The sequence below is a fragment of the Oncorhynchus nerka genome, linkage group LG26 (genome assembly GCF_034236695.1).
Source record: "Oncorhynchus nerka isolate Pitt River linkage group LG26, Oner_Uvic_2.0, whole genome shotgun sequence".
In the NCBI taxonomy this organism is placed as follows: domain Eukaryota; kingdom Metazoa; phylum Chordata; class Actinopteri; order Salmoniformes; family Salmonidae; genus Oncorhynchus; species Oncorhynchus nerka.
The window spans coordinates 31,651,200-31,888,699 of NC_088421.1; the positions used below are offsets into that span (position 1 = coordinate 31,651,200).

General features: G+C 46.9%; 2 protein-coding genes across 2 annotated transcripts; both read left to right on the forward strand.

Moving 5' to 3' along the window:
- Positions 1 to 2,496: 2,496 nt before the first annotated feature.
- On the forward strand, positions 2,497 to 157,427 carry cep112 (centrosomal protein 112). Its single transcript, XM_065010955.1, has 20 exons — positions 2,497 to 2,580; positions 2,719 to 2,817; positions 3,709 to 3,808; positions 4,318 to 4,436; positions 8,304 to 8,447; positions 17,862 to 18,016; positions 18,387 to 18,516; positions 20,812 to 20,904; positions 21,213 to 21,272; positions 22,639 to 22,718; positions 41,105 to 41,240; positions 48,316 to 48,423; positions 58,323 to 58,505; positions 75,476 to 75,706; positions 107,488 to 107,550; positions 116,724 to 116,873; positions 140,797 to 140,886; positions 150,574 to 150,675; positions 155,193 to 155,257; positions 155,730 to 157,427. The coding sequence occupies exons 1-20, from the start codon at positions 2,497 to 2,499 to the stop codon at positions 155,731 to 155,733; spliced, it is 2,196 nt and encodes a 731-aa protein (XP_064867027.1). The 3' UTR covers positions 155,734 to 157,427.
- A 12,345-nt stretch (positions 157,428 to 169,772) lies between these two features.
- LOC115126002 (axin 2 (conductin, axil)) lies at positions 169,773 to 193,006 on the forward strand. The gene is given in 12 exon segments (XM_065010425.1): positions 169,773 to 170,277; positions 171,695 to 172,635; positions 177,333 to 177,379; positions 177,382 to 177,463; positions 180,752 to 180,854; positions 183,484 to 183,624; positions 183,807 to 184,537; positions 184,811 to 184,948; positions 184,950 to 185,033; positions 185,263 to 185,394; positions 185,998 to 186,183; positions 191,032 to 193,006. Coding segments are annotated over 11 exon segments (2,601 nt in total). The 5' UTR covers positions 169,773 to 170,277; positions 171,695 to 171,805; the 3' UTR covers positions 191,159 to 193,006.
- The last annotated feature ends 44,494 nt before the right edge of the window (positions 193,007 to 237,500 follow it).

Sequence of the window (237,500 nt, forward strand, 5' to 3'; positions counted from 1 at the left end):
ACATTACCAGCCCAGGACCTCCACATCCGGCCTCTTCACTTGCGGGATCAGTTGATGAAACTGTGGGTTTGCACAACTGAAGATTTTCTGAACAAACTGTCAGAAACCGTATCAGGGAAGCTCGTCGTCTTCACCAGGGTTTTGACCTGACTGCAGTTTGGCATTGTAACCGACTGCAGTGGGAAAATGTTCACCTTCAATGGCCACTGGCACGCTTGATGAGTGTGCTCTTCACGGATGAATCACAGTTTCAACTAGCAGACAGCGTGTATGGCGTTGTGTGGGCGAGCGGTTTGCTGATGTCAATGTTGTGAACAGAGTGCCCCATGGGGGAGGTGGGGCTATGGTGTGGGCAGGCATAAGCTACGGACAACGAACACAATTGAAAGCACAGTGATACACAGTGAAGATCCTAAGGCCCATTGTCATGGCATTTATCTGCCGCCATCACGTCATGTTTCAGCATGATAATGCACAGCCCCATGTCACAAGGATCTGTACACAATTGATTGAGGCTGACAATGTCCCAGTTCTTTCATGGCCTGCATACTCTACAGACATGTCACCCATTGAGCATGTTTGGGATGCTCTGTATCGACGTGTAGGACAGCGTGCTCCAGTTCCCGCCAATATCCAGCAACTTCACACAACCATTGAAGTGGAATGGGACAACCACAGGCCACAATCAACAGCCTGATCAACTCTATGCAAAGGAGATGTTGCGCTGTGTGAGATAAACGGTGGTCACACCAGATACTGACTGGTTTTCTGATCCACACCCTTCCCTCTTTTTTAAGGTATCTGTGACCAACAGATGCATATCTGTATTCTCAGTCATGTGAAATCCATAGATCCTTATATGAACTGTAACTCAGTAAAATCTTAGAAATTGTTGCATGTTGAGTTTATATACTGACCAAAAATGTAAATGCAACATGTAGTGTTGGTCCCATGTTTCATGAGCTGAAATTTAAAAAGAATCCCAGAAAATGTCCATATGCACAAAAAGCTTCTCAAATGTTGTGCACAAATGTGTTTACATCCCTGTTAGTGAGCATTTCTCCTTTGCCAAGATAATCCAACCACTTGACAGGTGTGGCATATCAGGAAGCTGATTAAACAGCATGATCATTACACAGGTGCACCTTGTGCTATGGACAATAAAAGGCCTCTATAAAATGAGCAGTTTTGTCAAAAGTGTTACACGACTCAAGTTGAGGCAGTGTGTAATTGGACATGAATGCAATCAGCATGCCATCAGAGCTGTTGCCAGAGAATTGAATGTTCTGTGTACATGGCCAGAGGCTGTGCCATCAGAGAAGTCTAAACTCCTGTGCAGCAAAGGGTGGCAGTACATCTGCAGTGTCAGAAAAGTGAGTTTGCACTCGGTCACACAATGGGCTGACGAGAAATCATTAGAACCAGTCACTGGAGGGCTCCCAGCCTCAGTGGACACATGTCAGATATAAAAGCTCTTAGGACCCTGTGTGCTGTCTGATAGTCTGACCTAGGTAGCCTACAACACCCTGAAATAGTCATCAAACTGTCGATAGCTAAAATTCTACATACACATTCATTTGTCAAGCAGAAACAGCACAGAGCCCATCATAAAAAATAACTAACGTGTGTGTATAAATAGACAGCATGCATATTCAAATTGAAAGTTTTATTTGAAATCTGGTCATTACAAAGTAGCATGAATAACAGTCGGGCCAAGCTGCATATGACATTCTGAAGGCCAGCATTTCAGCCTTCCTCACTGTCCAGTCAGTTATTTCTGAGGGGGAAACAGTTATTTAAATGAGAATTGGATAACAAACATTTCAATTTGAGAGTCTACGCCAGATAAGGGACAGTACATTACCTCTGAGGATACTTCACAACTTTGGATCCAGCACTAGGGATTTAAGGAGATGCTGTTAGGTACAGGTTTACTGACTGTGTCTCCTGGAGAGTAGCGGGTGTTGGACAAGACCTCTCTGCCTCATTCATAGCTGTTCTGGTTCTGAAAAATACTTCTGAATGGAGGTAGAACAGGATCAGGAAAGATCTGCTTAATCATATCACCTGGCTCCTCGAACTCAGGGACCATTTTTCTCTGCTTAATCATATCACCTGGCTCCTCGAACTCAGGGACCATTTTTCTCTGCTTAATCATATCACCTGGCTCCTCGAACTCAGGGACCATTTTTCTCTGCTTAATCATATCACCTGGCTCCTCGAACTCAGGGACCATTTTTCTCTGCTTAATCATATCACCTGGCTCCTCGAACTCAGGGACCATTTTTCTCTGCTTAATCATATCACCTGGCTCCTCGAACTCAGGGACCATTTTTCTCTGCTTAATCCAAGGGACATTTTTTTTCTGCTTAATCCAGGGAACCAGTTTTTTCTGCCTGATCTAAGGGACCTGTGCTTGCTGCCTGATCTTGGGGACCTTAGCTTGCTGCCTGAACCCCTCACTTTGCTGGCTGATTGGAGCGCTTGACCCGGGTGATGTACTGGGGCGAACGCACTACCCTCTGTAGTGCCTTGCGGTCGGAGGCAGAGAAGTTGCCGTACCAGGCAGTGATGCAACCCGTCAGGATGCTCTCAATGGTGCAGCTGTAAAACCTTTTGAGAACCTGAGGACCCATGCCAACTCTTTTCAGTCTCCTGAGGGGGAATAGGTTTTGTCGTGCCCTCTTCGACTGTCTTCGTGTGCTTGGACCATGTTAGTTTGTTGGTGATGTGGACACCAAGGATATTGAAGCTCTCATCCTGTTCCACTACAGCCCCGTCGATGAGAATGGGGGCGTGCTCGGTCCTTCTTTTCCTGTAGTCCACAATCATCTCCTTAGTTTTGATGAGGTTGTTATTCTGGCACCACCCGGCCAGGTCTCTGACCTCCTCCTTATAGGCTGTCTCATCGTTGTCGGCGATCAGGCCTACCACTTTTATGTCATCAGCAAACTTAATGATGGTGTTGGAGTTGTGCCTGGCCATGCAGTCATGAGTGAACAGGGAGTACAGGAGGGGACTGAGCACACACCTCTGAGGCCCTTTAACTGTGAGGGTGCTGCTCTCTCCTTGTATTGGCACCTTGACTCGTCTAGCTTTCATTTAGAGACTGCTGGTGGCAATCAGTCAGGCAATCGCAATCTCAGGTGTAGCAATTATACAATATTGCTCCATTATGGACCCTGTCAAGAAACAATCCCTAGCCCGTTCCCCAGGCACTTCATGTAGATCTGAAAGAATTGGATAGGTGTGGTTGTCCACCCGGCTGATTATTTTGCCATCTTGCTTCTACCTATCCAATCCTTTCAGATCTACACAAGTGTCTAGTGCTAGGGGTTGGTTCTGGACGGGGCCTTGGGCTACTAATTTAAGTGGTTGCATTTTCAATAAGTCTAGCTTGCAAAGGTATGAGGACACACATTTCTACTGAGCATGTTCCTGAATGGTATGCTCAGACATGTCCTGTATATCTGCATACCCAGGCAGGTAGCCCAGTGTTTAGAGCGTTGGACTTGTAACCGAAAGGTTGCAAGATCGAATCCCCGAGCGGACTAGGTAAAAACCTGTCGTTAAAGGTTAACCACCTGAACAAAAACAGTAGATGAGAAATGAAGGAAGAGCTGAATATGAGGTGTGTCCGGAACAACACTATTTATACAACATTTTGCAACTCTATGAAACAACATGTAACCCCCTTTTCCACTTTAGATTTTAGACCGTAAGAATGGCGAGATCGATGAGCTGAAGACCATGTACAGAGCCAAGCACAAGGAATCGGAGGAGAGTGTGCGCAAGCTGGAGAAGAAAGGTGAGAGGTCGTGGGGTCATAGTGGGGGTCGAGCCTGGAGGCAGACTCAAGGGGATATTTACACCAGTGTGTCTCTGCACACTCAGAGTAAAACCCCAGTTTAAACTCAGTGTTACTGTTACAGGGTGAGACCCCACTGGTGTGGCCCGATGCTACCCAGCTGTGCTCCTTCTAACAGCACGTTTATGAGACTCTGATATTTCACACTTGTCATAAACAGATTCTTTAGTGACAGTGCATGTTGTACAGTACACTTCCAGCACAGAGCGATTTAGTTGCAGACGTTCTCTATACTCAGCTTTAACCCATTTATACTATGGGAGATTGGAGATATTCTCAGTGCTGACATACAATATGAAACAACAATGACGAGGGATACAAAAAGTGACTTTCACAGAACTTGCTTGAAGTAGTGTGAAAGAAACAAATGTTTTGTGTGTGTGTGTGGGCCCTGAGGCTGGGCCTTACTGAGTTCTCTGTCTGTGTGTGTGTTGTTTTTCCATCCACAGTTCAAAGCGTGGTGCGCGAGTCCCAGGTCATCCGTGAGAGCAAAGAGAAGCAGATCGGTGAGCTGAAGAAGATGTCAGATCAGAGCACTGACTCCCTGAAAAACGAGTGGGAGAAAAAGGTAAAGGAAAGTTGAAGGGCTGAAGTCGATTTCCAACCAGCCCTAGCCCCTAAGCACTCCTAAGCCTGAGGAAGGCTGCAATAGAAGGATTTGAAAGGGCGGAATCTGGGCTGACCTCAACCAAGCCAGGTTCACTATAGAGCTGGGAAATCTTTATTCTAGACATTTCTTTGTAGGCTCACTCGGCCAGGCCTGTGTGTTTTCTTTTACTGAAAAAATAATGTTAGTACTTCTTCTCTAAATTGTCTTTTCAGTCCCGCTAACTCTAGTTAACTAAGCTGCTCAATCAGATCTTAATGACATTTTCCTTATCTGTTCAGGGTCACCAAGCGTATGATAGTGAAATCCATAAGGGAAGCTCTGCTTAGATGTATGAGAAAGAGTAACTCTTCTGCCCTCTTAAGGATCTGCCCCCTTTTTAAAATGTTCACCTAAAATTACATACCCAAGTCTAACTGCCTGTTGCTCAGGCCCTGAAGCAAGGATATGCATATTCTTGATACCATTTGAAAGGAAACACTTTGAAGTTTGTGGAAATGTGAAGTTAATGTTGGAGAATATAACACATTAGATCTGGTAAAGATAATACAATTATGTTTTTGTTGTATCATCTTTGAAATTCAAGCGAAGGGCCATAATGTATTATTCCAGCCCAGGCACAATTTATCCAATGAACCATTGTATTTCTGTTCAATTCTTTTACATCAAAACTGCCCAAATGTGCCTAATTGGTTTATTAACAACACTGTCATCTCAGATTTTCAAAAAATGCTTTTCAACCATAGCTACACAAGCATTTGTGTAAGAGTATTGATAGCTAGCATAGCATTAAGCCTAGCATTCAGCAGGCAACATTTTCACGAAAACAAGAAAAGCATTCAACCTTTGAAAAAAATCATTTACCTTTGAAGAACTTCGGATGTTTTCAATGAGGAGACTCTCAGTTAGATAGCAAATGTTCAGTTTTTCCAAAAAGATTATTTGTGTAGGAGAAATCGCTCCGTTTTGTTCATCACGTTTGGCTAAGAAAACCCCCCGAAAATTCAGTCATTACAACGCAAACTTTTTTCCAAATTAACTCCATAATATCGACAGAAACATGGCAAACGTTGTTTAGAATCAATCCTCAAGGTGTTTTTCACATATCTATTCGATGATAAATCACTCGTTGCAGTTTGGTTTCTCCTCTGTTCAAAATGGAAAAATGCACGCACCTGGAGATTACTCAATAGTTTTGACGGAGGACACCGAGCGGACACCTGGTAAATGTAGTCTCTTATGGTCAATTTTCCAATGATATGCCTACAAATACGTCACAATGCTGCAAACACCTTCGGGAAACGACAGAAAGTGTAGGCTCATTCCTTGCGCATTCACAGCCATATAAGGAGACATTGGAACACAGCGCCTCCAAAATCTGGCTCACTTCCTGTATGAAATTTCATCTTGGTTTCGCCTGTAGCATTAGTTCTGTGGCACTCACAGACAATATCTTTGCAGTTTTGGAAACGTCAGTGTTTTCTTTCCAAAGCTGTCAATTATATGCATAGTCGAGCATCTTTTCGTGACAAAATATCTTGTTTAAAACGGGAACGTTTTTCATCCAAAAATGAAATACTGCCCCCAGAGGTTCAAGAGGATAATAATGTTTCAATTCCATAACTGTGTGCACTCCTCAAACAATAGCATGGTATTCTTTCAATGTAATAGCTACTGTAAATTGGACAGTGCAGTTAGATTAACAATAATTTAAGCTTTCTGACAATATCAGATATGTCTATGTCCTGGGAAATGTTCTTGTTAATTACAACCTCATGCTAATCGCATTAGCCTATGTTAGCTCAACCGTCCTGAGTGTGGGACACCTATCCGTAGAGATCCTTAAGAGGTTTTAAAAGAAGGTCTCTGGTGACTTGATATTAGAGGTCGACCGATTAATCGGAATGGCCGATTTCAAGTTTTCATAACAATCGGAAATCGGTATTTTTGGACACCCATTTGGCCCATTTTTACACCTTTATTTAATCTTTATTTAACTAGGCAAGTCAGTTAAGAACATATTCTTCTTTTCAATGACGGCCTAGGAACAGTGGGTTAACTGCCTTGTTCAGGGGCAGAATGACAGATTTTTACCTTGTCAGCTCGGGATTCAATCTTGCAACCTTACAGTTAACTAGTCCAACGCTCTAACCACCTGATTACATTGCACTCCACGAGGAGCCTGCCTGTTACACGAGTGCAGTAAGCCACGGTAAGTTGCTAGCTAGCATTAAACTTATCTTATAACAAACAATCAATCAATCATAATCACTAGTTAACTACACATGGTTGATGATATTATTAGTTTATCTAGCATGTCCTGCGTTGCATATAATCGATGCGATGCGTATTCGCGAAAAAGGTCTGTCGTTGCTCCAATGTGTACCTAACCATAAACATCAATGCCTTTTTTAAAATCAATACACAGAAGTATATATTTTTAAACCTGCATATTTATCTAAAAGATATCCAGGTTAGCAGGCAATATTAACCAGGTGAAATTGTGTCACTTCTCTTGCATTCATTGCACACAGAGTCAGTGTATATGCAACAGTTTGGGCCGCCTAATTTGCCAGAATTTTACGTAATTAGGACATAACATTGAAGGTTGTGCAATGTAACAGGAATATTTAGACTTATGGGTGCCAACCGTTAGATAAAATACGGAACGGTTCCGTATTTCACTGAATGAGTAAATGTCTTGTTTTCGAGATGATAGTTTCCGGATTCGACCATATTAATAACCTAAGGCTCGTATTTCAGTGTGTTATTATGTTATAATTAAGGCTATGATTTGATAGAGCAGTCTGACTGAGCAATGGTAGGCAGCAGCAGGCTCGTAAGCATTCATTCAAACAGCACTTTCTTGCGTTGGACAGCAGCTCTTCGCAATGCTTCATGCATTGCACTGTTTATGATTTCAAGCCTATCAACTCCCGAGATGAGGCTGGTGTAACCGATGTGAAATGGCTAGCTAGTTAGCGGGGTGCGCGCTAATAGCGTTTCAAACGTCACTCGCTCTGAGACTTGGAGTGGTTGTTCCCCATGCTCTGCATGGGTAATGCTGCTTCGAGGGTGCCTGTTATCGTTGTGTTCCTGGTTCGAGCCCAGGTAGGAGCGAGGAGAGGGACGGAAGCTATACTGTTACACTGGCAATACTAAAGTGCCTATAAGAACATCCAATAGTCAAAGGTTAATGAAATACAAAAGGTATAGAGAGAAATAGTCCTATAATTCATATAATAACTACAACCTAAAACTTCTTACCTGGGAATATTGAAGACTCATGTTAAAAGGAACCACCAGCTTTCTCATGTTCTGAGCAAGGAACTTAAACGTTAGCTTTCTTACATGGCACATATTTCACTTGTACTTTCTTCTCCAACACTTTGTTTTTGCATTATTTAAACCAAATTGAACATGTTTCATTATTTATTTGAGGCTAAATTTATTTTATTGATGTTATTATTATTAAGTTAAAATAAGTGTTCATTCAGTATTGTTGTAATTGTCATTATTACAAATACATTTAAAAAAAAAAATTGTCCGATCAATCGGTATCGGCTTTTTTTGGTCCTCCAATAATCGGTATCGGCGTTGAAAAATAATAATCGGTTGACCTCTACTTGATATATCTATTGAAATGGAGAGCGAGACCGACTCAGAGTGACAGACGCAGAGAGAGAGAGATGCAGAACAGGCCAGAGTTGGTACAGTAGAATGTCTCTGATTGGACACCTGGGCCAGTGGAGGTAGCCAAAGTACCACATGTAGTAGCTGTGATAGGCTGACTGACGCTGTGGTGTCTATTGCCCCTCCTCCCCCCAGCTGCACGCGGCGGTGGCGGGCATGGAGCAAGAGAAGTTTGACCTGCAGAAGAAGCAAACAGAGAACATTCAGGTGCTGCTGGAGGACACCAACCAGAGGCTGGCCAAGATGGAGGCTGAGTATGGCGCCCAGACACAGGCTACCGTGAGTGGGGGAGATTGGGGAAGTTGGAGGAACACTGTTTTCACCATCAGTAACACTTACTGTATACACCCTCTGTCTCATGTTTGAACACGCCCCCTCATAAAGTGTTTGCGGACAAGTAGAGCTGACATGAAGGGTGAGGTGTCCTATCTTACAGTTGAAGTCGGAAGTTTACATACACTTACGTTGGAGTCATTAAAACTCGTTTTTCAACCACTCCACATTTCTTGTTAACAAACTATCGTTTTGGCAAGTCGGTTAGGATATCTACTTTGTGCATGACACAGGTAACTTTTCCAACAATATTTTGCAGACAGTTTAATTCACTATATCCCAATTCCAGTGGGTCAGAAGTCTACATACACTAAGTTGACTGTGCCTTTAAACAGCTTGGAAAATTCCAGAAAATTATGTCATGGCGTTTGAAGCTTTTGATAGGCTCATTGACATCATTTGAGTCAATTGGAGGTGTAGCTGTGGATGTATTTCAAGGCCTACCTTCAAACTCAGTGAATATTTGCTTGACATCATGGGAAAATCAAAAAAAATTGTGGACATCCACAAGTCTGGTTCATCCTTGGTAGCAATTTCCAAACGCCTGAAGGTACCATGTTCATCTGTACAAACAATAGTATGCAAGTATAAACAACATGGGGGGGCCAGACTACGGTTACAACAGCACATGGGGACAAAGATCGTACTTTTGGGAGAAATGTCCTCTGGTCTGATGAAAGAAAAATAGAACTGTTTTGCCATAATGACCATCGTTATGTTTGGAGGAAAAAGGGGGAGGCTTGTAAGCCAAAGAACACCATCCCAACCGTGAAGCATGTTGGTGGCAGCATCATGTTGTGGGGGTGCTTTGCTGCAGGAGGGACTGGTGCACTTCACATAATAGATGGCAACATGAGGAAGGAAAAGTATGTGGATATATTGAAGCAACATCTCAAGACATCAGTCAGGAAGTTAAAGCTTGGTCGGAAATGGGACTTCCAAATGGACAATGACCCCAAGCATACTTCCAAAGTTGTGGTAAAATGGCTTAATTAAGGACAACAAAGTCAAGGTATTGGAGTGGCCATCACAAAGTCCTGACCTCAATCCTATTGATAATTTGTGGGAAGAACTGAAAAAGCATGTACGAGCAAGGAGTCCTACAAACCAGACTCAGTTTTACCAGCTCTGTCAGGAGGAATTGGCCACAATTCACCCAATTTATTGTGGGAAGCTTGTGGAAGGCTACCCGAAACATTTGACCCAAGTTCAACGATTTAAAGGCAATGCTACCGAATACTCATTGAGTGTATGTAAACTTCTGACCCACTGGGAATGTGATGAAAGAAATAAAAGCTGAAACAAATCATTCTCTTTTCTATTATTCTGACATTTTACATTCTTAAAATAAAGTGGTGATCCTATCTGGCCTATAACAGGGACTTTTTACTGAGATTAAATGTCAGGAATTGTGAAAAACTGAGTTTAAATGTATTTGGCTAAGGTGTATGTAAACTTCTGACTTCAACTTTACCTTCCACCTTGTAAAAGTCTCTCTGCCTTTGCATCTGTGTCTTGGGACCGAATCCCATCTAACGTGTGTGTGTGTGTGTGTGTGTGTGTGTGTGTGTGTGTGTGTGTGTGTGTGTGTGTGTGTGTGTGTGTGTGTGTGTGTGTGAGAGTGAAGGACCTAAGGTGGGACAAAGTAGGGGTGGGGGATTAGGTATGGATGATCAGCAACAGGGGCCATTCAGACACGGTACAGTGCTTCATGAATTTAGCTTCTGTTATGACATTCAGCAGCTTTCACAATTAACGTGTACACACACACACACTTTCGCTCTCACACACACACATTCTCCATCTCCGTCTCTCACACACGCAGATATTTGCATTCAATAGCTTTCACAGGTAAAGTGTACTCCTACCCATATACACACACTTTCTCTCTTTCACTCTATATATTTATCTCACACACACACACACATGTACAGCGAGTCTGTCAGCAGGATGGAATTTAAGAAGCATCAAAAGCGGGCCTGCGAGGCCGGGTAAGACCCCTCTTTAATAATTAAACACAGTCTATAGCCAGGTGAGGCCCGCAACATGAAAGGGCCCTCTTTCACTGGAAATTAGGTGCTCTACCTCTGTTAGTTTAGGCTGACCTCCACACAGAGGTACACATGCACGGGCGTACACTCGCATATACACACACACACACTTCTGTTCTCTTCATAAGAAATGTCAGCTGAGGTGAGGTAGCTCTGAACTCCCCCTCTCTATTTGATGTCTCAGTATCCAAGCCCTCTGAATTATTTTGTTTGTCTTTCATCATGCAACCGTGTGCAGTGTTTCTGGTGCTTGCCGAAAAACAAAAGGTAAAGTGAAGTTTATCAAAGCTATCTGACAGAGTGAGAGTTTCAACATATAACACACACATTTTCACGGAGGCTTCTTACCCAAAGAAAGGTGTTTTGACACCTGTAATTGTTTTAGAACTTGTCTGGTGTCTAGAACAGTTCAGGTAGAGCAGCTGCTAGTGTGTATGTCAACATGAAGACAAGCTGAAATATGACTGAAATCTCTTTGTTTGTGCTTGTCTGTGTGAGTCAACGGAGACAAAGGGAACAGAGCATGTCCCTGACAGGCCACTACAGTATTCCTGTACCATAACAGCATCTCTAGCTGCATCACACCCACAGGTGCCATACAAGCACTCCAAGTCTTCTGCTGGTGTGTAATATGTGAGAATATGTTTAAGTCTTCTGCTGGTGTGTAATATGTGGGAATATGTTTAAGTCTTCTGCTGGTGTGTAATATGTGAGAATATGTTTAAGTCTTCTGCTGGTGTGTAATATGTGGGAATATGTTTAAGTCTTCTGCTGGTGTGTAATATGTGTGGGAATATGTTTAAGTCTTCTGAATGTGGGAATATGTTTAGTCTTCTGCTGGTGTGTAATATTGGGAATATGTTTAAGTCTTCTGCTGGTGTGTAATATGTGGGAATATGTTTAAGTCTTCTGCTGGTGTGTAATATGTGGGAATATGTTTAAGTCTTCTGCTGGTGTGTAATATGTGGGAATATGTTTAAGTCTTCTGCTGGTGTGTAATATGTGGGAATATGTTTAAGTCTTCTGCTGGTGTGTAATATGTGGGAATATGTTTAAGTCTTCTGCTGGTGTGTAATATGTGGGAATATGTTGGGAATATAAGTGAGACCACCTCTTTAACTGGCGTTGGTAGGTCATCCATCACTGAATATTGAATCTGTTACATTATATTACGCAACTTGTCTTTGATAAATATTTTGGGCACCAAATGAACCAATTTTTATTTATTTAAAGAAGACCCATTTTATCCGAGTTAAATCTATGAAGGACTCAGGAGAGCAAAGCTAATATGTAGCCTATCACTACACACTTGTCACTTTGTGTCTGTCTCTCTGAAGGAGCACATTAGTGAAGTTCAGTGCCGGTAATGTAACATGCTGCTAACACCTGGTGCTCAGGGGAATGTGCCAAACACACACACACACACAGCCTCTCCGTCTCATCCCATGCCAGGGCGTTAAGTGTCAGCACACGTCCTGGCTCAGGCCTCCTTCGTTCCCCCTTCATTTTCTTAAGGCACTCTTGTTGGCCGCTTGCAGACAATTTACAAAGGACCCCTCTCACGGGGCCTGACGGCCCTGGCCGTCCCTCTCTGTCCCAAAATCACACAGCTCTCCTGTCTCAGTCAGCTCTCATCGGTTAGAGGACTGCACACTCCCCATCCAGCCACTTTGTCATCACATGTATCAACCTGCGAATGCGCTGCATTCCAAACTGTCACACAGAGAGTAGGTGTTTTTGGTTTCCCATTGGTTCTGGGAACGAAGCAATCAGTTTCCTGACCGGTAAAATGGAAAGTTTTTAAATGTTCTGAGAATCGAAGTGAAAATGTAGCCTATTCTGGGAACGTACATTTTTTGTTGTAGTGAGGTTCTGATAACATTTTACTATGGTTTCCTGAAAGTTTTCCTGGGAGGTTTTATTAGCGTTCTGACAATGGAAATTATAGGTTATTTTGAGGTTTTTGAATAACTTTCACTGAAAGTTTCAGTAAGACTTTTATTAACACTACTAACTTAGTTTGGGTTCACTTTTGTAACTCCAAGCACAGAAAGGATGGCATGAACATTTTCTTAGGCATTAGTCATGCAAATTAGTCATGCAGATACATTTATTTTTTATTGTGGCACGGCATCAGTGAGATTCAAACCTATGATCTTCTGATCTCTATCTATAGAATTAGTCCACTGCGCCACCAGGAAAGAGAGCTAGCATGCCATGTTTTTTTAACTAACAAAGCTGTTCATTTTAGTATATTCAAACAGACCTCATTTCAAAGTCAACATTCAGGTCAACATTCACAAGGCCGCTGGTCCAGACGAATTACCAGGACGTGTACTCAGCATGCTGGCAAGTGTCTTCATTGACATTTTCAGCCTGTCCCTGACCGAGTCTGTAATACCTACGTTTCAAGCTGACCATCATAGTCCCTGTGCCCAAGAAGGCCAAGGTAACCTGCCTCAATGACTACTGCCCCGTAGCACTCACATCTGTAGCTATGAAGTGTTTTGAAAGGCTGGTCATGGCTCACATCAACACCATTATTCCAGAAACCCTAGACCCACTCCAATTTGCATACCGACCCCAACAGATCCACAGAAGACGCAATCTCTATTGCACTCAACACTGCCCTTTCTCAACTGGACAAAAGGAAAACCTACGTGAGAATACTGTTAGTTGACTACAGTTCAGGGTTCAACACCATAGTGCCCTCAAAGCTCATCACTAAGCTAAGGACCCTGGGAATAAACACCTTCCTCTGCATCTGGATCCTGGACTTCCTGACGGGCCGCCTCCAGGTGGTAAAGGTAGGCAACAACACATCTGCTATGCTTATCCTCAACATGGGGCCCCTCAGGGGTGCGTACTTAGACCACTCCTGTACTTCCTCTTCACCCACACGACTTCGTGGCCACGCACGACTCCAAAACCATCATTAAATTTTGCAGATGACACAAGTGTGGTAGCCCTGATCACCGACAACGATGACACAGCCTATATGGAGGAGGTCACAAACCTGACAACCACTCCCTCAACCTGATCAAGCCAAAGGATCTGATTGTGGACTACAGGACAAGGAAGGTCGAGCACGCCCCCATTCTCACCGAAGGGGCTGTAGTGGAGCAGGTCAAGAGCTTCAAGTTCCTTGGTGTCCACATCACCAACAAACTATCCATGGTTCAAACACACCAAAACAGTCGTGAAGAGGGCACGACAACGCCTATTCCCCCTCAGTAGACTGAAAAGATTTGGCATGGGTCCTCAGTTCCTCAAAGATATACAGCTACACCATCAAGAGCATGTTGACTGGTTGCATCACTGCCTGTTAGGTAACTGCTTGGTGTCCGACCTCAAGGCCCAGCTATCCTGCACCATTCCCAGAACGTTGTGGGATGGTTGTATGCAAAACAACCATAGGACCACCACACTCTCACCAAGCTCTAAGAAACAAATGCTTATCAGAAAGTTATGTGCTAACTGGGCAGTCATAATCAGCTGGGTCACGGTCATTAATCACCAAATAGAAGAAAACAGGGTGGGACTATGTGGACATTTTTGTTTTCCTTTGCTAAATGTTTTGCTATGATATCCTAATGAACACGCCCCTGGACTTTGTATGATCACCCTCAATTGAGTTTAGAATGAGGGTGTCTTTATGATTGGTAATCTGGAGCGGTTGTCTGGTTTATGAAGAATGGGATTAGAGGATTTGGTGGGATTACGTAGGCCAAGAGCAATGAGCTCAACTTCTGTGTGCCCTTTAAACTTATATTGTGAGTAGGCAGAGCAGGAGAAAGCGAAAGAAACAGCAGCTTGGGGAGAGAGAAAAACGCTTTTGGGAACGAGAGAGAAGATGTTTTCATAGGCAGGCGGAACAGTTGACTTTTTGAAGTCTATTTCTTTAACTTTCTCTTTGAGACTTTGCAGAGGGAACGAAGAGCCTACAGATTCATCAGATGTGTCTTTTAAAACAGTCCCACCTGATAGGATCTATCCCTGGTGCACTGAGGACTTTGATGTCTGCTTAGCTGAGAGTTGGAGAATCTGGTTGCTGAGAAACACAGTCGGTTCAGGCTGACTGTAGAATTGAGCATGAGTTCAGTTGGGTAAACTGTGGTGTGGTGCTGGGATAGTGGGTTTCAGACCAGAGAAGGCTGGTGGGAGGAGCTTCAGGTGGATGGGCTCATTGTAATGACTAGAATGGAATCAATGGAACAAAGTCAAACGTGATTTCCATATGTTTGATACCGTTCCATGTATTCTATTCCAATCTTTACAATGAGCCCGTCCTCCTATGGCTCCTCTCACCAGCCTCTTCTGATACTGGTAAATGGGTTTGGATGATGAGCCACTCATGCTGTAGAACAGTAGGGTGAAATAGAGTTGTACTGGTCTGCTATCTTAATTTGATCACTGTTGTTGCAGAGAATTTTCCTACTCAGCAGGAAATGCAAATTGTAGTGTATTCAAGGTTTAAAAGGCTTCTAACGTTTCTGATTTCCACTTAAAAATGTCAGCCTTGATTTGCCCTAATGAAAAATGTATCACAAAAATGTCCATGAATTATAATCCACATAATAATTGCAGGATTATTTTCCTGCTGTAGGAAGCAGGGTCCTATTAAAATGGCGCATCTGTAACAGAATTGTTCATCTTGATGGTGGTCAGTGATGTTCATGCTGTCTCATGCTGATGGTCCTCTCCCACTGTATAGAAGCAGACAGTGATGTTCATAATGATGGTCCTCTCCCACTGTATAGAAGCAGACAGTGATGTTCATGCTGTCTCATGCTGATGGTCCTCTCCCACTGTATAGAAGCAGACAGTGATGTTCATGCTGATGGTCCTCTCCCACTGTATAGAAGCAGACAGTGATGTTCATGCTGATGGTCCTCTCCCACTGTATAGGACCAGACAGTGATGTTCATGCTGATGGTCCTCTCCCACTGTATAGGACCAGACAGTGATGTTCATAATGATGGTCCTCTCCCACTGTATAGGACCAGACAGTGATGTTCATAATGATGGTCCTCTCCCACTGTATAGGAGCAGACAGTGATTTTCATGCTGATGGTCCTCTCCCACTGTATAGGAGCAGACAGTGATGTTCATGCTGATGGTCCTCTCCCACTGTATAGGAGCAGACAGTGATGTTCATGCTGTCTCATGCTGATGGTCCTCTCCCACTGTATAGGAGCAGACAGTGATGTTCATGCTGTCTCATGCTGATGGTCCTCTCCCACTGTATAGGAGCAGACAGTGATGTTCATGCTGTCTCATGCTGATGGTCCTCTCCCACTGTATAGGAGCAGACAGTGATGTTCATGCTGTCTCATGCTGATGGTCCTCTCCCACTGTATAGGAGCAGACAGTGATTTTCATGCTGATGGTCCTCTCCCACTGTATAGGAGCAGACAGTGATTTTCATGCTGATGGTCCTCTCCCACTGTATAGAAGCAGACAGTGATGTTCATGCTGTCTCATGCTGATGGTCCTCTCCCACTGTATAGGAGCAGACAGTGATGTTCATGCTGATGGTCCTCTCCCACTGTATAGGAGCAGACAGTGATGTTCATGCTGATGGTCCTCTCCCACTGTATAGGAGCAGACAGTGATGTTCATACTGATGGTCCTCTCCCACTGTATAGGACCAGACAGTGATGTTCATGCTGATGGTCCTCTCCCACTGTATAGGACCAGACAGTGATGTTCATACTGATGGTCCTCTCCCACTGTATAGGAGCAGACAGTGATGTTCATGCTGATGGTCCTCTCCCACTGTATAGGACCAGACAGTGATGTTCATGCTGATGGTCCTCTCCCACTGTATAGGACCAGACAGTGATGTTCATGCTGTCTCATGCTGATGGTCCTCTCCCACTGTATAGGAGCAGACAGTGATGTTCATGCTGTCTCATGCTGATGGTCCTCTCCCACTGTATAGGACCAGACAGTGATTTTCATGCTGATGGTCCTCTGATGTTCATGCTGTCTCATGCTGATGGTCCTCTCCCACTGTATAGGAGCAGACAGTGATGTTCATGCTGTCTCATGCTGATGGTCCTCTCCCACTGTATAGGACCAGACAGTGATTTTCATGCTGATGGTCCTCTCCCACTGTATAGGAGCAGACAGTGATGTTCATGCTGATGGTCACTGTTAGGAGCAGACATGTTCATGCTGATGGTCCTCTCCCACTGTATAGGAGCAGACAGTGATTTTCATGCTGATGGTCCTCTCCCACTGTATAGGAGCAGACAGTGATGTTCATGCTGATGGTCCTCTCCCACTGTATAGGAGCAGACAGTGATTTTCAGTGATGGTTAGGACCAGACAGTGATTTTCATGCTGTCTCATGGATGGTCCTCTCCCACTGTATAGGAGCAGACAGTGATGTTCATGCTGTCTCATGCTGATGGTCCTCTCCCACTGTATAGGAGCAGACAGTGATGTTCATGCTGTCTCATGCTGATGGTCCCTCTCCCACTGTATGCTGAGGAGCAGACAGTGATGTCTCATGCTGATGGTCCTCTCCCACTGTATAGAAGACAGTGATGCTGATGGTCCTCTCCCACTGTATAGGACCAGACAGTGATGTTCATGCTGTCTCATGCTGATGGTCCTCTCCCACTGTATAGGAGCAGACAGTGATGTTCATGCTGATGGTCCTCTCCCACTGTATAGGAGCAGACAGTGTTCATGCTGTCTCATGCTGATGGTCCTCTCCCACTGTATAGGAGCAGACAGTGATGTTCATGCTGATGGTCCTCTCCCACTGTATAGGAGCAGACAGTGATGATGCTGTTCATGCTGATGGTCCTCTCCCACTGTATAGGGCACCAGTGATTTTCAGCTGATGGTCCCACATAAAAGCAGACTGTCTCATGCTGATGGTCCTCTCCCACTCCAGACAGTGATGTTCATGCTGTCTCATGCTGATGGTCCTCTCCCACTGTATAGGAGCAGACAGTGATTTTCATCCTGATGGTCCTCTCCCACTGTATGATGTTCATGCTGTCTCATGCTGATGGTCCTCTCCCACTGTATAGGAGCAGACAGTGATGTTCATGCTGATGGTCCTCTCCCACTGTATAGGAGCAGACAGTGATGTTCATGCTGTCTCATGCTGATGGTCCTCTCCCACTGTATAGGACCAGACAGTGATGTTCATGCTGATGGTCCTCTCCCACTGTATAGGAGCAGACAGTGATGTTCATTCTGTCTCATGCTGATGGTCCTCTCCCACTGTATAGGACCAGACAGTGATGTTCATGCTGTCTCATGCTGATGGTCCTCTCCCACTGTATAGGACCAGACAGTGCAGGAGCTGGAGCTGCGTGTGAAGCAGCTGTCAGTGGAGGTGGAGAACGGTAACGTGCTGAGGCAGAAGGTGACCCAGGAGAAGGGCCAGCTGGAGATCCACATCGCCACCATCAGCTCTGAGCTTCAGGAGGCCAACCGACAGTGAGGAGGAGACCCCACACCACGGTCACCCACATCCACCCACTCACTGTTCTCTTCCCAAACCTTACATGAAAAGAAGGAAAAGTCTCACCCCAAAATACACAGACAGCCCCCAACTCATTTACCGACCCAATCCGACACAGAGTTCCCCAGTCTCATCCCCAGCTTCAGCCTCTGTTTGAGCCAAGCAGTAGGCCCTTACAGTAGTGAGTGGTGCTGACTGTTTGTATGTCTGTACTGAGTATGTCTGTGTTGTGTTGTCCAGGAGGGTGTATGCAAAACAACAACCATAGGACCACCACACTCTCACCAAGCTCTAAGAAACAAATGGTTGTCAGAACGTTGAGTATGTCTGTGTTGTGTTGTCCAGGAGGGTGTCTCTGGTGAGGGAGAAGGAGCAGCAGAGTGAGCAACATGAAGACACACTGCAGAAGCTCCAGACCAAACATGAGGCTGACCTCAGCCACTTCCAACAGGAACACACACTCTCCGCTGCTAAGGTAGCCAACGGCATGTGCTAGTAGGCTAGACTACTGTAGAACACTACTGCACTGCGACAGTATCATTGCGCAACATGGTACGCAGCAACATCTGGATGTGCATGCAAAACAAGTTCCACATTCACATTCTGCTACCATTTCTGTCTAGCCGTCTGCGCATACAAATTGATGCATACGTTCAATAAATCCAACGTATGCATCACACAGAACGCACCGCGACGGCCTCTGCAATGCAGTGCTGCAAGGCAACACAGTGTTCCAATGGAAATGAATGTAATTCTGATGTACCAAAATGGAATGACGCTGTCGGTGTGATCGAGGCGTTAGGTACCCAACCAAATTAGTATAGAAAAACTAGATGCTACACCACTGCATTATCTGATGCTACACCACTGCATTACCTGATGCTACACCACTGCATTACCTGATGCTACACCACTGCATTACCTGATGCTACACCACTGCATTACCTGATGCTACACCGCTGCATTACCTGATGCTACACCACTGCATTACCTGATGCTACACCACTGCATTACCTGATGCTACACCACTGCATTACCTGATGCTACACCACTGCATTACCTGATGCTACACCACTGCATTACCTGATGCTACACCACTGCATTACCTGATGCTACACCACTGCATTACCTGATGCTACACCACTGCATTACCTGATGCTACACCACTGCATTACCTGATGCTACACCACTGCATTACCTGATGCTACACCACTGCATTACCTGATGCTACACCACTGCATTACCTGATGCTACACCACTGCATTACCTGATGCTACACCACTGCATTACCTGATGCTACCACCACTGCATTACCATTACCTGATGCTACACCACTGCATTACCTGCATTACCTGATGCTACACCGCTACATTACCTGATGCTACACCACTGCATTACCTGGTGCTACACCGCTGCATTACCTGATGCTACACCACTGCATTACCTGATGCTACACCGCTGCATTACCTGGTGCTACACCGCTGCATTACCTGATGCTACACCACTGCATTACCTGATGCTACACCCCTGCATTACCTGATGCTACACCACTGCATTACCTGATGCTACACCCCTGCATTAACTGATGCTACACCACTGCATTACCTGATGCTACACCCCTGCATTAACTGATGCTACACCCCTGCATTACCTGATGCTACACCACTGCATTATCTGATGCTACACCCTGCATTACCTGATGCTACACACCTGCATTATCTGATGCTACACCCCTGCATTATCTGATGCTACACCACTGCATTACCTGATGCTACACCGCTGCATTACCTGATGCTACACCCCTGCATTACCTGATGCTACACCCTGCATTACCTGATGCTACACCCCTGCATTACCTGATGCTACACCACTGCATTACCTGATGCTACACCCCTGCATTACCTGATGCTACACCACTGCATTACCTGATGCTACACCCCTGCATTAACTGATGCTACACCCCTGCATTATCTGATGCTACACCCCTGCATTACCTGATGCTACACCACTGCATTACCTGATGCTACACCACTGCATTACCTGATGCTACACCACTGCATTACCTGATGCTACACCACTGCATTACCTGATGCTACACCCCTGCATTACCTGATGCTACACCACTGCATTACCTGATGCTACACCACTGCATTACCTGATGCTACACCACTGCATTACCTGATGCTACACCACTGAAAGAACTATTAGCTGGGCACACGCTATTCAATTCAAGGGGCTTTATTGGCATGGTACATATGTTAACATTGCCAATGCAAGTGAAGTAGATAATAGAAGTAGATAATATACAGACAGTGATGTTCATGCTGTCTCATGCTGATGGTCCTCTCCCAATATACAAAAGTGAAATAAACAATATAAATGAACAGTTCCACACTCTCTCAAAGATGTTGTAGAATGGTTAGATATATCTTCATGCTATACTGTGTATGACTTATGTTCAACTGAAGCCTTGACAGCATTTATATCCCCCTGCTGCTGAGTCATATGGTTGTTAGATAAGTCTCCTGTTGTTATCCTCGCTCACTTTCTCTCTCTCTATTTGACCTTTTAGTCATTTAGTAGACACTCTTATCCAGTGCGACAGGAGCAATTAGGGTTAAGTGCATTGCTCAAGGGCATATCGACAGATATTTCACCTGTAGGCTCAGGGATTCAACCCAGCAACCTTTCGGTTAATGGCCCAACGCTCTTAACTTTACCACCTGCCTCTCTCTTTCTCTCCATCCCTCCATCTCTCCCTCTCTCTCAGGCCTCTGATGTGATTGAGGACCTGGAACAGACAGTGGCTCAGCTCAGACAGCAGCTACAGGACAGTGAGCACAGGAGACTGAAACAACTCAGGGTAAACTGTGTGTGTGTGTGTGTGTGTGTGTGTGTGTGTGTGTGTGTGTGTGTGTGTGTGTGTGCGTGTGCATGCGTGAGCGAGAGAACTGCTTCATTCCACAACTGGAATAAGTAGAAAAGACTATACAGATGTGTGTCCAGAGACCCATAACCCTAAAGATCCTCTGCTGGATAGATTTTCAAGCCGATGGGTGTTTTGTTTGAATGTGAATAATGGGAAAAACACATCTCACATAAAAAATTACTTGTTGTGGTTCTTTGTAGTTCTGTTTGAATGTTTCAGACTTCCTGACTTGTGTTTTCCAGGACACAGAGAATAAACTTCAACAAGAGAAAGCAGATCTGCAACACCACTGTGAGAAAAAGGTACCATCTCTATCAATAGTTACCCGCGCATCAAATCAATGTAGTTACCCTCATGTCAAATCAATAATCAATATTTGTGTCAATACAATACTCTCATATCAAATTGAGATTATATGGCTGACCTCTTATTTAGTGTATAGGCTCAAAATAAACAAAGGAAGACTGTCTCACTTTGTCTTAATGAGGAGCGTCCTTTCCTCTGAGTCTTACTCTACATAACTATGTAGGCCTACCGTGCCTAAAGTCAACTCTGTGAAACCTAAAGCCTGATTATAATGACATTCTACCTGCCTTTCCAGACTGACTGTGGTTCAATGGGAGAGATAAAAGCCTGGGAGCCACATGGTCCTGATCCCCTTCTACCCTTCCCTTTGATATGTTATGTTCTGCCTGTAAACTCAAAGCTGTGATTAACAGGTCAGACTACTGCTGGTCACAGGGCTCAGTGGCTGTGGGAGGAAGGGTGGAGTGGAAAGGTGAGGGGCATTCGGAGGAGTGAGGGTTTGACATTTAGGGGAGTTGGGGGTTCAAATCAAATGAAATCACATTCTATTGGTCACATATGCATATTTAGCAGATGTTTTTGCGGGTGTAAGGGGGAGAGCTGGGGTGTGGCGTGAAGTTGCCCAATTTAAGGCCATAGGGGACGGGAGATGAAGTCTTGTCCGTCCGAAGAGCCATGCTCAGTCGCCCCAGCTAAATCCAGCAAGGACCTTAATTGCTGCCAGACAGCAATGGCAGTGACCCCTTTCTCTTTCAAGCCTCCCTTCAAAGCCAATGTGTTGTCATAAAAAATCCCCCATCTAATGAGTTGGTCCGGCCAGGCCAGAGTCAGGTGGGTGAAGATCAGGTTTAAGATGCAGGTCCACACACCTGGTTCATCTTCAAAGTAAAGCCTGCATGTTGAAGGGCATAGCAGTCAGTCATAAAGAGGGGTTGGGGGGGGGACTGATACACCTGCAAGCTAGCTAGCTACCAGGTCTGGGTCTCTGTTAGCAGGGTCACGGTGAGGGTCAATGCCATTTCACCTTCTGTTGTTTAATCATTATGTGACTGAAGTAAGTTGTTAGTTGAAAAAATAGTTAAATAGCTGCATCAAATGAGTGCACAGCCTTTCTCCAGCTCCCAGTAAACTTGATGAAAGAATCTGTCTGTCTGTACATTCTTAAACGCCTATCAAGAGATGGGCCCAGATGGCAGCTTGATGATGGGTGGAGATAAGAGGTCAGGGAGAGGCAACCCCAGGGCCCAGGTGGATAAGGTCATGGAAAGGGGTGCTTGCTGAGAGATGGACCTGCTGTCATAGTGTCTGTCTCGGTTTCTCTCTCTGTCTCTTTCGCTCTCTCTCACAATCACAATCACACAGGTGCGTGCCCTACACAACGAGGCGGAGAAAGAGAGAGAAGAGACCAAGAAGAAGATCTCCAAACTTGAAGAGTCACTGAAGTGAGTAGCAAAACACTGTAAATCAAATGTCTGTTTTCTTCTTTCATTTCATCACTACTTGGGGACTTGCCATTCAGTTTGGTTCAGAACACATCAGAAACATGGGATTTGTTCACACACATCACCAACCCACAAACCCACAATTCCAGCTTATGAAAAATGTCTCACAGCGAGCCAACACAGGCTTCCATCCATGCAATTATACAATGATACAATCCCCCCAAAGTCACTGATTTAGAAAAATGCTTAAGCACTCAGACATTGGTAAGTGCTAGTTACAGGGCCCGGGATACAGCTATAATTTGCAGAGCTCACCCTTGTGCCGTAATTGAAAACTTATTTGAAGCTATATCAAATGTTGTCACTTTTAGTCTCTCCATATGTGCCTGTCTGACACATGCTGAAACAGGAACCTCCATAGAGAGTTCTCATATCTGTGCTTGTGCAGCGTCCCCAGTTGTGGAGCAGTGCCGAATTCCGTATTGTTGTACACCTCTCCTGTCTCAGATCTACAAAGGCCGTGTCCGAATACCCATACTAGCGTATTAAACTGCATACTATTTAGCACACACCGTTTAGTAAATAGTATTTTTCCAAATTCAACCAGCCTGATAATAGATAATTTATCTAAATGCTAAATAGAGTAGGAATGGAGTTATAGGCCTACTCAGGCTGGTTATAGGCAGACTATCACATTTGACCTACACTGAGTGTACAAAACTTTAAGAACACCTTCCTAATATTACGTTGCACCCCTCTCTTTTGCCCTCAGAACAGCCTCAATTCATTGGGGCATGGACACTACAAGGTGTTGAAAGTGTTTCACAGGTGGTCTTAATGTTTTGTATACTGTGTATAATGTAGTAGATCCATATAGCCCATCTATCCTATTTACAAAGAACTGAAGACAGAAACTGATAAATTGGGAACAACTGGACAGCAACATAATGAACTAAAGCACTGATCATTGGGAACGAGATCAGAACGACTGCTAAGGCTTGATCCATAAATTCAATAGGTAGCCTACAAAAGCATACTTGATTTTCAAAAATTCACAATTTCCGTAATGTTGCATACTATTATTCCCCAAAAAATGTGCATACTCAAACAGCCTACTATTTAGGATGCAAGTATGGGTATTTGGATACAGCCAGTGTGTCCTCCAGATGTGTAGTTAGCAGGGGTTAATGGCTGAACCCGGGGATCACTGAGGGCGCACTGGAAGACATGGAAGTGGTTAGGACTAGAAAGAGGCCTGCCAGAGAGAGAGAAGAGCACCTTGGCATACCTGGCCACTCTATTTCATGTCAATTAGGCTTTCTTTCCTTTTCTCTCGTTCTCTTGTCCCTCTCTTTCTTTCATTCTTGTTCTCTTACTCCCTCCCTCTCCCTCCCTCCCTCTCTTTGTCTGGAATTAGTAAGAATCGCAGCAGCCTCGTTTGACATGTTATACAGTCTGACATGTCACCCACCCTGCGATCCTTCCCACCTATGTCATTGGTTTTGTTTGTTTACTTGTCTGTTGTGCTGAGATTCCACACCGCTACTTTTCTATCCTCACTTCATACTGCATCGTTTGTAGTCATCACGTCGTATGCCCATATTTGGCAAGTCTGTTAACGAGCAGGTGACCTCATCTGTGACAAGGGGCTGTGGGGCTATGTCCCAATACTCTAATATGGCCTCATTTCCTGAATAATTTTACTTGAGACCATTGGTCATTGATGTAAAATCTTTGAATGGTCAAAAATATTATAATGTCGAACCAAATATGGGCTTTTCCTTTACTGCCCTCTGCTACATTATTCCAGCTACAATCACATCTCATGCACCCCTCCCATCTCATCCCCCCTGCACCTCTCCCTCCATCCCGCCCTTCCTCATACATTTCTCCCTCTCTCCATCCCTCCCACCAGATGTTTGGCTGACTGAGCTCCTCCTATCAGGCATTCCCTCCTTTCCTCCTCTCCTTTCCTCAGTCTGCTATCATTCCATTACAGTAGAGTACAGTCAGAGCTGACAGGCTAGGCAGGGCCAGGTCTAATCCAGGGCCTCCTAATGCTGCATGCATTCCTCACACTAATTAATGGCCCCGGAACACAGCCCTGCCCCAGACCAAGTCTCAGCCTTAACCTCAGCCCCCCAGTCTCCTAATGGCCCCGGAACACAGCCCTGCCCCAGACCAAGTCTCAGCCTTAACCTCAGCCCCCCAGTCTCCTAATGGCCCCGGAACACAGCCCTGCACCAGACCAAGTCTCAGCCTTAACCTCTGCCCCAGTCTCCTAATGGCCCCGGAACACAGCCCTTCCCCAGACCAAGTCTCAGCCCTAACCTCTGCCCCAGTCTCCTAATGGCCCCGGAACACAGCCCTGCCCCAGACCAAGTCTCAGCCTTAACCTCAGCCCCCCAGTCTCCTAATGGCCCCGGAACACAGCCCTGCCCCAGACCAAGTCTCAGCCCTAACCTCTGCCCCAGTCTCCTAATGGCCCCGGAACACAGCCCTGCCCCAGACCAAGTCTCAACCCTAACCTCTGGCCCAGTCTCCTAATGAGATCCAGTCAAGCCTGTTTACCGTACTCTACTCTCGACTAGGGCTGTGGCCGTCATGACATTTTTTTCAGCCGGTGATTGTCAAGCAAATAACTGCCGGCCTCCCGGTAATTGACCGTTTATTAACATAAACACATTTAGCATCTTCTGACTTCCACACATAGCCTACAAGCCACTGATGCAGATCTTTGGAACATCTACATTTTTTAAAAGTATAATATATCCATGTAATATAGCCTACACCTTCACAATAAAGCCATTAAATATTTTAGACAGGTCTAAAGAAGCATGATATGAATGAAATGTAGTCTAGTTCAGAAGAACACAATAGCATACTCTATTATGTTAAGCCCTGATCTGACTATGCGATATGGCTGTGGGCTACACTAGTTCATTTAGCAGACAAGATTTACTTAGAATTCCTTGGAATTATTCTATATTATTTTATAGTATGAAGAATACAATTGAACATAGGATATTTTATCCAAATGATTCGAGAGAGTGCGCACTTGCAGGTATTTTGTGTTGAGCGGTTAACAAAGAAACTGGTACTCCTATATGCTTAATTTAGAGTTATTTATGTAACTGTAGTTGTGATACAAATGCTGGGCTATATGTTTTGATTTTTAATACATTCTAAGGCTACGTGATGCGACTCTAATGATGATTTGAAAAAATCGCATGAAAGACTTGAGCTCTGCTTAGTTTTTTTGTGCAGTCTATACACACTTCATCAGTCTCTCATTCACAGTTTGAGTACTTGAATTTCCTAGAGCATCCCCCTTGTGTCCCCCTAAAAAAATCCATGCCTTTTGCGGCCCTTGGGCTGAATATAGTAATTAGAATTCCCTTCTCCCGGCTGCGTGCTCCAAAGCACCTCTCACTCACATGGCTCTCTCAGGTAGCTCAATTCTTATTAGCCAATGCATGTGACGTGATTGGGTCTTTCTCACAGGCTACAAGTGAAGACAGACACATCGGGGAACGCAACTGTGCATGTCCTTATTCAATTCCGATGTGCATATTAAAGATATTAGAAAAACTGTCCACATTTATTTTTCATCAGCCCACAAGATGAGTAGGCCTAACGAACAGCAAAAGCACTAGCCTATGTCAATCTACTATCCCCCATAATACAACATTTGACCTATTGTACTCTGTGCCAGAAATAAATATTCCAAACATAGTCTGGGACTGTTGTGGGATGCGATAAATCCCAAATGAATACAACCACTGACGCAACAGATGAGAACATTTAGCAAAAATGTTGATAAACTATTTGGCTATTTCTTCACATCATAAGCGCAGCAATGTGCACACGGCAGTAGGCTATAATCGCAAATATTCCACTAGCAGGAAAACCACAAATGCGATTATGCATGTAATTATTTTATTATAAAGGTGAATTTCTATGTTGAAAAATATCTTCCCCAAACTTGAAACTCATGCAGCGGCTCTACACCCATTCTAATGCGGATGAATGTGCTTAATTTTAAGAAGTTATTTGGCCACTTTAGTTGTGAAACAAACCTCATCAAAACTTATAGACCTATGGGCTAGGCTACATGAGGTATGCGACTATGATTTGAAAAAGTCGCAAGAAAATCATGCGCTGTTCCTTGCCTTAAGTTGGGCATCATTCACCAGTGATAATATATCATTCATATACTAAATAATATATGTATGCAATTTCTTTTGATTTAGAATGGACCATTATCATGTACTTGTCTCGAAACAGGGGCAGCGGAAAAAATACATGTCTTCTATGCACTTAAATAGCGAATGGAGGACCCTTTTCAAGTGGTTCATTTTCCTGCCAGCTAGGTAGGCTATACTTCTGTATAGTAGGCCTAGCCTCTAGAAAGCTGATGAGTTCCTCCTCTTTTTAATAGAGGCCATCACTCTGTTTTCTCACGCAATTGCATAGCCTATAGAAATGTTTACGCAACATGAGCTCATGGTCGGTCTGTCATTAAGTATTTGATTAGATTTTCGATTACATTTGCATTGATGTCTAAATAGTAGTTAATGGCTAAATGACCATCAGCAGGGGGTACCTAAAGTACATGGAATTTGAGTCAATGTGCAGCAGTCACGTAACAGTCCTACTGTCACATGCTTTGTAAACAACAGGTGTAGATAACATGAAATTTATTTATTTAACTAGGCAAGAAAATCAGAAATAATAGAAAATAAAAGAACAAATTCTGAGGTAGATATTTATTTATTTATTTAACTAGGCAAGTCAGTTTAGAACAAATTCTTATTTACAATGACAGCCTACCCCGGCCAAACCTGGACGACACTGGGCCAATTGTGCGCTGCTCTATGGGACTTCCAATCACGGCCGGATGTGAAACAATAATCTTGAAAATGTGAGGAATGTGTGTTTCTATGATTTTAATGTGAGTTCTACACCTGACATGTGAATTTGATGTGGTTATTAGGCAGGAAATGCATTGAGGCTATTGTCAGGTAAAAACCCATTGATTTCTCAGTCCTTTACATTCCACTGAGATCTGAATCGACACATTATTCATATCGCTCAGTTCCAAGGACAAATATTCCCTGTGAAGACTAGACGGTGATAAAGGCGCATTTTAATGCAGATTCGCTTGACAGAATGAATACATTCTCCTATCATCTGTCACTGGTGTCCCAGACACGTAAGCGGATGTGAGAGAGGACGCATTTGATGAGGCAGCAGACGTAAATCTGGACGCATAAATTATCACTCTGCTCGGTGACAAGCGGGCCGGTCTCTCGTTAGTGTTAAACAGTTAGAAATAGTGAGTGTCGCGTCAGAGCTCAGAGCTAATTAATTAAGAACTCAGTCTGGTAGGGTGAGAAGGAACGCCCTGCACACACACAGATGCATTCGCACGCACTGGAAAGATTTAGCAGTGGCCCTCAGATCTTCAAAATTACACAGCTGCACCATTGAGAGCATTTAGTGCGTACAGCCAAGTACATTACTGGGGCCAAGCCCCCTGCTATCCAGGACCTCTATACTAGGCCGTGTCAGAGAAAGGCCCAAAAAATTGTCAGACTCCAGCCACCCACGTCATAGACTGTTCTCTTTGCTACCGAACGGAAAGCGGTACCAATGCACCAAGTCTGGAACCAACAGGACCCTGAACAGCTTCTACCCCCAAGCCATTAGACTGCTAAAGAGTTAGTGTGGGTAGCTATTTGGTTAACTATTTAACTATCTGCAGTGACCTGTTTTACACTAACTTTTTTGACTCATCACGTACGCTGCTGCTACTGTTTATTATCTCTCCTGTTGCCTAGTCACTTTTTTCCTAGCATCTCAGTGCTAGAGGCGTCTCAACCCTGGTTCGATTCCAGGTTGTTTCACAACCAGCCGTGATTGGGAGTCCCATACGGCGGCGCACAATTGGCCCAGCGTCGTCACGGTTAGAGTTTGGTCGGGGTAGACCGTCAGTGTAAATAATAATTTGTTCTTAACTGACTTGCCTAGTTAAATAAAGGTTAAATAAAATAAATATGTACCTCAATTACCTCGTGCCCTGCACATTGACTTTGTACTGATACCCCATGTATTTAGCCATGTTATCATTACTCATTGTATATTTAGTATTACTTTTATTTTCTATTATTTCTCTATTTTCTTTCTCTCTGCATTGGTCCCGTAAGTAAGCATTTCACTGTTAAGTCTACACCTGTTGTTTACCAAGCATGTGATGAATAACATTTGATTAGATTAGAAAATGTAATTTGACACACACACACATACACACACACACACACACACACACAATGAGAGTCTGATGTGATGTCTGCTACCTACTTGCTGCCGTGGCAACAGTGAAGGCCTTCAAAGATGATCCAGGAGAACTTCAAAGCCACAGCAGGACTGCACGCAGGTGTGTGTGTGTGTTTATGTGTGTTCAGTGGCTGATAGAGGAGATGGGAGGATGAGAGATGAAATTAAACAAGTTTAAACCTCTCGACATGCCCAACAGGCGCTTGGGTTTATACCTTAGACAGGCTGGCATCTTTGTAGATTGTGTGCACTGTGCAAACATGGATATGTGTGTGTTTGGGTCCTTTTTTATCACACCATGTTTCATTGTGGATCCGACTAATGTATTCCGACGTGTGTCTCTGTATTTGTGCTTCCGTTAGTGTTTCTGCATAAACACTTTACTTTCTGCGTAAACGCGGGACAGCGGCAGCAGGTATTTTGTTTGTTTGGGATCAGGAGAGTTGTTTGTAAAAGGAAGGTGTGATCTACACTCCTCTGAACCCTCCCAAAATAAAGAAGACAAGGAAAACCTCTATCCCGCCATGCAAATGAACATGGCTGCATCAGTTAGATTTCTACGTCCGCGTCGCTATAGCAACAACATAAAGAACTACAAAGCAGAGAAGAAAACCCGTTTTCTATCTCTTCTTTCATCCCAGTGCCGTTCAGATCATTAGCATAGAGATGGAGAGATGTGCTGGGGACAGAGAAATGGGAGAGGAGGAGAGATACATAGGCAGCCTGCTCTCCAGATGAGCTGCCTCCACAACAATGAGCTCCTAATGGCAGTGGAACATGAACAATAACATCAACTAAATGCTAATGAAAGGAGAGAAACAACACACCCTGCCTCAGTGCCTCCACCCTAGCATTTCCATCTATCTTAAGAATCTGGCTTCTCCTTGGCTGGGGGTGATGGGACTGAGGGGGGCTGCTGGATGGAGGGGTCCAGGGAAGGTGGGGATGGAAAGGGTGGATCTGTGAAATGGATCTTGGGTAATGGAAAGCTCTACGTGACTCAATAGTGGAAGTCCCCTGGTGGCCATATAGACTGGCCTAGGTTGAAAGAGGGTTGTTACCACACCTCAATACTTTACACCAGAACAAAGGTTTAAGGAACCAGTGGGACCTGATCTACTGTTTAGATATGTTGAGTGCCTGATTGGGATGTGATTCCATCTGTGGAAAGGCCTACTACATTCAGGTTAACTAAATCAGTCACAAAGTAAGAGAGGTATTCAGTGTAAAATTGTCTCTTTTCAAATCAAATGCTTCGTAAACAACAGGTGGAGACTAACAGCAAAATGCTTGCTTATGGGCCCTTCCCAACAATGCAGAGAGAAAAATTATAGAAAGATAATAACTCAAGGAATAAATACACAATGAGTAAAGATAACTTGGCTATATACACGGGGTACCTGTACAGAGTCGATGTGCAGGGGTACTAGGTAATGGAGGTAGATGCACTACATGACCAAACGTATGTGGATACCTGCTTGTTGAACATCTCATTCCAAAATCATGGGAATTAATATGGAGTTGATCTCCCCAGAATGAGTCAGTGGTGCTAGGGTAGTCGCGCCACCAGCCGGTGGGTTGACTTCTGCAAGGTGAACCTTTCCCAAGGTTGTGCATACACTACATGGCCAAAAGTATGTGGACTGCTCGTCGAAAATCTCATTCCAAAATCATGGGCATTAATATGGAGTTGGTCCCCCCTTTGCTGCTATAACAGCCTCCACTCTTCTGAAAAGGATTTCCAATCGATGTTGGAACATTGTTTTTGGGACTTGCTTACATTCAGCCACAAGAGCATTAGTGAAGTCAGGCACTGATGTTGGGCGATTAGTCCTGGCTCGCAGCTTTCCATTTCATCGAAAAAGGTGTTTGATGGGGTTGAGGTCAGGGCTCTGTGCAGGTCAGTCAAGTTCTTCAGCACGATCTAGGCAAACCATTTCTCTATGGACCTCGCTTAGTGTATGGGGGTGTCATGACTTTGGCCTGGGGATAGGTTTATGACAGTCATAAATACCTCTTTCCCCCTTTTTCCTCTCTCTACCCTACTGATGTGACATTAGAAAACCCCTTGGTTAACATAGAGATTCTGGGAACATCAGAAGGTGGGGGGAAATGAACTATATTCTGGTAATCCGACCAATTGAACATATGCAGTGGTACTTGATGAATATGATGTCAGTTCGGTTGTCATCTGATACATTCTCATCAATGATAGGATGACATAAACTCTACAGTGGAAAGTCTACACATCAGAATTATCGGATTCACATGGAGTTGTTGTTCAATTTAAATGTTTGAATATTAAATTATTTGTGGGATTTTAGCTTCTAAAATGTGAGAATTGGGTTTTCATGAATGAATTAGGCCCGACTCAGTGGCCCGCCCATGTGAAGAGACATAGGTTGTAAACTATGAAACACACCCATTTTCTCCCTCCACTATATAAGCCCTTGACAAAAATGTAACCTCCTTGTTCCGAGGATGTGAGGACGACTGTCCGATGTCAGAATGGTTCAGATAATAACTACAGAACGAAGCCAACCTCAGCGTGAGCTTTGGTTGCGAATGGTAGGAACTTTGAACTCTTATTCACTACAGAAGTGATACCTCCTAGCCATTGAGTTAGCAACAGCAGCTGCAAACGTGGGTTAGGAAGGAACAGACAGAGTATCCCGTATACCACACAACAACGTTACTACAACGTATTCAGTTGACCACCAGAGACATTCTTCAAAGGACTCGGTTTGGCAACACGGCCTTCCATCTACCACCAACCTACCGAAGCGCAGCTCAGAGTAAATATTTATTGCGTTTTCCTTTTCCAAATGGGCGGTAATTTAGAATGCATAAGATAGTGTGTTTACGATAGCACAGCTTCTCCCTTTTGTTCCTCAGTCTTCCCGCTCTTTCACTCAAACCCAGCCCCTTTTCTTTTGTGTAACCAGCTGTCATATCTTTTCCGCCCTCTAGGGACGTTTTCCTTTATGACGTCATTTGTATTCAAGGTATGATTCAGTCTTTGTATGTGTAATTCTGTGTGATTAGTTAGGTATTTAGTAAATGCATAATTAAACCCAATTTTGTCTTGCTGATTCAACTTGTTAGCCAGGGTTCGTGAAGATAACCAAGAATTTACAACTTTCAGATGAGACTGAATTAAAGTGACGATTAATATTGACTGCTATTGATGTAAAATATTACTAGGTCTTTAAGAGTTTATTCGGAAGATAACAGCTCTATAAATATTATTTCGTGGTGCCCCGACTCTCTAGTTAATTACATTTACATGATTAGCTCAATCAGGTAATATTAATTACGGAGAAAGGATTTTATAGAATAGCATGTCATATCACTTAATCCGGCATAGCCAAAGACACGACAGGGGCATTGTCATGCTGAAACAGGAAAGGACCTTCCCTTCACTGGAACTGTTGCCACAAGGTTGGAAGCACAGAATCATCTAGAATGTCATTGTATGCTGTAGCGTTTAGATTTCCCTTCACTGGAACTAAGGAGCCCGACCCATGAAAAACAGCCTCAGACCATTATTCCTCCTCCACCAAACTTTACAATTGACATTATGCATTCGGGCAGGTGGCGTTCTCCTGGCATCTGCCAAACCCAGATTTATCCGTCGGACTGCCTGATGGTGAAGCGTGATTCATCACTCCAGAGAACGCGTTTCCACTGCTCCAGAGTCCAATGACGGCGAGCTTTCCACCACTCCAGCCGACACTTTGCATTGCACATGGTGACCTTAGGCTTGTGTGCGGCTGCTCGTACATGGAAACCCATTTCATGAAGTTCCCGACAAACAGTTATTGTGCTTACGTTGCGTCCAGAGGTAGTTTGGCACTCAGTAGTGAGTGTTGCAACCAAGGATTGCACTCGGTGGTCCCATTCTGTGAGCTTGTTTGGCCTACCACTTCGCTGGTGAGACGTTGTTGTTCCTAGATGTTTCCACTTCACAATAACAGCACTTACAGTTGACCGGGGCAGCTCTAGCAGGGCAGAAATTTGACGAACTGACTTGTTGGAAAGGTGGCATTATATGACGGTACCACGTGGTATGAGGGCCCGACATCCACAGATGGGGGTTGTGCTTACAGCCCAACACCGTGCAGGACGTTTGTCATTTTCCAGAGACCACCAAGATTGGCAAATTCGCCACTGGTGCCCTGTGCTCTTCACAGATGAAAGCAGGTTCACACTGAGCACATGTGACAGTCTGGAGACGCCGTGGAGAACGTTCTGCTGCCTGCAACATCCTCCAGCATGACCGGTTTGGCGGTGGGTCAGTCATGGTGTGGGGTGGCATTTCTTTGGGGAGCCGCACAGCCCTCCATGTGCTCACCAGAGGTAGCCTGACTGCCATTAGGTACCGAGATGAGATCCTCAGACTCCTTGTGAGACCATATGCTGGTGCGGTTGGCCCTGGGTTCCTCCTAATGCAAGACAATGCTAGACCTCATGTGACTGGAGTGTGTCAGCAGTTCCTGCAAGAGGAAGGCATTGATGCTATGGACTGGCCCGCCCGTTCCCCAGACCTGAATCCAATTGAGCACATCTGGGACATCATGTCTCGCTCCATCCACCAACGCCACGTTGCACCACAGACTGTCCAGGAGTTGGCGGATGCTTTAGTCCAGGTCTGGGAGGAGATCCCTCAGGAGACCATCTGCCACCTCATCAGGAGCATGCCCAGGTGTTGTAGGGAGGTCACACAGGCACGTGGAGGCCACACACACTACTTAGCCTCATTTTGACTTGTTTTAAGGACATTACATCAAAGTTGGATCAGCCTGTAGTGTGGTTTTCCACTTTAATTTTGAGTGTGACTCCAAATCCAGACCTCCATGGGTTGATAAATTTGATTTCCATTGATAATTTGTATGTTATTTTGTTGTCAGCACTTTCAACTATGCAAAGAAAAAGTATTTAATAAGAATATTTCATTCATTCAGATCTAGGATGTGTTATTTTAGTGTTCCCTTTATTTTTTTGAGCAGTGTATTTTTTGAAGTATTGTTTGTGCATTGCCAGTCAGGGGTGCCAGTATTTTTGGAGCCCACTGTACAGTGTATGTACATATAGGTAGGGATAAGGGACTAGGCAACAGGATAGATAATAAACAGTAACAGCAGCATATGTGATTAGTCAGAAAGGGTCAGTGCAGATAGTCCGGGTAGTTATTGGTTAACTATTTAGCAGTCTTATGTCTTGGGGGTAGAACCTGTTAAGGGTCCTATTGGTTCTAGACTTGGTGCAGATAATTGATTTCAATGAGACTACACTGTATAAATAAAGGTTCAACAGTAAAAAAAAATATTTTGGTTCTGTTTCCTTCAGGGCTGTTAGCCATTCATTACAATAGTTTAGCCAAGTAATGCTCATTATGTAAATATCTGGACACGTGGGTTTAGTGCATGGATGATTTTGCATACTATGGCAACTTCATGAATGATATATGAATCCAAAGTGGTATAAATGCATAGCAGAGATGGGAGAATCCCCTCCAGATATGGAATACCTCTGCTTTCCTCTCTGGATCCCCCCTTTATGCACTTCCTCCCACTGCTGTTCCTCCCTCCGCTGTTCCTCCCTCTGCTCCTCCATAGAGCTGCATCTGCAACTATTTACATGCGGTCCCCAGTGACTGTTATAGGCATCTCAATAGCCTCCTCCTCTTTCTATAGGCGCTGCAATGAAGCAAAGACGGGATGTATGGCAAGTTATCTTGTTCCCTAGTGGCCATTGACTAGTTGGGACTGTGGCTTGTACAGTTGTTTTTATACATAATAAACAGAATGGGAGTTGGACGTCATCCCTGTGGCACACCTTTATTCACAGTTATCACTGAGGCTGAGGTGGAGTGGCAAACTCTATATCACACAGGCCTTTAGCCTGATCTGCCCAACAACAGGCCTGTATCTTAATCCACACACACCATCACCATTACCCTCCTGCTCTGCTGTCTGCATACAGGCCTCTCAGATAGTCAGTTACTGGTCTCTTGCAGTTCTCATTTCTCCCCTCTTTCTCTCTTAAAGCTCAGACAGATTTTTGGACCACAAGATGAGTTCCTCTGTATTCTCTCTCTCTGGTCTCATAGCTCGGCATATTTGCATGTCAGTTCTGAAGCCTCCAAGCTCGATGGTCTTCTCCGACTGCCATCTGTCTCTCTTGGGAAAGGAATGAACAAATATGCTGTTTTATTTTTTCTTCTGAGGGTGTTGAATATTTCAGTTTAGCATTTTCTCTCTTTTATATGCTCCCGCTTTTTTCAGGGTGGGCCTTTGATGTGTCTGTGGATTCGTTATCATTCTGTTTGCATGAGCTCAGACACACACACGCACACACACACACACTGCCTGGCATATGCTGGACCAGACCAGATGTGTCCATATACAGATTCCACATGTTTGTGTTGTGTGTGTCTGTCTACCCTGCAGTCAGACACTCCACCCACATGCAGTACATTACATTGAGGACATTCTGTGCACACATGATGATTAAAGTACAAAACAGCTCATTGATTGAGTTGGCCTGGACTGGCCTGGACAGCATGCTATACTACCATTCTTCAGTAATCACAAAGGACTTCTCTTTCTCAATCAGCTTCATTGTAGTAAAAGACAAACCTCAATAGAAGGATGGTAACTGGTTTATCCTGACTGGCTGTGTCCCATGATGGCTGTGTATGTGATGCACACAGTATGTGTGTATGTGTGCATGTATGTGTGTATGTGATGCATACAGTATGTGTGTATGTGATGCATACAGTATGTGTGTATGTGATGCATACAGTATGTGTGTATGTGATGCATACAGTATGTGTGTATGTGATGCATGCAGTATGTGTGTATGTGATGCATACAGTATGTGTGTATGTGATGCATACAGTATGTGTGTATGTGGTGTATGTGATGCATACAGTATGTGTGTATGTGCCCGTGTATGGGTGCATGTGATGCATACAGTATGTGTGTATGTGCCATACAGTATGTGTGTATGTGCCCGTGTATGGGTGCATGTGATGCATACAGTATGTGTGTATATGCCCGTGTATGGGTGTATGTGAGGCATACAGTATGTGTGCATGTGTATGGGTGTGTGTGAGGCATACAGTATGTATGTATGTGCACGTGTGTGGGTGTGTGTGAGGCATACAGTATGTGTGTATGTGCACTTGTATGGGTGTATGTGATGCATACAGTATGTGTGTGCACATGGATGGGTATATGTGATGCATACAGTATGTGTGTATGTGCCCGTGTATGTGATGCATACAGTATGTGTGCATGTGTATGGGTGTGTGTGAGGCATACAGTATGTATGTGCACGTGGATGGGTGTGTGTGAGGCATACAGTATGTGAGTGCACGTGGATGGGTGTGTGTGAGGCATACAGTATGTGTGTGCACATGGATGGGTGTGTGTGAGGCATACAGTATGTGTGTATGTGCACGTGTGTGGGTGTGTGTGAGGCATACAGTATGTGTGTATGTGCACTTGTATGGGTGTGTGTGAGGCAAGGCGTCATGTGGTTTCAGAGGTCTGGAAAAAGACGGGAGCCCTGGAGCCTCCTGTCTGGCATGTGGCTAGGAGGAAGCCCTGTCATCCTTAAGACACTCACACTCTTCCTCTTCCTCTCCCTCTCTTTTCCCCTCTTTTTATCCCTTTAAGATGGCGGGATGAGAGGATGGCACATCTCTAATTTGATTCCTCTCTCCTTCCACTTCTCTGACCAGAAGCCATTTAAAGCCGTGGGCCACCGAGGAGCTGGCATCCGCCTCTTTCTTCTCCTCCTTCTCCTTCTCTCCGCCAGGCCTCCCTCCATCTTCTCTCTGCCCTCTCATCTCACCCCTTTCTCTGTGATTGATGGTGACTGACTGACTGCTGCTCCCTGTCTCACACACTCCCAGATATTTACACATTTACACACACACACACACATATGGTCACACTCACTTCCTCAGATGGCCTCATGCGTTCATCTATATACAAATGTCAAGTGTTAAATACATGCTTATTACACACACACACGCACACTTTCATACGCACACACTCACAGTCACACAAACAAACAGGCTCGGAGTGACAACACTCTTCTCATGCTCACAACACACCCAACTTCTGTCTTCCTCTTTATTTGAAAGTTTTGAAGACGTTAATCCTGCTATTTCTGTCACATCCTTTCCTTCTCAGTGTTTACCTCTCTCTTTTCCTCCCGTCTTTTCAGCGCGACTTGACTTCACGTCCTTTTGTGTCTGGCTGCTTTGCACAGCACCCTGAAGCCAGTCATATTGCCTGCCTGATTAATAATTACAGAGTACACAACGGCGGGGAAAAACCATTTCTGCCATCTTTGATGTCCGACATGAGAGAGACCAAAATTACAAAGAGACAGAGGAACGCTATAAAGAGGAGGAAAAAATGTCTTCTTTTACTATTTTCTTTCTTTTTTTGTTGCCTCCTTTTCCCCCGTTGTTGTTGTTGTTATTATTATCTTACTGTCTGGTGGTGCGGTACATTAGGAAGGCAGTGGTGAGGGAAGAAATAATGGTTCTCCTTTTCTGTCTGTTCTTTTCCCAAAACATTACAAGACACACATCTACACACACTTGTGTGGGTGTCTGGCAGTGACCAATGACTCATCTTCACTCTGAGCATTAGACATAGTCCTTGTCCCAATGGCACCCTGTTCCCTACACACTGCACTACTTTAGACCAATGATACCCTGTTCCCTACACACTGCACTACTTTAGACCAATGATACCCTGTTCCCTGCACACTACACTACTTTAGACCAATGGCACCCTGTTCCCTACACACTACACTACTTTAGACCAATGGCACCCTGTTCCCTACACACTTCACTACTTTAGACCAATGACACCCTGTTCCCTACACACTGCACTACTTTAGACCAATGATACCCTGTTCCCTACACACTACACTACTTTAGACCAATGACACCCTGTTCCCTACACACTGCACTACTTTAGACCAATGACACCCTGTTCCCTACACACTACACTACTTTAGACCAATGATACCCTGTTCCCTACACACTACACTACTTTAGACCAATGACACCCTGTTCCCTACACACTGCACTACTTTAGACCAATGACACCCTGTTCCCTACACACTACACTACTTTAGACCAATGACACCCTGTTCCCTACACACTACACTACTTTAGACCAATGACACCCTGTTCCCTACACACTGCACTACTTTAGACCAATGACACCCTGTTCCCTACACACTACACTTTTAGACCAATGACACCCTGTTCCCTACACACTGCACTACATAGACACATGCACATCTCTTCCATCGTCTCTGACCCTAGTGTGCCCTCTCACACACTTCCCCTGTCCCCTCTCTTTCCTATCTCGTCAACACAGAGAGTGGAGGCTGGATGACAAACAGACAGTGATCAAATCAAGACAATGCCGATGACTGCAGGCCCGTCTCAGTCACACACACACACACACACACACACACACACACACACACACACACACACACTAGACATGTTCTGAAGGCAGGTTTGACAGCTGCGGTGTATCATTCAGCGTGATCCTGACTTGAAGACGGCCTCTGCTCTGACAGCTCTTTATGCTGGGACTCCCTATATTGTTGACACACACACACCCCCGTACACAAAGCCCTTGTGTACTGAGCTATCACTCCAACCATCACTTCTGCTACACAACCATTAAAGGTTTGAACTGAGAAGTGATGGACAGCAGAGTGTTTTACGGTGAACAAAATCAATCATATTACAGAGAAAATAACTCCTTGTATGTTTATGTATCACTTTTTCTTTTGTCATTTGTGGGGGTGTGTGTGTGTGCGTGTGCATGTGTGTTAATGTATCAAATCAAATTATTTGTCACATGCGCCGAATACAACAAGTGTAGACTTTACCGTGAAATGTTTACTTACAAGCCCTTAACCAACAGTGCAGTTCAAGAAGAGTTAAGAAAATATTTACCAAGTAGACTAAAATAAAAAGTAACACAATAAGAATTTAAATAACGAGGCTATATACAGGGGGCACTGGTACCGAATCAGTGTACTGGGGTACAGGCTAGTTGAGGTAATCTGTACATGTTGGTGGGGGCAAAGTGACTATGCATAGGTAACCAACAAACAGCGAGTGTACAAAGGGGTGGGGGGTCATGTAAATTGTCCGGTGGCGATTTTATGAATTGTTCAGCAGTCTTATGGCTTGGGGGTAGAAGCTGTTAAGGAGCCTTTTGGTCCTAGACTTGGGGCTCTGGTACCGTTTGTCTTGCGGTAGCAGAGAAAAAAGTCTGACAATTTTATGAGCTTACCTCTGACACCACCTATTATATAGGATGGATGGCTGGAAGCTTGGCCCCAGTGATGTATTGGGCCGTTCGCACAACCCTCTGTAGTGCCTTACGGTCAGATGCCGAGCAGTTGCCATACCTGGACGGTGATGCAACCGGTCAGGATGCTCTCGATGGTGCAGCTTTTAGAAACTTTTGAGAATCTGGGGACCCATGCCAAATCCTTTCTGTCTTCTGAGGGGGAAAAGGTTTTGTCGTGCCCTCTTCACAACTGTCTTGGTATGTTGGGACCATGATAGTTTGTTGGTGATGTGGACACCAAGGAACTTGAAACTCTCGACCCGCTCCATTACAGCCCCGTCAATGTTAATGGGGGCCTGTTCGGTCCACCTTTTCCTGTAATCTGTGATGAGCTCCTTTGTCTTGCTCACATTGAGGGGGAGGTTGTTGTCCTGCCAGTTCTCTGACCTTCCTATAGGCCGTCTCATCGATGTCGGTGATCAGGCCTACCACTGTTGTGTCATCAGCAAGCTTAATGATGGTGTTGGAGTCATGTTTGGCCACACAGTCGTGGGTGACCAGGGAATACAGGAGAGGACTAAGTACACACCCCTGAGGGGCCCCAGTGTTAAAGATCAGCATGGCAGACGTGTTGTTGCCTACTCTTACCACCTGAGGGCGGCCCGTCAGGAAGTCCAGGATCCAGTTGCAGAGGGAGGTGTTTAGTCCCAGAGTCCTTAGCTTAGTGATGAGCTTCTTGGGCACTATGGTGTTGAACGCTGAGCTGTAGTCAATGAACAGCATTCTCACATAGGTGTTCCTTTTGTCCAGGTGAGAAAGGGCAGTGTGGAGTGTGATTGAGATTGCGTCATCTGTGGAACTGTTGGGGTGGTATACAAATTGGAGTTGGTCTAGGGTATCTGGGAGGATGCTGTTGATGTGAGCCATGACCAGCCTTTCAAAGCACTTCATGGCTACCGACGTGAGTGCCACGGGGCAGTGATCACATCAAATGTATTTATATAGCCCTTCTTACATCAGCTGATATCTCAAAGTGCTGTACAGAAACCCAGCCTAAAACCCCAAACAGCAAGCAATGCAGGTGTAGAAGCACGGTGGCTAGGAAAAACTCCATAGAAAGGCCAAAACCTAGGAAGAAACCTAGAGAGGAACCAGGCTATGAGGGGTGGCCAGTCCTCTTCTGGCTGTGCCAGGTGGTGATTATAACAGAACATGGCCAAGATGTTCCAATGTTCATAAATGACCAGCAGGGTCAAATAATAAAAGTCACAGTCGTTGTCAATGGTGCAACAAGTCAGCACCTCAGGAGTAGATGTCAGTTGGCTTTTCATAGCCGATCATTAAGAGTATCTCTACAGCTCCTGCTGTTTCTAGAGAGTTGAAAACAGCAGGTCTGGGACAGGTAGCACGTCCAGTGAACAGGTCAGGATTCCATAGCCGCAGGCAGAACAGTTGAAACTGGAGCAGCAGCATGGCCAGGTGGACTGGGGACAGCAAGGAGTCTTCACGCCAGGTAGTCCTGAGGCATGGTTCTAGGGCTCAGGTCCTCTGAGAGAAAGAAAGAAAGAAAGAAAGAAAGAGAGAATTAGAGAGAGCATACTTACGTAATCATTTAGGCAGGTTACCTTCGCTTCCTTGGGCACAGGGACTATTGTGGTCTGCTTGTGTATGTGTTAATGTGTGTATGTGTTTCAGGGAGAAGGAGGAGCAGCTGGGACGTGAGAGGGAGTGTCAGCGGCAGCAGACCCAGCAGGCAGAGAATGCTCTGGAACACTTTAAGAAGCAAGTAGAGATCAGCTCAGAGAAGACCTACGCTAACATGAAACTACAGGTAACATGCTGATAATGCTACATGAAATAACAGGTAACATACTGATAATACTACATGAAACTACAGGTAACATGCTGATAATACTACATGAAACTACAGGTAACATATTGATAATACTACATGAAACTACAGGTAACATGCTGATAATACTACATGAAACTACAGGTAACATATTGATAATACTACATGAAACTACAGGTAACATACTGATAATACTACATGAAACTACAGGTAACATGCTGATAATACTACATGAAACTACAGGTAACATGCTGATAATACTACATGAAACTACAGGTAACATACTGATAATACTACATGAAACTACAGGTAACATGCTGATAATACTACATGAAACTACAGGTAACATGCTGATAATACTACATGAAACTACAGGTAACATGCTGATAATACTACATGAAACTACAGGTAACATGCTGATAATACTACATGAAACTACAGGTAACATACTGATAATACTACATGAAACTACAGGTAACATGCTGATAATACTACATGAAACTACCGGTAACATACTGATAATACTACATGAAACATACTGATAATACTACATGAAACTACAAGTAACATACTGATAATACTACATGAAACTACAGGTAAAATACTGATACTACTAAACTCAGCAAAAAAAGAAACATCCTCTCACTGTCAACTGCGTTTATTTTCAGCAAACTTAACATGTGTAAATATTTGTATGAACATAACAAGATTCAACAACTGAGACATAAACTGAACAAGTTCTACAGACATGTGGCTAACAGAAATGGAATAATGTGTCCCTGAACAAAGGGGGTTCAAAAGTAACAGTATCTGGTGTGGCCATCAGCTGCATTAAGTACTGCAGTGCATCTCCTCCTCATGGACTGCACCAGATTTGCCAACTCTTGATGTGAGATGTTACCTCACTCTTCCACCAAGGCACATGCAAGTTCCCGGACATTTCGGGGGGGAATGGCCCTAGCCATCCAACAGGTCCCAGACCTGGTAAATGGGATTGAGATCCGGGCTCTTCGCTGGCCATGGCAGAACACTGACATTCCTGTCTTGCAGGAAATCACACACAGAATGAGCAGTATGACTGGTGGCATTGTCATTCTGGATGAGCCTGCAGGAGGGGTACCACATAAGGGAGGAGGATGTCTTCCCTGTAACGCACAGCGTTGAGATTGCCTGCAATGACAACAAGCTCAGTCCGATGATGCTGTGACACACCGCCCCAGACCATGACGGACCCTCCACCTCCAAATCGATCCCGCTCCAGAGTACAGGCCTCGGTGTAACGCTCATTCCTTTGACGATAAACGCAAATCCGACCATCACCCCTGGTGAGACAAAACCGCGACTCGTTAGTGAAGAGCACTTTTTGCCAGTCCTATCTGGTCCAGCGACAGTGGGTTTGTGCCCATAGTCCTGAGTTTTTGTAACTGTGACCTTAATTGCCTACCGTCTGTAAGCTGTTAGTGTCTTAACGACCGTTCCACAGGTGCATGTTCATTAATTGTTTATGGTTCATTGAACAAGCATGGGAAACAGTGTTTAAACCCTTTACAATAAAGATCTGTTTAGTTATTTGGATTTTTACGAATTATCTTTGAAAGACAGGGTCCCGAAAAAGGGACGTTTTGCAGTGTCCTTCCAGATGTCTGTTTAGTGCCGTGTCCTTCCAGTTGTCTGTTTAGTGCAGTGTCCTTCCAGTTGTCTGTTTAGTGCAGTGTCCTTCCAGTTGTCTGTTTAGTGCAGTGTCCTTCCAGTTGTCTGTTTAGTGCAGTGTCTTTTCAGTTGTCTGTTTAGTGCCGTGTCCTTCCAGTTGTCTGTTTAGTGCAGTGTCCTTCCAGTTGTCTGTTTAGTGCAGTGTCCTTCCAGTTGTCTGTTTAGTGCCGTGTCCTTCCAGTTGTCTGTTTAGTGCAGTGTCTTTCCAGTTGTAGGTTTAGTGCAGTGTCCTTCCAGTTGTCTGTTTATTGCAGTGGCCTTCCAGTTGTAGGTTTAGTGCAGTGTCCTTCCAGGTGTAGGTTTAGTGCAGTGTCCTTCCAGTTGTCTATTTAGTGCAGTGTCCTTCCAGTTGTAGGTTTAGTGCAGTGTCCTTCCAGTTGTCTGTTTAGTGCAGTGTCCTTCCAGTTGTAGGTTTAGTGCAGTGTCCTACCAGTTGTCTGTTTAGTGCAGTGTCCTTCCAGTTGTAGGTTTAGTGCAGTGTCCTTCCAGTTGTCTATTTATTACAGTGTCCTTCCAGTTGTCTGTTTAGTGCTGTGTCCTTCCAGTTGTTGGAGGGATGTATAATTTCTGATGTTGTCTTTGTAGTGTTTCCTTTGTCCGCCAAGGGCTCGCTGACTTTCCTTCAACTAGAAGTACATGATCTGTTTCGGGAGGCGTGAGTTGGGCATCCGGATCACACAACCTGTCCAATTAGAGTTGGGTTTGTAATATATATATATTTATTTTAATTTTATTTCACCTTTATTTAACTAGGCAAGTCAGTTTAGAACAAATTCTTATTTACAATGACGGCCTAGGAACAGTGGGTTAACTGCCTTGTTCAGGGGCAGAACGACAGATTTATCAGGTCGGGGATTGGATCCATCAACCTTTCAGTTACTGGCCCAACGCTCTAACGACCAGTAGTGGTGATGCTGTTTATTCTGGCCTCCTCCAGCACGCTGGCCTTGGTCGTCAGCTTTAGACCAGGAGTTTAGTTTACATACACATAGACACATGCACATCTCTTCCATCGTCTCTGACCCTAGTGTGCCCTCTCACACACTTCCCCTGTCCCCTCTCTTTCCTATCTCGTCAACACAGAGAGTGGAGGCTGGATGACAAACAGACAGTGATCAAACCAAGACAATGCCGATGACTGCAGGCCCGTCTCACTCACACACACACACACACACACACACACACACACACACACACACACACACACACACACACACACACACACACACACACACACACACACACACACACACACACACAGCCTGGCCACAGATGCACAGGGGCGCCATGCTGGCTGCACACAGATTCTTCTGTCTCTCATTCTCTCCCTCTCTTTCTCTCTCCTTCTTGCTCTCTCTCGTTCATGCTCTCTCTGTCTTTCCCTCTCTCTCACAGCTGGTTTAAACATGTTCCTTTTAGGGCCCTCTATTTGTGATCAGCTGCATTATCTTCACAGAGTGCTAGGTGGCAAAATATGAGAAAAGCAAAGAATGATTCTATGTTCCCATAAATTGAAATCCCACTGTGTGATTTTTACAGACAGTTCTTATCATTTTAATGAACAATTTAAAGTGGCCTGAGTTAACAATCCTACAGTGTTTAGTTCTATCACTAAAGCCCTTGACTTTGACCTGTGTGTGTGTGTGTGCGTGCGTGCGTGCGTGCGTGCGTGCTGTGTGGGCCAGGTAGTATATATATGTGGAGTGGGCCGGGTGGTATATATGTGGAGTGGAGTGGGCCGGGTGGTATATATGTGGAGTGGAGTGGGCCGGGTGGTATATATGTGGAGTGGAGTGGGCCGGGTGGTATATATGTGGAGTGGAGTGGGCCGGGTGGTATATATGTGGAGTGGGCCTTTAATTATTTGGTGGTATATATGTGGAGTGGGCCGGGTGGTATATATGTGGAGTGGAGTGGGCCGGGTGGTATATATGTGGAGTGGGAGTGGTTTCACCAGATAGGCTGTAATTGGGGGTGGTATTTGTTAGGGGTGTGGAGTGGGCCGGGTGGTATATATGTGGAGTGGGCCGGGTTGTCACGCCTTGGTCTTAGTATTTTGTGTTTTCTTTAATTATTTGTTTAGGCCAGGGTGTGACATGGGGTTATTGTATTTTCGGGTGGTATTGGGGTTTGTAGTATTTGGGATATGTGGAGTGGGCGGGTGGAGTGGAGTGGGTGTTGTATAGGCTTGAGTGGGCCGGGTGGTATATATGTGAGGCGGTTCTCAATCAGAGTCAGGTGATTGGAGTGGGCGGGTGGTATATATGTGGAGTCAGGTGGTATATATTGTCTCAGGTGGATTGGGAACCGTATTTAGGTAGCCTGGGTTTCACTTTGTATTTCGTGGGGTGATTGTTCCTGTCTCTGTGTAGTTTCACCAGATAGGCTGTAATTAGGTTTCACGTTCCATTTGTTATTTTGTATTTGTAAGTTATTTCATGTATCGGGTGGTATATATTTCAGGTGGTATATTCATTAAAGACATGAGTAACCACCATGCTGCATTTCGAGTCCGGGTGGTATATATGTCTCAAGTGGTATATATTTCCGGGTGGTACAATGTGGACGGTGGGTGGTATATATGTGGAGTGGGCCGGTGGTATATATATGGACGGGGGTGGTATATATGTGGAGTGGGCGGGTGGTATATATGTGGAGGTGGTATATATGTGGAGTGGGCCGGGTGGTATATATGTGGAGTGGGCCGGGTGGTATATATGTGGAGTGGGCGGGTGGTATATATATGGATGTGGAGTGGGCCGGGTGGTATATATGTGGAGTGGGGGTGGTATATATGTGGAGTGGGCCGGGTGGTATATATGTGGAGTGGGCCGGTGGTATATATGTGGAGTGGGGTGGTATATATGGAGTGGGCGGGTGGATGTGGGCCGGGTGGTATATATGTGGAGTGGGCCGGGTGGTATATATGTGGAGTGGGCCGGGTGGTATATATGTGGTGGTATATGTGGAGTGGGCCGGGTGGTATATATGTGGAGTGGGCAGGGTGGTATATATATGGAGTGGGCCGGGTGGTATATATGTGGAGTGGGTGGTATATATGTGGTATAGTGGGCAGGGTGGTATATATGTGGAGTGGGGTGGTATATATGTGGAGTGGGCCGGGTGGTATATATGTGGAGTGGGCCGGGTGGTATATATGTGGAGTGGGAGTGGGTGGTATATATGTGGAGGTGGTATATATGTGGAGTGGGCCGGGTGGTATATATGTGGAGTGGGCCGGGTGGTATATATATGGAGTGGGCCAGGTGGTATATATGGAGTGGGCCAGGGTGTATATATGTGGAGTGGGGTGGTATATATGTGGAGTGGGCCAGGTGGTATATATGTGGAGTGGGCAGGGTGGTATATATGTGAGTGGGGGTGGTATATATGGAGTGGGCCGGGTGGTATATATGTGAGTGGGCCGGGTGGTATATATGTGGAGTGGGCCGGGTGGTATATATGTGGAGTGGGCCGGGTGGTATATATGTGGAGTGGGAGTGGTGGGCCGGGTGGTATATATGTGGAGTGGGTGGGCCGGGTGGTATATGTGGAGTGGGCCGGGTGGTATATATGTGGAGTGGGCCGGGTGGTATATATGTGGAGTGGGCTGGTGGGTGGGCCGGGTGGTATATATATGGAGTGGGCCAGGTGGTATATATGGAGTGGGCCGGGTGGTATATATGTGGAGTGGGCCGGGTGGTATATATGTGGAGTGGGCCGGGTGGTATATATGTGGAGTGGGCCGGGTGGTGGAGTGGGCCAGTGGTATATATGTGGAGTGGGCCAGGGTGGTATATATATGGAGTGGGGTGGTATATATGTGGAGTGGGTGGTATATATGGAGTGGGGGGTGGTATATATGTGGAGTGGGAGGGTGGTATATATGGGTGGGGGGGTGGTATATATGTGGAGTGGGCCGGGTGGTATATATGTGGAGTGGGCGGGTGGTATATATGTGGAGTGGGCCGGGTGGTATATATGTGGAGTGGGTGGTATATATGTGGATAGTGGTGGTGGAGTGGGCCGGGTGGTATTGATGGTTAGATGGAGTGGGCCAAGGTGGTATATATGTGGAGTGGGCCAGGTGGTATATATATGGAGTGGGCCGGGTGGTATATCAAGTGGTATATATATGGAGTCGGGTGGTAAATGTGGAGTAGGCCAAGTGGTATATATATGGAGTGGATGGAGTCACAATTAGTCTATGGAGTTCTATTTCACTGGGCCGCTGTTCAACACTTGGCAGAATGTGGGCTGTGGATTATTGAGAGATAACTAATCGATGCAGACTTAGCTGTAAACGAAGTGAGAGAGAACTACAGAGTGTGAGCACTTCTGGGCAGAGTGTGTGTGGGCTTCATTGACAGAGCACGTGTTACATTGTGAACAGTGGAGATGTTCTGTGCTAATTAGTATGTTACTGTAGGCCCTTAACATGGAACTTATTGACATTGTGTGGGTGGGAATATCATAAAATAGACATACAGTGGGCCTAACTGACAGCACCATGGGCAGTCACACTCCTCCTCTTCCCCCTATCCTTATCCCTCCTTTTACTCTCCTCCTCCTCTCCCCAGCGATCCCCTGGACTCCCGATCTTCCATCTCTCTCTATCCTCGTCTCACATCAAAGTCATGAGAGAGCATCAATCTTCTCTGCATCCTCCCCCTCTCTCTTTTTCTCTCATCCATCTCTTTACATCTCTTTCTATCTCCATTTCGCCCTATCTTTAAGAATATAAGAAAGCATCTAGTCTGTCCTCTGTCTGTCCTCTGTCTTTCTGTCTGTCCTCTCTTTCTCTCTCTCTCTCTCTCTCTCTCTCTCTCTCTCTCTCTCTCTCTCTCTTTCTCTCTCTCTCTCTGTCTCTCTCTCTCTCTCTCTCTCTCTCTCTCTCTCTCTCTCTCTCTCTCTGTGAGTGTTATGTTGGTGTTAAACTGTATCGATAGGGTTGTGTCTAAATGGATTACTTCTCATGTTAAAAGCTTTCACTCCGCTGGATGCCGTTTAAAGAAACGTGTCTGTCCTATTGTGAGTGTAGAATATAAAGACTCACAGCACCATGCGGAACAGAAACTGTCGCTGCAGTTCAAAGGATGTTTTCACATAATAACAGAATGAATCACAACATATTGCCATAGTGCCATTCTCTCACCTGTCTGTAGATAAGTCATTGGGAAAGATCTCTTCTTTTCTATGTAAATGGACAGTTGTCTGTGCCAGGATGTCACTGAGTAACCTCTCATTACTTTCTCCATAGATTTCTCTCGCTCTCTCTGAGCATGGAACATATGTTGCTATTGTCATTGAGAATCACAGAGTGATCTTTCTCTCCCTCCTGTAGATGGATAAGGTGGAGGAGGATCTGACCCGCTCCAAGTCCCTAAGAGAGAAACAGGCCAAGGAGTTCTCCTACCAAGTGGAGGAGCTCAAACAGAAATACGAACAGCAGGTCAGTGGGTGAGAGGAGAGAGGGGGACTTGATACTGTTATGTTTTTGCCCAAAAATGTCTTGTTTAAACTTTAAGCATTTCCTATAATTTTGGGATGAATTAATTGAATATGTATTTGTGTATTTGAATACGGGGACATTCTGACATCATCCTCTACATGAGCCATCTGTATTGCCTCATCACAAAAGACACAGATGATATTCAACAGATATTTGTGGTCTTAATCAACTATTAAACCCCCAATGGAAAACTCTGATTCAATCTGTGTTCGGCTCATACCGTCGTCTTATCTTCCAGCCCCATCAGTTTCCTCTGATTAGAAATCTCCAAACCATTTTCCTTTTCTATTGAAATCTAACTCGCTGATATAAAGTCTACTTTTATGAGGAGGAAATTGAATTAACCCACTGGAATGTCCATTATCTGGTGGAAATGTTGGGATTGTATGAAGAATTGGAGACACCATTCCCCTTAATTGCTGTTCAGTTTAGCCTCTTTGGAGCTGTGAAGTGAACCACCATGCCAAGCGGTGTCATCGGTGGAAACGACTAAACACACTGGGACCATTACATGTTTACACAGCATACTGTATATGTAGCCTATGTTTTAACTTGGTGTATGAGTTGAAAAACAGATGTTTTTAATATCACCTTTGTGTCGGCTACTATGTCCAATGAGTAATATTCAGTATTGTTGTGAGCCAACCTCATATCTGTGACACTAGAGAGTCCACTTATTCTCAGTGTATCCAGTCACTAACTAGGGTATCATCTGTGATTACAGTGTGTGTCAAAGACATGATTGATTTCCCGAGCTCTTTAAAAAAATACATCTATCTCTCCACCTCCCGCCTAATAACCATCCCGACTCTCATTCCCCACGCGCAGACAGACTAGCGTATCTCTCCACCTCCGCCTAATAACCATCCCGACTCTCATTCCCCACGCGCAGACAGACTAGCGGATCTCTCCACCTCCCGCCTAATAACCATCCCGACTCTCATTCCCCACGCGTAGACAGACTAGCGGATCTCTCCACCTCCCGCCTAATAACCATCCCGACTCTCATTCCCCACGCGCTGTTCAGACAGACTAGCGGGGCCTAATAACCATCCCGACTCTCATTCCCCACGCAGTAGACAGACTAGCCCACCTCCTGCCTAATAACCATCCCGACTCTCATTCCCCACGCGTAGACAGACTAGCGGATCTCTCCACCTCCTGCCTAATAACCATCCCGACTCTCATTCCCCACGCGTAGACTCTCATTCCCCACGCGTAGACAGACTAGCGGATCTCTCCACCTCCTGCCTAATAACCATCCCGACTCTCATTCCCCACGCGCAGACAGACTAGCGGATCTCTCCACCTCCTGCCTAATAACCATCCCGACTCTCATTCCCCACGCGCAGACAGACTAGCGGATCTCTCCACCTCCTGCCTAATAACCATCCCGACTCTCATTCCCCACGCGCAGACAGACTAGCGGTGCGTGTCACTCGCTCCAGATGTTTTGGAGTGGAGGATATGAGAGCAATGTTGTGGTGGCAAATAGAGTAATGGGTTTCCGTTTCCGATTTGGTCCGTGGTGGAATGGTCGGTTTGAGGTTGCGCCTTTCCTAATAATCTCTCGATACAGGGGTTATTGAAGTTTGAATATAATCGTATTGTGAATTCTCCTTTTATTTATTTAAAATCCACATAAAATGTCCATTAAAGTGAGGAGCAGAAGTGGAGCTCAGTTGAAGATGTGAAAGGGTTTTCACAAAACATTGTAGTAGTGACAATTGCGTTTCAGTCCTACCATTAAATAGTCTGTCGTCAAAAGCAGGATTTTATCCTAGTTGTAATATTCCATTGTTTGTGTGTCAGTGTTGCTGAATCTGAAACATCTGAAAATGTTTACTGGGATGTAAATATCATAATCCCTTTTAAATGGAGAACAGTATGTATGTGACAGAAGGGGTCAAGGACAATTACCAGAGTTCTGAAAATATTTAAGTGAAGATAATCAACACTAACCAAGGGAAGGAAATGAAAGAAAGGCAGAGGCATCTATTTCATACTATAAGCATTTGGCGTCATTATCTTCAGCGATACACCGAGAGAAACATCTCTCTGTCCCAGTACATCAGCCCTCTGTGCTAATGCCACATTTGGTGTCACTCATCGGTGACGTCCACCTCAGAGATAAAGAGAGCAGAAGAGTGGAGAGAGAGAGAGAGATTTGGAGCGTATAGAAAGAGTCTTGTGTCTGTCTGATGTGTATTTCCCAATTGCATGTTCCCTTGTAGTGAGATTGGTGTCTCGGGGTCACCAGGTCAAGTTTGCCCATTGAACCAATCACAAAGGGACATTCCACTGAGGTCACATCAGTGAGAGTTTTAAAAGAGGCTCCATGTATAGAGGAGTTGTTTCCCTCTGACCTCCAGGTCATTAGGACGTCACGCCGGCCCTTCACAGCCCTGCTCCTTGACGTTGAACTGACGTAGGGAGGTCATAAGGCTGTTATAGATGGTGGCGTAACCCCCGACCCCATGGAAACCCCTAATCTGTCCTGCTCCTCAGATATTTGGTGACAACAAATGACACAAAGTCTAGGTCTAGTAAACGCATCCACACACTGAAACGCTCATAGACACAGAAACACCAACACGTACACACACAGGGCACCCTTCTACACTCCCCACTGTGAATAATCGAGTTCTTCCCTGTCCCCTTCTCGTCACCCTGCTGAGGCCAGACAGTTCTCCCTCTCCCCTTCTCGTCACCCTGCTGAGGCCAGACAGTTCTCCCTCTCCCCTTCTCGTCACCCTGCTGAGGCCAAACAGTTCTCCCTCTCCCCTTGTCGTCACCCTGCTGAGGCCAAACAGTTCTCCCTCTCCCCTTCTCGTCACCCTGCTGAGGCCAAACAGTTCTCCCTCTCCCCTTTTCGTCACCCTGCTGAGGCCAAACAGTTCTCCCTCTCCCTTCTCGTCACCCTGCTGAGGCCAAACAGTTCTCCCTCTCCCCTTCTCGTCACCCTGCTGAGGCCAAACAGTTCTCCCTCCCCTTCTCGTCACCCTGCTGAGGCCAAACAGTTCTCCCTCTCCCCTTCTCGTCACCCTGCTGAGGCCAAACAGTTCTCCCTCTCCCCTTCTCGTCACCCTGCTGAGGCCAAACAGTTCTCCCTCTCCCCTTCTCGTCACCCTGCTGAGGCCAAACAGTTCTCCCTCTCCCCTTCTCGTCACCCTGCTGAGGCCAAACAGTTCTTCCTCTCCCCTTCTCGTCACCCTGCTGAGGCCAAACAGTTCTTCCCTCTCCCCTTCTCGTCACCCTGCTGAGGCCAAACAGTTCTCCCTCTCCCCTTCTCGTCACCCTGCTGAGGCCAGACAGTTCTCCCTCTCCCCTTCTCGTCACCCTGCTGAGGCCAGACAGTTCTCCCTCTCCCCTTCTCGTCACCCTGCTGAGGCCAAACAGTTCTCCCTCTCCCCTTCTCGTCACCCTGCTGAGGCCAAACAGTTCTTCCCTGTCCCCTTCTCGTCACCCTGCTGAGGCCAGACAGTTCTCCCTCTCCCCTTCTCGTCACCCTGCTGAGGCCAGACAGTTCTCCCTCTCCCCTTCTCGTCACCCTGCTGAGGCCAAACAGTTCTTCCCTGTCCCCTTCTCGTCACCTTGCTGAGGCCAAACAGTTCTTCTCTTGCCCCTTCTCGTCACCCTGCTGAGGCCAAACAGTTCTCCCTCTCCCCTTCTCGTCACCCTGCTCAGGCCAGACAGTTCTTCCCTGTCCCCTTCTCGTCACCCTGCTGAGGCCAGACAGTTCTCTTCCCCCTTCTCCTCGCTGAGGTTTGGGGTAACCCTCCTGGGGCAACAGCAGCGGTGTCCCGTTACCGCACTGTCTCTCTCCCGATTCTCAGCCTGTCCAGTCCTGTCACACACCCCCTAGTCCTCTGTTAGCAGCTCTACTGTGCCACTACACCCAGGCCCATCTCAATGACAGGAGCCACTCAGTGTGTCACGCCCTGGTCTTAGTATTTTGTGTTTTCTTTATTATTTTGGTCAGCCCAGGGTATGACATGGGTTTATTGTGGTGTATTTTGTCTTGGGGTTTTGTTAGGTATTGGAATTGTGGCTTAGTGGGGTTTTCTAGCATAGTCTATGGCTGTCTGGAGTGGTTCTCAATCAGAGGCAGGTGTTTATCGTTGTCTCTGATTGGGAACCATATTTAGGCAGCCATATTCTTTGAGTGTTTCGTGGGTGATTGTTCCTGTCTCTGTGTTTGTTTGCACCAGATAGGCTGTATAGGTTTTCACGTTACGTTTGTTGTTTTTGTATTGTTCGTTTTTTCATCGTCATTAAACATGTATCAAGAATACCACGCTGCATTTTGGTCCGACTCTCCTTCACCGCAAGAAAACCGTAACAGAATCACCCACCACAACAGGACCAAGCGGCGTGGTGACAGGCAGCGGTAGCAGGAGCAACAAAGTTTGGAGTATACGACTTGGGAGGAAATAGACAGGTGGGCGGTCGACCCAGGGAGAGTGCCAGAGCCCGCCTGGGATTCGCTGGATCAGTGCGAAGAGGGTTATAGGAGAATGGAGTTGGAGAGACAAGCACGGCAACGCGGACGGAAGCCCGAGAGTCAGCCCCAAAAATGTCTTGGGGGGGCTCAGGAGATTGTGGCAGAGTCAGAGTTCAGACCTGAGCCAACTCCCCCTGTTTATCGTGAGGAGCCAAGGAGGAGACCAGAACCAGAGCCGGTGTTGGAGGTGAGCGAAGCAGAGACTGTGAAGGAGTTAATGGGGAAATTGGAGGAGAGAGTTATGAGGGAGTTGCTGTGTTGGTGCTTTAGGCACGGAATTCGCCCGACGGAGCGTGTCGGGGATTTGATGGCACCTGGGTCAGCGCTCCATACTCGTCCTGAGGTGCGTGTTAGTCGGCTGGTGAAGATTGTGCCAGCCTCACGCACTAGGCCTCCTGTGCACCTCCCTAGCCTTGCACGTCCTGTGCTAGCCCTGCTCTCAAGCTCTCCAGTACGCCTTCACGGTCCGGTCCATCCTGTGCCACCTCCACACACCAGTCCTCCGGTGGCAGCTCCCCGCACCAGGCTTCCTGTACATGTTCTCGGCCCAGTACCACCAGTGCCAGCACCAGGCCTTCAGTGCGCCTCGCCTGTTTAGCGCTGCCAGAGCCTTCCTCCTCTCAGCGCTGCCGGAGTCTCCCGCCTGTTTAGCGCTATCAGAGCCTTCCTCCTCTCCAGCGCTGCCGGAGTCTCCCGCCTGTTTAGCTCTGCCAGAGCCTTCCTCCTCTCCAGCGCTGCCGGAGTCTCTTTCCTGTTTAGCGCTGCCAGAGCCTTCCTCCTCTCCAGCGCTGCTGGAGTCTCCTGCCTGTTCAGCGCAGCCAGAGCTGCCAGTCTGCATGGAGCAGCCAGAGCTGCCAGTCTGCATGGAGCAGCCAGAGCTGCCAGTCTGCAGGGAGCAGCCAGAGCCACCAGTCAGCATGGAGCAGCCAGAGCCGCCAGTCAGCATGGAACAGCCAGAGCTGCCAGGATCTGCCAGACCCGCCAGTCAGCCAGGATCCGCCAGTCAGCCAGGATCCGCCAGTCAGCCAGGATCTGCCGGAACCGCCAGTCAGCCTGGATCTGCCAGAACCACCAGCCAGCCAGGATCTGCCAGAGCCAACTACCTGCCTGAGCTTCCTCTCAGTGCTGAGCCTCCCCTCAGTGCTGAGCTTCCTCTCAGTACTGTGCTACCCCTCAGTCCCGAGCTACCCCTCAGTCCCGAGCTACCCCTCAGTCCCGAGCTGCCCTTCAGTCCAGTGGGGTCCTTGGTGAGGGCTACTAGGCCAAGGTCGGTGGCGAGGGTCGCCTATCTAAGGACGCGAGGGAAATGGACTAAGACTTTGTTGGAGTGGGGTCCACGTCCTGCGCCGGAGCCGCCACCGTGGACAGACGCCCACCCGGACCCTCCCCTATGGGTTTAGGTGTGCGGCCGGGAGTCCGCACCTTGGGGGGGGGGGGTTCTGTCACGCCCTGGTCTTAGTATTTTGTGTTTTCTTTATTATTTTGGTGAGGCCAGGGTATGACATGGGTTTATTGTGGTGTATTTTGTCTTGGGGTTTTGTTAGGTATTGGGATTGTGGCTTAGTGGGGATTTCTAGCATAGTCTATGGCTGTCTGGAGTGGTTCTCAATCAGAGGCAGGTGTTTATCGTTGTCTCTGATTGGGAACCATATTTAGGCAGCCATATTCTTTGAATTTTCGTGGGTGATTGTTCCTGTCTCTGTGTTTGTTTGCACCAGATAGGCTGTATAGGTTTTCACGTTACGTTTGTTGTTTTTGTATTGTTCGTTTTTTCATCGTCATTAAACATGTATCAAGAATACCACGCTGCATTTTGGTCCGACTCTCCTTCACCGCAAGAAAACCGTAACACAGTGACAGGACGCAGGCTGTTCTGTAACACCGTCTCTCTTGACTCACTCAGTGACAGGACGCAGGCTGTTCTGTAACACCGTCTCTCTTGACTCACTCAGTGACAGGACACAGGCTGTGCTGTAACACCGTCTCTCTAGACTCACTCAGTGACAGGACACACACTGTTCTGTAACACCGTCTCTCTTGACTCACTCAGTGACAGGACACAGGCTGTGCTGTAACACCGTCTCTCTAGACTCACTCAGTGACAGGACACAGGCTGTTCTGTAACACGGTCTCTCTTGACTCACTCAGTGACAGGACGCATGCTGTTCTGTAACACCGTCTCTCTTGACTCACTCAGTGACAGGACACAGGCTGTTCTGTAACACCGTCTCTCTTGACTCACTCAGTGACAGGACACAGGCTGTGCTGTAACACCGTCTCTCTAGACTCACTCAGTGACAGGACACACACTGTGCTGTAACACCGTCTCTCTAGACTCACTCAGTGACAGGACACACACTGTTCTGTAACACCGTCTTTCTCTAGACTCACTCAGTGACAGGACACACACTGTGCTGTAACACCGTCTCTCTAGACTCACTCAGTGACAGGACACACACTGTTCTGTAACACCGTCTCTCTAGACTCACTCAGTGACAGGACGCAGGCTGTTCTGTAACACCGTCTCTCTAGACTCACTCAGTGACAGGACACACACGGTTCTGTAACACCGTCTTTCTCTAGACTCACTCAGTGACAGGACACACACTGTGCTGTAACACCGTCTCTCTAGACTCACTCAGTGACAGGACACACACTGTTCTGTAACACCGTCTCTCTAGACTCACTCAGTGACAGGACGCAGGCTGTTCTGTAACACCGTCTCTCTCTAGACTCACTCAGTGACAGGACACACACTGTGCTGTAACACCGTCTCTCTAGACTCACTCAGTGACAGGACACACACGGTTCTGTAACACCGTCTTTCTCTAGACTCACTCAGTGACAGGACACACACTGTTCTGTTACACCGTCTCTCTAGACTCACTCAGAGACAGGACACACACTGTGTAGTTGTTCTCCCAGGCCCTCTCCTGCTGTGTCGTGGCCACACCGGCCCCTTTAAGAGCCTCTGGACCCAGAAGCCCTTTCTTCAGCAAGTCTGTGACGTAACTAGGATGTTTGGGTGTCTCCACAATCCCTCTCTCCCTCTCTCTTTCTCTCTCTCTCCTCATCCTCTGCCTCCTTTCGTAATGTTACTTGTTTGAAAACAGATCTAGCTCGGCCTTCCTGTCCACCTCCAAACCCCCTCTCTCTCTCTCAAAACCAAAACCCTGAAATGAAATCAGGACGGTCACACGAAACAGTAAGCCAATGCTTCCCCACTTGTCTCTCCTGTCGTCAGGTGTCACGCTGTTGTTGTAGTTTTGCGTAGGAATTAGCCACCTATCAGTCAGCCCATCAGACTCTGACATGCTGTGGAGATATGAATTATGATCTGTGGCGTGATTCTGCATGACTGTGAAATCCAGTTGCTGGATATGATTGGGTCTCTATTATATTACTGAATGAATTATATTATAGTGAATGGAATTGAATTACAGAGCAGATGTCATGCATTAACTCTGTGGGAGCAGCAAAGCCGAACATCTCCAATGACAATAACACGGAAGATGGCCAGGCCGGTCTCACACAATGCTTTGTTTGTGTTTGTGGTCAACTGTCTAAGAGGATTTTGCTCTAGAAATGAGCTGTGGGATGTCTTTCTGAAAACTACTGTTTATGTCCCAAGTGTGTGAGTATGTGTGTTTATTAGTGTGTGTTTAGTAGTGTATGTGTGTGTGTTTTGGTAGAATGTATACATACTAACTAATTCCTTACAAATGTAGATGTGCGACAGCAATAGAAGAAACACAGAGAAACTCCAGGTAAAACATTGTATTCAGTTATCCCTCCCTTTACAGTTTTCAAATCTACCTAAACGCAAGTAGTGAGGAAACCCTGAAATCCTGCGTGGCTAATAGAAGTGTCTTTTGTGGCCTTCACTGAGTGAGGAATCCAGCCTCCTGTCGATATACCCATTCATCACCAGAATAGCATTAGTCTAAGCGTAAGCAGTGTCTGGAGCTTGGGGCTAAACCTGTGGGCTAAACCTGTGGGCTGGGACTAGGGCTCTCTGCCTAGTCTCTGTCTGTCTGTCTGTCTGTCTGTCTGTCTGTCTGTCTGTCTGTCCTATCTGTCTGTCCTATCTGTCTGTCCTATCTGTCTGTCCTATCTGGCCCAGGTAGGGTGCCGGGGGAGCACAATGTGTGGAGGATTAGCTTCAGAGCTGGGCCCCAGCCCATGGCCCCTGCTGGCCTTTCACAGCCCCGGCAGGGGAGCACACCGTGGGGATGGGACAGGGTCATGGGTACCCCGCCTTGGGGGTGTGAGAGCAGAGAGAGCGGAGCCTGGGAAAAAAGCAGACACTGGCGGTGCTTGGGCTTTAGCGTTCTCAGCACTCCACCACCAGGCTTTACCTCACAGCAGGTGACTTGTCTCAGATCCGCTAGGCTAGCAGAGCTAACGCTGCAGAGTGGAGCTGTCTGTGGACACTGGGATAGCCTAGCTCAACTGACTGACAGCATGGTATGTTTGTAAAGGGGTTCTTTCTTTTGGACATTTCTTTTGTATTTTTCCCCGTCTCTTTTTTCTTTTAGGTTTTCTGTTAATTCCATCAGACGATGACTCACTGTCTCAGTGTGTTGGTTGGGGCAGCATTTCTGTTGGTCTGCTTGTGGGAAGCTTTTTGTTATTTCGTCCTCTAAATACTCTCTCGTTGTCAGCATAGACCTGTACAGCTACGATCATATGGCGGCGATAGGCAACCAAATCTGAAAGCAAACACTGATTTGATTCTTCTGCAGCAGTCTGTCGGACTCTGAATGAATACGATGACAGGTTGAAGTAACATGTTCCATCTCCTCTCCGCTTTTTGTAGATTTCTCCCCTCCGAAGTTTGTTCCTGTCTTCCTTCTCCTCACGTCCTCTGAGTGGGGCGTAGTATAATGATGATAGGCATCGCCCTTACTAAGCCCATTTCCCCGCGCTGTGAGACTCATAGCATGGGGCGAGGGTAGCTCCTCTAGTAGCCAGATGGCTAACCCCTCACAGCCTCTCTGCATAGACAGCCCAGGCTAACTGCTCATTTATATGCTGATAGGAGAGGGGCGACAGGAGTCCCATTTGGAGAGAGAGAGCGAGCGATAGTGGGATGGAAACAGTGTGAGGTAATAATGATGTAAAGAATTGCATTATGTCGTGGAGTCATCGAGTCGTGAGGCAAGAGACAAACTTTCTCTTTTTTTTGGTCCTGTCCTTTGTGCAACGGCGGGGCGCATTGGAGTATGGGGAGGGATGGAAGGGATGTATGGGTGGATTGATGGACAAATCGTCATGACGACAGGGCTGGGGCTGATTGTAGTCTTCTTCCTCTCACCTCCTGTTGTCCAATCAGATGTGCGAGCAGCGTGCAGGGCAGGAGCAGGAGAGGATGCGTCTACAGCAGCATTACAGCACGGAGAGGGACAATCTGGTCCAGCAGCGCCAGCAGGAGGTGGGCACCATGGAGAGGGAGGCGCGGGCCGCCCTGCACCAGCACCAGCACCAGACCCAGGAGTGGAGGCAACACGACGCCCAGGTAGGAGGTCTCACTACTCTCCTCTGGTCCGCACCGCTCTCCCGCAGGTTCTCTCCTGGTCACCATTTTGTTTAGCCATTAACGTTCTGTGGTGCTGGGCTTTCAAAAACGCTGCGAGTACTACTTTCTCACCTGCTGCTAGGTGCGATTTCTGAGCAGAATTTGTTTTGTAGGGGTGCAGGTGTGTGTGAGCGGAAAGGAAAGAATCTCGAATTCTTATTTAAATCCTAAATTATTTTATTTGCGAAATAAAATAGGAAGGACCGTTGTTGTAGGAAGGACTGCAAATTAATGGAAAAGTTAAATGCCGATTAAACCGAAATAAATTAATATTATCACACAGTGCTAACTTCTAATGCGGTTCTGTATTTCTTTCCTGGTTTCGCGGCAGGGTTCCGTGCTAGAAGTGAAAAGACTTGAAACGCCTGGAAACCACAGGTTGCCAGATAAAGGAAAGGAAGGCTCTTGGTCGCTGTGCAGTACCTCTGGCCTTTTATTCCCCAAACCCTGGGTTGCATTTCTCTCCTTTCTTTCCCTGGTTCACCGGGGTCGGTATCAGCCATGTATCAGCCACATACGGCGAGTGCCCTGTAATCCCCCTACGGAGGAACAGGCTGTACATGGCATTCTCCCCTCACCGCAGGTAGCCATCTCCCTCCCATAAGCACCAGTTACTTTCCCATTACAACAACACACTACCGCTACAATGGCTATATGACATTTGGCGCTATTTTGATGGAGTCCCCAATCCCCAAGCCTATTTAACACTTGTGATTCCAGCAGGTTTTCTCTCCCTGCAGCCCTGCTCCACTCTCTTCCCTCCATCTCCCCTCTCCTCGCCGCTTCTCCTGCCTGGCTAGCATGGAGACGCTGTGGGAAGCCATTTGACAGAGCAGCCCCCGTCCGGGGATGTATTTGACTCCTCAAGCCTCCAGATGAAATGTAGAATGTCAGCATGGCGAGGGCTTGTTTATTGGCTCCTGGCTGGAGACTAGGGGTCCAGCCGTGCACATTCAGTATTTTTGGACATTTGGACAAACGGCGACTCTCAAATGTTTTTGCAGCAAACGGCGGACACAGATGGTTCCCAGGTTACACAACTGTGTACGAACAACAGAACCAAATGGAATTTCACCGTTAAGATTATTATTAATCGTTAAGATTATTATTCTTTTTAAGAAGTAGGTCTAGTATGAATTAGTATAGGCCTAGATTTAAAAGCATTTAGACTTAAATGGGGAATAAAATAAATATATTGTCTTTACTATTTGATATTATTGGTCAAAAATTAATTCATAGAAATATGATTAGAACTATATAAACTGTAGCATTTCAAGGTCAAACAGTGTAATGTTTTAGAAACATTGTTATTTGATGTTCATCCACTCCATACATTTGACAGTAAGACAGGGTTATGTGTACAGTACGCACTGTTCTATATGGCAGAGGTGACCGTTTCCATATGGCCTGCTCCTTTCAGTGGAGGAAAACATCTCCCTCCTCATACACAGCTACCCTGAACACACTCTCTCAACTATGATTTGAGGTATCTGTTGGCATCCACTCTACTATTCTGGTTAGTCTGTCTGTCTCTGCCATGGCCATCGCTCGACCATACGATTATGTGGAGCCACAACGAGCCACAACGCACCTCAAAATCTCCCCTCCCCCAATGAAAATAAATAAAACCAAAGTTCTCTCTGTGGTTCAGGTTCTTGGAGAGCAGCAGTTGGGCTCCAGAATGTACGTATGTTATTTGTATTTATTTATTTAACCCTTATTTGACCAGGTAAGTTGACTGAGAGCACATTCTCATCTACGGTAAGGACCTGGGGAATAGTTACAGTTAATGGGGGGGATGAATGAGCCAATTAGAAAGATTATTTTTTTTACATCACTTTAGGTCCCATATTATGAAGTAGGTTTGCATTACCATAGACGTTTACCCCTTTGAAACTCTGTCATACAGATGGAAATAAATGGGGGATTCAACCTCCACAGATTCTGAAAAGTCTTGAGAGTTTTGAAAGAGGAATGTTGAAAGAGTATTTTGTTGAAGCATCCAGAATATATGAACGCTTTCTGAAACTGGCAAGCATAGATTAAATGCACTACTTAATTCCTACTACTTAGTACTTTTCACTATTGTGAGGCTTAAGTAGTATTCAACATTCCATCAAGCGACTCACCCACACTATCTTGTGTGTGAGGAAGACAGACAATGGAATCTGTCCCGATGTGACTGCCAGGATTTGGGAATCAACTCCTGGCGAGGTGATTGGATCCAGGCCCTGCTTTCCCGCTCTTCCTTCTCTTCCTGGAATCTCTGGAAGGATTGTGTTGCTCACTTACTCTCTCTCTTCCTGACTATGGAAAGCTGGCAGAGGGAGCGGATGTCAGCCACACGTCGTGAGGATGAGTAATCCCGACTCATCCACTTCACATGGTAGGATGAGTCTAATAAATAGGCTGGCCTCCACCCCACCCAACCAGTTGGGAAGGACAACAAATGAGTCGTGGTCAACATGGAGGAGGAGGAGGAGATGCATGAGGAAGAGGAGAAGGAGATGCAGCAGGAGGTGGTGGAGCACAAGAGTTCTCTGTCCTGGCCTCATCACCACTTGTTGTTATCCAGGATACTCTGCTGGCGCCCCTTCCCTGACCAACTGTCTGTGTTACCCTGCTAAATAAAGGCCTAGAGTCTGGACAAGGAGAGCTCAATTAAAGAGATCAATTAAAGAAACATTTTTTTATTTTTTTTAACCTTTATTTAACTAGGCAAGTCAGTTAAGAACAAATTCTTATTTTCAATGACGGCCTAGGAACAGTGGGTTAACTGCCTGTTCAGGGGCAGAACGACAGATTTGTACCTTGTCAGCTCGGGGGTTTGAACTTGCAACCTTCCGGTTACTAGTCCAACGCTCTAACCACAAGGCTACGCTGCCGCCCCAAAGAAACATTGCAGAAGTGGAGAAAGTAAAAGTTGTACGTCCATTATGATATTCTGAGAGAGCAACTTGAAATATATAACAAGGCAATTAGAAATGCCAGACGGACTCATTTTTCTAACTTGATCACAATGAATCAGAATTAATCCAGAGTGCTCTTCTCCACCATTGATGACCTGATAAATCCTACCCCCTCAAATCTATGTGAATTTTCCCCCAACATCTAAATGTGATACGTTTGCGGAGATAAAATCAGTCAAGTAAGACCTGATGATACGTTTTGTGCCCTAGCCTACCACGTAAAGGCACTATGGACATGCATTATGTTGTCATCGAGTCACATTTAGTATTTTCCAATCTATAGAACACTATTTTACATACAGCAGGTTTTTAAAGGACCAAAGAGTTTGGTCTGCATCGTTTTTAGTGATATCACAATTTAAGCCTTCTACCTGCCTTCTGGATCCTATCCCCACCACCTTCTTCAAAACTGGTTTTAATTGCATATCTGAAGAAGTGCAAACTATTGTTAATCACTTCCTGTTCACAGATACTATTTCCACTGTGCCAAAAACTGCTGTGTGGAAACCGCTTCTGAAGAAGTCATGTAGATTCTGCGGCTCCTAGCAATTTTCGCCAAATCTCCAACCTTCTATTCTGAAACAACATTCAGGATAAATTCGTTTTCAAACAGCAAAATATTTTTGGGGTGCCAACTGTGTTTTTAAAAAAAAAAATAGAATGTGTTTTTTGTGCCCACCACAGCACAGAGACCGCCTTAAAGTGGTAAAGGATTTTAGCGCCAACACAGATGCCAAACAGCTCTCTGTCCTTCAGTTTATATATGTTACCCCTTGGCAGCGTTATCAGAACGCACAGCATTGATTTTCACTGCTACGCAGACGATTCACCGGTTTTATTGTCTCTGCACTAGCTGTCTGGGAGTTTTACAATTCATTTTAAGATTCTTCTATTGGTTTTTAAATCAATCCACGATTCTGCCCCTCAATACATGTCAGACATGCTTTTAAGTTATGTACCCAGTAGTTTCCTCAGAGTGAGTTTGCCGATCGGCATCTCAAAACCTCGATGAGCCAATGTTTTGGATGAAATCATCAGCAAAATGAACAGTTGCATGCAACTTCCATACACCATCGCACAACCGGTTGAAGTCGAGAGGTTTCTTTGCCACCAATGGGTTCCCAAATACGAATGGATCAATGGACAGCACCCACATCGCCATAAAAGCACCATCCCAAAAGGAATTCAACTATGTGGACAGAAAAGGCTTCCACTCACTTAATATGGAGGTTATGTGATGTTCAAAAGATGCTGCTGCATGTGGTGGCCAGGTGGAACACACAACTCATTCATTCTGCAGAACAGCAATGTTGGCCTATACACCTACAGGATGGAACTGTTGAGGATGGCTTATTGGTGACTGTTGCCTACTCATTTGAAATATATTTGCTATTGCAGGCCGTCATTGTAAATAACAATTTGTTCTTAACTGACTTCACTAGTTAAATAAAGGTTATATAAAAAACGTTTTCTTTTTTTAAAATAAATCAACTTGAATTGTCCTGCAACTTGAAATGAGCTTTGTGCAGTGACCGTACTGTTTAAATGAGCTTTGTGCAGTGACAGTACTGTTTAAATGAGCTTTGTGCAGTGACCGTACTGTTTAAATGAGCTTTGTGCAGTGACAGTACTGTTTAAATGAGCTTTGTGCAGTGACAGTACTGTTTAAATGAGCTTTGTGCAGTGACAGTACTGTTTAAATGAGCTTTGTGCAGTGACAGTACTGTTTAAATGAGCTTTGTGCAGTGACTGTTTAAATGAGCTTTTGTGCAGTGACTGTTTAAATGAGCTTTGTGCAGTGACTGTTTAAATGAGCTTTGTGCAGTGACAGTACTGTTTAAATGAGCTTTGTGCAGTGACAGTACTGTTTAAAAGCTTTGTGCAGTGACAGTACTGTTTAAATGAGTGTAGCAGTGCTTTGTGCAGTGACAGTACTGTTTAAATGAGCTTTGTGCAGTGACAGTACTGTTTAAATGAGCTTTGTGCAGTGACAGTACTGTTTAAATGAGCTTTTGTGTGACAGTGCCATTTAAATGACAGTGACAGTACTGTTTAAATGAGAGCTTTGTTTAAATGAGCAGTGACAGTACTGTTTAAATGAGCTGTTTAAATGAGCTTTGTGCAGTGACAGTACTGTTTAAATGAGCTTTGTGCAGTGACAGTACTGTTTAAATGAGCTTTGTGCAGTGACAGTACTGTTTAAATGAGCTTTGTGCAGTGACAGTACTGTTTAAATGAGCTTTGTGCAGTGACAGTACTGTTTAAATGAGCTTTGTGCAGTGACCGTACTGTTTAAATGAGCTTTGTGCAGTGACAGTACTGTTTAAATGAGCTTTGTGCAGTGACAGCTTTGTGCAGTGACAGTTTAAATGAGCTTTGTGTGCAGTGACCAGTACTGTTTAAATGAGCTTTGTGCAGTGACAGTACTGTTTAAATGAGCTTTGTGCAGTGACCAGTACAGTTTAAATGAGCTTTGTGCAGTGACAGTACTGTTTAAATGACAGTGCTGTTTAAATGAGCTTTTTGTGCAGTGACCGTACTGTTTAAATGAGCTTTGTGCAGTGACAGTACTGTTTAAACAGTGACTGTTTAAATGAGCTTTGTGCAGTGACAGTGCTGTTTAAATGAGTGACAGTACTGTTTTGTGCAGTGACAGTGCTGTTTAAATGAGCTTTGTGCAGTGACAGTACTGTTTAAATGAGCTTTGTGCAGTGACAGTACTGTTTAAATGAGCTTTGTGCAGTGACAGTACTGTTTAAATGAGCTTTGTGCAGTGACAGTACTGTTTAAATGAGCTTTGTGCAGTGACAGCTTTGTGCAGTGACAGTACTGTTTAAATGCAGTGACTTTGTGCAGTGACAGTACTGTTTAAATGAGCTTTGTGCAGTGTTTAAACAGTAGTACTGTTTAAAATTAGCTGTTTTTGTGCAGTGACAGTACTGTTTAAATGAGCTTTGTGCAGTGACAGTACTGTTTAAATGAGCTTTGTGCAGTGACAGTGCCGTTTAAATGAGCTTTGTTTACTGTTTAAATTTTGCAGTGTGTTTAAATGAGCTTTGTGCAGTGACCTGTTTAAATGAGCTTTGTGCAGTGACCTTTTGTGGCTGCAGTGGTGTTTGCTGTATCATCAACTCATGAGGAAATAATTATTTGAAGATTGGTGTGATGCTGGGTTGGGAGTTTGGAGTTGGCGTCCAACACACAGAGGGATTAATCCCAAATCCTCCTCCTCAGCCTTGGGGTCATCATTGTGATGCTTTTATCATCCAAAACCTTCAACTGGGCTTTTGCCACGTTCATAGTCCTCCATTTCAACCATTATCTTTGAAGATGAAAGGATGAGCTTTAAAAGCAGCATCAGTTGCCAGTCCGTGCAGCCAGGACAGCAGCTCTCAGTAAATGTGTTCGCCTGCAGCCTGGACAGCAGCTCTCAGTAAATGTGTTCGCCTGCAGCCTGGACAGCAGCTCTCAGTAAATGTGTTCGCCTGCAGCCTGGACAGCAGCTCTCAGTAAATGTGTTAATCTGCAGCCTGGACAGCAGCTCTCAGTAAATGTGTTCGCCTGCAGCCTGGACAGCAGCTCTCAGTAAATGTGTTCGCCTGCAGCCTGGACAGCAGCTCTCAGTAAATGTGTTAATCTGCAGCCTGGACAGCAGCTCTCTGTAAATGTGTTCGCCTGCAGCCTGGACAGAAGCTCTCAGTAAATGTGTTCGCCTGCAGCCTGGACAGCAGCTCTCAGTAAATGTGTTCGCCTGCAGCCTGGACAGCAGCTCTCAGTAAATGTGTTCGCCTGCAGCCTGGATAGCAGCTCTCAGTAAATGTGTTCGCCTGCAGCCTGGACAGCAGCTCTCAGTAAATGTGTTCGCCTGCAGCCTGGACAGCAGCTCTCAGTAAATGTGTTCGCCTGCAGCCTGGACAGCAGCTCTCAGTAAATGTGTTAGCCTGCAGCCTGGATAGCAGCTCTCAGTAAATGTGTTCGCCTGCAGCCTGGACAGCAGCTCTCAGTAAATGTGTTAATCTGCAGCCTGGACAGCAGCTCTCAGTAAATGTGTTCGCCTGCAGCCTGGCTCTGCAGCCTGGACAGCAGCTCTCAGTAAATGTGTTCGCCTGCAGCCTGGACAGCAGCTCTCAGTAAATGTGTTCGCCTGCAGCCTGGACAGCAGCTCTCAGTAAATGTGTTCGCCTGCAGCCTGGACAGCAGCTCTCAGTATATGTGTTCGCCTGCAGCCTGGACAGCAGCTCTCAGTAAATGTGTTAATCTGCAGCCTGGACAGCAGCTCTCAGTAAATGTGTTCGCCTGCAGCCTGGACAGCAGCTCTCAGTAAATGTGTTCGCCTGCAGCCTGGACAGCAGCTCTCAGTAAATGTGTTCGCCTGCAGCCTGGACAGCAGCTCTCAGTAAATGTGTTCGCCTGCAGCCTGGACAGAAGCTCTCAGTAAATGTGTTCGCCTGCAGCTCTGTGCTGCTCTGTTAGCCGATCAGCGGCACAGGAGGGTGGAAGAGAGCCCCATTAGAGAGACCGAGAGAGAGTTACAGAGAGAGGGAAACACACACAGACACACTCCCTCATCAAACACACTCTCAAGAGACACGCAGTCCTCTCTGTCCCCAAACACAGTCCATATTCTGGTGCAATACTCATGTTTTCTCTTGTTTTTAAACCTAATGAATAGTTTTGTCAGTGTTCTGACTCTCTGCCACGGCACAGTGGATCTGTCCTCTCCTCAAGCAGCTGGATATTTAAATGGATTAACTGTTGTTGTTTAGGGGTAATATGTATTTCACTTAGTTAGTGCTGTTGTTTCTCATGCTTTGAGGACATTGGAGTCTGTTTCCTTATTAGTCCGTCCAAAGAATTCCACTTCAGAAACTACACCAACATTCCAAATGAATTTAAGCCTTGTTGTCCTGAACAACAGAAACGTGATCATTCTATTGGCTCGTTCTTACAGCGACTTCACTCAACTCATTTTTATGGCTAATTCCGTTTCCCCCCTCCTCTCGCGTCCTGACAACGTCTTTTCTGAGAAACATCTGGACTTCAAACAGCATGGAAGAGAGTCAGATCCTCAGAGGGGTCTCTCCTTAACACTGTGATGGACTAAATAATCACCCTGGCAAAACTTTCAAATGACTTTTTCTCCCAGTAAGTGATTAACAAGACAGGGAGAAATGAAGGGCCTGATGACAGGGTGAGTCTGAGCTGAGGAAGGGTGTCTGATGAGAGAGAAGACGGCACAACAGGCAGCTGGACAAGAACGCTGTGTCTTGGGGGGGTCTGTCTCTCTCTCTGCCTTGTAATTGAATGATTGATCAGTTCCCTATAGATGGTTTTGTCAGGCCAGCCCTTGCTTCCCTTCCTCCCAGACGTCCTATAGCCATTGGGCTCTGTCTGTTGTTGAGTTGACACATCAGTGGGTTGGTTAGAGTTATGTTTGTGATGTTTGCATGTTGATTAGATCACATCTTTTTGTGATTGAGGTAGGACTGCTTGAAGTTTCACTTTCACATGTCTCATGCGGACACAGAGAGATCAATGGCTGACGTTCGTTGTGTGTTGTAGTACCTAAGTCATTAGATTGCAGATTACATTCAGCTCCACATTTTGATTTCTTAGAAGCTTTGCAATTAGAAATTATTTTCTGAGAGTGGGTGGGAATTTGGAGTAGGGGTAGCTATTGTTTTTAAATCTCGTCCACTTGTCACATGCCACAAATGAGCTTGTTTCCAACTGCAGCTGTCCCTTATTTTCCCTGTCTCCCTCCCCCTTTCTCCCTATTGATGTTCAGTCCAAGCTCAGACAGATGTGGTCTCCACTCCAGATTGGCTCTTTCTGTCTCTCTGTCTTTTGTTCTCTCTATCCCCTATCCATTCATATATTTGAATATTGGATTTTATCTATTTAATTTCAATTTTTTTCCATTTCCTCACCTCAAATCTATTCTTGCCGCTTCAGGTGATTTAGTATAACCTCATACAACAAACGACTTAACATTCATACTATTCAACATGTATTTAATCACACATTCTATGTCAGCATGGTGAGAGGAAGCTGTCATGAAGAGTAGGACTGTTGGACTAAATTGACACCCTTCAGTTCAGAATGCTATTATGCACCTGCTGCAACAATACTAGGCAGTCCTTTTATTTCCAACTTTTGTTTCAGTAGCCTATATGTTATTAGCCTTTATGTTGTTAGCCTATATGATATTAGCCTTTATGTTGTTAGCCTTTATGTTGTTAGCCTTATGTTGTTAGCCTATATGTTGTTAGCCTTTATGTTGTTAGCCTTTAAGTTGTTAGCCTATATGTTGTTAGCCTACATGTTGTTGTTGTTAGCCTATATGTTATTAGCCTTTATGTTGTTAGCCTTTATGTTGTTATCCTACATTTTGTTAGCCTATATGTTGTTAGCCTACATGTTGTTAGCCTTTATGTTGTTAGCCTATATGTTGTTAGCCTATATGTTGTTAGCCTATATGTTGTTAGCCTATATGTTGTTAGCCTATATGTTGTTAGCCTATATGTTATTAGCCTTTATGTTGTTAGCCTTTATGTTATTAGCCTTTATGTTGTTAGCCTTTATGTTGTTAGCCTTTATGTTGTTAGCCTTTATGTTGTTATCCTACATGTTGTTATCCTACATGTTGTTAGCCTACATGTTGTTAGCCTACATGTTGTTAGCCTACATGTTGTTAGCCTATATGTTGTTAGCCCATATGTTATTTCCCAAACATATTAAAGTTGTAGGGAAGAGGGATCAGCCAGACGAGTTGAAGAGGGAATTCTACATTAAAGGCTGTTCAGGGACCTGTTCTAATAGCTGCCTGCCCTTGAAGTCATGTGGACCATCATGCCTGGCACTGTTTATGGCTGTCTCTCTCTCTCTGTATGTGTGTGTTCGTGTGTGAGTTTGTGCGTATCCTCCTATTTTTCTGTGTTGTCTGTCTCTGTGTGTGAGGGTGTGTGACACAGCCATGGCATCTGGGTGTTGTGGTGATGCAGCCTTTGATGTCTCTGTGAGATTTTCCACCAAAAAAAAGACTTCAGACGCTTTCTGCTCTAATTGCCATGTGACTGAAGCCATAACGAGAGAGAACCTCAATGTCCTGGGATGCCCGGGTGTCTGTGGAGAGAGAGAGGGGAAGGGACAGTAGAATGTGTCTGTGGAGAGAGAGAGGGGAAGGGACAGTACAGGGTGTCTGTGGAGAGAGAGGGGTGTAGGGACAGTAGAGGGTGTCTGTGGAGAGAGAGGGGAAGGGACAGTAGAGGGTGTCTGTGGAGAGAGAGGGGAAGGGACAGTACAGGGTGTCTGTGGAGAGAGAGGGGAAGGGACAGTAGAATGTGTCTGTGGAGAGAGAGGGGAAGGGACAGTACAGGGTGTCTGTAGAGAGAGAGGGGAAGGGACAGTAGAGGGTGTCTGTGGAGAGAGAGGGGAAGGGACAGTAGAATGTGTCTGTGGAGAGAGGGGAAGGGACAGTAGAGTGGAGAGAGAGGGGAAGGGACAGTAGGTGTCTGTGGAGAGAGGGGAAGGGACAGTAGAGGGTGTCTGTGGAGAGAGAGAGGGGAAGGGACAGTAGAGGGTGTCTGTGGAGAGAGAGGGGAAGGGACAGTAGAGGGTGTCTGTGGAGAGAGAGAGGGGAAGGGACAGTAGAGGGTGTCTGTGGAGAGAGAGGGGAAGGGACAGTAGAGGGTGTCTGTGGAGAGAGAGGGGAAGGGACAGTAGAGGGTGTCTGTGGAGAGAGAGGGGAAGGGACAGTAGAGGGTGTCTGTGGAGAGAGAGGGGAAGGGACAGGGTGTCTGTGGAGAGAGAGGGGAAGGGACAGTAGAGGGTGTCTGTGGAGGGTGTCTGTGGAGAGAGAGGGGAAGGGACAGTAGAGGGTGTCTGTGGAGAGAGGGGAAGGGACAGTAGAGGGTGTCTGTGGAGAGAGAGGGGAAGGGACAGTAGAGGGTGTCTGTGGAGAGAGAGGGGAAGGGACAGTAGAGGGTGTCTGTGGAGAGAGAGGGGAAGGGACAGTAGAGGGTGTCTGTGGAGAGAGAGGGGAAGGGACAGTAGAGGGTGTCTGTGGAAGGGACAGTAGAGGGTGTCTGTGGAGAGAGAGGGGAAGGGACAGTAGAGGGTGTCTGTGGAGAGAGAGGGGAAGGGACAGTAGAGGGTGTCTGTGGAGAGAGAGGGGAAGGGACAGTAGAGGGTGTCTGTGAGGGGGAGAGTGTCTGTGGAGAGGGAAGGGACAGTAGAGGGTGTGTCTGTGTCTGAGAGAGAGAGGGGAAGGGACAGTAGAGGGTGTCTGTGGAGAGAGAGGGGAAGGGACAGTAGAGGTGTCTGTGGGAGGAGAGAAGGGACAGTAGAGGGTGTCTGTGGAGGAGAGGGGAAGGGACAGTAGAGGGTGTCTGTGGAGAGAGAGGGGAAGGGACAGAGGGTGTCTGTGGAGAGAGAGGGGAAGGGACAGTAGAGGGTGTCTGTGGAGAGAGAGGGGAAGGGACAGTAGAGGGTGTCTGTGGAGAGGGGAGAGTAGAGGGTGTCTGTGGAGGAGAAGGGACAGTAGAGGGTGTCTGTGGAGAGAGAGGGGAAGGGAGAGAGGGTGTCTGGGAGAAGGGACAGTAGAGGGTGTCTGTGGAGAGAGAGGGGAAGGGACAGTAGAGGGTGTCTGTGGAGAGAGAGGGGAAGGGACAGTAGAGGGTGTCTGTGGAGAGAGAGGGGAAGGGACAGTAGAGGGTGTCTGTGGAGAGAGAGGGGAAGGGACAGTAGAGGGTGTCTGTGGAGAGAGAGGGGAAGGGACAGTAGAGGGTGTCTGTGGAGAGAGAGGGGAAGGGACAGTGTGTCTGTGGAGAGAGAGGGGAAGGGACAGTAGAGGGTGTCTGTGGAGAGAGAGGGGAAGGGACAGTAGAGGGTGTCTGTGGAGAGAGAGGGGAAGGGACAGTAGAGGGTGTCTGTGGAGAGAGAGAGGGGAAGGGACAGTAGAGGGTGTCTGTGGAGAGAGAGGGGAAGGGACAGTAGAGGGTGTCTGTGGAGAGAGAGGGGAAGGGACAGTAGAGGGTGTCTGTGGAGAGAGAGGGGAAGGGACAGTAGAGGGTGTCTGTGGAGAGAGAGGGAAGAAGGGAGGGTGTCTGTGGAGAGAGAGGGGAAGGGACAGTAGAGGGTGTCTGTGGAGAGAGAGGGTGTCTGTGGGGAAGGGACAGTAGAGGGTGTCTGTGGAGAGAGAGGGGAAGGGACAGTAGAGGGTGTCTGTGGAGAGAGGGGAAGGGACAGTAGAGAGAGGGGAAGGGACAGTAGAGGGTGTCTGTGGAGAGAGAGGGGAAGGGACAGTAGAGGGTGTCTGTGGAGAGAGAGGGGAAGGGACAGTAGAGGGTGTCTGTGGAGAGAGAGGGGAAGGGACAGTAGAGGGTGTCTGTGGAGAGAGAGGGGAAGGGACAGTAGAGGGTGTCTGTGGAGAGAGAGGGGAAGGGACAGTAGAGGGTGTCTGTGGAGAGAGAGGGGAAGGGACAGTAGAGGGTGTCTGTGGAGAGAGAGGGGAAGGGACAGTAGAGGGTGTCTGTGGAGAGAGAGGGGAAGGGACAGTAGAGGGTGTCTGTGGGAGAGAGGGGAAGGGACAGTAGAGGGTGTCTGTGGAGAGAGAGGGGAAGGGACAGTAGAGGGTGTCTGTGGAGAGAGAGGGGAAGGGAGAGAGGGTGTCTGGAAGGGGAAGGGACAGTAGAGGGTGTCTGTGGAGAGAGAGGGGAAGGGACAGTAGAGGGTGTCTGTGGAGAGAGAGGGGAAGGGACAGTAGAGGGTGTCTGTGGAGAGAGAGGGGAAGGGACAGTAGAGGGTGTCTGTGGAGAGAGAGGGGAAGGGACAGTAGAGGGTGTCTGTGTTTTTTTGATATACATGTATTATCCTTTCCTATTCACATGATGCTACATACAGTTTAAAACTAGAATCCTTAATTGAAACAATAACAAAGTTTCCTCCACGCTCCTGTGGCACTAAAATCCTAAGTGATGACCTGGAGAAATGTACATAGACAGAGCTATGGATGCAAGGATTGACCATCCATGATATCAAATGTATCATTTTAACCATGTTTTGAGGAAATAAAGTGTTGTTTACATTTACATTGTTTACATACATTGGAGTTAAACAAGCTTATATTTTGGTTTCTTATGGGGTACGGCTCTTAAACTACGCACAATGCATTATATTCCTAGAGAATCAATGGGCATAATTGAAGTCTAAAAATAGACGAAGCAACATCATCATACAGTCCTCAGATTTCCCCTCTCATTGTCTATAGACACACTATACACCCCCCCTCTCTCTCTCTCTCTCTCTCTCTCTCTCTCTCTCTCTCTCTCTCTCTTCTCTCTGCCTCCCCCTTCTCTCAATCTCTCTACATCTATCTCACTGTCTCTATCTCTCTCTCTTCCTCTATATCTCTCTCTATATCTATTTCTCTTCCTCTATATCTATATCTCTCTCTATATCTATCTCTCTCTATATCTATCTCTCTCTATATCTATATCTCTCTCTGTATCTATCTCTCTTCCTCTATATCTATATCTCTCTCTCTCTGCCTCCCCCTTCTTTCTTTCTCTCTCTACATCTATCTCACTGTCTCTATCTCTCTCTCTTCCTCTATATCTATATATCTCTATCTCTCTCTCTGCTTCCCCCTTCTCTCTTTCTTTCTCTGTCACCCCCTTCTCTCAATCTCTCCCTCTCTCTCTCTCTCTCTTTGCCTCCCCCTCTCTCTCTCTCTCTTTGCCTCCCCCTATCTCAATCTCTCACATTCCTCCATAATTTCTAGCTCTATTCACATACATACTACAGGTCAATAATTCCATGCCAGTCCAGAAGCTGCCTAACTGCTTGATAGTTAATGTCTGTTTAAATACGGTTGGCTTGGTCATTAGCATTCCTGTAATGTAATGTGGCTGTAATGCTGCTCTCTCTGGCAGCAATCTGAATCAAAGAGCTGTGCTGGGGCAAAGTCAAAGCTGTAGATCAGTTCAAAGGAAGAGGGGTCAGGAGAGGGGTCAGTCCATCTCTGCACTGCAGCCCCTACATAAGCCAGCACACACATCTGCGGGCGGACATACACGCACGCACACACACATGAAAGCATGCACACACAGGCTTGTACACACACACACACACACATGAAAGCATGCACACGCAGGCTTGTACACACACACACACACACACATCTGCAGGCGTGCACACTCGGTAGAACACACAATCCCCATTAAACACACACACAAACCACAGATTGACTTCCAAATGGAGGTCCCTGTCAACTACAGCCCTAAACGTTTCCCTGAGGCCGGCTTGATTTACACACACACACACACACACACTCCTGCTCTAGTTCTCTGACTAGTCTCTTCTCTGTATTTCCTGAAATGAGACATGGCAGCGGTGCCCATTTTCCTCCTGACTGAGTGACCTTTGATTTAGGCTAATTTCTGTCATTAAATCAGACCGCTGAGCTTAGTGGAATGCCTCCTCTTTGATGTAGGCCCTGCCTGGCCTGTGTGACTCAGATCAGAGGGACGGGTGTGTGTTTTCCCTTCCTGCCGAGCTGGCTGAGCGGGCAGACACTCTGGCATTCCCTGTGCTTGTTGTTGCTCCTCTCCTCTGTATTCCCAGCCCAAACTGGGATTCCCCCGGCCTCGCTGTTCCATTCCACGTCATCCTGGAACACTCCCTCACTGTTTTACTTCTGATCCCAGCTTTTAATGTTGAGAGAGTAGGCCAGAGGAGACCGGTGTCATTGACTGACCCTGAGACCGGTGTCATTGACTGACCCTGAGACCGGTGTCATTGACTGACCCTGAGACCGGTGTCATTGACTGACCCTGAGACCGGTGTCATTGACTGACCCTGAGACCGGTGTCATTGACTGACCCTGAGACCGGTGTCATTGACTGACCCTGAGACCGGTGTCATTGACTGACCCTGAGACCGGTGTCATTGACTGACCCTGAGACGGTGTCCCTGAGACCGGTGTCATTGACTGACCCTGACCGGTGTCATTGACTGACCCTGAGACCGGTGTCATTGACTGACCCTGAGACCGGTGTCATTGACTGACCCTGAGACCGGTGTCATTGACTGATCCTGAGACCGTTGTCATTGACTGACCCTGAGACCGGTGTCATTGACTGACCCTGAGGCTGGGTGTCATTGACTGACCCTGAGACCGGTGTCATTGACTGACCCTGAGACCGGTGTCATTGACTGACCCTGAGACCGGTGTCATTGACTGACCCTGCGACCGGTGTCATTGACTGACCCTGAGACCGGTGTCATTGACTGACCCTGAGACCAGGTGTCATTGACTGACCCTGAGACCGGTGTCATTGACTGACCCTGAGACCGGTGTCATTGACTGACCCTGAGACCGGTGTCATTGACTGACCCTGAGACGGTGTCATTGACTCACCCTGAGACGGTGTCATTGACTGACCCTGAGACCGGTGTCATTGACTGACCCTGAGACCGGTGTCATTGACTGACCCTGAGACCGGTGTCATTGTTGAGACCGGTGTCATTGACTGACCCTGAGACAGGTGTCATTGACTGACCCTGAGACCGGTGTCATTGACTGACCCTGAGACCGGTGTGTGACCCTGAGACCGGTGTCATTGACTGACCCTGAGACCGGTGTCATTGATTGACCCTGAGACCGGTGTCATTGACTGACCCTGACCGGTGTCATTGACTGATCCTGAGACCGGTGTCATTGACTGACCCTGAGACCGGTGTCATTGACCCTGAGACCGGTGTCATTGACTGACCCTGAGACCGGTGTCATTGACTGACCCTGCGACCGGTGTCATTGACCCTGACCCGGGTGTCATTGACTGACCCTGCGACCGGTGTCATTGACTGACCTTGAGACGGTGTCATTGACTGACCGGTGTCATTGACTGACCCTGCGACCGGTGTCATTGACTGACCCTGAGACAGGTGTCATTGACTGACCTTGAGACCGGTGTCATTGACTGACCCTGAGGCTGGGTGTCATTGACTGACCTTGAGATCGGGTGTCATTGACTGACCCTGCGACCGGTGTCATTGACTGACCCTGAGACCGGTGTCATTGACTGACCCTGAGACCGGTGTCATTGACTGACCCTGCGACCGGTGTCATTGACTGACCCTGAGACCGGTGTCATTGACTGACCTTGAGACCGGTGTCATTGACTGACCCTGAGACCGGTGTCATTGACTGACCCTGAGACCGGTGTCATTGACTGACCCTGAGACCGGTGTCATTGACTGACCCTGAGACCGGTGTCATTGACTGACCCTGAGACCGGTGTCATTGACTGACCCTGAGACCGGTGTCATTGACCCTGAGACCGGTGTCATTGACTGACCCTGAGGTGTCATTTGACCCTGAGACAGGTGTCTGAGACCCCGGTGTCATTGACTGACCCTGAGACCGGTGTCATTGACTGACCCTGAGACCGGTGTCATTGACTGACCCTGAGACAGGTGTCATTGACTGACCCTGAGACAGGTGTCATTGACTGACCCTGAGACAGGTGTCATTGACTGACCCTGAGACAGGTGTCATTGACTGACCTTGAGACCGGTGTCATTGACTGACCCTGAGACAGGTGTCTTTGACTGACCTTGAGATTGGGTGTCATTGACTGACCCTGAGATTGGGTGTCATACCCACTTGTGTGTGTGTATATGTGCGTGCATGAGTGTGTGTGCTGCACATGAATTGTTAAGGTTGTGGGAACTAAAAAGTAACTTTTTAAATACTCTGTACCATGGATCTGACTAACAGTCGCTAGGAGACGAACAAGCTCAGTGTGACACTTAGTGTTGCAGTTGTTCTGCCAATACCACGGCAGGACATAACTTATTAGTGTCTCCAAACAGTAGTGTCTTAGTGTGCTACCTCTTTCCTGACGTGAGTGTACCTGTGTATCTTCCTGACCCCAGGTCATCTCTGACCTGGAGGAGCAGGTGTCCTCTCTGAGGGATGAGCTGCAGCAGGCCCACAGCCAGAGGAAGCAGCAGCTGCTGGAGCTGGGGGTGCTCAGGGAGGAGGAGAGGCAGTGCGCGGCCCAGGACCAGGAGGCCTCCCTGGGCAGGCTGAGAGCCGAGATGGACCACATCTGCCTGGAGCTGGAGACGAGCCACAAGGTCGAGAGACAACTGGCCCAGGAGAAGGTGGGTGAGGGGGTCGGGGTTGGGACATAGCACTGCCAGGGGAGAAGGGAAGCGAGAGAGAGCCCAGGATAAGGTGGGTGATGGGATGGGATGGGTTGGCTAGGGACATAGCACTGCCAGGGGAGAAGGGAAGCGAGAGAGAGCGCAGGATAAGGTGGGTGATGGGATGGGTGGGCTAGGGACATAGCACCGCCAGGGGAGAAAGGAAGAGAGAGAGAGCCCAGGATAAGGTGGGTGATGGGATGGGTGGGCTAGGGACATAGCACCGCCCGGGGAGAAGGGAAGAGAGAGAGAGCCCAGGATAAGGTGGGTGATGGGATGGGTGGGCTAGGGACATAGCACCGCCACAAGTCAATGACATCCTGCCTCTTCTCCTCCATTTCCACCCTCTGTCCTCTTTTCATAGTCTCCCACCCTCCATGGCACTCCCAGTAGAGAAGAACAGGGTACAGAGGTGGGGTAGTATACATATGGAGAATCAGTCATGCTCCAGTATACCAGATGTGTCCTGTTATTGGTATGTAGGACATAACAGAGTGCTTATCAGATGGAAGCTTTTAACACTAGGTCTGCAGGGCGTCCATGGACCCCCCTTTAAGCTAATGAGCAGTCATTCTGACTGCAACATTCTAACAGTGGAATTCATATATTTCATATATGCTATAGCAAAAATAATACTGTGGTTGTGTTTATGAAGGCCTTGGCTAACATTACAATATGTTGTATTTGATTTCAAATAACACAATAGCATTTTCATTAGTTTATGTTACTGTAGGCTATATGTAAAAACAAAACACCGAAATTCAAGTGGTCAATCAATTTTATTTGTGGAGTACCTTTGTTACAACTATGAAAGAGAAAGCATATGCTTTGGATCAGGGTAACAGCTTATTTTTATAACAGCAATAAAAATATATATTATTACCCCAACCACCAAGAAGCACGGTCAAAATACTTATTTTGTTTTTTACCCCCTTTTTCTCCCCAATTTCATGGTATCCAATTAGTAGTAGTTACTGTCTTGTCTCATCGCTGCAACTCCCGTATGGACTCGGGAGAGGCGAAGGTCGAGAGCCATGCGTCCTCCGAAACACAACCCAACTAAGCCGCACACGCTTCTTAACACAGTGCGCATCCAACCCGGAAGCCAACCGCACCAATGTGCCGGAGGAAACACCGTACACCTAGCGACCTGGTCATCATGCACTGCGCTCGGCCCGCCACAGGAGTCGCTAGTGCGCGATGAGACAAGGATATCCCTGCCGGCCAAACCCTCCCTAACCCAGACGATGCTGGGCCAATTGTGCGTCTGCGGCAGAGCCTGGGCTCGAACCCGGAGTCTCTGGTGGCACAGCTAGCACTGCCTTAGACCACTGCGCCACCCGGGAGGCAAATGACAACATTTTTGTAACTTTCACATGCTTAAAACACAACATTTGTTTGGTTGTAGTCCATAATAGTATCCTGTTTTCTCTTGATTGTGTCCCGTTGTCTTGTCATTCTTCAGGACAGTTGTCACGGCTGTGCAGGTGCCTTATTTTGCGCAGAGGGAGGGAGCTCCCGCCTCACTTTGTTCATGGTGCCGGCCAGACTTGTTTTCTTTGTAAACAACTTGTTGACCAATGACAGTGGAGTGAAGAAATAGTCCATGGAGACATTACTCTCCTTGCCAACCTCCGGTTCCACAGGCCTCAAACACCACATTCTCTGACCCTCACGCCTGCTGCCCCATGTGGATCTTTTCCCAGAGATTGAAAGCGGTTCAGCATGTAGAATTACGCACGCTCTCGCTGAATAGTCTGCTTTTGGTATTTTTGGTATTTTATTAGGATCCCCATTAGCTGTTGCGATAGCAGCAGCCTCTGTTCCTGGGGTCCAAACGAAACATGACATAATACATAATATTAATAGACAAGAACAGACCTACATCAACTGAAACGAAGGCACAAGTAGCCAACATATCAACACACACTCTCTAGGTCAAATAGGGGGAGGTGTTGTGACGTGAGGTGTTGGTTTATCTGTTTGAGATGGAACGGAGTTCCATGCAATAATGGCTCTATATTATACTGTACGCTTTCTTGAATTTGTTCTGGATTTTGGGACTGTGAAAAGACCCCTGGTGGCATGTCTGGTGGGGTAAGTGTGTGTGTCAGAGCTGTGTGTAAGTTGACAATGTTAACAATTTGTGATTTTCAACACATTCTTTTTTGTGATGCAGTCAGTCTCTCTACTCTCAGCCAAGAGACTGGCAGCATAGTATTTATATCAACCCTCTGATTACAATGAAGAGCAAGACATGCTGCTCTGTTCTGGGCCAGCTGTAGCTTAACTAGGTCTTTCCTGCAGCACTGGACCACATGTCTGGATAATAATCAAGATAAGACAAAACTAGAGCCTGCGGGACTTGCTCTTGGGAGTGTGGTGTCAAAAAGCAAAACCTCTCTGATACAGGGTACATACCATTTTAAGATTAGGTCCATAATTAGAATGGATGAATACAATAGAATTGCCCGCCCTGTTCTTCATTCACAATTGGTGATGACATAATTATGCTTCTTTCACTTCCCCTCACTCATCAACTCACCCATTCTCCCCATCACACTTTACTTAATGTATTTCATCTGTTATATGTGTGAAATTAGTTTCGGTATTGTTCAGGTTAAGTTTTGAGGCAATTGTCAGGGGGATTATCAGCGGGGCACTGCAGTTTCAACTGTCGGAAGGAGCGGAGCAGGCCCTACTGTTGGGAGAAGGAGTGGAGCAGGCCCTACTGTTGGGAGAAGGAGTGGAGCAGGCCCTACTGTTGGGAGAAGGAGTGGAGCAGGCCCTACTGTTGGGAGAAGGAGTGGAGCAGGCCCTACTGTTGGGTGGAGCAGGACTGTTGGGAGAAGGAGTGGAGCAGGCCCTACTGTTGGGAGAAGGAGTGGAGCAGGCCCTACTGTTGGGAGAGGAGCAGGGCAGGCCCTACTGTTGGGAGAAGGAGCGGAGCAGGCCCTACTGTTGGGAGAAGGAGCGGAGCAGGCCCTACTGTTGGGAGCAGGCCCTACTGTTGGGAGAAGGAGCGGAGCAGGCCCTACTGTTGGGAGAAGGAGCGGAGCAGGCCCTACTGTTGGGAGAGGAGCGGGCAGGCCCTACTGTTGGGAGAAGGAGCGGAGCAGGCCCTACTGTTGGGAGAAGGAGCGGAGCAGGCCCTACTGTTGGGAGAAGGAGCGGAGCAGGCCCTACTGTTGGGAGAAGGAGCGGAGCAGGCCCTACTGTTGGGAGAAGGAGTGGAGCAGTCCCTACTGTTGGGAGAAGGAGCGGAGCAGGCCCTACTGTTGGGAGAAGGAGCGGAGCAGGCCCTACTGTTGGGAGAAGGAGCGGAGCAGGTCCTACTGTTGGGAGAAGTAGCGGAGCAGGCCCTCTGTTGGGAGAAGGAGCGGAGCGGGCCCTACTGTTGGGAGAAGGAGTGGAGCGGGCCCTACTGTTGGGAGAAGGAGTGGAGCGGGCCCTACTGTTGGGAGAAGGAGTGGAGCTGGCCCTACTGTTGGGAGAAGGAATGACATCATCTGACTGACTGAGTAACTGACATCAACTGACTGAGTAACTGACATCATCTGACTGACTTCATCTGACTGAGTGACTGACATCAGCTGACTGACATCATCTGACTGACTGACTTCATCTGACTGACATCATCTGACTGACTGACTTCATCTGACTGACATCATCTGACGGAGTGACTGACATCATCTGACTTAAACTGACTGACTTCATCTGACTGACATCATCTGACGGAGTGACTGACATCATCTGACTGACTTAAACTGACTGACATCATCTGACTGACTGACTTAATCTGACTGACATCATCTGACTTAAACTGACTGACTTCATCTGACTGACTGACTTAATCTGACTGACCGAGTAACTGACATCATCTAATTGACATCATCTAACTGACTGACTGAGTAACTGACATTATCTGACTGACGTCATTTGACTGACTGAAATCATTTGACTGACTGACTAACATCATTTGACTGACTGGCATCAACCGACTGACGTGACTGACATCATCTCACTGACTGACTATCTAAGGAGACCTTTCAGAACCTGTGTGACAGGCAGGGTTTAATAATGCTACAGATTTAACCAGCCACCCCAACAGGTTAGCCTCCCATTTGTATTCTAGTCAAGAGTGAACTGTGTAGTTTCAGAGGTACATGGAGAGAGGAGGGGTTAGTGTGATACACCTTCAGTAGCTGCATCATTCCCCCTGCTCTGACCTACAGTATCTTGGTGGACCAGACAGGTTCAAGTCCCCTCCATCACTCCTCCTTTCTCTGTCAAAATCAATTGATCACATACACAGTTTACAGCAGGTTTTTTTTATTTTTACATTTGATATTTTATTTGACCTTTATTTAACCAGGTAGGCTAGTTGAGAACAAGTTCTCATTTACAACTGTGACCTGGCCAAGATAAAACATAGCAGTGTGAACAGACAACAACACAGACTTACACAGGGAGTAAACAATAAACAAGTCAATAACACAGTATAAGAAAAAGAGTCTATATACATTGTGTGCAAAAGGCATGAGGAGGTAGGCGAATAATTACAATTTAGCAGATTAACACTGGAGTGATAAATGATCAGATGAGCATGTGCAAGTAGAGATACTGGTGTGCAAAAGAGCAGAAAAGTAAATAAATAAAAACAGTATGGGGATGAGGTAGGTAAATTGGGTGGGCTATTTACAGATGGACTATGTACAGCTGCAGCGATCGGCTATAAAAGGTGCAGCAGAATACTTATGCGCTAGCTCCCTCAACAGTGCAGTACATGAATCAATAATAATAACAATGAAAAGAGTCAAGTCAATAATAACACGTAGTAGAAGAGGTAGTAATAATGGACTGGATGTCTAGTAGCCCCTCCCAGTCCCTGTTCATTATGTCCAGTAGCACCTCCCAGTCCCTGTTCATTATGTCTAGTAGCCCCTCCCAGTCCCTGTTCATTATGTCCAGTAGCCCCTCCCAGCCCCTGTTCATTATGTCCAGTAGCCCCTCCCAGCCCCTGTTCATTATGTCCAGTAGCCCCTCCCAACCCCTGTTCATTATGTCCAGTAGCCCCTCCCAGCCCCTGTTCATTATCATTATGTCCAGTAGCCCCTCCCAACCCCTGTTCATTATGTCCAGTAGCCCCTCCCAACCCCTGTTCCCTAGCCCCCAACCCCTGTTCATTATGTTCCAGTCCAGCCCCTCCCAACCCCTGTTCCTCCCAACCCCTGTTCATTATGTCCAGTAGCCCCTCCCAACCCCTGTTCATTATGTCCAGTAGCCCTCCCAACCCCCTCCTCCCAACCCCTGTTCATTATGTCCAGTAGCCCCTCCCAACCCCTGTTCATTATGTCCAGTAGCCCCTCCCAACCCCTGTTCATTATGTCCAGTAGCCCCTCCCAACCCCTGTTCATTATGTCCAGTAGCCCCTCCCAACCCCTGTTCATTATGTCCAGTAGCCCCTCCCAACCCCTGTTCATTATGTCCAGTAGCCCCTCCCAACCCCTGTTCATTATGTCCAGTAGCCCCTCCCAACCCCTGTTCATTATGTCCCAACCCCTGTTCAGTAGCCCCTCCCAGCCCCTGTTCATTATGTCCAGTAGCCCCTCCCAACCCCTGTTCATTCCAGTGTCCAGTAGCCCCTCCCAACCCCTGTTCATTATGTCCCAGTAGCCCCTGTTCATTATGTCCAGTAGCCCCTCCCAACCCCTGTTCATTATGTCCAGTAGCCCCTCCCAGTCCAGTAGCCCCTCCCAGCCCCTGTTCTATTCCATGTCCAGTAGCCCCTCCCAACCCCTGTTCATGTCCAGTAGCCCCTCCCAACCCCTGTTCATTATGTCCAGTAGCCCCTCCCAACCCCTGTTCATTCCCAATGTCATTATGTCCAGCCCCTCCCAGCCCCTGTTCATTATGTCCAGTAGCCCCTGCCCCTGTTCATTATGTCCAGTAGCCCCTCCCAACCCCTGTTCATTATGTCCAGTAGCCCCTCCCAACCCCTGTTCATTATGTCCAGTAGCCCCCCCTGTTCATGTCCCCCTGTTCATTATGTCCAGTAGCCCCTCCCAACCCCCCAGTAGCCCCTCCCAACCCCTGTTCATTATGTCCAGTAGCCCCTCCCAACCCCTGTTCATTATGTCCAGTAGCCCCTCCCAACCCCTGTTCATTATGTCCAGTAGCCCCCCAACCCCTGTTCATTATGTCCAGTAGCCCCTCCCCCCTGTTCATTCCAGTAGTCCAGTAGCCCCTCCCAACCCCTGTTCATTATGTCCAGTAGCCCCTCCCAACCCCTGTTCATTATGTCCAGTAGCCCCTCCCAACCCCTGTTCATTATGTCCAGTAGCCCCTCCCACCCCTGTTCATTATGTCCAGTAGCCCCTCCCAACCCCTGTTCATTATGTCCAGTAGCCATTATGTCCAGTAGCCCCTCCCAACCCCCAGTAGCCCTCCCAACCCCTGTTCATTATGTCCAGTAGCCCCTCCCAACCCCTGTTCATTATGTCCAGTAGCCCCTCCCAACCCCTGTTCATTATGCCCCTCCCAACCCCTGTTCAGTAGCCCCTCCCAACCCCTGTTCATTATGTCCAGTAGCCCCTCCCAACCCCTGTTCATTATGTCCAGTAGCCCCTCCCAACCCCTGTTCATTATGTCCAGTAGCCCTCCCAACCCCTGTTCCCAAGCCCCTCCCAACCCCTGTTCATTATGTCCAGTAGCCCCTCCCAACCCCCTGTTCATTATGTCCAGTAGCCCTCCCAACCCCTGTTCATTATGTCCAGTAGCCCCTCCCATTATGTCCAGTAGCCCCTCCCAACCCCTGTTCATTATGTACAGTAGCCCCCCCCTCCCAACCCCTGTTCATTATGTCCAGTAGCCCCTCCCAACCCCTGTTCATTATGTCCAGTAGCCCCTCCCAACCCCTGTTCATTATGTCCAGTAGCCCCTCCCAACCCCTGTTCATTATGTCCAGTAGCCCCTCCCAACCCCTGTTCATTATGTCCAGTAGCCCCTCCCAACCCCTGTTCATTATGTCCAGTAGCCCCTCCCAACCCCTGTTCATTATGTCCAGTAGCCCCTCCCAGCCCCTGTTCATTATGTCCAGTAGCCCTCCCAACCCCTGTTCATTATGTCCAGTAGCCCCTCCCAACCCCTGTTCATTATGTCCAGTAGCCCCTCCCAACCCCTGTTCATTATGTCCAGTAGCCCCTCCCATTATGTCCAGTAGCCCCTCCCAACCCCTGTTCATTATGTCCAGTAGCCCCTCCCAACCCCCCAGCCCCTGTTCATTATGTCCAGTAGCCCCTCCCAGCCCCTGTTCATTATGTCCAGTAGCCCCTCCCAACCCCTGTTCATTATGTCCAGTAGCCCCTCCCAATTATGTCCAGTAGCCCCCCTGTTCATGTCCAGTAGCCCCTCCCAACCCCTGTTCATTATGTCCCCCTCCCAACCCCTGTTCATTATGTCCAGTAGCCCCTCCCAACCCCTGTTCATGTCCAGTAGCCCCTCCCAGCCCCTGTTCATTATGTCCAGTAGCCCCTCCCAGCCCCTGTTCATTATGTCCAGTAGCCCCTCCCAGCCCCTGTTCATTATGTCCAGTAGCCCCTCCCAACCCCTGTTCATTATGTCATTACCCCTGTTCATTATGTCCAGTAGCCCCTCCCAACCCCTGTTCATTATGTCCAGTAGCCCCTCCCAACCCCTGTTCATTATGTCCAGTAGCCCCTCCCAACCCCTGTTCATTATGTGTAGCCCCCACCCCTGTTCATTATGTCCAGTAGCCCCTCCCAGCCCCTGTTCATTATGTCAGTAGCCCCTCCCAGCCCCTGTTCATTATGTCCAGTAGCCCCTCCCAACCCCTGTTCATTATGTTCATTATGTCCAGTAGCCCCCCTCCCAACCCCTGTTCCATTATGTCCAGTAGCCCCTCCCAACCCCTGTTCATTATGTCCAGTAGCCCCTCCCAGCCCCCCTGTTCATTATGTCCAGTAGCCCCTCCCAACCCCTGTTCATAGCCCCTCCCAGCCCCTGTTCCAGTAGCCCCTCCCAACCCCTGTTCATTATGTCCAGTAGCCCCTCCCAGCCCCTGTTCATTATGTCCAGTAGCCCCTCCCAACCCCTGTTCATTATGTCCAGTAGCCCCTCCCAACCCCTGTTCATTATGTCCAGTAGCCCCTCCCAACCCCTGTTCATTATGTCCAGTAGCCCCTCCCAGCCCCTGTTCATTATGTCCAGTAGCCCCTCCCAGCCCCTGTTCATTATGTCCAGTAGCCCCTCCCAGCCCCTGTTCCCAGTAGCCCCTCCCCCCTGTTCATTATGTCCAGTAGCCCCTCCCAGCCCCTGTTCATTATGTCCAGTAGCCCCTCCCAGCCCCTGTTCATTATGTCCAGTAGCCCCTCCCAGCCCCTGTTCATTATGTCCAGTAGCCCCCCCTCCCAATGTCCCCTGTTCATTATGTCCAGTAGCCCCTCAGCCCCTGTTCATTATGTCCAGTAGCCCCTCCCAGCCCCTGTTCATTATGTCCAGTAGCCCCTCCCAACCCCTGTTCATTATGTCCAGTAGCCCCTCCCAGCCCCTGTTCATTATGTCCAGTAGCCCCTCCCAGCCCCTGTTCATTATGTCCAGTAGCCCCTCCCAACCCCTGTTCATTCCAGTAGCCCCTCCCAGCCCCTGTTCATTATGTCCAGTAGCCCCTCCCAACCCCTGTTCATTATGTCCAGTAGCCCCTCCCAACCCCTGTTCATTATGTCCAGTAGCCCCTCCCAACCCCTGTTCATTATGTCCAGTAGCCCCTCCCAACCCCTGTTCATTATGTCCAGTAGCCCCTCCCAACCCCTGTTCATTATGTCCAGTAGCCCCTCCCAACCCCTGTTCATTATGTCCAGTAGCCCCTCCCAACCCCTGTTCATTATGTCCAGTAGCCCCTCCCAGCCCCTGTTCATTATGTTCATAGCCCCTCCCAACCCCTGTTCATTATGTCCAGTAGCCCCTCCCAACCCCTGTTCATTATGTCCAGTAGCCCCTCCCAACCCCTGTTCATTATGTCCAGTAGCCCCTCCCAACCCCCTGTTCATTCCCATGTCCAGTAGCCCCTCCCAACCCCTGTTCCCAGTAGCCCCTCCCCCTGTTCATTATGTTCCAGTAGCCCCTCCCAACCCCTGTTCATTAGCCCCTGTTCCAGTAGCCCCTCCCAACCCCTGTTCATTATGTCCAGCCCCTCCCAGCCCCTGTTCCAAGCCCCTCCCCCTGTTCATTATGTCCAGTAGCCCCTCCCAGCCCCTGTTCCAGTAGCCCCTCCCAACCCCTGTTCCAGTAGCCCCTCCCAGCCCCTGTTCATTATGTCCAGTAGCCCCTCCCAGCCCCTCCCAGCCCCTGTTCATTATGTCCAGTAGCCCCTCCCAACCCCTGTTCCAGTAGCCCCTGTTCATTATGTCCAGTAGCCCCTCCCAACCCCTGTTCATTATGTCCAGTAGCCCCTCCCAACCCCTGTTCATTATGTCCAGTAGCCCCTCCCAACCCCTGTTCCTCCCAGCCCCTGTTCATTATGTAGCCCCTCCCAACCCCTGTTCATTAGCCCCTCCCAGCCCCTGTTCATTATGTCCAGTAGCCCCTCCCAGCCCCTGTTCATTATGTCCAGTAGCCCCTCCCAACCCCTGTTCATTATGTCCAGTAGCCCCTCCCAGCCCCTGTTCATTATGTCCAGCCCCTCCCAGCCCCTGTTCCAGTAGCCCCTCCCAACCCCTGTTCATTATGTCCAGTAGCCCCTCCCAACCCCTGTTCATTATGTCCCAGTAGCCCCTCCCAACCCCTGTTCATTATGTCCAGTAGCCCCTCCCAGCCCCTGTTCATTATGTCCAGTCCCAGCCCCTCCCAGCCCCTGTTCATTATGTCCAGTAGCCCCTCCCAGCCCCTCCCAGCCCCTGTTCATTATGTCCAGTAGCCCCTCCCAGCCCCTGTTCTCCCAGCCCCTTATGTCCAGTAGCCCCTCCCAGCCCCTGTTCATTATGTCCAGTAGCCCCTCCCAGCCCCTGTTCATTATGTCCAGCCCCTCCCAGCCCCTGTTCCCAGCCCCCCCTGTTCATTATGTCCAGTAACCCCTGTTCCCTCCCAGCCCCTGTTCATTATGTCCAGTAGCCCCTCCCAGCCCCTGTTCATTATGTCCAGTAGCCCCTCCCAGCCCCTGTTCATTATGTCCCAGCCCCTGTAGCAGTAGCCCCTCCCAGCCCCTGTTCATTATGTCCAGTAGCCCCTCCCAGCCCCTGTTCATTATGTCCAGTAGCCCCTCCCAGCCCCTGTTCATTATGTCCAGTAGCCCCTCCCAGCCCCTGTTCATTATGTCCAGTAGCCCCTCCCAGCCCCTGTTCATTATGTCCAGTAGCCCCTCCCAGCCCCTGTTCATTATGTCCAGTAGCCCCTCCCAGCCCCTGTTCATTATGTCCAGTAGCCCCTCCCAGCCCCTGTTCATTATGTCCAGTAGCCCCTCCCAGCCCCTGTTCATTATGTCCAGTAGCCCCTCCCAGCCCCTGTTCATTATGTCCAGTAGCCCCACCATTGCACTTAATACAGCCGAGGGCAGCCCAGCCCAGGGCTGGGAAATCACCCATAATCATGTGCAGGTTGAGAAGGAAGCCCGGGGTAGGTGGTGTTGATCAGAGCCTAATCTTGACCAGGGCCCATCAAAGAGCCTCTCTTTCATTAGGCCCCAGCCCAGCTGCACCGCATTAGGCCCGGAATGCAGGGACCGCCAGGGCACCCAGCGCCATTTTGGATCCACATAGAATAGTTAGTATGGGAGAGAATGACAGTTGGTGAGAGAGTGCATGACTTTATAGTATATGAAGTATGAAGGAACGCCTCTTTTCCTGTCTGTTTCTCTTCCCCTCACATAAAACCAATCACACCAGACACGTAAGAGTTGTTTACCAGCCGGAACTCATTTTGACGGTTTTTCTTCCCTCCTATTTTCCATCTGAGACGTCAGGATGATATTATGATGACCTGCAGATGTCAGAGGGTCTGATGTCGAACTCAAATTGTGAGCAGAGTTGAACTAGGTTCATCCACCATCTGCAATGTGATAGATATGTGGCATACTTTTCTTTAAAGAGAACTGATGAGTTTCAGCCCAAAATCCAGTTGGTCCTTTTTAGCTGGAAATGCACACACAGGGTCAGAAGCGAGCTCAAACGTTAGGCGAAAGTTACATAGGAAACTTTTTCCCCCTTTTTTATCTGTGATAGAAAAAAGTTTGACATAGGAATGATGGGTGAAAAAAATGACAAGTTCCAGCGCTGTTTCATGTGGGATTGAAGTTGGCCAGTTTCAGATCCATATTGACTGGGCAGGCTGTTTTCTGAGCTGAAATGTCTTATTCTTTTGATGCCGAGGCAGAAAAACGCAGTCCTTTGCAATCTGCCCCAGCCCGGTCGGTGTTGAAGCCTGAAGCCGGGGCCGGGCGGACTGTTTGAAGGCATCTCCTAGATCCCGGGGTAAAGGCAGGAGAAATCCATTAAATCCATGAATGGATTCTCATCAAAGAAGCGTGTGTTTGAGAGAGAGAGAAAGCTGGGGAATGAAATAATGAGAAACAGTATTTTAGAGGAGATAAGATCACGCATTAAGATTGTTCTAACTCCCCAGAAAGAATAGGAAAGAGAGACATGGGGAGATATTGGAGAACGAGAGAAAGAGTAGTTGGGGGTATTTCACTGTTTGGCTAATATTGAGGTTTATCTCTGTGTGTGTGTGTGTGTGTGTGTGTCCATAAAGCCCCCCACACACACACGTGCAGCCCCGGCCTCCCAATCTCCATCCTCCACAGAGGGGCCTGTGAAGCTTATGTGTGCCTGATAACGCTGCCTCTGCTCTGGGCTGCTCAGAGGAGGTCTCCTGCCTCTCACTTAACCTTATCTGGTTCTCTTATTTACCTCCCTCTATCCCTCCCTCTCTTAACCTCTTCCTCTCTCTTCAAGCCTTCAAGTCATGGCAAAGCAAAGAGTATCAGGGCTTCCTAGAAAGAGCTTGCCTTACCAGAGTTAGGGGCTATGACGATTTTTTTAGAAAAGGTGAAAGGTGTTTCCGAACACACACACACACACACACACACACACACACACACACACACACACAGAGAGACCCTCTCACGACGGAAGCACTCTCTCTCTCTCTCTCTAGTGTTATGTGTCTCAGTTAAAGCTTCCAATGCATGTTGAATACAAAGGCATCCTGCAAACTGCTACTTGCAAAGTCTCACTTTATTTGTCAAGCAAGGTTTTAGTCTGAACCCCACAAAGTCAACTCTGGACCTCGAAGCCAGTTCCACTGCATTTTTTTCATTGTTCCCCTCCTATCAGGGACTGATTTAGACCTGGAACACCAGGTGTGTGCAATTCATTATCAGGTAGAACAGAAAACAAGCAGGCACCGGACCTCGTAGGGAAAGAGTTCTGTACCCATGGTCTAGACTAGGGTTGCACATTTTAGGGAATATTCAGAGGTGGAAACTTTCAGTGGGAATTAATGGGAATATATGGGAATTAACGGAAATATATGAAAATTAATATTAATACCATTTAAATGTAGATGTTTTTTGCATTGGATATATTTACCATATCATATGGAGACAGAAACATAAACCTTTTACCTTATCATAAGTAGACACAATTGCAAATGATTAAATCCTTCCAAAATATATATTTTTAAACTATTTAGTTACGAATTGACCTTTAATGAAATTAGTTGTCTCTTCACATGGGATGATTTCACTGAACAACAAAAGAAAGGGAATATTGAATGATCCCCAATGATCCATCGCATCTCCCAAAAACATTTTCAACATACATCTGTAAAATGATAGTCTAGAAACTAAAGCTTTGGTTGTCTTCCTCTCAGGCTTCCATGTCTTCTCACTGGACCTCCTCAATGTTCACCTCTTGAACATCCAGACTCTGAGGCTTCATCTTCACTGTCACTTTCCAACCTTGTTGAGGATGGCTCGTTGTCAGGCTCAAAAAGCCTCAAATTTTCCTGGATGGCCACCAATTTTTCAACCCATGTATTGGTGTGTGTTCCCAAACATGGACCAGATGCGCTCTGAGGCGGCTGATGTTGGTGGGATTTGGAGGATGATGGAGGCAACAGGAGAAAGAGCCTCAGATCCACAAAGTCCCTTCCACCAGGTGGCTGATGAGATATGTTGGCACGACTGCCATATTGCATTTCCATCCTAAAGCCCTTTCTTGGAAGTGTACTTCGCCAGACTGCCAAGAACCTTACCCTCATCCAGGCCAGGGTGGCGAGACACGGTAGTGATGACACCATGGGCCTTGTTGATCTCTGCCCCAGACAGGATGTTCTTGCCAGTATACTTGGGGTCCAACATGTACACTGCAGCGTGTATGGGCTTCAGGAAGAAGTCTTAATGTTTTTTTATGTATTTCAAAACTGCAGTTTCCTCTGCTTGGAGCAACAGTGAAGTGGGCAGGGCAGTACGGATTTCTTCTCTTACATCTGCAGGCAGAGTCTGAACATCCGACAGGGTGGCATTGTCTCTCTCAATCCGTGCAGTGGGTACTGCTATAGGTTTCAGGAGTTTCAGGCTGCTTAACACTCTCTCCTAGAATACATCATCCAGGAGGATCCTCTTGATGGGGCTGTCCATATGTGTTGCTGGGCAGCTTCAATGTGGTGCTCTTATTCTTCTCACTTTGCTTGGTGAGGTAGATTGCTGCTATAACTTGATGACCCTTCACATACCTAACCATTTCCTTGGCTCTCTTGTAGAGTGTATCCATTGTTTTCAGTTCCATGATGTCCTTGAGGGGCAGATTCAATGCATGAGCAGCACAGCCAATGGGTGTGATGTGAGGGTAGGAGTCCTCCACTTTAGACCAAGCAGCCTTCATGTTCGCAGCATTGTCTGTCATCAGTGCAAATACCTTCTGTTGTCCAAGGTCATTGATGACTGCCTTCAGCTCATCTGCAATGTAGAGGCCGGTGTGTCTGTTGTCCCTTGTATCTGTGCTCTTGTAGAATGCTGGTTGAGGGGTGGAGATGATATAGTAATTAATTATTCCTTGCCCACGAACATTCAACCACCCATTAGAGATGATTGCAATACAGTCTGTTTTCTCTATGATTTGCTTGTCCTTCACTTGAACTCTGTTGAACTCTGCATCCAGCAAATGAGTAGATAAAGCATGTCTGGTTGGAGGGGTGTATGCTGGGAAAAGAACATTCAGAAATCTCTTCCAATACACATTGCCTGTAAGCATTAGAGGTGAACCAGTTGCATACACAGCTCGAGCAAGACATTCATCAGCATTTCTCTTGACTCCAGGAGGACCATGAGTTGTTGCTATCGCTAAGGTGTGGGATTCATCATTTTCACCTCGAATAGAAGTAGAGGGACTTCTGTCAGAGGTTGCTTGTTGTGAGCGCTGAGGGAACTTTATGTACATGGCCAGATGATTCTGCATTTTTGTTGCATTCTTCACATATGATTTGGCACAGTATTTTCAAATGTACACAGCTTTTTCTCCTACATTAGCTGCAGTGTAATGTCTCCACACATCAGATAGCGCCCGTGGCATTTTCCTGTACATTTTAGAAAAAAATGAGATAAAGAAAACCCCAATACAATTCCATGTACAGATAAATAGTTAAGCAGTTAGATTAAACAACTCCTTTATAAGATAAATGTTTTAAAATTAAACATGTATGGAAACAGGTGAATTAACACTCCTCAGTTAGCAGGCTCAAGCCAGCTAAAACTAACTAGCAGAAATGATTAATAAGTTAGAAATGATTTAAACACACTTTGCTGTAGGCTACTATTTCCTAAAATAATGTATGTAATATAAAATATATTCACCCCACCCAGTATTGTAATCAAAACTTACCAGAAAGCATGTAGTCCTTGGCTCAGACAGTGTAGTAGTGTGGGCTCAATAGCATCTCATTCGTGTGCAAGATCTTGAGAATCGGCTGTACATGTGACGGAAGAATACACTGTACATGCAGAGGGTTGGGGATAGTTTAATCAAAATATGCCACAAGACCTAGAATTGTTCCACATAAAAGATTCACTGTTATAAGCTAACTTTTTTGATGAATTTAAGCATAATTCCCCAGGTTCCCCAGCTTAACTTCCCATGGACAATTTAACGGAAAGTATACGACCCTTTGCAACCCTAGTCTAGACCTTCGTCATGTGTGGCATTCTCCACAGAGAAGGGGTTAACAATACAGAAGTTAATGTTGTGAATCAGTGTTTTACACCAAAGTGTTTTACTCTGAGCTATAAGGCCTAGTAAACTGCTCTCTGTTGTCTCCCTCCATGTCCCTCCCACACGCACTGTCTCAAACACACACACACACACACACACACACACACACACACACACACACTGTGTCAGTCACACACACACGGTGTCACACACACACTCACACCCACACTGTGTGTCACACACACACCCAAACACTTGCCCCACCTGTCAACACTAGAAATCTAACCGGCACACCCCATAACAAAAGATTCTAGAGCTCAGGTCTGATATGAGGTGAATGCTGTTAGGCTTCTTCTTGAGTAAGTATTGACTCTCAGTCTGAGAGAGAGAGAGCGAGAGCGGTTCTTTGAACTGCAGGGGTGGATTAGTTGGGCAAGTCCTCTCTGATCTGTGTTTGGTTTGGGGCTGGTACAGTAGTGTTTTAGTGGAGGTGAATGGATGGTTAGTTTGATATGTTCAGACAGAGTAGTATATATTCTGGTACGGTGGTGTTTTAGTGGAGGTGAATGGATGGTTAGTTTGATATGTTCAGACAGAGTAGTATATATTCTGGTACGGTGGTGTTTTAGTGGAGGTGAATGGATGGTTAGTTTGATATGTTCAGACAGAGTAGTATATATTCTGGTACGGTGGTGTTTTAGTGGAGGTGAATGGATGGTTAGTTTGATATGTTCAGACAGAGTAGTATATATTCTGGTATGGTGGTGTTTTAGTGGAGGTGAATGGATGGTTAGTTTGATATGTTCAGACAGAGTAGTATATATTCTTTTACGGTGGTGTTTTAGTCAGACAGAAGTCAAGGTGAATGGATGGTTAGTTTGATATGTTCAGACAGAGTAGTATATATTCTGGTACGGTGGTGTTTTAGTGGGGAATGGATGGTTAATTTGAATGGACAGTGTTATTCTGGTACGGTGGTGGGAATGGATGGTTAGATATGTTCAGACAGAGTAGTATATATTCTGGTACGGTGGTGTTTTAGTGGGGTGAATGGACAGGTTAGTTTGATATGTTCAGACAGAGTAGTATATATTCACCACGTGTGGTGTTTTAGTGAATGGGGTTATGGACAGGTTCGGTGGTGTTTTTGATATGGGGTTGTAGACAGAGTAGTATATATTCTTTTACGGTGGTGTTTTAGTGGAGGTGAATGGATGGTTTTTGATATGTTCAGACAGAGTAGTATATATTCTTACGGTGGTGTTTTAGTGGAGGTGAATGGATGGTTAGTTTGATATGTTCAGACAGAGTAGTATATATTCTGTTTTAGCGGTGGTGTTTTAGTGGAGGTGAATGGATGGTTAGTTTGATATGTTCAGACAGAGTAGTATATATTCTTAGCTGGGGTGGTGTTTCAGTGGAGTGTTTGGATGGTTTTAGTTTGATATGTTCAGACAGTGTAGTATATATTTTACGGTGGTGTTTTACAGTGAATGGATGGTTTTTGATATGTTCAGACAGTGTAGTATATATTTTTACGGTGGGTTTTAGTGGAGGTGAATGGATGGTTAGTTTGATATTTTCAGACAGAGTAGGGTATATAGTCACCACAGTGGTGTTTTTGGAGGTGAATGGATGGTTAGTTTGATATGTTCAGACAGAGTAGTATATAGTCACCACAGTGTTAGAGGGTTTTAGCTGGGGTTGTAATCACCACAGTGTTAGAGGGTTTTAGAATGGGTATGTAATCACCACAATAGTGTTCAGACAGGGGTTTTAGCTGGGGTATGTAGTCACCACAGTGTTAGATGGGGTTTTAGCTGGGGTATGTAATCAGCTGGGGTATGTAGTCACAGTGTTTGTTTTTTTTTTAGCTGGGGTATGTAGTCACCACAGTGTTAGAGGGTTTTAGCTGGGGTATGTAATCACCACAGTGTTTTTTTTTTAGCTGGGGTATGTAGTCACCACAGTGTTAGAGGGTTTTAGCTGGGGTATGTAGTCACCACAGTGTTTGGGGGGTTTTAGCTGGGATATGTAGTCACCACAGTGTTAGAGGGTTTTAGCTGGGGTATGTAGTCACCACAGTGTTAGAGGGTTTTAGCTGGGGTATGTAGTCACCACAGTGTTAGGGGGTTTTAGCTGGGGTATGTAGTCACCACAGTGTTAGAGGGTTTTAGCTGGGGTATGTAATCACCACAGTGTTTGAGGGGTTTTAGCTGGGGTATGTAATCACCACAGTGTTTGGGGGGTTTTAGCTGGGATATGTAGTCACCACAGTGTTAGAGGGTTTTAGCTGGGGTATGTAATCACCACAGTGTTAGGGGGTTTTAGCTGGGGTATGTAATCACCACAGTGTTTGGGGGGTTTTAGCTGGGGTATGTAGTCACCACAGTGTTTGGGGGTTTTAGCTGGGGTATGTAGTCACCACAGTGTTAGAGGGTTTTAGCTGGGGTATGTAGTCACCACAGTGTTAGGGGGTTTTAGCTGGGGTATGTAATCACCACAGTGTTAGGGGGTTTTAGCTGGGGTATGTAGTCACCACAGTGTTAGAGGGTTTTAGCTGGGGTATGTAATCACCACAGTGTTTGGGGGGTTTTAGCTGGGGTATGTAGTCACCACAGTGTTAGAGGGTTTTAGCTGGGGTATGTAGTCACCACAGTGTTAGAGGGTTTTAGCTGGGGTATGTAGTCACCACAGTGTTAGTTTTTTTTTAGCTGGGGTATGTAGTCACCACAGTGTTAGGGTTTTAGCTGGGGTATGTAGTCACCACAGTGTTAGAGGGTTTTAGCTGGGGTATGTAGTCACCACAGTGTTAGAGGGTTTTAGCTGGGGTATGTAGTCACCACAGTGTTAGAGGGTTTTAGCTGGGGTATGTAGTCACCACAGTGTTAGAGGGTTTTAGCTGGGGTATGTAGTCACCACAGTGTTAGAGGGTTTTAGCTGGGGTATGTAGTCACCACAGTGTTAGAGGGTTTTAGCTGGGGTATGTAATCACCACAGTGTTAGAGGGTTTTAGCTGGGGTATGTAATCACCACAGTGTTTGGGGGGTTTTAGCTGGGGTATGTAGTCACCACAGTGTTAGAGGGTTTTAGCTGGGGTATGTAATCACCACAGTGTTTGGGGGTTTTAGCTGGGATATGTAGTCACCACAGTGTTAGAGGGTTTTAGCTGGGGTATGTAATCACCACAGTGTTTGGGGGGTTTTAGCTGGGGTATGTAGTCACCACAGTGTTAGAGGGTTTTAGCTGGGGTATGTAATCACCACAGTGTTTGGGGGGTTTTAGCTGGGATATGTAGTCACCACAGTGTTAGAGGGTTTTAGCTGGGGTATGTAGTCACCACAGTGTTAGAGGGTTTTAGCTGGGGTATGTAGTCACCACAGTGTTAGAGGGTTTTAGCTGGGGTATGTAATCACCACAGTGTTAGGGGGTTTTAGCTGGGGTATGTAGTCACCACAGTGTTAGGGGGTTTTAGCTGGGGTATGTAATCACCACAGTGTTTGGGGGGTTTTAGCTGGGGTATGTAGTCACCACAGTGTTAGAGGGTTTTAGCTGGGGTATGTAATCACCACAGTGTTAGAGGGTTTTAGCTGGGGTATGTAGTCACCACAGTGTTAGAGGGTTTTAGCTGGGGTATGTAGTCACCACAGTGTTAGAGGGTTTTAGCTGGGGTATGTAATCACCACAGTGTTTGGGGGGTTTTAGCTGGGGTATGTAGTCACCACAGTGTTAGAGGGTTTTAGCTGGGGTATGTAGTCACCACAGTGTTAGAGGGTTTTAGCTGGGGTATGTAGTCACCACAGTGTTTGGGGGGTTTTAGCTGGGGTATGTAGTCACCACAGTGTTAGAGGGTTTTAGCTGGGGTATGTAGTCACCACAGTGTTAGAGGGTTTTAGCTGGGGTATGTAGTCACCACAGTGTTAGAGGGTTTTAGCTGGGTATGTAATCACCACAGTGTTAGGGGGTTTTAGCTGGGGTATGTAGTCACCACAGTGTTAGAGGGTTTTAGCTGGGGTATGTAATCACCACAGTGTTTGGGGGGTTTTAGCTGGGGTATGTAGTCACCACAGTGTTAGAGGGTTTTAGCTGGGGTATGTAATCACCACAGTGTTTGGGGGTTTTAGCTGGGGTATGTAATCACCACAGTGTTAGAGGGTTTTAGCTGGGGTATGTAATCACCACAGTGTTAGAGGGTTTTAGCTGGGGTATGTAGTCACCACAGTGTTAGAGGGTTTTAGCTGGGGTATGTAATCACCACAGTGTTTGGGGGGTTTTAGCTGGGGTATGTAATCACCACAGTGTTAGAGGGTTTTAGCTGGGGTATGTAATCACCACAGTGTTAGAGGGTTTTAGCTGGGGTATGTAGTCACCACAGTGTTAGTTTTTTTTTAGCTGGGGTATGTAGTCACCACAGTGTTAGTTTTTTTTTAGCTGGGGTATGTAGTCACCACAGTGTTAGAGGGTTTTAGCTGGGGTATGTAGTCACCACAGTGTTAGAGGGTTTTAGCTGGGGTATGTAATCACCACAGTGTTAGAGGGTTTTAGCTGGGGTATGTAATCACCACAGTGTTAGAGGGTTTTAGCTGGGGTATGTAGTCACCACAGTGTTAGAGGGTTTTAGCTGGGGTATGTAGTCACCACAGTGTTTGGGGGGTTTTAGCTGGGGTATGTAATCACCACAGTGTTAGAGGGTTTTAGCTGGGGTATGTAATCACCACAGTGTTAGAGGGTTTTAGCTGGGGTATGTAATCACCACAGTGTTAGTTTTTTTTTAGCTGGGATATGTAGTCACCACAGTGTTAGTTTTTTTTAGCTGGGGTATGTAGTCACCACAGTGTTAGTTTTTTTTTAGCTGGGGTATGTAGTCACCACAGTGTTAGAGGGTTTTAGCTGGGGTATGTAGTCACCACAGTGTTAGAGGGTTTTAGCTGGGGTATGTAGTCACCACAGTGTTTGGGGGGTTTTAGCTGGGGTATGTAATCACCACAGTGTTAGAGGGTTTTAGCTGGGGTATGTAATCACCACAGTGTTAGAGGGTTTTAGCTGGGGTATGTAGTCACCACAGTGTTAGAGGGTTTTAGCTGGGGTATGTAATCACCACAGTGTTAGAGGGTTTTAGCTGGGGTATGTAATCACCACAGTGTTTGGGGGGTTTTAGCTGGGGTATGTAGTCACCACAGTGTTAGAGGGTTTTAGCTGGGGTATGTAGTCACCACAGTGTTAGAGGGTTTTAGCTGGGGTATGTAATCACCACAGTGTTAGAGGGTTTTAGCTGGGGTATGTAGTCACCACAGTGTTAGAGGGTTTTAGCTGGGATATGTAGTCACCACAGTGTTAGAGGGTTTTAGCTGGGGTATGTAGTCACCACAGTGTTAGAGGGTTTTAGCTGGGGTATGTAGTCACCACAGTGTTAGAGGGTTTTAGCTGGGGTATGTAGTCACCACAGTGTTAGAGGGTTTTAGCTGGGGTATGTAATCACCACAGTGTTTTTTTTTAGCTGGGGTATGGAGTCACCACAGTGTTAGAGGGTTTTAGCTGGGGTATGTAGTCACCACAGTGTTTTTATTTTTAGCTGGGATATGTAGTCACCACAGTGTTAGAGGGTTTTAGCTGGGGTATGTAGTCACCACAGTGTTATAGGGTTTTAGCTGGGGTATTGAGTCACCACAGTGTTAGAGGGTTTTAGCTGGGGTATGTAATCACCACAGTGTTTTTTTTTTAGCTGGGGTATGTAGTCACCACAGTGTTAGAGGGTTTTAGCTGGGGTATGTAATCACCACAGTGTTTGGGGGGTTTTAGCTGGGGTATGTAGTCACCACAGTGTTAGAGGGTTTTAGCTGGGGTATGTAGTCACCACAGTGTTAGAGGGTTTTAGCTGGGGTATGTAATCACCACAGTGTTTGGGGGGTTTTAGCTGGGGTATGTAATCACCACAGTGTTAGAGGGTTTTAGCTGGGGTATGTAATCACCACAGTGTTAGAGGGTTTTAGCTGGGGTATGTAGTCACCACAGTGTTAGAGGGTTTTAGCTGGGGTATGTAGTCACCACAGTGTTAGAGGGTTTTAGCTGGGGTATGTAATCACCACAGTGTTAGAGGGTTTTAGCTGGGGTATGTAATCACCACACTGTTAGAGGGTTTTAGCTGGGATATGTAGTCACCACAGTGTTAGAGGGTTTTAGCTGGGGTATGTAATCACCACGGTGTTAGAGGGTTTTACCTGGGGTATGTAATCACCACAGTGTTAGAGGGTTTTAGCTGGGGTATGTAATCACCACAGTGTTAGAGGGTTTTAGCTGGGGTATGTAATCACCACAGTGTTAGAGGGTTTTAGCTGGGGTATGTAATCACCACAGTGTTTGGGGGGTTTTAGCTGGGATATGTAGTCACCACAGTGTTAGAGGGTTTTAGCTGGGGTATCACTGAGTCTTGCAGGGTTGGAAGTAGCTAGTGTGTGAGTCCTGTTCTTCTGTCAGCCAGAAGATGGTGGTGCTGTTTATTTGTTCTCATCCCTGTTGTTCCGCCTCAACCAACAGCCTCTCCACTGTCTGGTTCTCTGCCATTTGGAGATACACCAAATCCCATTATTCCTGCTCATGGATTATATAGAAAAACAGAGGAGGGAATGATCATGTCCTGCAATCACCTCAGAGTAACAGACAGGGATGAGGAGTAACAGACAGGGATGAGGATCGCCTCAGAGTAACAGACAGGGATGAGGATCGCCTCAGAGTAACAGATAGGGATGAGGATCGCCTCAGAGTAACAGACAGGGATGAGGATCACCTCCGAGTAACAGACAGGGATGAGGATCACCTCCGAGTAACAGACAGGGATGAGGATCACCTCCGAGTAACAGACAGGGATGAGGATCACCTCAGAGTAACAGACAGGGATGAGGATCGCCTCAGAGTAACAGACAGGGATGAGGATCACCTCAGAGTAACAGACAGGGATGAGGATCACCTCAGAGTAACAGACAGGGATGAGGATCACCTCCGAGTAACAGACAGGGATGAGGATCACCTCCGAGTAACAGTCAGGGATGAGGATAGCCTCCGAGTAACAGACAGGGATGAGGATCGCCTCAGAGTAACAGACAGGGATGAGGATCACCTCCGAGTAACAGACAGGGATGAGGATCACCTCCAAGTAACAGATAGGGATGAGGATCACCTCCGAGTAACAGATAGGGATGAGGATCACCTCCAAGTAACAGATAGGGATGAGGATCACCTCCAAGTAACAGATAGGGATGAGGATCACCTCCAAGTAACAGATAGGGATGAGGATCACCTCCAAGTAACAGATAGGGATGAGGATCGCCTCCGAGTAACAGACAGGGATGAGGATCGCCTCAGAGTAACAGACAGGGATGAGGATCACCTCCGAGTAACAGACAGGGAGGAGGATCACCTCCGAGTAACAGACAGGGATGAGGATCACCTCCAAGTAACAGATAGGGATGAGGATCACCTCCGAGTAACAGACAGGGATGAGGATCGCCTCATGAGGATCACCTCAGAGTAACAGACAGGGATGAGTATCACCTCAGAGTAACAGACAGAGATAGAGATGAGGATCACCTCAGAGTAACAGACAGGGATGGAGGTGTGTCAGCAGAACATCTGATTTAGAAGGGGGGGGGGGGGTGAAGGTGAAAGTTGTGTTGTTTGTGGATGAGGGGGGATATAACATGTTGTTTGACGTGTGTGTGCTACGGGTGATTGCATTCGTGCATACATACGGTATATGTGTGTGTGCATCTCGTGGGGCCCCAGTCTTTGCCGTGGGCCTTGAAAGCAGCAGCAGAGATAATGACTCAGACAGATGAAAGAGACAGAGCAAAGACTTTTGCCAGTCCCCCAAAAACATATTGCAGCTCTCTCTCTGTCAGTGTGCTTTTGAACACAACTCTGTAGGGACATTTAGAGAGGTGGAAGAAAATGAGAAATGGATGGAGAAAGAACAGAAAAGAAACGTGGTGAGGAGGAGAGAGAGGAACATCCTCTTCTAATGGAACAACCCGCAGGTGGTCCGATCCCCGGGGTCATCTAATGGAACAACCCGCAGGTGGTCCGATCCCCGGGGTCATCTAATGGAACAACCCGCAGGTGGTCCGATCCCCGGGGTCATCTAATGGAACAACCCGCAGGTGGTCCGACCCCCGGGGTCATCTAATGGAACAACCCGCAGGTGGTCCGATCCCCGGGGTCATCTAATGGAACAACCCGCAAGTGGTCCGACCCCCGGGGTCATCTAATGGAACAACCCGCAGGTGGTCCGATCCCCGGGGTCATCTAATGGAACAACCCGCAGGTGGTCCGATCCCCGGGGTCATCTAATGGAACAACCCGCAAGTGGTCCGACCCCCGGGGTCATCTAATGGAACAACCCGCAGGTGTTCCGACCACTTTAAGATGTCAGTGGCCGTCACAGAGAAGCTCCACTCGCCCCCAAAATCTGTACACAGATGTATTCATGGCCCCTGTCTGCGACCCTCTCTTGTCCCCTCTGTCCCCCCGTCTGCCACATTGATCCCCCTTAATAAAGGTGAGACAGACCCTCCCCACACAACTCTAGACAGGCTCAAAGAAGAGAGAGAGTTAAAAGGAGAGAGTTAAAAGGAGAGCCCAACAGTGGATTCCGAGTGGTTCCACCTGATATAAACATGACGCTAATTGAGTTGAAGAGACTGAGAGATAGCTAGGTAGAAAGAAAAAGAGGTAGAAAGAGAGATTATGCTGTCTGAAGGCAGGTAGCAAACTGAAAGTTTGCTTCTTCGAATCTGTCTATGTGCCCTTGAGCAAGGCACTTAACCCTAATTGCTCTGAATAAGAGCGTCTGCTAAATGACTCAAATGTAAATGTAAAGGCTGACATTAGCATACGGTCACCCTTACCAAGCACAGGACTGAGAAAAGTGTTTAAACACCTAGCTATATCTTCAACATGCATGTACAAAAGCACACACACCAGACCAGTGTGTGTACTACCCAGGAGCTTCCTCTCCAGCACTCGATGTCTAACTTTCTTTGTACCACTACCACCATACCTCACGTGTCTGACCCTATTTACTGAACAGGCCTTTGGTGATGAACACACTGTATGTAGTCACGCATCACATTATGAGACTCTGCTATGTTATAATGCCTGTAACAGCTTCTCTAATACCATGCAGACACACCCTCCTAGTCTAAGACAGGCAGATGTGTTCAGGCACTGAGTCCTCCATGTGTAGACTTGTGTGCATGCGTGAGATATGTATTAAGTGGGTGCAGCAGTGCCTGTTAGGAGGAATTTGAAGTGACTGAATCAATGATGGGAGGCTGTGAAATGGAAAATGAAAACTCTTCTCATTACTGCCGTGACAGTTCCAAGAGGCGCTTACACACACACACATATACACACGGTCTCTCTCTCTTTCTCTCACACACACACACTTGTACACAGTAATTACAGACAAATAAGCAAATAACATCACCCAGAGTCTTCTCCCTCACAAATGTAACCCAAATTGCTGCCAGAGACGTGTGTTAGGTAGATTCAGAGGAATCTGTTCCAGTCACTCACCGTAGTGTTGAAAGGCCTATAGATCACTGAGACAACTCATACCTGGGACACCACTAGTCGTTGTTCTCTCCGTTTACAAATCAGTCTTTCGGTATACGTTGATGTTCTTGTTTATAAGGTCTTTATAATGTTCATACCAGTTTGTGGTTTCTGTTATAACATGCTATGTAGTATTCATAAATACTTTATGAATGCTGTATGTATGTACATACGGTCAGCAGAAGTATAGTGTTAGCAGGTTTTATTTTGGGTTTCATCAGTTTATAAAGTCACCTTGGAGATAACAGTCATATGGAAAGTACCTAGCCCCACCCCTTTATCCGTGTACCTGTCAATCATACCATCTTTTCCACCCACTCTTACTGCAATGACATCACCTTTATGCCAGCCGGCCTCTCGTGAATCTTGTAGTATCGTGTCATTTTGTTGTGTTGTCCAAGCATTTTAGTCTTTTTATACATGTGAACATTTTTCCCCAGCACGCATGTGAACAACTAAGCCCAGATGTGAAAGCATGATCTCATGTGAAGTAAATGTGACAACATGGGGATACAAAATGCAATTCCACATGTGAGAGTTAGATTTTCACGTATGAAGTTTTTTTTTACATGTGAAACTGCAAATTTTACATGTGAATCTGCATGTTAATGAAAGGTGGTGTTAACATGAGAACTGTAAATTGACAGAACAACTGACCTCAGGTCTTTTTTTAAATGTGACAGCATTTGTGAACAACTGACTTCTCAGGAACATTTATGCCCAGCATTTTTTATACATGTCTCTTTTTTATACATGTGAACATTTTCAGCCGTGAACAAGCATTTCTTTTTTATACATGTGAACATTTATGCCCAGCATTTCACGTGAACAACTGACCTCACTGTCTCTTTTTTATACATGTGAACATTTATGCCCAGCATTTCACATGTGAACAACTGACCTCACATGTCTCTTTTTTATACATGTGAACATTTATGCCCAGCATTTCACATGTGAACAACTGACCTCACATGTCTCTTTTTTGTATATGTGAACATTTATGCCCAGCATTCCTCTCCACATTCATTATCTGTAACACATCTCTGTACTTAGCAAAAGAGTGCCATCTGCACTGCTATTTTAGTTAATCTGACCAATCTCTCATCATTGATTTTATTTATTTATTTCAGCAAGCAAGGAGTTTTCTGTTTAGTCTGTTGGTGGTGCATATTATTCTGCTTAATGTCTGAATCACTATGATAAATATAATACGTTTTCTTTGGTGTATTTTTAACAAAGCTGAGATTGACTTTACTTAAGTCCAAAGTGTAGGAATAGAGGTGAAATCAGTCATTGACACAGACATGGTGACGTAGCAGGAAGATGGAAATGCAGTGAACTAAGAGATTGTGAGTTCAAATCCCAGGTGATAATAGTTACTGTATAAATAAACATTCACAGTGTGATCATGTATCTCAAAGTGTGTCAAATATGTTAAACGCACTGTCTGTGTGTGTATCCTAACGACCAATGTTTGTTTGCAGGGCATCACATCAGAAATCCATATGTAAAAGGTCATGTGATCACGTGAAAATCTCATTTTGAAATATCATCACCTGAAGTAGGGCTAGGAATTGCCAAGGACCTCACGATACAATATTATCGCAATACTTATGTGTGATACGATATGTATTACAGCCTTATTCTAAAATGTATTAAATTGTTTTTTTCCCTCGTCAATCTACACACAATACCCCATAATGACAAAGCAAAAACAGTTTTTTAGAAAATTAAATATCACGTTTACATAAGTATTCAGAACATTTACTCAGTACATTGTTGAAGCACCTTTGGCAGTGATTGACGCCCTCAGTCTTCTTGGGTATGGCGCTACAAGCTTGGCACACCTGTGGGGAGTTCCTCCCATTCTTCTCTGCAAATCCTCTCAAGCTCTGTCAGGTTGGATTGGGAACTATTTTCAGGTCTCTCCAGAGATGTTCGATCGGGTTCAAGTCCGGGCTCTGGCTGGGCCTCTCAAGGACATTCAGAGACTTGTCCAGAAGCCACTCCTGTGTTGTCTTGGCTGTGTGCTTAGGGTCATTGTCCTGTTGGAAGGAGAACCTTCTCCCCAGTCTGAGGTCCTGAGCACTCTGGAGCAGATTTTTATCATGGATCTCTGTACTTCGCTCCGTTCGTCTTTCCCTTGATCCTGACTAGTCTCCCAGAACCTGCCACTAAAAACATCCCCACAGCATGATGCTGCCACCACCATGCTTCACTGTAGGGATGGTGCCAGGTTTCCTCCAGACGTGACGCTTGGCATTTAGGCCAAAGAGTTTAATCTTGGTTTCATCAGACCAGAGAATCTTTTCTCATGGTCTGACAGTCCTTTAGGTGCCTTTTGGTCAACTCCAAGCAGGCTGTCATGTGCCTTCTACTGAGGAGTGGCTTCCATCTAACCACTACCATAAAGGCCTGATTGGTGGAGTGCTGCCGAGGTGGTTGTCCTTCTGGAAGGTTATCCCATCTCTACAGAGGAACTCTGAAGCTCTGTCAGAGTGACCGTTGGGTTCTTGCTCACCTCCCTGACCAAGGCCGTTCTCCCCCGATTGCTCAGTTTGGCCAGGCAACCAGCTCGAGGAAGAGTCTTGATGGTTCCAAACTTCTTCCATTTAAGAATGATGGAGGCCACTGTGTTCTTGGGGACCTTCAATGCTGCAGAAAGTTGTTGGTACCCTTCCCCAGACCTGTGCCTCGACACAATCCTGTCCTTCGACCCCTTTGCTTGGTTTTTGCTCTGACATGCACTGTCAACTGTGGAACCTTATATAGACAGGTGTGTGTCTTTCCAAATGATCTCCAATCAAATTAATTTACCACAGGTGGACTCCAATCAAGTTGTAGAAACATCGTTAAGAGCGTATGCTAAATGACTAAAATGTAAATGTATGATAAAGTTTCATGTGGAAATGTAACGTGAAATCATGTGGTTTTTCCAAAAGGGCTGTCTCCAGCATGTGATATATACAATGCAATAAACGGTATGTGTTTTGTGACTTAGCTAAGGAAACACAAGGAAATGATACACCTCTGGCAAACCATGATGTGGAGATGTTTTCCCAAAGCTGCCCCCTCCTTCTCCTGCAACAATACAACACCTTATTCTAAGGAAAGATAAAGTGCAGTACACCTGTCTGTACCTTGGTGTGTGTGTGTGTGCGTATGCGCGTGTGTGTGAGAGAGAGAGTCTGGCCCGGTTCCAGCTGCAGATTGTTAATTAAGTTCTGGTAAGCGGTGCATGCTCCTGCCTTCAGATACACTTCCACTGTTCCTCACACACACACTTCAAAGGCAGCCTCAGCCGCTCACCGCTCCACGCCAGCCAGGATTATTAAGCGATTGAAGAGTCTGATACGGCCTCAAAGAGCCTTCAGCGCTAAGACACTTTTGGCAGGCTGTGCAGGTAGTCCACTTTAAAGTACACCCACACACACACACACACACACACACTCTCTTAAAAATGTTTGTCTACTTTAGACCTGATGGTCTTTCTGTGTGTTAACTTTGTTCTCTCAGAACAGAAACACTATTAATGTGTATTGGATATAAAGTAGATAACTTTATGCATTAGTGTAGGGTTTCCCTGTGGTTTTAGATATATACAGTGTTCTCCTATATTCCCATGAGTTTGTGTGTCGTCTCTGTGGGTTATCATAAAGAGTTTCTGTGTCGTCTCTGTGGGTTATCATAAAGAGTTTCTGTGTCGTCTCTGTGGGTTATCATAAAGAGTTTCTGTGTCGTCTCTGTGGGTTATCATAAAGAGTTTCTGTGTCGTCTCTGTGGGTTATCATAAAGAGTTTGTGTGTCTGTGGGTTATCATAAAGAGTTTCTGTGTCGTCTCTGTGGGTTATCATAAAGAGTTTGTGTGTCGTCTCTGTGGGTTATCATAAAGAGTTTGTGTGTCGTCTCTGTGGGTTATCATAAAGAGTTTGTGTGTCGTCTCTGTGGGTTATCATAAAGAGTTTGTTTTTCATTAGACTAAAACCGTATGTGTGAAAGCAGACACACGCTTAGCCCAACAGTGGACTTTAATCAGGCTGGAGTCAAAGCAGGAACAGTCTCTATAGCAACAAAGGCAGGCTGGGGGAATGGATGGACGTGTCAGTCTGCCTGTCTGTCAGGTGCAGGAGGAACATTTAGGGCCGACAGTGTTTTTGTTCTCCTGTCTTTTCTTCTCCTTTATTTCTCTTCTGTCGTTCACGCCTGGCTTTGTTCTCTCTCTCATCAGCCGGTAAGGCCCCTAGAGAGACAGAGAGACAGACGAGAGACTTTCAAGCCAAACAGACAGACAGGAAGACATACAAGAGCCGTATCCGTGGTGACGGCTGCCTGTATCCGTGGTGACAGGTGTGTCCATTGGACAGTGGCCCGCTGTTCCTTTGCCGTTTGTCAGGAAGTGTTGTGAGCAGGGCCAGGCCCACGGCGTTGATGGGCTTTTAGGGGTGTGTTTGCTAATACAGAGCATTACATTAGTCTGTCTCTTAATATGTCTGTCTGTCTGTCAGTGCCACCAGAAGAGAGCTGATCTGAAAGGGTGATGTTTAGACAGTACTAATCTGTTGTCAGGACTGACCTGTGGAATCTCGCCGGTACTCTGTGCTCGAGTCATCCTGTATTTCAGCAGTGTTCAACATTCAGAGAGAAAGAGAGAGGGGAGAGAGGGGGAGAGGGAGTGGGAGAGAGAGAGAGAGGGGGGAGGGGTGGGAGAGCGAGAGAGAGAGGGGGGGAAGAGAGGGGAGAGGGGGAGTGGGAGAGCGAGAGAGAGGGGGAGAGAGGGGGGGGGGGGAGTGGGAGAGCAGAGAGAGGGGGGGAGAGGGGGAGGGGGAGTGGGAGAGAGAGAGAGGGGGAGAGAAAGGGGAGAGAGGGGAGAGAGAGGGAGTGGGGGGGAGTGGGAGAGAGGGGGAGGGAGAGAGGGGGGGAAGAGAGAAAGAGAGAGGGGAGAGAGAGAGAGAGTTAGAACAGAACCAGTTACAGTGGAGGTGTAGAAAGACCAGACTGACACTGAACCTGTACAGACATGTCTGTGACATCAGAGCTATATAAAGTTGATGTTGAGGTGATATCTACATATTTATCTCACAGTGCTCTGTACCCTCTCCGTGATGAGTCATTATGTAGAGATAGTAATTGGTTGCTTATTGTGAAATGTCTTATCTATGTGTGGTTCTAGTTGGCTGTTAATTACCTTCCCAAGTGGACGAAGAATAAAACCCAGAATGCACAAGTCAAAAACACTGCTGTCTGTCTGTCTGTCTGTCTGTCTGTCTTTCTGTCTGTCTGCCTTTATCACATTTTGTCTGTCTGTCAATCTGTCCTTCCGTCTGCCTGTCTGTCAATCTGTCCTTCCGTCTGCCTGTCTGTCAATCTGTCCTTCCGTCTGCCTGTCTGTCAATCTGTCCTTCCGTCTGCCTGTCTGTCCGTCTCTATTTCCATCTGTCTGTCCGTCTGCCTTTACATCTGTCTGTCCGTCTGCCTGTCTGTCAATCTGTCCTTCCGTCTGCCTGTCTGTCAATCTGTCCTTCCGTCTGCCTGTCTGTCAATCTGTCCTTCCGTCTCTATTTCCATCTGTCTGTCCGTCTGCCTGTCTGTCAATCTGTCCTTCCGTCTGCCTGTCTGTCCGTCTCTATTTCCATCTGTCTGTCCGTCTGCCTGTCTGTCTGTCAATCTGTCCTTCCGTCTGCCTGTCTGTCAATCTGTCTGTTGGTCTGTCCGTCTCTATTTCCATCTTCTTCCTCCATGTTGTGTCTGTTGCCTGTCTGTCAATGTTCTTCCTCCATGTTGTGTCTGTTGGTCTGTATGTTCTTCCTCCATTTGTGTCTGTTGGTCTGTATGTTCTTCCTCCATGTTGTGTCTGTTGGTCTGTATGTTCTTCCTCCATGTTGTGTCTGTTGGTCTGTATGTTCTTCCTCCATGTTGTGTCTGTATGTTCTTCCTCCATCTTGTGTCTGTTGGTCTGTATGTTCTTCCTCCATGTTGTGTCTGTATGTTCTTCCTCCATCTTGTGTCTGTTGGTCTGTATGTTCTTCCTCCATGTTGTGTCTGTTGGTCTGTATGTTCTTCCTCCATGTTGTGTCTGTTGGTCTGTATGTTCTTCCTCCATGTTGTGTCTGTTGGTCTGTTCTTCCTCCATCTGTATGTTCTTCCTCCATGTTGTGTCTGTTGTCTGTATGTTCTTCCTCCATGTTGTGTCTGTTGTATGTTGTCTGTTGGTCTGTATGTTCTTCCTCCATGTTGTGTCTGTTGGTCTGTATGTTCTTCCTCCATGTTGTGTCTGTTGGTCTGTATGTTCTTCCTCCATGTTGTGTCTGTTGGTCTGTATGTTCTTCCTCCATGTTGTGTCTGTTGGTCTGTATGTTCTTCCTCCATGTGGTGTCTGTTGGTCTGTATGTTCTTCCTCCATGTTGTGTCTGTTGGTCTGTATGTTCTTCCTCCATGTTGTGTCTGTTGGTCTGTATGTTCTTCCTCCATGTTGTGTCTCCCCTGTCCCAGTTTCCTTCTGTTTTTCCCTGATAATTGGCAGCCGTGGCTGATTTCTCCCCCTCTTCCTGTTAAGTGATGAATGGTTGGCAGGGCATCAGAGGGAGCGGTGTGCCCCCAGGCCACTCACTGGCTGCTGCTGCCACAGGGGCGTGGAGCCTGGCACTGTGCCCAGAGTAACGCCAGCCCAGCGACAGGCAGGCAGGGGGACACTGCCAAGAGACAGGGGTCAACGGCTGTGTGTGTGTGTGTGTGTGTGTGTGTGTGTGTGTGTGTGTGTGTGTGTGTGTGTGTGTGTGTGTGTGTGCACTTCCTACAAACAGGTCCAATTTCAAACCTCACTGTCTTTCTCTCTCTTTCCCTCTATGTCTTGTGTGTGTCTGTATGCAAATCTCTTACTCTCTCTTTCCCTCTCTCCACTTTGTGTTGCAGACGAACACCAGGCTAAAGCAGATTGAGAAGGAATACAGTCAGAAGCTTGCCAAGTCTGCTCAGGTAAACACTTCTCTTTTCCTGTTTTTGGCCTTCTTTTTTTGGAAGATTTGTTGGAAGAAAAAAAAGCACACAAACGTTCAGCTGTGAGAAACAATATACACTCCCCCCTTCCCTCCCTGCTTAAACACAAATACACACACACACACACACTTTTACAACACACACATATATACCACACACCAAGTTTAACGTAATGCTGCAGACAAATTCATCTACATGTTTAAATGTCTAAGCTCTACCTCCTAGGTTTTTTCTTTCTTTCATCTCTCCCTCTCTCTCTCTCTCTCTCTCTCTCTCTCTCTCTCTCCATCCCTCTCTCCTTTCTCTCCTCTCTCTCTCTCTCTCTCTCTCTCTCTCTCTCTCTCTTTCTATCTCTCGTGCCTTTGTGTAACATCCAGAGGCATCTGAGGCGAAGGTTAGCCAGGCTTTGGTCCAAGCACTTCACAGGTGGTGTGGAAACCTGGCCCAGTTAGTTAGCCAGGTTTTATACCCAAGAGGTAGACTTTACTGTTTGATTCTAGTTGTTTCACAATGTTCAGATTTGCATTTAATCCATATATAGAATCCTATTTATGTATTTGCAACGCCTTGCATACAGCAATACGGAACCCAGGTGGGATTAGCTGGAAGATATGAGGGTTTTAGGTACCTTTTAGGTGCCTATCACACACACACACGCATGCACACAAACACATTAACACACATGCACACACTTGTTCGTTCTCCCCCCCTCTCTTTCTCTCTCCCGCTCCCCTTCCCTGGCCATGACGTCAGGGGTGTTGTTCGTTCTCCCCCCCTCTCTTTCTCTCTCCCGCTCCCCTTCCCTGGCCATGACGTCAGGGGTGTTGTTCGTTCTCCCCCCCTCTCTTTCTCTCTCCCACTCCCCTTCCCTGGCCATGACGTCAGGGGGGTGTTCCCTCTCCCCTTCCCTTCAGGGGTGTTGTTCGTTCTCCCCCTCTCTTTCTCTCTCCCGCTCCCCTTCCCTGGCCATGACGCTCCCCTTCCCTGGGGGTGTTGTTCGTTCTCCCCCTCTCTTTCTCTCTCCCGCTCCCCTTCCCTGGCCATGACGTCAGGGGTGTTGTTCGTTCTCCCCCCCTCTCTTTCTCTCTCCCGCTCCCCTTCCCTGGCCATGACGTCAGGGGTGGGGTGTTGTCAGGGGTGTTTCGTTCTCCCCCTCTCTTTTCTCTCCAGCTCCCCTTCCCTGGCCATGACGTCAGGGGTGTTGTTCGTTCTCCCCCCCCTCTCTTTCTCTCTCCCGCTCCCCTTCCCTGGCCATGACGTCAGGGGTGCTGTTTGAAGGTTCTCCTCTCTGGCCAGGACCATATGTTTAACATTAAACCTAATCTCCTCAGACTGAGAGCAGTTAAAGCCAGAGGAACTCTCCTCTCTGTTCATGAATCAAAACCACCAGGCCATTCCTCCTCTTCTCCATTCTTCCCCCCATTCTACCCTCTCTCTCTCTCTCTCTCTCTCTCTCTCTCTCTCTCTCTCTCGTCTCGCTCTGTTTGGACATGTGGGAGGCTTTAAAGCTACAGTCTGAGATTTGTTTTTTTAAGCAAAAATATAAAGAATTGAAATGACCGTTGAAAAGATTCCCAGATTTCTGACTGTGGCTTCAAAGCGCCTTTTAGCTGGGCAGTATAAAAAAATAAACACAAGTCACTGTTTTTATGTTTGAAAACAAAGAAGATTAGATCTATCCTAATCTGAAATATAGGGGTGAAATATCATATTCCATCACAGGCTTTAATTTCTAAATCATGACCTTAGAAGAAACTATTTTGTCTTTCTCACTCTCTTTTTTTCAATCCCCCTGTTTTGGGTCCACTTTTGACGTCGGCAGCGTTGAGTTGAAAGCGAGGTTGACAAGCAGATGTTGTGAGAAAACAGGAGCTTATGAAGTTGCACAATGCCCCCGACATCAAACGTGTCTCGGGTGGTAGTTGAAAGTTCACTCTGTGTTTACTCGTCTTTGCTATGTGGCGAGGTAAAGTTTCCGTCAACAGAGGCTGCAAAAGATGAATCCTCTGTTTTGAAGGGGTGCAACTAACGCTCGCACGAGTTCAACTTAACACCCTTCCTCTGCATTCTGTTGCTGAAAACCCCAGTTCCATGTGTTCGACAATGACTGAACCCAACGCTCTAAGGACATTACACATGCATGTGTTTATTTCTAAGTTAAGAGGAAGTCTACCCACCATATTAGAGCTATTTGTTGGTATTTGTAGCATGTGTTAGCTGCTTGACTTGGTGTTGTGTAGGGACTAAATAGGTTTTAATGCATAGGAGCCCTGGGGGCAACTGGATCGAATGTAAACAGAGGGCCTTTGAACCTTGGAGGCTGCCCTCACTGTGTAACCCCTAAGTGTCTGTCAGAGGTCATCGATCTCTCTCGCAGGGAGAGCACTGCAGCATGGGTAGTAGTATCCCAATTAAAACAGAGCAAGCCGCCATACATTATCCTGAGGGCACTAGGGTAGACACATGCAGTGTGGATGCACGCACACACAACACACACACACACACAGTGTGAACAAACACACACTCATACAACACACACACACAGGGTCCTTTGAGCTTCGATAATTAGCGTCTCTGAAATCCGGGCCGCTTAATCGTCTTGCTGAGCGTGGCCTTCCTGAGCGACCTCTGAACCCAGCCTGGTTTGTTTCTCTTCTCTGGTTAATGATGAGGCAACAGTGGGGGTCCCCGGGAGCTCCCCCAGCCCTTTATCTCAACACTGCTGCTGGTTGAACATGGGAAAGGCTTGTAATAACAAGTTGAATCCAGTTAGGACCAGGAAACACATCTTTACTACTATTATTATTATTTCATGCATAGAAGTACTTAACATCCTAGTAGAATCAGGCAATAACTGAAAGATAAGTGATGTAAATGACAATCATGCCCTTCTGGGTGTTATGTAACTATTTGTTGCTTCTGATCTGGGAGTGCATTAGTTCACTTTCTTCTGGTTCTTGTTAAGGTCCTAGTGAGTTCATTGTTAAGGTCCTAGTGAGTTCATTGTTAAGGTCCTAGTGAGTTCATTGTTAAGGTCCTAGTGAGTTCATTGTTAAGGCCCTAGTGAGTTCATTGTTAAGGCCCTAGTGAGTTCATTGTGTCACACTCTGTCTGTCATAGAGAACTGATAAATGGCCAGCCGGCCTCTGAGAGGCTCTGCAACTGCCTTTCATTCTGTATGTTCACTTTGAGGTGAGGCAAACCCAGCCTAAACAGACCTACCAACCAGCCTGTGACATTAAAGACGGCCTGTTCAGGCCAATTACAGTACAGTACAGTCGGATGAAGCCCTCAATATGAGACTAGGTATAAAGGTACAAGAATAACGAGAAAGACAGGGTTAGTGAGTCATTATATCACTCCAGGCTACAGACGAGATGCTAGAGAATCTATAAGCAAAATAATTATTACGCCCAGAACTGATGTTCCCATAATAATGGACCATTTGTTGCTTTCATGTGGCTGGTCCCGCTGACTAAATCAGTCTAATCTCTCCCTCTGCGGTCGGCTAAATCGCTCATTCCCATAACTCCCACTCAATGAGAGGATTCCAGTAAGACTGTTGAACGAAGAGTTGAGTTGAACTAATGTACAGTAAACAATTATCTGTCTGTCTGTCTAGCCTAGTGCGAGCGGTTCAACGGGCCTGAGCGAGTAGTTTTCTCTCCCTATTTTTTCTCTCTCTACCTTATCTTTTCTCTCTCCTCTCTTCTCCCTCTTCTCTCTCCTCTCTTATCCCTGTTCGCTGCTCTCTCTCCTCTCTTCTCCCTCTCTGCTCTCCTCTCTTCTCCCTCTCTGCTCTCTCTCTTCTCCCTCTCTGCTCTCTCTCTTCTCCCTCTCTGCTCTCTCTATTCTCCCTCTCATCTCTCTCTCTTCTCCCTCTCTTCTCCCTCTCTGCTCTCTCTCTTCTCCCTCTCTTCTCCCTCTCTTCTCTCTCTCTTCTCCCTCTCTTCTCCCTCTCTTCTCTCTCTCTTCTCTCTCTCTTCTCCCTCTCTTCTCTCTCTCTTCTCCCTCTCTTCTCTCTCTCTTCTCTCTCTCTTCTCCCTCTCTTCTCCCTCTGCTCTCTCTCTTCTCTCTCTCTGCTCTCTCTCTTCTCCCTCTCTGCTCTCTCTCTTCTCTCTCTCTTCTCTCTCTCTGCTCTCTCACTTCTCTCTCTCTGCTCTCTCACTTCTCCCTCTCTGCTCTCTCACTTCTCTCTCTCTGCTCTCTCACTTCTCTCTCTCTGCTCTCTCACTTCTCCCTCTCTGCTCTCTCACTTCTCTCTCTCTGCTCTCTCACTTCTCCCTCTCTGCTCTCTCACTTCTCCCTCTCTGCTCTCTCACTTCTCTCTCTCTGCTCTCTCACTTCTCCCTCTCTGCTCTCTCACTTCTCTCTCTCTGCTCTCTCACTTCTCCCTCTCTGCTCTCTCACTTCTCTCTCTCTGCTCTCTCACTTCTCTCTCTCTGCTCTCTCACTTCTCCCTCTCTCTCACTCTCTCTCTTCTCTCTCTCTGCTCTCTCACTTCTCCCTCTCTGCTCTCTCACTTCTCTCTCTCTGCTCTCTCACTTCTCCCTCTCTGCTCTCTCTCTTCTCTCTCTCTGCTCTCTCACTTCTCCCTCTCTGCTCTCTCACTTCTCTCTCTCTGCTCTCTCACTTCTCTCTCTCTGCTCTCTCACTTCTCCCTCTCTGCTCTCTCACTTCTCTCTCTCTGCTCTCTCACTCTCTCTCTCTGCTCTCTCACTTCTCCCTCTCTGCTCTCTCTCTGCTCTCTCACTTCTCTCTCTCTGCTCTCTCACTTCTCCTCTCTCTGCTCTCTCTGCTTCTCACCCTCTCTGCTCTCTCACTTCTCCCTCTCTGCTCTCTCACTTCTCTCTCTCTGCTCTCTCACTTCTCCCTCTCTGCTCTCTCACTTCTCCCTCTCTGCTCTCTCACTTCTCTCTCTCTCTGCTCTCTCACTTCTCTTCTCTCTCTGCTCTCTCACTTCTCCCTCTCTGCTCTCTCACTTCTCCTCTCTCTGCTCTCTCACTTCTCCCTCTCTGCTCTCTCTCTCTCTCTTCTCTCTCTCTGCTCTCTCACTTCTTCTCCCTCTGCTCTCTCACTTCTCTCTCTGCTCTCTCACTTCTCCCTCTCTCTCTCTCACTTCTCTCTCTCTGCTCTCTCACTTCTCTCTCTCTGCTCTCTCACTTCTCCCTCTCTGCTCTCTCACTTCTCTCTCTCTCACTCTCTCTCTCTGCTCTCACTTCTCCCTCTCTGCTCTCTCACTTCTCTCTCTCTGCTCTCTCACTTCTCCCTCTCTGCTCTCTCACTTCTCTCTGCTCTCTCACTCTCTCTCTCTCTCACTCCTCTCCCTCTCTGCTCTCTCACTTCTCCTCTCTCTGCTCTCTCACTTCTCCCTCTCTGCTCTCTCACTTCTCTCTCTCTGCTCTCTCACTTCTCCTCTCTGCTCTCTCACTTCTCCTCTCTGCTCTCTCACTTCTCTCTCTCTGCTCTCTCTTCTCCCTCTCTGCTCTCTCACTTCTCTCTCTCTGCTCTCTCACTTCTCCCTCTCTGCTCTCTCACTTCTCCTCTCTGCTCTCTCACTTCTCCCTCTCTGCTCTCTCACTTCTCCTCTCTCTGCTCTCTCACTTCTCTCTCTCTGCTCTCTCACTTCTCTCTCTCTGCTCTCTCACTTCTCTCTCTCTCTTCTCTCTGCTCTCTCACTTCTCTCTCTCTGCTCTCTCACTTCTCCTCACTTCTCTCTCTCTCTCTCATCTTCTCTGCTCTCTCACTTCTCTCTCTGCTGCTCTCTCACTCTCTCTCTCTGCTCTCTCACTTCTCCCTCTCTGCTCTCTCACTTCTCTCTCTCTGCTCTCTCACTTCTCCCTCTCTGCTCTCTCACTTCTCTCTCTCTGCTCTCTCACTTCTCCCTCTCTGCTCTCTCTCTTCTCTCTCTCTGCTCTCTCTCAGCTGCAGCTTAAATATAATGTTCATTTTGACTGGAGTATTTCAAAGCTACTGCTGCTCCTTTTCATCTTGGTGTGTACCACAAGTTAACCAACACAAACTCACTCTACTTTTCAAAAAGCTGGGAGCTTTTTTCCTCCTCTCTCGATATGTCTCCCTCTTTCTCTGTGTATGTCTGCCTCTCTCTCTCTCTCTCTTTCTCAGGACAGACAGAGAACTGTGAGAAGATTGATAATGGCTGAGACTATTGCTGAGACACACCATTGACACTAACTAATGGAGTCTGTACCTATAGTAACTAAACCAGAGATGCATTTATGTCTCCCATGGTGTCCTACAGATAGTGACATCATGTTGTTGGGAATTATGTTAAGCATTTCATATCCGGTGTGTTTTGATGTTAATGCAGCATTTGTTTGCTGCCCACACTCTCTCTTATATTAGCATAAACACTCCTGTTCCATTTAGACTCAACTAAACGCTTCCTGAAACAGCATCTGTTCAAAAAACAGCAACAAACAGGGTCTGTCACTGAAGGAAAAACTCCAAGTCCTAGGACTCAACTGTACTGTACAGAGCACTAAGGACCTAGGACTGAACTGTACTGTACAGAGCAGAACTGCACTACAGGCACTAGGACTCTAGGGCTGAACTGTACTACAGAGGAGACCTAGGACTGAACAGTACAGAGCACTAAGGACCTAGGACTGAACTGTACTGTACAGAGCACTAAGGAAGGGACCTAGGACTGAACTGTACTGTACAGAGCACTAAGGACCTGGACCTACAGGGCTAGGACTGAACTGTACTGTACAGAGCACTAAGGATCTAGGACTGAACTGTACTGTACAGAGCACTAAGGACCTAGGACTGAACTGTACTGTACAGAGCACTAAGGACCTGGACCTAGGACTGAACTGTACTGTACAGAGCACTAAGGAGCTAGGACTGAACTGTACTGTACAGAGCACTAAGGACCTGGACCTAGGACTGAACTGTACTGTACAGAGCACTAAGGACCTAGGACTGAACTGTACTGTACAGAGCACTAAGGACCTAGGACTGAACTGTACTGTACAGAGCACTAAGGACCTAGGACTGAACTGTACTGTACAGAGCACTAAGGACCTAGGACTGAACTGTACTGTACAGAGCACTAAGGACCTAGGACTGAACTGTACTGTACAGAGCACTAAGGACCTAGGACTGAACTGTACTGTACAGCACTAAGGACCTAGGACTGAACTGTACTGTACAGAGCACTAAGGACCTAGGACTGAACTGTACTGTACAGAGCACTAAGGACCTAGGACTGAACTGTACTGTACAGAGCACTAAGGACCTAGGGACTGTACCTACAGAGCAGGACTGAACTGTACTGTACAGAGCACTAAGGACCTAGGACTGAACTGTACTGTACAGAGCACTAAGGACCTAGGACTGAACTGTACTGTACAGAGCACTAAGGACCTAGGACTGAACTACAGAGCACTAAGGACCTAGGACTGAACTGTACAGAGCAGGACCTAGGACTGAACTGTACTGTACAGAGCACTAAGGAGCTAGGACTGAACTGTACTGTACAGAGCACTAAGGACCTAGGACTGAACTGTACTACAGGCACTAAGGACCTAGGACTGAACTGTACTGCACAGAGCACTAAGGACCTAGGACTGAACTGTACTGTACAGAGAGGACTGACTACTGTACAGAGCACTAAGGACCTAGGACTGAACTGTACTGTACAGAGCACTAAGGACCTAGGACTGAACTGTACTGTACAGGCACTAAGGAACTGTACTGTACAGAGCACTAAGGACCTAGGACTGAACTGTACTGTACAGAGCACTAAGGACCTAGGACTGAACTGTACTGTACAGAGCACTAAGGACCTAGGACTGAACTGTACTGTACAGAGCACTAAGGACCTAGGACTGAACCTGTACAGAGCACTGGGACCTAGGACTGAACTGTACTGTACAGAGCACTAAGGACCTAGGACTGAACTGTACTGTACAGAGCACTAAAGGACTGAACCTGTACAGGCACTGAGGACTGAACTGTACTGTACAGAGCACTAAGGACCTAGGACTGAACTGTACTGTACAGAGCACTAAGGACCTGGACCTAGGGCTGAACTGTACTGTACAGAGCACTAAGGAGCTAGGACTGAACTGTACTGTACAGAGCACTAAGGACCTAGGACTGAACTGTACTGTACAGAGCACTAAGGACCTAGGACTGAACTAAGGACCTAGGACTGAACTGTACTGTACAGAGCACTAAGGACCTAGGACTGAACTGTACTGTACAGAGCACTAAGGACCTAGGACTGAACTGTACTGTACAGAGCACTAAGGACCTAGGACTGAACTGTACTGTACAGAGCACTAAGGACCTAGGACTGAACTGTACTGTACAGAGCACTAAGGACCTAGGACTGAACTGTACTGTACAGAGCACTAAGGACCTAGGACTGAACTGTACTGACTGAACTAGGACCTAGGGCTGAACTGTACTGTACAGAGCACTAAGGACCTAGGACTGAACTGTACTGTACAGAACACTAAGGACCTAGGACTGAACTGTACTGTACAGAGCACTAAGGACCTAGGACTGAACTGTACTGTACAGAGCACTAAGGACCTAGGACTGAACTGTACTGTACCGAACACTAAGGACCTAGGACTGAACTGTACTGTACAGAGCACTAAGGACCTAGGACTGAACTGTACTCTACAGAGCACTAGGGACCTAGGACTGAACTGTACTGTACAGAGGACTAGAGACCTTGACCTAGGACTGAACTGTACTGTACAGAGGACTAGAGACCTAGGACTGAACTGTACTGTAAAGAGGACTAGAGACCTAGGACTAAACTTAACTGTACAGAGGACTAGAGACCTAGGACTGAACTGTACTGTACCGAACACTAGAGACCTGGACCTAGGACTTGGCTAATCAATTCCCATTTGGTGTTCAATGACAAATGTAATTATCTTGAGGTCAGGTCAGGGGTCACCAACCATGACCCCCAGAGTCATTTTTTAGAGTGTGTTTATACGGTTTGTGTCATATGGGGATGTATCTATATCAACCCTCTTGGAATGGTGCTCCTCATGGGTCACTGTTGTCCCCTCTCAATTTGTCTCTCCCTCTCTCATCCCAACCCATCACCCCCTTCTCCCTCTCCCATCTAATCTGTGTCTCTCTCATCCCTCTCTCCATAGTTGATAGCAGAGCTGCAGACGTCAGTGTGTGGTGCTAAGGAGGAGGGCTTGCGGCAGCAGCAGGAGAAGGAGAGACAGTTGAAGGAGGCTACAGCTCGCTGGGATGATGAGAGGAGGCAGATGAGCCGCCACACAGACACTAAGAACAAGGTAAAGTTTCATGGACATTCTGCAAAGGACACTACTATATAGTAGACATCAGTAGTGCACGCCACAGTCTGTTAAAGACACTACAAAGTGCACACTACTGAGCCTCAAGGTAAAGGATAACCCCACTGGACATCTATCCATCTCCCAAACTGTCATTATTACTACATTCTTTATTGTGTGGATGACATTTGTCAATGTCCAAGATGGCAGACATCTTTTCTTGTGTTTACCAGTTAGTTGGGTTAGGATATAATACAGTTCAATAGAGTACAGGCTCAGCTGAATCAACATCAGAGACACAATGTAATATTGCATTTGATTAAATAGTGGTTGTGGAAAACTTTAGTTGAAAAACAGCAAGCGAGAGAACATGGGTAAGTTGACATATAAACCCGTCCCAAGATGTACACCCATTGGTTGAGAGAGAGGAAGGTGATCATTGCAAGAGTGAGCCCATAGGTTGAACAGTCAGCGTGAGGAAGGTGCATTACTGGGCCGTGCTGATTGGCTAAAGGTAAATAGGTGAATGACATTCCTCACATGGCTAACAGGAAACAGGAGAAGAAACAAGACGCCATGCTGAAGATGTGTTTGTCTTCATTCCCACTATGCCCGTTGAATAGAAAACAAAGTGAATGGTGTTCTGTTTACAGCATTCAGACCAGCCTTCCTGATTGAACTGTTGTGAACTACATTACACTGTGTAGGTGGTTGGTTAAGGCTGAAGTGAAACCAGCATTCAGACCAGCTTCCTGATTGAACTGTTGTGAACTACATTACACTGTGTAGGTGGTTGGTTAAGGCTGAAGTGAAACCAGCATTCAGACCAGCCTTCCTGATTGGACTGTTGTGAACTACATTACACTGTGTAGGTGGTTGGTTAAGGCTGAAGTGAAACCAGCATTCAAACCAGCTTCCTGATTGAACTGTTGTCAACTACATTACACTGTGTAGGTGGTTGGTTAAGGCTGAAGTGAAACCAGCATTCAGACCAGCCTTCCTGATTGAACTGTTGTGAACTACATTACACTGTGTAGGTGGTTGGTTAAGGCTGAAGTGAAACCAGCATTCAGACCAGCTTCCTGATTGAACTGTTGTGAACTACATTACACGGTGTAGGTGGTTGGTTAAGGCTGAAGTGAAACCAGCATTCAGACCAGCCTTCCTGATTGAACTGTTGTAAACTACATTACACTGTGTAGGTGGTTGGTTAAGGCTGAAGTGAAACCAGCATTCAGACCAGCCTTCCTGATTGAACTGTTGTGAACTACATTACACTGTGTAGGTGGTTGGTTAAGGCTGAAGTGAAACCAGCATTCAGACCAGCCTTCCTGATTGAACTGTTGTGAACTACATTACACTGTGTAGGTGGTTGGTTAAGGATGAAGTGAAACCAGCATTCAGACCAGCCTTCCTGATTGAACTGTTGTGAACTACATTACACTGTGTAGGTGGTTGGTTAATGCTGAAGTGAAACCAGCATTCAGACCAGCCTTCCTGATTGAACTGTTGTCAACTACATTACACTGTGTAGGTGGTTGGTTAAGGCTGAAGCTCCTGCTTGGCTTAAAGCCCTCAGTTCTCCTGGCCCCCCTCAGTGTCAGTAACCAGCCAGTCTGAGTCCCAGGGAGGAGCCGACTGACTGGTTAACTTTACACCCCAGCCCAGACACACTCAGTTCCACGGTCTGGCCAGAATACTTTTATAGACTAGACACACGTCCCCTCTCCTTTGTGAGAGGGCTTTAAACCCGGGGTCACAGTTGAAATGTATGTGCTTTGTCATTTTTTATGATGGGTTCAACTCTAACCCCCATACTCTGACACACACATACACTCTAACCCCCATACTCTGACACACACATACACTCTGACACACACATATACTCTAACCCCCATACTCTGACACACACATACACTCTAACCCCCATACTCTGTCACACACATACACTCTAACCCCCATACTCTGACACACACATACACTCTAACCCCCATACTCTGACACACACATACACTCTAACCCCATACTCTGACACACACATACACTCTAACCCCCATACTCTGACACACACATACACTCTAACCCCCATACTCTGACAAACACATACACTCTAACCCCCATACTCTGACAAACACATACACTCTAACCCCCATACTCTGACACACACATACACTCTAACCCCCATACTCTGACACACACATACACTCTAACCCCCATACTCTGACACACACATACACTCTAACCCCCATACTCTGACACACACATACACTCTAACCTCCATACTCTGACACACACATACACTCTAACCCCCATACTCTGACACACACATACACTCTAACCCCCATACTCTGACACACACATACACTCTAACCCCCATACTCTGACACACACATACACTCTAACCCCCATACTCTGACACACACATACACTCTAACCCCATACTCTGACACACACATACACTGACACACACTAACTCTAACCCCCATACTCTGACACACACATACACTCTAACCCCCATACTCTGACACACACATACACTCTAACCCCCATACTCTGACACACACATACACTCTAACCCCCATACTCTGACACACACATACACTCTAACCCCCATACTCTGACACACACATATACTCTAACCCCCATACTCTGACACACACACACACATACACTAACCCCCATACTCTGACACACACACTAACCCCCATAGTCTCTCACACACACACACACACACACACACACACACACACACACACACACACACACACTAACCCCCATAGTCTCTCTCACACACACCCGAATAACGCACACACACTCCTGGGTTTGGTGGTTGGGAGGCTCTTTAAGTGTCTGGTATGTTCTCTGTCTGGGGTGAGACAGTCCTTTAAATCAGCCTGCTACTGCTACAGCTCTCTTTATGTATCTTCTTGAGCAACCCCTCTCTTTATGTATCTTCCTGAGCAACCCCTCTCTTTATGTATCTTCCTGAGCAACCCCTCTCTTTATGTATCTTCCTGAGCAACCCCTCTCTTTATGTATCTTCCTGAGCAACCCCTCTCTTTATGTATCTTGCTGAGCAACCCCTCTCTTTATGTATCTTCCTGAGCAACCCCTCTCTTTATGTATCTTCCTGAGCAACCCCCTCTTTATGTATCTTCTCTTTATGTATCTTCCTGAGCAACCCCTCTCTTTATGTATCTTCCTGAGCAACCCCTCTCTTTATGTATCTTCCTGAGCAACCCCTCTTTATGTATCTTGCTCTTTATGTATCTTCCTGAGCAACCCTCTCTTTATGTATCTTGCTGAGCAACCCCTCTCTTTATGTATCTTCCTGAGCAATCTTCCTGAGCAACTCCTCTCTTTATGTATCCCTCTCTTTATGTATCTTCCTGAGCAACCCCTCTCTTTATGTATCTTCCTGAGCAACCCCTCTCTTTATGTATCTTCCTGAGCAACCCCTCTCTTTATGTATCTTCCTGAGCAACCCCTCTCTTTATGTATCTTCCTGAGCAACCCCTCTCTTTATGTATCTTCCTGAGCAACTCCTCTCTTTATGTATCTTCCTGAGCAACTCCTCTCTTTATGTATCTTCCTGAGCAACCCCTCTCTTTATGTATCTTCCTGAGCAACCCCTCTCTTTATGTATCTTGCTGAGCAACCCCTCTTTATGTATCTTCCTGAGCAACCCCTCTCTTTATGTATCTTCCTGAGCAACCCCTCTCTTTATGTATCTTCCTGAGCAACCCCTCTCTTTATGTATCTTCCTGAGCAACCCCTCTCTTTATGTATCTTCCTGAGCAACCCCTCTCTTTATGTATCTTGCTGAGCAACCCTCTCTTTATGTATCTTCCTGAGCAACCCCTCTCTTTATGTATCTTCCTGAGCAACCCCTCCTTTATGTATCTTTATGTATCTTCCTGAGCAACCCCTCTCTTTATGTATCTTCCTGAGCAACCCCCCTTTATGTATCTTCTCTTTATGTATCTTCTGAGCAACCCCTGAGCATCTTCCTGAGCCTCTCTTTATGTATCTTGCTGAGCAACCCCTCTCTTTATGTATCTTCCTGAGCAACCCCCTCTTTATGTATCTTCCTGAGCAACCCCTCTCTTTATGTATCTTCCTGAGCAACCCCCTCTTTATGTATCTTCCTGAGCAATGTATCCTCTCTTTATGTATCTTGCTGAGCAACCCCTCTATGTATCTTCCTGAGCAACCCCTCTTTATGTATCTTCCTGAGCAACCCCTCTCTTTATGTATCTTCCTGAGCAACCCCTCTTTATGTATCTTCCTGAGCAACCCCTCTCTTTATGTATCTTCCTGAGCAACCCCTCTCTTTATGTATCTTGCTGAGCAACCCCTCTCTTTATGTATCTTCTCTTTATGTATCTTCCTGAGCAACTCCTTCTCTTTATGTATCTTCCTGAGCAACTGAGCCCCTCTCTTTATGTATCTTCCTGAGCAACCCCTCTCTTTATTTATGAGTATCTATCTTCCTGAGCAACCCCTCTTTATGTATCTTCCTGAGCAACCCCTCTCTTTATGTATCTTCCTGAGCAACCCCTTTATGTATCTTCCTCTTTATGTATCTTGCTGAGCAACCCCTCTTTATGTATCTTCCTGAGCAACCCCTCTCTTTATGTATCTTCCTGAGCAACCCCTCTCTTTATGTATCTTGCTGAGCAACCCCTCTTTATGTATCTTCCTGAGCAACCCCTCTTTATGTATCTTCCTGAGCAACCCCTCTCTTTATGTATCTTGCTGAGCAACCCCTCTCTTTATGTATCTTCCTGAGCAACCCCTCTTTATGTATCTTCCTGAGCAACCCCTCTCTTTATGTATCTTGCTGAGCAACCCCTCTCTTTATGTATCTTCCTGAGCAACCCCTCTGTAGCAAGCCCCTCTCTTTATGTATCTTGCTGAGCAACCCCTCTTTATGTATCTTCCTGAGCAACCCCTCTTTATGTATCTATCCTGAGCAACCCCTCTCTTTATGTATCTTCCTGAGCAACCCCTCTCTTTATGTATCCCCTCTCTTTATGTATCTTCCTGAGCAACCCCTCTTTATGTATCTTCCTGAGCAACCCCTTTATGTATCTTCTTTATGTATCTTGCTGAGCAACCCCTCTCTTTATGTATCTTCCTGAGCAACCCCTCTCTTTATGTATCTTGCTGAGCAACCCCTCTCTTTATGTATCTTGCTGAGCAACCCCTCTCTTTATGTATCTTCCTGAGCAACCCCTCTTTATGTATCTTCCTGAGCAACCCCTCTTTATGTATCTTGCTGAGCAACCCCTCTCTTTATGTATCTTGCTGAGCAACCCCTCTCTTTATCCCTTCTTATTCCCTTCTCCCTTTCAAGTTATTTCCATTTGTTCTCCTTCCTCATTCCTTCCCTGTCTCTGCACTCCTTGCACATTTTCCAAATTCCATCCATCTGCCGTGGATTTCAGGGGTTTGTTCAATAAGTTGTTACAGATCTAATACATAGAATGATTGTTTTTTTATGTGGACTTGAGGACAGTGGGTCCATTCTGTGCAGAGCATTTCTGTATTCAACACCTTATCGGATAAACCTCTGCGCCATTCGAATAAATGGCAGCATTCAAATAACGTCCCTGCAACCTTCTGCCCAGCTGAACTAGCCCTTATACAGGATCAGTTATCTGAACTGGGACGGGAAACTCCAGTAGCCAGACAGTGACACTGTGGTAGTTGTCTGGGTGTGTCTCTCTCTAGTTTAATTGGCTGTTGTGTCTGGGATGGAGGTTTATTTGTAAAGGCTCTCTGCACTGTTTGTAGGAGCAGACTTCCATATAAATCCTCTTTCCTCCAGACACCCAGTCCCCTCTCTCCCCCGTAGCCCAGTGAGGGGCACTCATTTCTGGGTAGGCTCTGCAGGAGGCCGGCCTGCCCCGGGTTAAATACGCCACCCGGCAGCTCCGCGCCACCACACCTAGAATGTGGTAAATGCCACGTGTTGCGATCCGAACACCTCTGTGGCTGACTGACAGTGTGGGGTAATACAGGGCTGGTCTGGACCGGTCCAGTCTCTGCCCCTGGAGTCTGGATTCTTCTGCTGCTGTAGCTTTCTCTGGTCAGACAGACACATTCCAGATGCACACATACATGTTACCTCTCTCTCACACACACACAATATGTCACACAAACTCCCTGTGTGTGTATGAGGCAGCAGCCCAGGCTGTGTGTGTGTGTGTCTCCTATCTCCAGTGTTAGCAGCAGACAAAGCTCTGTCTATTATCTATCTCCTCATTATTACCATCCCACAGTACTAACCACCCACTAATGGGCTTCCAATTAACCAATGACTTGTTGATTAAAGTCCAGGCACCACAGAGAATGAGAGGAGGGAGGAGGAGAGAGACGGGTGAAACAGAGAATGAGAGGAGGGAGGGGGAGAGAGATGTGTGAAACAGAGAATGAGAGGAGGGAGGAGGCGAGAGATGGGTGAAACAGAGAATGAGAGGAGGGAGGGGGAGAGAGATGGGTGAAACAGAGAATGAGAGGAGGGAGGAGGCGAGAGATGGGTGAAACAGAGAATGAGAGGAGGGAGGGGGAGAGAGATGGGTGAAACAGAGAATGAGAGGAGGGAGGGAGAGAGATGGGTGAAACAGAGAATGAGAGGAGGGAGGGGGAGAGAGATGGGTGAAACAGAGAATGAGAGGAGGGAGGGGGAGAGAGATGGGTGAAACAGAGAATGAGAGGAGGGAGGGGGAGAGAGATGGGTGAAACAGAGAATGAGAGGAGTGGGGGTGAAACAGAGAATGAGAGGAGGGGGAGAGACGGGTGAAACAGAGAAAGGGAGGAGGAGAGAGACAGGTGAAACAGAGAATGAGAGGAGGGAGGGGAGAGAGATGTGTGAAACAGAGAATGAGAGGAGGGAGGAGGCGAGAGATGGGTGAAACAGAGAATGAGAGGAGGGAGGAGGCGAGAGATGGGTGAAACAGAGAATGAGAGGAGGGAGGGGGAGAGAGATGGGTGAAACAGAGAATGAGAGGAGGGGGTGAAACAGAGAATGAGAGGAGGGAGGGGGAGAGAGATGGGTGAAACAGAGAATGAGAGGAGGGAGGGGAGAGAGATGGGTGAAACAGAGAATGAGAGGAGGGGGGGGTGAAACAGAGAATGAGAGGAGGGGGGAGAGACGGGTGAAACAGAGAATGAGAGGAGGGAGGAGGAGAGAGACACGTTAAACAGAGAATGAGAGGAGGGAGGAGGAGAGAGACACGTTAAACAGAGACTGAGAGGAGGGAGGGGGAGAGAGACACGTTAAACAGAGACTGAGAGGAGGGAGGGGGAGAGAGACACGTTAAACAGAGACTGAGAGGAGGGAGGAGGAGAGAGACACGTTAAACAGAGAATGAGAGGAGGGAGGAGGAGAGAGACACGTTAAACAGAGAATGAGAGGAGGGAGGAGGAGAGAGACAAACGTTAAACAGAGACTGAGAGGAGGGAGGGGAGAGAGAGACACGTTAAACAGAGAATGAGAGGAGGGAGGGGGAGAGAGACGTTAAACAGAGACTGAGAGGAGGGAGGGGAGAGAGACACGTTAAACAGAGACTGAGAGGAGGGAGGGGGGAGAGAGACACGTTAAACAGAGACTGAGAGGAGGGAGGGGAGAGAGACACGTTAAACAGAGACTGAGAGGAGGGAGGGGAGAGAGACACGTTAAACAGAGACTGAGAGGAGGGAGGAGGAGAGAGACACGTTAAACAGAGAATGAGAGGAGGGAGGAGGAGAGAGACACGTTAAACAGAGACTGAGAGGAGGGAGGGGGAGAGAGACGCGTCAAACAGAGAATGCGAGGAGGGAGGAGGAGAGAGATGGGTGAAACAGAGAATGAGAGGAGGGAGGAGGAGAGAGACGTGTTAAACAGAGAATGAGAGGAGGGAGGAGGGAGAGAGATGAAACAGAGAATGAGAGGAGGGAGGAGGAGAGAATGAGAGAATGAGAGGAGGGAGGAGGAGAGAGACGTGTTAAACAGAGAATGAGAGGAGGGAGGAGGAGAGAGACGAGTGAAACAGAGAATGAGAGGAGGGAGGAGGAGAGAGACGTGTTAAACAGAGAATGAGAGGAGGGAGGAGGAGAGAGACGTGTTAAACAGAGAATTAAACAGAGAATGAGAGGAGGGGGAGGAGGAGAGAGACGGGTGAAACAGAGAATGAGAGGAGGGAGGAGGAGAGAGATGGGTGAAACAGAGAATGAGAGGAGGGAGGAGGAGAGAGACGTGTTAAACAGAGAATGAGAGGAGGGAGGGGGAGAGAGACACGTTAAACAGAGAATGAGAGGAGGGAGGAGGAGAGAGACGGTGAAACAGAGAATGAGAGGAGGGAGGAGGGAGGAGAAACAGAGAATGAGAGGAGGGAGGAGGAGAGAAACAGAGAATGAGAGGAGGGAGGAGGAGAGAGACGTGTTAAACAGAGAATGAGAGGTGGAGGGAGGAGGAGAGAGAGGGTGAAACAGAGAATGAGAGGAGGGAGGAGGAGAGAGACGTGTTAAACAGAGAATGAGAGGTGGAGGGAGGAGGAGAGAGACGGGTGAAACAGAGAATGAGAGGAGGGAGGAGGAGAGAGACGGTGAAACAGAGAATGAGAGGAGGGAGGAGGAGAGAGACGTGTTAAACAGAGAATGAGAGGAGGGAGGAGGAGAGAGACGAGTGAAACAGAGAATGAGAGGAGGGAGGAGGAGAGAGACGGGTGAAACAGAGAATGAGAGGAGGAGGAGGAGAGAGAGAGATGGGTGAAGGAGGGAGAATGAGAGGAGGAGAAGGAGGAGGAGAGAGATGGGTGAAACAGAGAATGAGAGGAGGGAGGGGGAGAGAGACACGTTAAACAGAGAATGAGAGGAGGGAGGAGGAGAGAGACGGGTGAAACAGAGAATGAGAGGAGGGAGGAGGAGAGAGACGGGTGAAACAGAGAATGAGAGGAGGGAGGAGGAGAGAGATGGGTGAAACAGAGAATGAGAGGAGGGAGGAGGAGAGAGACGTGTTAAACAGAGAATGAGAGGTGGAGGGAGGAGGAGAGAGACGGGTGAAACAGAGAATGAGAGGAGGGAGGAGGAGAGAGACGTGTTAAACAGAGAATGAGAGGTGGAGGGAGGAGGAGAGAGACGGGTGAAACAGAGAATGAGAGGAGGGAGGAGGAGAGAGACGTGTTAAACAGAGAATGAGAGGTGGAGGGAGGAGGAGAGAGACGGGTGAAACAGAGAATGAGAGGAGGGAGGAGGAGAGAGACGTGTTAAACAGAGAATGAGAGGTGGAGGGAGGAGGAGAGAGACGGGTGAAACAGAGAATGAGAGGAGGGAGGAGGAGAGAGACGCGTTAAACAGAGAATGAGAGGAGGGAGGGGGAGAGAGACGCGTTAAACAGCGAGCAGCAGAGAGAGATGGGACAGAGAGTGCATGTGTGCGTGCACTCGTTCTCACCCGTTTGTTTGTGCTCGTTCATGTGTGTGTGTGTGTGGAGCGCGGAGTGTGTCTGGCCCGTTCCGGTGGTGGTGGAACTATTGCGTCGCCCGCTGACACTGTTTCCTCGCTGCTCACTTCAAAGGCTGGATTATGAAAGCTGAAGGGGCTGAAGACAATGGTGACGGGGAGAAAATAACATCAAAGTGGCGGCACAGACATTTGAATGTAATAATCCCAAAACAGTTGTTGTTGTAGATGTGTCTGTGGTATCTTATGTCCCTTCTGCCCTCTGACCAGATGAAACTGCTTTTGGCCTTATTTCTAGTTTAGTACCACTGTCTCCACGGCTGTAACCTCTAGAGAGAGGAGCCTGCCTGTTCTGTGTGGATCCAGAGGATCACAGGCCAGATACAAACTGTGTCAGATATGACCACACATGATGATTTGTAAGTCCCTCCACATTGATCTGACCAGAAGATCTGAGCGGTGCCAAGTAGCAGCTCTGTTATGGCAAGACACAATGATTGAAGTCATAATAAATGTAGATCGTGATAAAGAGATGAGTCTTCTCATTCCTGTTCTAACTTCCTCCCTCTCACTGAGTCGGAACTCACTCCCCTCTGATCCCAGAAACACCCGTCATTAGCACTAATTGGTTGGCCCAAACAACGGGTTGTTCCTGAATGTTAATAACACCTGTTCTTATGTCACTATTGTGACACCCTTATGTAGACCTCATTTACATTTGAGTCATTTAGCGACTTGCAGTAATGAGTGTATACATTTTCCATACTTTTTTCTTGTAATCTGGGAGATAAAGAGCCTGCCTGTACGGCATCCACAGTCTGAAGTCACTGCAAGGCTAAGGACACCAGACAAACAAGCCATAAAAATATATGGATGAGTCACATAAGCAGATATAACCTAGAAAATTGTGTGCGAAAGGACCGTGTCTTCTAGGTCCTCGGGCTCCACTGCTCCAGAGACAATATCTGCATCTGAAGGAGAAGTCACCCGCTTTTCATCCCCCCCATCCAGGGCTTGAGAGAGGTCTTGTCCTGGGGCAGAGACAGGTGGTGAGTCCTCCTGTTCTGAGGGTTTCTCAGGTTCCTTGTACGTGACAACGTCTGGGTTTGATGCATCTGGATTGGTACCTCTTGAGGACGTGTCCTTGGCTAGGGATGCTCCCTGGTCCGTAGGTTCTGTCTCCAACATGCCACTTTCATCCAGGCTCAACTTCACACCAATGTCCATATCCCCACCATCATCCCCTTCCTCAATAGATATGACATGTGACACATGTACTGTAGATCCTGGAATGTAAATGTAATGAAAAATTACCCTTATCTACCAGGCAGCTCTCTCTCTCTCTCTCTCTCTCTCTCTCTCTCCATCTCTCGCTCTCTCTCTCCATCTCTCGCTCTCTCTCTCTCTCTCCATCTCTCGCTCTCTCTCTCTTGCTCTCTCTCCATCTCTCGCTCTCTCTCTCTCCATCTCTCGCTCTCTCTTTCCATCTCTCGCTCTCTCTCCATCTCTCGCTCTCGCTCTCTCTCTCTCTCCATCTCTCGCTCTCTCTCTCTCTCTCTCGCTCTCTCTCTCTCTCTCCATCTCTCGCTCTCTCTCTCTTGCTCTCTCTCCATCTCTCGCTCTCGCTCTCTCTCTCTCCATCTCTCGCTCTCTCTTTCCATCTCTCGCTCTCTCTCCATCTCTCGCTCTCGCTCTCTCTCTCTCTCCATCTCTCGCTCTCTCTCTCCATCTCTCGCTCTCTCTCTCTCCATCTCTCGCTCTCTCTTTCCATCTCTCGCTCTCTCTCCATCTCTCGCTCTCGCTCTCTCTCTCTCTCCATCTCTCTCTCTCTCTCTCCATCTCTCGCTCTCTCTCTCCATCTCTCGCTCTCTCTCCATCTCTCGCTCTCTCTCCATCTCTCGCTCTCTCTCGTGCTCTCTCTCCATCTCTCGCTCTCTCTCTCTCTCCATCTCTCGCTCTCTCTCTCTCTCCATCTCTCGCTCTCTCTCTCCATCTCTCGCTCTCTGTCTCTCGCTCTCCGTCTGTCGCTCTCTGTCTGTCTGTCTGTCTGTCTCTTTCTCTCATTCTCTTTGTTTCTCTCTGATATGATCCACCCATCCACAGATGAAAGAAAGAGAGGGATGAAAGGGAAGTAGGAAAACAGGAAGTGATGTTGATGTCACACCACTCAATGCCCACACTACCCAGGGAGGGAGGGAGCAGGGCGAGTCGTTAGAGGGACTGGAGGCTCTAAGTCCATCTCAAGTCTATGGTGGTTTCCTCACCTCTAACACCTTGAGTCTTGTCATACATATCAAACAGGAGGGTTAGGGTTCTCTCTCCTTTCCCCTGTCTTTTCCTCTTTCTTCTCCCTGTCTCTTCTTCTCTCCCTCCTGCCCCCTCTGTCACACACACATACATGTTCACCTCCGGCTGCCAAAAGGGAGAGCCAGTTGATGAATAAACAATGGTACCCGCCCATAGTGGCACATTGGTCCTCTTTGATCCACACTGCTGTTCCTGCTCCCCTCAGCAACACTTCCTGTCTCACACACACACACACACACACACACACACACACACACACACACACACACACACGTCTGAGTCAAGACCATGTCTCTATCTCTAACTCTCTCACACGCTCACACACACACACACACCCACACGTCTGAGTCAAGACCATGTCTCTATCTCTAACTCTCTCACACGCTCACACACACACACACATTTTCCTGCTGCTATTTTAATACCACAGTGAATCTGACACCCATGGACAGTGTGAGATGTGTGTGTGTATATATATAGGCCTATATACACTGAGTGTGCAAAACTATTTCCATGACATAGACTGACCAAATAAATCCAAGTGAAAGCTATGTTCCCTTATTGATGTCACTTGTTAAATCCACTTCAATCAGTGTAGATGAAGGGGAGGAGCCAGGTCAAAGGGTTTTTAAGCTTTGAGACAATTAGACATGGATTGTGTATGTGTGTCATTCAGAGGGTGAATGGGCAAGACGAAAGATTTAAGTGCCTTTGAACAGGATATGGTAGTAGGTGCCAGGCTCACTGGTTTGATTGTGTCAATAACTGCAACACTGCTGGGTTTTTCACATTCAACAGTTTCCCGTGTATCAAGAATGGTCCACCATCCAAAGGACATCCAGCCAACTTGACACAACTGTGGGAAGCATTGGAGTCAACATGGGCCAGCCTCCCTGTGGAACGCTTGACACCTTATAGAGTCCATGCCCTGACAAACTGAGGCTGTTCTGAGGGCAAAATGGGCTGAAACTCAATAAACGCAATAAAGCCTGTGGCACAGTCACATACCCAGGACTAGGCTGACCTTCTGCAGGTGTGACTGTACTTATGTGTGTATACTGTTCCATATTAAGACTGATGCCTTAGAGGTGTGTGTGTGTGTGTGTGTGTGTGTGTGTGTGTGTGTGTGTGTGTGTGTGTGTGTGCCCGTGTGTGTGTGCCCGTGTGTGTGTGTGTGCCCGTGTGTGTGTGCCCGTGTGGTGCTGGTTGATTGATGAGTTTTCCTGGCGTGGGCAGATTCCCAGAATCGTTTGATCCCGTTATCACAGGAAGTGAGGGAGATAACATTCCAGAATACCACGTGAGAAACCCATTACAGGAAGGTGTCATAATACCAGTATAGTCTCTGTACTACAATATCGAGGTGAAAGCCCATGAATCCTTTACACTAGTGGGAATTGACCTTTTTAGAATTTGAAACGTTTGGTACAGAAGAAATATGAAATGTATAACCATGGTAGCAATTGAAAGGAAACCGTTTGGAAAATGATTAGACCAAAGGTGAGGACACAGCAGTTCACCTGACACTAGACTGATTCTAAATATTACACTGCTGATTTCATGTGCATTCTCCTTTTACTCTACTTTTACTCTACTTTTCCGCATTTGTTGACAACTACATCTTAAACTATTTTGGATACATTCAGTAACATGAGATTATTTTATTCCTGGAAATAGAATAATGTTGTGTAGGTGCAACATAAGACCTGCAACATTTTGAGTGAGAGATCTAACTGGTGTTTCCAAGTGACCACACACCTCTCCAATGTGTGCACAGTTCCTAAGCAAATTCAATGTAGGTCGTTTTTTGATCTCTCCTAGCTGTGTTGTTGAAGAACTAGAGCAAGTTGTTTTGTTTGGAACACCCCCCTATCCACATCGATGGAACAGTAGTGGAGAGGGTAGCAAGTTTTAAGTTCCTCGGCATACACATCACAGACAAACTGAATTGGTCCACTCACACTGACAGCGTCGTGAAGAAGGCGCAGCAGCGCCTCTTCAACCTCAGGAGGCTGAAGAAATTCGGCTTGTCACCAAAAGCACTCACAAACTTCTACAGATGCACAATCGAGAGCATCCTGGCGGGCTGTATCACCGCCTGGTACGGCAACTGCTCCGCCCTCAACCGTAAGGCTCCCCAGAGGGTAGTGAGGTCTGCACAACGCATCACCGGGGGCAAACTACCTGCCCTCCAGGACACCTACACCACCCGATGTTACAGGAAGGCCATAAAGATCATCAAGGACATCAACCACCCGAACCACTGCCTGTTCACCCCGCTATCATCCAGAAGGCGAGGTCAGTACAGGTGCATCAAAGCTGGGACCGAGAGACTGAAAAACAGCTTCTATCTCAAGGCCATCAGACTGTTAAACAGCCACCACTAACATTGAGTGGCTGCTGCCAACACACTGTCATTGACACTGACCCAACTCCAGCCACTTTAATAATGGGAATTGATGGGAAATGATGTAAATATATCACTAGCCACTTTAAACAATGCTACCTTATATAATGTTACTTACCCTACATTATTCATCTCATATGCATACGTATATACTGTACTCTACATCATCGACTGCATCCTTATGTAATACATGTATCACTAGCCACTTTAACTATGCCACTTTGTTTACTTTGTCTACATACTCATCTCATATGTATATACTGTACTCGATACCATCTACTGTATGCTGCTCTGTACCATCACTCATTCATATATCCTTATGTACATATTCTTTATCCCCTTACACTGTGTATAAGACAGTAGTTTTGGAATTGTTAGTTAGATTACTTGTTGGTTATCACTGCATTGTCGGAACTAGAAGCACAAGCATTTCGCTACACTCGCATTAACATCTGCTAACCATGTGTATGTGACAAATAAAATTTGATTTGATTTGAACCCTCCCCATCCGCCATCACACAATTACTGTTGTTGTTTACGCTGTTGTTGTTTACATGTGCTGCGGCAAATGTTCTTCACAATAGACAAACAGGCTCGTTGTGTTCAGAACAACCCAGGCTATGACGCCATGTCATCTTGTAACTGTACTGTAAACATAGTGATTAATAACGTTGACACTGACATGAGTTTTATGATTTGGGGGATGTGAAGTTCACATTTGGACCTCAACGTTTACAGCATCCTCCTAACTCAGAGAAAAAGAATGGCCCACGCGCTTGTCGTGCTCAAGCTCAAAATGGCTGTTAGTCAAAACACATACAGAGCTGTGAAGCGCAGAGCCAGAGCTCTGACGTCATGTATAGCATGTTACTGTACAGCCACTACGTTCCAATTTAGGCGCTTATTAGTGTCCAAATCTGCCATTTTGAAGTGCGAGTGTAAAGGGCAACAGTACAGTCGACTCTTGATATATGGCTTGGGACTCTCTTGAACGCCTGCAATAAACCTGGATGTATGCACGAATACAGTATGTACAAGCGTTTTCCTATTCCCTTTCAACTGTGACACTCTAGCCGGCAGCACCTGGAGGTGACAGAGGTACAGAGAGCAGGGTTCTTCCTCTGGGAGTGTGGCTTGGCTGCAGCAGGTTTACTTTATTACAAACCTACACAGTAGATCTCTCCATCACGCTTTCAATTATCTCTTCTTTTTCTCTGTTCTGGCTCAGAGCTCAGGCCACAGTGACAACCACACACACACACTATGCCCATCAAAAGGGCTTTAAAGAGCAAACCCAAATCTCTCCTTTACATTCAGACATCAGAAGCCACGCATGATGCAAACCACCACTCTCTTTCTCTCCCTCTTTCTCTCTCATACCACAGTCATTTCAAGGTAGTTTGGTAATCACACGTGTACACACACATGTAGTTACACCCACACAGACTGAATTGTGCGTGTGTGTGTGGGTACAATTGGTGGTGTGTCTCTGTGTGTGCATGTTTGGCCGTGCATGTGTACATTTTGCATTGTGTGCGGGCACTTTGCCGCGTGCGTCTGTGTGATCTAGCTGCCCTGAGGCTGTGCCGCCAGTTGGAGGTTCCTCCTGCAGCAGTCAGTCTGCAGTAGTTCTGCCTAGCTAACTCTTCAATTCAATGTCATTTAGCAGACACTTTTACCCAGCGTGACCTACAGTCGTGCGTGTATACATTTGTTATGTATAGGTGGCCTCGGGAATCGAACCCACTATTCTGGCATTGCAAGAGCCATTACCAACTGAGCTACAGAGGACCACCTCAGGGTCATCAGAGTATCTCTTTAATCTGACTCTGAGAAGCTTTCTGACAGCATACTGCAAATAGAAACATGAAGACAACCACTGCTGCTTTCCTTCCCCTTCTTCTTCTCTCTGCTGTTGATTTTAGTTCACCCGAGGGAAGTGTACTGGCCTTATCTTTGCAGGAGGAGACCACCCAGGAAAGATGACTCAGGTCTTGTGTGTGTGTGTGTGTGTGTGTGTAATTTTGTTTGATTTTATACTCACCTTTAGAACTTGTGTTAATATTAAGGCATGCCTGTGCCTGTATGAAATGCTTTGAGGAGTGTTGGTTTATGTGTGTGAGGTAATGTTTTGAGGAGTGTGTTGGTTTATGTGTGTGAGGTAATGCTCTGAGGAGTGTGTTGGTGTATTTGTGTGAGGTAATGTTTTGAGGAGTGTGTTGGTTTATGTGTGTGAGGTAATGTTTTGAGGAGTGTGTTGATTTATGTGTCTGAGGTATTGTTTTGAGGAGTGTTGGTTTATGTGTGTGGGGTAATGTTTTGAGGAGTGTGTTGGTTTATGTGTGCGCGGTAATGCTTTGGGGAGTGTTGGTTTATGTGTGTGTGGTAATGCTTTGAGGAGTGTTGGTTTATGTGTGTGTGGTAATGCTTTGAGGAGTGTTGGTTTATGTGTGTGAGGTAATGTTTTGAGGAGTGTGTGAGGTAATATTTTGAGGAGTGTGTTGGTTTGTGTGTGTGAGGTAATGCTCTGAGGAGTGTGTTGGTGTATGTGAGGTAATGTTTTGAGGAATGTGTTGGTTTATGTGTGTGAGGTAATGTTTTGAGGAGTGTGTTGGTTTATGTGTGTGAGGTAATGCTTTGAGGAGTGTTGGTTTATGTGTGTGAGGTAATGCTTTGGGAGTGTGTTGGTTTATGTGTGTGAGGTAATGTTTTGAGGAGTGTGTTGGTTTATGTTTGTGAGGTAATGTTTTGAGGAGTGTGTTGGTTTATGTGTGTGAGGTAATGTTTTGAGGACTGTGTGAAGTAATGTTTTGAAGAGTGTGTTGGTTTATGTGTGTGAGGTAATGCTTTGAGCCCAACTTCCACTTTAGAGAGAAGTACACTGCCTATACAGAGGGGAGAAGGCCCTTCCAGCAGTGGCCCTGCCGTCCTCCTCTTCCTCATCTCCCTTCTTTCTCCCTCTCCCTTCTCTTCTCCAGCTTCTCTCTTGCTCCTCCCACATCTCCCTATACCGCTCCTCCTCTTCCTTCCCTCTCTCTCCTTCCTCATCCTCCACCTCTCCCCCTCATCCTCTCCCTCAGGAAATAGAATTTGCCACGTCTGTTGATTCCAGTCTGGATGGCTGAGACCATATCACCCTAACCCATCTGGAGACACTTTGGAATTATCCTCCATAGAAAATCACACATTCACAGGCAGATAGAGAGGAAGAAGGAGAGAGGGAGGGATGGAGAGAATGAATGAGTGTGTGTGAGAGAGAAGGAGAGAGATGAAGATAGAGATGGATCACAGATGTAGCATCTGGGAGAGGCGCTAACCATAACACTTCTTCAAAGTTTTGGGAAAACAGATGGGGTATCTAAGGTGTATCTAGGATCAACCAGGGGTGGGGAATCTGGATGGCCTCTGGGTGAGATCTGTGCAGTGGGAGCGGGGAGGATGTTTCTTCTCAGTAAGGTTCCATGGATCAGGCCCTGATCCAGTCCTATCCCTTCAGAACAGTGAGAGAGGCTGAGCCTAGAGATCTGTGCCCAGGGGGAGAGCAGGATCACTGGGGTAACCAGACTGAGGAGGGACTCTCCTGGTCCTCAGGCTATGGTACAGTAGTATGGAGTCTGGATGGAAGGATCACCCATATCCTCCACAACAGTTGAATTGGATCTATTCCATTGAATCTTGTGTTTATATTCTATAGAATGTTTGAGGAACAATCAAGGAACTATCTTCAGATACTACAACTCTATTGGCACCCTATTCCGTAATATATAGTGCACTACGTTTAATCAGAGGTCAAAAGTAGTGTGTAGATCCAGACCCACTTCTGATAATCATGGGAGTATCTGAGTCCCTAAACGGATTAACCAACCCCCAAAAACAACTAATCTGTTATGGTCTCATTTCAGCAAAAAAACTAATCTTGTTGTTTTGGAAAAGGAGGGAAGCGCCCTCTACCAAATTATGGCTCAGTGAATTGGCAAACACTGTACACTTAGAAAGAATTAGATATATTCTGAACAATAAATTATCAACATTTGATCAAATTTGGTAGCCTTTCCTCTCCTACTTGGACGAGTCGGCGTTGTGAATTTGTACTTATTAACGCACTCTCAATTGTAATATTTTAATCTACCTTTGGGCATGTGCTGGCCCTGCCACCCATGTGCTGGCCCTGCCACCCGAGCAGTTGGGTATCTATGTTTAGATAAGAATTGTATACCTGTCTTGTATACCTATATACCATTCTCGTGTGTGTTTAATAAAAAATATTTGAGAAAAAAAAAAAGTAGTGTGACCAGATATCAAAAGAAGTGCACTACATAGGGAATAGGGCGTGGTTGGAGACTTAGCCCTGATTTTTTTAACTTTAGGAGATGATGAGGATGGATCAAATCAAATGTTATTTGTCACAGACACATGTATGTGATGGTGATCAGTGAAGAGGCCTGGAGGAAGGTCTGTCTGATTCATACAGGGATTCCATTATGAAGCCATGGAGACATTCATTATCATGCATCTATTAATGATTCCTTCCAGGACTGATGTGTTTGTGCAGTGATGCTCTGGCCCTGTAGTGTTTCATCAACCAGATGAAGAGATCAGAGTACAGTCAGCACGCTCTTCATCTCTTCCCAGAAGCCTTCACTCAGACGTTCAGGAAACGCTGTGTCATGGTGCTGGGAATGGGGAAGGGGGGGTCAGGGGGCCCCAGAGGGGGGGTGACATGGTGGGGTAATTGGGCTATCCTCAGGGGGGAAAGTGTGTGTATGAGAGAGAGAGAGAGATGCATTCTCTACACCCTTGCTATTCCTATCCCAGAGTTCTGTCACCTCACACATAACCTCTGTGTGTAACATCACATAGATGATGTATCACACAGTTCATATTTAACATGCTACAAAGTCCATGAACACAACACCCCAATTACAGTAATACGTGACCAGAAGCTAAAACGTTCAAGCCTTAGACTAGCAATCAAACAATCTTCAACTGATGAAATGCAAGGCAAGTTGGATACCGTAAAACTTCAATGAATAGTTTGGGCGTTTATTTTCTTTAATCACTAAACACAACCGGTGCGTATTAGAGACAGGCTTCTATTTCCTTAATGCACACAGCTTTTGCTCAATACATTTTGAAAAGACTACCACACTGTTTATTGTGACCAGTATGGCCAATGTAAACATTATAATAACAAAGATAAGCAAATCAGACTTGAAAGGCTGCCTGTCTGTCACGTCTACTCCCGCTCCTCCTCTCTGGCGCTCGTTGTCGCCAGTTGACTCATTATTACACACACCTGCCACCATCGTTACGCACACCTGGACTCCATCACCTTCCTGATGACCTCTATATCTGTCACTCCCTATGGTTCTTTCCTCAGGTGTTATTGTTCCTGTTTATATGTTTCATGTCTCTACGCAACTTGTGTTTCTTGTTTTTTTCCATGTTTGTTTATTTATTAAATTCACTCCCTGTACTTGCTTCCCGATTATTAGCGTTCACTATCAGACACCCCCATTTCCGTGCTTCAGCACCATACATTGTTTGGTGGCACCATGGCTAGCAACGATGACAGAATAAAATCACATAACATTTGAGTGCACATGACCGTGAGAATATCAGATCTGTGTCCATGGTAAACTCCTAAACAGTTTTGTCACGCCTATTCCCGCTCCAGCACTCGATGTCACCAGTCTACTAACCACCAGTCCTGCTCTCCATCATTACGCACACCTGCTCTCCATCATTACACACACCTGCTCTCCATCATTACGCACACCTGCTCTCTATCATTACGCACACCTGCTCTCCATCATTACGCACACCTGCTCTCCATCATTACGCACACCTGGACCCCATCATCACCTTGATTACCCTCCCTTTATTTAGCCCTCAGTGCCCTCATCAGACAGTATTGGTTTTGGTCACGTCCAGTACGCTTCTCCTGTTTTGTTTATCTGCCTTTTCTTATTCATTAAACTCCCCTTCTGCATCTGCTTCCTGACTCCCAGCGTATACGTTACACATTTAGACCAATCGTTTCTTTGGAACTGCCATTTATTTGGAACAGCCGTTTGTTTGCTGAAATGTGTGCAGATGCCCGGCTAATTGAAGTTTTATGGTAATTGTAAACAAGTCAGTTGGAGTGAAGTGCTTGACGTGATCAGAAGGAAGCAGAGAGGACCGTGACTGGAGGAGACAGAGCCTGATTAATAGAATAACATCAACCAGTATCATATTCATCTGCCAATATACTTATTCACCTCATCCAGTGAGTCTCTGTGGGAGAGTCCCAAATGGAACCATATTCCCTATTTAGTGCACTACTTTTGACTAGGGCCCATAAGGAATTGCCCACGGTTCTGGTCAAAAGTAGTGCACTAGATAGAGAATAGGGTGTCATTTGGGCGACACACTGTGTTGACTTAGAACAGGAAGGGTCCAGTTCAAAAAGCGGAAAGCAGACGGATCCTTTTAATGCATTAATAAACAGAACCACTTGGAAGAGGAATGTGTGCTGGCGGCCGCATCAATCATTCCTAAAGTTACTTTCAACCATGGAAATTTGACTGAGCTTTGAATTCAGATCTTTGCACTCGTTTTTGACGTCTGTTGTTGTCTCATAATATTGTGCGAAGGGATAGACAGTTTGAAGAAAGATAGTTTGATGTAACACTATCTTAAGTTAACCCTGATACCCATGTAACTACACAGTAATAACTGTAGTTAGTAAAAACTTTGTAGGTACATAAATTGTTACCCAACATTTTTTACCTTTTCGTGATCTGTGTTCAATGCGTCGGGGTTGTGCTTCCCAGGAGCTGCAGGTAATGTTAAACCTACATGATGTTAGTCATTTATGTTGAGTGGATGGGCTGTATATCACCAGTCAGTCATGGTTATTACCTGAGCTATATTTCCCTCAACCATAGGAATGGATGGGAACACCTGCCTTACTCTTTCACACACACACACACACACACACACACACACACACACACACACACACACACACACACTGCAGGGAGTGTCATAATGCTGATGCTTAGCAGTGCCTCTCTGCCTAACACACACAGCCCCCATCAAACCATCAACACCCATACCAGTGGACTTACCTTGTGTGCGTGTGCTCTGGTTCTCGTGAGGCCTAATCGAACGTGAAGTTAACACGCGTGTGTGTGAGACATCTTGTTCTGAGTCGCATTCAGGATCCAAGCCTTTCTTTCTTTCCACTGCTATCATTTAGAGCAGGAGAGGAAAACAGTCCTCTCCACTCCTCTTCTTCTCCGCTATTTTGTTCTTTTCTCCACTCCTCTTCTTCTTCTCCGCTATTCTGTTCTTTTCTCCACTCTTCTTCTTCTCCGCTATTCTGTTCTTTTCTCCACTCCTCTTCTTCTCCGCTATTCTGTTCTTTTCTCCACTCCTCTTATTCTCCGCTATTCTGTTCATTTCTCCACTCCTCTTCTTCTCCGCTATTCTGTTCTTTTCTCCACTCCTCTTCTTCTCTGCTATTCTGTTAATTTCTCCACTCCTCTTCTTCTCCGCTATTCTGTTCTTTTCTCCACTCCTCTTCTTCTCCGCTATTCTGTTCTTTTCTCCACTCCTCTTCTTCTCCGCTATTCTGTTCTTTTCTCCACTCCTCTTCTTCTCTGCTATTTTGTTCTTTTCTCCACTCCTCTTCTTCTCCACTATTCTGTTCTTTTCTCCACTCCTCTTCTTCTCCGCTATTCTGTTCTTTTCTCCACTCCTCTTCTTCTCCGCTATTCTGTTCTTTTCTCCACTCCTCTTCTTCGCCGCTATTCTGTTCTTTTCTCCACTCCTCTTCTTCTCCGCTATTCTGTTAATTTCTCCACTCCTCTTCTTCTCTGCTATTTTGTTCTTTTCTCCACTCCTCTTCTTCTCCACTATTCTGTTCTTTTCTCCACTCCTCTTCTTCTCCGCTATTCTGTTAATTTCTCCACTCCTCTTCTTCGCCGCTATTCTGTTAATTTCTCCACTCCTCTTCTTCTCCGCTATTCTGTTAATTTCTCCACTCCTCTTCTTCTCCGCTATTCTGTTCTTTTCTCCACTCCTCTTCTTCTCCGCTATTCTGTTCTTTTCTCCACTCCTCTTCTTCTCCGCTATTCTGTTCTTTTCTCCACTCCTCTTCTTCTCCGCTATTCTGTTCTTTTCTCCACTCCTCTTCTTCTCTGCTATTCTGTTCTTTTCTCCACTCCTCTTCTTCTCCGCTATTCTGTTCTTTTCTCCTATCTCTTGTCCGCCGCTATTCTCTCATCTGCTATTCTTCACACAAACCTCTAAAGCCTTGTTCACACTGATGGCCTTAATGCTCAAATCAGTTTTGTTTTTCCAATCCGTTTTGAAATACTGACTGTCCAAACAGCAAGTTACAAGTGACCAGATCGGTTCAGACAGCAGTCATGGCTATGCTAGTTGTCATAGTAATGGCGGGTGTGTGCGCAGTGGTGTAGGCTGATTGGTGTTGATGCTCGTGGTTGCTATCACTCAGAAGATCTGTAACAAGCTAAGGTGACAACAGTGCCTGCCATAGACGTGTCCCAGTTGCTTTGAATGTTCATAATCATAGTGTAAGAACACTTTTAAAGCCTCATATGATATGATCCAACTTTCAAAACAAGTTGTTTTTGGCAAGCCCCAGAAGTCAACTAGTTCAGGGTTTCCCAAACTCGGTCCCGGGGCCCCCCATGGGTGCACGTTTTGGTTTATGCCCTAGCACTCCACAGCTGATTCAAATAACAAACTCATCATCAAGCTTTGATTGTTTGAATCTGCTGTCTAGTGCTAGGACAAAAAACTGTGTGTACCCGGGGGGGGGGGGTTCTTGTCAAACTGTCAACAGAGTAGCTGCAAGCAACAAAATATGCCAAATAACTTTTTAAAAACTCTTCGGCGCAAAAATAAATCAGATTTGACCATTCAGACACAAGTCACATGGCCAGGAATCAGATTTATATCTGTCTTCAAACCATCTACGAAGGTGGTTTGAAATCTGTCTTGAAATATCTGATTCAAGCTTTTTGGCCGTTCAAACTGAATGAAAAAGAACAGATTAGAATCTGATATGCCAAAAAAATGGATTTGAGTCACTTCAACCTGCCAATGTGAACAAGGCTTAGTCCTTTATCTTCTATCCAGAGTTTGGGGATGCAAAATAATACACTGCTTAGATGTGGATGCCTTCCTTTACTGGTATTCATGCCATACAGTAGTTTTTGTATGCCTGCCCAGCAGTACTGGCGGTAGATTCATGGAGGGCATTGTGTACCCTGGTAGAATCCCTGGTAAACTGTTTGAATCTCAGGTATCTGGTAGCCAGCCTACACTCATAATGCAGGTGTAGTGTTCAGTGTTCATATCTGAAACTGCACCAATATAATGATCCACAATGTATTCACAAGAGACGTGTGTGTGTGATGTTTAAAGCCCAGACAGTTAACAGTAGTTAATTCCCTGTGTGCCTTTCTCTCTATCTCCTTGTGAATGACTCTGGGTAATGAGCCCAGCTTTCCAATAATGACTGTCACCACTTTATCATTAGCCTTTTAATACACTGTTAATCTGAGAGTCACATCTCTCTTTCTGCCATCTCTCCCTCCTCTTTTTCTTTTTCATCTCTCGCTCTCTATCATTTGTCATTTATCTCTGTCCTCTTTCTCTCTCTTTTAAACTATATTGTTCTCCAATCTCTCTCTTTCCCATTATCCCTTGTTCAAATGTGCTCTCCCTTTTCTGTCTCTCAAGGTTCTGCAGGAGAAGGTGGAGAATCTCCAGAGGCAGCTGCACTCCTCCGAGAAGAAACTACTGAACAAAGAGTTAGAGAACCAGGAGCAGGTAACAGATTCCCTCTTCTCACCTTCAACCTCACCCCTCAACTTCACCCCCCCAGACTCAATCCTCAACTTCACCCCCTCACCCCTCAGACTCAAACCTCAACTTCACCCCCTCACCCCCAGACTCACCCCTCAATTTCACCCCCTCACCCCCAGACTCAATCCTCAACTTCACCCCCTCACCCCCTCAGACTCACCCCTCAACTTCACCCCCTCACCCCTCAGACTCAATCCTCAACTTCATCCCCTCACCCCTCAGACTCACCCCTCAACTTCACCCCTCACCCCTCAGACTCAACCCTCAACTTCACCCCTCACCCCCAGACTCAAACCTCAACTTCACCCCTCAACTTCACCCCAAGACTCGCCCGCAATCCTCAACTTCACCCCCTCACCCCTAAGACTTACCCATCAGTCTCACCCCCAACCCTCTACCTCACCCCTCAGCCTCACCCTTGTACCTTATCCACTCTACTTAAACCCTCTACCTCACCCCTCTACCTCAACCCCCTACGTCAACCTTCAGTTTCACCCCTGCCCCAGTTCAACCCCCCATAGAACAGAACATGGACATTTTTCTCCTCTCTTCTCTTCCTCTCTCTCCCCTCTATTCTTCCCAACCCCTAGTTCAGAGGCAGAGATTTTCCAAATTCCTCGAGATCCGGCTTCAAAAGCCAGCACTATGGGGCAGGAATGTTCAGAGGGAATCCTGAACCACTGCACACACACTCGCACACAGACACACACCAGCCCCGGAGCCATGGCCCCTGTGAGCTCTGTAATCACAGGTCTGCTTTGACCTTGACACACACGGAGAAGAAAGGCAGTAATCACCACGTAGCAGGCTGGCTGGTGGTCTCTGGCTCTGGCTGGGCCTGTGTACCTCCATGCTGCTATGTACCAATGGAGACAACTCTTGGTCCTGGGGAGCCGCCCAGTGACCCTTACACACACTTTGCTGGAACAGCTCCATGTCGGACGGACATAAATCTCCCCAGAATGGGTCAGTGGTGCTAGGGTAGTAGGGCCACCAGCCGGTGGGTTGACCCAGTCCTAGAGGCTTTTTCCTCTCATCCAACCTAGTTAAAAGGACAGGGCTTAATCTAAACTTCTGCAAGATGAACTTTTTCCAAGGTTGTACAGACTTTCATTATGCAAATCGTCAAAGGTGTGTTAGGCGTGTAGGATTCTCCATTGAACATGCGTTTAGTCTAGGAACAAACTCAATCTGCGTCTGGGAGACTGGCCTATAACTATGTCTAAAGTCAACTCATTCCTATGGGCTTCACTGAGACTGTTTACCTGGTGGTCTGTGTCTGACTGGAGATGGGCCCTCTCAGTGTAGTGATAGTGAGACTCTGTTCTCTATACCTCCTTACTAGGAGAGAGAGGCTCTCGGAGGCTGGTGTGTTGGTGTCTGTGTTTTTGCATGTCTGTGTGTGTCTGTGCGAATGATGTGTGTGTTAATAAAACCTGAGGCCTACTAGCTCACTAACTCTCTCTGCCTCCTTACAGTGATATTGCCCAAGTTTATCTGCCAAGACATGTCTTTGTAATCTGATCTCACACACTAAAACAGCTTCTCTGCCCAAGACTTCACACAGATGTTTCCCGCCTGCCTCTTCCAGAGGCCTCTCGGACTCCCGCTGTAAAATGGCGGCTCGGCTGCACCTCACGGTGAGGTTCAGTCTGTCTGAAGACAATCAAAAGTACACTGGTTATTTACAGATCAATCAGCCGCTGGTGTTGTGCAGTTCTGTGTGTAACTCACTGCACTAGTAACTAACCCATCCTGGATTGTAACAGTTCACACAGATCTGTTTTCCTATCGCTCTTTCTCTTTTTAGTCACTTCTCTGTGAAGCTCTTTATTTTTTTCAAGGCAGCGAAGCGTTTTTGAATTCAAAGCGTTTCTCAACGAACTCTCAGAGTGCAACTGAGAGATGTGGAGGCGCAAACTTTGTGAGCGGCGTGGTTTTTGATGTACCCCTTGTATCTGACAAGGTTTTTGTCACTCCAGAATCTTCCAACAACGAGCACAATCTGCCCCCCCCATCGTCATTAGCATAACTCAAGCTACGTGGCAAACTTCATTTGAATGTTCAAAGTGTCAACACCGTGTTTCTTTCGTCTGGCAGCTGTCAAAAACCTTGGTGTGTGACAGACAGTATCAAGCGCTGGGGGAAAGTCAAAACCACCAGCACAATCTAAAGACTATATATAGATGAAATGTTGTCATTTTAAGAGGATAGCAGGAGAACAAGTTAAAAGACTTCTGCTTCTCTCAGGAGCTTCAAAATGGAATCTAACGCTTCATCAGGAACAACAATAAACTCCTATTTTCCTTTTAAAAGAGGGTGGAGATGAAACCGTTGTCTCTGTGGAAAGTCAGATTGTTCTTCTCACTCTCTCTCTCTGACGGATGCTTTGGAGAACAGTTGCACTGTTTTACATCCTGAGTCTGTCAATGGCCAAAACCTGGCGCCTAGGTTTGATCAGCCACTGTCTTCAAAAGTTCCTTACATCTGTGTGATCGGCGAGGAGCCTCTTTAAAAGCCTCCTCTCCTCACATCCCTCCATCCACCTGTCTAAAGACTAAACAGGCATTTACTGTACAGAGAGGGATTCAGAAAGAGAGAGATGAAGCGAGGGAGCGATATTATAAATGAGTTATAGAACAGCCCGTGAGAAACAGAACTGAAAGAAAGAGTGATGTCTCTCAGAAAAAGGCTTCCATATTCAGCTGGAGTGTTCGATGTGATCCTTCAGTCAACTCGGGAGATTCAGTGAATTTCAATTCACTATCGCTCACCTGCTCTCACCACCCTGAGCCCCAGACTGCTTACCATCCCAGATCCCACCGCTGCCACCAAATTTTGCAGTTGAAATGGAATTGACCTGGTTCTGACTGATGTCATTGACTTCTATTCTATCCATATGTGTTGAATATATACACAGCTGAAAATAGTTCACTAGGTCCTTTGCCTGACCTACTGTAGTGTAGTATCTACGTCTGGGTTAGCATAGCTAGCGTGTATTAGCCACAACAAAGGTGCTGCCATAGAAAATGGCTGCTCTGCCTCTCTCCACCCCCGCACATTGCCCAGTAAACCAGGACACCCAATTGCCTTGGTGAGACATACATTAGCCTTATAATCACTAAAGCTTTGTCTCCAAGGCACTCCCGAGTTGTTTATAGATCAGTGTAGATGAGCTGTGTATATATCTACCCATCCTCAGGCCTACAGTGGTTCCTCCTTTAAAAGTTGTGAGTTTACACCGCGGGACTTAGAGGTACCCAGCGTCATGGCTTCATTTCTCCAGGCCACCGCAAGGGGGAGTTAGAGCATTCATTATGCATTTGGGTCCCAAGGTTTTCATATGACCAATCATATCGAGTGGTTCCAATGACGAATTTGACGCAAGCCACCCGTCCCTGGGGCTTTCTTCAACAAAGATGGCTGACAAAACATTACGGTGGAACCAAATGTAAGTTGTTATAACGTCATAACGAGTCAAGCAAAACATGTACAATTGAGAGGAATATGTTAGTTAATGTAGAGACAAACGTTTGTGCATATTTTTGTCATAAAGTTCATTTACGAAAATCGCTATTTAGCAAGTTATCTGACTGGCTAACATTAGCCAGCTAGCTAGCTAGTGTTGTGACAGGATAATTAATGTGTAATTCGTGTTGTTTAATGTTTTAGGGACTCCTGAGAAAACCAGCAAACCAGGCTGTCGTCTTGTGAAACAGTGGATATAAAGAATCTAGCTAGCTAAAGCATTTACTGCAAATTGAATATACAATTGTGTAAGCTTGCCTTGCAATGCAGCTGAAGTAACATAGCTAGCTAACTAAATTAAATGACATCTCACTTTCATCTGTGTTTATTTTCAGCAAACTTAACATGTGTAAATATTTGTATGAACATAAGGTTCCACAACTGAGACATAAACTGAACAAGTTCCACAGACATGTGACTAACAGAAATTGAATAATGTGTCCCTGAACAAAGGGGGGTCAAAATCAAAAGTAACAGTCAGTATCTGGTGTGGCCACCAGCTGCATTAAGTACTCCAGTGCATCTCCTCCTCGTGGACTGCACCAGATTTGCCAGTTCTTGTTACCCCACTCTTCCACGAAGGCCCCTGCAAGTTCCCAGACATTTTTGGGGGGAATGGCCCTAGCCCTCCGATCCAACAGGTCCCAGACGTGGTCAATGGGATTGAGATTCGGGCTCTTCGCTGGCCATGGCAGAACACTGATATTCCTGGCTTGCAGGGATTCACTCACAGAACGAGCAGTATGGCTGGTGGCATTGTCATGCTGGAGGGTCATGTCAGGATGAGCCTGTAGGAAGGGAACCACATGAGGGAGGAGGATGTCTTCCCTCGAATGCACAGCGTTGAGATTGCCTGCAATGACAACAAGCTCAGTCCAATGATGCTGTGACACACCGCCCCCGACTATGACGGACCCTCCACCTCCAAATCGATCAAGCTCAGGCCTCGGTGTAACGCTCATTCCTTCGACGATAAACGCGAATCCAACCATCACCCCTGGTGAGACAAAACAGCGACTTGTCAGTGAAGATTGGCACTTTTTGCCAATCATGTCTGGTCCAGCAACGGTGGGTTAGGCAACGTTGTTGCCAGTGATGTCTGGTGAGGACCTGCTTTACAACAGGCCTACAAGCCCTCAGTCCAGCCTCTCTCAGCCTATTGCGGACAGTCTGAGCACTGATGGAAGGATTGTGCATTCCTGGTGTAACTCGGGCAGTTGTTGTTGCCATCCTGTACCTGTCCCGCAGGTGTGATGTTCGGATGTACCTATTCTATGCAGGTGTTGTTACACGTGGTCTGCCACTGCGAGGACGATCACCTGTCTATCCTGTCTACCTGTAGCGCTGTCTTACTCGTCTCACAGTACGGACATTGCAATTTATTTCCCTGGCCACATCTGCAGTCCTCATTCCTACCTGCAGCATGCCCAAGGCACGTTCCCACAGATGAGCAGGGACCATGGGCATCTTTCTTTTGGTATTTTTCAGAGTCAGTAGAAAGGCCTCTTTAGTGTCCTAAGTGTTCATAACTGACCTTAAATGCCTACCGTATGTAAGTTGTTAGTGTCTTAACGACCGTTCCACTGGTGCATGTTCATTAATTGTTTATGGTTCATTGAACAAGCATGGAAAACAGTGTTTAACTTCTTGACGCACCCATCCCGTTACCGGGATCATTTTCATCAACATCTCGTGAGTGCAAACAACCGAAGATCATCAAAGGTAAGTGAATTCATTTGTTGCTTTTCTGACTTTCGTGACCAATCTACTTGGCTGCTAGCTGTTTGTAATATTTTGTCTACTGAGAAAGATGATCTTACATAAACGCTTGGTATGCTTTCGCCGAAAAGCTTTATTGAAATCTGACACCCCAGGTGGATTAACAACAAGCTAAGCTGTGTTTTGCTATATCGCACTTGTGATTTCATGAAAATTAAATATTTTTAGTAATTTAATTTAAAAAGAAAAGTAACAAATGAATTCGCTTACCTTTGATGATCTTCGGTTGTTTGCACTCACGAGACTCCCAGTTACACAATAAATGTTCCTTTTGTTCCATAAAGATAATTTTTATATCCAAAATACCTCCATTTGGTTGGCGCGTTTTGTTCAGAAATCCACAGGCTCCACAGACGAAAATTCCAAATAGTATCCGTATTGTTCGTAGAAATATGTCAAACGTTTTTTATAATCAATCCTCAGGTTGTTTTTACAATATATCATTGATAATATGTCAACCGGAATGTAGCTTCTTCAATAGGAAGAGAGAGAGAAAATGGCTGTTCCAAGCTGTTGCGCATGAAAAACTCTGCTGGCACCCTGCCATCCACTGACGCGATGGGTTCTTTCTCGTTAATTTTTCAAAATAAAAGCCTGAAACTATGTCTAAAGACTGTTCACACCTTGAGGAAGCCATAGGAAAATGAATCTGGTTGATATCCCTTTAAATGGAGGCAAGTCATCCAATGGAACAGAGAGCTTTCAGGAAAAACAGCACTTCCTTGTTGGATTTTCCTCAGGTTTTCGCCTGCAATATCAGTTCTGTTATACTCACAGACAATATTTTTCTATCCTAATCTGACAATTATATGCATATTCTAGTTTCTGGGGCTGAGAAATAGGCCGTTTCAAATGGGTACGTTCTTTAGCCAAAAACGAAAATACTGCCCCCTACACGCAAAAGGTTAACTATGCAAAAGACTAGAAACATGATTGATTTGTAATTCATATATACAGAAAAAAAACTATGCATATCTAACTCCCTTCATCTGCATTAATCTGAGGAACCAAGATAGTATTTCAATGATATACATAATTTCAACCAGTGGAGAATGTGAAACGCTTTATTGAAAGAAGTTCATTATCCAGGTGTTATGAATACATAATACATTTATTGTAATTATGATAATTGACTATGACGGGACTGGCTTCCTCTCTCACATCAAAACATACCTGCAGATGAGAAACAGGTGGATAGAGAGAGTGCATGATTAAGCCCTGTTTTTCTTTTATTCTAACACGGTCAGTCATCGTAATCATCAGGAGGTGAAATTCAAAACTGACCTTGGATCATTAACTTTGGGACTATTACATCTGTCTGTATTTCAATGTAAGCATCTCTTTAATAATACTTCCTGTTGTCCCGACCAAGTGACCTCTTGCCTATGACCATGCTGTGCCCTCTGTGTCAGCCAGTTCAGATGCGGGAGGGGTTCACCAAAGCAGGTGATATAATCTAGAAGATTTAGGGAGAAGGGGGAGAGGGATGAAGTGAAGAAGAGAGATGTTTATTGTGTGTGTGTGGTCTCACCTGGTGTCCACACTAAGTGACTACAGAGTACTTTATGCTGAAAAACAGACACATGAGGACAAACAATAGAAGATAATGTCAATAGAAGATACTGTATGTGACGCAGACACCTATCGGAGTGTACCTGAAACATTTAAATATAGAGGGCTGTGTCTCACCACTTGGTTATTGCAAGGCTAACCCCCAGGGAAATCAGATAGTCCAGTGAAAATGGTTTCTGTGGTGTAAATCTGAAAATTAGCAGCTGACATCTTATGGGTTTTTTAATGAATGCATGTGAGACAGGTTGCATGTACAACAAGACAGGCAGAGATGAAGAGAGAAAAAGAACACAGAACAGTTGAATTACCTCTGCTTATGGACACTTTACCCAGCAATAAAGCTTCCTCGGCATGTTCGTCGGACAGTGAACATCTGGCAATATCTACATTTTCCACCCCTTGATCAGCTTAGCATAGTAGGAAACTGTATTATGAAATATATATATGAATCAGACTTGTATTAGACAACTCTCTTTTCAAACAGGCAGAACATCCAGCTCACATCTTACCTAACAGGGGACAACACAATTAAGCACTGCAGTGTTCCGCTAACGGGCGCTATTTGGCTAAGTCCACCTGCAGCCATTACATCGTATTACATAGCATTCCAGCTGCAGAGCATATCCTCTATAATGTGATCTAGAGCTCTTTGTGTCTGTCCTACAGTACAGCGCCCAGGCTAATGATGATCTAATACAGCTGGCTGAAACGTCATTAGGCTGGCGGCCAGGTAGACATCTCTATTATACAGTATACCCTCTCGCTGTCAGACAAGAAAAGTGAAGGGGTAATATCTTACCCCCTAGGAGATCTGTTTCGCTTATCCCCTCTTCCTTTCTTGTTTTCTTTCTCTATTTTTCGTTTTACCTCTCTTTCTCATCATCTCTCTCATCCTCTCTCTCTCTCTCTCTCTCTCTCTCTCGTCCTCTCTCTCATCCTCTCTCTCTCTTTATCCCCCTTCTCTAGTACTCATAGTTATTAAATTAAACATTCATGGCCTGTCTACTTTGATTAGTTTCAAGCCTGTGAGTAGAGGCTCCAGTCCAACCTGCAGTGTAGCCCAGTGAATTCTAGTTACCCTGAATCTGATCTATGGGACGGAAAACGGAGAGGGAGTTGTCGGGAGGGCGCTAGTCATTTAGATTGAAGTGTGTATATCCCTTACTGCTGTGGTAACTTAAATACAGCACTGTACGTACTGTATATGCATTAAGAATGCAGCCAGGGAACTTGAATGGAAAGCTTGCAAAGAATCCCAATACTTTTACATTGGATGTGGCTTATGAGGACAGTGATCATTTGACCGTTGTTTGTTCGTTCTGTGTTTTTTGGTCTTGAGTGTTTTGTCTGGGTGCCATCTTGTTATAACTGCCTCCCTCTCAGGGGTTCTACACTTTTTTTTACTTGTTGCTTGTTGGCACCCCAAATTACAGCCTGTAAAACATGTTTTTTTGCATATGTTTGAAAATGTTCATTCTCAAATGACCCATGGCTCCCTTTCTCACGGAGGAAAGAAACAAAAGAAAATTGATGGACTTTTTCTCCTGATGATGTTATTGGCCCGACACTTTTAAATGAGGTGGGAGGGAGAACATTTTGGGCTAAGTGGCAAAGGCCTAATCTACTGCACACTGTGCTGAGACAAAAAGAGCTGTTCTGTGTTGGGATCATTTATACTCTCCCCCTTTGAAGTGCGTCCAAATCCCTTTCATTGTGCCCCTGAAAGATTAATTACAGAAAACCAGATCAATCAGTTAAATCCACAACAGGAAAATTATTTTTGGAAAACCAATTTTCTACTACTTGGCCTCTCTCTCTCTCTCTCTCTCTCTCTCTCTCTCTCTCTCTCTCTCTCTCTCTCTCTCTCTCGAACGGAATATCTAAAGAAAAATAAAGAGGAAATAACTGGACTTCGGCATGCTAAAAATGTAATAGTAGGAATAGTTTGGGGCTCTCCCTAGTTATCAGTCAGTCAATCAATCAATCAAATGTCTTTATAACGTCCCTTTTACATCAGCAGATGTCACAAAATGCTAAACAGAAACCCAGCCTAAAACCCCAAACAGCAAGCAATGCAGATGTAGAAGCACAGTGGCTAGGAAAAACTCCCTAGAAAGGTAGGAACCTAGGAAGAAACCTAAAGAGGAACCAGGCTCTGAGGGGTGAAACCTCTGTTTGTCATTACAGCATGTCTGCCTACTGAACCTTCAGTACATGCTCTGTGTGTGTTTGTGGGCATGGAGGAATGGCTAACCAAACGTTTTAAACTTTGTAATCAGACTATGGTTTTCTCCAGTGTAATTTAGCTCCAGACAGCCCTCTCTGTGCCCGACATAGGGAGGGCTGGTGTGTTTGATGTGTTCTGTCTGTTCTTTCAAACCCAGCTGGGCCTGGGTCTAAAAGTCAAGGGTGGTCAATTCTGGTCCAGGAGGGTGGAAGTAAATGTCGGGTCAGGCCCAGATTTATTAAGACACCTGATTCAGATAATGATGGTCTCTAAAATGAATATGGTGATTAGTTCATTTGAATTAGGTGTGTTTGTGCTGGGCTGGAACACAAACCTGCAGCTACTGCATACCCTAAGGGTATTTAGAGTTGGCCACATGTGGTCTATGGCGGCCGTGATCATTTTATTAGCCAATAGGGGGCGATGTGTGTATAATTACTCTTTGGTCAATTAATAGAAGCTTTTGTCCAGAGCCACTTACAATAAGTGTATTGAACCACATCCTCTCTTTCTTCCTGTTCCTCCTCCTGTTCCTCTCCCTGCAGGTGACGGTGGTGCTTCAGGAGTGTGCGATGAAAATGAAAGGGCTGATGCCAGCTGAGCTGCGACAGGAGCTGGAGGACACCATCTCCTCTCTCAAGTCTCAGGTAGGAACAAGTCCTGCATGGGACACTATACACAGGACACTCACAGCCTATATCTAACTCACCAAATTCAACTAATCCACATATCAACTAACTATCAAGATCTTGGTTAGTTGATTAATGTGTTAGTGACCTAGAGTTGTTGACCCCTGACCTATATGGAGTAATACAGACCGAGGTCCCTGTACCTGGGCAATACACTCCATACATCTCACCTTATAGACCTGCTTTCCTTTTCAGTGTTTCTTCAGATACCAACTATGAACAGTTTTCCTTTGCTGCCATTTTCTTTTCTGCTTTCCTCCCTCTCTACATATTGATAGAAACCATCCCAGACTGAAGCCACACTTAGTCTCAATGTGAGTGTCAGCATTGTTTGTTTGATTCCTTGGCCGTGATGAGGGGATATCATATGGTGGTGTAGACCAGACACCAGAGCCCATAGACATGGCTTTGGACCGGTCCACTTTGAAGCTGCCTCTCTTTCTCTAGGCTCCATCAGATCACACACAATTATTATTATCAATTACACCCCGCGTTTAACCACATTAATACTGCCGCCCAGCCGCCGCGGACAGTCTCCTATTAGTTTAACTGGGCCTTGTTCCACAAGAAAACTGTGGTGGGCGGCGGGAGGGACGGGAATTTCGAATGTAAACAATAGGCCTTTCTGTGTCGGGCTGTGGTGGAGCGGGCTGAGGGAGAGGGGGGCCCCACTAACCAACCAACAACAACATTTGGAGGGGGCCCGCATTTCTCAACTCAAACTGGCCCCAACGCCTGGCTGCTTTGGATAGCTCCGGCTGGATCTCTTTCCAGTCCTGCCACCACAAGCCTCTACCATCAGATATGTTTATACGATGTAATTCACGACCAGAACGGCCTCCCTTTTCATTGAGGATGTCTTGGGTTTTGCACATTACGACGCATTATTTTACTGAAAGAAAGAGTGACTCCATGGCATCCGACCGCAGTTCTGTTTTTGCACACTGGTGCTGTTACTCCTCTGAAAGAGGCAGCTCCGCCTCTCCAAATGAAACACTAAATCTGTTCCTGAGGTTTCCATCCAAGAGAATGGAATGTACCATTGCCTTCCAGTACAGTAGTTACACATCAATCAATATTATAACCTTTTTGTTTCATTTGATCTAAAAGAGAAGGATTTTTATTTGTTTTCATTTGTTGTGGAAGACAGTAGTATGTACAGTGCCTATAGAAAGTCTAAAGCCCCCTTCAAACTTTTCACCTTTTGTTGCCTTATAGCCTGGAGTAAAATGCATTCAAATCGTTGTTTCTCCATTGATCTACACATCCTACAACACAACTTTTTTTTTTTTTTATCGATACAAAATAAAACTGAAATATCTTGGTTGTAGAAGTCTCCACCGCTTTCTAATAGCAATCCTAAATTAGCTCAGGTGTAACCAGTCACCTTCAAAATCACACACCAAGTTAATTGGCCTCCACCTGTGTTGAATTGTAGTGATTCACATGATTTCAGGATCAATTCAGCAGTTCCTGTAGGTTCTGGGTATAAAAAAATTCTAAGGCCTGAATATCCCTTGGAGAACGGTCAAGACGATTATTAAGAAGTACAGTAGAAGGTGTATGGCACCACCAAGACCCTGCCTAATTCAGGCCGTCGCTCCAAACTGGATGACCGAGCAAGTAGTCCAATGGCAACTTTGAAAGAGCTACAGGCTTTTATGGCCAAGACTGGTCAAAGTGTGTATGTGACAACAATATCCCAAGCACTCCACAAATCTGCCATATAGGGTGGCAGGATGGAAGCCATTATTCAAGAAAGCCCACCGGTTTTGAAGTAGGCAAAGTAGCCATGTGGCAAAACGTTTTGTGGTCTGACAAAACTAAAATTGAACTTTTTGGCCTAAATGCAAAGCGTTACGTTTGGCCAAACCCAATACCCATCATACCCGCAAACCCATCACCCAAAGAACACCGTCCCTACTGTGAAGCATGGTGGTGGTAACATCATGTTATGGGGAGGTTTTTCAGTGGCAGGTTCTGGGAGACTAGTCAGGATCAAGGGAAAGATGAACAGAGCAAAGTACAGAGAGATCCTCACTTTTCTCACTTATCAGGATAGAAGGGGCAATGAATGAAGCAATGTACAGAAAAGTCCTTGAGGAAAAGCTGCTACCCTCTGCAAGAAAGCTGAAACTGGGACGGAAGTTCCCCTTTTCAGCATGACAACGACCTGAAGAACACAGCCAAAGCTACGGTGGAGTGATTAAGGTATAAAAAGGTAAATGTCCTTGAGTGGCCCAGTCAGAGCGTCCCACCTAAATTTAATTTAAAATGTAAGATTGAAGATTGTTGTCCATCTATGCTCCCAAAGGAGCTTGACAGAGCTTGAGCGGTTTTATAAAGAAGAATGGTCAAATATTGCCAAATCTAGGTGTGCAAAGTTGGTTGAGACCTATCCCAACAGACTGCTGTAATTGCTGCCTAAGGTGCTTCCACCAAGTATTAACTCAGGGGGGTGGAGACATGTCCAATTATGATATTTAAGTTTTGTATTTTTAATAAATACTTTTTTCACTATAAAAAAAAGTCCTTAAGTGTGGAGTATGGCGTGTAGATATATTTGTACAAATGCATGAAACTGAGGCACTGACAAACAAAATGTGAAAAAGTTGAAGAGGGTTTAGACTTTCTATAGGCACTGTATGTAGTTAAGGCCTGATACTGCCTCATCTAACCCTTTGGAAGTTAACTCTTTCACTGTATGTAGTTAAGGCCTGATACTGCCTCATCTAACCCTTTGGAAGTTAACTCTTTCACTGTATGTAGTTAAGGCCTGATACTGCCTCATCTAACCCTTTGGAAGTTAACTCTTTCACTGTATGTAGTCAAGGCCTGATACTGCCTCATCTAACCCTTTGGAAGTTAACTCTTTCACTGTCCCCATAAAGTACTAGTGGACTAGCTTTACTGACCCCATGTCTTGGATTCTCATGGTTTCACTACTGTATCAAAATCTTAACCTCTCACCTATAATCTCACGTTTTACTCCCTAGCCCCTACTCCAGTATGAATTACTCCCTAGCCCCCTTCCCCGGTATGAATTACTCCCTAGTTTCTTCCCCGGTATGAATTACTCCCTAGCCCCCTTCCCCGGTATGAATTACTCCCTAGTTTCTTCCCCGGTATGAATTACTCCCTAGCCCCCTACTCCCCTATGAATTACTCCCTAGCCCCCTACTCCCCTATGAATTACTGCCTAGTCCCCTACTCCCCTATGAATTACCCCCTAGCCCCTACTCTTTTGTGAATTACCCCCTAGCCCCCTACTCCCCTATGAATTACTCCCTCCTCCCCTATGAATTACTCCCTAGTCCCCTACTCCCCTATGAATTACCCCCTAGCCCCCTACTCTTTTGTGAATTACCCCCTAGCCCCCTACTCTCCTATGAATTACTCCCTCCTCCCCTATGAATTACTCCCTAGTCCCCTACTCCCCTATGAATTACCCCTAGCCCCCTACTTTTTGTGAATTACTCCCTAGCCCCTACTCCCTATGAATTACTCCCTACTCCCCTATGAATTACTCCCTAGTCCCCTATGAATTACTCCCTAGCCCCCTACTCCCCTATAAATTACTCCCTAGTCCCCTACTCCCCTATGAATTACCCCCTAGCCCCTACTCTTTTGTGAATTACCTCCTAGCCCCCTACTCCCCTATGAATTACTCCCTAGTCCCCTACTCCCCTATGAATTACTCCCTAGCCCCTACTCCCCTATGAATTACTCACTAGCCCCCTACTCCCCTATGAATTACTCCCTAGTTCCCTACTCCCCTATGAATTACTCCCTAGTCCCCTACTCCCGTATGAATTACTCCCTAGCCCCCTACTCCCCCATGAATTACTCCCTAGCCCCCTACTCCCATATGAATTACTCCCTAGCCCCTACTCCCCTATGAATTACTCCCTAGTCCCCTACTCCCCTATAAATTACTCCCTAGCCCCCTACTCCCCTATGAATTACTCCCTAGTTCCCTACTCCCCTATGAATTACTCCCTAGTCCCTACTCCCCTATGAATTACTCCCTAGTCCCCTACTCCCCTATGAATTACTCCCTAGTCCCCTACTTCCCTATGAATTAATCCCTATCTCCGTACTCCCGTATGAATTACTCCCTAGCCCCCTACTCCCCTATGAATTGCTCCCTTCAACCCCTACTCCCCTATGAATTACTCCCTAGTCCCCTACTCCCCTATGAATTACTCCCTAGCCCCCTACTCCCCTATGAATTACTCCCTAGTTCCCTACTCCCCTATGAATTACTCCCTAGCCCCCTACTCCCCTATGAATTGCTCCCTTCAACCCCTACTCCCCCCTACTCTCCAATGCTTGCCCCCTATTGCCTTAACCCTTTTCTATCTCAACCCCTTCTCTATCACTCTACTCCTATACCCTCTTACTGAGCCCCTACTGTGCATTGACCCCTGACCCACTACTGTGTGTGTTGACCCCTTACTCTGTGTTGGCTGCAGGTGAACTTCCTCCAGAAGAGAGCTTCTGTGTTACAGGAGGACCTGGATGCCTGTCACAGCAGGAGGTAAATGTCCTGTAACGTGACTGTGATCGAGGCCTGGCGGTGGAAGCCTTTGATGTCTCATCCATCCATCATGCTGTCAGAGACACTGGATGTGTTTATGGAAAGCATCTATACATACCCTGTGATGAGAGTGGCCATTCAAATAGTCTGCTGCTGCCACCTGGGACAATGCTGTGATCTATCTGGGTGAACATAGGAGGCGTCGAAGTCACTCAAATTACACCACCCAAACCCAACTCAGTCATTTCATTTACTACATTGATTTGACAGGGACAATGCACATCAATCAATATTTCTGTAAATGTGCCAGATTTTCCATCTGTAGTCCTGGGCAGGTAGTCAAAACTGAATCTTCTCTATCCTCTTTGAGTAATATAATAGACTGTTGAGAGATGTGAAGTTCATGAAACATGTGCTTAAACAACCCTCCCTTTTCTCTCCTGTCCTAAACCCCTCCCCTCACCCAATCTAGGTAACCATGGGCTGTTCTTCCCTTGGCCACACCCATTATCCGGACATGAAGAATAAGACAGTCTATCAGATGTGAGAATCATCGCCACAGTTACCAGGCATCACACATCTGTCATGCCATGGGTGCACCAATCAGTTGTGCCAGTTATGTTGGCCACACCCACACTGTTTTTAACCACTATGGATTTGTACATATTTATTCACTGTCAGATTTTTTTTCACATTCCCCGTTATAAATCAATCATTTTTCATAACTTTTTGTGGATGTTTAATGTGCGTACTATCCATACATACACTATAAATACAAAATGATGTGGACACCCATTTAAATGAGTGGATTCTGCTATTTCAGCCACACCCGTTGCTGGCAGGTGTTTCAAATCTAGCACACAGCCATGCAATCTCCATAGAGAGACATTGACACTAGAATGGCCTTACTAAAGAGCTCAGTGACATTCAACAATTCCGTTTCTCAAATTTCTGCCCTGTTAGAGCTGCCCTGGTCAACTGTAAGTGATGTTATTGTGAAGTGGAAAAATCTAGGCGCAACAACTGCTCAGCCACAAAGTGGTAGGCCACACAAGCTCCCAGAATGGGACCGCCGATTGCTGAAGTGCGTTGCATGTTCGTTGGGAGCTTCATGAAATGGGTTTCCATGGTCGAGCAGCCACATACAAGATCACCATGCGCAATGCCAAGCGTCGGCTGGAGTGGTGTAAAGCTCGCCGCCATTGGACTCTGGAACAGTGGAAATGCGTTCTCTGGAGTTTTTTTTTTTTTTTTAACTAGGCAAGTCAGTTAAGAACAAATTCTTATTTTCAATGACGGCCTAGGAACAGTGGGTTAACTGCCTGTTCAGGGGCAAAACGACAGATTTTGTACCTTGTCAGCTCGAGGATTTGAACTTGCAACCTTTCGGTTACTAGTCCAATGCTCTAACCACTAGGCTACCCTGCCACCCCAAGTGATGAATCACGCATCACCATCTTGCAATCCGACGGACGAATTGGGTGTGGCGGTTGCCAGGAGAACGCTACCTGCCCCAATGCATAGTGCCAACTGTAAAGTTTGGTGGAGGAGGAATAATGGCCTGGGGCTGTTTTTCATGGTTCAGGATCCTTAGTTCCAGTGAATGGAAATCTTAATACTACAGCATACAATCACATTCTAGACAATTCTGTGCTTCCAACTTTGTCGCAACAGTTTGGGGAAGGCCCTTTCCTGTTTCAGCATGACAATGCCCCCGTGCACAAAGCGAGGTGCATACAGAAATGGTTTGTGGAGATCGATATGGAAGAACTTGACTGACCTGCACAGAGCCCTGACCTCAACCACATCAAACCCCTTTGGGATGAATTGGAAAGCCGACTGCAAACCAGGCCTAATCACCCAACATCAGTGCCCGACCTCACTAATGCTCTTGTGCTGAGTGGAAGGAAGTCCCCGCAGCAATGTTCCAACATTGAGTGGGAAGCCTTACCAGAAGACTAGAGGCTGTGGTAACAGCAAAGGGAGGACCAACTCCATATTAATTCCCATGATTTTGGAATGAGATGTTCGACGAGCAGGTGTCCACGTACTTTTGGCCATGTAGTGTATGTTGTTTTTTGTGATTCCATGAGACATACTTCAAAATCAAGTTTTATACTGAATGTACATACCGAATGCATTGTTTTATTAAAGTCCTTTTTTCATCATATTCATTTGTTTGATTGTCAATGAACACATCACATTTTCATCTTAACAGTGTTTTGATCCCATATGTAATAAAAATATTGTATTCTTTTTGAGTTGACACACAACCTCAGCTTGCAACGAATTGAGATCTACTCTTTACGACCAAGCCAGAGACCTTGAATCTTCATTGCTCCCATTGGAGCGTGGCAGCCATGTTCTATTCTGAACAGTAGTTCTGTTGTATTGGGTTTGTGGTTGGTGCAGATAGAGACCTCTGGTAGTAATGGTGGAACATCCAGCCAAACAGAACAGTAGTTTAGTAGTGTTTCTGAATGACTCTGGCTTATACCATTGTCTCCACTGGAAACCCATGATGACCTCAGACGTTCCTGTCCATTAAATGGCAGCTGTTTGTGGCATTGCTGTATTTAAGCAGTCCCCCCTAGTCAAATACACAATGGTTTTGAATGACATGAAAACAACTAGTACTAACTAATACTAATACTACTTTTTCAAACTCCCGTCACAAGTAGATGCTTCAAGATGTAAGAATAAGGACTGTGCAAGAGCAATATTTTGTGAACAGACACAGCATAAACATGGCTACTGCATAGCGGGTTTGATTGAATTCCAGGCCAAGTCTCAGATGCCTGCAGAGCGAGGCTGGTAAGGATGATAACATTTGTGTGTTTAGGGAGAGGCCTGTATAGTTTACCACTCTTATTACGTATCGTATTATGCTGGACAAGGAGGAATGCATGGGTTTCAATGCTGGCCGGTTCAAGGGAATCCTCATTTCCTGGAAGAAGACGGGTTAGGTTTGAGGCATTATTATGATGTTCCAAAACAGCAGATTTCATTTCAAACAAGCCCTGCGTCCCCATTAGCATTGGAATTGCTTTTCTTGTACGCGTGCTGTTGCGCACTTCCTCAAATTCCCATTGTCCGTGACCTGCTCTACGGTTTCCAAGCGTAACACTACACCACTCCGTATTTATTTGATGTGCTGATTCTGCTGCCTGGGCAGAGAGAGAGAGACTTTCACACCGACAGGAACAGGAATTTAGTGTTTGGGCACCAAGCCTTTGTAGAGTCTGTTCTTTGTGGAAGTAGAGCACGGAGGACTCTCATTCCACCACAGTTGCATCCTAAGGCAGTACTAGGACCCCTGGGAGTACTTGGCCTATCCACAGGGGGTACTTGAGAAGACTCATTCAACCATTGGCTTCTTGGTAAAATGCACATGAGGGGTACTTCAGGGGTGCTCCGGGCAGAGTAAATTCAGTTGGTGTACAGTAAGAAAAGGTTGGGAACCACTGTCCTAAGAGAACATGTGTGACCCTTCTCAATGAGATGTGCTAGCAGAGAAGCTGGGGTTAGGGGTGTGTTTGGGAAGAATGGAGTCAATGGTTTTGGATGTGAATGTGTATTTAGGTTGTCTGAATGAGCTCAGCTTTAGGGTGTGTGTGTGTGTTCATCACTACAGACCCTGGTTTGATTCCAGGTTGTACCACAACCAGCCGAGATTGGGAATCCCATAGGGCGCCGTACAATTGGCCCAGCATTGTCCGGGTTAGGGTTTGGCCGGGGAAGGCCGTCATTGTAAATAAGAATTTGTTCTTAACTGACTTGCCTAGTTAAATAAAGGTTAAATAAAAAATAACTCAGGCTTTGCATGAGGCCCAGGCTGGAGCATTGGTGCTAAAGGTCAGAGGAGGAAGTGACCCCAGATTCGCTCATTTACATTTAGGATGCATCTCAATAGTCTAAAGTAACTTTCATCTACATTGATGTGAATGGACTAGACAGGTGTCAAATTCCTGATAGACATTCCACCATATTATCTTACGTCATACTGTGTTCCAACAAGTCACTTCAGACTGTTGAGATGCCAAGAATGTACTCCTTTATATCTGTCTGCACATAAAAGAACTGAGAGTACCTTTATGACACTTCTTCCACACAGCCAACCCAACTGCATAGATCAAAGGTCTTCCTCCTCTCCTCCCTCCTCTCTGTGTTATCTCCCCATCAGAGACAGAGTGCCGACACTGTGACATCATAAAAGGGAGACGGATGTTCCACTGTCCCAGAGTTCTGTATCCCTCCGCCTGGTGGCACAGAACCGAAGCACACCCAGGCAATCCCAAAGAAAGTGTGTGCTGGGGATATCTTAGTTCCAAATCCATGAAGCACTGGTGTCTTGAGTGATTTTTGCTTTGGGATATGGTCTCTGTGATGGAGAAAGGTCATAGGGGTACTGTTTAGGGAATTGCAAGGTGATTTGAGGTTGAGTTGTCTTGCTAGTACAGTTTGTGGGTTATGCATGGTGATGTGTGGAAGCCTACTGTCTCTGATTGACTGTGTTTGTGTACACGTGTGTGTGTGTGTGTGTGTGCGCGTGCGTGTGTGTGTGTGTGTGAACACGCTAGTAAAGTCAGTGGATCTTTTTATAGAGTTGTTTTCTGACTTAGTCCCCAGGAGACCTGTGTTTGGCTTCTCCGCTCTGCACAAACTGCCTGCATAAATAACCCTGTTTATCACTACAGCATCTCCTCACACACACACACACACACACAGCAGTGTCTCTTCACACACACACACACACACAGCAGTGTCTCCTCACACACACACACACACAGCAGTGTCTCCTCACACACACACACACACAGCAGTGTCTCCTCACACACACACACACACAGCAGTGTCTCCTCACACACACACACACACACACAGCAGCATCTCCTCACACACACACACACACACAGCAGTGTCTCCTCACACACACACACAGCAGTGTCTCCTCACTCTTTATCTCCTCACTATTTATTTATTCTGTTTCCCGTCATGTTTTTCCTCTACTCCTAGAGGTTCTAGAGGTTGATATGGCGATGATCGCTGATGTTGACGGCAAACAGTGTTGCTAGTTTTTTCCAGGCCATCCCATCACTCAACTCCTGAGTTGTCCCTGAGTTGCAGTAATGCTGATACGGTAGCCACCTGAGAGGCCCACACACACACACGAGGCCGGGGATGGCTGTTAGACACTCGGATAGATAGCAGCTAGCTGTGGTGTCTGTCTGAGTGGATTTGTGTGATTGCAGGATGGAGTTTTGTCAGTGCTGATAGTATAAGTTGAAGTGAGGCCCAGAACACAGCGTTAGTATAGTTCCTCTCTACTCCACCCTGTTCAACTCAACTCCACCCAAGCCAGACCTGAACAGAAAGGTCTGATTCCAGTCAATTCTTGGGTTGAGATGTCTGATTATCAGTCACATACGCTTGTAGAGATCTGTCTTTCTCTCTGTCTCTCTCTCTTTCTCCCTCTTTTATTTTTCTCTTTCTCCCTCTCTGTACCTCTCTCTCTCTCTTGTGCTTTCTCTCTTTCTCTTTTCTTTCTCTGTACCGATATCTGTCTGTCTCCATCTCTCTCTTCCTCCCTTTCTCTGTCTAGAACACTGTCTGACCCATTGTCTTACCCTCCAGCAATATACTTGGTATGAACTTAAAATGTACCTCAAAACGCTTATCATATATTTATAGACACACCCCATCACCACATTTTATCAGCCCAGGCAGTCTACAACTAGGCATGGCTAGTACATATTTTAAAGGAGTCATTCATTTGTGTAGTAATGTTATGAAATACATTAGCTAGAATGATACTGAATATGAGCGTATAGGTATAAAAGTCTACGCCTAGTATGAGATTTTAAACTAAAGCCTTGGTGGCCTGTCCTTCTCAACCCTCAGGCCGTTAAACTAAAGCCTTGGTGGCCTGTCCCGTCTCAACCTTCATGCCCTTAAACTAAAGCCTTGGTGGCCTGTCCTGTCTCAACCTTCATGCCCTTAAACTAAAGCCTTGGTGGCCTGTCCCCTGTCAACCTTCAGGCCCTTAAACTAAAGCCTTGGTGGCCTGTCCCGTCTCAACCTTCATGCCCTTAAACTAAAGCCTTGGTGGCCTGTCCCCTGTCAACCTTCAGGCCGTTAAAGTAAACCCTTGGTGGCCTGTCCCCTCTCAACCTTCAGGCCCTTAAACTAAAGCATTGGTGGCCTGTCCCCTGTCAACCTTCAGGCCCTTAAACTAAAGCCTTGGTGGCCTGTCCCCTCTCAACCTTCAGGCCCTTAAACTAAAGCCTTGGTGGCCTGTCCCGTCTCAACCTTCATGCCCTTAAACTAAAGCCTTGGTGGCCTGTCCCCTGTCAACCTTCAGGCCCTTAAACTAAAGCCTTGTTGGCCTGTCCCTTCTCAACCTTCAGGCCGTTAAAGTAAACCCTTGGTGGCCTGTCCCCTCTCAACCTTCAGGCCCTTAAACTAAACCCTTGGTGGCCTGTCCCCTCTCAACCTTCAGGCCGTTAAAGTAAACCCTTGGTGGCCTTGTCCCTATCAACCTTCAGGCCCTTAAACTAAAGCCTTGATGGCCTGTCCCCTGTCAACCCCTGAAGTTGTGTGTCCACATCAGACTATGGTCCACCATCACCATGGTGATAATCCTGATGATGCTCCTGACCACGGTAGTGGAGAAACAGGAAGTAGAAAGTGGATCTATCTGAGAGGTAGCCACTAGATGATCATGTTAGAAAGGACAAAATGGTGACTTTGTTCATATTCCAATGCATGTTTAGGGTTAGAGATATAGATATCCTTAGAGTGAGGGTTAAGGTTTGTGGTTTAAATCCTTAGGGTTAAGGTTAGTGGTTAAAATCAGATTGGTGGTCACAGCGTTCCATACTTCTGCCCTTTTCTCGCAGGCCAGATATGGATGTCTATCTGTGACCAACCACACATTTTATTGTAGTGAACACCTGAGAAAGTGCCTACGTTCTGTCCTTACCAGCATGGCCAGATAGTGACGCTCTCTCTGAAACGGGTGTCCATCAGCCCTCAACCCCAGAAAGGCGGTCAGAAAAAGAAAGGCAGTAAGAGGAAATGAAAGTTATTTGAGAGGAGAGCTTCATGGCCAAATGGGATTTGACTGTGCATCCCACATTGTTTTTATACATTGGTAGACTTAAAAGCCATGCGCAAAATGGGATTCAAACTGGGGGAAAAGACAAATAAATAACCTTCAATAATAACCTCTCTCTTTTTCTCGAGGCCTACTTCTCTTCTTTCGCTTTCTTTCATCTCCCCTTTCTCCCTATCTATTTCATTCTCTCTTTTCATTCTCTTCATCCTCCTCTCTCTCTTTCATTATCTCTTCCCTCTCTCTCTCCCTCCTCTACCCAGCCTCAACATTTATCCCACAGTCACTCCTCATCAGAATGCACCGGTTGCTGTTGAACTCCTGTACTCCCACACTACAGCTGCCGCTGTGCCGCCACAATCCTTCAGAGGCTATTTGGGGTTGAAATTAAAGTTATTTTCCTCAAATTGAACCTTTTAACAAGACACCCTCTTCCCTCCTCCTCCTCCCTTCCAAACAGCCCCATAACAAGCTGGTGAATTGTTGCCCTTCTTTAGCTCACTCTAAGGGTATTAGGCACCATGTCCAACTTCAAAGCCTCTCTTAACTCCACACTTTAATTGTCTGCTCTCCCGGCTCTCTCACAGCATGCCATCTGATTCTGCTAACAACTGCACTTCTCCTTCTCCTCCTTTCGTTCCATCTCTTTTTCCCCCTCTTCCCCTCCTCTCCTCTGTCCCCCTGTTGTCCAATCCTTCCATATCTTCTTCTCTTCCTCTGTCCCCCTGTTGTCCAATCCTTCCATATCTTCTTCTCTTCCTCTGTCCCTCTGTTGTCCAATCCTTCCATATCTTCTTCTCTTCCTCTGTCCCCCTGTTGTCCAATCCTTCCATATCTTCTTCTCTTCCTCTGTCCCCCTGTTGTCCAATCCTTCCATATCTTCTTCTCTTCCTCTGTCCCTCTGTTGTCCAATCCTTCCATATCTTCTTCTCTTCCTCTGTCCCTCTGTTGTCCAATCCTTCCATATCTTCTTCTCTTCCTCTGTCCTCCTGTTGTCCAATCCTTCCACATCTTCTTCTCTTCCTCTGTCCCTCTGTTGTCCAATCCTTCCATATCTTCTTCTCTTCCTCTGTCCCTCTGTTGTCCAATCCTTCCATATCTTCTTCTCTTCCTCTGTCCCTCTGTTGTCCAATCCTTCCATATCTTCTTCTCTTCCTCTGTCCCTCTGTTGTCCAATCCTTCCATATCTTCTTCTCTTCCTCTGTCCCCCTGTTGTCCAATCCTTCCATAACTTCTTCTCTTCCTCTGTCCCTCTGTTGTCCAATCCTTCCACATCTTCTTCTCTTCCTCTGTCCCTCTGTTGTCCAATCCTTCCATATCTTCTTCTCTTCCTCTGTCCCCCTGTTGTCCAATCCTTCCATATCTTCTTCCCTTCCTCTGTCCCTCTGTTGTCCAATCCTTCCATATCTTCTTCTCTTCCTCTGTCCCTCTGTTGCTGTTGTCCAATCCTTCCATATCTTCTTCTCTTCCTCTGTCCCTCTGTTGTCCAATCCTTCCATATCTTCTTCCCTTCTTCTGTCCCCCTGTTGTCCAATCCTTCCATATCTTCTTCTCTTCCTCTGTCCCTCTGTTGTCCAATCCTTCCATATCTTCTTCTCTTCCTCTGCCCCTCTGTTGTCGAATCCTTCCATATCTTCTTCCCTTCCTCTGTCCCTCTGTTGTCCAATCCTTCCATATCTTCTTCTCTTCCTCTGTCCCTCTGTTGTCCAATCCTTCCATATCTTCTTCTCTTCCTCTGTCCCCCTGTTGTCCAATCCTTCCATATCGTCTTCTCTTCCTCTGTCCCTCTGTTGTCCAATCCTTCCATATCTTCTTCCCTTCTTCTGTCCCCCTGTTGTCCAATCCTTCCATATCTTCTTCTCTTCCTCTGTCCCCCTGTTGTCTAATCCTTCCATATCTTCTTCCCTTCCTCTGTCCCGCTGTTGTCCAATCCTTCCATATCTTCTTCTCTTCCTCTGTCCCCCTGTTGTCCAATCCTTCCATATCTTCTTCTCTTCCTCTGTCCCCCTGTTGTCCAATCCTTCCATATCTTCTTCTCTTCCTCTGTCCCTCTGTTGTCCAATCCTTCCATATCTTCTTCTGTCCCCCTGTTGTCCAATCCTTCCATATCTTCTTCTCTTCCTCTGTCCCCCTGTTGTCCAATCCTTCCATATCTTCTTCTCTTCCTCTGTCCCTCTGTTGTCCAATCCTTCCATATCTTCTTCTCTTCCTCTGTCCTCCTGTTGTCCAATCCTTCCATATCTTCTTCTCTTCCTTTGTCCCTCTGTTGTCCAATCCTTCCATATCTTCTTCTCTTCCTCTGTCCCTCTGTTGTCCAATCCTTCCATATCTTCTTCTCTTCCTCTGTCCCTCTGTTGTCCAATCCTTCCATATCTTCTTCTCTTCCTCTGTCCCTCTGTTGTCCAATCCTTACATATCTTCTTCTCTTCCTCTGTCCCTCTGTTGTCCAATCCTTACATATCTTCTTCTCTTCCTCTGTCCCTCTGTTGTCCGATCCTTCCACATCTTCTTCTCTTCCTCTGTCCCCCTGTTGTCCAATCCTTCCATATCTTCTTCTCTTCCTCTGTCCCTCTGTTGTCCAATCCTTCCATATCTTCTTCTCTTCCTCTGTCCCCCTGTTGTCCAATCCTTCCATAACTTCTTCTCTTCCTCTGTCCCTCTGTTGTCCAATCCTTCCACATCTTCTTCTCTTCCTCTGTCCCTCTGTTGTCCAATCCTTCCATATCTTCTTCTCTTCCTCTGTCCCCCTGTTGTCCAATCCTTCCATATCTTCTTCCCTTCCTCAGCCCTCTGTTGTCCAATCCTTCCATATCTTCTTCTCTTCCTCTGTCCCTCTGTTGCTGTTGTCCAATCCTTCCATATCTTCTTCTCTTCCTCTGTCCCTCTGTTGCTGTTGTCCAATCCTTCCATATCTTCTTCTCTTCCTCTGTCCCTCTGTTGTCCAATCCTTCCATATCTTCTTCCCTTCTTCTGTCCCCCTGTTGTCCAATCCTTCCATATCTTCTTCTCTTCCTCTGTCCCTCTGTTGTCCAATCCTTCCATATCTTCTTCTCTTCCTCTGTCCCCCTGTTGTCCAATCCTTCCATATCTTCTTCTCTTCCTCTGTCCCTCTGTTGTCCAATCCTTCCATATCTTCTTCTCTTCCTCTGTCCCCCTGTTGTCCAATCCTTCCATAACTTCTTCTCTTCCTCTGTCCCTCTGTTGTCCAATCCTTCCACATCTTCTTCTCTTCCTCTGTCCCTCTGTTGTCCAATCCTTCCATATCTTCTTCTCTTCCTCTGTCCCCCTGTTGTCCAATCCTTCCATATCTTCTTCCCTTCCTCTGTCCCTCTGTTGTCCAATCCTTCCATATCTTCTTCTCTTCCTCTGTCCCTCTGTTGCTGTTGTCCAATCCTTCCATATCTTCTTCTCTTCCTCTGTCCCTCTGTTGCTGTTGTCCAATCCTTCCATATCTTCTTCTCTTCCTCTGTCCCTCTGTTGTCCAATCCTTCCATATCTTCTTCCCTTCTTCTGTCCCCCTGTTGTCCAATCCTTCCATATCTTCTTCTCTTCCTCTGTCCCTCTGTTGTCCAATCCTTCCATATCTTCTTCTCTTCCTCTGTCCCCCTGTTGTCCAATCCTTCCATATCTTCTTCCCTTCTTCTGTCCCCCTGTTGTCCAATCCTTCCATATCTTCTTCTCTTCCTCTGTCCCCCTGTTGTCCAATCCTTCCATATCTTCTTCTCTTCCTCTGTCCCCCTGTTGTCCAATCCTTCCATATCTTCTTCTCTTCCTCTGTCCCCCTGTTGTCCAATCCTTCCATATCTTCTTCTCTTCCTCTGTCCCTCTGTTGTCCAATCCTTCCATATCTTCTTCTCTTCCTCTGTCCCTCTGTTGTCCAATCCTTCCACATCTTCTTCTCTTCCTATGTCCCCCTGTTGTCCAATCCTTCCATATCTTCTTCTCTTCCTCTGTCCCTCTGTTGTCCAATCCTTCCATATCTTCTTCTCTTCCTCTGTCCCTCTGTTGTCCGATCCTTCCACATCTTCTTCTCTTCCTCTGTCCCCCTGTTGTCCAATCCTTCCATATCTTCTTCTCTTCCTCTGTCTCTCTGTTGTCCAATCCTTCCATATCTTCTTCTCTTCCTCTGTCCCCCTGTTGTCCAATCCTTCCATATCTTCTTCTCTTCCTCTGTCCCTCTGTTGTCCAATCCTTCCACATCTTCTTCTCTTCCTCTGTCCCTCTGTTGTCCAATCCTTCCATATCTTCTTCTCTTCCTCTGTCCCCCTGTTGTCCAATCCTTCCATATCTTCTTCCCTTCCTCTGTCCCTCTGTTGTCCAATCCTTCCATATCTTCTTCTCTTCCTCTGTCCCTCTGTTGCTGTTGTCCAATCCTTCCATATCTTCTTCTCATCCTCTGTCCCTCTGTTGTCCAATCCTTCCATATCTTCTTCCCTTCTTCTGTCCCCCTGTTGTCCAATCCTTCGATATCTTCTTCTCTTCCTCTGTCCCTCTGTTGTCCAATCCTTCCATATCTTCTTCCCTTCTTCTGTCCCCCTGTTGTCCAATCCTTCCATATCTTCTTCCCTTCCTCTGTCCCCTGTTGTCCAATCCTTCCATATCTTCTTCCTCTGTCCCCCTTCCTTCTCTTCTTCCCTTCCTCTGTCCCTCTGTTGTCCAATCCTTCCATATCTTCTTCCCTTTCTCTGTCCCCTGTTGTCCAATCCTTCCATATCTTCTTCCCTTCCTCTGTCCCTCTGTTGCTGTTGTCCGTTCCTTCCATCTCTCTTCCTCTCCTCTCACCCCCTGTCATCCTCTCTTTCGTTCCCCATCTCCTCTCCTCTCATCGGCCCCTGGCTCCTTTAAAGGCATTGTCCCCTTGTTGTCACCTCTTTAAAGGAGGGGGACACCATTTCCTCTTTGGAGTTGTTTTGCCTCTGGTGTGTACAGACCAAACAAATTAGAAACAGTAAACCCATGTCCTCTCAATTCAATTCTCTGCCTCTCTCTCTCTACCCCACTCCCCACCCCCCACCTTCTCTCCAAACGGACATTCACACTTACTTGTACTCACGGGCCCTCGTTGATAATTGCCATAAGCCTCCCTCTCGGTTTCATTTTCCATTGTCCTCCACCAAATTCTTGGGTCTGGCTTGAGATAAAGGGATGATGACTTCAAAGGGAGCTGCTAAGAGTTTAACCCCGAGCTGAAAAGGAGCAGCAGACAATAGGATAATTGAGAGCAGTTACTGATCACAGGGCTACAGCACTGAGAGGAGAAGGCAACTAGCACACACACACAGTGACACACTTTCACACTGATTTCCACACTCAGACACTCTCACACACTCATACTCACAGATGTTCACTCTCGCACACACTCACACATACATTCTCACACACATGCTCACGCACACACTCTCACACACAATCTCACATACACACACATTCTCACACACACTCTCTCTCTCTCTGTTCAGTGTGGAGTTTACAACAGCAGTTGAGATGGCCGGTAGCTAGCATGGGGAGGACAGGTCAGAGCTGTTCAGGATACAATATACCCCCAGCCATAAAAGCACCAAAACATCAGGGGTAGCTAACCCTGCCCTGCTCCTCTCCCCTGTTATATATCGTTTTATAGGGCCAGGGCAGAATAGGGGTCACTAGGGCCAGGGAAGAATAGGGGTCACTAGGGCCAGGGCAGCTCTGTTCCAGGTCAGAATAGAGGTCAGGCTCAGTAGGGCCTGAAGGTGGAGACTGAGGTGTCCTCGAATGGGGCCTTGCCATATCAAAGGCCCTGAGTGGGACACGGGGGCCCATCTGGCCCCTGGCAGCAGCAGGAGGTAGGAGGTATAGGGCTATTTCCATGGGGATGAGGTTTTATCTCTGTGCGTTTACTGTCAGAGGTTAGGTTACCCCCCCCCACCACCGTTACACTACCTACGGTAAACAAAGGGTTATGTTGTTGGGTTAATGTTCTATGAGTGAGAAGAGATAGATAGAACATCTGCACAGCCAATGGCTTTGAGAAGGAGCTGCATGGATATCCCAATAAACACTGACCTAGTCAGCCATCTTGTTCAAAGACTAGTTTACAGCGTACTTAGTTGCTCTACTAATCACTGTATGGAGTCCCAGAGGGGACAAACAAGGCAGTCTTCTAAAGTAACATCCAGATGTCCATGAAACCACTGTCTGCCACAGACAAAACAAGCCCCACAGCTGCTTGTGTCAGTCAATGAGCGCATTATGGGTAGAATGGATGGGTTGTCTACTACAGGCCTTCTCTCCATCCCATCACATACTCCTCCTCCTCCTTCCATCATACTCCTCCTCCCCCCTTTTCGTGGTGTATAAAGCCGGGCATTGATATCATTGATATAAAAGGTGGCCTCGTGTGCCAGGGTTGTAGAGCAAATGGGACATTAATAGAAAGGAGATGATTGATAAAAAGGAGAAGAGGCTGAATGCTAAATCAAACGTAGTGGTTGTACTCTTCGGTCCACTCTATCCATATGATATAGCCTAGCTATTAATCCTACATTGAGGGAAAGATTTCTCTAGTGTGAAATCAACATAATAGTTTTAAACAGATGTATTTTCAAGCTGTTAACCATGGAGTAAATCAGACTCATTTCTCTTTTCAGTTATGATTGGGTAAGGCAGTTGTTCTAAGCTCATGAGACATTAAGAAATGATATTTAAGCAATAAGGCCCGAGGAGATATACCACGGCTAATGGCTGTTCTTACTCACGATGCAACACGGAGTGCCTGGATATTGGCCATAGATCAGAAACCCCCGAGGTGCCTTATTGCTATTATGAACTGGTTACCAACAATACATTAACACAGTAAAAATACATGTTTTGTCTTTCCTGTGGTATATGGTCTGATATACCACGGCTGTCAGCCAATCAGCACTCAGGCTCGAACCACCCAGTTTATAATCTTCAATGACCAATGGGTTATATTATATTGTTAATTGAAATGAACATAGAATTGCAGTAGCTATTGCAAATCGCATCTTTAATAACCCATGTGTATATCATTCCTTTACCCAACCTGGCCACTTGAAGGAGCTGTGGAAAATGTGCTGCTGAGATGTATGTCATACATGCATTTCAACTGCACATGGATATGGATTGTCGTTTTTATTTGATAATTTGGCATTCTAGAATTACCCTGGGGAAATTGTATACCAGATTAGATAGCCAACACAACGGTGTCTTTTGCGCATCCCAAAGATAGAAATGGGTTAATCAGGAAACTATTCGAGTCTTTAAAAGAAAAGAGGCCTGTGTCTTTAAAGTTTATGTAGCAACAGAGGGATTGCAGGGATAATGCTATTGGGGCGGCAGATCTGTTACTTCTGACGTTCCAAAGCCTCAGGGAGTTGGCTCAAGAGTTCTTGTCTTTGATAAGGTCCTAGAAACTTTGTTGTAACTTTGTGATCTGTAAAATCGCCAGTAAAAATTATTAGAATGTTTTTCGTTTTTTTCACCGCGTCCATCAATTCACCAGCCTCTGAAAACATGAAAAGATAAAGGATGAATGTGTGTTGGTGAATTTGAATGCGCTGTGTTCTTTTTGAAAGGGAAAGGGGGAGTATTGTTTTCTATGTTGCTTCCGGGACTAGGCTGTCGGTTCCTTACTTTGAAGTGCGCTGTTTTACGCTGAGCCCAGAACGTATTGGACTAGCCTACAGGAGAGACCTACGGTATGGCATGGCAGACTGAAACATTTGCAAAGAAAAGGGGGAAACTAAGCAGGATTTTTTTCCCCCTGGAAAACTACATTTTTCTTTCTGCAGCTAACACGAAAAAAATCGGACTGTGAAAGGGTCTGTCGTGGAATCGACTATTGTGGATTATTTTTCTGTGGATAAAAAAACGGATACTTTTGGAAGACCGAACTCGTGGATCGATGGTAAGTTACAAGAGTGTGTCCCTCGCGCTGGCCCCATTGGAGTTCCTTTGATGTTCTGTTGACTTTCTTTGAAGTAATGTGGCTGTATGCAATTAACTTAGTTTGCTCGATACAGAGCTCAAACAACTATCATTTAGTGTGTTGTGCGATTACGTTTCGTTGTGATAAGTATTTGGGCACTTTATCTCAACTTTGATACGCTTTTTAGAGGACTATTCATCACGATATAAGTATTTGGAATTCCTCCCCCCGTGAGATCTGAGTACTTTTCTGTGTGGTTGGATGAAGCAATGTAGCCTATTTTACCCACTAAAGATAGAAAAGCGTTATGGAATTAGGTAGTTGCACATTTATATTATTTCTGGTGCAGAATATAAACGGCGATGTAGGCTAATGAGGATCTCGATTCAGCCGATTTATGGATTGAGGTGATTTATTCGCTTTCGCCGCAAAGCAAGTGTTCTAACTTCGAAAGGTGATATTGTTACAGCTTCTGATCGGAGAATACAGTGTAGCGTTTAGCAGCCATCGGTTATCGGCTCTGCTTCCATGTCTATAGCCTGTTTCTCGTGGACGGTAGCTTGCTTCTCGGAGGCCTTTAGCAATGTTTTTATCAATTTGTGGTTCACGATGTTGGTAGAACAGAAATCAGAGAACCCGCTTATAATTTTTTACCTTGGTTAGCCTACTTCAAAAGGCAAGTTCAGTTCAAAATCAACACTCTCCATCACGTTTTCAAAACATGTCCTGTAGCCTAGTTTAGTAACGTTAGTCTGTTTCTTGGATATGTTTAGGGTTGTGTAATCTATTCCATTTGGGCTGTTTTGTGACGCGTATGATGAGAAAATAGTGAGCGAACGTGTCGTCACGCCTCGTTGTGGGTTGGTGTCTGTTGGTCGGTGGTGTACTGGACATGTGCTGCGGCGTGTTCAGCATCAGATTGGGCTTGATGGCCAGCTAATTGTTGAGGTGTTAACGAGAACACCGGCTCACAGATATCGATCTTCGGTATGCTATTGTGTACAAATGTCTCTCTCTTGCACTTTTCTTGTATTCCATCTAGGCTACTTGATATTTCCGCACATGTTTCTGTGGTCTTGGATTTAGAATGTTCCTATGTAGTTAATTAAGTGGAGCGAGATGGTGGGAACATCATCTGTTTTATGAGTTTATGCTAAACCGTGTTATGTTAATGATCACTTTCAACACCAACATTGGCTAAGGAAGGTATGTCAGTGAGCACCCAAATAAAATCTAATGAGTATTTATGTAAATATGCCGCACCTCTCCTCTCTCTCTCTCTCTCTATCTCTCTCTCTCAAGGTCTGTAAAGGTTCTGAAAAGACTTCTACTGCATGTATGCCTTTTGAAGTTTGTGGTGGATCTGAGTTTGATTAGATCAATACTTCTGTTTCAGAGAGAAGACTGGCAGAGAAGCTCCCCGGCTGACTATAGAGAGTGAGGAGATTGTTGTTGCGCTTAGAGGCGAACAACGCACAGGATTTCTGTTGCTGCTGCCTTCGGAGCCATGAGCAGAGCGCTTATATCGGACCATATCGCCAATAGCTTCCGAGAAGATGCTCCCCGTCCCCCGGTCCCGGGGGAGGAGGGCGAGGTGCTGCCGTGCTACCCCGGCAAACTCGCCATGATGAGACCCCAGGGTACCGCGGTCAAAGCGCTTTTGCTTGCGCCTCCCGGTTACATTGCGAAGAGGAACGAGGATGGACTTGGGGAACCCGAGGGGAGCGCGTCACCGGATTCGCCGCTAGCCCGGTGGACCAAGTCGTTGCATTCTCTTCTTGGGGACCAAGACGGTGCTCATCTTTTTAGGACATTCCTGGAGCGCGAGAAATGCGTCGACACTTTAGACTTTTGGTTCGCCTGTAATGGTTTCAGGCAGATGGACCTCAAGGATACCAAAACGCTGCGAGTCGCCAAAGCTATTTACAAGCGCTATATTGACACCAGCAGCATAGTTGCCAAGCAGCTCAAGCCTGCGACCAAAACCTTCATTCGGGATAATATCAAGAAGCAACAGATTGATTCGGCTATGTTCGACCAGGCACAGACTGAGATCCAGACCAGCATGGAGGAGAGCCCCTACCAGATGTTCTTGACCTCGGACATTTACCTCGAGTATGTGAGGAGCGGGGGCGAGAACCCTGCTCATGTGAACCCTAACGGGCTAGGTAGCCTGAAGCTGGTGTGTGGGTACCTGCCCACCCTGAATGAGGAAGAGGAGTGGAGTTGTAATGATTTCAAAGCCAAAGCGCTGGCTTCTGTGGTTGGACTTTCTGCCCAGGCGCTGAGGGCAACAGTGTCTATGAGGACGGTGGAGGTGATGGAGAAGGGGTACAGGTAAGACACTGGTCCCTTCCTATTTCACGTACTATAGCCAACTATTAGGGAAATGTTGGGGAATGCAGTGACTAGCCTAGCGTCAATGGCTCTTTGTAAGTCATGGATAACAACTAGGATATAACATCAAAAGAGCATATACTGTCTCAAAATAGACAGTTTCCAGATGCGTTTTCATCTTACCTTGCTTGTTAGCTTTGTTTGAGAGATACTTTACACACACACTCCCCCTCTTGCTCTCTATCTCTCCCTTCTAGTTCTCTCTCACCCCCTAGCTCGCTCTCTCTCTCACCCCCTAGCTCTCTCTCTCTCACCCCCTAGCTCTCTCTCTCTCACCCCCTAGCTCTCTCTCTCTCACCCCCTAGCTCTCTCTCTCTCACCCCTAGCTCTCTCTCTCTCCCCTAGCTCTCTCTCTCTCCCCCTAGCTCTCTCTCACCCCTAGCTCTCTCTCTCTCCCCTAGCTCTCTCTCTCTCTCCCCTAGCTCTCTCTCTCTCCCCTAGCTCTCTCTCTCTCCCCTAGCTCTCTCTCTCTCTCTCCCCCTAGCTCTCTCTCTCTCTCTCTCTCCCCCTAGCTCTCTCTCTCTCTCTCCCCCTAGCTCTCTCTCTCTCCCCCTAGCTCTCTCTCTCTCTCTCCCCCTAGCTCTCTCTCTCTCTCCCCCCTAGCTCTCTCTCTCTCCCCTAGCTCTCTCTCTCTCCCCTAGCTCTCTCTCTCTCTCTCTCTCCCCCTAGCTCTCTCTCTCTCTCCCCTAGCTCTCTCTCTCTCTCTCCCCTAGCTCTCTCTCTCTCTCTCTCCCCTAGCTCTCTCTCTCTCTCTCCCCTAGCTCTCTCTCTCTCTCTCTCCCCTAGCTCTCTCTCTCTCTCTCCCCCTAGCTCTCTCTCTCTCTCTCTCCCCCTAGCTCTCTCTCTCTCTCTCTCCCCCTAGCTCTCTCTCTCTCTCTCTCCCCTAGCTCTCTCTCTCTCTCTCTCCCCTAGCTCTCTCTCTCTCTCTCTCTCCCCCTAGCTCTCTCTCTCTCTCTCCCCTAGCTCTCTCTCTCTCTCTCCCCCTAGCTCTCTCTCTCTCTCTCCCCCTAGCTCTCTCTCTCTCTCCCCCTAGCTCTCTCTCTCTCTCCCCTAGCTCTCTCTCTCTCTCTCTCCCCCTAGCTCTCTCTCTCTCCCCTAGCTCTCTCTCTCTCTCTCTCCCCCTAGCTCTCTCTCTCCCCTCTCTCTCTCTCTCTCTCCCCTAGCTCTCTCTCTCTCTCTCCCCTCTCTCTCTCTCTCTCCCCCTAGCTCTCTCTCTCTCTCCCCCTAGCTCTCTCTCTCTCCCCCTAGCTCTCTCTCTCTCTCTCCCCCTAGCTCTCTCTCTCTCCCCCTAGCTCTCTCTCTCTCTCCCCCTAGCTCTCTCTCTCTCTCTCCCCTAGCTCTCTCTCTCTCTCTCTCCCCTAGCTCTCTCTCTCTCTCTCTCCCCCTAGCTCTCTCTCTCTCTCTCCCCCTAGCTCTAGCTCTCTCTCTCTCTCTCTCCCTAGCTCTCTCTCTCTCTCTCTCTCCCCTAGCTCTCTCTCTCTCTCTCCCCCTAGCTCTCTCTCTCTCTCTCTCTCCCCTAGCTCTCTCTCTCCCCCTAGCTCTCTCCCCCTAGCTCTCTCTCTCTCTCTCTCCCCTAGCTCTCTCTCTCTCTCCCCTAGCTCTCTCTCTCTCTCCTCTCTAGCTCTCTCTGTGTGTAGTATATAAATGGTGTTCTCTAGACTGAGTGCAGCCCTCTGCTGGCTTGCCTCAGTTTCCGGAGCTTTGAAATAGTTCAGCAGATAGAGGGATCGCCTTCCACGGGAAGTTAACAGAGCACGCCTGGCCTTGGCCCCAGCCTGTCAGCCAATAATACATGATGCCACTACTCTGCTATGCTGTGCCTCAGCCACACACGGCTTTGGCCATTTCTAAGGATAGGGATACATCTCCTTGTATCTCAAACATGACAAATAGTAGGCTAGTCATTTTGAAATGTTCAGAGCCACTTCAGAGCAGTGGTTCGGTTTCACTTATCTGGACTTCATGGTCATGTGTATGTAATATCTATACATGTCAAATGTGTATGTAATATCTATACATGTCACCCACTGAACATCTGACAAGGGAGTGGTGTTTTGCAGAATGTAGACCACGTAGCTACAGGTGAATATTTATTCATATCATCATACCTCAGTTGTATCCTCCCCTTACTGCTCCTATATAAACAGATTGTATTTACCTTATCTTAATGGGAGTGAAATATGACAACTTGCCAATGTGCTAATCCAACAAGCCATTGACTTGCTGGTCTGTATATGGATGAGGGACCCGAATCAGCTGATGAGGCCCAACCCAAGGCCAGATGGTTGTCATGAATCAATGGCCATTGACTTGTCAGGCGAACCACTTAAGTTTAACATTTCTAAAGAGGGAGTCTATCAGGCTTTAGAGCCCTGGTGCCAGACTGGTGTTTGGCCTGCAGGGAGGGGAATTGGGCAACTTCTTAGTGATTTTGGCTGGATTTTGGCTCTGCTTGGGCTAGAAAGTGTCAATAGAATCAACACACTATAGGGGAGGGACCATGAAGAACTTGTGTTGACAACCCAGCCTGCCCCATAGGAGGATTGAGAAGGACATGGGTTCGTGTCCCAGTGAGGCTTCAGTTCAGACCGATCTCCATTATTCCATCACCTGGTTAGGTGTTGTTTTGAATCAGACTGGTGTCCCTGACTCCCCATCTAGCTGCGTTCCTCTCCCTGGTATGTGGAACTCATTTCTTCTCTGAATCAGATTATTCTCAAAAACCACCGAGCAGCGACAGCAGACTCATTCTCTCTTTCAATGTTTTTTTTTAACCCCCAATCTCTCCCTCGCTCTCTTTTCACCCTCTCTCTCACTTGTTTACTGTGATTCTCCTCTGATTTCCCCTTCTCCTTTTTTCTCTCCTCTTTCTTCCCCACTTTTATCTCTTCCCTTTGAAAACGCTGGGATGTGGGGACTAGGTGTACTTTAGAGGGATATCGAGCGGAAAGGAAGGACAGAAAGGGGTTGTGGGGACTGGGAGGAGGAGGGTGGGGGGGTCTCTTCCTGAAAGACAGCAAAAGAATGAATGGGGGGGTGAGAGAGGGAGGGAGAGATGTGAGGCCAGCTGTGCTAAATACCTGCGTGTTTGCAAGCCCCTCTGAAGGTCAGGTTGGAGCTGGGGCCTATGGCTTTAGTCATGCTGAGCCCCTCTCTCTCTTCCTCTCCAGCTCTCTGGCTCTCTCCTGCCAGTGGGCTGCTCATAAAGAAGAGGCCCTGCTTCCCCCTTTTCTCTTCTCTCCTTTCTTTCCCTTCCCTGCACACTCTCACACTTCCTCTTTTTTCTCCCTCTCTTACCTGGCTGTGAGCTCAGGTTCTCTCTCCCTCTTTCTCCTCTTCTCTCATTCCCCTCTTTCTTAGTTTCCTCTGCTTGGGTAGGAATGCATCACAGCAGGAGGTGATGGGCTGTGAAGCAAGAGTTTTATTATTATTGTGTATTTCACTTTTGTTTATCTATTTCACTTGCCTTGGCAATGTAAACATAGATTTCCCATGCCAATACGGTGAGAGACCGCTAGAGGGATTGGTCCGTTTTAGGGCCAGTTTGACTATGATCGGTAACCTAGTGGTTAGAGAGTTGGCGCCAGTAACCGAAAGCTTGCTGGATTGAATCCCCGAGCTGACAAGGTAAAAATCTGTCATTCTGCCCCTGAGCAAGGCAGTTAACCCACTGTTCCCGGGCACCGAAGACGTGGCTATTGGGTTAAATGGGGAAGACAAATTTCAGTTGAAGTCATTCAGTTGTACAATCTGACTAGGTATCCCCCTTTCCCCTTTTCTACTAGCCCCCCAGGGAGAGAGAACCCTGTCACATTCCTCAGGCCCTGGAGTGTGGTTGAACTCAAAGTCATTACTGTCTGAGACACACACCACACTAGTGTTGTCACGATACCACCATCACCACACTAGTGTTGTCACGACACCACTATCACCACACTAGTGTTGTCGCGACACCACTATCACCACACTAGTGTTGTCGCGACACCACTATCACCACACTAGTGTTGTCACGACACCACTATCACCACACTAGTGTTGTCGCGACACCACTATCACCACACTAGTGTTGTCACGACACCACTATCACCACACTAGTGTTGTCGCGACACCACTATCACCACACTAGTGTTGTCACGACACCACTATCACCACACTAGGAGTCAAAGAAAACAAAACATGAAGTGGACATAATTTCTTGAGGAAAACGGTCCTAATGTTGGAAAAAAACTGTCTTATGTTGTCACCGAGAGTCACATTAGTTTTGTTTGGGCAAGCTATAGCACATATCTTACGAAAGTAGGTTTTGAAGGACCTTAGATTTCAGTCTGCTTTGTGTTTTCTTTTTTTGCCAAGGAAAATCTGGTATGGTAGTATCACAATACTAATGTCATGACAACACATTCTCACACACGTTCTCTCTTTCTCACACACACACACACACACACACAAGGGAGTAGTTTCAAGTTGGCAGCATAGGTCCACAAATATCTATATCCAGTTTATTTCTTATTTCACAAGAAGAGAAATAAGCGCCCTATGGCCTTAGCTGTGGTCTAAACAGATGAAAGGTACTGGTGTATATCTGTTACATTGCTACCTGACACACGTATTTAAACTGCATTGTCCTTTGTGTGTAGGTCCCACAGGCGAGGGGACCCGGTCAACCCGTACCATGTGGGCTCATTTGCCCAGCCACCAGCACCAACGACAGCGAGGTGTCCAGCGACGCCATGACAGACGACTCCATGTCCATGACTGACAGCAGTGTGTAAGTAGAGGTTCATGTCTTAAATGGTGTGTTTTCTGAGGGAAAGGACTGGAGCCTCTCTGGTTTGGAGTATACTGATGGTTACTATCGTGAGAAGAGTGTCATTTTTGGGAACGTTCTGGGAAAGAGTTTTGATTCAGAGCCTCTTAGCTGAACCTGAACAGTGTTTGTGGTTTTCCTGACTTGTCCTGGTCTGAAGCTAGCTCCTCTTTGATGGGGTTCTTAGGAGGTTCTCCGGTTCTAGGCCTCGGTACAGCTCACCTGGAATCTCGCACTGTCAGGAATAGGGAACCCTCTTGAGACCACCAATCTACACACACACAGCCCTGCTAGTGGATGGGAGAGTAGGAGCCCCCCCCCCCACGTGAAATGAGCCTGGCTGTTCCTCCTGACACCTCAGAGGCCTACTGGCCAGAGTAGAACCAGACCAGGGACAGGATGGCCTGTAGACCTCATCCCCTGGCCCTAGCCTGGCCCTAGCCTTGGCTCTAACCATTAGGCTACACCCCCGTTTAGCTCCCCCTTGGGCCCTAGACCCCAGCCTTACAATGCATGCTCAAGCCCCATTCCCTAGTACAGTATGTTTGTAGTGTGATTTAGAGGAGAGGTGTTGCCATGGTGGGAGAGATGAAGTCTGGATGGAGTCATGGCTGTAGTTTCTCATGACACATGGCCGTAATCAGAGACACGAGAGAAAGCAATACATTTCATGAGCTCCTTTTTCTCTGGTTCATATAAAGTCAATGAACTAAGTAGACCAGACCCAGCTGCTAATGCATTGGTGCCTATGGTAGAGCCACCCCTTAAGTAGACTGGAACTGGGGAACATTTTCCCTGATGGTAAACAGCCTTTATAGGATATCTCCATTCATCACCTGTCTTTGACAGTAATGTAATCTTAAAGTCAGCTCTTCAGGATGATCTTGTGCCTTTTGATCACATGACACTTATCACTGGAATTGCTAACTCGCAAACTGTCGTTCCTGTGAATCACGACCTAGCTAAAGAGTCCTGTCTGAAATCGAAATTACTTTATTTTACAGCCAAGGGAGTGGTTTAGAAGGTTTACTAGAGTATAGCAGTTATAAAGAGTTTATGATACGAGTCTGTAACTTTCTGACTGCCTGACCAGTGACCATCTAGACAGGCATAATCAAAGCACCGGTATAGAGCCCTAGATAGTACAGGCCTAGTATCCTGCGCCGTACTCTGACTCTTTGATAGTACAGGCCTAGTATCCTGCGCCGTACTCTGGCTCTTTGATAGTACAGGCCTAGTATCCTGCGCCGTACTCTGACTCTTTGATAGTACAGGCCTAGTATCCTGCGCCGTACTCTGGCTCTTTGATAGTACAGGCCTAGTATCCTGCGCCGTACTCTGGCTCTTTGATAGTACAGGCCTAGTATCCTGCGCCGTACTCTGGCTCTTTGATAGTACAGGCCTAGTATCCTGCGCCGTACTCTGGCTCTTTGATAGTACAGGCCTAGTAACAGCGACGGAGACGAAAGCCTCCAAAGCACACACACGCTTCCTGGTTGTTTGTTTTTTTTACTCAGCTCATTTAAGATTAGAATATCTCTGTCTTTATGACTGTTGAAAAGGCTGGGCGGCACACCAAAAATGTTAATCTCATTTCTAGATAAAGAAAATAAAAAGGGGGGGGGGTTATATCTTATTTATGGATTTGCTTGGACGCTGGGGAATGCAGCTGCGCAGACTTCAAACATTACCTTATCTCACAAACCAGCCTTTTGATGTGGGGAGATCAGAGGCAGGCTTGCCAAATGAAGACTGGAGCGGTTCGACGAGGGGAGGGGGGCAATGCGCATGACTGTGGGATTTCAAAGCTTTCAAAGCAACAGTGAGACAAGTGGCGGTCGGGTGCACTACTGGCTAGGCTAGGTCACTGAGACACTGATGTTTTATAGGGCAGGGCTCGCCTGGCCCGGGAGAGAAACACTGGGTTTTGCTCTTGGTGGTTTGGTGTGAATGAAGTACCTCAAGGCAATACTAGATCAGACAGAGTTGTATTTTGACTACGTCAGCCATAGGCCTGGTTAAGAGCTCTGTGGATTGTCCCGGGGTGATGGGCCCTATACTATGATTGGATTGTCCCGGGGTGATGGGCCCTATACTATGATTGGATTGTCCCGGCGTGATGGGCCCTATACTATGATTGGATTGTCCCGGCGTGACGGGCCCTATACTATGATTGGATTGTCCCGGCGTGACGGGCCCTATACTATGATTGGATTGTCCCGGCGTGATGGGCCCTATACTATGATTGGATTGTCCCGGCGTGATGGGCCCTATACTATGATTGGATTGTCCCGGCGTGATGGGCCCTATACTATGATTGGATTGTCCCGGCGTGATGGGCCCTATACTATGATTGGATTGTCCCGGTGTGATGGGCCCTATACTATGATTGGATTGTCCCGGTGTGATGGGCCCTATACTATGATTGGATTGTCCCGGCGTGATGGGCCCTATACTATGATTGGATTGTCCCGGTGTGATGGGCCCTATACTATGATTGGATTGTCCCGGCGTGATGGGCCCTATACTATGATTGGATTGTCCCGGCGTGATGGGCCCTATACTATGATTGGATTGTCCCGGCGTGATGGGCCCTATACTATGATTGGATTGTCCCGGCGTGATGGGCCCTATACTATGATTGCAGAATGTGTATGGCGGGTGATCTGAGAGATGTTTTATTAGCCTACATGTTATGATCATTCTCTCTGTAGGACTGACACTTTGATCAGTGGGTTTGTGTGTTAACCTTCCAAACAGTATAGTTTGCTTCCAGACTAGTCTTTTCAGTGGGATTCCAGGGCAAGTCAATGGCAGGATGCTAATGCTAACTTTGTGTATACTGCTGGTGATGAATGCTAACAGCTAAAGCCTGGCACAGCTCTCTGAGGGCTGAGTGATCCTTTCTGGGCTCAGTTAAAAGGAAGTGCAGGGGTGTGTGGTGAAGTGCCCACTGCTCAGGGAGCCATGGCTGGAGATGAGTGTCAGTTTTAGGGCAGATGAAATCCCCTATTCTGTCAGACACACTGACCTGACACCTAGCAGAAACCCTATCCAATGTTCACCTCTTGTTCACTACACCTCAGATTCAGAATTGACCTGAAATATATTGTATTTTTTTATCTGGGTTAAATAGGGGGTGATTGAAATAGCTATTAGGTGACCAATGAGCTGCTTCCTGGTTGGGTGTGTGTATTGCTGTGTCTGATTGGCTGTTTGACCTGTGTATCCTGTGCCTTTCCCTGACAGAGAAGGCATCCCTCCCTACAAGCTGGGCTCCAAGAAGCACATGCAGAGAGAGATGCAGCGCAACATGAGGATGAACAGCCAAGTCTCTCTACCTGCCTTCCCTGTAAGTGTACACACACACACACATATAAATGTCCTATTGCCCCACTTATTAGTGCTTTTCAGTAGTGCAACATCCATTTCATGGCCTGTATTCAGGTCTGCTGTTCTATCAGGTCTGCTGTTCCACCATCTCTATTCTACCATTCAACAACAACTACAACAACAACAACAAAGATCTGAGAGCAAAGCAGATGTCAAAGTCCCCCCCCCCCCGACACACCCCCTCCCGCTACCTTTGTAACCAACACCCCCGTTGGGTTCCTTGAAGTCTGCAGGAGACTGTTTCTAAGCTGTTTATCCGGTGCATTCTAAAGACCAGTGTCTTCTCTTCACACACTGATGATGAAAATATACATAGAATGGAGAGATGGGGGAGAGTTCCCCCTCTCGCAGCTTTATCTGGAGGCTCTAGAATCAACTGCTGGCTCCTCCACACACACACACACACAGCTCTTTGATCAGAGGATGAATGGAGAAAACGCAGAGGAAAGTGACAACTTCCAACAGCGCTTGTCCCCCCTTTTCCCCTCCACAACCCCGCCCCTCTTCAGGCTGCACCCCTAAAACGAGGGATCTGAGGGAAGAGTTGGAGGGTGTCAGGGGGGAGTTGGTAACTGACGGGCTTTGGAAAGGCCAAAAGAAAGGAAAGAAGAGCTTTGGAGAGGGGAGATATGGGAAAATTGGTTTTGGGAAGGCCAAACTAGCAACATCGGTAGCTAGTTGGAGAGGGGAGAAATGGGAAAATTAGTTTTGGAAAGGCCAAACTAGCAACATCGGTAGCTAGTTGGAGAGGGGAGAAATGGGAAAATTAGTTTTGGAAAGGCCAAACTAGCAACATCGGTAGCTAGTTGGAGAGGGGAGACATGGGAAAATTAGTTTTGGAAAGGCCAAACTAGCAACATCGGTAGCTAGTTGGAGAGGGGAGACATGGGAAAATTAGTTTTGGAAAGGCCAAACTAGCAACATCGGTAGCTAGTTGGAGAGGGGAGACATGGGAAAATTAGTTTTGGAAAGGCCAAACTAGCAACATCGGTAGCTAGTTGAATCAAACTTTTTGATCCCCCTTTCTTCTCCTCACAAATATATGCTTTCTTAAGAGTCCAAGATTCTCTCTCCATCTTTGTGCTCTTTCACACTCCCTTCCTCGCCCCCCTTTCTCGTGTTAGTTTCTCCTCTGATTGGAGGATAGCTGCCATTGTCAGGACACGTGGGCCGGGCAGACCGCCTCTGTCTGTCTGTCTGTCTGTCTTCTCTCCCTTCATCTCCACTACAAAGAGATGGAAGGAACAAAAAGAGAGGAAGAGGAATCAAGAAAGCCCCAGTGCAACAATGACAATGATAAAATAACACACACACATAAGGGGTATAATGACTCTACTGTACCTCAGAGGTGCCCAGCGTGCAACAGTGAAATAAATGACCCCGGCTCCTCTCTGATCTCCCTCCATCTCTCCCTCCCTCCCCTGCTGCCTGCACACATCTCCCCATCTTCTCCTTTTAATCCTCCCTTTCCTTCTCCTCCTTCCCCCCTGTCGATATGTGACTTTTATTCCTAGATGTAAAGCCACTGCCCTCCCTTCTCCCTCCCTCCCCTAGTGAATGTTTGATATTTGACGAGGGCCCTTTGAAGTGTACAGACTTCAGAGGGAAGCGCTGATGGCTTGGTTGCACTACAGAGGGAACACGCAGAGAGCCCAGGCTCCTAGGAGTGTAACCAACTGCCACCACAGACCCAGGGCCCAGGGGTGGCACTGCCAGGGGTGGAGGGGGTACTGGGGCAAGGATGAGATGGCTAGCAGGGATGGGGGGGAAGAGAGGAGGAGAGGGCTCAGGTGGACACCGACCCCTCCTTTAACTGTTACATATCTTAACTCTCTCTCCATCCCTCTCTCCATCCCTCTCTCTCTCGCCATCCCTCTCTCTCTCGCCATCCCTCTCTCTCTCGCCATCCCTCTCTCTCTCGCCATCCCTCTCTCTCTCGCCATCCCTCTCTCTCTCGCCATCCCTCTCTCTCTCTCGCCATCCCTCTCTCTCTCTCGCCATCCCTCTCTCTCTCTCGCCATCCCTCTCTCTCTCTCGCCATCCCTCTCTCTCTCTCGCCATCCCTCTCTCTCTCTCGCCATCCCTCTCTCTCTCTCGCCATCCCCTCTCTCTCTCGCCATCCCTCTCTCTCTCGCCATCCCTCGCCATCTCTCTCTCGCCATCCCTCCTCTCGCCATCCCTCTCTCTCTCTCGCCATCCTCTCTCTCTCTCGCCATCCTCTCTCTCTCTCGCCATCCCTCTCTCTCTCTCGCCATCCCCTCTCTCTCTCGCCATCCCTCTCTCTCTCGCCATCTCTCTCTCTCTCGCCATCCCTCTCTCTCTCTCATCCCATCCCTCTCTCTCTCTCTCTCTCGCCATCCCTCTCTCTCTCTCGCCATCCCCTCTCTCTCCATCTCTCGCTCATCCCTCTCTCTCTCTCGCCATCCCTCTCTCTCTCTCGCCATCCCTCTCTCTCTCTCGCCACCCCTCCCCTCTCTCTCTCTCGCCACCCCCTCTCTCTCTCGCCATCCCTCTCTCTCTCCATCTCTCTCTCCATCTCTCTCTCCATCCCTCTCTCTCTCTCTTCTTCCCTCTCTCTGCCTCCATAGCGGACACAGAGATGTCCTAAGGAGATGACTCCGGTAGAGCCGGCAGCGTTTGCGTCTCAGCTCATCTCTCGTCTGGAGCGTCTGAAAAGAGAACAGGAGACCATGAGTTCCCTGGAGGAGAGGCTGCAGCAGATGCAAGAGGTGTGGATGAACTAGTAGTTGGATTTATAGATGTGGGAATCCTTATCTCAGAGGTCTATGGCAATGGTCTAATGGTTTCCTTGATTGTGTCATTCAATACTTTTCTTCTTTCCTGTCCATGTGTGTATGTTTGTCATTGAGATCTGTCCTGACTTAACCGTTTCTGTTCTGGCTGTGTGTAGGAGGAGGAGAGGGACGAGGCTGAGGTGCCCGGCAGTAGTGCCCCCCTGCTCTCCCCCCACCCCCTGTCCCTCCAGCCCACCGGCCCCAACGACGAGGACCCCCAGGCCATTCTGGACGACCACCTGTCCCGTGTCCTAAAGACCCCTGGCTGCCAGTCCCCCTCCACCGTGGCCCGCCATTCACCCCGCTCCCGCTCTCCAGAGCACAGGACTCTTTCCCGGGGAGGCCCCGGTCTCAAGCCCCTGGTCTCACCAGGGGCCTCCAGCCCCAGTGGCACCTCCAGCTTAGGGGGCTTCTCAGTAGGTTTCACCCCAGGAAGGGCCCTCTCCCTGGGCAGGCCCAGCAGCAGCACCAAGCACATCCACCACCACTACATCCACCACCATGCCGGTTCCAAGAGCAAGGAGCAGATGGAGAGAGAGGCAGCCCAGAGGGTGTTGTGTCTGTGTCCGGTGCGGTCTGCAGGGGCGGAGGGGGGTCCCCCTTACCCACGCAGTCGCAGCCTGGGCAGGGAGATGGTGTCCTGTGGCAGCAGTTCCGCAGAGTCCAATATGGGGCGCTCCAGTTCCCTTTCCCGAGGGGGTTGTCGGTCGGGGGCTGAGGAGGGGGCAGCAGAGGGGGGTGAGGTCGTGCCCCTCCAGCGACCCAGTGACAGCACAGACCGCTCCCAGAACGTGTGGCAGTGGATCCTGGAGAGTGACCGGCAGGGCAAGCACCACAAACCCCACAGGTAGGGCAGTCTAGCCTCTCCACTTCCTGTTGTAGTCTTCTCCCAATGCCTCAGAGCTACATTTCCCTTCACTTGTTTTCCTTTCATTGCAACTTATTTATTGTCGTCCTCTCAGTACATTTAAACACAATTTTCATCATTTTGTTTCACAATTGCATCCCATAGTCATTTTACATGCATGCAAAGTACATTTCCCAACATTCCCCACAATTGACTCCTCCCGCTTCCTTCCGTTCTCCATGCTGATTGGCTGTTTTTATCTTCGTCCTACAGTACCCAGAGCACTAAGAAGGCATATGGCGGCGGAGCGGCGTCCAACCAGACACACACGTGGGGTGGCGGAGGTGCCAGCGCCCATCTCCGTGCCCACCAGCCCGCCCATCCCTTCATCCAGGACCCGGCCATGCCCCCTGCCCCCGCCCAACACCCTGTCCCAGCTGGAGGAGGCCTGTCGCAGACTAGAGGAGGCCTCCGTCTCCAAACCCCCCAAACAGAGGTAGGAGCCGCACACCGACCCAGACAGAGGTCGATACTAAAACGTTGGCTCTAGTTTTCCCTGTAGACAGTGGAGAACATATCGACACTCTCATGCATTGATCAGTTGTTTTACTATATACCATTGTGATTCCTGCTGTTGAAACCTGTCTGCGGTTAGATAGTGTGATGCCGGAGACTGGACTACCACATTGTACTGTAATAACGTTGGTCTATTCTGTTCTCCCCAGCAGACACTCTACATCCAGCCTCCAGAGAGAGAAGTGCCACCCTATGCCTGTCCAGAGTGGGCCCTGTCCAGTGCCGTCCCCCCTCACCCCCGGTCCCGGCTCCGGTCCTGCTGCTTCTCTCCAAACAGAAGAGTACGCCTCTCATCTTCCTCCTCCTCATCTCTCTCTCCTCCTCCTCCTCTCCTCTGTTCATTAACATGATATTACATATGTGGAGGAGGAAGATATGCATTCACACACACACGTGAAGTGCAAGAGGCCAACCATTTGCAAGAGGCCAACCTTGTCAGTTTTTTTCTTTCTTTCCCTGATCTTTCTTTGGTGTGTGTGTGTGTGTGTGTGCAGTGTGTGTGTTGTAGTCCTTTCCCCCTGACTGCAGAGCCGTCTTTCATGGTGCTGAATTGTCTGACCTTCAGAGAGCAGTTGTAGAATAGAACAGGCCCTAGTTAACCTCCCTCCTTCTGAAGTAACACTACAGAGCCTTGGACATGGCTGAAGGGGAGCAGAGAACACACACACACACACACACCCTCTCCTCTTTCTAGACAGATGTTATCTACTCTCTAGTCAAACATCAGTCTTTTCTAGATCATATACCAGCCTTTACTCCTGCCCTGGTCCCCTTCCTCTCTTTCTGTGTAGCAATAGCTACGACCCACCAAGTGAGCTTGTTAATAACAGTGTTCTATAGGGGAAAGTAAAGGCCTGTGTTCACACCTCTCCTCTCCCCCTCAGACTGAGAGACACCAACAGGGTGCTGCAGGTGACGACAGGCTGCCATGTTGCTCCAGCCATGGGGAGTGAGACAGAGGTAACCTACTTCTTCTGTGGTGAGGAGATCCCCTACCGTAGGTGGATGAAGACACACAGCCTCACACTGGGACACTTTAAAGAACAGCTCCGCAAGAAGGGACACTACAGGTATGGAGAAGGGAGACTACGGCGCACATTCAATGCACGGACACACACACATTCATGCATACACAGTCTGACATTCTCACACACTAGGTCACTGTTATGATCATCTTGGTAAGAACACACACACACACTAGAAAAACAGCCACCCACAAAGTGTCTTCATAGCTCCATTAGTTTCCCAGATCTCCTCCCCAGCTGGTATTTAACTTTTATTTAACTAGGCAAAGCAGTTAACAACAAATTCTTATTTACAATGACGGCCTAGGAACAGTGGGTTAACTGCCTTGTTCAGGGGCAGAACGACAGATATTTACCTTGTCAGCTCGGGGATTCAATCCAGCAAGCTTTCAGTTTCTGGCCCAATGCTCTAACCACTAGGCTACCCGCCTCTAACCACTAGGCTACCCGCCTCTAACCACTAGGCTACCCGCCTCTAACCACTAGGCTACCCGCCTCTAACCACTAGGCTACCCGCCTCTAACCACTAGGCTACCCGCCTCTAACCACTAGGCTACCCGCCTCTAACCACTAGGCTACCCGCCTCTAACCACTAGGCTACCCGCCTCTAACCACTAGGCTACCCGACTCTAACCACTGGGCTACCCGACTCTAACCACTGGGCTACCCGACTCTAACCACTGGGCTACCCGACTCTAACCACTGGGCTACCCGACTCTAACCACTGGGCTACCCGACTCTAACCACTGGGCTACCCGACTCTAACCACTGGGCTACCCGACTCTAACCACTGGGCTACCCGCCTCTAACCACTGGGCTACCCGCCTCTAACCACCGACCCGACTCTAACCACTGGGCTACCCGACTCTAACCACTGGGCTACCCGACTCTAACCACTGGGCTACCCGACTCTAACCACTGGGCTACCCGACTCTAACCACTGGGCTACCCGACTCTAACCACTGGGCTACCCGACTCTAACCACTGGGCTACCCGACTCTAACCACTGGGCTACCCGACTCTAACCACTGGGCTACCCGACTCTAACCACTGGGCTACCCGACTCTAACCACTGGGCTACCCGACTCTAACCACTGGGCTACCCGACTCTAACCACTAGGCTACCCGACTCTAACCACTAGGCTACCCGACTCTAACCACTAGGCTACCTGCCGCCCCAGGTAGGGTCTTTAGAAACTCTCTCGACTCTATTCTGTTGGGCTGAATGCTCACATGAGTTGGAGTATTGACTTCATATGCCTGTGTTTGTGGTTAAAACGAAGGAAGAGGAGAGAATGAGAGCCTGGTGGGGGGGGGGGGTTGCAGGAAAGAGGGAGGGAGAGAATTTGAAGTGAGGAGTGTTTTGGGTCCCATCTGGTATTGATTTCCATGGCGAGGCACACTTAATACGCACGCCTTTGAACCCGGCCCCTTTCATTTCAACCAACAAAGACTCACACAAACGGCCAGCCGTGCAAATTCCTCACTGATGCTATCAGGCAGCCTGCTTTAAGGATGCGCACGTTGAAGTGCACGCACGTTGAAGTAACACACAGAATAACACACATTGCAGTTTGGGTTTGGGTTTACACGTCGGCATCATTTTCTGGGAAATGCATTAGTCATATTTCAGGCTTGGTTTGTTTGAATGGCGCGTTGTTAAACGAAGGACCTGGTTGTTTGGGATACTACAGGTCCTGTTCACTATTAGAGGTGTGTCCAACGCACTTTAGATGACAACTCTGTTCCATTGTGATCTGGAGTACAAGAATGGTATCAAGTGTCAAGCATTGGTTCATAACTAGTACAGATGGTTTGTAGGGATATGATGGGAATGCATCACACAGTTTCTCTTTTAGGCCATGGAGCAAGGGAACACTCTAGGCCATGGAGCAAGGGAACACTCTAGGCCATGGAGCAAGGGAACACTCTAGGCCATGGAGAAAGGGAACACTCTAGGCCATGGAGCAAGGGAACACTCTAGGCCATGGAGCAAGGGAACACTCTAGGCCATGGAGCAAGGGAACACTCTAGGCCATGGAGCAAGGGAACACTCTAGGCCATGGAGCAAGGGAACACTCTAGGCCATGGAGCAAGGGAACACTCTAGGCCATGGAGCAAGGGAACACTCTAGGGCTGGAGCTCTGGTCCAGAGCTTTTCCTGGCCCGGTCATGTGAACCTAAGGTCTAAGGCGTGAGAAGCAGGGCTGCATAGTGGACATCCTCTCTCTCTTGTCTATGTAGTTGATTGTCTTGTCTTTCTCTCTAACCATCCACGTTGTTAGAGGGGAGGATAGGGGGGATTCAAAGCTTAAGGTTTTAATAGCAGTAGCAGGGGGGGGGCGTTGGGTCATTTGAACATGGCTTGCATTCAACAAAGAACAGTACGGCCCGGCCCTGCCAGACAATATTGCTGCCAGATGTTGCACACTGAAAATTCTGCCACATAAAACATGTTCCAATGGAAATAGTTATTTCTCTCTCTCTCTCATTCCCTCTTTGAGCAAATAAGATCCGTGCTCCTTTGAAGTTTTTTGGAGAAGGATAGAGCCCCTTCTCAGAAATAAGGCTCCAATTATCTAGCGTGTCTTAGTTCCTCTTTCATGTCCTCTTATTTACCCAGTTCATACTTGTCTCGCCAGAGAACAATGATTATTTCCCCAGTCAGAGTACTGTTGTTCTGATTTAATAGAAGCTGTGTGAGACCCTGTTGCACCCCGTTTAGTGAACTCTTCCTGTGTTTCAAATGGAGACTGGTTTTTATTAGTGAACACCCTTTGTGTGTGTTTGAGAATACTTTTTTTGTTTAAAAAAAATGTTTTTCCCCATTTTTATGAGCATTGTTTGTATGACTTTGTCAGCTCTCTCGTAAAACACGAGCTTTAGGAATTCCAAGGCGCACGACGTGCACCACCCCACACATGGGCAAAATGAGGCATTTTTCCATTACAGAATGAATGGCTGAGGTATACAGCACTTACCCTTCCTCCCCCGCTGGTTCCTCTTCCTCTAAAAAGAAGGGAGGTAGTTTTGGGGGGTAAAGGGGGTCATTAACAGGGCCAGTGTAGTCATCATGGCTGACAGGAAGAGGTCCCCCCTCAGGTGGTTGGCTGCTTAGATTAGATGACTCCGCCCCCTCCCTGGCTGCCTACCGGGACCCTTCTCCTGCGTCCTATATACCTCTCACAGAGGGACGGCCAGTGACTAGGAGAAAATATGATGTGTGTGTCACGGTCAGGGTTTATAACAGGCAGACTTGCAGGCACCCAAAATCTGAGCCTTCTTTATATGAAGGGTCCTTTCACTGAGGGCCTAATGATAACCAGTTAGTCAGGAGCCGGAGTAGCTCAGTACCAGGGCAGGACTGATGAAATGAGAGGAAACGGGTGGATTTTGAATTAATCCAGACCATCTTATATCCAATAAGCCCCTGTAGAACCCGAGACTATCAAAGACCACCCCTATAATACAGAAGCCATTGGTTCAGTCTGAGGGTTAGTTGAGTGTGAAGTGTTGTTGGTGCATTGTAGATCACAGGAGTTTGCCTCTCCTCCCCTCAAGAGTCCAAAGGGCTGGGGGAGGCTAGCTCTTGACCTCTGACCTCAGTGGCCGTCTTCTCTGGCCCCTTGCACAATGGCTCCTTTATCTGGGGTAGGGGAGTAGGCCTTAATGAAGGAGAAGAGACACACGGCGTGCACACACACAACCTGAGGTTAAACCAGATCATATTGAATCCACATGACATTATCTTCATTGTGTAGCTTACTGAATATATGTATGTGTTGGATAGCATGCTGTTCAATAGTACTGTTCCACGTATGTGTTGGATAGAGTATTGTTCCACGTATGTGTTGGATAGAGTATTGTTCCACGTATGTGTTGGATAGAGTACTGTTCCACGTATGTGTTGGATAGAGTACTGTTCCACGTATGTGTTGGATAGAGTACTGTTCCACGTATGTGTTGGATAGAGTACTGTTCCACGTATGTGTTGGATGGAGTACTGTTCCACGTATGTGTTGGATAGAGTACTGTTCCACGTATGTGTTGGATAGAGTACTGTTCCACGTATGTGTTGGATAGAGTACTGTTCCACGTATGTGTTGGATAGAGTACTGTTCCACGTATGTGTTGGTACTGTTAGAGTACTGTTCCACGTATGTGTTGGATAGAGTACTGTTCCACGTATGTGTTGGATAGAGTACTGTTCCACGTATGTGTTGGATAGAGTACTGTTCCACGTATGTGTTGGATAGAGTACTGTTCCACGTGTGTGTTGGATAGAGTACTGTTCCACGTGTGTGTTGGATAGAGTACTGTTCCACGTATGTGTTGGATAGAGTACTGTTCCACGTATGTGTTGGATAGAGTACTGTTCCACGTATGTGTTGGATAGAGTACTGTTCCACGTATGTGTTGGATAGAGTACTGTTCCACGTATGTGTTGGATAGAGTACTGTTCCTCGTGTGTGTTGGATAGAGTACTGTTCAATAGTACTGTTCCACGTATGTGTTGGATATAGTACTGTTCCACGTATGTGTTGGATAGAGTACTGTTCCACGTATGTGTTGGATAGAGTACTGTTCCACGTGTGTGTTGGATAGAGTACTGTTCCTCGTGTGTGTTGGATAGAGTACTGTTCAATAGTACTGTTCCACGTATGTGTTGGATATAGTACTGTTCCACGTATGTGTTGGATAGAGTACTGTTCAATAGTCCTGTTCCACGTATGTGTTGGATAGAGTACTGTTCAATAGTACTGTTCCACGTATGTGTTGGATATAGTACTGTTCCATGTAATCCAGGTCTTCTATGGTCTGGTTGTGTTGGCTGTACTGTACAGATGATTGACATGTTGTCACTAACCCCCTCTCTCCCCTCCTGGGTTACAGGTACTACTTCAAGAGGGCCAGTGATGAGTTTAAGTGTGGAGCTGTGTTCGAGGAGGTGTTGGATGACAGCTCTGTTCTGCCCAGGTACCAGGGGAAGATCCTGGGCAAGGTGGAGAGGATGGACTGATACCCCTCCAGAAGTACCAGAGGAATGTATAACAGAAACGCTCCATGGACACCACCCCCCTGTTCCACCAGAGTCTTAAAGCTAAGGACTGATAACTGGAGATTCTGTTGAAGAAGCTTGGCCAATGAAGGATGGAGAGTGGAGTCGAGGAGTCGTGGAGTAGTGGAGTCGTGGAGTAGTGGAGTCGAGGAGTAGTGGAGTCGAGGAGTAGTGGAGTCGAGGAGTAGCCATCAACAGTTGACTTTACAGGACTATTTAACAACATCTCGTCTTGGAGATGAAAGAGAAAATGGTGGACTGTGGGTTGGGTTTGGATACGGGTGTTGGATTCCAGAAACTATACGTGAATTGAATGACCACTGTCTGAGGGAGTAGGCGGGGACCTCTGATACCTGAGAGACTGCTAGAGGTGAAAGGTTGAGAGGTGAAAGTTGGGACTGGTGCCCTATCTGAGCCTGCCTCTACCAACAACCCTAGATGTATATGCAGATGGACATATAATGATTTTTTTGATAAATGTAAAGAGTTTATAAATAATTTATTGAAATGTCACTCCCCTCCCCATAGTCCTGTGGATGGACAAGCTGCTTGGAGAATTGGGAGATGTCGCCTCCAATATTTCAAATGCAAAGTATTTAGTTTTCCACCCTCCACTTTCCTGCCTTGTCAACTAATCCTGTGGCAGTGTTTTCTGTTCTGATCAGTGACTTCCTGCCCTAACTTCACAGTGTGGTATAGCGCAGGTACCACAGCCCTGTAGTCTCATCTCTCAGTGCCTTTGTTTTGTTGCCCAGGCTTTGCACAGGGAACGAGCCCACACTTAGGACAACACTACCCCCGAACTGGCCCTAAACTGGCCCAGAGCACCAAACTACCCCCGAACTGGCCCAGAGCACCAAACTACCCCCGAACTGGCCCTAAACTGGCCCAGAGCACCAAACTACCCCTAAACTGGCCCAGAGCACCAAACTACCCCAAATTGCAGAAACATGCTAACACAGATTTACACCTGTTAAAGACAAGGCCACCAAATGAATCTATACCAGCCAAGCTCAACAGTTGTTTTGTGTATAGCCACCCCTCATTCCTTGATGTCCAGGCTTGTGGGCAGAACGACAGATCTAGGGGTGTATTCATTAGGCCGAACAGAAGGAAACTGACAAACGGGGAGGGACTACCTTTCCTGGATCAGTCCAATAAGAAATGCACATTTTCATTTTGTTTAGCAAAACCAGTTCTGATACGTGTCCTTAAGAGTATGTCTGCCTTCGGGAGACTAGTCCCCCCCCCCTCCAAAAAAATGTTTTGTCCCCCCACAAATGTTAGTGGTACTTCCACCTCTGAAAGTGTTGAATTGACCAGTCTCTCCTGTGTGACTTGACCCTTGACAGAGGAAGAGGTTATGATGCTAACACACACTACGATGCTGCGTCTGAAATGGAACCCTATTCCCTATGACCAGGGCATGAGTAGTGCACTCCATAGGGAATAGGGTGGCGTTTGAGAGGAAGCCGTAGTGTTTAACTGAGTACAGTAGCTGTGCCTACATGGGTCCCTTTACCGTGTTACTACCCTGTTATCGGGGTATGATACTCCCTTGGTTTTCACAAGGGGCTTATGTTCAAAAGACATTTTATTACTATGCCTTTTTACCATCTCCTTGTAATCATGTTTGTTTTATATTTTTCATGGCTTTTTTTTGTTTTAGTTCCACTTGTATTAAAACTGTAAATGATGCATTCTATTCTGTAGAGCTCCATTGGAAAGATGCCTCGGTACTTTAATTAATGTAATTATTATTATAAAGAGATGTAGCCTTTATTAAAAAGTTATATTTTTCAAATGAAATGAGAATGCTCAACTCTGCTTTTTTCCAAGTGTGTATGGGATCGTGTGTGTGTTTACACTTGTCTAACAAACTGGGGACGTGGTGTGTGTGTGTGTGGTCTTGACCTGAAATCCCCAAAAGGTGTTAGTGCTGACCGATTAACAGAAGTATTGGTTATTTTTTGGTATTTAAACAACTAATTAACCAAAGTTGGTTCAATCATTTTTATTGAATGTAGTTTTTTCTGTGAGCTCATTGTTCATATTTCCCTGCAGATTCTCTAGAGATAAATGAGTTCATGTCTGAACTGTGCGATGTAGTAGGGAGTTGTAGATTCCAGCAGGCCAGTGTTCAACATAGTTTGCACAGAAAACGTGATGATTAACTACAATGACCATAATCCAGTGCGTGCCTACTTGTCTGGTCTGTCTCTCTTACGCCTGCTGCATAACAGACTGAAGAATGTGTGATCGAGGGATACATGGAGTACTTGCTTCGATGCGCTACCTGAAAACCTAAGAACTACTAAAACAGTCATTTTGCCAGACAGTATAGGCAGCAGCTCTATAGAGATGAGATGACTTGGAACTAAATAGTCTTCAAATAAAACAACATATTTTAAAATAAAATGTGAATAACTTGTGGTTAATAAGTAATTGTCAGTCACTGCCATCATGGGACTTTATTTTATTCATTGTTTTATTCTATGGTACATCCTTCAACCCACAATGAATAGTGCATTTCATCTTTAGAAAAGTCATGAAAACCCTGATTATTTTTTAATGATCAAACCGACCTCAAAGTACTGATCGCCCAGCACTAGTTTGGCATGTCTACATGAAGACGATGGATTGTAGATGTACATCTTTGAATGACATTTGTCCACACGTTTCCTTTCCCAGTTCTACCTCTACCCAGGGAGGTGTGGGGGGGTCCTGGGCAAGCCGGAGGGACCTCCTGGAGATAACTGGAGGATTAGGCTGGGTACCCCTGAGTTCACACACTGCTGTGGTGGGCTGCTGGAGCTCTCAGGACCCAGAGAGAAGTCTGTCATATGTGTTCCTATTATCAGCTTTTAATATGCTCCCTGCTGGAAATGAATACACAGCTCTAATTTGACCACTAGAGCCCTTCTCTCTGTGTGTGTGTGTGTTCTTACATTAATACAATTCGTTTTTTAATGAGTGGATTGTGGGGATATGATTTCTGACTGATTTATTTTCTCTAAACACTTTAGATTGGGCCATGATGATTGTCATCACACTGCACATCTGACATACCCATCAGCTAGGACGGTAGGCTTGTATTACTAGAGGCAGGCTTGTATTACTAGAGGCAGGCTTGTATTACTAGAGGCAGGCTTGTATTACTAGAGGCAGGCTTGTATTACTAGAGGCAGGCTTGTATTACTAGAGGCAGGCTTGTATTACTAGAGGTAGGCTTGTATTACTAGAGGCAGGCTTGTAATTACTAGGATGGCAGGCTTGTATTACTAGAGGTAGGCTTGTATTACTAGAGGCAGGCTTGTAGTATTACTAGAGGCAGGCTTGTAGTATTACTAGAGGCAGGCTTGTATTACTAGAGGCAGGCTTGTATTACTAGAGGCAGGCTTGTATTACTAGAGGTAGGCTTGTATTACTAGAGGCAGGCTTGTATTACTAGAGGTAGGCTTGTATTACTAGAGGCAGGCTTGTATTACTAGAGGTAGGCTTGTATTACTAGAGGCAGGCTTTTATTACTAGAGGCAGGCTTGTGTTACTAGAGGTAGGCTTGTATATTACTAGAGGCAGGCTTGTATTACTAGAGGTAGGCTTGTATTACCAGAGGTAGGCTTGTATTACTAGAGGCAGGCTTGTATTACTAGAGGTAGGCTTGTATTACTAGAGGTAGGCTTGTATTACTAGAGGCAGGCTTGTATTACTAGAGGTAGGCTTGTATTACTAGGATGGCAGGCTTGTATTACTAGAGGTAGGCTTGTATTACTAGGATGGTAGGCTTGTATTACTAGAGGTAGGCTTGTATTACTAGAGGCAGGCTTGTATTACTAGAGGTAGGCTTGTATTACTAGAGGCAGGCTTGTATTACTAGAGGCAGGCTTGTATTACTAGAGGTAGGCTTGTATTACTAGAGGTAGGCTTGTATTACTAGAGGCAGGCTTGGATTACTAGAGGCAGGCTTGTATTACTAGAGGCAGGCTTGTATTACTAGAGGCAGGCTTGTATTACTAGAGGTAGGCTTGTATTACTAGAGGTAGGCTTGTATTACTAGAGGTAGGCTTGTATTACTAGAGGTAGGCTTGTATTACTAGGATGGCAGGCTTGTATTACTAGAGGTAGGCTTGTATTACTAGGATGGTAGGCTTGTATTACTAGAGGTAGGCTTGTATTACTAGAGGCAGGCTTGTATTACTAGAGGCAGGCTTGTATTACTAGAGGCAGGCTTGTATTACTAGAGGTAGGCTTGTATTACTAGAGGTAGGCTTGTATTACTAGAGGCAGGCTTGTATTACTAGAGGATGATCACGACTTCCTCAACACACACGCCGTTCTCCTTCTTCCTATGCATTCATTGGCTGAGAGCATCCCTTATACCGCCGCCTTTCATATTGAAAGGGCATCACAATATTGTTAAAATACCATTTTCACAGCTTTCATCCGCAAAGGTTACTTAATACAGTTGAAGGCCTTTTTCCGTCTTCACAGGCAAGCTGCTGTATTCAGAGATGCTCTATGGAGTCAAGACTCAGTGAACTGCTCTTTGTATGAAAGGCTATTTTGGATAGGGTCAGTCTTTAAAAAGCCTGGACTAAGCTAGGTAACCTCCAAATTGCTTTTCAAAACCGTGGCTACTGTGGAATACGGTAGCTATTCAATATGGAGGGCAGCTGGCATATTGAATCATTGAAACCTGCTGTGGGAAGTTTCATGGAGCACATTGGAGGACAGTTGGTGTGATGCTGTTGTTCTTTCAAGTATAGGACATGCATGCTTCATTCCTTAACCCAACACCCACATCTGTTCAATCAGAAGGTCATAGCCATTTCACCAGATCATCATCCTCCTCTTCCATCTCCTCTTCTTCTTCTTCCTCCTTCTCTTCCTCCTCCTCCTTTTCCATCTCCACTTCTTCCTCATCCTCCTCCATCACTTCCTCGTCCTTCTCCATCTCTGCCTCATCCTCCTCTTATCATCATCCATCTAATCACCACATTTGTTTGCATTTAAATTCTTCCCTTACATTCTCCCATACTGTGCTTGATTCCCTGTCCATGGGAATGAATAGTGACAGCTATCATTATCACTGCAGCACTGGGTGTTTCCTACCAATACACATCCATAATGACTTGGCCAGCCTGTGTGCCTATCTGATATCTCAATTCAATTCAATTCAAGGGCTTTATTGGCATGGGAAACATGTGTTAACATTGCCAAAGCAAGTGAGGTAGACAACATACAAAGTGAATATATAAAGTGAAAAACAACAAAAATTAACAGTAAACATTACACATACAGAAGTTTCAAAACAGTAAAGACATTACAAATGTCATATTACCACTTCCGGGTTGGAGCGAGCGGTCGCATCTGCACTCGGTCCGCAGGAGACTCTGCTAGCTAGCCAACAGCTAGCCAACGTCTACCGAACAGAACTTCTGCACTCAACAATCCGGTCGCATTTCGCTTCGCTCCACAGGTAGTATCACATTTTTCATTTCATTTCATTACAGTACAACGGCTTGATTTGTTTGATCGTAGCTAGCTACATAGCTAGCTACATAGCCGTCTTTGTATCAAAGATAATTGTGTAGTCTAGAGCGATTTCCTAGGTTAGCCAGCCAGCTATTGTCGTTCTTTTAACGCAACGTAACGTAATCAACACTGCTAGCTAGCCAGCTAGCCCCGAATAGCAGCACAGTAGAAACTATTACACTCAACGGAACGACTTGATTAGTGTAGTGTCAACAACGCAGCCAATGCCAGCTAGCCTACATAGTCAACAACGCAGCCTCTGCCAGCTAGCCTACTTCAGCAGTACTGTATCATTTTAATCATTTTAGTCAATAAGATTCTTGCTACGTAAGCTTAACTTTCTGAACACTCGAGACGTGTAGTCGACTTGTCATTCCAATCTCCTTTGCATTAGCGTAGCCTCTTGTGTAGCCTGTCAACTATGTGTCTGTCTATCCCTGTTCTCTCCTCTCTGCACAGACCATACAAACGCTCCACACCGCGTGGCCGCGGCCACCCTAATCTGGTGCTCCCAGCGCGCACGACCCACGTGGAGTTCCAGGTCTCCGGTAGCCTCTGGAACTGCCGATCTGCGGCCAACAAGGCAGAGTTCATCTCAGCCTATGCCTCCCTCCAGTCCCTCGACTTCTTGGCACTGACGGAAACATGGATCACCACAGACAACACTGCTACTCCTACTGCTCTCTCTTCGTCTGCCCACGTGTTCTCGCACACCCCGAGAGCTTCTGGTCAGCGGGGTGGTGGCACCGGGATCCTCATCTCTCCCAAGTGGTCATTCTCTCTTTCTCCCCTTACCCATCTGTCTATCGCCTCCTTTGAATTCCATGCTGTCACAGTTACCAGCCCTTTCAAGCTTAACATCCTTATAATTTATCGCCCTCCAGGTTCCCTCGGAGAGTTCATCAATGAGCTTGATGCCTTGATAAGCTCCTTTCCTGAGGACGGCTCACCTCTCACAGTTCTGGGCGACTTTAACCTCCCCACGTCTACCTTTGACTCATTCCTCTCTGCCTCCTTCTTTCCACTCCTCTCCTCTTTTGACCTCACCCTCTCACCTTCCCCCCTACTCACAAGGCAGGAAATACGCTCGACCTCATCTTTACTAGATGCTGTTCTTCCACTAACCTCATTGCAACTCACCTCCAAGTCTCCGACCACTACCTTGTATCCTTTTCCCTCTCGCTCTCATCCAACACTTCCCACACTGCCCCTACTCGGATGGTATCGCGCCGTCCCAACCTTCGCTCTCTCTCCCCCTCTACTCTCTCCTCTTCCATCCTATCATCTCTTCCCTCTGCGCAAACCTTCTCCAACCTATCTCCTGATTCTGCCTCCTCAACCCTCCTCTCCTCCCTTTCTGCATCCTTTGACTCTCTATGTCCCCTATCCTCCAGGCCGGCTCGGTCCTCCCCTCCCGCTCCGTGGCTCGACGACTCATTGCGAGCTCACAGAACAGGGCTCCGGGCAGCCGAGCGGAAATGGAGGAAAACTCGCCTCCCTGCGGACCTGACATCCTTTCACTCCCTCCTCTCTACATTTTCCTCTTCTCTCTCTGCTGCTAAAGCCACTTCTACCACTCTAAATTCCAAGCATCTGCCTCTAACCCTAGGAAGCTCTTTGCAACCTTCTCCTCCCTCCTGAATCCTCCTCCCCCTCCTCCCTCTCTGCAGATGACTTCGTCAACCATTTTGAAAAGAAGGTCGACGACATCCGATCCTCGTTTGCTAAGTCAAACGACACCGCTGGTTCTGCTCACACTGCCCTACCCTGTGCTCTGACCTCTTTCTCCCCTCTCTCTCCAGATGAAATCTCGCGTCTTGTGACGGCCGGCCGCCCAACAACCTGCCCGCTTGACCCTATCCCCTCCTCTCTTCTCCAGACCATTTCCGGAGACCTTCTCCCTTACCTCACCTCGCTCATCAACTCATCCCTGACCGCTGGCTACGTCCCTTCCGTCTTCAAGAGAGCGAGAGTTGCACCCCTTCTGAAAAAACCTACACTCGATCCCTCCGATGTCAACAACTACAGACCAGTATCCCTTCTTTCTTTTCTCTCCAAAACTCTTGAACGTGCCGTCCTTGGCCAGCTCTCCCGCTATCTCTCTCAGAATGACCTTCTTGATCCAAATCAGTCAGGTTTCAAGACTAGTCATTCAACTGAGACTGCTCTTCTCTGTATCACGGAGGCGCTCCGCACTGCTAAAGCTAACTCTCTCTCCTCTGCTCTCATCCTTCTAGACCTATCGGCTGCCTTCGATACTGTGAACCATCAGATCCTCCTCTCCACCCTCTCCGAGTTGGGCATCTCCGGCGCGGCCCACGCTTGGATTGCGTCCTACCTGACAGGTCGCTCCACACCACGTGCTCTCACCACTGGTGTCCCCCAGGGCTCTGTTCTAGGCCCTCTCCTATTCTCGCTATACACCAAGTCACTTGGCTCTGTCATAACCTCACATGGTCTCTCCTATCATTGCTATGCAGACGACACACAATTAATCTTCTCCTTTCCCCCTTCTGATGACCAGGTGGCGAATCGCATCTCTGCATGTCTGGCAGACATATCAGTGTGGATGACGGATCACCACCTCAAGCTGAACCTCGGCAAGACGGAGCTGCTCTTCCTCCCGGGGAAGGACTGCCCGTTCCATGATCTCGCCATCACGGTTGACAACTCCATTGTGTCCTCCTCCCAGAGCGCTAAGAACCTTGGCGTGATCCTGGACAACACCCTGTCGTTCTCAACTAACATCAAGGCGGTGGCCCGTTCCTGTAGGTTCATGCTCTACAACATCCGCAGAGTACGACCCTGCCTCACACAGGAAGCGGCGCAGGTCCTAATCCAGGCACTTGTCATCTCCCGTCTGGATTACTGCAACTCGCTGTTGGCTGGGCTCCCTGCCTGTGCCATTAAACCCCTACAACTCATCCAGAACGCCGCAGCCCGTCTGGTGTTCAACCTTCCCAAGTTCTCTCACGTCACCCCGCTCCTCCGCTCTCTCCACTGGCTTCCAGTTGAAGCTCGCATCCGCTACAAGACCATGGTGCTTGCCTACGGAGCTGTGAGGGGAACGGCACCTCAGTACCTCCAGGCTCTGATCAGGCCCTACACCCAAACAAGGGCACTGCGTTCATCCACCTCTGGCCTGCTCGCCTCCCTACCACTGAGGAAGTACAGTTCCCGCTCAGCCCAGTCAAAACTGTTCGCTGCTCTGGCCCCCCAATGGTGGAACAAACTCCCTCACGACGCCAGGACAGCGGAGTCAATCACCACCTTCCGGAGACACCTGAAACCCCACCTCTTTAAGGAATACCTAGGATAGGATAAAGTAATCCCTCTCACCCCCCTTAAAAGATTTAGATGCACTACTGTTCCACTGGATGTCATAAGGTGAATGCACCAATTTGTAAGTCGCTCTGGATAAGAGCGTCTGCTAAATGACTTAAATGTAAATGTAATATTATGTATATATATACAATGTACAAATAGTTAAAGGACACAAGATAAAATAAATAAGCATAAATATGGGTTGTATTTACAATGGTGTTTGTTCTTCACTGGTTGCCCTTTTCTCGTGGCAACAGGTCACAAATCTAGCTCTCTGTCTCCTGAGCCCGGACTGTCCACATCTCTCTCTCTCTCTCTCTCTCCTCTCTCTCTCTCTGTTGTTATTCCTCCACAGATACCTAGCATCTGTTAATCTGCTCCTTGTGTTGCCTGTCACAGGAGAGATCAAAGACTGTTGGCGCGACAACAGTACTAAACAGGAAGTGAGGCCTCGAGATACAGAAATTGTATTGTATCAATACAGAAATTGTATTGTCGTCATAGAGACAAACGGGGCTGCCTAAAAACACGCCACTTCAATACAGCTATGACCAGAAGTGACTTTCCGTAGCAGGTTATGAGAGCATTTTTGCTAGCCCTTTTCCTAACCTTAACCTAATTCTCCTAACCTGCTACGTTCATTTTCCTGACCTGCTGCGCAAATTCTCATAATCTGCTACAAAAAAAGACATTCCAGTCGTAGCTGTATCGAAGTGGCGTTCTCAGACAAACATTGTTTCAACAGTGAAGGTCTTCATCAGGTGGTCCATACAGGACAGTAGAGAAAAGCACATCGCAAAGTTCAACACAGTAGAACACAGCCCAGCCCAGTAGTGAGACACAGTTCTGCTCACTGTCTGTCATCACCATCCTCAACCCCCTTCTCTCCCCAACCAACCCCCTCCTCCCTCCTCCATTCCCCACCGCGCCTCAGACGGATGTGAGGGAGCGAGTCCCCCAATTTGGCTCCTGAACCCCGTCATTTTGTGTCTGCCTGAGTTGTGCTCTGAGTCTGCAGATCAGCGCTCTACTCAGGCATCTCCCTAGACGACCGTGGGACTGTGGTCAGGACCCCGGGCCTGGTCTGGACCACTGCCAGGCGCCGCTGTGGTAACAGAACCCTGGCATGTGACCAATCACATGACTAGGTACTTACGCTCCGGTCTTCTGATGTAACACACTCACCACACACATACATAAATACACACACACACACACACACACACAAACACACCCCTCATGAATGACGGCTGCTAGGGCCAGAGGAGCAGAAAGGTATCAATCAAAAACAGTTTAGGGTTTAGGCTTATTATTTCAGACCGACATGCAGAGGACTCTTCAATTTTAGTCTTACTGTTCAACTGACTGAGTGGAACAAAAACGTCACATATATATCCAGATTAAAGTAGAATGACCTCAAGCAGAATCCCATTAGAAGCAACTATCTATAGGCACACAGTGCCTTCGGAAGGTATTCAGACCCCTTGAATTTTTCCACATTTTGTTACGTTACAGCCTTAATCTAAAATTGATTCAATAGTTTTTCCTGTCATCAATCTACACACAAACCCCAATCATTTATATATTTTTAAACGGTAATATCACATTTACATAAGTATTCAGACCCTTTACTCAGTACTTTGTTGAAGCACCTTTGGCAGTGATTACTGCCTCGATTCTTATTGGGTATGACGCTCCAAACTTGGCACACCTGTATTGGGCGAGTTTCTCCCATTCTTCTCTGCAGATCCCCTGTCAGGTTGGAAGGGGAGAGTTGCTGCACAGCTATTTTCTGGTCTCTCCAGAGATGTTTGATTGGTTTCAAGTCCGGGCTCTGGCTGAGCCACTCAAGGACATTCAGAGACTTGTCCCGAAGCCACTCCTGCATTGTCTTGGCTGTGTGCTTAGGTTAGTTGTCCTGTTGGAAGGTGAACCTTCTCCCCAGTCTGAGGTCCTGAGCACTCTGGAGCAGGTTTTCATCAAGGATCTCTCTGTACTTTTCTCTGTTCATCTTCCCCTCGACCCTGCCTAGTCTCACAGTCCCTGCCACTGAAAAACATCCCCACAGCATGATGCTGCCACAACCATGCTTCACCGTAGGGATGGTGCCAGGTTTCCTCCAGACATCACGCTTGGCATTCAGGCCAATAGAGTTTAATCTTGGTTTCATCAGACCAGAGAATCTGGTTTCTCATTGTCTGAGAGTCTTTAGGTGCCTTTTGGTAAACTCCAAGCGGGCTGTCATGTGCCTTTTACTGAGGAGTGGCTTCCGTCTGGCCACTCTACTATAAAGGCCTGATTGGTCAAGTGCTGCAGAGATGGTTGTCTTTCTGGAAGGTTCTCCCATCTCCACAAAGGAACTCTAGAGCTCTGTCAGAGTGACCATCAGGTTCTTTGTCACCTCCCTGACCAAGGTCCTTCTCTCCCGATTGTTCAGTTTGACCGGGTGGTCAGCTCTAGGAAGAGTCTTGGTGGTTCCAAACATCTTCCATTTAAGAATGATGGAAGCCAATGTGTTGTTGGGGACCTTCAATGCTGCAAAAATGTTTTTGTACCCTTCCCAGATCTGTGCCTCAACACAATCCTGTCTCTGAGCTCTACGGACAATTCCTTTGACCTCATGGCTTGGTTTTTGCTCTGACATACACTGTCAACTGTGAGTCCTCATATAGACAGGTGTGTGCCTTTCCAAATCATGTCCAATCAATTGACTTTACCACAGGTGGACTCCAATCAAGTTGTAGAAACATCTCAAAGACGATCAATGGAAACAGGATGCACCTGAGCTCAATTTCTCATAGAGTCTCATAGCAAAGGGTCTGAATATTTATGTAAATAAATTATTTATGTTTTTTATATTTAATACATTTGAAAAAAACTGTTTTCGCTTCGTCATTATGGGATATTGTGTGTAGATTGTTGAGGATTTTTACTTTATTTAATCCATTTTAGAATGAGGCTGTAACGGAATAAAATGTGGGAAAAGTCAAGGGGTCTGAATGCTTTCCGAGGCACTGTACATCTATGACTCAGGGAAGCAGACATCAGATAGATGACTATTTGTCTTGGTAACTTAATGGTATGTACCCAGAACACTGGAAGACGTGCATTGTCGTAGGCTCTGAAATGACACTGGAAAAAAGGGAATTCTATTTCTTGTTCCCCATCACAAGTCACTGATCTGAGGAGATTCTCTATCTCATAAATCCTTTGGGTAGCACAGAAGACAGGGTTCTGACGTTCAGGAACACGATACACAGAAACAGATAGGCTGCATATGGAGTGGGTACTGAGGACACATGGCGAGGTGGGATATCTCCTCTACACCCAGCCAACGGCAGGAGCAAAAAGACACCTTTGAATGAGACAGTGGAGACCGAGGACCATTGTCCTGGTATGTTTACACTTGTCTAATGTTTCAGTGGGGTAAGCTAGTGATGCCCCGTAGAGCAACAGGATAGTCATTGTTCAGGACCCCTGGTGGAATGGTAGCCTGCAGTCACTTCTCTCTCTCTCTCTTCCTTTCTCTATCATTGTCTCTATTGTCCCTCTGTTAGTTTCTCTCCACCACAGAGACAGCCTTGATTGTTGTCCCTCTGCCTCTTCCTCTTGTCTCATTGTCTTACTGTCTCGCTGTCTCCTCATTGTCTCTCATTGTCTCATGCCTGCTCTTGTGGGGATATGTGTTGGGGGGGTACAGAGAGTGCATGTGATGTTTTATGGCTAACCACGTGTTTTTGGATCTCTGTGCTTCCATGTTTCCCAGGCAGAGGCAGGGGGGGATGGGGGGTTGGGGAGGGGTAGAGTGGGGTGGAGGTGGACTAGGTATGGGGAGGATAAGAGAGTGTCACGCCCTGACCGTAGATTGCTTTGTATGTTTCCATTTTTAGTTTGGTCAGGTTGTGATGTGGGTGGGTATTCTATGTTGTAGGTCTAGGTTTTCTTTTTCTATGTGTTTGGCCTGGTATGGTTCCCAATCAGAGGCAGCTGTCTATCGTTGTCTCTGATTGAGAGCCATACTTAGGTAGCCTGTTTTCCCATTTTGAGTTGTGGGTGATTGTTTTCTGTTTTGTGTGAGTACCTGACAGAACTGTTGTGTTTTTTTCCACTTTTGTTTTTGTTTTAGTGTTCCGGTTATAATAAACAACATGAACACTTACCACGCTGCGCATTGGTCTGATATTTCCTACTCCTTCTCAGAAGAGGAGGAGGAGAGAGAGAGAGAGAGAGAGAGAGAGAGAGAGAGAGAGAGAGAGAGAGAGAGAGCTAGGGGGAGAGAGAGAGAGAGCTAGGGGGAGAGAGAGCTAGAGAGAGAGAGAGAGAGAGAGAGAGAGAGAGAGAGAGAGAGAGAGAGCTAGGGGGAGAGAGAGAGAGAGCTAGGGGGCAGAGAGAGAGAGAGAGCTAGGGGGAGAGAGAGAGAGAGAGAGCTAGGGGGAGAGAGAGCTAGGGGGAGAGGGAGAGAGAGCTAGGGGGAGAGAGAGAGCGAGCGAGCTAGGGGGAGAGAGAGAGAGAGAGCTAGGGGGAGAGAGAGAGAGAGCTACGGGGGAGAGAGAGAGAGAGAGAGAGAGAGAGAGAGCTAGGGGGAGAGAGAGAGAGAGAGAGAGCTAGGGGGGAGAGAGAGAGAGAGAGCTAGGGGGAGAGAGAGCTAGGGGGGAGAGGGAGAGAGAGCTAGGGAGGGGAGAGAGAGAGAGAGCTAGGGGGGAGAGAGAGAGAGAGCTACGGGGGGAGAGAGAGAGAGAGCTAGGGGGGGAGAGAGAGAGAGAGAGCGAGATAGGGGGAGAGAGAGAGAGAGCTAGGGGGAGAGAGAGAGAGAGCTAGGGGAGAGAGAGAGAGAGAGAGAGCTAGGGGGAGAGAGAGAGAGAGAGAGCTAGGGGGAGAGAGAGAGAGAGCTAGGGGGGAGAGAGAGAGAGAGCTAGGGGGAGAGAGAGAGAGAGAGAGCTAGGGGGAGAGAGGAGAGAGAGAGAGAGAGAGAGAGAGAGAGAGAGTGGTAGAGAACAAGACAAAGAGAGAGAGAGAGAGAGGGGATAGAGAACGAGACAAAGAGAGAGAGCGCTAGGGGGGAGAGAGAGAGCTAGGGGGGGAGAGAGAGAGAGAGAGAGAGAGTGGTAGAGAACAAGACAGAGAGAGAGAGAGAGAGAGAGAGAGAGGGGATAGAGAACAAGACAAAGAGAGAGAGAGAGAGTGGTAGAGAACAAGACAAAGAGAGAGAGAGAGAGAGTGGTAGAGAACGAGACAAAGAGAGAGAGAGAGATACATGGGTCGCGTTTGGAGAGTCAAGACATGGAGACTAGGTTTGTTCGCTCCAATGTGCATCTGCAATCTAAACATCCTCCTGATTATTAAACAGTATGTTGGTCTTTCTCCCACCCACTCAACAACAGACAGAAACACAACACACAGTATAACAAATACATCAACCAACCCTCCAATCTCAAATCAGAAGAGCAAAGACTAGGACTGAAACCCTTTTTTATCATGGTATAGTACGCACATTTGCAGTATACTGTACAAAACATTAGGAACCCCTGCTCTTTCCATGGCACAGATTGATCAGGTGAATCTAGGTGAAAGATATGATCCCTTATTGATGTCACCTGTTAAATACACTTCAATCAGTGTAGATGAAGGGGAGGAGACGGGTTAAATAAGGATTTAAGCCTTGAGACAATTGAGACATGGTTGGCGTATGTGTGTCACTCAGAGGGTGAATGGGCAAGACAAAACATTTAAGTGCCTTTGAACAGGATATGGTAGTAGGTGCCAGGCACACCGGTTTGTGTCAAGAACTGCAACGCTGCTGGGTTTTTCACACTCAGTTTCCCGTGTGTATCAAGAATGGTCCACCACCATAAGGACATCCAGCCAACTTGACACAACTGTTGGAAGCATTGGAGTCAACATGGGCCAGCATCCCTGTGGAATGCTTTCGACACCTGTTAGAGTCCATGCCCAGACCAATTGAGGCTGTTCTGAGGGCAAAAGCGGATGAGCTTCAATATTAGGAAGGTGTTCCTAATGTGTTGTACACTCAGTGTATATTTCAATTCTGTATATTTGTACAGCCAAGTCCCATTGGCTGTAACTGATAGGTAACAGACTGTGGCCCAGGGCTCTGCATGATGTTGAAGGACAGACAGTACTCCTGCTCTTACAGAGGCATATTTACAGTGGATATCGTTGTGGAGTACTATGTGGTGCTGTTACACTGACACTGGTGCTGCAAATGGTGTTGATGGAGCCTTTTCTTCTGTGAAGTTAATGACTGCAGAATGTAGTATATTGATCTCCATGGTCCCATAGTGCACTAACCTCAAGCTGAGGGAGAACAAATAGATACATATTGTACCAACAACATGGTTTCCTCATTCTGTCCCCCTGGCTTGGTGTGTGAGGGAGAGGTTACCCTAGGAGTTATGGTGGAGGCTGTTTGGTATTGAGTGTTAATAAGCTGGGATACAGTGTTCTAACCACCGGTCTGTCAGCATTCCCCTGGTGTTGTCATCCCTCCATCCTTCCATCCTCCTCCACTGCCTCCTTTAAAGGAGAGGAAGAGAGAGAGGGGTGGGAGGCGGGAGACGAGAGGTGGGGGGAGAGGTGAGAGAGAGAGAGAGAGAGAGAGAGAGGGGGAGGATAGCAGGTCTCAGATCTAAGTCAGACATGCCTGCCCAGCAACCCCCTGCCTGTCTGCCTGGGAAAGGAATGGTCCTGGCTAGAGATCACACACATCACCTCAACCTGCACCAGACCTTCTCACAGAGAGAGGGATGGGGTTTAAAGTAGTGTATACTGTGTTTACGGATAGAGGCGAGGGGAGGGACAGGAAAAGGGTTGAGGGATGACTGGGGAGGGGATACAGGTACACCCCGAGAAAAGAGGGAGGGAGAAGGGGTTAGGGACGGGTGGAGGGGGGGGAGGGAGGGAGAAGGGGTTAGGGATGGGTGGAGTGGGGGGAGGGAGGGAGAAGGGGTTAGGGATGGGTGGAGGGGGAGGGAGGGAGAAGGGGTTAGGGACGGGTGAAGGGGGAGGGAGGGAGAAGGGGTTAGGGACGGGTGAAGGGGAGAGAGAGGGAGAAGGGGTTAGGGACGGGTGGAGGGGGAGGGAGGGAGAAGGGGTTAGGGATGGGTGGAGGGGGAGGGAGAAGGGGTTAGGGACGGGTGGAGGGGGGGAGGGAGGGAGAAGGGGTTAGGGATGGGTGGAGGGGGAGGGAGGGAGAAGGGGTTAGGGACGGGTGGAGGGGGGAGGGAGGGAGAAGGGGTTAGGGATGGGTGGAGGGGGAGGGAGGGAGAAGGGGTTAGGGACGGGTGGAGGGGGGAGGGAGGGAGAAGGGGTTAGGGATGGGTGGAGGGGGAGGGAGGGAGAAGGGGTTAGGGACGGGTGAAGGGGAGAGAGAGGGAGAAGGGGTTAGGGACGGGTGGAGGGGGGAGGGAGGGAGAAGGGGTTAGGGATGGGTGGAGGGGGAGGGAGAAGGGGTTAGGGACGGGTGGAGGGGGAGGAGATACAGGTACACCCCGAGAAAAGAGGGAGGGAGAAGGGGTTAGGGACGGGTGGAGGGGAGAGAGAGGGAGAAGGGGTTAGGGACGGGTGGAGGGGAGAGAGAGGGAGAAGGGGTTAGGGACGGGTGGAGGGAGAGAGAGGGAGAAGGGGTTAGGGACGGGTGAAGGGGAGAGAGAGGGAGAAGGGGTTAGGGACGGGTGAAGGGGAGAGAGAGGGAGAAGGGGTTAGGGACGGGTGGAGGGGGGAGGGAGGGAGAAGGGGTTAGGGATGGGTGGAGGGGGAGGGAGGGAGAAGGGGTTAGGGACGGGTGAAGGGGGAGGGAGGGAGAAGGGGTTAGGGACGGGTGGAGGGGTTAGGAAAGGAGGGAGGGAGAAGGGGTTAGGGAAGGGTGGAAGGGGAGAGGGAGGGAGAAGGGGTTAGGGACGGGTGGAAGGGGGAGGGAGGGAGAAGGGGTTAGGAAAGGAGGGAGGGAGAAGGGGTTAGGGAAGGGTGGAGGGGGAGAGGGAGGGAGAAGGGGTTAGGGACGGGTGGAAGGGGGAGGGAGGGAGAAGGGGTTAGGAAAGGAGGGAGGGAGAAGGGGTTAGGGAAGGGTGGAGGGGTTAGGAAAGGAGGGAGGGAGAAGGGGTTAGGGAAGGGTGGAGGGGGAGAGGGAGGGAGAAGGGGTTAGGGAGGGGGAGAAGGTGTTAGGGATGGGTGGAGGGGGAGGGAGGGAGAAGGGGTTAGGGATGGGTGGAGGGGGAGGGAGGGAGAAGGGGTTAGGGACGGGTGAAGGGGGGGAGGGAGGGAGAAGGGGTTAGGAAAGGAGGGAGGGAGAAGGGGTTAGGGAAGGGTGGAGGGGTTAGGAAAGGAGGGAGGGAGAAGGGGTTAGGGAAGGGTGGAGGGGAGAGGGAGGGAGAAGGGGTTAGGGAGGGGGGGGGGGAGGGAGGGAGAAGGTGTTAGGGATGGGTGGAGGGGGAGGGAGGGAGAAGGGGTTAGGGATGGGTGGAGGGGGAGGGAGGGAGAAGGGGTTAGGAAAGGGTGCAGGGAGGGAGGGAGGGAGGGAGGGAGGGGTTAGGGACGGGTGGAGGGGGAGGGAGGGAGAAGGGGTTAGGAAAGGGTGGAGGGAGGGGGAGGGAGGGGGAGGGAGGGAGGGAGGCAGAAGGGGTTAGGAAAGCGAAGAGGAAGGGAGAAGTGGTTTGTGAAGGATTGAGGGAGGGAGAGGGATTGGGGAAAGTCCCAAAAGCAGGTACAAATATGTGAAGAAAAAAGGGAGAGGGAGGTGTTTAAAATGACAGGCTGTTCAGAGAGAGGAACATGTTAGAGTGAGTAGGGTGAAAGAGGAAGGGTTGAGGAAGGGTTGAGGCAAATGTGGAAAATGAGCAGTGCTGCTTGCATATCTCTCTCTCTCTCTCAGTGGGTGTGGGTAGGAATAAACAAACCTGAGCTTATGAGAGTGTTTGATCTGCTGAACCGTGAAATGTTTCACCCAGAAAACAGGGAAATGGGTGTTGGTCGGGAAAGACAGAAACTGCAGGATCACAAAGACTAGCAAGAGATGTTTTCATCTGTTGATGTTTTCAACCTCAGGTTATCAACCAATAAAGGCATTATGAAGCCTTCATGAGCCCTCCATAGATGCTTCCTAAATCATTCATAAAGCCTTTATGAGCCCTCCATAGATGCTTCCTAAATCATTCATAAAGCCTTTATGAGCCCTCCATAGATGCTTCCTAAATCATTCATAAAGCCTTTATGAGCCCTCCATAGATGCTTCCTAAATCATTCATAAAGCCTTTATGAGCCCTCCATAGATGCTTCCTAAATCATTCATAAAGCCTTTATGAGCCCTCCATAGATGCTTCCTAAATCATTCAGAAAGCCTTTATGAGCCCTCCATAGATGCTTCCTAAATCATTCAGAAAGCCTTTATGAGCCCTCCATAGATGCTTCCTAAATCATTCACAAAGCCTTTATGACCCCTCCATAGATGCTTCCTAAATCATTCACAAAGCCTTTATGAGCCCTCCATAGATGCTTCCTAAATCATTCACAAAGCCTTTATGAGCCCTCCATAGATGCTTCCTAAATCATTCATAAAGCCTTTATGAGAACTCCATAGATGCTTCCTAAATCATTCATAAAGCCTGTGTAATGTCATATTTTGTTAGTTTCCCCATATAGAGATATTCTAGCAACAGGTTCCGAAGTCGTTTGATATCTTGGTTTATCCTAAGCAATGAACCAACACACCAATTGAGATGTTGTTATCCGCTAGATGAAAGGCAGAATGTGAAGCCTTCAAAGGGACAATACAGCGTTTAGCAGGACTCTGACACAGAAGATCAGAGCCCTGCGTGACTCTTACTGTTCTCAGAGCTCTCTGAACCTCGGCTACCTTTGAACGCTTGTTATTTGGCTGAAAAGGAATACGTGAAGCGGAAGAATCTTAACCACGATGCTTTGCTTTGCCTTGAAGAAGTTAAAATTAGTATTTAAAAGGGGATCAATTCAAAGGCAGCAGCATGAAAAGGGGCGAAGAAGGGCTGAAATGTCGGTGCTGCCGTGTTAAAAGGGAGATGGGAGATGAGAGATACTAGTGTCTGACTTTGGTGTCACTTCAAAGGGCTTGGGCTTTAAAGCAGCCAGCCAGGGTCCTAATGCTGAGCAGATAGGAAGACTGCTGCTGTGCCTGGGTGAGCCCAGACAGCTGGCGAGCTTGGGACAGAGGGCTCAAGGCCAGTTTCCCTGTCTGTGTGTGTGTGTGCGTGCGTGTGCGTGTTCTTGATGTGTGTGTGTACACGTGTGTGTTGGTGTGTGTGTGAGTGAAAGGGTGTAAGATGTATAGCTCTGCCATGCCCTCTCTTCCTCCACGTCTGTCTCTTTCCCCTCTTGTTAAGATTTAAACCCTCATTTAAACCCAGCTGTATCCTCCTCTACGGTCTCACCACTTTAGCTGAACCCACTAAAGACTGTCTGCGCCACGACACTATAGCATCTACCATTAAAAACCATCATGCTAGCCACACAAACTGCATAGCAGTTGGCAAGTTTGTATATCATGGTCTACATCCGAAATGCCACCCTATTGCGTATGTAGGGCACTACTTTTGACCAGGGCCCATAGGGCTGTGGATGAGCCCTGGTCAGAAGTAGTGCATTAAAGGGAATCGGGTGCTACTTGGAAGGCAGCCAGGCGTTATAAAAGCAGGATGTTCCTTTGATGCGGGTTGTAAGGAGCTGGTCTGAACATGACGTCTCTTTTTCAGCTCAACTTTTCCCCTCAGAGAAAGACGGAATCTTTCATTTATGATCTGGTAAACAACTTTTTTGTCAGAAACTTTAAAGGCATGGTCATGGAAAATCCATTCCATGTATACACGTTTTCCAAAAGTTCCATTCAACTTATTAACTATTTAATTGTGTAAAATGCATTTAAGACATTAAGACATTAAGACTACATTGATACTCATGAATAGATGAAGTTCATGATGGTTTTGTCGCTAAAAAAGAAACTGATGTGGGAGAGGTCTATTGGCTGTTTGTAAATCTCTCTCTCTCTCTCTCTCTCTCTCTCTCTCTCTCTCTCTCTCTCTCTCTCTCTCTCTGTCTCTGTCTGCAGTAACTCCATCACAGCCAGGCCCAATCTCTCTTTGATCCCTCTATACTCCCAATCCTTCGCCTGTGTATTTCTGACATCAGAGGAAAAGTGGCTGCAAGCTCATTTCTTTATAACTCCTCTGTTGAGATAAAGCTGTGAAAGTCAGGCACAAATTCCTCAGCCTCAGAGAGAGAGAGCAAGAGAGGGACATGGGTAATAGAGAGAGAGAGGGACATGGGTAATAGAGAGAGAGAGGGACATGGGTAATAGAGAGAGAGAGGGACATGGGTAATAGAGAGAGAGGGACATGGGTAATAGAGAGAGAGAGGGACATGGGTAATAGAGAGAGAGAGGGACATGGGTAATAGAGAGAGAGAGGGACATGGGTAATAGAGAGAGAGGGACATGGGTAATAGAGAGAGAGGGACATGGGTAATAGAGAGAGAGAGGGACATGGGTAATAGAGAGAGAGGAACATGGGTAATAGAGAGAGAGGGACATGGGTAATAGAGAGAGAGGGGGACATGGGTAATAGAGAGAGAGGAACATGGGTAATAGAGAGAGAGAGAGAGAAAGTTGGCTTGTAGTTGTTTCTTTAACTAACTTCACTCTATGCTTATTGAGATGACCGTCACCTCGTTCCCCTCTATCCCCCCCTCTCCCTCCCCCTCACACCCCATTCTCCAGCTGCTCTCTCTCTCTCTCTCTCTCTCTCTCTCTCTCTCTCTCTCTCTCTCTCTTTCTCTTTCTTTCGCTCCCCCTTCTCTCTCTCCCTCTCTCTCTCACTCTCTCTGTTCCTTTTGGTGTTTCTCTCCTTATCTCTGAGAGCTAGCAGGCCATAAAGAGAGAGAAGTCTCCTTCCTGTTTCTGCTCTTTAATGTCAGACAGGCAGGATACTGCTGAGAGCTGCTGCCTCTCCTCTCCTCTCCACCGCACCCATGTGTTCTCCTCTCTCTCTCTCTCCCCCCTCACTCTCCCTCTCCCTCTCTCTCTCTCTCTCTCTCTCTCTCTCTCTCCTCTCTCTCCTCTCTCTCTCTCTCTCTCTCTCTCTCTCTCTCTCTCTCCCTCCCTCCCTTTCCCTCTCCCTCTCTCTCTCTCTCTCCCTCTCCCTCTCCCTCTTTCTCTCTCTCTCTCCCTCCCCCTCTCTCTCTCTCTCTCTCTCTCTCTCTCTCCATCCCTCTCCCTTTCTCTCTCTCTCTCCCTCCCTCTCCCTCTCTCTCTCTCTCTATCCCTCTCTCATATATATATATATATGTGTTTCTCTCTCTCCCTCCCCATCTCTTTCTCTCTGTCAGTCTCTGTCTCTTTCTGTATCTCTCTCTTTCATCTTCAGTCAGCAGAACAATCTGTCTGTTTGGAGGTGGAGAAAAGATAGAACAGGAACAGCATGGTTAAGGACATGAGGTGAATACATGTTGGGGCACATGCACACACACACATCCTGGGCACACACTGGTTGAATCAATGTTGTTTCTACGTCATTTAAATGAAATCAAGTTTAACCAACTTGGAACATGATGTCACGGTATGAAAAACTGTTTTTTTTCATCCTCAAAGTGAACAGAACATGTATATGGGCTGATCAAATGTCATTTCCAGCGGTCGTCTCTGGGTTGTGATTCCGTCCGCTGCCCAGTGGGAGAGTCGGGCGAGGGAAACATCAGGAAGCCACCACTTCGCGCCACGCAATGTCGTGCCCAGATCCCACTTTGAGGAAGGACTTCAAGCGCACCATATCTAAACGTCATGTTCACAGAGACACGCAGAAAAGAGAAGGTAGATCAAAATAAAACAGCCTCTTGGTTGTTTCTTTCACCAGGGAGTCAGTTGATAAGCTTTACTAAACCACATTTCTCTAATTCCATCCAAGGATTGCCATAGCTTTTAAAGCTTTGTGTGTGTACGTGCCTGCACGCGTGTGTGTTTGCTGTGTGTGTGTGTTTGTGTCTGTGTTTTTTTCTGGTTTGTGCTGAGATGCAGGTTGGGCTGGTGAGATAATGCTACTTCTGAGGGAATATTAGGACTTGGAAGTCTCTCTCTCTCAACTATTAACAGGCCCAGATTTGATGCTATTCTTGCTCCCATGGTGAATTTGCATCTGTCTTGTAAAAAGCTAATCCTGTGCCTTCATGTACTGGGGAGAAGCCACTGATGATAGAGCACCGCTGTGTGCTGAGACGATGCGTACAAGTCAGATAACCAGATGGATGATAGTATTACACTGAATGGATTTCAATATCTTTCTTTTACCTCTTCCTCCTCTTCCTCCTCTTTCCCCTCCTCCTCCTCCTCCTCCTCCTCCTCATCTCTCTTCTTTTTCTTGTTCCTCCACTTCTTCTTCAACTCATCTGTTGTTTTGTTCTGTCTGTTCTCTGTTGTTATTGGGGTTAATGTACAGCGGTCTGCCATGCTGTTCCTGTGATGAAGTTTTAATATGACCGTGACATGCATTGTGTGGCAGATGGCATGTGTTTGTTCTCCTCTCTCTCTCTACCCCCACCCCACCTTCTCTCTCTCTCTCTCTCTCTCTCTCTCTCTCTCTCTCTCTCTCTCTCTCTCTCTCTCTCTCTCTCTCTCTCTCTCTCTCTCTCTCTCTCTCTCTCTCTCTCTCTCTCTCTCTCTCTCTCTCTCTCTCTCAATTCAATTTCAATTCAAGGGCTTTATTGGCATGGGAAACATGTGTTAACATTGCCAAAGCAAGTGAGGTAGACAACATACAAAGTGAATATATAAAGTGAAAAACAACAAAAATTAACAGTAAACATTACACATACAGAAGTTTCAAAACAGTAAAGACATTACAAATGTCATATTATATATATATATACAATGTACAAATAGTTAAAGGACACAAGATAAAATGAATAAGCATAAATATGAGTTGTATTTACAATGGTGTTTGTTCTTCACTGGTTGCCCTTTTCTCGTGGCAACAGGTCACAAATCTTGCTGCTGTGATGGCACACTGTGGAATTTCACCCAGTAGATATGGGAGTTTTTCAAAATTGGATTTGTTTTCGAATTCTTTGTGGATCTGTGTAATCTGGGGAAATATGTCTCTCTAATATGGTCATACATTGGGCAGGAGGTTAGGAAGTGCAGCTCAGTTTCCACCTCATTTTGTGGGCAGTGAGCACATAGCCTGTCTTCTCTTGAGAGCCATGTCTGCCTACGGCGGCCTTTCTCAATAGCAAGGCTATGCTCACTGAGTCTGTACATAGTCAAAGCTTTCCTTAATTTTGGGTCAGTCACAGTGGTCAGGTATTCTGCCGCTGTGTACTCTCTGTGTAGGGCCAAATAGCATTCTAGTTTGCTCTGTTTTTTTGTTAATTCTTTCCAATGTGTTAAGTAATTATCTTTTTGTTTTCTCATGATTTGGTTGGGTCTAATTGTGCTGTTGTCCTGGGGCTCTGTAGGGTGTGTTTGTGTTTGTGAACAGAGCCCCAGGACCAGCTTGCTTAGGGGACTCTTCTCCAGGTTCATCTCTCTGTAGGTGATGGCTTTGTTATGGAAGGTTTGTGAATCGCTTCCTTTTAGGTGGTTGTAGAATTTAACGGCTCTTTTCTGGATTTTGATAATTAGTGGGTATCGGCCTAATTCTGCTCTGCATGCATTATTTGGTGTTTTACGTTGTACACGGAGGATATTTTTGCAGAATTCTGCGTGCAGAGTCTCAATTTGGTGTTTGTCCCATTTTGTGAAGTCTTGGTTGGTGAGCGGACCCCAGACCTCACAACCATAAAGGGCAATGGGCTCTATGACTGATTCAAGTATTTTTAGCCAAATCCTAATTGGTATGTTGAAATTTATGTTTCTTTTGATGGCCCTTCTTGCCTTGTCTCTCAGATTGTTCACAGCTTTGTGGAAGTTACCTGTGGCGCTGATGTTTAGGCCAAGGTATGTATAGTTTTTTGTGTGCTCTAGGGCAACAGTGTCTAGATGGAATTTGTATTTGTGGTCCTGGTGACTGGACCTTTTTTGGAACACCATTATTTTGGTCTTACTGAGATTTACTGTCAGGGCCCAGGTCTGAAAGAATCTGTGCATAAGATCTAGGTGCTGCTGTAGGCCCTCCTTGGTTGGTGACAGAAGCACCAGATCATCAGCAAAGAGCAGACATTTGACTTCGGATTCTAGCAGGGGGAGGCCGGGTGCTGCAGACTTTTCTAGTGCCCGCGCCAATTCGTTGATATATATGTTGAAGAGGGTGGGGCTTAAGCTGCATCCCTGTCTAACCCCACGACCCTCTCTCTGTCTCTCTCTCTCTCTCTCTCTGTCTCTGTCTCTCTCTCTGTCTCTGTCTCTGTCTCTCTCTCTCTCTCTGTCTCTCTCTCTGTCTCTCTCTCTCTCTCTCTCTCTCTCTGTCTCTCTCTCTCTCAATCTCTGTCTCTCTCTCTCTCTCTCAATCTCTGTCTCTCTCTGTCTCTCTCTCTGTCTCTGTCTCTCTCTCTGTCTCTCTCTGTCTCTCTCTCTCTGTCTCTCTCTCTGTCTCTCTCTGTCTCTCTCTCTCTGTCTCTCTTTCTCTCAATCTCTGTCTCTCTCTCTCTCTCTCTCTCTCTCTCTCTCTCTCTCTCTCTCTCTCTCTCTCTCTCCATTGTCCTTTAAAATGTGTGACTTCTGTATAATGCATTCTATAGATTAGTTTATACCTGACTAATTGTACATTTTCATTAACTGTAATTTTGTTAGTTCTACTCCAACTTTCCCTCCATATTGTGCCAACATCAGTTCTTTTTAAGTCTTGGTTCCAACAGTTTATATTTAAGAGATTGTCAGTTGGATATGATCTCTGCAAGGTTTTGTATATCTTACCTATCATATGAACATCTTTTTATGACTCAAATAAGATTCCCTCTAGGTTGCTCTGATGTGAAGATTGTTTCAAATTGACATTTTGTGATATGTAACTTTTAAGTTGCATGTATTTGAAACTTTTGACATTGTTCAGTCCAAATTTAAATTCTGTAACGGAAATAAATGTATTTCCTGTTCATTTATGGTGCCTTCAGTTTTCCATGTGGACCAATTTACAGATGAATTCTGAAAAGCTATCCAAGGATTGTTCCATAGGGTTGAATTTTATGGGAGTGATATTGGTTCTTATAGAATCTGATTCATTTTCTTCCATATTGTTAAAGTGTTCTTAACTATGAAGTTGTTAATATTCTTAGCTTTATCCTTTGAAAATAGACACATGAAAAGATTCTGGGGATGAGCATGTGCATCTTCAATATGTACCCATTGTTCCTCTTTGGTGAGTTCAACTACAGTGGGGAGAACAAGTATTTGATGCACTGCCGATTTTACAGGTTTTCCTACTTACAAAGCATGTAGAGGTCTGTAATTTTTATCATAGGTACACTTCAACTGTGAGACAAAAATCCAGAAAATCTTTAAATGATTTTTAAGTAATTAATTAGCATTTTATTGCATGACATAAGTATTTGACCACCTACCAACCAGTAAGAATTCCGGCTCTCACAGACCTGTTAGTTTTTCTTTAAGAAGCCCTCCTGTTCTCCACTCATTGCCTGTATTAACTGCACCTGTTTGAACTCGTTACCTGTATAAAAGACACCTGTCCACACACTCAATCAAATAGACTCCAACTTCTCCACAATGGCCAAGACCAGAGAGCTGTGTAAGGACATCAGGGATAAAATTGTAGAACTGCACAAGGCTGGGATGGGCTACAGGACAATAGGCAAGCAGCTTGGTGAGAAGGCAACAACTGTTGGCGCAATTATTAGAAAATGGAAGAAGTTCAAGATGACGGTCAATCACCCTCGGTCTGGGGCTCCATGCAAGATCTCACCTCGTGGGGCATCAATGATCATGAGGAAGGTGAGGGATCAGCATGGCAGGACCTGGTCAATGACCTGAAGAGAGCTGGGACCACAGTCTCAAAGAAAACCATTAGTAACACACTACGCCGTCATGGATTAAAATCCTGCAGCGCACGCAAGGTCCCCCTGCTCAAGCTAGCGCATGTCCAGGCCCGTCTGAAGTTTGCCAATGACCATCTGGATGATCCAGGGGAGGAATGTGGTCTGATGAGACAAAAATAGAGCCTTTTGGTCTAAACTCCACTTGCCGTGTTTGGAGGATGTATAAGGATGAGTACAACCCCAAGAACACCATCCCAACCGTGAAGCATGGAGGTGGAAACATCATTCTTTGGGGATGCTTTTCTGCAAAGGGGACAGGATGACTGCACCGTATTGAGGGGAGGATGGATGGGGCCATGTATCGCGAGATATTGGCCATCAACCTACTTCCCTCAGTAAGAGCATTGAAGATGGGTCGTGGCTGGGTCTTCCAGCATGGCAACGACCCAAAACACACAGCCAGGGCAAGTAAGGAGTGGCTCCGTAAGAAGCATCTCAAGGTCCTGGAGTGGCCTAGCCAGTCTCCAGACCTGATCCCAATAGAAAATCTTTGGAGGGAGCTGAAAGTCCGTATTGCCCAGCGACAGCCCCAAAACATGAAGGATCTGGAGAAGGCCTGTATGGAGGAGTGGGCCAAAATCCCTGCTGCAGTGTGTGCAAAACTGGTCAAGAACTACAGGAAACGTATGATCTCTGTAATTGCAAACAAAGGTTTCTGTACCAAATATTAAGTTCTCCTTTTCTGATGTATCAAATACTTATGTCATGCAATAAAATGCAAATTAATTACTTAAAAATCATACAATGTGATTTTCTGGATTTTTGTTTTAGATTCTGTCTCTCACAATTGAAGTGTACCAGACCTCTACATGCTTTGTAAGTAGGAAAACCTGCAAAATCGGCAGTGTATCAAATACTTGTTCTCCCCACTGTATATGTCACGAGTAAAAGCCTTGGGTAGCAAGTTGATAGGGTTAAAACCTCAGACAGGAAGATGGAAAACTTTCCTCTTTATTCTATGAATTGTATTTGCCCATATAAGGTCTGTTTCGATCAAGTATACTTTTTTAAAGAATGTCTTCGTTGGGGATAATTGTTATTCCTGAAAATAAATACAAAAGCGTTGTCAGACATGCCCTTCTAAAGAGGGAAGATTACCTGTAAGATTCATAGGAAAAGGATTCTAATTAATGATGTCTGCCTTCATATTGTTGAGTAACGGAACAACTTTTCTATTCTCCGTATTGAACTGTATCTGAACTTTAAATGGTCACTCAGAGGTCTCTGCTAATGATTGGAGGAGGACTTTTATGACCGTAGCTTTGCTTCCTCTCACCTCCCTGTGGTATGGGCGCTAATTGTGTCGTTCCTGGAAGGGGTAGAGAGGGAGAGAGAGAGAGAGAGCGAGGGGGAAAGGGGGTGAGAGGGGGGGTAGTTGTATTTTCCCCCCCATTTCTAATGAGAAGAGAGGAAGATGATCGGATGGCCCAGGGAATGAGGGTACCAGGACAGAAAATGAGTATGATAGGATGGCCCAGGAAATGAGAGTACTAAGGACAGAGAATGAGTATGATAGGATGGCCCAGGGAATGAGGGTACCAGGACAGAGAATGAGTATGATAGGATGGCCCAGGGAATGAGGGTACCAGGACAGAAAATGAGTATGATAGGATGGCCCAGGAAATGAGGGTACTAGGACAGAGAATGAGTATGATAGGATGGCCCAGGGAATGAGGGTACCAGGACAGAGAATGAGTATGATAGGATGGCCCAGGGAATGAGGGTACCAGGACAGAAAATGAGTATGATAGGATGGCCCAGGAAATGAGGGTACTAGGACAGAGAATGAGTATGATAGGATGGCCCAGGGAATGAGGGTACCAGGACAGAGAATGAGTATGATAGGATGGCCCAGGGAATGAGGGTACCAGGACAGAAAATGAGTATGATAGGCTGGCCCAGGAAATGAGGGTACTAGGACAGAGAATGAGTATGATAGGATGGCCCAGGAAATGAGGGTACTAGGACAGAGAATGAGTATGATAGGATGGCCCAGGGAATGAGGGTACCAGGACAGAGAATGAGTATGATAGGATGGCCCAGGGAATGAGGGTACCAGGACAGAGAATGAGTATGATAGGATGGCCCAGGGAATGAGGGTACCAGGACAGAAAATGAGTATGATAGGATGGCCCAGGAAATGAGGGTACCAGGACAGAGAATGAGTATGATAGGATGGCCCAGGAAATGAGGGTACCAAGGACAGAGAATGAGTATGATAGGATGGCCCAGGAAATGAGGGTACTAGGACAGAGAATGAGTATGATAGGATGGCCCAGGGAATGAGGGTACCAGGACAGAGAATGAGTATGATAGGATGGCCCAGGGAATGAGGGTACCAGGACAGAGAATGAGTATGATAGGATGGCCCAGGGAATGAGGGTACCAGGACAGAAAATGAGTATGATAGGATGGCCCAGGAAATGAGGGTACCAGGACAGAGAATGAGTATGATAGGATGGCCCAGGAAATGAGGGTACCAAGGACAGAGAATGAGTATGATAGGATGGCCCAGGAAATGAGGGTACTAGGACAGAGAATGAGTATGATAGGATGGCCCAGGAAATGAGGGTACCAGGACAGAAAATGAGTATGATAGGATGGCCCAGGAAATGAGGGTACCAGGGCCCATGATAGGATGGCCCAGAAAGAATGAGTATGATAGGATGGCCCAGGAAATAACCAGGACAGGACAGAGAATGAGTATGATAGGATGGCCCAGGGAATGAGGGTACCAGGACAGAGATTGAGTATGATAGGATGGCCCAGGGAATGAGGGTACCAGGACAGAAAATGAGTATGATAGGATGGCCCAGGAAATGAGGGTACTAGGACAGAGAATGAGTATGATAGGATGGCCCAGGGAATGAGGGTAGGACAGAAAATGAGTATGATGGCCCAGGAAATGAGGGTACCAGGACAGAGAATGAGTATGATAGGATGGCCCAGGAATGAGGGTACCAGGACAGAGAATGAGTATGATAGGATGGCCCAGGGAATGAGGGACAGGACAGAAAATGAGTATGATAGGCTGGCCCAGGAAATGAGGGTACTAGGACAGAGAATGAGTATGTATGGCCCAGAAATGAGGGTACCTAGGACAGAGAATGAGTATGATAGGATGGCCCAGGAAATGAGGGTACCAGGACAGAGAATGAGTATGATAGGATGGCCCAGGGAATGAGGGTACCAGGACAGAGAATGAGTATGATAGGATGGCCCAGGGAATGAGGGTACCAGGACAGAGAATGAGTATGATAGGATGGCCCAGGGAATGAGGGTACCAGGACAGAAAATGAGTATGATAGGATGGCCCAGAAAATGAGGGTACCAAGGACAGAGAATGAGTATGATAGGATGGCCCAGGAAATGATGAGGTACAGGAAATGAGGACAGAAGAATGAGTATGATAGGACAGAGAAGGATGGCCCAGGGAATGAGGGTACCAGGACAGAGAATGAGTATGATAGGATGGCCCAGGGAATGAGGGTACCAGGACAGAGAATGAGTATGATAGGATGGCCCAGGGAATGAGGGTACCAGGACAGAAAATGAGTATGATAGGATGGCCCAGGAAATGAGGGTACCAGGACAGAGAATGAGTATGATAGGATGGCCCAGGAAATGAGGGTACCAAGGACAGAGAATGAGTATGATAGGATGGCCCAGGAAATGAGGGTACTAGGACAGAGAATGAGTATGATAGGATGGCCCAGGAAATGAGGGTACCAGGACAGAAAATGAGTATGATAGGATGGCCCAGGAAATGAGGGTACCAGGGTGAGAGAATGAGTATGATAGGATGGCCCAGGAAATAAGGGTACCAGGACAGAGAATGAGTATGATAGGATGGCCCAGGGAATGAGGGTACCAGGACAGAGATTGAGTATGATAGGATGGCCCAGGAAATGAGGGTACCAGGGTGAGAGAATGAGTATGATAGGATGGCCCAGGAAATAAGGGTACCAGGACAGAGAATGAGTATGATAGGATGGCCCAGGGAATGAGGGTACCAGGACAGAGATTGAGTATGATAGGATGGCCCAGGGAATGAGGGTACCAGGACAGAAAATGAGTATTATAGGATGGCCCAGGAAATGAGGGTACTAGGACAGAGAATGAGGGTACCAGGACAGAGAATGAGTATAGGATGGCCCAGGGAATGAGGGTACCAGGACAGAGAATGAGTATGATAGGATGGCCCAGGGAATGAGGGTACCAGGACAGAAAATGAGTATGATAGGATGGCCCAGGAAATGAGGGTACTAGGACAGAGAATGAGTATGATAGGATGGCCCAGGGAATGAGGGTACCAGGACAGAGAATGAGTATGATAGGATGGCCCAGGGAATGAGGGTACCAGGACAGAGAATGAGTATGATAGGATGGCCCAGGGAATGAGGGTACCAGGACAGAAAATGAGTATGATAGGATGGCCCAGGAAATGAGGGTACTAGGACAGAGAATGAGTATGATAGGATGGCCCAGGGAATGAGGGTACTAAGGACAGAGAATGAGTATGATAGGATGGCCCAGGGAATGAGGGTACCAGGACAGAGAATGAGTATGATAGGATGGCCCATGGAATGAGGGTACCAGGACAGAAAATGAGTATGATAGGATGGCCCAGGAAATGAGGGTACCAGGGTGAGAGAATGAGTATGATAGGATGGCCCAGGAAATGAGGGTACCAGGACAGAGAATGAGTATGATAGGATGGCCCAGGAAATGAGGGTACCAGGACAGAGAATGAGTATGATAGGATGGCCCAGGAAATGAGGGTACTAGGACAGAGAATGAGTATGATAGGATGGCCCAGGAAATGAGGGTACCAGGACAGAGAATGAGGCTGACACAAAGAGGGAGCTCGCTAATTTCCACTAACAAGCCTGATCAGCCGGCTGCTGATTAAAAATGCTAATGTCCCCCGCCGGGTCTTTGATGTGGCACAATGCCAGGGAAGGTTACGGAGGGCCATGTAATCCTTTCTGTGGGGTGGGGGACGAGGAAGAGGGCAGAGGGGGACAGGGAAGGGGCAGAGGGGGACGGGGAAGAGGGCAGAGGGGGACAGGGAAGGGGCAGAGGGGGACAGGGAAGGGGCAGAGGGGGACGGGGAAGAGGGCAGAGGGGACGAGGAAGAGGGCAGAGGGGGACAGGGAAGGGGCAGAGGGGGACGGGGAAGAGGGCAGAGGGGGACAGGGAAGGGGCAGAGGGGGACGGGGAAGGGGCGGAAGGGGCAGAGGGGGACAGGGAAGGGGCAGAGGGGGACAGGGAAGGGGCAGAGGGGGACGGGGAAGAGGGCAGAGGGGGACAGGGAAGGGGCAGAGGGGGACAGGGAAGGGGCAGAGGGGGACAGGGAAGGGCCAGAGGGGGGGGACAGAGGGGGGGAAGGGGCAGAGGGGGACGGGGAAGGGGCAGAGGGGACGGGGAAGAGGGCAGAGGGGGACAGGGAAGGGGCAGAGGGGGACAGGGAAGGGGCAGAGGGGGACAGGGAAGAGGGCAGAGGGGGACGGGGAAGAGGGCAGAGGGGGACAGGGAAGGGGCAGAGGGGGACAGGGAAGGGGCAGAGGGGGACAGGGAAGGGGCAGAGGGGGACGGGGAAGAGGGCAGAGGGGGACAGGGAAGGGGCAGAGGGGGACAGGGAAGGGGCAGAGGGGGACAGGGAAGGGGCAGAGGGGGACGGGGAAGAGGGCAGAGGGGGACAGGGAAGGGGCAGAGGGGGACAGGGAAGGGGCAGAGGGGGACAGGGAAGGGGCAGAGGGGGACAGGGAAGGGGCAGAGGGGGACGGGGAAGAGGGCAGAGGGGGACAGGGAAGGGGCAGAGGGGGACACCCAGCCGAGAGCCCTGAGAGTCACAATCAATCATGTCAGGGGTGCGCCACGCAGGCTGTGGGGATGTAGGGGATACCCCCATTGACACGTTGCACTTTAATTAGCCAGGCTGTGTACTGGGAGAGAAGGGGAGAGAGAGATGGAGGGAGGGAGAGAGAGAGAGAGATGGAAAGAGAGAGAGAGAGAGAGATGGAGAGAGAGAGATGGAAAGAGAAAGGGAGAGAGAGATGGAAAGAGAAAGGGAGAGAGAGAGACAGAGAGAGAGAGAGAGAGATGGAAAGAGAAAGGGAGAGAGAGAGACAGAGAGAGAGAGATGGAAAAAGAAAGGGAGAGAGAGAGAGACAGAGAGAGAGACAGAGTGAGTGAGCGAGAGGTTGGGTGGTGGGCATCAAAGAGATTATTAATGTTTGCATGTCTGACACAAACACAGACGCTCACATTTTCCCACACGTGTGTAATGCAGGCTGCAGAGGATGGGTTGACTTGGCCTGAGTTTAGAAACACAGTAGATTATCAAAACATCACACTAACAATATCAAGTTCCAGCTGGTGATTAGAAGAAATGTCTGTGTGTGGGAAGTGTGCATTGTGTGATGTGTGTTTATTGAGTGACTGTGGGTGTGTATGTCTGTTTATTGAGCGTGTACGTTTGTGTGTGTGTGTGCTGACATTTTTGTGGCGGTGTGTTTTTCCACTGTTGTGATCTGTGCCAATCACATTTTAATCTCTCCCTTTATGATGATGGAAAAAAGTGTTTGAAAAAGACCTCTGGTTTGTTTTGAAGTGGCGTGACATCATGTTAACAAAGCCTGGGATACATCCCAAATGGATGTAAGGCCTCCTCCCTATGAACTACTTTTGACCAGGGCTCATAGTGCACTATATAAGGACTAGGGTTCCATTGGTGACGCAGATATTTTCTAATCCACCAGATGGATGTCTGGGCCAGATGACACTTTGTATAGGAAGCTAAGGCCTCCTCCATCACTGAAACACAACACACTGTAACAAACAGACCACTGGCTGTGGGCCAGAGCAACAGTCAAGCCGGGATTCAATCTGAGGCCCGTTGTAGAGTACTGTCGACAATACACTTTTTAAAGGCAATGTTCGCGTATTCGTCGAGATCACATTCACGGTAAACACTGCAGAAATAGGCTCAATTACAAATTACCTTTAAATGTCAAGCTCGCTACTAAATGCCTCGGATTGACTCCTGACCTCAGGCAGTCAGGCAGTCAGTCAGGCAGTCAGGCAGTCAGTCAGTCAGTCAGGCAGTCAGTCAGGCAGTAGTCAGGCAGTCAGGCAGTCAGTCAGTCAGGCAGTCAGTCAGGCAGTCAGGCAGTAGTCAGTCATCCAAACATCTAAAGAGTCACATTTCAATCCCCTGGAGAAATGAAGCATGGAATAGAGGTTATAGAAATCAAATAGTTTACAGTTGGTTTTCCACTGGGCAAAAACGGGTTGTTTCAATGTTGTTTCCACCTAATTTCCACCTAGTTCAATCAACGTGGAAAAGTGATTGCGTTTGCAAAAAGTCATCAATGTAAGAAAATGTGTTTTTTCACCCAACTTGTTACCTAAATCGTATGACACAATGATTTGTTTTGTTTATTTCACATTGAATTCACGTTAGTTGACAACTCAACCAAATTAAAATCAACCAACCAGGGTCGGAATTTGAAGAAAAAAGTAACTTTTTGGATTAACACAATAAAATAACCATGACTATAGTTTAAAAACAGTAGGATTTGTTGACTCGGAACAACGACAGTTCATTTGGTGCTACCATGTTGTGTTGCTACCATGTTGTTGTCATGTTGTGTTTCTACCATGCTATGTTGTTGTCTTAGGGCTCTCTTTACGTAGTGTTGTGTTGTCTCTCTTTACGTAGTGTTGTGTTGTCTCTCTTTACGTAGTGTTGTGTTGTCTCTCTTTACGTAGTGTTGTGTTGTCTCTCTTTACGTAGTGTTGTCTTAGGTCTCTCTTTACATAGCGTTGTCTTAGGTCTCTCTTTACGTAGTGTTGTCTCTCTTTACGTAGTGTTGTCTTAGGTCTCTCTTTACGCAGTGTTGTGTTGTCTCTCTTTACGTAGTGTTGTGTTGTCTCTCTTTACGTAGTGTTGTGTTGTCTCTCTTTATGTAGTATTGTCTTAGGTCTCTCTTTACGTAGTGTTGTCTTAGGTCTCTCTTTACGTAGTGTTGTGTTGTCTCTCTTTACATAGTGTTGTTTTGTCTCTCTTTACGTAGTGTTGTGTTGTCTCTCTTTACGTAGTGTTGTCTTAGGTCTCTCTTTACGTAGTGTTGTGGTGTCTCTTTACGTAGTGTTGTCTTAGGTCCCTCTTTACGTAGTGTTGTCTCTCTTTACGTAGTGTTGTGTTGTCTCTCTTTACGTAGTGTTGTGTTGTCTCTCTTTACGTAGTGTTGTCTTAGGTCTCTCTTTACGTAGTGTTGTGTTGTCTCTCTTTACGTAGTGTTGTCTTAGGTCTCTCTTTACGTAGTGTTGTGTTGTCTCTCTTTATGTAGTGTTGTCTTAGGTCTCTCTTTACGTAGTGTTGTCTTAGGTCTCTCTTTACGTAGTGTTGTGTTGTCTCTCTTTACATAGTGTTGTTTTGTCTCTCTTTACGTAGTGTTGTGTTGTCTCTCTTTACGTAGTGTTGTGTTGTTTCTCTTTACGTAGTGTTGTCTTAGGTCTCTCTTTACGTAGTGTTGTGGTGTCTCTTTACGTAGTGTTGTCTTAGGTCTCTCTTTACGTAGTGTTGTCTCTCTTTACGTAGTGTTGTCTCTCTTTACGTAATGTTGTGTTGTCTCTCTTTACGTAGTGTTGTGTTGTCTCTCTTTACGTAGTGTTGTCTTAGGTCTCTCTTTACGTAGTGTTGTCTTAGGTCTCTCTTTACATAGTGTTGTGTTGTCTCTCTTTACGTAGTGTTGTCTTAGGTCTCTCTTTACGTAGTGTTGTGTTGTCTCTCTTTACGTAGTGTTGTCTTAGGTCTCTCTTTACGTAGTGTTGTGTTGTCTCTCTTTACGTAGTGTTGTGTTGTCTCTCTTTACGTAGTGTTGTGTTGTCTCTCTTTACGTAGTGTTGTGTTGTCTCTCTTTACGTAGTGTTGTGTTGTCTCTCTGTACGTAGTGTTGTGTTGTCTCTCTTGTCGTGATGTGTGTTTTGTCATTATATTTATATTTTGAGATTTTATTTGATGTTTATTCTCAGCTCCCGTCCCTGCAGGAGGCCTTATGCCTTTTGGTAGGCCGTCATTGTATATAATAATTTGTTCTTAACTGACTTGCCTGGTTAAATAAAGGTAAAATAAATAAAACATTTGCAGAACTTGTTCACACTCTTCACATGCTCTTTTACATAATCTACTGTTGGTTCCCCTCAGCTTTATGGCCCATACACTATTGTTGGTTCCCCTCAGCTTTATGGCCCATACACTATTGTTGGTTCCCCTCAGCTTTATGGCCCATACACTATTGTTGGTTCCCCTCAGCTTTATGGCCCATACACTATTGTTGGTTCCCCTCAGCTTTATGGCCCATACACAATTGTTGGCTCCCCTCAGCTTTATGGCCCATACACTATTGTTGGTTCCCCTCAGCTTTATGGCCCATACACTATTGTTGGTTCCCCTCAGCTTTATGGCCCATACACTATTGTTGGTTCACCTCAGCTTTATGGCCCATACACTATTGTTGGTTCCCCTCAGCTTTATGGCCCATACACTATTGTTGGTTCCCCTCAGCTTTTATGACCCATACAATATTGTTGGTTCCCCTCAGCTTTATGACCCAAACAGTATTATTGGTTCCCCTCAGCTTTATGGCCCATACACTATTGTTGGTTCCCCTCAGCTTTATGGCCCACACACTATTGTTGGTTCCCCTCAGCTTTATGGCCCATACACTATTGTTGGTTCCCCTCAGCTTTGTGACCCATACATTATTGTTGGTATCTTTTTTAGCTTTATGGCCCATACACTATTGTTGGTTCCCCTCAGCTTTATGGCCCATACAATATTGTTGGTTCCCCTCAGCTTTGTGACCCATACATTATTGTTGGTATCTTTTTCAGCTTTATGGCCCATACAATATTGTTGGTTCCCCTCAGCTTTATGACCCAAACAGTATTATTGGTTCCCCTCAGCTTTATGGCCCATACACTATTGTTGGTATGCTTTCAGCTATATGACCCATACAATATTGTTGGTTCCCCTCAGCTTTATGGCCCATACACTATTGTTGGTATGCTTTCAGCTATATGATCCATACAATATTGTTGGTTCCCCTCAGCTTTGTGACCCATACATTATTGTTGGTATCTTTTTTAGCTTTATGGCCCATACACTATTGTTGGTTCCCCTCAGCTTTATGGCCCATACAATATTGTTGGTTCCCCTCAGCTTTGTGACCCATACATTATTGTTGGTATCTTTTTCAGCTTTATGGCCCATACAATATTGTTGGTTCCCCTCAGCTTTATGACCCAAACAGTATTATTGGTTCCCCTCAGCTTTATGGCCCATACACTATTGTTGGTATGCTTTCAGCTATATGACCCATACAATATTGTTGGTTCCCCTCAGCTTTATGACCCATACACTATTGTTGGTATGCTTTCAGCTATATGATCCATACAATATTGTTGGTTCCCCCTCAGCTTTATGACCCAAAAAGTATTGTTGGTTCCCCCTCAGCTTTATGGCCCATACACTAGTGTTGGTTCCCCTCAGCTTTATGGCCCATACACTATTGTTGGTTCCCCTCAGCTTTATGGCCCATACACTATTGTTGGTATCTTTTCAGCTTTATGGCTCATACAAAATTGTTGGTTCCCCTCAGCTTTATGACCCATACACTATTGTTGGTATCTTTTCAGCTTTATGGCCCATACAATATTGTTGGTTCCCCTCAGCTTTATGACCCATACGATATTGTTGGTATCTTTTCAGTTTTATGGCCCATACACTATTGTTGGTTCCCCTCAGCTTTATAGCCCATACACTATTGTTGGTATCTTTTCAGCTTTATGACCCATACAATATTGTTGGTATCTTTTCAGCTTTATGACCCATACAATATCGTTGGCTTTCCCTCAGCTTTATGGCCAATACACTATTGTTGGTTCCCCTCAGCTTTATGGCCCATACACTATTGTTGGTTCCCCACAGCTTTATGGCCCATACACAATTGTTGGTTCCCCTCAGCTTTATGGCCCATACACTATTGTTGGCTCCCCTCAGCTTTATGGCCCATACACTATTGTTGGTTCCCCTCAGCTTTATGGCCCATACACTATAGTTGGTTCCCCTCAGCTTTATGGCCCATACACTATTGTTGGTTCCCCTCAGCTTTATGGCCCATACACTATTGTTGGTTCCCCTCAGCTTTATGACCCATACAATATTGTTGGTTCCCCTCAGCTTTATGGCCCATACACTATTGTTGGTTCCCCTCAGCTTTATGGCCCATACCCTATTGTTGGTTGCCCTCAGCTTTATGACCCATACAATATTGTTGGTTCCCCTCAGCTTTATGGCCCATACACTATTGTTGGTTCCCCTCAGCTTTATGGCCCATACCCTATTGTTGGTTCCCCTCAGCGTTATGGCCCATACACAATTGTTGGTTCCCCTCAGCTTTATGGCCCATACACTATTGTTGGCTCCCCTCAGCTTTATGGCCCATACACTATTGTTGGTTCCCCTCAGCTTTATGGCCCATACCCTATTGTTGGTTCCCCTCAGCTTTATGACCCATACAATATTGTTGGTTCCCCTCAGCTTTATGGCCCATACCCTATTGTTGGTTCCCCTCAGCTTTATGACCCATACAATATTGTTGGTTCCCCTCAGCTTTATGGCCCATACACTATTGTTGGTTCCCCTCAGCTTTATGGCCCATACACTATTGTTGGTTCCCCTCAGCTTTATGGCCCATACACTATTGTTGGTTCCCCTCAGCTTTATGACCCATACAATATTGTTGGTTCCCCTCAGCTTTATGGCCCATACACTATTGTTGGTTCCCCTCAGCTTTATGGCCCATACACTATTGTTGGTTCCCCTCAGCTTTATGGCCCATACCCTATTGTTGGTTCCCCTCAGCGTTATGGCCCATACACAATTGTTGGTTCCCCTCAGCTTTATGGCCCATACACTATTGTTGGCTCCCCTCAGCTTTATGGCCCATACACTATTGTTGGTTCCCCTCAGCTTTATGGCCCATACCCTATTGTTGGTTCCCCTCAGCTTTATGACCCATACAATATTGTTGGTTCCCCTCAGCTTTATGGCCCATACACTATTGTTGGTTCCCCTCAGCTTTATGGCCCATACCCTATTGTTGGTTCCCCTCAGCTTTATGACCCATACAATATTGTTGGTTCCCCTCAGCTTTATGGCCCATACACTATTGTTGGTTCCCCTCAGCTTTATGGCCCATACACTGAACTCAGAAATAGATAGTGGAAGGTTGAACCTTGTTTTTATGAGTCCTGGCAGTGCAGCAGTACACAGTGTTCACAGAATGTGTCAGTTCAGAGAAGTATGTGAAGTGTGTGTGTGTGAATGAGTTCAGATCTGATCTGATGAGAACAGGTACTGTATTTCTGTGTAGTTGCAGGGACAGGGACAGGGACAGGGATGGGGTGGTTGGGTATTGGGAGAGAGAGAAAGCGTGGGCTGTCAGTTTGGCATGAAACAACCTGTTACCCTTGTCATCCCTTCTTTTCTGTCTTCTTCTCCTCTCCTCCTCTCCTCCACACGTCAGGGGAAGACAGGAATGCAGGAGAAGGGAAACAACAACAGGAGTTGTCCTTCTGCCTGGAGCTGTCTGGGAGAGTTGGGTTTCGCCTTGCAACTTAAAACCATGTAAGCCACCCTCAAAACACACACACACACACACACAACACACACACACACACACACACACACACACACACACACACACACACACACACACACACACACACACACACACACACACACACACACACACACACACACAGCCTCTCCACATGTCCACCACAGCAGCCTTGCAATCTCCTCATGGCTGAAATATGGTAATCTCTTGTTTGGGGAGTTGGCATGGCATCTACCTGGGTTTGGTCTGTATAGTGGGGACATAATAAACTCATGTCATCTACCTGGGTTTGGTCTGTATAGTGGGGACATAATAAACTCATGTCATCTACCTGGGTTTGGTCTGTATAGTGGGGATATAATAAACTCATGTCATCTACCTGGGTTTGGTCTGTACAGTGGGGACATAATAAACTCATGTCATCTACCTGGGTTTGGTCTGTACAGTGGGGACATAATAAACTCATGTCTACTGAACAGATCCATACATGACCAATAGGAACCTGTTGTCATTCTCCCAAACTCAGAAGTCCATAGATGACTGAGTCCTGGTTGTGATTCCAGCAGGTCTAATATGATACCAGTATTATGATACATGGCTGATGGATGAGACAGTGTTGATCTCTATGTGTTCTAGATGGAGACAGAGTAACCCAATCCAAAGTGGGCTTTAAAAAATATCCATGATTTCTCTGTTGCCCGTCCTGCCTGTTACTCTGCTGTGCCATGAGAGAGAAAGAGGGAGAGATGGAGAGAGAGAGTGACAGAGAGACAGAGAGACAGATTGGGAGAGGTGTCCCACAAACAGCTCGCAGGTGCCAAGGGAAGCCAGACTGACACCCAGTACGATAATGACCTTGCGGTAATTACCTTGCACGCACACACACACCACACACACACACACACGCACACACACACACACGCGCACACACACACACACACACACACACACACGCACACGCACACACGCACAAACACGCGCACACACACACACACACGCTCACACACACACACACACACCAGTACAGACCTGTTTGTCCAGGTGAAAGGAGTGTCACTTTTTAAATTAGCTACCATATCACCCCTACAGGCTAACACAGACCAGGTTTCAACAGAACACTTATCACAGTATGTTTTGGGGTACATTAGGGTTTGTGAACATATCCTCTTCATCTCTCTCTTTTTTCTCTCCCTTTCTCTCACATATGCATCAAACACATACACTCACAAAAACAGATTTGACATGCACAGAGGAGCTGGAATCTTTCATTGGTGAAACTGATTTGTCCGTTTGGGATATTACAACAACAAAGAGTTTACTGCAAAATAACATGTTTCCCCCTCTGCCCTCCCTGCTGTAACTCCATCCTGCCTGGCCCTCTCACCTCTGTGTGTGTAACGACTCTCGTGGGTTGAAGAAGGAGACCAAGGTGCAGCGTGGTAGAACATGTTTCCCCCTCTGCCCTCCCTGCTGTAACTCCATCCTGCCTGGCCCTCTCACCTCTGTGTGTGTAACGACTCTCGTGGGTTGAAGAAGGAGACCAAGGTGCAGCATGGTAGAACATGTTTCCCCTCTGCCCTCCCTGCTGTAACTCCATCCTGCCTGGCCCTCTCACCTCTGTGTGTGACTCTCGTGGGTTGAAGAAGGAGACCAAGGTGCAGCATGGTAGAACATGTTTCCCCCTCTGCCCTCCCTGCTGTAACTCCATCCTGCCTGGCCCTCTCACCTCTGTGTGTGTAATGACTCTCGTGGGTTGAAGAAGGAGACCAAGGTGCAGCGTGGTAGAACATGTTTCCCCCCTCTGCCCTCCCTGCTGTAACTCCATCCTGCCTGGCCCTCTCACCTCTGTGTGTGACTCTCGTGGGTTGAAGAAGGAGACCAAGGTGCAGCGTGGTAGAACATGTTTCCTCCTCTGCCCTCCCTGCTGTAACTCCATCCTGCCTGGCCCTCTCACCTCTGTGTGTGTAACGACTCTCGTGGGTTGAAGAAGGAGACCAAGGTGCAGCGTGGTAGGACATGTTTCCCCCTCTGCCCTCCCTACTGTAACTCCATCCTGCCTGGCCCTCTCACCTCTCTGTGTGTAACGACTCTCGTGGGTTGAAGAAGGAGACCAAGGTGCAGCGTGGTAGAACATGTTTCCCCTCTGCCCTCCCTGCTGTAACTCCATCCTGCCTGGCCCTCTCACCTCTGTGTGTGTAACGACTCTCGTGGGTTGAAGAAGGAGACCGAGGTGCAGCTTGGTAGACGTTCCTGACTTTTAATAAACTGAACACCGCAACAAAATAACAAAGTAGAACAAACCAAAGCGCACAGTTCTGTCAGGCAACAAAACAGCTAAACAGAAAATAACTCCCCACAAAACCAAAATGGAAAATCACAACTTATATATGATCCCCAATCAGAGACAACGATAGACAGCTGTCTCCGATTGGGAAGCACACTAGGCAAAAACAACAAAGAAATAGAAAACATAGATTCTCCCACCTGAGTCACACCTGACCTAACCAAACATGGAGAATAAATAAGGATCTCTAAGGTCAGGGCGTGACAGTGTGCTGACTCAGGGTCTCCTTATCGCCCGCTTTGTTCCCCTCACCTGCACTGAGGACGACCGGCACAAGACACACCAGCACCCAACAAGCCCTTCTAGTCAGCACAGCACACTGCTGATGTGGTCCTGGGCTAACACACACTATCACTATCAGCATCCCATCTACTAAAGATATTCAGGAACACTTTAGCGTGATTGGTCAATTAAAACAACGTTGTGATTGGTTATTGGGGGTATTTGCCTGGTTGTCCTCAGCTCCGTGGCGTTTTGACAGGGACTGGAAGCATGAGCAGGAAAGAGGTAGAGATAGATGGAAACAGGGAGAGAGCGAGAGAGAGGGAGTGATAGATGGAAACAGGGAGAGAGAGGGAGTGATAGATGGAAACAGGGAGAGAGAGGGAGAGAGGGAGTGATAGATGGAAACAGGGAGAGAGAGAGGGAGAGGTAGATGGAAACATGGAGAGAGAGGGAGGGAGAGGTAGATGGAAACAGGGAGAGAGAGAGAGAGAGAGAGAGAGAGAGACAGAGAGAGAGAGGTAGAGGTAGATGGAAACAGGGAGAGAGAGGGAGAGATAGATGAAAACAGGGAGAGAGAGAGAGGGAGAGAGAGAGAGGGAGAGAGGGAGTGATAGATGAAAACAGGGAGAGAGAGGGAGAGATAGATGAAAACAGGGAGAGGGAGAGAGGGAGAGAGAGAGAGAGAGAGAGAGAGAGAGAGAGGGAGAGGTAGAGGTAGATGGAAACAGGAAGAGAGAGGGAGAGCGAGAGAGAGAGAGAGAGAGAGAGAGAGAGAGAGAGAGAGAGAGAGAGAGGGAGAGAGAGAGAGGGAGAGGTAGAGGTAGATGGAAACAGGAAGAGATGAGAGATGAGGGAATAAGAGAAAAATGAAGAGCAAAAGAGAAGAGAGGGAAGGATGGATGGAGAGATGAGGAGAAAGTGAGAGTGAGAGAGAAGGAGAGAGGGAAGGAAGGATGGAGAGACGAGAAGAAGGACAGAGAGTGAGAGAGAAGGAGAGAGGGAAGGATGGAGAGACGAGAAGGACAGAGAGTGAGGGAGAGAGAAGGAGAGAGGGAAGGATGGAGAGACGAGAAGGACAGAGAGTGAGAGAGAGAGAAGGAGAGAGGGAAGGATGGAGTGTGTCGGGCCTCCCAGACTGACCGTTTTACACTGCTGTGTCTCATGGTCTCTAAAGCCAGACTGAGCTATCATCCCTCTCTTCTGGCACCTCCCTCAGACATAACACAAGTCTCCACGGCCATGGTGATGTCATCGTCCTAAATGACATGTTTTCCCAGAATCTCCCTTGATGTCTGTCTCTCTGCAGAGGGATGAAACAGGGATGAAACAGGGATAAAAGTGAGGGAATGAGAGAAAATGAGGTCAGAAGGGAGCTGATGCATCTTCAGAGCGGGTCCAGACCATCAAAGAGAAACCTCAGAAGCTCGCCCGGAGACACCGGCCCTGCCACCGTCACACAGTGATGACGTCATAGAGACCCAGAAGACTTGATTGTCTCGAGGTGTAGTTTAGTTCCAGGTCTTTTTCCGAAGTCTTATGTCAGAACATAGAGCACAAACACAGCCAGTGTGGGAGACAAACAGAGAAACACACAGAGTTGGGGAGAGGGGGTGAGACAAAGGAGAGGTAGAGACAAACACAGAGCTGTGAGGAGAGGGAGAGAGAAAGGAGAGGGAGAGACAAACACCCAGAGCTGTGAGGAGAGGGAGAGAAAAGGAGAGGGAGAGAGAAACACACAGAGTTGGGGAGAGGGGGTGAGACAAAGGAGAGGGAGAGACAAACACACAGAGCTGTGAGGAGAGGGAGAGAGAAAGGAGAGGGAGAGACAAACACACATAGTTGGGGAGAGGGGGTGAGACAAAGGAGAGGGAGAGACAAACACACAGAGCTGTGAGGAGAGGGAGAGAAAAGGAGAGGGAGAGAGAAACACCAAGTTCACAGGGATTGGTTCATGCACACAGTGCGTCAGGCAAGATCAGAGCATCGGAGAGCGTTCCCATGTTTGGGAGAGGAGGGTAAGATAAATAATCCTGGAGCGCAGTACAAAGAGCGCAGGGAGGAGGAAATGGGAATGTTGAGATTCGGGAACTGAAAATGTGCACGTGTTCTCATGAAACAGCCATGTAAACAGATCATGGTGTGTAACATGTGTTCTCATGAAACAGCCATGTAAACAGATCATGGTGTGTAACATGTGTTCTCATGAAACAGCCATGTAAACAGATCATGGTGTGTAACATGTGTTCTCATGAAACAGCCATGTAAACAAATCATGGCGTGTAACATGTGTTCTCATGAAACAGCCATGTAAACAGATCATGGTGTGTAACATGTGTTCTCATGAAACAGCCATGTAAACAGATCATGGTGTGTAACACGTGTTCTCATGAAACAGCCATGTAAACAGATCATGGTGTGTAACATGTGTTCTCATGAAACAGCCATGTAAACAGATCATGGTGTGTAACATGTGTTCTCATGAAACAACCATGTAAACAGATCATGGTGTGTAACATGTGTTCTCATGAAACAGCCATGTAAACAGATCATGGCGTGTAACATGTGTTCTCATGAAACAGCCATGTAAACAGATCATGGTGTGTAACATGTGTTCTCATGAAACAGCCATGTAAACAGATCATGGTGTGTAACATGTGTTCTCATGAAACAGCCATGTAAACAGATCATGGTGTGTAACACGTGTTCTCATGAAACAGCCATGTAAACAGATCAAATCATGGTGTGTAACATGTGTTCTCATGAAACAGCCATGTAAACAGATCATGGTGTGTAACATGTGTTCTCATGAAACAGCCATGTAAACAGATCATGGTGTGTAACATGTGTTCTCATGAAACAGCCATGTAAACAGATCATGTGAGCATCTGTGTGTAAAACGTGTTCTGCCAGTTTGTATGTGTTTTTTAAACAACGCTCCATCTCCCCTCCATGTCTGACTGGACACAGTGGGGGGTTAAACAACGCTCCATCTCCCCTCCATGTCTGACTGGACACAGTGGGGGGTTAAACAACGCTCCATCTCCCCTCCATGTCTGACTGGACACAGTGGGGGGTTAAACAACGCTCCATCTCCCCTCCATGTCTGACTGGACACAGTGGGAGGGTTAAACAACGCTCCATCTCCCCTCCATGTCTGACTGGACACAGTGGGAGGGTTAAACAACGCTCCATCTCCCCTCCATGTCTGACTGGACACAGTGGGAGGGTTAAACAACGCTCCATCTCCCTCCATGTCTGACTGGACACAGTGGGGGGTTAAACAACGCTCCATCTCCCTCCATGTCTGACTGGACTCAGTGGGGGGTTAAACAACGCTCCATCTCCCCTCCATGTCTGACTGGACACAGTGGGGGGTTAAACAACGCTCCATCTCCTCCCCTCCATGTCTGACTGGACCACTGACTGGACACAGTGGGGGGTTAAACAACGCTCCATCTCCCCTCCATGTCTGACTGGACACAGTGGGGGGTTCTCCATCTCCCTCCATGTCTGACTGGACACAGTGGGGGGGGGCTCCATCTCCCCTCCATGTCTGACTGGACACAGTGGGGGGTTAAACAACGCTCCATCTCCCCTCCATGTCTGACTGGACACAGTGGGGGGTTAAACAACGCTCCATCTCCCCTCCATGTCTGACTGGACACAGTGGGGGGTTAAACAACGCTCCATCTCCCCTCCATGTCTGACTCAGTGGGGGGGTTAAACAGTGGGGAGTTAAACAACGCTCCATCTCCCTCCATGTCTGACTGGACACAGTGGGGGGGTTAAACAACGCTCCATCTCCCCTCCATGTCTGACTGGACACAGTGGGGGGTTAAACAACGCTCCATCTCCCCTCCATGTCTGACTGGACACAGTGGGGGGGTTAAACAACGCTCCATCTCCCCTCCATGTCTGACTGGACACAGTGGGGGGTTAAACAATGCTCCATCTCCCCTCCATGTCTGACTGGACACAGTGGGGGGGTTAAACAACGCTCCATCTCCCCTCCATGTCTGACTGGACACAGTGGGGGGTTGACTGGACACAGTGGGGGGGTTAAACAACGCTCCATCTCCCCTCCATGTCTGACTGGACACAGTGGGGGGTTAAACACGCTCCATCTCCCTCCATGTCTGACTGGACACAGTGGGGGGTTAAACAACGCTCCATCTCCCTCCATGTCTGACTGGACACAGTGGGGGTTAAACACGCTCCATCTCCCTCCATGCTCCATCTCCCCTCCATGTCTGACTGGACACAGTGGGGGGTTAAACAACGCTCCATCTCCCCTCCATGTCTGACTGGACACAGTGGGGGGGCTCCATCTCCCCTCCATGTCTGACTGGACACAGTGGGGGGTTAAACAACGCTCCATCTCCCCTCCATGTCTGACTGGACACAGTGGGGGGTTAAACAACGCTCCATCTCCCCTCCATGTCTGACTGGACACAGTGGGGGGTTAAACAACGCTCCATCTCCCTCCATGTCTGACTGGACACAGTGGGGGGTTAAACAACGCTCCATCTCCCCTCCATGTCGACTGGACACAGTGGGGGGTTAAACAACGCTCCATCTCCCCTCCATGTCTGACTGGACACAGTGGGGGGTTAAACAACGCTCCATCTCCCCTCCATGTCTGACTGGACACAGTGGGGGGTTAAACAACGCTCCATCTCCCCTCCATGTCTGACTGGACACAGACACAGGGGGGTTAAACAACGCTCCATCTCCCTCCATGTCTGACTGGACACAGTGGGGGGTTAAACAACGCTCCATCTCCCCTCCATGTCTGACTGGACACAGTGGGGGGTTAAACAACGCTCCATCTCCCCTCCATGTCTGACTGGACACAGTGGGGGGCTCCATCTCCCCTCCATGTTAAACAACGCTCCATCTCCCCTCCATGTCTGACTGGACTCAGTGACTGGGGGGGGTTAAACAACGCTCCATCTCCCCTCCATGTCTGACTGGACTCAGTGGGGGGTTAAACAATGCTCCATCTCCCCTCCATGTCTGACTGGACACAGTGGGGGGTTAAACAACGCTCCATCTCCCCTCCATGTCTGACTGGACTCAGTGGGGGGTTAAACAACGCTCCATCTCCCCTCCATGTCTGACTGGACTCAGTGGGGGGGTTAAACAATGCTCCATCTCCCTACAT

Excerpts from the sequence above, each read along its gene's own strand:
- cep112 (XM_065010955.1), top strand. The coding sequence starts at position 2,497 with ATGTACTGGGGCGAACGCACTACCCTCTGTAGTGCCTTGCGGTCGGAG. Across the intron at positions 8,448-17,861 it reads GCGCCCAGACACAGGCTACC|GACCAGACAGTGCAGGAGCT; the intron begins GTGAGTGGGGGA and ends CCCACTGTATAG. Across the intron at positions 58,506-75,475 it reads GGAGGCAACACGACGCCCAG|GTCATCTCTGACCTGGAGGA; the intron begins GTAGGAGGTCTC and ends TCCTGACCCCAG.